Source organism: Bubalus kerabau, chromosome 7, assembly GCF_029407905.1.
Source record: "Bubalus kerabau isolate K-KA32 ecotype Philippines breed swamp buffalo chromosome 7, PCC_UOA_SB_1v2, whole genome shotgun sequence".
Lineage (NCBI taxonomy): Eukaryota > Metazoa > Chordata > Mammalia > Artiodactyla > Bovidae > Bubalus > Bubalus kerabau.
Window position 1 is genome coordinate 39,734,134 of NC_073630.1, and position 269,997 is coordinate 40,004,130.

Below are 269,997 nucleotides of genomic sequence, written 5' to 3' on the forward strand. Positions count from 1 at the left end.
AAACTTTTCTTGTCTTTCCAACAAATGGTATTGAAACAATTTGATATTCACATGCAAAAAATGAACTTCAATACATATTGAACTTCCTACCTTGCATCATTGTAAAAAATATTATTCAAAATGGAACATAAACCTTAATGAAAACCCTAAAACTTTAAATTCAAGATCACAAATATTTTTCTCCTGTTTTCTTCTAGAGTCTTGAAAGTTCCAAGAAGAAAAAAGACTGTCCATGCAAAGACTCATACACAAATGTTCATAACAGCATTACTTATAAAGGTTCAAAACTGGAAGTAACCCAAATTTCTGTGAAGAGGTGAATAGCTACACAAATGATGGTATATCCATACAATGAAATACTCAAAAATAAAGAGGAATGAACTACATGCAATAAATGAATGAATCTCAAAGTAATTATGTTGAGTGAAAGAAGCCAAACAAAAAAGAGAACATAAGGTTTTGTTTCCATAAATTCCAAAAAAAATGCAAACTAATCTATAGTGACAGAAAGTAGATCAGTAGTTGCCTGGAAATGGGGAGGGGCTGAGAGGTTACACAGGGGCAATGGATACCTTTGAGGTTGAAGGATATGATTGTGATGATGGTTTTACAGGTGTGTGTGGTTTTAGAAAAGGCAGAGGAACCAGAGATCAAATTGCCAACATGCACTGGATCATGGAAAAAGCAAGAGAGTTCTAGAAAAACATCTATTTCTGCTTTATTGACTATGCCAAAGCCTTTGACAGTGTGGATCACAATAAACTGTGGGAAATTCTGAAAGAGATGGGAATACCAGACCACCTGACCAGCCTCTTGAGAAATCTGTATGCAGGTCAGGAAGCAACAGTTAGAACTGGACATGGAACAACAGACTGGTTCCAAATAGGAAAAGGAGTACGTCAAGGCTGTATATTGTCATCCTGCTTATTTAACTTTTATGCAGAGTGCATCATGAGAAACGCTGGACTGGAAGAAACACAAGCTGGAATCAAGATTGCCGGGAGAAATATCAATAACCTCAGATATGCAGATGGCACCACCCTTATGGCAGAAAGTGAAGAGGAACTAAAAAGCCTGTTGATGAAAGTGAAAGAGGAGAGTGAAAAAGTTGGCTTAAAGCTCAACATTCAGAAAACGAAGATCATGGCATCTGGTCCCATCACTTCATGGGAAATAGATGGGGAAAGAGTGGAAGCAGTGTCAGACTTTATTTTGGGGGGCTCCAAAATCACTGCAGAAGGTTACTGCAGCCAAGAAATTAAAAGACGCTTACTCCTTGGAAGGAAAGTTTTGACCAACCTAGATAGCATATTCAAAAGCAGAGACATTACTTTGCCACCAAAGGTCCGTCTAAGGCTATGGTTTTTCCAGTGGTCATGTATGGATGTGAGAGTTGGACTGTGAAGAAGGCTGAGAGCCAAAGAATTGATGCTTTTGAAGTGTGGTGTTGGAGAAGACTGCTGAGAGTCCCTTGGACTGCAAGGAGATCCAGCCAGTCCATCCTAAAGGAAATCAGTCCTGGGATTTCTTTGGAGGGAATGATGCTAAAGCTGAAACTCCAGTACTTTGGCCACCTCATGCGAAGAGTTGACTCATTGGAAAAGACCCTGATGCTGGGAGGGATTGGGGGCAGGAGGAGAAGGGGATGACAGAGGATGAGATGGTTGGATGGCATCACCGACTCGATGGACATGAGTTTGAGTAAACTCCGGGAGTTGGTGATGGACAGGAAGGCCTGGCGTGCTGGGATTCATGGGGTCTCAAAGAGTCGGACACGACTGAGCAACTGAACTGAACTGAACTGTGTGTATATATCTCAAATTTTATATTTAAATATATACAGTTCAGTTGAGTTGCTCAGTTGTGTTTGATTCTTTGTGACCACATGGACCGCAACACACCAGGCCTCCCTGTCCAACACCAACTCCCGGAGTTTACTCAAATTCCTGTCCATCGAGTTGGTGATGCCATCCAACCACTTCATCCTCTGTCATCCCCTTCTCATCCTGCCCTAAATCTTTCCCAGCATCAGGTTCTTTTTCAATGAGTCTGTTCTTCGCATCAGGTGGCCAAAGGATTGGAGTTTCAGCTTCAACATCATTCCTTCCAATGAATATTCATTACTGATTCCTTTAGGATGGACTGGTTGGATCTCCTTGCAGTCCAAGGGACTCTCAAGAGTCTTCTCCAACACCACAGTTCAAAAGCATCAATTCTTCGGCGCTCAGCTTTCTTTATAGTCAACTCTCACATCCATACATGACTACTGGAAAAATCATAGCCTTGACTAGATGGAACTTTGTTGGCAAAGTAATGTCTCTGCTTTTTAATATGCTGTCTAGCTTATTTCTTCTACAGACTTGATATTTTTGTGATGTTAAAATTTTCCAGCCCAGACCATTGTCTGTTGATTGCTTTACCTTTGGCCCCTTCGAATAGTTAGCATAGATTTTTTTGCTGTTTCTTTTTTTTTTTAATATAGTTCCTCTATTTTTCTTCTTAGCTTAACTATTACTATCTGTCTTATATGTGTTTGCTTTTTCTCATTCTGTGTCTGTTTATTGACAGTAAGGGAAAAGCTGCTGCTGCTGCTGCTGCTGCTGCTGCTAAGTCGCTTCAGTCGTGTCCAACTCTGTGCGACCCCATAGATGGCAGCCCACCAGGCTTCCACGTCCCTGGGATTCTCCAGGCAAGGACACTGGAGTGGGTTGCCATTTCCTTCTCCAATGCATGAAAGTGAAAAGTGAAAGTGAAGTTGCTCAGTCGTGTCCGACTCTAGGGACCCCATGGACTGCAGCCTACCAGGCTCCTCTGTCCACGGGATTTTCCAGGCAAAATTATTGGAGTGGGGTGCCATTGCCTTCTCCGAAGGAAAAGCTATTGATTTGTAAATATATATATATATATGATTGAACTATCAAATTCTCCTTTTTATTTTATTACTTTAAACTGCAATTTGCTTTATTTAGATGTACAACTACATCATTAGACCTATGTATATTTTATTCCAGTAGATTTATAAATTATTTAATTTAATATTTTTTATTGCACTCATTGAAACTTCCAAAATAATGTTGATTAATAAACTATGATAAACATTTCTGTCTGCTTGTGCTTTTAAAGGAAATCACTTTAGCACATGTATTTAAATGATATTTTAGGTAAAAGTGATAAGCATCACAAATACAGGAACACCTGATTCTCTTTTGCTTTAATATAAAGGTTGGAAAGCTAAAACTATATATTTCAGAATTCCTTGCATTGTCTTTTTTATTCTTTGATAGTTTTCTATATTTTTCAAATTTTCTACAATGAACACATAATTAACTTACCCAAGTACACATAGAAGTGATCCATCCAAGTAACTATGCACAAGTATATCCATCAACTGTTCCAATGAGCATGGTTGCTTCTCACTGGATTTATTATGCATTATAATTGCATGATGTCTCTAAATGTATCTATCTCACTTGGGAGATCGAATGAAGGCCAGCCCAGCCCATATGCTGGCCCTCCTCTTTTGGTAATCCTATGTATGTACTGACTTTGCCACCTTTAGCCCTGTTCACCTGTAACAAATTCTTCATGTTGCTATAATGTGATCCTTGTTCTCACTTCATTACAAAGCAAGGTACTCATTTGCTGTGGTGGGAGGAGGGCAATTTCAATATTTCAGAAGCTGACTTTGTCCCTCCCTGCTCTTAACACTTTAGACGTGCTTCTGCCAGATGTTAACGAGCTATGTGAAGATTGCCTGTCTACTTAACCCAGATTTCATAGGATAATCAAATGTCCAAGTGGGAAGAAGCCTTAAAAATCATTCTAGTCCATTTAATACTTTCATTCTCCAGATGAGGTTCAAATTGTCAAGTTCATATTCACATGGATTCTGCAAAGCTGGGACTGGAACCCAGATCTCTTAATCTACACTCCAGTGCCTTTTGCATAGTTGCAAACTCTCTCCACATTTTCTATATTTTCCTTAAAAAGTCCATTTTAAAAGTTAAGCAAATTTTGAATTATAACTGCATTTCAAAAAGATAATTTGAAGCAAGCTTTAAAACAAAAAAACAATCAGCACTGCCTCTCTCTCTGTAAATGTATTGCTATTGTTCAGTCGCCCAGTCATGTCCGACTCTTTGCAACCCCATGGACTGCAGCATGCCAGGTCTCCCTTTTCCTCACTATCTTCCAGGATTTGCTCAAGTTCATGTTTATTACATCGGTGATGCCATCCAGCCATCTCTGACGCCCTCTTCTCATTCTGCCCTCGATCTTTCCCAGCGTCAGGGATTTTTCCAATGGGTGGTCTGTTCGCATCAGATGACCAAAATACTGGAGCTTCAGCTTCAGCATCAGTCCTTCCAGTGAATATTCAGGGTTGAACTCCTTTAAGACTGACTGGTTTGATCTCCTTGATGTCCAAGGGGCTTTCAGGAGTCTTCTCCAGCATCACAGCTCAAAGGCATCAATTTTTTGGTTTTCTGCCTTCTTTATGGTCCAGTTCTCACAACCATACGTAACCACCGGGAAGACCATAGCCTTGACTATATGGACCTTCGTAGGCAGAGTAATGTCTCTGTTTTTCAAGACACTGTCTAGGTTTGTCATTGCTTTTCTGCGAAGAAGCCATTGACTTCTGATTTCATGGCTGCAGTCACCGTCCACAGTGATTTTGGAGCCCAAGAAGAGGAAATCTGCCACTACTTCCATCTTTCCCCCTTCTATTTGCCACGCAGTAATGGGGCCAGAAGCCATGATCTTAGTTTTTTTTTTTTAATATTTAGTCTTAAGCCAGCTCTGTACATGTATATATATTCATTTATTTAAAGTTCATGTGTTCATGGAGGCATATGCTCCTCCCATCCCCACCCCCACACACAAATAGAAAGAGAGAAGAGGAAAAGGGAGGGAAGAGGAGGAGATAAGGCTCACATTAACCCAACACTGTACACAGTCCTCAAGTTTCTGGAAATTTGGCTCTCAGCTTCTGCCTTTCTAGGCTCCATGCCTTCTAACCATGTATTACATCAACAGTTTCCAATCATCCAGGTTCAGTTCAGTCGCTCAGTCATGTCCAACTCTTTGAGACCCCATGAATCGCAGCATGCCAGGCCTCCCTGTCCATCACCAACTCCCAGAGTTTACTCAAACTCATGTCCATCGAGTCGGTGATGCCATCCAACCATCTCATCCTCTGTCATCCCCTTCTCCTCCTGCCCCCAATCCCTCCCAGCATCAGGGTCTTTTCCAATGAGTCAACTCTTCACATGAGGTGGCCAAAGTACTGGAGTTTCAGCCTTAGCATCAGTCCTTCCAATGAACACCCAGGACTGATCTCCTTTGGGATGGACTGGTTGGATCTCCTTGCAGTCCAAGGGACTCTCAAGAGTCTTCTCCAACACCACAGTTCAAAAGCATCAATTCTTTGGTGCTCAGCCTTCTTCACAGTCCAACTATCACATCCATACATGACCACTAGAAAAACCATAGCCTTGACTAGACGGACCTTTGTTGGCAAAGTAATGTCTCTGCTTTTTAATATGCTATCTAGGTTGGTCATAACTTTCCTTCCAAGGAGTGAGCGTCTTTTAATCTCATGGCTGCAATCTGTTTTTGTAGCACGATGCTTTTCCTCTAAAAGCCAATTCTTCTGCCTCCAAATTTCAGCTTTACAATCTCATTTTTATAGAAACCAGGGGCACAGTGTCACTAAGTGGGAAGCAGAAGGTGGAAAACCAAAATCTTCTCCCTAGATAGGACAACCTTCCACACTTTCTATCAGCGAGAAGGGACAGAGTCCTCTCCCATTTCTGAGATTTAACTTTCTGTCCTGTTTAAACGTATCACTAATGCCATCCTCTCGGAGAAGGCAGTGGCAACCCACTCCAATACTCTTGCCTGGAAAATCCATGGACGGAGGAGCCTGGTAAGCTGCAGTCCATGGGGTTGCTAAGAGTCGGACATGACTGAGCAACTTCACTTTCACTTTCCTGCATTGGAGAAGGAAATGGCAACCTACTCCAGTGTTCTTGCCTGGAGAATCCCAAGGACGGGGGAGCCTAGTGGGCTGCCGTCTATGAGGTTGCACAGAGTCGGACACGACTGAAGCAACTTAGCAGCAGCAGCAGCAGCAGCCAGGTATTTCTTGACTTCCTACTTTTGCATTCCAGTCCCCTATTATGAAAAGGACATCTTTTGGGGGTGTTAGTTCTACAAGGTCTTGTAGGTCTTCATAGAACTGTTCAACTTCAGATTCTTCAGAGTTACTGGTTGGGGCATAGGCTTGAATTACTGTGATATTGAATGGTTTGCCTTGGAAATGAACAGAGATCATTCTGTCATTTTTGAGATTGCATCCAAGTACTGCATTTCAGACTCTTTTGTTGACTATAAGGGCTACTCCATTTCTTCTGAGGTATTCTTGACCACAGTAGTAGATATAATGCTCATCTGAATTAAATTCACTCATTCCAGTCCATTTTATTTTGTTGATTCCTAAAATGTGGACATTCACTCTTGCCATCTCCTGTTTGACCACTTCCAATTTGCCTTGATTCATGGGCCTAACATCCCAGGTTCCTATGCAATATTGCTCTTTATAGCATGGGACCTTGCTTCCATCACCAGTCACATCCACAACTGGGTGTTGTTTTTGCTTTGGCACCATCTCTTCATTCTTTCTGGAGTTATTTCTCCACTGATCTCCAGTAGCATATTGGGCATCAACTGACTTGGGGAGTTCATCGTTCAGTGTCCTATCTTTTTGCCTTTTTCATACAGTTCGTGGGGTTCTCGAGGCAAGAATACTGAAGTGGTTTGCCATTCCCTTCTCCAGTGGACCACGTTTTTTCAGAACTCTTCACCATGACCCGTCTGTCTTGGGTGGCCATACATGGCATGGCTCAGAGTTTCATTGAGTTAGACAAGGCTGTGGTCCATGTGATTAGATTGGTTAGTTTTCTGTGACTGTGGTTTTCAGTCTGTCTGCCCTCTGATGGAGAAGGATAAGAGGCTTATGGAAGCTTCCTGCTGGAAGAGACTGACCGAGGGGGACTGGGTCTTGTTCTGATGGGCGGGGTCATGCTCAGCTCAGTTCAGTTCAGTCGCTCAGTCGTGTCCAACTCTTTGCGACCCCATGAATCGCAGCACGCCAGGCCTCCCTGTCCATCGCCAACTCCTGGAGTTCACTCAGACTCACGTCCATCGAGTCAGTGATGCCATCCAGCCATCTCATCCTCTGTCGTCCCCTTCTCCTCCTGCCCCCAGTCCCTCCCAGCATCAGAGTCTTTTCCAGTGAGTCAACTCTTCGCATGAGGGGGCCAAAATATTGGAGTTTCAGCTTTAGCATCATTCCCTCCAAAGAAATCCCAGGGCTGATCTCCTTCAGAATGGACTGGTTGGATCTCCTTGCAGTCCAAGGGACTCTCAAGAGTCTTCTCCAACACCACACTTCAAAAGCATCAATTCTTCGGTGCTCAGCCTTCTTCACAGTCCAACTCTCACATCCATACATGACCACAGGAAAAACCATAGCCTTGACTAGACGGACCTTTGTTGGCAAAGTAATGTCTCTGCTTTTTAATATGCTATCTAGGTTGGTCATAACTTTCCTTCCAAGGAGTAAGCGTCTTTTAATTTTATGGCTGCAGTCACCATCTGCAGTGATTTTGGAGCCCAAAAACATAAAGTCTGACACTGTTTCCACTGTTTCCCCATCTATTTCCCATGAAGTGATGGGACCAGATGCCATGATCTTCATTTTCTGAATGTTGAGCTTTAAGCCAACTTTTTCACTCTCCTCTTTTACTTTCATCAAGAGGCTTTTTAGTCCCTCTTCACTTTCTGCCATAAGGGTGGTGTCATCTCAATATCTGAGGTTATTGATATTTCTTCCGGCAATCTTGATTCCAGCTTGTGTTTCTTCCAGTCCAGAGTTTCTCATGATGCACTCTGCATATAAGTTAAATAAGCAGGGTGACAATATACAGCCTCCTTTTCCCATTTGGATCCAGCCTGTTGTTCCATGTCCAGTTCTAATTGTTGCTTCCTGACCTACATACAGATTTCTCAAGAGGCAGGTCAGGTGGTCTGGTATTCCCTTCTCTTTCAGAATTTTCCACAGTTTATTGTGATCCACACAGTCAAACGCTTTGGCATAGTCAATAAAGCAGAAATAGATGTTTCTCTGGAACTCTCTTGCTTTTTCCATGATCCAGCAGATGTTTGCAATTTGATTTCTGGTTCCTCTGCCTTTTCTAAAACCAGCGTGAACATCAGCAAGTTGATGGTTCACTTATTGCTGAAGCCTGGCTTGGATAATTTTGAGCATTACTTTACTAGCATGTGAGATGAGTGCAATTGTGCAGTAGTTTGAACATTCTTTGGCATTGCCTTTCTTTGGGATTGGAATGAAAACTGACCTTTTCCAGTCCTGTGGCCACTGCTGAGTTTTCCAAATGTGCTGGCATATTGAGTGCAGCACTTTAACAGCATCATCTTTCAGGATTTGAAATAGCTCAACTGGAATTGCATCACCTTCACTAGCTTTGTTCATAGTGATGCTTTCTAAGGCCCACGTGACTGTCTCTGTCTTGATAAAGGACAGAAATGGTATGGACCTAACAGAAGCAGAAGATATTAGGAAGAGGTGGCAAGAATTCACAGAAGTACTGTACAAAAAAGATCTTCACGACCCAGAGAATCACGATGGTGTGATCACTCATCTAGAGCCAGACATCCTGGAATGTGAAGTCAAGTAGGGTCATGCTCAGTAAATCTTTAATCCAATTTTCTGTTGATGGGTGGAACTGTGTTCCCTCCCTGTTATTTGACCTGAGGCCAAACTATAGTGGAGGTAGTGAAGATAATGGTGACCTCCTTCAAAAGGTCCCCTGCAAGCACTGCTTCACTCAGTGCCCCCGGCCCTGCAGCAGGCCACTGCTGACCCATATCTCCTCCAGAGACTCCTGGACACTCACAGACAAGTCTGGGTCAGTCTCTTGTGGGGTCACTGCTCCTTTCCCCTGGGTCCTGGTGCACACAAGGTTCTGTTTGTGCCCTCCAAGAGTCTGTTTCCCCAGTCCTGTGTAAGTTCTGGTGGCTCTACGGTGGGGTTAATGGCGACCTCCTCCAAGAGGGCTTATGCCACACCCAGGGCTGCTGCACCCAGAGCCCCCACTGTGGCAGTCCACTGCTGACCCGGACTTCTGCAGGAGATGCTCAAACACAGTTCTGTCTCAGTTCCTTTATAAACTTCCTTCCAAATTTTTATTTTAAAGATAAGACAACAGGCCCCAAATGGAATCACTCATGCTAAGCCCCACGCCACCAAACTAAGACTTAATTACAGTTTGGGCTCTCCCAGAAATGCAGTCTTAAACCAGTCAATCAGGAATTGCCTGGTTAGCAGTAGAGAGAAAAATCTACCTGACTGACCCCCTACCATCCCCTAGAGGAAAATAACTCTGCAGTAACCAACTTGCTTTTTCCCTGGTATGACTTCCTTGTTTCCACTCCCTTCTGCTTATACAAGTCTTTCATTTTGCACAGCGCCTTAGAGCTCTTTTCTGTCTGCTGGATTGGGTGCTTATTGATTTAGGGGACTTGAGCCCAGTAATGAAGCAAGTCTCTGGCAGGCTTATCTGTACCTCTGATATCACTTGAATTCAGGGGGTGGCAAATACAGCTATGATGTTGCTGCTTAAGAATTTTAATCCTTTTTAAAATGGGCTGTGAATAACCAGCTACATTAATATGAAAGACTAGAAATGTAGCTCAGTTTGTGGGAAAAAAACTTCTCAAAACAAAATACTTCTGTGATATAAAGCAATTTCAGATCTACCAGAAATTAGATTTGCAAAATATTCAAGGAATTCCAGAAATACAAAATCACTTGTGAAAAAGTTTTGAAAGGACATGATACACACATGGCTATCATATATGTCTTATAAACCATGGCTCTTTGCCTGCCTGTTTATATGCAGAAACATTGGAAGAAATATGGATTTGGGTACTTTCAGCTAGATATTTACAATTGCTTTGCTTTTTATGTACAACAATATGAGCGTTTTCAAAATGCTTTATTCAGGAGTAGTTCATGCTGTGGAGAAGGGATACCAATTAAGAATAGTTTCAGGAAGAGATTTCACTGTGAAGTGTTACTATTAAGAGGAAAATAAAGGTTTTACTTAAAGTCAATTTGAAAAGAAAGATTCTTAGAGGAAATGGATCTCTAAAACAATGATGAAAGGTGAATTTGTATTCTTTGTTGGTGGGGTGGAAAAGGACATTCCTGGATGAAAAAGCACCTGAACAAGAGCATGGAAAATTAAAACAATCTCGTGACATTCTGAGAACAACAAGTTCTTTACTAGGCCTGAATCAAGCGATATGTTCACTATGGGCTGAGGAGGGCACCTGCCAAGTATTAAGAATGGAGAAGTGATCAAGGGCCAGGTAATGGATGACATTTGATGTTCCACCAAGGTATTACGGATCTCTGGAAGGGTGCATGAGAGGATTTCAAAACAGGGAAACGTAATTAGATTGGTTGGTTTTGTATTATTGACTTTAGCGACAATATGGAGGATGGAATGGAAGGTTGTGAGACTAGAGCATAACGTAATGGTATAGAAAAGAAAAGCAAGAAACGGTGGTGATGTAAGTGGATAAGACTGAATGATGCTAGGGGAGGAAGGTGGAGTGAAGATTAGGGTGATTGCTGTTTTTGACCTGCATTATTTCTGAAGTGGGGGTGGTGCCAAGAAAGGGGATATAAAGGGGATATAAGAGGGAGTGGTTTCTGGAAAGATGTTTATTCCATTTTAGGTTTATTGCTTTCAAGACATCCAGAACATATAATTCTGGAGCTCAGGAAGGAAGGTGAGATAAATATCTGGGATCCAACAGCCGAGAAGTGAAGTGGCAGTCTTGAAGGTGGACATGATTATTGAGGGAGACATACAGAGTGAGAAAAGAGATCCAAAGGCAAACCCCTTTCCATGGAATGGAAGACAAAGAAAAGCCGGGGGGAGTGAGTACCAAGAGAAGCAGGAGGATGGTGCTTTCCCTACGTTTCAGCCAACTGAACTCGTTACTCATTATTTCTTGAGAATAACAGGTGCCTTCCTGTTTCCAAGCCTTTACATATGATTTTTCACCCTCTCAAAAAGAGTTCCTCTTTAAATTCTACTTTTCAGAGTCTAAACTGGAATATCAGCTCTTTGGGGAAAACTTTTCCAATCATTTCTGCCATAATCTCTTTCCCTTCTTTTCCCAATAATCCCAATATCATGAAATTAGATACAGCTGTATTATAGGTGATCGTTCTACATTGATTCTTTTTGAAATAGCAACAAGGCTGTTACATATCAATGCAAATAGTATTTTAATGAAAAATATATTTTTTCTAAAACAGACCAATTTAGTGAGAAAAGTAACATTGTTTTACATTTGCAAACCTTGTTAATGCCTGGATTAAGAGAAGACAGACATATTATCATAAACACTTTTGTATTCAATCTATTGTGATTAGCTGTTTTGGTTGAGGGACAGGAAGAAAACAGCCTTATAAAGACAAGAAGTTGGAAAAAGGACACATTTAACAGCCTTTTCGGAAAACTGTGGATATTTTTTCTTTTTTAGATACACACCAAAACTTAACAAGGGGTTGTTTCTTAAAGATTAGTTGTAATGTGGAATCTGAAACCATATTAATACAATTTTCAGACATTAAAATCCATTTGTCTATCTTGCAATTTGAATGACCATTTTCTACCCATGCGAGATTTCTGTAACACGACTTACACATTTGTCGTTTGGAAAATACTGATCCACTGAGTTATGCGAGTCCTTGAAATGTTGCCACATTTCAGTATCACATTTGTTCATATTACTATCATATTACCGATCACATCAGAAAAAACATTAAATATGGGGAACTGTCAAGCTCACAGTATTGGATACAATTCTTCCAGTTAACAGTTTTCACTCAAAAGTTCAAATTTTATCACTGGAAGCAAACACTGTGTTATTTTCTTCAATGCAAGAGTCTTCATTCATTCACAATTATACCGTTCTACTCTGAATGTGAATCCTTTGTATATATGCCTTATCCTTCCTAAAGGTAAGAGAAAAGAATAGGCTTAATTCTTATTTGTATTTTCCTATCAGCTTATAGCTGAAGTGCCTGGGCTTAGTAGGTCCTCAACAAATATTTGTGGATTTGAACTGAATTTATTTCTCCTGTGAATTTATACTTTAGGGTTTTCATATGCCCCAGTACACCTGAGACAATCTGCATTCATACCTATCCGTTTGTACCACCCACTTTAAGATATTTTTCTCTAATTTAAACAAGTAGGGTTCAGCGTTTTTCTGGTACTCTCTTACAATAGAGTTGCAGAAAAACATCTACTTCTGTTTTATTGACTATGCCAAAGCCTTTGACTGTGTGGATCACAACAAATTGTGGAAAATTCTTAGAAAGAGATGGGAATGCCAGATGACCTGACCTGCCTCTTTAGAAATCTGTATGCAGGTCAGGAAGCAACAGTTAAAACTGGACACGGAACAACAGACTGGTTCCAAATTGGGAAAGGAGTACGTCAAGGCTGTATACTGTCATCCTGCTTATTTAACTTATATGCAGAGTATATCATGAGAAACCCTGGGCTGGATGAAGCACAAGCTGAATCAAGATTGCCAGGAGAAATATCAATAACCTCAGATATGCAGATGACACAACCCTTATGATGGCAGAAAGTGAAGAACTAAAGGGCCTCTTGATGAAAGTGAAAGAGGAGAGTGGAAAAGTTGGCTTAAAACTCAACATTTAGAAAACTAAGATCATGGCATCTGGTCCCATCATTTCATAGCAAATAGATGGGGAAAGAGTAGAAACAGTAACAGACTTTATTTTTTTGGTCTCCAAAATTATTGCAGACGGTGACTGCAGCCATGAAATTAAAAGACTCTTGGTCCTTGGATGAAAAGTTATGGCCAACCTAGACAGCATATTAAAAAACAGAGACTTTGCCAACAAAGGTCCGTCTAGTCAAGGCTATGGTTTTTCCAGTGGTCATGTATGGATATAAGAGTTGGACTATAAAGAAAGCTCAGCACAAAGAATTGATGCTTTTGAACTGTGGTGTTGGAGAAGACTGCTGAGAGTCCCTTGGACTGCAAGGAGATCCAACCAGTTCATCCTAAAGGAAATCAGTCCTGGGTGTTCACTGGAAGGACTGATGCTGAAGCTGAAACTGCAATACTGTGGCCACCTGATGCGAAGAACTGACTCATTGAAAAAGACCCTGATGCTGAGAAAGAAAGCGGGAGTAGAAGGGAGTGATAGAGGATGAGATGGTTGGATGGCATCCCCAACTCGATGGACATGAGTTTGAGTACACCCTGGGAATTGGAGGCCTGGCATGCAGCAGTCCATGGCATCATAAAGAGTCGGACATGACTGAGTGACTGAACTGACTGACTGACTGAGGGTTCACTGTTGTATTAAAATAAGTGAGGACTATTTACAATAGCCAGGACATGGAAGAAACCATCAGCAGACGAATGGCTAAGAAAGCTGTGGTACATATATGCAATGGAATATTACTCAGCCATTAAAAAGAATGCATTTGAATCAGTTCTAATGAGGTGGATGAAACTGGAGCCTATTACACAGAATGAAGTAACTCAGAAAGAAAAACACCAATACAGTATATTAATACATATATATGGAACTTAGAAACGTGGTAATGATGACCCTATATGCGAGACAGCAACAGAGACACAGATGTATAGCACAGTCTTTTGGACTCTGTGGGAAAAGGCGAGGGTGGGATGATTTGGGAGAATGGCATTGAAACATGTATATTACCATATGTGAAACAGATCGCCAGTCCATGTTTGATGCATGAGACAGGGTGCTCAGGGCTGGTGCACTGGGATGACCCTGAGGGATGGATGGGGAGGTGGGGAGGGAGGTGGGAGGGAGGGTCAGGATGGGGAACACATGTACACCTGTGGCTGATTCATGTCAATGTATGGCAAAAACCACCACACTATTGTAAAGTAATTAGCCTCCAATTAAAATAAAAAATAAATAAATAAATAAAATAAGTGAGGATCACTGTGATAGGCCTTTATTTTGTACTTGTAATTTCTGCAATAGTCTCATCTAGAAGTTTAAGACTAATATTCAGGGGAAAGAATTCTCAGTTTAGCACATATGAAGATAGTTTTCTGGTTAGAGTACACCTATTCCAGAACATTGCTAAATACAAAATAACTAACAGCTGCTGTACAGGACATTCTGTGGAGTTTTTATTGATAAATTGATGTGCACTTAGATTCAAGTGGCTAGGAATAGTCTAATCCTTCTGGTTTTAGGGGTGGAGGAAGAAGTTTCCAACACAGTTGCCCAGAACGGTCTATTTGGTGTTCTAACCAATCATGCCATGGCCCATTCTACAGGTTTCAAGATGCAAAAAACTGCCACACTGCGAGTCAGTAGGGTCGTTCAGACGTGTGGGTAATGACAGACTAGGTATCCATGAAATATGTTCAGGAAATAGAGGGCGGTCACCATGTTGTGTATTGACAGTGGTCTGAACGCTCTAGCTGCAGCGGTTTTGCCAGTACCCTTAAATTTTTCTTATATCATTATCAATGCCTTTAAAAAAAAAAAATTGCGACAGACTCTCTTGCCAGTAATAGGCAAAAAGCCAAGACTGTTTCATGAAAAATTAAGTACTGGGTTTCTGTTTCTCAAAAAAAAAAAAAAAGATAATGTTGAAGGTATAACTTACAAAAATTTATAAATCCCATCCAACAATGGGGCCATAATTGCTTAGCTCATGAACACTAAAAGTATCTATTTCAAAAGCTAATGTTATTTTAAGACAATTGTTCCCAGAGATCATGATTTAACGTGTGCAGCTGCAGAAGTTACATGTCACTCTGTGAAGCATGACTTTCTATTTGGATCAAATGATTTTATGGCTATACTTGGCTCATTTTAAATTTCCAGTTTTCTGAGGATTGTATAAAAAATGAAGTGCTAACTATTTATTAGTTCCACTAACAGAATAACTTCATAAATAGTTAAATAATGAGAATCTTATAGTAACAAATAGAAGGGGGAAAAGTGGAAGCAGTGACGGATTTTATTTTCTTAGGCTCTAAAATCATTGCAAATAGTGACTGCAGCTAGAAAATTGAAATTTTTAACTTTAGTGAAAAGATGTTCTTTGGAAGGAAAGCTGTGATAAACCTAGACAGTGTATTAAAAAAAAAAGATATCACTGTGCTGACAAAGGACTGTAATGTCAAAGCTATGGTTTTAGATCTGAATGCCAAAGAATTTATGCTTTCAAACTGTGGTGCTGGAGAAGAGTCTTGACAGTCCCTTAGACAACAAGGAGATCAAAACACTCGATCCTAAAGGAAATCAACCCTGAATAGTCCCTGAAAGTACTGATGCTGAAGCTCCAATAATTTTACCACCTGATGCGAAGAAGAAACACATTGGAAAAGACCCTGATTCTAAGAAAGATTAAGGGCAGGAGTTGAAGGGGGTGACAGAGGATGAGATGGTTGGATGGCATCACTAACTCAAGGGACATGAATTTGAACAAACTCCAAGAGACATGAAGGACAGGGAAGCCTGGCGTGCTGCAGTCCATGTGGTTGCCAAGAGCCAGCCGTGACTTAGCAACTGAACAACAGCAAGAACAATCAGATGCCACAAATAAAAAGCAGCCAATTAAAAATGGTTCCATTTTTTCCCCATACAAATCATGGAATCAAAGTAAAACTAAAGTTCATTCTGTCAAGATAAAGTGTCTGACACTTTATATAAGGTTAAAGACCTTATACATTTAGTTCAAAAGTTCAACTTTGAGATAAAATTAGTTTCTTTATACAGTAGTAAAATGAACAGAAATTTTGATGGAAAACTTTGTAAAAACATAGTAAAAATAATGTTCCTCTAAGCTAGGAAATATACTTTGAAGAAATGTGCTTATTGTATTGGTTGTGATACATATAAAATTTATAACTGCATCCCAAAAGAGCTGTGATGGTCTAACAATTGAAGTAGAAGCTATAGTCATTAAATTTTATAAATATTTTGTATAGTGCAGTTAGAGTTACTGAACTGTATACTTGTTTTTTTTTTGTTGTTGTTGTTGTTTTTTACAAATTTGATGTTGAAATAAAAAATAATTCAGATGCTGTGTGGAAGTATACACTTTGTCTCTTTGCTACACATGATCAAAATTTAGAAGTGCTTGAGCCCATAAGGAAGCTCTTTGTAAATCAATCTAAGTGCAATGCAATATATTAAACTTACTTTTAAGTACTGAAATAATCCAAGTTCAAACAGTGGAAGATTTGATTTTAAAATTAGATAATAGATCTTTGGGGTATCTTGAATGTCCTTTGATTATGTTCTCACCTTTTTTTGAGAGAAAATTGTCCTCGCTACAAAAATATAATAAAATTTTTAAAACTTTACATTTGGCAAAACATTTAAAAGACATATATAGAGAGACTTTGACAAATTTAGTTTAGTAAAACATGCAATGAATAAATACATTCTGAATGGGCTTTCCAGGTGGCGCTGGTGGTAAAGAATCTGCCTGCCAATGCAGGAGACACAAGAAATTCAGGTTCGTTCCCTGGCTCAGGAAGATCCCCTGGAGAAGGAAATGGCAACCACTCCAGTATTCTTGCCTGGAAAATTCTACGGACAGAGGAGATTGGCAGGCTGCAGTCCGCGGAGTCGCAAAGTCAGACTGAGTGACTGAGTACGCACACTACACTCTGAATGGAGGCAAAAAGAGAGTACCTGTGAAAATACTTTGGCTGAAGAATTACTGTGTTTCAATATAATGCAATTCAAATGGAAAATACTCTCAATTTAGCATTATTCTTATCTGACAAGGTACCTTAGTAACTCTTGAGGGTTTTCATAATTAAAAATAGTATGGTTAAAATAGAAGAAATCACCTGAAGATATCAACAATTTCAAATTTATTAATGATAATAAATTTTTAAAGGCAACACAAGTGCTGAACCAATTAGGATAAGGAAGTGTCAAGATTCCAGAGAAGGACAAGAAGCTGAGACTAGAGCCTTTGCCCCGAGAGAGGACTACTGCTGGGAACCAAGGAATCAGCAGAGCCTCTGTTGATCTCATGGAGCCAGGGCAGTGATTCTCAACCAAGGGTAGTTTTGCTGCCAGGGGACATTTGACGATGTTTGGGAACACTTTTGATTGTCGTGATGTGGGTAAGGGGATGATTTGCTATTGGCATCTGGTGCATAGAGGCCAGAATGCAGCCAAACACCCTACAACGCACAGGGCAGCCCTCCATACCCAGCAAAAAATTATCTGGCCCAAGATGTCAATAGTGCCTTGTTGTGAAACGCTGGACTACAGAAATTGGAGGCTTAGAATCTAACACATACACACCACAGAGTGTATGTAATTCTTATTCCTGGTTTGGTTCAGACATGTTCAAGGAATCATTTTGTTAGATTCTTTCCATCTCAGCTATGGAATTTTTTCATGCACCTATTAAATTCAACAAAAGAAGTGTTCTGAATCATCTTCGCTCCCCCAGGTCCCAATCCCACCATAGCCACGTTCATCCTCAGAAAAGCACCTCACCAGTTACCTAAATGATCTGGTTAAGATCATTAATGCTGTGTCTACTTCCTTTCTGCACATTTTCCCCCCTATGATATCATTCATTCTTTTCCATCTTTAAGAAAGTGTTTCCTCTTTATCAAGGAAATGCCTTATCAGTTCTCCTTTCCCCCATACCCCCGCCTCAAAATCACTTTTTCTTTTTTCTTTAAACTATCCAATGGGAATTTTGTTTATAAAAAATAAAGCAAATCCTACACTCCTGGGGACAGAACCAATGGCTTATATTTCTCTGTTGCACAGAACTTACCTTGCCCAGTGCCTGGTACAAATAAGAGCTCTGTAAGTTCATTTGTAGGATAAAGGAATTTATCTATTCATGAATAAATTCTTTATTCATGAATGAACTTACTTATTCATTCATTACTTTTCTTCTTTTCCTTGCATTTTATCTGCTCTTTTATTTATTCTTTGGACTCAGTAATACTTTTCATTTCATTTTCAATAACAGAGCTGAATAAATTCATACTGACATGACTTGAAAAGAAAAATGGAAACAGAAAATCTTTTAGCAAATTGGACCCCGAATCTCCCAATGAGTTGCAAATTAATCCAGTGAAATGTTCTGTGTGTTTTTGGGTGAGGAAATTCTATCCTGAACAGGTCATACTCTCTCACTAACCTTGGGTCTGCTTGAAGAAAGATCCCTCTAATCCAACATCCTGCGATTTTAATTTAATTATAAGACAACATGTTGTGCAAGTTAAGTTGGACTTTAAGATGACTTGGCAGAAAGTCTTTGCTTTGATAACCAGATGCCATCTAGAGCATTAAAAATGTCTGCACCAGGCCTATCAGAGACAGAGCCAAACAAGCTGGGATGACTTATTTAAGGTGATGTCAGGAGCGATATCATTCTGTGTCATTTGGGGTTAAACTTTAATTTCACACATTCAAAATATAAAACAACATTTGCTATTTGCACATCAAGTAGACAGTCTAGCCGTCTTTACTTTTTTTTCTTATTTCTTGAAATGCAACTTATTTTTAGGTCTGCCAACTCTTCTTTCTTATCTTTTACAGCTGTCTCTTTGTTGTCCCCATGCAGATCCCAACTCTCCAACCTCTGCTCTCCTATCCTGTCCCACTTTGCTCTATGGACTTCAAGAAGCAAATGCAAAGCATCTGCTCAAGAACATTTGACTATACATCCATCCACCCATCCACCCATCCATCCTTCCACACATATCTACCCACCCACCCACCCCATTCATCCCCCTGTTCATCCATCTATCCATCCAGCCAGCCAGCACCCATCCACCCATCCATCATCCATCCATCCACCCATCCGTCCATCCACCTATCCATCCACCCATTCACCCACCTGTCCATCCATCCATCCACCCATCCATCCATCCACCTATCCACCTATCCATCCACCCATCCACCTATTCATCCATCTATCCATCCATCCCCCATCCCCATCCATCCATCCATCCACCCATCCCATCCATCCATCCACCCATCCCATCCATCCATCCACCCACCCATCTACCTGTCCATACATCCATCCACCCATCCATCCATCCATCCACTCAACAGATGTCCATTAAGCATCTTCTATATATAAGGCATTTTGCTTGTTTTGTGAGGACAGATCAAAGGAAATCAAGTTATTGTTTCTATTCTTCAAGAGACATTTAAACCTGAAGGGAAGATTGAAGCAGAAGGGGGAACATGAGAAAGATGGAGATGATACAGATAAATATAAGACACATAGAGAGCCTACCAGGTCATTGGTTCAGTTGCTCAGTTGTGTTCAACTCTTTCCGACCCCATGCGCTGCAGCACACCAGGCCTCTCTGTCCATCACCAACTCCCAGAGTTTACTCAAACTCATGTCCATTGAGTGGATGATGCCATCCAACCATCTCATCCTCTGTTGTCCCCTTCTCCTCCTGCCTTAAATCTTTCCCAGCATCAGGGTCTTTTCAAATGAGTCAGTTCTTCACATCAGGTGGCCAAAGTATTGGAGTTTCAGCTTCAACATCAGTCCTTCCAATGAATATTCAGGACTGATTTCCTTTAGGATGGACTGGTTGGATCTCCTTGCAGTCCAAGGGGCTCTCAAGAGTCTTCTCCAACACCACAGTTCAAAAGAATAAATTCTTTTGTGCTGAGCTTTATTTAGAGTCCAGCATCTCACACACATGATTACTGGAAAAACCACAGCTTTGACTAAATAAATGTTTGTTGGAAAACTAAAAAGTCTCTGCTTTTTAAAATTCTTAATTAATTAATTAATTTTAATTGGAGGCTTATTACTTTACAATACTGTAGTGGTTTGTGCCATACATTGACTTGAATCATCCATGAATGTACATGTGTCCCCCATCCTGAACCCCCTCCCAGCTCCCTCCCCATCCCATCCCTCTGGGTTGTCCCAGTGTACCAGCCCTGAATGCCCTGTCTCATGCATCAAACTTGGACTGGTGATCTATTTCACATATGGTAATATACCATATGTGAAATAGTATATTATACTATTAAGGGTATATCAATGCTATTCTCTTTTTTAGGTTAGTCTCTACATTTCCTCCCTTTGTAGCTGGTCATTGAAAGAGCGGTCGACATGACTGTGTCCACTTTATTAAAATCTAGAATCTATTTCAGTAACTCTCTGCAAATGTCTTCTTAGCCAAATCTTAATTGTAAAGCCAATGGTCTTCCTATAGCCACAGTACTTACCATTAAAAATTTCCTGTGTCCTTTTCTGATACTTACTAACCTGAATCTCCTTCTATCACCATTTCTTTGGTTCCTTCACTGTCTCATCCACATGTATCCCACACGTGTGCAGTATGGCAGTTATCATACTGTGCCTCTCAGCTTCAAATCCACCTTTCTACCTTCCACTGCTCTATGATGCACTCATCTCACACGCTAGTAAAGTAATGCACAAAATTCTCCAACCCAGGCTTCAGCAATACGTGAACCGTGAACTTCCTGATGTTCAAGCTAGTTTTAGAAAAGGCAGAGGAACCAGAGATCAAATTGCCAACATCCGCTGGATCATGGAAAAAGCAAGAGAGTTCCAGAAAAACATCTATTTCTGCTTTATTGACTATGCCAAAGCCTTTGACTGTGTGGATCACAACAAACTGTGGAAAATTCTGAAAGAGATGGGAATACCAGACCACCTGACCAGCCTCTTGAGAAATCTGTATGCAGGTCAGGAAGCAACAGTTAGAACTGGACATGGAACAAGAGACTGGTTCCAAATAGGAAAAGGAGTACGTCAAGGCTGTATATTGTCACCCTGTTTATTTAACTTCTATGCAGAGTACATCATGAGAAACGCTGGGCTGGAAGAAGCACAAGCTGGAATCAAGATTGCCAGGAGAAATATCAATAACCTCAGATATGCAGATGACATTACCCTTATGGCAGAAAGTGAAGAGGAACTAAAAAGCCTCTTGATGAAAGAGGAGAGTGAAAAAGTTGGCTTAAAGCTCAACATTCAGAAAACGAAGATCATGGCATCCGGTCCCATCACTTCATGGGAAGTAGATGGGGAAACAGTGGAAACAGTGTCAGACTTTATTTTTTGGGGCTCCAAAATCACTGCAGATGGTGACTGCAGCCATGAGATTAAAAGACTCTTACTCCTTGGAAGGAAAGTTATGACCAACCTAGATAGTATATTCAAAAGCAGAGACATTACTTTACCAACAAAGGTCCGTCTAGTCAAGGCTATGGTTTTTCCTGTGGTCGTGTATGGATGTGAGAGTTGGACTGTGAAGAAGGCTGAGCACCGAAGAATTGATGCTTTTGAACTGTGGTGTTGGAGAAGACTCTTGAGAGTCCCTTGGACTGCAAGGAGATCCAACCAGTCCATTCTGAAGATCAGCCCTGGGATTTCTTTGGAAGGAATGATGCTAAAGCTGAAACTCCAGTACTTTGGCCACCTCATGCGAAGAGTTGACTCATTGTAAAAGACTCTGATGCTGGGAGGGACTGGGGGCAGGAGGAGAAGGGGACGACAGAGGATGAGATGGCTGGATGGCATCACTGACTCGATGGACGTGAGTCTGAGTGAACTCCAGGAGTTGGTGATGGACAGGGAGGCCTGGCTTGCTGCGATTCGTGGGGTCGCAAAGAGTCGGACAAGTCGGTCGGCAAAGACTGAACTGAACTGATGCTGCTCCAGCTGCAACTCAGACTGCATTTCCGCTTTGCCAGCAGCTCCTTCTTAGGTCTGCCAATAGGGGGCGCTAGAGGAAGACGGCAAGGCCAGAGCAGAGAGCAGGCACTTGTTATCAGTTCCCACAGCACTCGTTCCAACAACCAACCTTGATTCTCCTCTATGGATGTTCAGACACTTCGCAGTACCAGTCTTCTAATACCCGCACGGGCCGAGCAGCCGCCCCTCCTCAGATGGCTGGCTGAGGCTCACGAGGTCCCACTTTCAAACTTCTATGTTTTAATAAATTCCAACTTCTTCTGTTTCTCCAGACCTATGAAGGGTATTGGGAAGGGCCATTTTTTTGAAGTTGCTACCTCCAGTATGCCTCCGTGTTCTTATTTGCAGTTCAACTGTTTAATAATAGAGCCAGTAGCAATACATAGAACAGTCATTATATTTACTGAACAGTAGAGTAATGTAACTTTCTTTTATCTTAGAACATTTGAGTTTACTTTACCCTTAACTGACATGAAGGGTATATGGGATTTCGGTGTTCATTTAGTTTACTGACTTTAATCAAGAGGAAAGATTTTGCCACTAAAGCTTAACTCGCAGCCAAATTCACCCTTCCACCATGCCTCCAAATACGGCCTCTATTCCATCCCCTTGTTAGGGGATGCCAGTGGTTATGGTGGGGGCGAGGGGAACTAAAACTGGAAGAAGTTTGAAAGGTCGAATGAGGGATGGGGATTCACTCACTTTTACATAAACCTTGATGAAACCAGCACATTTGGGCTAAACAAAGGACATCCATAACCTTTGCCTCATTATACAGTAGGCATTATGCATTACTAAAATTGAAGATTTCAGGCTTATTTTTATATCATCCCAAGACTCTCAGAAACCATGATTATTCAAAGAAAGCTTCTAGGTGTGGTAACATCATAGGGGAGTGTGATCTATCTCGAGTTTCGATGCCACTGAGAAGGGAGTCAAGATTGGTGGGTGCTGAAACAGGTAACCTAATTCTGTTGCTGACCTACACCTTTCGTTTTGTATCTTCAGGCCTGTTTAGGGAAGGAGGCCTTTATAGAGAGAGGCATCTTGGGGCCTAGAAACAGGAAAGCTAGGAACACATGCGATCTGCTCTGGAAACAGAAGAGCAGATAGGAATCCTCCGTATCCCTGGGTCTTCGAGCTACAGGGGGAGGCTGTGAAGGGACAATGTGCACTAAAATATTATAAAGGTGGTAGAAGGGGTTATGTGGGAAAGTTTTGTACTGTCTCAATATTGCTGTGAACTTAAAATTACTTAAAAAAAATGGTCTTTCCAAAAATGGTATGTTTTTAAAATTTTGCAATTTTCTTAGTCTGATCATATTTTTTTTTTAATCAAAATTCTATCCTACAATGGATAATGATAAAATTCTGAAATGAGAAGTAGCTACACTGCTTGTTTTCAGGGAAGTAAGGAAGTGGATGCTGGAGAGACTGTATATGTATCCGTCTCAGTGTGTAGCTACAATTACCAAGGCTAGTAAGCACCAAAGAAGATGCTAACACTGTTAAAAAGGCTGGTGAAGGAGGCAGCAATCCACGGGCCTCAGGGAAGAAATGAAAGCAAGAAAATCCAGCCTGCCCTTGAGGATTCAATGGTCAGGAAGCCCTGTGATTTTCAACTATGCAGAGGTACAAATTCTAAGGAAAGCAAGAGAAATGTAAGCTAAACAAGAGATCACCATCACTTCTTGATTCTTGCAATTTTATTGAGTCACTTTCTTCCCAAATTACTTTTATAAGTCAAAGTAGCCAAAACAAACAAAAGAAACCTCAAAAAGCCACTCACTTTCCTTATAAAAAATAAAAATACTCTGCATGTGTCTTTGTTATGATATAATGATTGATATTATTCAAATAAGTGTTCTGCAAAAATCTGTATGACAGTATGAAAGCATTCTATTCAACAGGAAATTAAAAACAAGCTTAAACTTTACACTGAAATTCAGTGATTTTCTTTTAACTAATTTTCATCTGTGAAGAGATTTAAAATTTTAGCAGTTTCACAGATTAGTTAAAACATTTGATTAAAAAAAATTCCTATCCTGTTTCAGTGAACCATATGCTCTGTGAAGTTTTTACAAAAAAAATCCAGAAATTTTTCCATCAAAGGCTTTCCACTGTCAAATGCAATCCGATCTACTATTAACTTACCATGCTTTGGCTGGCCTTTGGAGTTATCATTTTTTATTATATAATATGCATACCTATCATAATTTATCAAACTCTCAGCTTGATAAGGTTATGATCTATGAAGTTTCCTGGGAAACTGGGCTGCTCTATCTGGCTGTTACTTTTGCACTAATACTACTAATTCCTTGGAATGAAGAATTTTCTCACATTTGGTGTTTCTTTTGCCCTGTTTTGTTAAATTACCTAATGCCTTTAATGTAGAAACCCAAAGAAGAAATGATTGTCTGTATTTTGTTCCTTCAATGTTTAGAAAAGAATGGGAGACAATATATTCTATGAAGATTGCCCCAAGTTTAGTATAAGATAATAATATAAATGGCTTAATTATATATTTATTAATAAATGATCTTGAAGCCAAGATTTCTTTTAAATTATAAAAATAAAGGCCTATATTTGGGTGTATATCTATAAAGAATAAATTTGTTGAATAAAGAATTTTCATAGATTGTTTTTAGAAACAAAGCAAATTCACATCCTTTATTTAAAACACCACATAGAATAAAAATAAAGGGAGAATGTCCATTAGTTCTATACAATTGAAGACTCTATGAATCCTTTTTCACACTAACAAGAGGAAACACTATTTTTAAGAATATATACATTTGAAATTCTCGGGGATCTAGAGTGATATCTAGCGGCTCAACATAAACAATGGCTTTGCTAATGAGGAGGCCTTGATGGTCCTGTGGTAGGCTTTACAATCCTCCTTGATAAATCTATGGGCATCTCAGAAGTAGATATTTGCTAACCCAAGGAACAAGAAGATACAAGGCTACGCACCTATTTATCGAGGGACTTCTCTGGTGGTTCAGTTATTAGGAATCCACTGTCCAATGCAGGGGACACAGGTCCAGTCCCTGGCGCGGGAACTAAGATTCTGCACGCCGTGGGGCAGCGCAGCCTGTACACCACAGGCAGAGAGAGGCCCACGGGCCGCAGTGGAAGAGGCCGCGCGCTGCAGCAGAGAAACCGACAGCCTGAAAGAAAACAAGCAGTGATTCTTAAGAGTTATTGAGAGCCATCCAAGTGTTCAATCCTAGGTGCTTGGAATAAAGGTGAGTAACACAGAGTCCCTACCCACAAACAACTCCCTAGCTAGTTGTGGGACCAGGTATAAATGCAAATCACAACATACAGTCTGATATGTGCCATAATAGAGGTAGAGTCACTGTGTTATGGTATCAGAGGAGAATAAAGGGATTATGCTGGGGGTGGTGATGAAAGGGCTGCTTATGGAACTCTGCTAAAGAAGAAATGATGCTTGAGGTGGACTTTCTTGACAGAAGGAGAGAGAGAGAAGAGAAAGAGAAGTAGGTGAGGAGATGGGTAAGGAGGGAAGCAGGAGAGAAGGAGGAAGGGAGGAAAGCTGAAGGTTAATGCAGACCCAGGGAGAGATATGCTAACAAGGACACAGAGACTGAAGTACGCATGTAAGTTAAAACAAAAAAAAACAGAGCAAAACAGAAAGATCCAGAAATCCCAGTTAAATAGAGTCAGGAGACCAGAAGGGGGTGCTCTCATGCCCTGGGACAACAGCAGAGCCCAAAAGGAATAAGACAGGCTGCTCTTCCTGGCAACAATCACCATCGCTCACTATTAGAAAAATGCAAATAAAAACTACAGTGAGGTATCGGCTTGCTCTAGTCAGAATGACCATCATCAAAAAAATGTACAAACAATAAATGCTGGAGAGGGTGTGGAGAAAAGGGAGACCTCCTCCACTGTTGGTGGGAATGTAAACTGAATGTTCTCTATGGAGAACAGTGTGGAGGTTCCCTGAAAACTAACAGAGCTACCATACGACTCAGCAATTCCACTCCTAGTCATATATCCAGAGAAATCCAGAATTAGAAAGGATGCATGCACCCTGATGCTCACTGCGGCACTGTTTACAGAGGACAGAACATGGAAGCCACTTAGATGTCCACTGACAGGATGGATACAGAAGATGCGGTACCCATATACAGTGGAATATTACTCGGCCACAAAAAAGAATGAAACAATGCTATTTACAGAGACACGGATGGAGCTGGAGATTGTCATACAGAGCGAAGTAAGTTAGAAAAACAAATACTGCATAATATTGCTTACATGTGGGATCTAGAAAAATGGTATCGATGACCTCATCTGCAAAGCAGAAATGGAAACACAGGCATAAAGAACAAATTGATGGTTATCAAGGGGGGACAGAGTGGGGATGGGATGAATTGGGAGACTGGGATTGACTAATTAATAATAGCCCAGGGAACTCTGCTCAGTGCTCTGTGGTGACCTAAATGCAAAGGAAACCTAAAAAAGAGTGGATATGTGTATATGTATAACTGATTCACTTACCTGTATAGCAGAAACCAACATAACGTTGTAAAGCAATTATACTCCAATAAAAGTTAATTTAAAAAATATACTGAGCTCAGTCAATTTCTCTCAAACGTCTAAAGGCAATGAAGGATGGTGCTGTATTTGTCTGCATTGTTTTGTATCATTTGAGTCAAATGGCCTTCTTGGTTAAAGAATAATGCCAACGAGTATAATTTTTTAAGAGTATGGACCCAATTTCTGGCTGTACCTCTTAGTTTTGTTTTTTACAGCCATAGACTTCCCCTTTCACTATCTCTGTTGCAAAAATACGCACTATTTGTCACAAAGAGACAAGGACAAAGTGAATAAATGCATCAGTACAAGTCAATCATTCCTACGGATTAAAAAAAAAAGTGTATTTATTAAAGATGGAAGGAAATGCTATCCCTAGAGCTGTACATGCTAAGTTGTTCAGTGGTGTCTGACTCTTTGTGACCCCTGGACTGTAGTCCTCCAGGCTCCTCTGTCCATTGGGTTTTACAGATAAGAATACTGAAGTGGGTTGCCATTTCCTCTTCAAAGGGATCTTTCTGACCCAGGGATCGAATCTGCATCTTCTGCATCTCCTGCAGTGGCAGGCAGATTCTTTACCACTGAGACACCTTGTAATCTCTATCCTTAGAGATACTTAAGGTCAAATTTGCCAAAGTGCAGAAAACAAAATGTAGGAAATTTCCATGAATATGTTGTCAGGGCAAGGGCCTAAGCACTTCCACATAACATTCTCTCTTCACTGCTGCTGGGGTAAGATGACTCTAAGTCTGGTTTGCTTTCTCACGGATCCCAGTGTGATCTCTGGAAATTTGCTTCACCTGGCTGTCTTTTTTCCCTCTCCTCTGAGAGTTTAGAAAATGACACTTACTTGGTGGGACTTAATGTTTATAACCACTTCAAGATTTCAAAGAGAAAACAATCAAAGATGAAAAAAGTACTGTTCCTTGTACTCGTTGGTCAACAAAAGTTGAAATCTGGAAATAAAACTACAAACCAGGTTTACTATGTTAAAGTTTGCATTTAAAACTCTAAATTAAAACATTTACTGTGTTTACATTTAATTCAGCTTGACTGTATGCAAGTTCATTCCATGTGTGTTTATTGAGGAGCTATGATTAACTTCAGAAAACTAAAAATCCAGGGCCTGTAGAAATTGTCTCACTAGCCATATTGGAGGGCAAAGGGTTTCCTCTGCTTGAAGGACAGAAAAAAATCTCCCTGTCTGCTTCAGCAATCCTATCACACACAGATGTGAAGTCCAGCAGGAAATCTGGGAGACAACACAATCAATCCATCAGCAAATATTTCTGAGCTCCTAGTAGGGTGCAGACACAGTTTTAGATGCTGGAGAATTGGGACTGAAATGAAATCCTTGTCCGGATTGAAACTATAGATGGAACCATGCTCTCTCACAGCCTTATTTCACAGTTCTGTCAAAATGAATGATATCATTTCTACTTTCATGGTAATATGTGTGTGTGTGCTAAGTTACTTCAGTTGTGTCTAACTCCTTGCAATCCTACGGACTGTATCCCACCAGGCTCCTCTGTCCATGGGATTCTCCAGGCAAGAATACTGGAGTGGGTTGCCGTGCCTTTTGCCAGGGGATCATCCCAACCAAGGGATAGAACTCGTGTCTCTAATGTCTCCTGCACTGGCAGGCGAGTTCTTTACCACTAATATCACCTGGGAAGCCCCTTGGTAAGATGGTGAATGGGAAAGCACCCTGAGTCAAAAATTGATTAACCACTACCAGTAACAAAAACAGAAATAAACCAAGCACCTCCTGGATTCCAGCACAGTGTTAAGCCTCAGCAGCATACATCACAGTTTTTCATAATAGCCTTTTCTTTTTCATATTTCAGGAACCGGAGGCTTAGAAAGCCACAGAAAGCAGCTAGTGGGTGGCAGAACAGGGACACAAATCTAGGCCTGTCTTGATTCCAAACATTTATGAGGAGTAATGAAATCCAGTCAGCTGATCATAAGCTCTCAAACTCAATGGTGGCCATTTTCCTGTCTGATTGCTCAGTTATTGCTGGCTGCCTTGCAAATAATTAGCAATTTTCTAGTAAATTTCTCACTTTTGTGGGAAGTCCATTGCACTGACCTTCAATGAAAAGCTATTTCCTTCTAAAAACTCTCAGCACCTGCGTTTCCATCCAGAAAGGACCATCTTAGGGAGCAAGGGAAAGATTAAAGGAAAGATTTATCAAGCATTTACTCATTTAAAATTTGTATAAAAAACAGGCATTTAAAAAACATCTTTTATTTCTCAGGAAACTTCAAAAGAGGAGAATACCAAGGTTCAGAAAAGACAAATGATCTACCCAAGGCTGTGCAGAAAATAGTAGAGTTGGGGTTCGAATCCACACCAGACTCCTGCCTCTCTCTGCTCCCTGTCTGCCTCTGGTAAAAGTATACCTCCAGGATCTCACTTGGTCAAATACTTCATGATCTAAATAAACAATGACAACCACCACTGCTGCAACAGACTACAAATACTTAAAATAGGTTCCTGCTCAAATATGACAGGAAGTAGTCAGCCTCTCCCTTTTGCACTTGTGTTCACTCGCTCTTTACCACCCTGTGGACTGTAGCCCACAAGGCTCCTCTGTCCATGGGATTTTCCAGGTAAGAATACTGCAGCAATTTTTTGCTGCAGGGGATCTTCCTGACCCAGAGATCAAACCCGTGTCTCCTGCATTGACAGGCAGATTCTTTACCACTGAGCTACCTGGGAAGCCCTAGCCTCTCTCTACCCTCCCCTTCCCTACCCCTAGAGCTTTATTTTCCTTCATTGCACTTACCACCTTCTGACATGACATAGGGTTATTTGTCTTGTCTGTCCCGCATTCTGGAATACGAGTTTCTAGAGAGAAAGGCACCCCACTCCAGTACTCTTACCTGGAAAATCCCATGGACGGAGGAGCCTGGTAGGCTGAAGTCCATGGGGTCGCTAGGAATCAGACACAACTGAGCGACTTCACTTTCACTTTTCACTTTCATGCATTGGAGAAGGAAATGGCAACCCACTTCAGTGTTCTTGCCTGGAGAATCCCAGGGATGGGGGAGCCTGGTGGGCTGCCATCTATGGGGTTACACAGAGTCAGACACCACCGAAGCGACTTAGCAGCAGCAGCAGCAGAGAGAATTCATCTCAGCACATCGATTTCCATATCTCTCATGCCTAAAACAGTGCCTGAAATAAATAATAAACATCTATTAAACAAGCTCATTATTTTTTTTTTAAGGCAGGGTAGATAGCAAACCTGTGACAGTTGACAGCACTTATGGTTTAGTCTCAAAAACATCACTTTGATGCAAAACATGCAGCAATTTGAATTAAAATTTTGTTTCTTAAGTTAAAAGTAACTCCCATCTTAAGAAATCATTACTCATTACCTAAAATTTGGCTTCAGGGTAAGGCTTCATTCAAGAACCCTATCAGCATGGTTTATTTTACTTTTTAAGGCATTTTGAATAGCACTTTAGACATTTTGTCATTTGTAAATATAAATGTATCTATTTTAAATATTATTACCTTCCTGATGCCTAAGGGCAAAACAGACATTTTAATTTATCTTGTAAAGATATAAAGTTAGACAGAGGGTGGAAAAACTGATGAAAAATTAAAGATCAGGAGAGAGACAACTAAATTACAAAAATGAAAAAGCATTAGTTTTGTCTATGAAAAAACCCAAACAAATTAGCTACAGGTATAATAATTAGGTCATTATTACAATCATTTCAAAATCCAGATAAAGAACAATATTTTTATTAACCGTTTGATACACCTCTTTCCCCCTACATTATTTAGTTGAATTCTCTTTGATTTCCTCTTTATATGACAGTAACTTTGTAATATTATTTTTCCAGTAAACTTTAGCAATATTAAATTAATAGTTTTTATTATTGATAATTGGCTTGCACTATAACCTCGTTGCAGGTTTGTGCCCAGAAACATAGGAATTCTGATAAGTTCTGTTTTTCGTAATAGCAAAAAAAGCAAACCCACATGGTGCATTTATAATTGTGTGTGCTGCATCATCTAGCACGTTCCTGAAAGGGGACAGCTTCGCATTTGACTAGACACCATTTAGAAACTAACTCTTCACTGACAATTTTTATGTTTAGCTACTGAAAAAGTTTCCAGACGAATCTGTAGGTGTTGCACATGTCAACCTGTTTCTCCTCTACTACCCAAACTTAACGGTGTCAGCACCTTAGAACGCTTGATGTTACAGTAAGACCTCTGGCCTGTCCTTCAGTGTTTCCACACCAGGCAGATTGGCCTAAGACATGGGGGAGTGTGCCTGCGAGCTGTTCATTCCCATGCTGGTGCAGCTGGGAACAGCTTGATGTAAACGTGACCGAGAACCACATAGATATATTCCACCAAAACCAAGCTGAACAAAGCTCCCACTCATCTTCCCTTTAGCTGGATTTCAGTAATGTTCCATCAGTACATGGAGGGGGAGTTGGAGTGAAAAGAGATCACAGTCTTAACCGAATTCAGATCAAGTATTTTACTCTGGCAGATTTTACAAAGGCATATGAACATGTGAGTTCATTGTTGGTGTTCCTTCCGGGACTTTGGAAGGGATCTTGGAAGGGAGGGTCCTGAGTTCCAGCTTCATTAACTTCATGTTAGATTCTCTAGTAATGGGTTCACATCTACTACACTTCAGCTACACTAACCTCTATCTTTCTCTCTCTCTCTTTTTTTTTTTTTTTTTTTGCACTGACCAGGCATCTTTTTGTTCTTCCTCCCACTTCTTCCTGCCTTTCAAATAACTGTCCCCTTACTCTTTGTGTCTCAGCTCAGGGAAGCCTTTTCTGGTCTCCTGTGTATCATCCAATTACTCTGCCATGCCACTCGGTTCCTCTCTTTTTAGCTCTCATTTCTGTCTGAAGCTATTTTGATTACTTACTTGTCTTTTGTTTACTTACTTACTTACTTGTCTCCAGTAAAATGCAGGTGCAAGAGAGCAGGAATTTTGCCCAAGATGCTTACGGCTACAACACCTAAACCTAAAAGAGGATCTGGCCTTATTCATTCAAATGATTTTTGAATGAATGAACAAACTATAAGCTCAAAAGTGCATAAATATCTTTTTAATTAGCTCAAGAATATAAAAACAACTCCAGTCCTCCATTTCACCAGGTTGGAAAGCCAATCTCAGGTATTATTAGGGCCCCTTCCTCCTTGGAATTTGCAAAGGTGATAGGGCTGCCCTGGTGACTCAGACAGTAAAGAATCTGCCTGCAATACAGGAGACCCAGGTTTGATCCCTCAGCCAGGAAGATAGGCTGGAGAAGGGAATGGCTACCCACTTCAGTATTCTTGCCTAGAGAATTCCATAGTTAGAGGAACCTGGTTGGGCTACAGTCCATGGGGTAGCAAAGAGCTGGATATGACTGAGCAAATAACACTTAGAATTTAACAGAGGAGCAGGTTATCAGTCACTGCCTTCTCTGATCATTGAGCTGTCTATGGTCTTGGTGTCAAGATTAGGACATAGACAGGTACAGACAGAAGACCATGAGAAGATGCTTGCAGAAGACAGCCATCTCTAAGCCAGCAGACAGGCCTTAGAAGGCTCTGCTGAAACCTTGATTTCAGCCTTCAAGCCTCCAGAACTGTGAGAAAATAAATGCCTGTTCTTGAAGCCACTCGGTCTGTGGTGCTTTATAATAGAGTCCTAGTAAACTACTCCCTGAGGCCATAAGGCTGGGCGAGGCAGCAACTCTGGGCCTTGTGTGAAAGTGGGAGTTGCTAGTATGCATCTCTTTAGTTCTGCAACCCTGTAGGATGGGACTTCAAGTCACCAGCCGTAGCAACAGTGGTGGTTTCTCGCCAGACCACATTCATCAAGAGCAGGTACGTAGAAGCGCAGGGAAAATGCCTTTAGGAGGGCCTGGAGTGTCTTTCACACGACTCCTTCTTGCCTCCACTGGAATGTTGCAGAGCCCAACACCACCTGTTCACATGGTATTTCACACACGTGCATTCCACGAAACAACACAAACGCTCAAGTGGCAGCAGGCCCCAGTGGGGTCAGCAGATGATGAATTAGTAATTCTGCAGTAGTCAGGGAGTTGCATAACTGCTAAATATGAGTTAACAAATGTTTATGCATCATATTGATTATGTGTATACCTAATAATCGTAACTAATTCCAACCAGCATGTTTCCTCCAGAGGTTAAGAACAATCATTTGAAAAGATCTTACTGTCTTTGTCTGGGATATTAATTTCTTCTCAGATACATAATCTTATGTCTAATTGTTGTCAGTCATTTTTTTGCAGGGAGAAAAATAAAGCAACAATACCAAAATGCATTGTTTCAAAGCTCTAAAATTTAACACTGATTTTGGAGGGTATAATTTAGTGACAGTTCCAAATAATGATTGTACCTGTGGAAAAATGATGTTGTTTGTTTAAAAATATAGAAGCTACAAGGTAAATCTCATTTTTTATAATTCATTGACATTACCTTACGTTTTTCCTTAAAAATTATCTTTTTACTTTTTTCTGTTTCAGATAATCCAGTACTATCTGAAATGCAAAAAAGGGAGATTTATTAGCAAAACCATAAAGTAGCAAAATGATATAGTCAGCAGACATCATGAGTCATAGTATTTCATTCCTTGACGGTACAGTCAAATGCCCTCCAGTGTTTCAGAAAATTCAAATGCCTAAAACTATCTTTTCTAATATGTTTAACTCCATCATCATTGTCCTAAAGTATACACACACACACACAGGCACAAGCATACACACACACCATTTTTACAATGTATGCTTTTTGAAAATGAAACTTTTAATATGTATTTATCCTACAAGGATTTTCATCCATGTGGTTTCATTTGGTGATTCATTCAAATTTAACTCACATAAATATATAGTTACCCAGTCGTGTCTGACTCTCTGCGACCCCATGGACTGTAGCCTGCCAGGCTCCTCTGTCCATGGAATTCTCCAACCCTCTGGAGTGGGTTGCCATTTTCTTCTCCAAGGGATCTTCCCAATGCAGGGATAGGATCTGGGTCTCCTGCACTGCAGGCAGATTCTTTACCCATGAGCTACCAGGGAAGCCCTGGTAACATAAATATATTAGCTAATGCTGCAAGATGCCTGCTACTTTTTTAAAAAGTCCCTTTAATAACCACCAAGTCTTGGTGGCTCAAAAGGAAAGAAAACTTAAGTTTGGTGTAAATAGTGAAATCGTGGTGCATTTTTCCAGTTTTGGTTATTCTAAATTTCACATAATTTTACAATAATGTTGTGAAATAATAAAAAATACATATTAGCCATTGTCCCCAGTTCCCGACACAGAGCTCCTAAAAACCCTTGTCATTTCCTAACTGATAAGAACACTAGGAGTGTCTCTTGTTCTAATACTGGCCTTTGACCTCTGTTCCTCCCACAGAGCTCCTAAAACCCTCGCAATTTTCTGGGTGATGGGAGTGCCTTTGTTTTAAGGAGGTGACATTGGGCGAGCTCCTGTATGGCTCCTGATTGAGGGCTGGTTGCAGGAAAGACCGAACCATGATTAGAAGCTTGGAATTTTCGGTCACGCCCCACATTCTCTTGAGAAGCGAGGGGGCTGAAAGTGGAGTTAATGATTGATCATGTCTATGTGATGTAGCCTCCATAAAATCCCAAAAGGATGGGGCCTGGGAAGCTTCCAGGTAGGGGAACACATGGAGGTGCCAGGAGGGTGGTGCCCCTAGCAGAGGCCGTGAGAGCCCCTGCCCCTTTCCACATACCCTTGCTTCACTACCCATCCCTTCCCTCTGTTCATCTGTATCCTTTCTCACATATCCGTTAATAAATTGGTAAATGTAAGTAAGTGTTTACCTGAGTTCTGTGAGCTGCTCTAACAAATTAATCAAACCCAAGGAGGGGGATGTCCTTGGAAATTCTCATCTATAGTCAGTTGGTCAGAAGCACAAGCAAGAACATAGGATTGCAACTGGCATCTGCGGGGTGGGTGAGTGAGGGTGGGGGGACAGTCTTGTAGGACTGAGCGCCTTATCTCCTGGTAGATAGTGTCAGAGTTTAGTTGAATTCTTGGACACCCTGCTGGTGTCCTGAGATTTGCTTGTTGGTAGTGTGGGGGGTCCCCGTCCCACAGACAAACATTGGAATTGTGATCAGAAACCAAAAGAATTGTTCGTTCACAAATAGCTGAGAAAAGAAAAGATACAAAAAGGCAAAGGAGAAAAGAAAAGACATACCCATTTGAATGCAGAGTTCCAAAGAAGAGCAAGGAGAGATAAGAAAGCCTTCCTCAGTGGTCAATGCAAAGAAATAGAGAAAAACAATCAAATGGGAAAGACTAGAGGTCTCTTCAAGAAAATTAGAGATACCAAAGGAACATTTCATGCAAAGATGGGCACAATAAAAGACAGAAATGGTATGGACTTAACAGAAGCAGAAGATATTAAAAAGAGGTGGCAAGAATATACAGAAGAACTATACAAAAAAGATCTTCATGACCCAGATAACCATGATGGTGTGATCACTCACCTAGAGCCAGGCATCCTGGAATGCAAAGTCAAATGGGCCTTAAGAAGCATCACCACGAACAAAGCTAGTGGAGGTGATGGAATTCCAGTTGAGCTATTTCAAATCCTAAAAGACAATGCTGTTAAAGTGCTGCACTCAATATGCCAGCAAATTTGGAAAACTCAACTGTGGCCATAGGACTGGAAAAGGTCAGTTTTCATTCCAATCCCAAAGAAAGGCAATGCCAAAGAATGTTCAAACTACTGCACAACTGCACTCATTTCACACGCTAGTAAAGTAATGCTCAAAATGCTCCAAGCCAGGCTTCAACAGTACGTGAACTGTGAACTTCCAGATGTTCAAGGTGGATTTAGAAAGGTAGGGGAATCAGAGATCAAATTGCCAACATCTGCTGGATCATCGAAAAAGCAAGAGAGTTCCAGAAAAACATCTACTTCAGCTTTATTGGCTATGCCAAAGCCTTTGACTGTGTGGATCACCACAAACTAGAAAATTCTTAGAGATTGGAATACTAGACCACCTGACCTGCCTCCTGAGAAATCTGTATGCAGGTCAAGGAGCAACAGTTAGAACTGGACATGGAACAGACTGGTTCCAGATTGGGAAATGAGTATGTCAAGGCTGTATATTGTCACCCTGCTTATTTAACTTATATGCAGAGTATATCATGAGAAACACTGGGCTGGAGGAAGCACAAGCTGGAATCAAGATTGCCGGGAGAAATATCAATAACCTCAGATATGCAGATGACACCACCCTTATGGCAGAAAGCAAAGAACTAAAGAGCCTGTTGATGAAAGTGAAAGAGGAGAGTAAAAAAGTTGGCTTAAAGCTCAACATTCAGAAAACGAAGATCATGGCATCTGGTCCCATAACTTCATGGCAAATAGATGGGGAAACAATGGAAAAAGTGACAGACTTTATTTTTTTGGTCTTCAAAATTATGGCAGATAGTGATTGCAGCCATGAAATTTAAAGTTGCTTGCTCCTTGGAAGAAAAGTTATGACCAACCTAGGCAGCATATTAAAAAGTAGAGACATTACTTGCCAACAAAGGTCCGTCTAGTCAGGGCTATGATTTTTCCAGTAGTTATGTATGGATGTGAGAGTTGGACTATAAAGAAAGCTGAGTGCTTAAGAACTGATGCTTTTGAACTGTGGCATTGTAGAAGACTTTTGAGAGTCCCTTGGACTGCAAGGAGATCCAACAAGTCCATCCTAAAGGAAATCAGTCCTGAATATTCATTGGAAGGACTGATGCTGAAGCTGAAACTCCAATACTTTGGCCACCTTATGCGAAGAACTGACTCATTGGAAAAGACTCTGATGCTGGGAAAGATTGAAGGTGGGAGAAGAAGGGGACAACAGAGGATTGATTGGTTGGGTGGCATCACCAATGCAATGGACATGAGTTTGAGTAGATTCCAGGAGTTGGTGATGGACAAGAAAGCGTGGTGTGCTGCAGTCCATGGAGTTGCAAAGAGTCGGACATGACTGAGCAAGTGAACTGAAGTTCACTGTGATGCTTTATTTTTCTCCAGAATTTAAAATGTTACTATATTATTCATGATAAAGAATAGCTTCTGTTTTTGAATAGTTAGCAAAGGATCGTAGACATTAGCTCAAAATATAAAGTTATATTTGAGTGAAAAATTAAATTAGAAAAATAAAAAAGGCATAAATTAGGCATAGGTGACCAATGTAAAATGATTGTAGAATAAGTCATTCCTAATAAATATTTTTGTTTCATAATATGTCTTCCTAGTTCACATTAGGCTCAGAAATCTTAATGTGCTATCCAAATTGGGAAAGATAGTATAAATATTATTAGCTGAATAAAAACCAAATGAATGAATGAATGAAGAGTAGAGCATCTGGTACAGTCTTAAGTAATTTAAATGGTTCAGAAGTAGAGCCAGTCTAAGAAGATCATTTTCAAAACCACTTAAGACACATTTTCCCCTTAAAATATGTATTTTGGTCTTGACATGATTCTTACAACCCAAATAAAATTAAGAGCTGACTTATGTGGTTTTTGACCAGGGCTCTGTTTCCATTCCTCTACTAGTATCTCAGTTTTACCCCACTGTCCTGGGATTTAATTTTACCCTCCTTGCAAGTTACTAAGCTACCCTGTTACTGTTTCATGGATGCTGAAAGCAGACGTGAGACTCTTGGGTGGAGACAAAGAGCTTCACTACGAGGATGCAGCAAGCAGCATGAACATCAGCCTGTTGACACCAGTGAATCTTGCCTCAGACTCCACAGGGTTGGTGTGGTATGACCCAGATGGATGCTACACACACAGTAAGTTTGCACAACAGCTAAGGAAGGCAATGGCACCCCACTCCAGTACTCTTGCCTGGAAAATCCCATGGATGGAGGAGCCTGGTGGGCTGCAGTCCATGGGGTCGCTAAGAGTCGGACACAACTGAGCGACTTAACTTTCACTCTTCACTTGCATGCACTGGAGAAGGAAATGGCAACCCACTCCAGTGTTCTTGCCTAGAGAATCCCAGGGACAGGGGAGCCTGGTCGGCTGCCGTCTATGGGGTCGCACAGAGTCGGACATGACTGAAGCGACTTAGCAGCAGCAGCAGCAGCAAGGAACACTAAAGTTAATGAGTCCGTTGTTATTATTTTGTTTTTGGCTAACCATCAGCTAGCTAACTTGCTCTTTGTGCAAGCCTGGGAAATTACCACATTTCTCAAGGCTGCATGCTGCAAACTCAACCCTGAGCAATAGCTCAGGAAAAGAAGCATTAGGATCTCTAGTTCCGACACACCTAGAAAGATATAAAGGAGCCTAGTGACCCATGGAGGACTCTCCCACCACCACCTGGTGGATTTTTATCCTCATTCTGGGTTCGACTACTGCTATCAATATCCACGAAGGGTGGACATGGCTCCTGACAGCTGCCTGGAAAAGCCTTGAGCGTCCCTCTGGTTGGACCACATACAAATTAATCACTGGGGCCAGAGGACTGTCCTTGACTTAGGCCTAGATTTGCACCCATTCCTGAACTAATCTCCATGTTAAAGAAGAAGATTACTCTTATTCCTTAGATCATCCATGCTGGCTGCGGTGGGAGGATCAATTTTACCCAACTTAATAGCTATCAATGGGGAAGAAGCAAAATGTTAGGTGGCAGCCATTACCTACTTTACATGGTCTCTAAATGGTATAATTCAAGAATTCTGCTCTATTTCAGGTTTCGAAAGTCAAATGAAGTGGAGAGAAAGAAAAAAAAAATTAGAACTCATTGGCCTTCTTTTCTATGCCTTTATTCTGGGCTATCTTATCTATTTTTTCTTTGTATTAATAATAATTGAGCACCAATTAGGTGTCAGGAACTGTAGTAGACTTGGGGATACAATTCAGAAATGACTCCTAATCTCACAGGTTAATAATCTAGAAAAGGATTCATTTTAAGAGACCATTAGGATGAGATGGAAAAATACAGAGTGATGGTAACCCATAGAGGGAGCCTCTCACCTGGACACTGAGCAGGAGGGTTAGGAAGAGACTCCTGGAGAATATGATATCTAATCTGAAGCCAGAGGATGAACAGAAGTTATCAGGTGACCTGTGTGTGGGTGAGGACTAGAGAGCTTGGAAGAATGCCTTAGGAGATGGAAAAACAGAGCTAGTTAGAGAAACTGACTGTGATCCTGTGTGTCTGAATCATAAAATTCAAAGTGAGAGAAGAGGCAGGAGAAGTGAGGAGCGGGAGGCAGAAAGTGTTATCTATGTAAAGGAAACTTGACTTTTCTAAGAAACCTTAAAGACTTTAAAAAAAGAGGGAAAACAAGGTAGATGTTGCATTTCAGTAATTTCACACTGGCTATATAGAGTGAAAAATGAATTGAGGAGGAAGCAAGGCCAGGACCGAGAGATTAGTTAGAAGATTGCTGAAATCCAGCACAGAGACAGAATTAATTATACCAGTGAAAATGGGATGAAGGCACAGATTTTTAATCTATTTATTAATAGAAGTTAGAGCTGTAGGTCTTAATGAGTAATTGGATGCATGAGATGAGAATAAGGAAATACTTAAGGCCTGGAGATAGGATAGCAATGATAAGAACAGATATTTTTAATTCAAGTAGCTGCTGCTGCTGCTGCTAAGTCGCTTCAGTCGTGTGCGACTCTGTGTGACCCCATAGACGGCAGCCCACCAGGCTCCCCTGTCCCTGGGATTCTCCAGGCAAGAACACTGGAGTGGGTTGCCATTTCCTTCTCCAATGCATGAAAGTGAAAAGTGAAAGTGAAAGTGAAGTCGTGTCCGACTCTTAGTGACCCCATGGACTGCACCCCACGAGGCTCCTCCATTCATGGGATTTTCCAGGCAAGAGTACTGGCAAAGGTTCAAATCCTAATCTACATGTAGCTTCTAAGGCTGAGCTAATTACCAGCAAAAAGGAGACATTGATAACTACCTAGAAAAGCTGCTTTGAGGATAAACATGCAAAGAAATAAAATACTCTATGTCAAGTTTCTGACATAGAATAAATCTTTAATAAATTATAGCAACATGTCAGTTCTTATTTCTCTGTCTGAAAGAACTGGTTGGATGGAAACACTATTCATTCAATGCAGTCAGGAGTGTGCTGGCTGCAAGTAACAATAAACTGAACCCACAGCAGTTTTTAAAAGTAGAGGTTATTTTTCCTGTGCAGTAAAGAGAACTGGAGATGGATAGTTATTGGCATTAACTTGGTCAGCAGTGGAATCTTTGCTGTTACCCTTGGCTTTACCTCATGGTCACAATACAGCTGCCCCAGTTCCAGCCTCCAGCATCATATTTACTTTTAAGTCAGGGTTGAAGGGGCCATGCATAAGAGAAAGGTTATGGGTTAGTTAATTATCCTGAGATGGGGGACATAGGAGGAGAAGACAGAAGTTTGAGAATAAATAACAAACTTAATTTTGAATATATGGAATTTTAGGGTTCTGTGATATATTCACATAGAAAGAGGTTTATTAGGCAGTTGGATACACAGGCCTGGAGTTAAGGAAAGATATCTGGGATTGAGGGGGAAGGTTAGGTTCTGTGGGGTGAGTGAGAGAACCCATAGCAGTGGTATACAGTGAGAAAACACAAGGACCGGGACACGGCCCTGGCACAGAACACCATTAGTGGCTAAGTAGAAGCCAAGAAGTGCCAAAAGGGAGACAGGAGTGTTTAGGGAGGCAAGAGCAGAGCCAAGAGCATGCTGTGTCCTGGAAGCCTAAAAGAGAAAACAGTTTAGGAGGACGTGGTCAGTAAGAGCAAGGGCTACAGAAAAGCAAGAAGGTAATAAGTAACCTTGCTGAGAGTTTTTCCTGTTGTGGGGACAGAAGCTAGACTGGAGTGGGTGAGGAGTGGAAGAGAGGAGGAGACAGAAAGAATAAGCGTAAAAAAAGTTCTTTTCTTTCTCTTTTGTTCTCAGAGTTCCTATTTTAGGATGTCAGTACTTGGAAAATTCTTTTTTTTAAAAGAAAGATGTTGGTAAAGTCAATTTACCTTTCCAAAGAGAAGCAAACTTGGAATGAGAGTCTGGTCCTCATGACCTTCGGAGGGTCTCTTCCGGCGCCAACGGTTTCTGATTACATGGTCTTTCTTACTCCAGTGATGAGACACAAATAAAATCATTTGGCATGTTTAGGTGCTGGGAGCAGAGCTGTGTAAATGTTCATTGCATGATGCTTCCGAGTAATGAAAAAGGCAGAGACTGGAAGTTAGTGGTCTGGTGGCACATGTAACGCTCACTTTCCCAGGCTCTCCTTTATTTAGTGTGTTTTTATATGGAATGTCATGGAAAATAAAAGTGTTATGGGAAAATAAAAATGTTCCATTTGGACAGTTTTTGGTAGGTCATATTCAGATTCAAAACATTAAACTATTTTGGGCCACATATAAAGTCAACTTTATATTGGGCCACCAAGACTCAGAACACTTGATGAAAGACTATATAAAAATAAGAAACTTATATGCAGTGACATTGTATGCAGTTGGCTGACTATTCAGTTTTAAGAAGTTTCCTTCCTGTTGAGGAAGGAAGAAAATGAAACACTATTTAAATTTAAAGCAAATCATGCAATAGACATAGTTGTAAGAATGTAGCTTCCCTCTCTCCCTCTCTCTGCCTCTCTTCTTCATCTGCTGAACTATGTAAGTACCAGTTCGGAAAAGTACTTTTCGGAGTACAAGGTTTTTGTTTTCGTTTTTTTTAAATAAATACTTTGCTTTCTTTTATTTCCTGCAGACTAGTTCTGCAGGCTGCAAACAGCAAAGCTAAGAAAAATAATAATTTTTTTAAACTCCCTTTTGTCTGTTTCCATCATTACTGTGGTAATTCTCAAAACATTTGTTTGAGAGAATCTAATCATCTAGTAGTTCAACCGTTACAGCTCATATTTTAGGATGTCACTTGTGGCCTGGAGATCAAAACCTTCATGTGTCCTCTACTATTTATAGAATTATTCAATGTAAGTGTTTCTCTCATTCTTTCATTTGAGGGCTGGGTTTAATCAGTTAGAGCTAGAGATCTTTTGCTCCCGTTCCTCCCGCCCCCCGCCCCCCTCCATCTCGCCGCAAAATGGGGACATTATCTTGTGTGTGAGGCTCTTCCCGTTCCCTGAAGGTGGGCTGAGCAAAGGAGCGTGACGCAAGAGTGGGCTGTGTCCCTGATGCCTCTAGCGCCTCTGCCGCCCGGTGAATGATCCCATTAGCGGCGCAAATTCGAAGCGGCAGCCGGGGTAGCGGCGGCGGCTGCAGCGGAGGCTCTGTGCGCCCCAGTGCTGCCTCCTCGGCGCGAGCCCGAAGCTGAGCACAGAGATTCAACCGCACCCAGGCTCCGTCTGTCTTTTCAAGCTCTTCATGCTACCCGACTAAAAGAAGAAAATGGGCACGGGGGATTTTATCTGCATTTCCATGACCGGAGGGGCGCCCTGGGGGTTCCGATTGCAAGGTGGCAAGGAGCAGCAGCAGCCCTTACAAGTCGCTAAGGTAGGACCACCAAAGATGGGCTATCACACCTTGTTCTGGGCTGGGAGAGAAGGGATAAAAGCAACTTGTTGATGGTTTATTCAAGTTCTGATTCAGAGGTCTCTATATTAGTTTGATTGTGATGCTGACGCTGAATTCTTCTTGGGTGTGGGTTTGTTTTTTTTTTTCCTTCAGAAAAACTTTGGAGAGTAACATATAGCACATATGTAATTAATCAGTCATTAATGGGGTGGGGAAAGAGTGCTACATTTTATCAGCTGAAGAAAAGCCTAATCAGCTGCTTCTCTGGCAACCAGCAAGACACTTGTGAACGCTTCTTCTAGGCAGTCTTAGAATCCACAGTTGTTATTGTTTCATGTCCCTTTTCTTGGCTCTGGCTGAGGAGAAACGCTCAGCTCAGTATAACCAATTGGCTTGGCTATTTTGGGGACTCTTATAAAGTATTGTTAATGACATTTATCATACAGCATCCATGAGAAAGCCATCTTGGGGCAATAATTTTTTAAAATATGAAGATCTCATAAATTTATTTGAAAGAATATTCTTTTAAGGATTTGGCTAATAAATGCAAAAGTCTAAGTACCCTGGTCCATCATGTGCATTCATCTTGTTAAGTGCTCAAAATAAAATTCACAGACACTGGAAATATATTGTAAATAACTTAGAGGTTAACTTTGAAATGCATCTGATAATGATTTAAAATATTTTAGGTGTTTTTATTTCCATTAGATTGCTTTCTTTCTTAGTTCAGTATGCTTACCAGTTTGCTTGAGGGGATCCGGTATTGTCTAATTGTGATTCAGCTAAAACCAATTTTAAAATACATGAGAAAAAGCAGACTTTTACCCAATTTTAATACTAAATTGAAGTACCTAGGAAAGAACATGTTTGATTTTCTATTTTATACTTACATTGAAAATGGATCTAGATCCTCATGAAATATATGGACCGTAGGCCTTTGTAGTTATTCTTCTTTTCCTTTGGCTTTTTTTTTTTTCAATTTATGTTCACTGTGAAGAAAGGAGTTTCTTTGAAATTTTCTGCACCCAGGCTTCCTCGGAAAATCCTTTCAAAATGTGATGGTGGAATCCTGCCACCTAGTGAAAATTTCAAACATCAAGGATGAAGCATAAAAGGGCAGATGAAAATCAGACATTTTTAGAACTGAAAAGTTTCTCAGAGATCCCCAGTTCAACCTGCTAATTTTAGATAAGGAACGAACCTTCCGAAGCTAAGTAACCTGCCTCGGGTCTTTGGTCTTAGGTTTGGAACTGGCAGAGTGATTAAAAGGTACAAAGGTTGTTGGTTTCATTGTTTTTCTTTAGGAGTCAATGGTAGGCAACATCAAACAAAATATTAATGCCTAATTCAGCATATGTAGAATTCATGAGCCCAAAGTGGATTTATCCCGAGTCTAGAATAGCAGTTGGCCGGCTCCTGTCACTGAGATTTGGGTTCTAATTCCAGCTCTGATCTAACATGCAGCCGATGTCTCTGCTGAGACAGATCACTCTTCCTGACTCATTTGGGGGCGGTGTGTGTGTGTGTGCAGAAGAAGAAAGAGACAAAGATTTTGAGTGGGGTGGGAAAGAGGAGAAGTACATTGGAAACTGGACTCTACCATTAGTGAGGTTCTATTTGCTTGAATTTTCTACAGCTCTATTAGTATACAATTTTAGAATCACTTGCCAACCAGTTAAAATGTGGGGACAGAAGTGGCTAGAAGCTATGATTCTTGGTAGCTCTTTCATAGCCATACCTACAAAATAGAATGGGTTTTCCTCAGTTCTTGATGTGCTTATTTCAAAGTAGCACCACTGAGTGGTGATTTTTTGAAGAATTGAAGCAAATTGCTATGAAGGGTGCTTTGGAGGTGTTTCTCTGCTGAAATCTCTCTATTATCAGGATTCAGAGAGGCTGTTAGTTCGAATAAGGGTCAAAAAATTCATTCCTGCTCTCCCCAAAATCATCTTTCCTCAAATATCTAGGAAATATATTTTTAGTTTTAAAAAGATCATTATAAAAAAGCATCAGGATGTTTGCTTTAATTTTTTTAGTTTGTGTTACTATAAAGTTACTGATTTAAAATATTATGAAAGCACCTGGATGTTTGCCTTAACTGCTGTGTGTGTGTGGGGGGGTGTGTGTGTAAAAGAGAGAGATAATCTATAATTTTTTTTCCACATGTAAAAAGTGACTAGAGAGCCTTCTAAAGAAGACATAATTTTTAAATTACTGTAGCAATGCCCACTTTTCTTGGTCTGGTTTTATACTTAATTAAAAATTATTATATTTAATTTATTACTAGCATTATTTGCCCTAGAAAAGCCTTGGAACAAAGTGTTTGTCACTCTCTATGTTATCAAGGCCATGGCCTCAGTGGGATCACTGTTTTTCATTCAAAACATGAAGTCAGCTTGATTCCAGTAAAGGTCTCTCATTGAGATCAAGGTAATGTATATGTTGCTTGATTTTCTCCTTTTCCAAGGAATGGTGAAAACTTACTAGAACCAAGTTACCTCCAAGTAGGAAGATGTGGAGGAAGGAGATAGAAACGCTAAGGAGGGGATGATTGCTGGCAACCAAAATTCTCAGTTTTGAAGAACATGCAAAGGAATAATTTGGGAATTGAAGAGAATATTTTCAAAGAAAAGAAAATTTCAGACAGTGCTTAAATGGGTACCTTTTAAAATGCCACAAAGAAGCTCTATAGATAACAACAAATTTTTGGTTCATTTTAAATACCTAGTATTTAGATTTTAAATAATTCTATATAGAATGAAAATTTAGCAAGCTGAAATAGCAAAAGAAAAACTAGTCTAATATTATTAAGAATGATCAGAAATTTAATAGCTTTATAATTCCCAGTAAATATCCTTCTAGTGACATGTTTAGTCATTTTTGAAAGATATTCAAATGTTTTTAGTATTTGGCTGGCTGGCTGAACTGTAGGTGAACCCCAACTTTCAAAGATCACTGTAGAAATATTAAAGATAAAATTTTTCATTGATATGGAAACTCAAGGCCATAAAATTCTGTTTTGTTTTCAAGATAAATTGAATTTCTAAAAGGCCCAAAGAATCAGTAACATTGTCCAGGTTTTTAAATGTGTATATATCTTTTTATTTATGTTCTAAATACATGTGATGGGAAGCAAACATTTCTAATACACTGTAGTAAGATAGTACTCTTGCAAGGTATATTTCTAAGAGATTACCCACAGAAAAAAATTTATACAGCCATAATTACAACATAAAACCTCACTGTGTGTGTGCAGATGTCCTTATAAAAAGTCTGTTAGCACTTTTACTTTACAAAACTCTATTTTTTGGAACATGTACTTACATGGCATGTCTCTGGACATACTCTTGGAAAATCACTTCAGAATATTGCCACATAAAGAAACAGGAAGAACTTTTTGTTTTGTGAACAAATCTTATGAACCATTTAGAAGTAACTCACATTTTGAAAATAAAGAACAAAAAATGTTTAGACTGTTTATTCTTCATGAGTTTTAATGTTTAGAAATGGAAGCTTTCTTCAAAAGTATAGACCACTATGATACTTATTAAAATGAATTTTAATTCAGAGTTTCAAATAACCATTAAAATTTAGATGAGAAATTACAATCATCCATTTTATGAGTATAAGTTGGAGTTAATGATTCTTAGCTATTATTGTATATCCTCTTTTTAAATGTCTAAATATAAAGTATTTAGGCAAAGTACATTCAAATACATAATTTATATCCCTTAGTGCCATCAGGGAGATATCAAAATGCTTCAAATAGAATAAATTCAAGAAACACAGTGATTTTGAAAGGGAAAAATAGGAAATATTTGATGTTTGAATATATACCTTTTGGGATAAATCCTCCTTACTACACATGGAAAGCTAGGGATATCTTATTAGTAAATATGACTGATCATTGAATTTTTATTGATGTTTTGAGCACTTTCAAGAAATTTTAAAAACATCTATACTTATAGAAATCCATGCACTCTAGCTAGATCTATTAAGCAGATGTTACATAAAATTTTTATTTTGGACTTGCATATTTTAAGACATCACTGTTGAAAGACAATGAGATAAAATAATGACCCTGACTGTGCATGAACTTTGCCATTATCTAGACAGAGTCCATATGGAGCTCACATTTATCCTGTGCCAGGAACCGTTCCAGGTGCATCCTTCATAGGATGTCTTCTTTGTCATTGCAGTTGGTGGCCTGCCTAGTGCCTGTATAAACAGTGGGATGGAGGTAGGGAGAGGCAGGTAGGGAGGTAAAACTGGAGAAAGATGGAGCGGGGGGTGGGGGGAGGGAAAAGGAGAGAGAAGAAGAGACAGGGATAGAGTGAGAATGAATGGACAAGTAGGAACTTTCATTCCTCTGGATGAATTCTTCCATTTCCTCTGGATGAATGACTGTCACAGAAAGGCATTGGTGGGACGTGAGCCATCTTGCTTGGCCTACCTGGAAAGGCCAAACTCTTAGCCAGGGCCTGCAGGAGCAGGCTGGCATCTTGAGGAACTACTTGGGCCTTGGAAGGGACAGAGAAGTGTTGGGCAGGAGCCCTGTTTCTTCTGTTAGGGAACCGTGCAGGGTGAAACCCTCCTGGCTCCTAGAAGAAACCACATAAGTGTCCCAGCATTTGGACACCAGCTGCAGAAAGGACAATGATGGCCACTCGACATTAACCAAAGAAGTACAAAAACCAACAAAGAGAAATGCTACAACGTTCACTTGTGAATAAATAGATCTACCTTCCCCCTCCTGCTTCAGTCTTCCTTCCTGCCTTCAACCTGGGAGGAGTAGGAGGGAAGTTGGTAAAGAGCAGACAGCACTCTCTGCCTCTTGCCAAGCCCTGGAGCCAGGAGCCAGCTACCATGCTTAGGGAGAGAGCTTAGAGATAGATGTTAGATCAAAGCTGTATTTGGACTAGACTGTTTTAATAACCAAAAGCCACCAAAAAGGTATGGGATCTGACCAAAGAATTATTAAGGGAGGGATTTGGCTTTATGGTAGTTGAAAACAGTTACTGGAAGAAATAAAATAGTTTCATGTTTATAACCAAATGAAAGATACTCCTCAAAAACATCGATTCCGTAACTCAGGTTCCTATTATCAATCACACGTACTTGATGTATGTTAGCTTGGAAACTTATCACCAATTGGGACTTCCCTGGCAGTCCAGTTGTTAAAGAACTGTCTATCATTTAGTAATGCTGAAAATTGCAGTGACTTCAATACAGAATTGTATCAAATAGAATGTCACCTATCTAAGATTTGATCTTTAAAACCATTTGTAATGATTTCTTCTTTTATTGGGCCTGAGGACAAGGATTACAGGAAACACATCTCTGAGCTAACATGCAATGAGAGACAAGACTGGAAAGGGAACTGGCTTACTTGTAAATAAACCTGAAAAATATATGGCCTCCAATGTTTATTGTGTCTGTTCTAACAGATTCGTGAAGAAACCAAATGCCATGAGGTTTTCGTAAAAGGAAATGGAGAATGCATGCATCATCTTCATTAAACAATCTGAAAGAATAAACAACTTCATGAAGTTAAAAGCTCATCTGAGAAACAGAAATAATGTTAGATCTTTGGGGGATATTTCATTGTTTGACCATCTCAATGAGAACATATTTATAGTATTGAATTACCTTAGGCACTTTATTTTTCTGAATTATTTACCATTCTTTTCTTATTATTAAAAAGCAGAGATGGCCACATTGTCAACAAACTGTGTCTTCAAAGTCTTTGTGAACTCCATTGGCATGTGGCAGATCATCAGCCACAGTAGATGCAGTTTGGTGTTACGATGGTCTGGCTGTAGTTATCCTTAACTGGTATATAAATATGGTGTGTTTCAGATAAAGTACTAAAAAATGTGGTGGATTTACTATTCGAAACATTATAAACACAAGATGTGTTATTTGATTATGTAACAAATAGTTTTCCTATCCACTGGGTTTTGGTTTCCATAATCTTACTCACCCAAGACTAGTTTTTCCACTTTGGAAGTAGTGTAGGTACTACAATGATAAAACAATGTTGTGGATGAATTTTCCTGAACTGAACTATGCGCTTATCTTCATTCTGATCCCACTTAGTCTATAAAGTGTGAGTTGCTCAGTCTAAAGTGTGAGTCGCTCAGTTGTGTCTGACTCTTTTTGACCCCATGGACTGCAGCCTGCCAGCCTCCTCTATCCCTGGAATTTTCTAGGCAAGAATACTGGAGTGGGTTGCCATTTGCCTTCTCCAGGGGATCTTCCTGACCCAGGGATTGAACCCAGGTCTCCCACATTGCAGGCAGGTTCTTTACTGTCTGAGTCATGAGGGAAGCCCAAGAATACTGGAGTGGGTAGCCTATCCCTTCTCCAGGGGATCTGCCTAACCCAGGAATCAAACCGGGGTCTCCTATATTGCAGGTGGATTTTTTACCAGCAGAGCTACCAGGGAAGCCCCATGCTTCCTTTATCAAAACTTACATGGCTTGAATTTCATCTTTTGGGGATGCATTATTTTTTCCAGAAGAAATCTATAATAATGGTCAGAGTATCATTTTCCTCCAAACATCTTATTGCCTTTAACAGTACCTTCTGGAGATAATTTCAAGAAACTCATATTGATACTTATGGGTTGCTGGGCACTTCTTTAATCACCTTTTAAATATAACGAGAGAACTCAGTGAGGTTACCCCATTTAAGATCCCATTTCAGAGGCAGAAAGTGGTTAAGTGACATCCTCAGGTCTTATAAGTAGTAGAGCCAGACCTGGGTTTGTCTGTCTCATAGTTTAGAGCCAGTTTGGCTCCAGGGTATGTCTTCTAAGCTTCTACACATGATACTTTTGGGTTAAGTGTAGCTTGAACAGCTGGTTAAGATGAAATGAAGGACCTAAACAGACCACAGTGGAAAGATTGTTGTGGTCCCATAAACAAAACTTACTTCTTCTGTTCTGACATTAAGTATGTTATAATTTAAATTAGTGTCAGATCATTTTATTTGTAGCTTTTATTTCTGGAACAAATAATTTAGGAAATGAAATAGAAACAGACTAGAAACTTTGATAATTCTGTCTTCTGAAGCACAGATTAAAATTTTTTTTTTTTCTGATCAGATTTCCCATGTCTTCTTAACAAATACGACTTGCTCCTTTATTTTTGTTTTTGGCTGCACCAAGCAGCTTGCAGAATCTTAGTTCCCCGACCAGGGATTGAACCTGGCACCATGGCAGTGAAAGCACCAAGTCCTAACCACTGGACCATCAGGGAATTCCCATGCTACTTTATTTCGAAGCAAAAAATTTCTAGCAGTAAGACCATGCTTGAGAATTTTGCCATATAGTTTAGGGCACATTGCGGTGGGAACTGAATTCTGACTTTACCTCCTCCACGGCTCACTCACTTCCTGCTCCATATGTGATTACTCCTGCTCCTTCAGCTCAGGCCCTCTGCAACTGTTTCTTAGATGACTAGCTGGGCATTTTAACTGTCTCTCTGCTTAGGGTTTCAAATTCCTCAGGTTCATGCTACAGTGAGCTGCTGGAGAGACTTTTCTAAATCACCTGCTATACCACTGCTTAAAATACTTCAAAGTCTTCCCATCATAGTCATCAAAATAACCATAACGTTAAAAAAAAAATCTTCTGTAGATATAAGTGCTTTATATATCATTCACAATAGCCTTAACTATCCTTTTTAAAAAAAAAAAAAACAAAAACAGATGAGAAAACTGAACCTTAGAGAAGTTAGGTGAGTAAGTTAAGGTGGTAGAGCAGGTTCAGGCATCCAGGATGGAGGCCAGTGAGACGCCAAAGCACAGGCTCTGAATGGCCACCAGGACTCTCTGTATCACTGCAACATGATTTATAGACACCAGTATGTATTAAGTATGAGTTCTTATAAAATCAGCCATATTGATGACATCCTGCACCTCTTTTGCCCTTCTTTTCATTTTGCTTTTCTCTTCAATTTAACTTGCCTAAAAATAATGCACTGAATGAATTTTATATGAGGCATTTCATGAACCTCTCCAAGAATTTTGTCTTTGTTAATCCCTGTTAGAGCTGGTACTTCATCAGTGGCCTTATTTACATTTTTTTCCCCATAAAACACTGATTTTTTTTAAAAATTAAAGAATTCATTTATTTTGAGAACTTATCTCCAGTATTTTTCCTTATTGGCTTTCCAAAGGAGTAGTTCATCTATTTCAGTATTGAAACAGAATCAAGAAAATAGTCCAGGACATGCCAGAAACATGTTCTTTAATCTAACTTCACAGCAAAACTCCTCCACCACATAGTTTGTTCTAATATTATTTCTACCAATTTCCTAGTTCTTTTTTCTTTACATCTTCAACAATATTTGCTGATAAAAATACATGTTGGTTTGTTGCCCCTATTGTATTATTTTTAACAATTTTTAAATGCATCCATGAGGAGCTTTCTAAACATTATGGTGTGGTTTAATTCTGTCATGTTTTACATTGAGTACTGCCTGACTTCAGCCATTGTTGAAAAAGCAAATTTGGAAGTTTTTGATGCTTAGTCATTATATATCTTCTTAGTCCTGACTACTTCACACTAAGTAATATCATAGAGCACAATAAGACAAAATTCCTCTCTAACAACAGTGGATATAAATCCATATTCTAAATAGTGTTCTTAGTAACTCTGAATATTTTACCTACCTGTCACATATGATTCAATAATAATTGTGTTTAATCTCGCTCCATGGCTGATGAAGAGTTTCTAAAGGAATATAGAGGAGGGTCAACTCTTTTTCTCTTGTGGCTGAAATGTAAGTGTTATTTTTAATCAATAGCTGCCTTTCAGGAATATTTTAAAACTTGTGTCGTTTTGTGAGAGTTAGAACTATTGCTAGATGATAACATGGAAATTCATTTAATCAAGCACCATAAAACATAATATACTACAAAAGAAGGAACATATGAGGAAGCTTCTTTCCCCTCTGCCATGCTAGGAGGTGAACCTATTCAGTGGGGTCATGTCAAGTACTGTATGAAATTCCTAACTGTCTGGACCAGACTGGACACAGGGTACTGATGTCAATCCATGACGGTAAAGAATCTGCCTGCAGTGCAGGAGGCTCAGGTTTGAACCCTGGGTCAGGAAGCTCCCCTGGAGAAGGGAATGGCAACCCACTCAAGTATTCTTGCCTGGAGAATTCCATGGACAGAGCAGCCTGGCCGGCGGTAGTTCATGGCTTTGCAAAGAGTCGGACACTACTGAGCGAGTCACATTTCATTTTCCAAACATTAGAGCTCGTTTTCATTTTGTAGTTGAAAATAAATGTACATGGAAGTTCTGGTTGGCTTGGCAGATATGGGGGGGAGCCTTCCAGGCACAGGGCGCTGTGGGGACAAGGCTCTAGGACTGAAGCATGCTTGGCATGCTCAAGGAACTGTGAAGATGCCAGTTGCGGCTGACACCATTTCCATGAGAATTGGCTCTAAGAAGTCCAGTCTTTCCCAGTGATAAAAGAGAAGAACTCTCTCTCCTGGGAACACTGACCATGTGGCTATTTTCCCATCTTTAAATGATTAACACACTTGTCCCAGAGAACGACTCTAAGCTATCATCTTCCTGTTTCCTTTTCATCCATTTCAGCTTTTTATAATGTAGAAGCCTACTGGCCATTCTTTAGAAAACTTTATTTAAATGAATAATTACTACCGCCTCTTATGTAGATGTTTGGTTAAACATTTTATTAATCTTTTCCTTCCTCTGAAATTGATTCTCCCAGTGAGATAAGAAGAATTTAAGAAGTGTTAAAGAGAATTTGATGTATAGATCCTATTTATTTTGACATCAATGTCAGACCTAGAGCAGATAGTTTTACTATATTTTCAATTTCATTTCTTCCTCAAAAAAGAGATGATTTTATTTAGATGTTATTTGGAAACTGACCCACTGAAAAGATGAAAGCATTTTAATGCTGGTTACCACTTACGGTATAGTTTTATTTATTTATTTATTTTTTAAATTTTATTTTATTTTTAAACTTTACATAATTGTATTAGTTTTGCCAAATATCAAAATGAATCCGCCACAGGTATAGTTTTAAACATATTTTTCTGAGCCTGTTTCCTCATCTGTAAAATGGCATACTATGTAATGGAATTGCTGTTTTTACAGAAAAAAAAAAAAGTCACCAGTTTTACAGGTGAGGCATCTGGAGAGCCAAGCAATCAGTTAATAATATGTCTTGTGATAATTTTGAAATGTTCTCTGTTAAGATCATATTTGATACATAGTGATCATGCAGTAAAGGAGTCTGTCATTGTTATTATAATTCCAGTTAGAGGAGGAAGTAAGTGTCTTCTGGGCTTCCCTAGTGCCTCAGTGGTAAAGAATCCACCTGCGATGCAGGAGACCTGCATTCCATCCCTGGAGAAGGAAATGGCAACCCATTTCAGTATTCTTGCCTAGGAAATCTCTTGGACAGAGGAGCCTGGCGGGCTATAGTCTGTGGGGTCACAAAGAGTCAGATGCGACTTAGTGACTAAACAACAACAACAAACTGTCTTCTACACAAATTTTTTTTTTTTTTTTTCCAGAAATTAAGAAAAGCAGTCCAGTCCCTTTTCTCCAGATACCTAATGAAAGTTAAGAGCACAAAAGCTAAATAAACTATTTGTGATGATTATTTTACCCAGGGAAAATTTTCAGTTTTAATAAGATGCAATATTTCACAAAACATATGCAGCTATCAATTATGAATCGAGATTGCTTTCTTATGTAGTTTACTCAGCTTGAGGCAGTAAATCCTTAAGTTATATGTTTTACAAGGCCAAATAAAATGATTATCCCACTTAAAAATAGTACACTTTTTTTTATTGGACTATAGTTGATTTACAATGTTGTGTTAATTTCTCCTGAGTACAGATTTTTAAAAGGAATATACCTCAAGCCATGAAGAATTAGTCACTTATAGTGCTGTTGAGCTCTGTTTAGAGTAAGTCAACTCTGACTCTTTCAATCATTTGAGGCTCTGCGCCTCGGTTTTCTCATTTATCAAATGGGGATAGCGTTAGCTCTGAGCATTGTTTTCAGGGTTAGAAATCGCATGTGCAAATTACTTAACACACAGGAAACATTCAAGTGTTTTAAAAAATTACTACTACCACATCTGTGGTTATCCCAATTTTATTTAACCAACCTTTATAAAATTGAAGGGTTATCTGCTGTCTTCCACGCAATGCTTTTTGAGATCCGGATCTCTGCCCTAAGAATGGGCTTCTGCGGTCCTCGGGGTCTCTCCCTGTGAGATGGCATGTAATGGTTTCAGAATGTGGCCTTATGCTCACTGAGTAAGCCACTGCCCTTTCACTGGAAGCAGCATATGGAAACCATCACGAAGAGAAGGAATCATTTCAAGTGCTTTGAAAATATAAAAGAAAAATAAATTGTTCCCTGGTAAGTAAATATAGGACACTGATCTCTGAATAGTCAGGAAAACTCTGTGCCAGGGCCTTTAGGGGAAGGCTAATGAGCCTTTCAATCCCTCCCCAGCCTCCACCTCCACAACCCTTGTCTGCTAAATTAGAAGACGTTATTACTATATAAGGCTGCTTTTTCTAAGTAAATGATAATAGTTATACTCTTGATGTTTTTAGCTTTTCAAACAGTGGAGAGTTATTTTCATCAGTCAAGATGAAGCTAAAATGAAAAATAGTTTGTGAAAAGCTTAGGCTTTGGGAGTCAGATACGACCATAACAGTCACCTTTATTTTTATTTCTTTCATGAAAAGCATAACATTTTCCACTGGATGGTGCTCAGCATGACTGATATTAGGTTGAATTGCGTAAATATTATATTACATGTATTGGCTGCTGCAGAGAGTCAAAACGCAGTGATCCATTTTCAGGGCTCCAATCTTTTGGCCGCCTGCCTGCCAGATGGGGAAATGTTGATCAGAACAGTTTCATCCTGAGGCAGAGCTGCAATCTGAGAGAGGAAGCCCGTCGTTGTCTGCTTCCTCCGAGCCAAAATGGCCACGCGGCTTCATGTTGAGTGAGTTACCAAGGGCTTCCTTCAGCTGCAGGCTCTGGGCTGAGGGTAGACGTGAATTCAATTAAGGACCCCATTATGATAGTTATTCCATTCTGTTCTTCATTACCATCAGCTACTCTTACCCTCAGCTTCTTTTTCTTATTTGAGAAGGAAAATCCCTCCTTCACGGCCCCCATTCTCTTCTCATTCTTTATCTAGTTCTTTTTATGCCTCTCTTTCCCCCTATAGCTTCCTAAGCAAATAAAGACACCAAATCTGATATCGCCTATCTGCATAAGAAAAAGGAATAATATCGAGTGTGTGTGTGTGTGTGTGTCTGAAAGAGAGAGAAAGAGACAGAGAGAGAGCACAAAAGAGAAAGCTGTATATAAGTCTCTCTTCCTTAATTGATTTTCATAGAAAGGTAACAACATGATGGATTTTTCAATTCAGAGCTGAACTAGTATGAACTAGGTTGGAGAATTACTTTCCAGGAGTGTGTTTCCATGGTCCAGTCCTTCACTCCGAGAAACTCCTTTTCAAGGTTTTAGGTCCTTTGCCTCCTATCGTTGTCTCTGGTCTGAGCAGCTTGCTTCGTCCTGGGAGGCGGTTCTCATTTTCTCCTGAACATGACATGTTTATTCTTCTCCCAGGTCTCTGTGACTTTGACCTTGATCTTTTCTGCAATGGAATGTTTCTCTGTATTTATTTCTCCCAGTCCATAAAAGGTATGCAATAAAGACTATTATTTTTTACCTGATTAATAACGATTCTCCTTTTTCATTTAGTAAGGGATAAAATCACTTTCAGTGGAAAACAAGGACTTATTGTTTGAGGAAGTTCATGAGTTTTGTCAAAAGCTTTAAGGATAAATGTTTTGAACGATAAAGGTAAATGAATTGAAGTTCAGAATCTGTATCAAAGGCAAGTGGGAGCCAGGAGACGATTCTGCTGCAGGATTAAAGAGGGTAAAGGGCAGGCAGAAGGGGTCTGCGGTGCAGGTTAGCACAGCATGTAACAAGGGCACTCTTCCTTTAGAAGTACTCACGTTACTATCAAACCACAGCTCTTACTCAGACCCCAGGGTCCTGGAGCCAAGGTAGCAAAGGGTGGCTTCAGATCACAGTATGCCTTCTTATTTTGTACTTAACAAGCAAATATTACTATTCTGATGGAGCTAAAGGCTGTGATAAAGAGGCCTGTTGCTCATTGGTATCTCTGGTTTAAAAATTTGCATTTTCCATGCTTATATTGTCACCTTTGCTCTTTGAAAGCAGGAGTCTAGCTCTTGTATCTCCTAAAACAGGGCTCTTTAATGTGGATAACATACATACATGTGTAACTAGGGACTTAAATCCACCATGTACTTACTGAAAAGTTGTTGAATAAATGGATGGATGAGTAGATGTGTATCTTCTATTCTGTAGTGTGAGGTAGCAACTACTGGAAAGCCTGATTTTGCTGAAGCTTTATCTGGTGTTTTTTTAAATGAGCAGTTTGTTTAAAGAGTGATTATAAGGGTCATATATATGCTTTATAAGTGTGTGTGTTCCTATTGATTTGATATTATCTAGTAACCAGATGCCAATTTAAGAGGTTCAGCGAAAAGATCATTGACTGAACTGAAAATCAGGAGACCTGAATTTTAGGCACTGGTCTAACTTGAGTTTACTCTGCTACCTCAACTAAAATTCTCTGACTCCCCATTTCTCTACTTATAAAGGGAAAGATTTATTGATAGAACACATAAAGTGCCTTATAGCTAGATTCTACTTCAAATCAAGAAGATAATAGATGAACGAAAACACCCATGAATGGTCATATTTCCTCTGTTAACGTGAAAAAATAAAGCAGTGTTTTCTGCAAAAAGGCAATTCTTTATAAGGCATTTCTATGGGACTGAAAGTCTCATTTCACCAAATCATAATTTGTAGGATATATGTGTTATAAACAAATAAGCAAAAAATCTCAAATGACATTGATTTAATGTGCTTTTTTGCTATATTTTACTTTTTTAATAATGAAAATTGTATTGCAGTGAGTTATTACTGAATTCAGCATTTTCTAATGTTTTTTTAATAAATGCTTTATTCTTTCCCTTTCTTTATTACTTTTCTAAATAAAAAGATAGTTCACTATCATACATGAATGTAATCAACTATTTTAAAAGTATCACTAAGAATTCATGGATTTAAATAGAACTGATGTTTCTATAAATCTAATTTCTTTTTTCAAACTCTGGATCTGACATGATTAAGAGCCTTTAAGTTTGTTTTTATTACCCTACTTGAAACTCCAGGTAGAGACTAGGTAGAGATTATCTCACAGAGTAAAACCACTCATTCTGACCTCACTGGACTTCTATGACAAATTCTAATTTGATGGAGAAGAGGGAATGTGTTTGATACTCTTCATCTATTCTTTAAACCCCTCTCATTTGGGTAAACTGTGTCAAAGAAAAACAAGAGACAGTCCTTGGTAAACCTGGCCTTGATTAGTTTACTTCCACATCTCAAAGTGCAGTATTTTGAATCCAATCATAGTTCCTCCCCACAGATGGATTGAACTCTATATTAAAAAAAAATTAAAATAGCTAGAACTGAAAATGGCTTTTATTTTTAGGTTATAAAAATGACACATTGTCATTGTTAAAATATTCAAATATTACAGAAAAGGATAAAAATAAAGTAAAAATTATACCATCCAGAAATAGCACATTATTAACGTTTTGGTGATATTCTCCTTAGTTCCCTCTTTCTCTTCACACATGCCAACTTACAATCACACCTACATTCAATTCCATGTAAATGAAATGGTACTAAATGTATTCTCTTATTAAACACATAACATGAACATCTTTCTGTGTCAGTGAGTCCCGACTTACATCATCTTTTTAGTAACTGCATAGTGTTACATGTATGGATTGACCATAATTTCTGTAACCCATCCCCTACTGAACATATAAGTTATTTATAATTTTCCACTCAAATGAATATTTTGCATATATAAACTATGTTTGTGTACTTATCTGATCATTTCTATAGAATTAATCCCTAAAAGTAAGATTACTACTCTGAGAATATACTATATATTTTTTTGGTGAAAATGAAGACTATCTGAATTAATTTGGGGTCAACTATTTTATATATAAGGAGAAAATTTCTAATCATGTACATGTCACTCATTAGTATGCTGCTGCTGCTACTGCTGCTGCTGCTAAGTCGCTTCAGTTGTGTCCGATTCTGTGCGACCCCATAGACGGCAGCCCACCAGGCTCCCCTGTCCCTGGGATTCTCCAAGCAAGAACACTGGAGTGGGTTGCCATTTCCTTCTCCAGTGCATGAAAATGAAAAGTGAAAGCGAAGTCACTCAGTTGTGTCCAACTCTTAGCGACCCCATGGACTGCAGCCCACCAGGCTCCTCCGTCCATGGGATTTTCCAGGCAAGAGTACTGGAGTGGGGTGCCATTGCCTTCTCTGCATTAGTATGCTAGTCAGTACAATTCGTTTTGGCAGATAAATATGTAAATGTCAAGGTTATACAATCTAGGTAACATACTTTCACTTCAAAACACTTAAAAGTATTGATCGTGATTGGTAATTTCTAAAATGTCTTAAAAGAAAATTGAGAGGAAAAAAAAATTCCCACATGTTCCAGTTCTATTAAATTTCTAGATTGTTTCAGGATAAAAATTTTGCATAAAGATGATCAGTGTTTAAAAGTAATGAACAAGACGGTATTAGTGTCCAGGGAATGAGGGTTTGCAGCTTTCCATGTAATTATTAAGATGTCATTGTCAGATAAATCAGATTTTTAAAAACTTACTTTAAAGAAATAAGATCTTTGAAAGATATGTGAAAGTAGGTTTTATACATGATAAAGCCATATTATGAAAGTATTGTTATAAATATCATTTTAGTATTGTTTTCTTTAACGTGATAGGGTAGGTTTAAGAGACGCCTTTCTTTTCAGAAACACCTCATTGAAATTTAGGTTTTAGAATTCTTTTTTTGAGGGATGTTTAATTTATAAATTGTATTGCAAAACCTGTATTTAGTTTTTATGAAGGACTGGTCCTGAAGCTGAAGCTCCAATACTTTGGTCTCCTGATGGGAGGAGCTGAGTCATTTGAAAAGACCCTGATGCTGGGAAAGATTGAGGGCAAGAGGAGAAGGGGATGACAGGGGATGAGATGATCGGGTCAATGTGTGACAAGTGCTGTGGAGAGGTGTGCTCTGGCCCTCCCTTCTCATACATAGTCGGGGATGGCAAGGCCTGAAGACAGTGCAGTTTAAGCCCCTGAAGTTTTTACAGCTCTCCAGCTTCGTACATAGGAGCCCCTGCACTCTTAGGAGAAAGGCAACTTTGTCCTGAGTTCTTCTGGAAAGAGTGGTTGAAGGGGTGGACATGGGTGGATTATGGGCCACATCCATCCTCGGGAAGGCTGCTGCTGAAGGATGTGAGTGAACTTGTCCCTCTGCATGGAGGAGCAGCTAGCAAACTTCCAGTTATTAGTGTCCCTGGGGGCATCAAGATCATACTCATATCTGTGTGATTTACAGAGAGCACAGCCTGGGTGCTTATCTCTGACTCCTCCTAGAAGTTGTTATCTGTAACCAAAAAGTATCTTTTGTTGTTCAGTTGCTCGGTCATGTCTGACTCTTCGCAACCCCATAGAATGCAGCACACCAGGCTTCCCTGTCCTTCACTATCTCCCGGACTTTGCTCAAACACACGTCCACTGAGTTGATGATGCCATCTAACCATCTCATCCTCTGTTACCCCCTTTTCCTCCTGCCCTCAATCTTTCCCAGCATCAGAGTCTTTTCCAGTGAGTTGGTGCTTTCCATTATGTGGCTGAAGTATTGGAGCTTCAGCTTCAGGATCAGTCCTTCCAATGAATATTCAGGGTTGATTTTCTTTCAGATTGACTGGTTTGATCTCCTTGTAGTCCAAGGGACTCTCAAGAGTCTTCTCTAGCACCACAGTTAAAACATCAATTCTTTGGCACTCAGCTTTCTTTATGGTCCAACTCTCACATCTGTACATGACTACTGGAAAAACCATAGCTTTGACTCGATGGACCTTTGCCAGCAAAATACTATCTGTAAACTAAAATAGTTGACCAACCTAGACAGCATATTAAAAAACAGAGACATTATTTTGCCAACAAGGTCTGTCTAGTCAAGGCTATGGTTTTTCCAGTAGCTGTGTATGGACGTGAGAGTTGGATTATAAAGAGGCTGAGTGCCGAATAATTGATGCTTTTGAACTCTGGTGTTGGAGAAGACTCTTGAGAGTCCCTTGGACTGCAAGGAGATCAATCCAGTCCATCCTAAAGGAAATCAGTCTTGATACTCATTGTAAGGACTAATGTTGAAGCTGAAACTCCAATACTTGGCCATCTGATGTGAAAAGCTGACTCATTTGAAAAGACCCTGATGCTGGGAAAGATTGAAGGCAGGAGGAGAAGGGGACAACAGAGGATGAGATGGTTGGATGGCATCACCGACTCGATGGGCATGAGTTTGGGTAAACTCCAGAAGTTGGTGATGGACAGGGAGGCCTGGCGTGCTGCAGTCCTTGGGGTTGCAAAGAGTAAGACACAACTGAGCAACTGAACTGAATAGAAAGGGAAAGACTAGAGATCTCTTCAAGAAAATTAGAGATACCAAGGGAACTTTTCATGCAAGGATGGGCACAATAAAGGACAGAAATGATATAGATCTAACAGAAGCAGAAGATATTAAGAAGAGGTGGCAAGAATACACAGAACTGTACAAAAAGATCTTCAAGACCCAGATAACTACGATGGTGTGATCACTCACCTAGAGACAGACATCCTGGAATGTGAAGTCAACTGGACCTTAGATAGAAACATTATGAACAAAGCTAGTGGAGGTGATGGAATTCCAGTTGAGCTATTTCAAATCCTGAAAGATGATGCTGTGAAAGTGCTGCACTCAATATGCCAGCAAACTTGGAAGACTCAGCAGTGGCCACAGGACTGGAAAATGTCAGTTTTCATTCCAATCCCAAAGAAAGGCAATGCCAAAGAATGTTCAAACTACTGCAGAATTGCACTCATCTCACACGCTAGCAGAGTAATGCTGAAAATCCTCCAAGCCAGACTACAACAGTATGTGAACCATGAACTTCCAGATGTTCAAGCTGGATTTAGAAAAGGCAGAGGAACTGGAGATTAAATTGCCAACATCTGTTGGATCATCAAAAAAGCAAGAGAGTTCTAGAAAAACATCTAATTCTGCTTTATTAACTACGCCAAAGCCTTTGACTGGAAAATTCTTAAAGAGATGGGAATACCAGACCATCTGACCTGCCTCCTGAGAAATCTGTATGCAGGTCAAGAAGCAACAATTAGAATTGGACATAGAACAACAGTTTCCATATCGGGAAAGGAGTGTATTATTAAGGCTGTATATTGTCACCCTGTTTATTTAATGTCTATGCAGAGTACATCATGAGAAATACTGAGCTGTATGAAGCACAAGCTTGAATCAAGATTTCTGGGAGAAATATCAATAACCTCAGATATGCAGATGACACCACCCTTATGGCAGAAAGCAAAGAAGAACTAAAGAGCCTCTTGATGAAAGTTAAAGATGAGGCTTAAAACTCAACATTCAGAAAACTAAGATCAGGGCATCTGGTCCCATCACTTCATGGCAAATAGATAGGGAAACAATGGAAACAGTGAGAGACTTTAATTTTGGGGGCTCCAAAATCACTGCAGATGCTGACTGCAGCCATGAAATTAAAAGATGCTTGCTCCTTGGAAGAAAAGCTATGACCAACCAATCTAGACAGCATATTAAAAAGCAGAGACATTACTTTGCCAACAAAGGTCCATCTAGTCAATGGTTTTTCTAGTCTATGGTTTTTCCCCTAGCCATGTATGGATGTAGAGTTGGACTATAAAGAAAGCTGAGTGCTGAAGAATTGATGCTTTTGAACTGTGGTGTTGGAGAAGACTCTTGAGAGTCCCTTGGACTGCAAGGAGATCCAACCAGTATATCCTAAAGCAGATTAGTCCTGAATATTTATTGGAGGGACTGATGCTGAAGCTGAAGCTCCAATACTTTGGCCACCTGATGCGAAGAACTGACTCATTTCAAAAGACCCTGATGCTGGGAAAGATTGAAGGCTGGAGGAGAAGGGGACGACAGATGATGAGATGATTGGATGGCATCACCAACTTGATGGATATGAGTTTGAGTAAGCTCTGGAATTGGTGATGGACAGAGAAGCCTGGTGTGCTGCAGTCCATGGGGTCACAAAGAGTCGGACACAACTGAGTGACTGAACTGAGCCAGCTTATTATAAAAGATATTATAAAGGATACAGATGAACAGCCAGATACAGAGGTATGTAGGAGAAAGTCATGAAGAGTCCTAAGTGTAGCAACGTCTGTTCCTTGTGGATATAGGGCTCAGCACCTTCTCGAGTGTTGTGCTCATCAACCTGGAAGTTCAAATCTTGATATTCAAGATTTTATAGAGCTTAAAATGCAACACCGCCTCTTTGCCTTCCCGAGGTCAATGGGTGGGGCTGAAATTTCCTAATCACTCGGTCTTTCTAGTGACCAGCCTCATCCTGAGGGTATCCAGGAGTCCTGCTCTCAGTCACATCATTATACAAACCCAGGTGTGCTCAAAAAGATTCCTCATGAATAATGAAAGCCACTCCTCACTCAGGAAATTCCAGGGGTTTAAGGAGTTTTGTGCCAGGTATTACCGACAAAGACAAAATATATTTGTTATACCACAAATATGCTAAATTCTGGGATAAATGAGACATTGTCTTTGCTCTTAAGAAAGGTAAACCTCCATGGAAGGGCAGATTTATAACTATTAAGAAGGTGACAAGGTTTTAAAGAGAAGAATATATAATGTATTATAAAATAAAAACCATGAATAAATTAGTTCTGCATAGTAGCATCAAGGAACTATACAGAGGAATCACTATTCAAACTGGACCCTGAACTGGGTAAAGTCGTTCCAGGCCTAGGGAACACCGTGCACATGCGCACTAAAGCCTGCACGAGCATGGCATGGTGAATGGACAGCAAGCCGCTGCAGAGGCTCGTATCTTCTGAGAAATTGTTCTGTTTCAGTGCTATTATGAGTACTGGATAAATCTCAGTGAAGTATGTGTTAGACAGAATTCAATCAGATACTATCAGTCTGATATTTTGGCCTTCTTTCTTTCCTTTATGTATGCATAAAAGTTCACTGGTCACTATAATAACATTTGAAATTTTACACTCATTTTCTATGGTTTGCATGAAGCACTTGTGTCAGACTCAAGTCTTTGTAAGAAAGGCTATAATGAAGGTCTTCACATCTCACCATCATGGAAAGAGTGAAAAGATACCAAATTTTAGACTCTCTTGAATTTATTAACTGAGAAACTGAGAAGAACCAGGGATTAAAAGTCACTGTCTTCTTCCTTTCAAATGCATCATCTTGTTTGTTATAAACGCTTTCTTTCAAATTCTCATTAAAGATTTTTAAACAGGGGACTGGCATGATCTAGAGCATGCTTAGAAAGATGACTGACAGTAATGTGGAGATGGGTTGAAAGGTGGAGCTTGGAGGAGGGAGAATAATAGGAAGGAGGTGGTTCGAGTATTCCAGTGGCTTCGTCAGTGAAGAATCCGTGTGCAATGCAGGACACCTAGGTTTGATCCCTGGTTTGGGAAGATCCCTGGAGAAGGAAATGGTAACCCACCCAAGTATTCTTGCCAAGGAAATCCCATGGACAGAGGAGCGTGGCGGGCTACAGTCCATGGGGTCACAAGAGTCGGACAGATTTAGTGACTAAACCACCTCCACCAATGACAAATAAATAATGAGACTCTAGATTAGGCTGATGGCACTGGGGCTGAAAAAAAAGAAACACAGATAAATTAAAAATATATAGCTGTGGATGGCAAGAATAGGGGAAGAGTAGACTGTAGTTGGAGGTTTTATCTTGGAAGACAAAGGGATGGATGTAGCATTTATGAGAAAAGAAAATAAATTTCATTCTAAATAAATTGAATTTGGATATCCAGAAGTTGCTGTGTAATGAAGAGTTAAGAGTGTAAGTCTGACTTGGGAAAGTTACCAGTACTAGAGTTCATCTGGGGAAATGGCTGAAACACATGAAGTAAGAAGCAAAGAGGATACAGGACAGAATCTTGGAGAAAATCAGTATACAGAGTTTGGACAGAGAAAACGAAGTTAAAAGAGGTTACAAGAGAGACAGAAAGAGCATAAGCATTTGTGGTATGTTAAGAAAGGGGAATATATCTTAAGGAATTGCTTATCAGTGACAAATATTTCAGGGTTTAAGGAAAAGGATGACAAGACCATACATTGACACATAAGAGGATTTGGGTGAGAAAACAGAAAGAGTGAAGATGGCATCTATTTGAGAGAAAAGAGGTTTAGGAAAGTGTTTTTTAGCATATTAGCAGGAGAAAGAGAGAAAGACAAGGTAATTACTCTTATAGCAAAGTTAGAGTTGTTTGGGAAGGATTAAATCTCTTGAACTTAGCGCTAAGTATTTTATTTTGATATTTAGAAGTATTCTTAACTAATAGAAAATATTAGATGTAAAAAATTTTCTACAAAAGAACTGAAAAACAAACAAGGCTGTTATTTGTTCTAAAAAACAGTGCCTTCCAAAAGTGTCTAAGCTGGAGACTGGGAATTTTTATTTATTTGAATGATTTGGACAACATGAACACAGAATTGGAGTAATTATAATCCTTAGTGCATAGCACATTTCTTAAGCTATTTTTAACAATATCATAAGTACATGTGATCTCAACTTCCTAACCAAAAACTAAAAAAAACAACCTGCCCTTACTTCCCACTATATTATCCTGCCTCTATGGACTCAAGGTAAGCATCATCCTGAATTCTGTATTTATTATTACTTGCCTTTCTTTTTATATAGTTTAATTGAATATTTCAGTTCAGTTCAGTCGCTCAGTCGTGTCCAACTCTTTGCGACCCCATGAACTGCAGCACGCCAGGCCTCCCTGTCCATCAACAACTCCCAAAGCTTACTCAAACTCATGTCCATTGAGTCGATGATGCCATCCAACCATCTCATTCTCTGTCATCTCCTTCTCCTCCTGCTTTCAATCTTTCTCAGCATCAGGGTCTTTTCCAATGAGTCAGTTCTTCGCATCAGGTGGCCAAAGTATTGGAGTTTCAGCTTCAGCATCAGTCCTTCCAATGAATATTCAGGACTGATTTCCTTTAGGATGGACTGGATTGATCTCCTTGCAATCCAAGGGACTCTCAAGAGTCTTCTCCAACCCCACAGTTCAAAAGCATCAATTCTTCAGCACTCAGCTTTCTTTATAGTCTAACTCTCACATCCATACATGACTACTGGAAAAACCATAGCTTTGACTAGATGGACCTTTGTTGGCAAAGTAATGTCTCTGCTTTTCAATATGCTCTCTAGGTTGGTCATAACTTTTCTTCTAAGGAGTAAGTATCTTTTAATTTCATGGCTGCAATCACCATCTGCAGTGATTTTGGAGCCCAAGAAAATAAAATCTGACAGTTTTCATTGTTTCTGCATCTATTTGCCATGAAGTTGTGGGACCAGATGCCATGATCTTAGTTTTCTGAATGTTGAGCTTTAAGCCAACTTTCTCACTTTCCTCCTTCACTTTCATCAACAGGCTCTTTAGTTCTTCTTCGCTTTCTGCCATAGGGTGGCGTCATCTGCATGTCTGAGGTTATTGATATTTCTCCCGGCAATCTTGATTCCAGCCTGTGCTTCATCCAGCCCAGTTTTTCTCATGATGTACTCTGCATATAAGTTAAATAAGCAGGGTGACAATATACAGCCTTGACGTACTCTTTTCCCGATTTGGAAACGGTCTGTTGTTCCATGTCCAGTTCTAAGTGTTGCTTCTTGACCTGCATACAGATTTCTCAGGAGGCAAGTCAGGTGTTCTGGTATTCACATCTCTTTCAGAATTTTCCACAGTTTGTTGTGATCCACACAGTCAAAGGTTTTAGCATAGTCAATAAAGCAGAAATAGATGTTTTTCTGGAACTCTCTTGCTTTTTTGATGATCCAGCAGATGTTGGCAATTTGATCTCTGGTTCCTCTGCCTTTTCTAAAACCAGCTTGAACATCTGGACATTCACGGTTCACATACTGTTGAAGCCTGGCTTGGAGAATTTTGAGCATTACTTCACTAGCATGTGAGATGAGTGCAATTGTGTGGTAGTTTGAGCATTCTTTGGCGTTGCCTTTCTTTGGGACTGAGATAGAATTGAATATTTATGCATTCTAAAGAAAGAGATGTTTTAAGTTTAGTTATTTTTAACTTTATAAGAAGGGCATCATGCTGCATTTAGTTTGGAGATTTTGTTTTCTCAGTATGTTGTCACTGGCATATATCCACATGGCTGCAGCCTGTGCATTTGTTGTGTTGGATGTGTAATGTTCCACTGCGTGAACATCTCACAGTTTACCTATCATTTTCTTGTCGAAGAACATGTGGGCTGCTCTGGGTGTTTGCTGCTCTGAGCAGTGCTGCTAGAACATCTCCTGTTGCAAGTGGGTGAGGGTTTCTTTTAGCTATAAAGTCAGGAGTACAGTTGTTGGGTCATAGGTTTGCAAATGATCAGCTTAGTAGGAAAACTATTTTTCAAATAGATACATGATTTACAATTCCACCAGTAATGCCTAAGGAACCCTATGCCTCCACATCTTCTCCAACACTTGATCAGATTTTTTAATTTTTTGCCATTCTTTTGGCAGTAAAATATTATCTGTTGTGGTCTTGATTTGTATTTCTCTGACCACCCGGTAATTCAAATATCTCTTTATTTGTTTTTTTGGCAATATGTGTTTTTTCTTCTGTGAATTGCTTATTCATATCTTTAGAATATTTTTCTTTTAGGTTATTTGTATCCTTCATGACTAATGAGTATAAGAACTTTATCCATTCTCCATATAATAAACCTTGTCAGTTGGATGTATACTAAATGAACTCACAAGGTTTATAACCTTTTCATGTTATTTAAGGTTTCTTTGGATGAACAACAATTTCAATATAGCCAAACATATCAATTATCTTCTTTTATAATTAATTTTTTGGGTCTTCTTAGAAAAAATCTTTTATTACACTAAAGTTTAAGAAATATACACCTGAAACGAGTTGCCAGTCCAGGTTCGATGCACGATACTGGATGCCTGGGGCTGGTGCACTGGGACGACCCAGAGGGATGGAATGGGGAGGGAGGAGGGAGTTAAAATAAAAAAAAATAATAAAAAGAAAAAAAAAAGAAATATACACCTATATTTTCTGTAAGATCTGAGTTTTTGTAATTATTATTTTAAATGTTTTTTCCAAGATGTTTTACTAGATTTATTTTTTACAATAAACCTTTTATTTTCCTTAAATAATGGTGTTCTTTCAATTCCAGGAAATTTCTGCTACTTTAAAAAAATTTGTTTTAATCATCTTGGAGATTAAAAGTAACTTGGTTAAAAGCAATCCCCACCCCCATCTGCTGCCACCACCTCACATTTCTAGAGTTCAGCCATTGCAATTTTCTGATTTAATAATGGCATCAGGGTGTTGTGACAATAGCTAGGAATCAAGTTTTTAATTTTTGAATTCTTCAGCTGTAGCTTTGTTGTTTGGATAAGTGAAGTAGGAAAGAATTTAGTAAAAAAATGAAACCTAGCTTTATACTATGTTGCCATATGTACATATATGTATATGTGTGTTCCTTTTTATGTATGACTTAAAGGGAGCAACACTAAAAATATTTCAGTCTGTAAAAATGAATTTGTGGTACTGGATAAATATCAACTGCTTGTACTTTATTTAAAAGAAAAATTTGATTATGCCAGGAGTCATTTTTCTAGTTAATTCTAAGACCGTGAGAAAAAGACTGGTGGCAGGCATATTTTGGTATAATGTAAGGAGAATAAAACAATTGCAAAATATTTGGAAAATTAGCTAAATTTCAAGCCTCCATATACTAAAATTTGATATTCTGTCACTTTTCAAATTCAGTGAATGAGCAGAGTTAGAGAGAAGTCCAAATGAAGGTGATCATTTTCTCATCAGTTAATGGAACAGTGTTTACTGCGTGGCCCTATGTTTTACAGTCTTTCCCATTTAGCTTTCTATTCAGATTCTTTGCAATACAAATTCCATGTTTTACAAGTTTCCTAGAAACGGCAAGTTTTCTTTTTTACTTTTGAAAACAAATTTATTTAATAAATAGCCAAAATATAATCCTGAACTGCAACCAGATGTTTCAATGTTTGCATAAAGAAATGTCCTTTCATTTTTTACCATTTCACATGTGGCCAGGTGTGCATGTTTATGTAATGTGATGATCTGTAATAGATTATAACACAGGAGAAACATTAAATAAACCTACAGATATATTTGGCCAGGTGGCTCACTCATTAGATCTGTATTTTATAGTGTTCTATTTTTTGGTTGTTGAGAATATGTTCGAATAGAAATGGAGAGAGGTTTATCTCTAGAAACAGGTTTGATTTCCTTAAAAGGCAGTCGTTGCTTTTCTCCTTCGCTTCTCTGGAGAACTGGCTACAAAGTGGGAATAGTTATGCTATGACTCATTTGCAAGGCTGAGCACAGCATATAGAGTTCAGATAAAATTATAATGAAACAGAATCTAATTAGACTCTGTGGAACAAGGGAGTAATTTTTAAAAGGAAATTTTATGGATTGCATTTTCCTAAATCTACTTTGTTGATAAAATAAGCTGTTCCTTGTTTTTTAAAAAAACACTTAATTCAAACACTGGGATAAGATTTTCACTTGCCTTTTTAACTCACTATATCTAGTTTTGTATTTGCCAAAAGATATGACATGTATTGTTGTTAGGTGATTACTGGGTAAATTAGAAATTATTTAATTCTTGTTCAGGTGTCTCAATGACTACTTTAGATTCTTAAGTTTAGCGAATTGCATATAAAAAATATAATTGTACCAACCATATAGCCTAGCTTAAAATTTAGGCTATCATAAAATTAAATATACATTTTTAAGATTTCTATAGCAGTATCAAACTGAAATGCTCTCTGCTTTGCCGGTTTTAGCAAGATGTTCCCAGTGTGGATATGCTGTTTGAAAATGCAGATACAGCTATACTCATGTGAACACAATGAGATCTTTAAAAATACTTATTGAATACTTATTCAAAAAGACTTGGTTAGTGAATGCTCACGCTGAGTGAGGGAGAGCAAATATAAGGGACAGACATGACAGAAAGTGCTAATAGAGCACGGCACTTATTCTTCAGAGTCTGGATGGGGCCTCCCTGCCTTTAGGTCTGTGCTCCATCAGTTCAGTTCAGTCGCTCAGGGGTGTCCGACTCTTTGCGACCCCATGAATTGCAGCACGCCAGGCCTCCCTGTCCATCACAAACTCCCGGAGTTCACTAAGACGCCCATTGAGTCAGTAATGCCATCCAGCCATCTCATCCTCTGTCGTCCCCTTCTCCTCCTGCCCCCAATCCCTCCCAGCATCAGAGCCTTTTTCAATGAGTCAACTCTTCGCATGAAGTGGCCAAAGTACTGGAGTTTCAGCTTTAGCATCATTCCTTCCAAAGAAATCCCAGGGCTGATCTCCTTCAGAATGGACTGGTTGGATCTCCTTGCAGTCCAAGGGACTCTCAGGAGTCTTCTCCAACACCACAGTTCAAAAGCATCAATTCTTCAGTGCTCAGCCTTCTTCACAGTCCAACTCTCACATCCATACATGACCACTGGAAAAACCATAGCCTTGACTAGCCGGACCTTTGTTGGCAAAGTAATGTCTCTGCTTTTCAATATGCTATCTAGGTGCTCTATCAGACATCTGCAATTAGAGTTGGACTTTGACCTCAGTCTCTGCAATCACCATACTAAGTCAGTCTCCAGCCCCATATTTTGGCTACAAAATAACAAAGTAATTAAAGGAAAGAGAAAAATGTATTCATCTGAATACAGTTTTTAAAAACTGCTTTGGTGTCAATAAACATCAGTTAAGGGAGCGCCAGGAATCAAACTAGGCTCCTGGGATGCAAAGATGAGTATTAAAAAGTTCTTCTCTTCAAAAAGCTTGCATTATTATAGAAAGAGTCAAATACGTGATACAATTAGCATGATACAATGTTCTAAGTGTTTTTGTAGACGATGGTGTAGACAATAATGGAGACACAAAGGGGGATATACAGGGGTGATCAGAATGTTTTCTGGAAGATGAAATACATAAACTGAAGCATGAATACAGGAAGGCTTCTGCCTGGATGGAGCAGGGGCAAACAGGACATGGTCTAAGAAGGAACAGCCTTAAGGCATAAACCAGCGTGGCCTGTAAGATCCTCTTGAGTGCAGGAGTCTGCTGCAACCAGGGCCTCGGGGTGTGCATGAGTGGGGCACCTGAGGGTGGAGCTACAGATGAGATACATTGTTGTGGAGTTAAGTAGGAGCCACGTCATGGAGGGACTTGTGACCTCGAAGTAGCTAGAATTTTCAAAAGGCAATGGGAATCCGTTAAAACCATTTTACACCTTTAAGGAATAATATGATCAAGCCCTGGAGATAGGATTGGTTGGGTGAGGGACCTCAAGGCTGGGAGAGGACAGAGGATGAGAAGTAGAAAAGAGATGAAGCCCATTGATCAGAATAATTAGATTCTGTAGGATTAGGTGGGTATACAGTTAGTATAGGAGAAAGAAGAATCTGAGCTGACCTGGGTAACTGAGCAAATTTTAGGGTCATTCTTGGAGATAGTGACTATAGAAGAAGGAAGAGGTGTACAAGAAGGATAACAGGCTTACTTTTGTGCATTTGAAGTGGGAGGTTGTTGGAGGAAATCCACAGTGTCTCGTTGGCAATTATGGGTAAGGCTCCAGAGCTCAGGAGAGAAGGAAAGATTTGGAATTCATCTGTGTGCAGCTGGTGGTTGAAGTCATTGGAGTGGGTGAGATCACCCACATCAAGAAAAACAACTGTTATCTAAGTGATCCAGCTTCACACAGAGTAGATACAACAGTTCTTGGCACGTACAGCGGGCACACGACCAGGTACTTGTTCTGTCCTGGACGATGCACGGGCTCTAAGAATAAAATAACCCAGCATGGAACAGAGGAAAGGCAGTTGTTTTCTGTGCTCTTTCTCTCTCCACTGTAAGGTAATTTAACCATCAAGAAAACTCTTTGTAGCTTTAGTGCGATCTAATAAGAAATATGTGTTTCATACTCCAACTTTATTAAAATTGCATACTGGCAGTTTTGCTGAGGATGAAATAAATCTGAAGTCAAGTGAGTATGTTCGAAATACACATATGAAACCATTTGCTTTTTTTTTTGAACACCAATCTAATCGTGGGATAACCAGGATGTAGGTGTGCACACTGCCCAAATTAAGAATAATTTCCTCCACCTACAGTATAGAACTCTGCACATGGAAGTCTGCTCAATGTTATGTGTCAGCCCAGATAAAAGCGGAGTCTGGGGGAGAATGAATGCATGTATATGCATGGCTGAGTTCCTTTGCTGTCCACCCGAAACTATTCCAACACTGTTAATCAGTATGCGTGCGCACTACGTTGCCTCAGTTGTGTCCGACTCTTTGCAACCCCATGGACTTGGCCTGCCAGGCTCCTCTGCCCGTGGGGATTCTCCAGGCAAGAATACTGCATCTCTTGTGTCTCGTGCATTGGCAGACAGATTCTTTGCCACTAGCACCGACTGGGAACCGTTTAATCAGCTCTGCTGTCTGTGCAGTGCTTAGTCGCTTCAATCGTGTCTGACTCTTTGCGACCCTCTGGACTGCAGCTCACCAGCTCCTCCATCCATGGGGTTCCCTAGGCAAGAATACTGGAGTGGGTTGCCCTGCCATCCTCCTGGTTATCAGCTATACCCCAATACAAAATAAAACGTTTTTTTAAAAAGGAAAGAAACTCCTCTAGCCAAGGAAGATGGTTATTAAAGTCCACCTGAGTTCTTTACCTAGCCTCTAAGCTTTGGTATGCTGTAGGGTTTCACTGCCTTCTCATTCTGTAATTGCATCCTTTGAGACTCTCCTGCCTTTATTGTGATAATGCTGTCCACGTCTCTGTCCCTCGCACCTTTCAGATCTGTCCTCCACACAATTGCCAGCTGTGGTGATGTTGGCAAAACACATATTGGCCCCTGCTACCTTCCTGATTAAAACCCTTTAGCGTTTCTTGGTTCCTTTCAGACTAAAGCAAATACTGTTTAATTTTGGGAAAATGGATCCTTTATCAATGATGCTCTAATTCTTCAGCCTTATCTTTTTTCCTTCTTACTATTTGAGCTTTAAATTCTAGTAACACCCATTGCTTACAGTTACTCTTCACATATATGCATGTATGTATACTTTTTGGGGTCACCTGTCTTCACTCCTGCTGCTCCCTCTGTATGCAACTCTCTCCCTCCTCAGAAGGTGAGGTGTCTTGGCCCTGAATGAGTTACCTCTCTATTTTCTAATACTCTGTGCATATTGTTGTTACTTAACACATTGTTTCATAATTACCTGTTTATATGGCTGTTTCCTTCACTACCCCGGGAGCACCTTGCAGGTAGCGACTGTGTTGAATTCATCTTTGCATCATTAGTGACTAGCATATGCTCATAGAATGGTTAAACAAATAAGGGAGGAGTGAAGATCAAGGGAAAACTCACATGAAAAACATGTTTTTGTACTTCAGCTTAATTGTTTTAGCCACTTAGTAATTCCAGTTAACCACATGCAAATTTGTTACTGCTAAATTCTTTTTGTTACCAGTTCTAGTCAGATACTATCTGAAGTGGACATACCTTTACAGGATGTGCAGAGCTGTTTCCTTCCCTCAGGAACTCCTTCAGTTTTGGAGAAAAAAGTAGATTGGCTGTCTGCCCCAAGACGCACAGATAGCTGATCCCTTCTGCAAGTAAAAACATGCTATATTGGTGGTACTTCTTACTTTATCCTCCTGAAAAATTTCCTGAGGAAACGCCAACTGTTTACTTTCTAGTCTGATAGGATGGTCAAATAAGTTTTGCTTTTAACTCTTTTCTACCTACATGTTTATGGGACCTATATATGTTCTACCCACATATTTGATTAGGATGTACATGTCTATACAAAGAGACATATATCATATTTGTTTATAAAACCAAAGAGGGTTAACAGTCTTTTCCAGTACATTCAGTTCAGTTCAGTCGCTCAGTTGTGTCCGACTTTCGGTGAACCCATGAATCGCAGCACGCCAGGCCTCCCTGTCCATCACCATCTCCTGGAGTTCACTCAAACTCACGTCCATCGAGTCAGTGATGCCATCCAGCCATCTCATCCTCTGTCATCTCCTTCTCCTCTTGCCCCCAATCCCTCCCAGCATCAGAGTCTTTTCCAATGAGTCAACTCTTCGCATGAGGTGGCCAAAGTACTGGAGTTTCAGCTTTAGCATCATTCCTTCCAAAGAACACCCAGGGCTGATCTCCTTCAGAATGGACTGGTTGGATCTCCTTGCAGTCCAAGGGACTCTCAGGAGTCTTCTCCAACACCACAGTTCAAAAGCATCAATTCTTCAGCGCTCAGCTTTCTTCACAGTCCAACTCTCACATCCATACATGACTACTGGAAAAACCATAGCCTTGACTAGCCGGACCTTTGTTGGCAAAGTAATGTCTCTGCTTTTCAATATGCTATCTAGGTTAGTCATAACTTTTCTTCCGAGGAGTAAGCGTCTTTTAATTTCATGGCTGCAGTCACCATCTGTAGTGATTTTGGAGCCCCCCAAAATAAAGTCTGTCACTGTTTCCACTGTTTCCCCAGCTATTTCCCATGAAGTGATGGGACCGGATGCCATGATCTTAGTTTTCTGAATGTTGAGCTTTAAGCCAACTTTTTCACTCTTCTCTTTCACTTTCATCAAGAGGCTTTTTAGTTCCTCTTCACTTTCTGCCATAAGGGTGGTGTCATCTGCATATCTGAGGTTATTGATATTTCTCCCGGCAATCTTGATTCCAGCTTGTGCTTCTTCCAGCCCAGCATTTCTCATGATGTACTCTGCATATAAGTTAAATAAGCAGGGTGACAATATACAGCCTTGATGTACTCCTTTTCCTATTTGGAACCAGTCTGTTGTTCCATGTCCAATTCTAACTGTTGCTTCCTGACCTGCATATAGGTTTCTCAAGAGGCAGGTCAGGTGGTCTGGTATTCCCATCTCTTTCAGAATTTTCCAGTTTATTGTGATCCACATAGTCAAAGGCTTTGGCATAGTCAATAAAGCAGAAATAGATGTTTTTCTGGAACTCTCTTGCTTTTTCCATGATCCAGCGGATATTGGCAATTTGATCCAGTACATTAACTCCTGGTATTTTCTGATTTCTGTCAGTTGTGAATTTAATTGCTGCTAATGTAACAGGATGGAGAGACATAGTATTGTCTTACATTTTAAACTCATGTCCTACAAGAATCACTTTATGTTAGGGACTTCAGACAGCTAAGAGGCTCAGGCTGTTAGGAAGAAATAAGATGGGTTTACTGGAAGTATCATCTACATACTCTCACCAGGTACTTTTGGACTGGCTGGCTTTATCTATGCATGCATTTTTAATTATAGATATGTGCTACAGTACAAAGTAAGTCCTGTAAATAAAACAATACATCTCATGGATATATAATAAAGGAACTGCAATATCCAAGTTCCTTGCATATATTTGGGGGAAAAAAGTCTCTGCCATACACACTTGATGGCAACTTCAGATAGTTGGTGTTTTAGTCAAATTTCACACATATTATTTAGTCCAAGAGCCCAAATATTGACCTTGAAGTTTGCTTCCTAGATATAAATACAAAAAAAAAAAAGGTGGTTAACTGACCCGTGCCATCCCTCCTCAAATATAGGTGCATACAGATGCTGGCTGCTGAGTATAGCTCAGGACATACCTAGAGCCTGCAGACCCATCAGGGGGACACACTCTCACATCAGTATAGGCTTTGTGCTCCTCTATAACGAGGCTCCTTTCCTTAACTTCCTGAACCTCTGCTTATGAAAAGTTCCTAGCACGAGGAAAGGACAGATATCTCGATAGGCTATACAAAATACACACAAAACAGACCATGGAACAAAAGTCACTGGAGTTCATGTGACCAGTTTTTCAAGAAAGTTTTAAGGGGACTGTTATTCTAAGTTTCAATTAGTGCTGATCTCAGCTGTAATAATTTGCACTTCTATGTAATCTGTGTTTCAGTACACGTGTGGTTGACAGGAGCTGCCTAGATACATCAGGGTTTACATATCTGTCAGTAAATCAAAGCTTTAAATGTGAAGGGCAGTACCCAGGGGCTTTGTATGGGTGTGTAGCATCCTACAGTGGATTAAGGACCAACAGATCAATGGAGAATTACAGACATACCAAAAACAATCCCTCTGTCACAGGTATGCCCTAACTCTAGGATGGTAGAGGTCTGCAGGAAATCGTTGCCCATTTTTTATTTGCAGAGTATGGGGATCTAGAATCAGCAGAAGAAAGTCTCAGGGCATGATTGCAGTGAGGAGTATAGAACTTTTTAATTTGGCATTGCCTTTTAGGTGTTATTATGCGGGATGGAACGAAGCCACAAGCATTCTGAGTTAATTCATTATTAATAACCACATGGCTCTTGATATGATAGAAGTACTTCCCCAGATGTGCGCCTAATGTATCGGCAACACAGAAGCCAACAGGGGATTCAGAGAAAAAGGCCAAGACCTTGCTCAGTGCTGGATAAGTTGTGCCTCAGGGCATTTCTTCTCCTGCCCCTGTGCATTCCTGTCCGCCTTCTTAGGCACTTGGCAGGGCCATCGTGCTGGTCCCGGTGTATATGACAGAGCATTTCTGTGTGGGCATGGTAGAAGGCTGAGGGGTCTCCAAACAGATGCAGAGAGATTTCCTCTTATATCATGTCTTCTCTGGCCAGGTAAGTAAAGCTCAGTGATTAGGGAGTGACGGTCTTTCCTGCTGGCATCTGCACTGTTCTAAGGGAGGTTTTCTTCTAGGCCCCTCTGCAGGCAGTGAGGCAGCTTCTCTCCAGGCTTGTTTCTAACAGCCTCTCAGTTGCAAAAGCCCCAGTAATGTGCACTGAAGTTGAATAGCCAACATACTACCAGGATTTGGAAAACCATTCTGCAAATTGCTATCCGAGGCACATAAAACCTAGTACACAGTCTTTCTAGCTGTAGTGATCCAATAACCGATGTTTTTCTTGAAGTGAGAGTGATTGTCCTTTTCTTTCCATGGCATATGCTCCCACCTGCACTGCGAATTCCCTCACAGGGTGAGATGTAGCACTTTGTCAGAATTTCTGTTTACAGTCTAATTAATTTTGTGGAGGGCACCAAAGTTTCAAGAATGTGGTCATTTCAGTGCCATGGGAACTAAACAAATGTGATTTAGAGAAGCATCCGGATGGAAAATATTGCTGACATGGCAAGAGAACACAAGGGAATACTATCTCAGTACCTGGACTTGCTAGCATGTGAAGCATCAGATACTGCTTACTACCCAGTCACATGCATCAGATACAAATTGCTGCCTGGACTCACCAGCCAGTAAGGTGCTGGCCTCAAATCACTTGATTGCTGGCCTTAAAAGCCCAGCCTACTGGGAAATAATGCATGGATTTTTTTCCACCCCCCAAAGCCCATTCCAGTTATTGCATTTTTTTTTTCTCGGCTAGTCATAGTTCATTGTCATTTACTTAAATATCAGAAGCTCCACATTTAATAGAGACCCCAGGTATCAGGACTTATGACCCGTGTGTGAGGACACAAGCCTAAATATCTTGAACTCACTTGCTTTCTCAGAGCAACATTTATTATTACCTTTAGGCTCATTAAAGACTACTTCTAATAGAGCTCCTGAATATAGCTGTATTTAATTATTATTAACATCACTAGGTCAGTTTAATTCTGCCTGCAGTACATTTGGAGGAAGAGGAGGTGGGATCTATCTTAAAGATAGTAAGAGTTCCCCATGAACTTAGGAGTGCCATGCATGATTGTTAACTCTTTGCCTGCTGGGTTCAGGTTACAATTATAGACACAGAGTTGGTATCCTGAAATCTCAGTGTGACAGTTTCCCAACCTTGATGTTTCAGAATTCCAAGACATTTTAAAAATGTCTAAAAAATTCCAATGTTTTGTTTTATTGAGGTATAGTTGATGTATGTTATTATGTGAGCGTCAAGGGGTCAAAATAGTTTCACAATTTTTAAAGGTTATATTCCACTTGTAGTTATTATAAAATATTGGGTATGTTTCCTGTGTTGTGCTATATATCCTTGTGGCTTATTTATTTTATATATAGTAATTTGTCCCTCTTACTCCCCAACCCTTGTCTTGCAAGGAACTGGGAAAACAAGGCCAATTAGACACAGACTCTGCCTCCAACTGGAGAAGGGAATGGCAGCCCACTCCAGTATTCTTGCCTGGGGAATCCCATGGACAGAGAAGCTTGGCGGGTTTTAGTCCAGTCACATGACTGCGTGACTAACACACTGCCTCCAAAATGTAGTCTTTTAGGGGAGACAGTAGTAGATTTTCTTGAGGCGGATGAGGAGAAATGCAAGTGGAGCAGATGGAACAATATCTGAAATGGCGAGGAGGCATAGCACGGGGGTGTGTGAGGAACTACAAGCACCGCTGTGAGTGGAGAACAGAGCTGGGGATTACAGGACGTGAACTGGAGAGGTGGACAGGGGCCAGATTAGGGAGGCCTTTGGAAGCCTGGATGCAGATCTTGGGTTTTGTCCTGTCAGTGTGTAATAGTGAGCTATTCAAAGCATTCAGTTCAGTTCAGTCGCTCAGTCGTGTCCGACTCTTTGCGACCCCATGAATCGCAGCACGCCAGGCCTCCCTGTCCATCACCAACTCCCGGAATTCACCCAGACTCATGTCCATCGAGTCAGTGATGCCATCCATCCATCTCATCCTCTGGCATCCCCTTCTCCTCCTGCCCCCAATCCCTCCCAGCATCAGGGTCTTTTCCAATGAGTCAACTCTTCGCGTGAGGTGGCCAAAGTATTGGAGATTCAGCTTTAGCATCAGTCCTTCCAGTGAATACCCAGGACTGATCTCCTTTAGGATGGACTGGTTGGATGTCCTTGCAGTCCAAGGGATTCTCAAGAATCTTAGTGAGAGTGAAATTTATTCACATAATTCTTGAGCCATCCAGCAGAGGAAAAAAAATCTTTTGCTTCTTTATACATGTCTGGAGCTGCTGGGAAGCTACTGCAAACGTAGAATACGGTGAGGAGGTGAACTGTGGCAGCTGCAGTGGGTTGAGGAGAACAGGATGTGGTTGAGGAATGTCTGGGTCATACAGTGGAAATACTAGGATGATCTGATGGAGGTAGGGGGAAAGAATAATAAGCATGACTAATGGATTGTTTCTTCTGCCTTGATTAAATGGTTCTGACACCTACTCAGAAGGGAACATAGCACCCCCTGAGTGGTGCAGTGCATACCTGTACAAACAGCCTGAGAGCCAGGCTGCAGATGAGGCTCCGAACTTTCTAGCAGTCAAAGCATGGAGAAAAACACAGTCAGCTACAAGAGGCACATTATTCAAAGGTGTATTTAAGGGACTATATCTGATAGACAGAGTGAATGATGAACTATGGATGGAGGTTCGTGACATTGTATAGGAGACAGGGATCAAGACCATCCCTAAGAAAAAAAATGCAAAAAAAGCAAAATGGCTGTCTGAGGAGGCCTTACAAATAGCTGTGAAAAGAAGAGAAGTGAAAAGCAAAGGAGAAAAGGAAAGATATAAGCATCTGAATGCAGAGTTCCAAAGAATAGCAAAGAGAGATAAGAAAGCCTTCCTCAGTGATCAGTGCAAAGAAATAGAGGAAAACAATAAAATGGGAAAACCCAGAGATCTCTGCAAGAAAATTAGAGATACCAAGGGAACATTTCATGCAAAGATGGGCACAATAAAGGACATAAATGGTATGGACTTAATAGAAGCAGAAGATATTAAGAAAAGGTGGCAAGAATACACAGAATAACTGTACAAAAAAGATCTTCATGACCCAGATAATGATGATGGTGTGATCACTCACCTAGAGCCAGACATCCTGGAATATGAAGTCAAGTGGGCCTTAGGAAGCATCACTATGAACAAAGCTAGTTGAGGTGATGGAATTCCAGTTGAGCTATTTCAAATCCTAAAAGATGATGCTTTGAAAGTGCTGCACTCAATATGCCAGCACATTTGGAAAACTCAACAGTGGCCACAGGACCAAAAAATGTCAGTTTTCATTCCAATCCCAAGGAAAGGCAATGCCAAAGAATGCTCAAACTACTGCACAATTGCACTCATCTCACACGCTATTAAAGTAATGCTCAAAATTCTCCAAGCCAGGCTTCAGCAATATGTGAACCGTGAATTTCTAGATGTTCAAGCTGGTTTTAGCAAAAGCAGAGGAACCAGAGATCAAATTGCCAACATGCACTGGATCATGGAAAAAGCAAGAGAGTTCCAGAAAAACATCTATTTCTGCTTTATTGACTATGCCAAAGCCTTTGACTGTATAGACCACAATAAACTGTGGAAAATTCTGAAAGAGATGGGTATACCAGACCACCTGACCTGCCTCTTGAGAAACCTGTATGTGCAGGTCAGGAAGCAACAGAACCGGACATGGAACAACAGACTGGTTCCAAATAGGATAAGGAGTACAGCAAGGCTGTTTATTGTCACTCTGCTTATTTAACTTATATGCAGAGTAGATCATGAGGAATGCTGGGCTGGAAGAAGCACAGCTGGAATCAAGATTGCCGGGAGAAATATCAATAACCTCAGATATGCAGATGACACCTCCCTTATGGCAGAAAGTGAAGAAGAACTAAAAAGCCTCTTGATGAAGTGAAAGTGGAGAGTGAAAAAGTTGGCTTGAAGCTCAACATTCAGAAAACGAAGATCATGGCATCTGGTCCCATCACTTCATGGGAAATAGATGGGGAAACAGTGGAAACAGTGACAGACTTTATTTTTCTGGGCTCCAAAATCACTTCAGATGGTTATTGCAGCCATGAAATTAAAAGACGCTTCTTCCTTGGAAGGGAAGTTATGAGCAACCTAGACAGCATATTAAAAAGCAGAGACATTACTTTGTCAACAAAAGTCTGTCTAGTCAAAGCTATGGTTTTTCCAGTAGTCATGTATGGATGTGAGAGTTGGACTATAAAGAAAGCTGAGGACCAAAGAATTGATGCTTTTGAACTGTGGTGTTGGAGAAGACTCTTGAGAGTCCCTTGGACTCCAAGGAGTTCCAACCAGTCCATCCTAAAGGAGATCAGTCCTGGGTGTTCATTGGAAGGACTGATGCTGAAGCTGAAACTCCAATACTTGGCCATCTGATGTGAAAAGCTGACTTATTTGAAAAGACCCTGATGCTGGGAAAGATTGAAGGTGGGAGGAGAAGGGGACAACAGAGGATGAGATGGCTGGATGGCATCACTGACTCGATGGACATGAGTTTGGGTGAACTCCGGGAGTTGGTGATGTACAGGGGGGCCTGGCGTGCTGTGGTTCATGGGGTCGCAAAGAGTCAGACATGACTGAGTGACTGAACTAACCGAATAAGACAAAAACTCTAAGATGCTATAAGTTATAAACTGTAATAAAGGTTGTGGTGGTGGTGGTTTAGTCACTAAGTTGTGTCCAACTCTTATGACCCCATGGACTGTAGCCTGCCAGGCTCTGCTGTCCATGGGATTCTCCAGGCAAGAATACTGAAGTGGGTTGCCATTTCCTTTTCCAGTAATAAAGGTAAATTATTACTATTATAGTCCAAATATGCCTTTCACTAGAGGAGCCACAGTGCTGTCTTCCAGCTCTCCTAAGTCTGCCAAAGCCCAGCAGCAGAGTCTGCTTCCCCACACATCTGTCCATAGTAGTAAGTAAGAATGCACTGCCCTCCGGGGGGCCCACTTAGCAGGCAGACACAGAAGCAGCAGGGACTCATCGTCTGTTAGCCCCCACCTGGCCAATCCCAGTCCATAGATTGACACCTCTTTCTTAGAGGAGTACTTAGGGAGACATCATCTCTATTTAATTCTCTTCCTGGAGTCTTCTCCTTCTTTCCCCTTCAGCAAAACACAAAACCTCCTCTAGTCCTGTGTCACCAGTTTGTCCAACATGCACAGCCTTGCCTGGACCCTAGCAGGTGCTGGGCGGAGGAGCATTCCTGCCACAGATATTTTCTGCATTTAAACAAAATTCCAAGATTTGACATTATTTAGACCTTTACTCTTATTTTTCCAACTCATAGTGGCTGCTGATTCTCTTCAGTTTATACTAGAGCCAAAATATAAAATGTTGGAACCAGGAACGATCCTAAAATTACCTTGGCCAATCTTGTCCTTTTTCAGATGAGGAAACTGAAGTGCAGAAAAGTAAAGCTATGCAACCAGGTGGTGTCTGAGAAGAGTCTAGACTCAAGTGCCCTGACTCTCAGACAGTATTTTTCTATCACCAAGCTGCTTCCCAGAACCTTCTTGAAATTGCACAAGAGAGATAGAGGGGAGGGGAAGGGAGAGGGAGAGGGAGAGGAAGGGGGAAACAGAAAGTGTGTCGTTGATTAGCATTCTGTACTAGAAAAGTAGATTTGTCCAAAAAATATATATCTTTTGCATTTTGGACATTCTAGTCGTATAGCTGCAAGATAGTACTATTAATATATTATGTCTCTATGAATGTAGAGACTTGACTCTGCATTATGATACGTACTGGTGGCCATGCTGACCCAGGGTTGCTTTTAATGATGTTATTCTAAGGTTTGTTTTTTTTCTAAAAATGGTTGAAGAGTTAACAGTCATGACAGAACTTTGGAAAATGATGGATGTTTAATGTTCCATGGATGACTGAGAATTTGCAAAGGCTGTTGCTGCTACAAGATATCTAGTAGCTGCTGTTAGTTTTACATATATATTCTATGGATATAATTTGAGTTTTTGGAAAATTTAGTTTTGCTATCCATCTTGAAAAAAAAAGCATTCTGCTTATATGTCTTGTGCTGGTATTATATAGAAATTGGTCAGGAAACTCTATTGATCTAGAAATATTAAACTTTCCCCCCATTTCAAACTTCATAATGCTCTGTGTTAAAAATGTATACGGGCTGATTACAGAAAAGGAGAAACTATTCTCTTATTTAAAAAGCATTTGTGCTTGGATCTCAACCTGAGAGAAGGAGGGCGTCTGCTGGGAGCTCAGGATCTGCAGAGGCTGGGCTGCCCGACTGCCATGACAGGAGATTTGCTAGGCAACCAGAGCGAGCTTTCAAACAAGCCTGGATATTCCTGCCTGGCCAGCCGCCATCTTCCCAGAAGACAAGTAGGCACAGTAAATTAGTAATTGCTGATGTGTTACCCTTTAAGAAGTGTTGATATTTTATGGCAAGAGGTTTGTTTGTTCAGAACTAATCAGTCCATGTAAGGCTTTATTTTCTAATTGGTCAGGATCAAAACTTATAAAAAGCCTTTGAAAAACAGGCATTGGTGATTACACTATAGGAAAAAAAAAAACACTTCTAACTTATGATGAAGTCAGAAGTGTTGACCTTTGTGAAAGCTTGCCAACCTACATATAAATTTGTGTGGGAAGAAATACATTTAAAATATGTCCTTCTAGAGTAAACTAAAAAAAGCTTCTCCAAGCAAGAAGAAAACAGATGGCATAGGTCTTATCAGGTCATAACTGATACTTTGAGACTTGAAAATCCAGACTAGTTCCAGACATCCAAATGTGTGCAGTGACATTTCTTTAGAAAGATTAGGCATTACTCAAAAAGTTTCAGGTTATTCCCACATAGATACAAAAGGATGTTTTTTTTTTTGTCTTTAACCTTTTTTAATTTGTTCCTTTATCTTATAAACGTCTGGCGAAGAGGATTAAGCCTATTAAAGTGAGCCAAGATGCTTAAACCTAATCACTCTGGGATACTGTGAGTCAAAGTCCGCTTATGTTGTATTTTTGTTTTTATATACTTATACATAAATACCTACATAGTATATTGTAAAGCAACTTTGAAAACCCTGGATAATGAGCTGTTTCTTGTTCATGAATTAAACATTGCACAGCAATGTGCTCTTGTCCTACACTGTACCTGCCTATCGCACTTCTAACGTTGTAATAAAAACACTCATTAAATTAACAGTTTTCCATAGAAGATAGTAAGCTCTGAGGAAGGAATCATGTCTATCTTATTCACTGTTTCTTTGCCAGCACTTAGGAAAGAACCTGGTCCCTGGCTATATAAAGAAAAAAAAAGTGAAAGGTAGGGATAAAGAGAAAGGAAAAAAGAAAGAGAGGAAGAATAGAAAGGATGAAAGAAAAGAGGGAAAGAGGGAAGGATGGAGCGGAAGAGGAAGGAGAGAGGAAAGGGAAAAGAAAGAGTGATCAGAAGCAAAAAATAAAGCCGGTTGAATAAGTTCTGGAGTGTAATGCACAGCATGGTGACTATAGCTAACAATACTGTATCATGTATATGAAAGTGGCCACAAGAGTAAGATCTTAAAACTTCTCGCCACAAGAAAAATCAGTCTGTAACTTTGTGAGGTGATGAATATGAGCTCAACTTATTGTGGTGATTGTTTCACGATATATACATGTATCAAATCATTGTGTTGTACACCTAAAACCAATACAATGCTATATGTCAATTATATCTCAAAAAAACTGGAGGAAAAAAATAGATGCATATTGGAAAAAAAAGTCAGTTGAATGCTATTTTTTATTTGTCATAAAAATATAAACTGGACAGTTTTTTGGGTCTTTCAAAAATCAAGATTAATGTTTTTGCTTGAGTAACTGAGTCATTTATATTTTTAAATTTATATCAACATAAAGAATTCAGACTGTCCTTTTAGAAAATCAAATGTATCTTAAAGTTAAAATCAAGAGGTTTCTTATCTCACTTTGGCTAATAATATAGTAAAAGAAATATATTTTGTTAATTTCCCCAGTAGAGGAGAGCTGGCTTTTATTTTTTTTATTATTTTATTTTATTTTTTAACTTTACAATATTGTATTGGTTTTGCCGTATATCAACATGAATCCACCACAGGTATACACATGTTCCCCATCCTGAACCCTCCTCCCTCCTCCCTCCCTGTACCATCCTTCTGGGTTGTCCCAGTGCACCAGCCCCAAGCATCCAGTATCGTGCATCAAACCTGGACTGGCGACTCGTTTCATATATGATATTATACATGTTTCAATCTCACCCTCTCCCTCTCCCACAGAGTCCACGACATGGAAGCAACCTAAATGTCCATCAGCAGATGAATGGATAAGAAAGCTGTGGTACATATACATAATGGAGTATTACTCAGCCATTAAAAAGAATACATTTGAATCAGTTCTAATGAGGTAGATGAAACTGGAGCCTATTATACAGAGTGAAGTAAGCCAGAAAGAAAAACACCAATACAGTATACTAATGCATATATATGGAATTTAGAAAGATGGTAACAATAACCGTGTATACGAGACAGCAAAAGAGACACTGATATATAGAACAGTTTTTTGGCTTTTAATTTTTAATAGAACAATGCATACCTCATTTCTTCCTCTTGAATCCTACCTCTCACTTTAGATAAATGATTTTTTAAGATCCTCATTTTTTGTGTGTGTATGTGTATAGAATCCTTCAGTTATCTCCCAAGAGCCTACAAAATTGCAATAACTTAATTAACTATGATGGAAACTTCCCAAAAAGTATACATGAGCTTTTTAAACAAAAATATATAGTGATTATCATAATGAGTAGATTTATCTGGCTTAAGTCAGATTCCATTCATTAGAACCCCCCAGCCCATGATTTATCAATATGTATATTTTGTTTCTGATTTATTTTTTCTTCATTCTGCTCATAGAAGAAAAAAATCAAATGACTAAGAAAGTAAGTGGATGGTATTAATTTACTAAACAGAAATTACCTCTTCAGTGTTCTGTTGTTGGAATAGATATTTATGATGATAATCCTTTAGATTAACGTTCATAATAATGACTCTGTAGGGCTGTAGCTAAGAATTTAGAGAACCAGTTATGTGTATAACATTTTATTAGGCATTCAGAGAAAATAAAGATGGGACATAACCGTGATAACTAATTAAACATTTGCTAAGCATTTATCATGCACTAGGTGCGATACTATTTTCTGCATCGTATCATTTATTTCACAAAGAAGCCCTGTGAGGAAGATAATACGTCCCCCCCGCCCATTTTACCTGTCTAGAAACTAACAGAGGAACCACGTAACTTGGAAAAGGTCACATAGGTGGGGTTTTAACATAAATTTTATCTTGAGCTCTTCATCAGTTGTACTAGTCGTCATATTTTAGTACCTTCTTGTCTTCCCCATTGTTCCCTTCCCACTTCTACTCTTCAACTGTTATGCACACTTCCATTAAAGCATTCGTGTATTGTACAGAATAATTCATAAATTAAAAAAAAGAAGTTTCCCTTTTTTACTGAAATACAAGCTCCTTGATGTCATGGTACAGGACCTTTTCATATTTGTGCCTGTTATCTAGTAGGAATTCAGCAAATATTTGCCAAATAAATAAATGGTTATATCTGGGTCTGTCACCTTTGTTAGATTATGACTACCTTGAGGATAAGGAATATCTGCCTTGTGAATTCTTTACCCATGACAATGACTCAAAGTAATATTTTCTAAGTTGGATTAAGAGTTAAAATGAGTGCTATATTCAATAAATATTTAATTATTATACAGTTTATTAAGTTATATCTATGAAGTCATGTTAACTAAGATATGAGAATACCATCACATCTTACATAGATGTTCAATTTATAGGGCCTTCCAATTTTAAAAGAACATTGTTGGGTTATTACAGTAAATCTGAGAAATTAGGGATTCATAAGTAGGTACATTGGCTATTGAAAAGTTTGTGACTTGTCTGCATTTATAGAGCTTTCAGTAGCAGAGCTGGGATGAGAACATAGGCCTTCTGCTTACTAGTTTGGGTCCTTGCTATGGTATTAAACTATTACACAGCTGACATTTCAGTTTATGAGAATTATCAGCTCCTTAAGTTGAAGGACTCTATAGGATTGTACATTAGGTCATTAGGTTACTCCTGTTTTTAATATTTATTGAGCACTTACAAAATAGTAGGCTCCTTTGGAAAAATTTTATATATCAATGCCATATTCCCAGGAAGGTTGACTCTCTCTGGAAGAAAGAAAAAAAAGCAATCCTATATTGAAATGAATTGATATCACTTATTTTCTCTATAATCTAAACTGTAGGCAGAATTCAGCTCTGCTACACAGATCAGAAATAGCTGGGAGTGAGGCATAGCAAATTCTGAGAGCAAATCAGTAGGATGCCAGATTCTCAGAAACCAGCTCCACACCCAGTTCATTACTATCCACCTGTATCCAATGGATCTCTTTCCATTTCTTTGGCTCATTGAATCAAGAGTTCTTTGCTTGGGATTGCCAAAAAATGCCTCAGACATTTATGGGATGTCTACACAAAAAAGGTCTTAATGACTTGGATAACACATGATGTGATCACTCACCTAGAGCCAGATATCCTAGAGTGAAGTCAAGTCGGCCTTAGGAAGCATTACTATGAACAAAGCTAGTGGAAGTGATGGAATTCCAGCTGAACTATTTCAAATCCTAAAAGATGATGCTGTTAAAGTGCTGCATTCAATATGTCAGGTAATTTGGAAAACTCACCAATGGCTACAGGATTGGAAAAGGTCTGTTTTTATTCCAATCCCAAAAAAGGGTGATGCCAAAGAATGTTCAAAATACCTTACAATTGAGCTGATTTCACATGCTAGCAAGGTAATGCTCAAAATCCTCCAAGCTAGGCTTCAACAGTTCGTGAAAGGAGAAATTCCAGATGTACAACCTGGATTTCGAAAAGGCAGAGGAAGCAGAGATCAAATTGCCAACATCCACTGGATCACAGAAAAAGCAAGGGAGTTCCAGAAAAACACCTACTTCTGCTTCACTGACTATGCTGAAGCCTTTGACTGTGTGGATCACAACAAACTGTGGAAATTTCTTAAAGAGATGGGAATACCATACTACCTTACCTGTCTCCTGATAAACTTGTATGCAGGTCAAGAAGCAACAGTTAAAACTGGACATGGAACAACGGACTGATTCAAAATTGGGAAAAGAGTATTTCAAGACTGTATATTGTCTCCCCGCTTATTTAACTTATATGGAGAGCATCATGCAAAATACTGGGCTGGATGAAGCACATGCTGGAATCATGATTTCTGGGAGAAATATTAACAACCTCAGATATATAGATGATACCACTCTAATGGCAGAAAGTGAAGAGGAACTAAAGAGCCTCTTGATGAAGATGAAAGAGGAGAATGTAAAAGCTGGCTTAAAACTCAACATTCAGAAAACTAAGATCATGACATCTGGTCCCATCACTTCATGGCAAATCAGTTCAATTCAGTTCAGTCTCTCAGTTGTGTCCGACTCTTCACAACCCCAAGGACTGCAGCATGCCAGGCTTCCCTGTCCATCACTAACTCCCAGAGCTTGCTCAAACTCATGTCCATCGAGCCAGTGATGCCATCCAACCATCTCATCCTCTATCATCCCCTTCCCCTGCCTTCAATCTTTCCCAGAATCAGGGTTTTTTCTAGTGAGTCAAGTCTTCACATCAGGGGGCCAAAGAAAATAGATGGCAAATAGATGGGGAAAATGTGGAAACAGTGACAGATTTTATTTTGGGGGCTCCCAAATCACTGAGCATGGTGACTGCAGTTATGAAATTAAAAGACACTTGCTTCTTGGAAGAAAAGTTATGACAAACCTAGAAAATGTATCAGAAAGCAGAGACATCATTTTGTTGACAAAGGTCTGTATAGTCAAAGCTTTGGTTTTCCCAGTAGTCATATATGGATGTGAGTGTTGGACCATAAAGAAGGCTGAGCACCAAAGAATTGATGCTTTTGAACTGTGGTGCTGGAGAAGACTGTTGAGAATCCCATGGACTGTATGGAGATCAAACCTGTCAATCCTAAAGGAAGTCAGTCCTGAATATTCATTGGAAGGACCGATGTTGAAGTGAAACTCCAATACTTTGACCACTTGATGTGAAGAGATAACTCACTGAAAAAGACCTTGATAGGAAAGATTGAGGGCAGGAGGAGAGGAGGGTGACAAAGAATGAGATGGTTGTATGGCATCACTGACTCAATGGACATGGATTTGAGCAAACTCTGGGAGACAATGGAAGACAGGGGATCCTGTGTGCTGCAGTCCATGGGGTTGCAAAGGTTCAGACACGACTTAGTGACTGAAACAAAAACAACTGGCATCAATAAGGGTCAATTTTATGCATAATTTAAAGATCAGCAAATATTTGTTTATCTCCTGGTTGAAAACTCTTTACTACAGCAGTCATTAATTTGAATTCTACAAATACAAGTTTGTTTTTTTCCGCTGAATTAAACACTTCTTACTACCCAAACTTTCAGCATGCTTTTAAACTGTTTCTTTTGCCCATTTTGGAAGGTGTCCATCACACTGCACAGTGAAGCATAAGCAGTGTGCCAGCTGCTCTAAACCATTTGATTCTGGCTCTCCACAGCCTTGTAATCTCTTTCTTCAGCAGGTATTTTCGTTCTGACCAAAATGGTAAAACTTCCAAAAAGACTTCTAATAATAGCGCTTTCAACTATTTATAAGAGTTTCCACTTCAAAGATCCCATGACGTTTGAAAATACATGAGAGTGTTTTCGTTGACCTACCTGTATTCTGAGATAGAGGCAGTGCTGACCTCACAAGGAAGAAGGCAGCGCTTAGTGTGAGATTCAAAGGAATATTCTAGTTTAGGAAAAACAAGTGCTCTGAAAAGCTTCCTGTCCTGCCATCAGAAACAGAGCAGAGTTTTGAGCTTGTATCTAACTGGATATCGTTAATAAAATAAAAAATGTTATCCTTTGAGAGCAAGCATCTTGAAGCAATTGATCAGTTGAAAAATTTAAACTTTAGCCAACAAATTGCCAGATTTCTGGTACTATTGATACTCAATTACTTTATCCTGGCTCATGGATAAGATTTCCAAGAAATCTTCATGGAAACTGGGCACAGACCCTATTTAGGTTAAGTGCTTGCCATAAAGTGGTGTTTCCTGTGTCAACATTAACTTGCAATGTGAGAGCACCTATATAAGAATTTCAGTTCAGTTCAGTCGCTCAGTCGTGTCTGACTCTTTGCGACCCCATGAATCGCAGCACGCCAGGCCTCCCTGTCCATCACAAACTCCCGGAGTTCACTCAGACTCACGTCCATTGAGTCAGTGATGCCATCCAGCCATCTCATTCTCTGTTGTTCCCTTCTCCTCCTGCCCCCAATCCCTCCCAGCATCAGAGTCTTTTCCAATGAGTCAACTCTTCGCATGAGGTGGCCAAACTACTGGAGTTTTGGCTTTAGCATCATTCCCTCCAAAGAAATCCCAGGGCTGATCTCCTTCAGAATGGACTGGTTGGATCTCCTTGCAGTCCAAGGGACTCTCAGGAGTCTTCTCCAACACCACTGTTCAAAAGCATCAATTCTTCGGTGCTCAGCTTTCTTCACAGTCCAACTCTTACATCCATACATGACCACTGGAAAAACCATAGTCTTGACTAGACGGACCTTTGTTGGCAAAGTAATGTCTCTGCTTTTGAATATGCTATCTAGGTTGGTCATAACTTTCCTTCCAAGGAGTAAGCGTCTTTTAATTTCATGGCTAAAGTCACCATCTGCAGTGATTTTGGAGCCCCCAAAAATAAAGTCTGACATGTTTCCACTGTTTCCCCATCTATTTCCCATGAAGTGATGGGACCAGATGCCATGATCTTCGTTTTCTGAATGTTGAGCTTTAAGCCAACTTTTTCACTCTCCACTTTCACTTTCATCAAGAGGCTTTTGAGTTCCTCTTCACTTTCTGCCATAAGGGTGGTGTCATCTGCATGTCTGAGGTTATTGATATTTCTCCCGGCAATCTTGATTCCAGCTTGTGTTTCTTCCAGTCCAGCGTTTCTCATGATGTACTCTGCATAGAAGTTAAATAAGCAGGGTGACAATATACAGCCTTGACGTACTCCTTTTCCTATTTGGAACCAGTCTGTTGTTTCATGTCCAGTTCTAACTGTTGCTTCCTGACCTGCATACAGGTTCCTCAAGAGGCAGGTCAGGTGGTCTGGTATACCCACCTCTTTCAGAATTTTCCACAGTTTATTGTGAGCCACACAGTCAAAGGCTTTGGCATAGTCAATAAAGCAGAAATAGATGTTTTTCTGGAACTCTCTTGCTTTTTCCATGATCCACCAGATGTTGGCAATTTGATCTCTGGTTCCTCTGCCTTTTCTAAAACCAGCTTGAACATCAGGAGGTTCACGGTTCACATATTGCTGAAGGCTGGCTTGGAGAATTTTGAGCATTAATTTACTAGAGTGTGAGATGAGTGCAATTGTGCACTAGTTTGAGCATTCGTTGGCATTGCCTTTATTTGGGATTGGAATGAAAACTGACCTTTTCCAGTCCTGTGACCACTGCTGAGTTTTCCAAATGTGCTGGCATATTGAGTGCAGTACTTTCACAGCATCATCTTTCAGGATTTGAAATAGCTCAACTGGAATTCCATCACCTCCACTAGCTTTGTTCGTAGTGATGCTTTCTAAGGCCCACTTGGCTTCACATTCCAGGATGTCTGGCTCTAGGTCAGTGATCACACTATTGTGATTATCTGGGTCGTGAATATCTTTTTTGTACAGTTCTTCTGTGTATTCTTGCCACCTCTTCTAAATACCTTCTGCTTCTGTTAGGTCCATACCATTTCTGTCCTTTATCGAGCCCATCTTTGCATGAAATGTTCCCTTGGTATCTCTAATTTTCTTGAAGAGATCTCTAGTCTTTACCATTCTGTTGTTTTCCTCTATTTCTTTGCATTGATCACTGAGGAAGGCTTTCTTATCTCTTCTTGCTATTCTTTGGAGCTCTGCATTCAGATGCTTATATCTTTCCTTTTCTCCTTTGTTTTTTGCTTCTCTTCTTTTCACAGCTATTTGTAAGGCCTCCCCAGACAGCCATTTTGCTTTTTTGCATTTCTTTTCCATGGGGATGGTCTTGATCCCTGTCTCACGAACCTCATTCCATAGTTCATCAGGCACTCTATCTATATAAGAATTTGCTCTCTGCAATTTAAAATCTGAAGTGGTGAATAACCATTGCTAATGAGAGTAACAGGCAGGTTATTGGTAGTTCATTGGCATCATCATGGGAAGAAGTTCCCCTCTTTCTACAGTGTCCCTTACAAATTTTCCAAGGGCCAGGTTGTGTTATCTCTGCAACATTTCTCACATCTCCATGTTACAAGGAGTCTCGTTAATGAGTCATGTATCATACGCTCTACCCTGAAAATTCACAATTTTTTCACAGCCCACACTTGCTAAAATTCATTTTCCTAAGAGGGAGTAAAAGAATATAAAAATAATTTTCAAGGGAAAGAGACAAGTGAAAATATTTTATCTCAATACTGGAAAAGAAAGTAAATTTTGGAGTTTTTGGAATTCTTTGAATTCAAACTCAAAGGAAAGCTTAGCTTCCTTTACCAATATGCCAACAAAACAATATTTTTTATAGGTTTCCAGAGTCAGAATGTGCCAAGTTCAATAAAAGAGGAACAAGGTAGAATCTTTAAGCAGTGCTATGTAGGGTAGTGCATCATGGAGTTTTTATTGTGGTGCTATACATAGGAAATGAAAGTGTTTTCATTGCATTTTGGGTGAACAGACAAGGTTGCTTCTGGCCTTAGGCTTCTGATCTAGGGTCTGGGTCTGTCTGGGTTCTGCATAGCTGCACAGAGGATTGAAGGAAAAAAATCAGTATCTTAACACTTTAATGGACCACAAACCAGCAGGTGGGAAGCAAGGTGATGGTAACATTTGGCTTTAGTGTATGACTGTGGTTTCATTTTTCAATTTACATATAGACACAGGTAAGTAGAGGACAGTAAAATTTGAACCCATTGAGGATGACCTACTGATACGGAAATCAAAAGCCATATTCTATAAAATCAAAATATGAAAGATTAGAAAACATCATGCAAAATAGTTTAAGGTTCTTACTGTTCTACGTGTTGAGACATTATCAAAACTTTAAGTAAACCAAGAAACTATTTAAGCATTTAATATCAGTTCACAAGGTCATCAACCCATAAGTTCAGTTCAGTTCAGTTCAGTCGCTCAGTCATGTCTGACTCTTTGTGACCCCATGAATCGCAACACTCCAGGCCTCCCTGTCCATCACCAACTCCCGGAGTTCACTCAGACTCACATCCATCGAGTCAGTGATGCCGTTAACCCATAGGATGTCTAAATTGATTGTAACTGCGTTTTTCATTGACAGTAGCCCTGCATGGAGGAAGAAGGATTAAGTTTAGGCAAGTAGGAGGAAAAGTTTTCTGTAAGACTGCTTTAGATCTGTTTTAAATCCTTAGTAAATATTTAGTTGCAGTGTTGATTAACATAGTTTGTCCCAAAAGAGATACTGGTGGTTACAGAGGCCAAATTTTCACATAAATTGAGTTTATATGATTCAGAGATTAGGATTAAGAGATCTCTTGGTTTTTAAGTGGATCCCTGCATACAAAATGCAGCTTGTCTCTTTTTTACTATGTTTCTGAGAATGGATGACTTTACACATATTTGGATAAGAATTGGAGTTAGGTATCATTCGGAGAAGACAATGGCACTCCACTCCAGTACTCTTGCCTGGAGAATCCCATGGACAGAGGAGCCTGGTGGGCTGCAGTCCATGGGGTCGTGAAGAGTTGGATGCGACTGAGCGGCTTCACTTTCACTTTTCACTTTCATGCATTGGAGAAGGAAATGGCAACCCACTCCAGTGTTCTTGCCTGGAGAATCCCAGGGATGGGGGAGCCTGGTGGGCTGCCGTCTCTGGGGTCGCACAGAGTTGGACACGACTGAAGCAACTTAGCAGCAGCAGCAGCAGCAGCAGCAGCATTTGTTTACATGTATAGAAAACACACTCAAACTGCCTAAACCAAAAATAAACTTCACTGGCTCATGCAATTGAAAAGTCCACGTGATTGAAAAGCTGAGAAAGGCAGCTTTAGATCTGCTGATGTCCATAACTTGACTAGGTCTGGGTCCTTCTGTCTCCAGTTCTTTGCTTGATTTCCTTGTTTCTTCATTCTGTATAAGATCTCCCCTGTGATCCTAAGATGACGGCCAGTTATGGCAGAAGCCACATGCCTCTTATCTATAACTGGTGGGAATAAACCATACTAGTCCCAGAATTCCCAAGAAATGACCCAGTCACTGTAGCCAGAGAAATAAAATGCACTCATTCCTTAGTGTAGCTTCAAGGTCCTCCCAACCCCCAGTGTGATGCCAATGAACTACCCAAAGCACCAGATGGAAACCTGTGACTGTTAGAATGGTGAGAATGGGGGCTACAGACATTACTAGTTACATAGAGAATCTTAGGAATAGAAGGAGACTTAGAATCCAAACTGGACTTTCTTTTTTTTTTTTAAATTTATTTTTTAACTCGACAATATTATATTGGTTTTGCCATATATCACAATATTGCCAGACAACCAATGTAGTCAAACAAACTGACAGAACTTTACAAAACACTGATGCCAAAAACAGTCATTTAGTGTCTGTTGTGACAGTGACACCACAGCCTGGGTGACTTTTGAACAGTTCCACTGGGAAAGGCCTTCTCTACATTGAGCATAAATTTGCTTCCTTATCCACTGAGACTTGTTTTACTCTTGTGACCACATGACAGGTTTTCTAGTATATATTAAGATAGTTAAGATAGTCATTAGAGAAGGCGATGGCAACCCACTCCGGTGTTCTTGCCTGGAAAATCCCATGGATGGAGGAGCCTGGTGGCCTGCAGCCCATGGGGTCGCTAAGAGTCGGACACGACTGAGTGATTTCACTTTCACTTTTCACTTTCATCATTGGAGAAGGAAATGGCAACCCACTCCAGTGTTCTTGCCTGGAGAATCCCAGGGATGGGGGAGCCTGGTGGGCTGCCATCTATGGGATCGCACAGAGTCAGACACGACTGAAGCGACTTAGCAGCAGCTGCAGCAAGATAGTCATTCTTAGTCTCCCTTTTCCAGGCTCAACATCTCCCATTCTCTCCAAAGTTATTGATGTTGACAGATTCAAAACACCCTCACTGTTTTGACTTTTCTTCTTTATATGAATTCTGGCTAGGCAATTCCATACTCAGGTTTTCAGTTCCATATACTGACAAAGAGACTGTCCACAGGGCCATTGGGAAGTGGTTTATCGCCATATGTAGAAAGATGCTGAGGAAAAGAAGACTAAATCTTGCAGAGAATCACCTAAGTAGCAGTCTGTAGAATCAATCTCAGAACTTAAACTAAAATACCTGCAGAATGTGGGCAAAAAATATGTCTTAGAACATGATTCCTCTAATCTCCAACCATTGATATTGGGCCTAATTACTTATTTCTGTTGTTATAGACTTGAATTATTAGTATTCTAATAAATAAGTGCCTAATAATAGATCGCATTAATATATATTTATTTTGTGATTTATTATATATATATTTTTTATATTTGTATATAATAGTATGTGCTTGGTTGCTCAGGTGTGTCCTGGTTGCTCAGGCGTGTCCAATTCTTTGCGATCCCATGAACTGTAGCCCACCAGGCTGCTCTGTCCGTGGGATTTTCCAGGCAAGAGTACAGGAGTGGGTTGCCATTTCTTTCTCCAATATAATAGTATATATATATATATACACACACACACATATAACATATACTATTTTGTTTTTACAGATAATTCTTTTTATTGTCCCATAAAAGTTAATGAGAAAGTATTACATCAACGTGCCTTTGGATTCTGTCATTTGAAATATGAATTCTGTCCTAACTATTAATGTTCTCCAACACAGTGACAACCCCCAGGATCTGCAACTTGAAGCATTTGTAAGGGAAATGTAACAGCTGTTCCTTAGCGGTAGATAGCTTTCTCCCACCTCTTTGTCTACCTCTCCCACCTAGAAACACCAAGAAAATTTAGTTACACTTACAACCTAATACCACTAACCAATAACTGTTACATCCATGGTTATCCTTTCATAAAATATTTGCACTGGTATTATCTCTGAAAAGGGCTGGTCTCCATCAGACACAACAGAAGTGGGAAGGAGTTGAGCACTGACTTAAGGAAAGCCTCTGATGAGCTTTCTAGAGGTTTCTCTTTAATCCACTACCAAGTCTTATCAATCTACTTCTACAGACACCTCAAGCTCATTCCCTTTCTTGCAACCTTACTGCCGCTACCAGTTCGGGAATCAGCATCAGTGACTTGGGACTTCTGCAGTGGTCTCCAGATTGCTCTCTTCCCATCCTTTGGTTCATTTTCCAACCAGCAGCCAGAGGACTTTCAACTGCAAATAGCATCATTCTTCTGTTTACTCAAAACTCTTCAATCGATTTTCATGGCACTCAGGATGAATACAAAATTCCTCACATGGTCTGCATGTCCAAGCCCATCTCCCTCCATTCTCTCAGTTAATACATTTCAGATATATTCATTTTCTTTCTGTTTCACTAATAGAATCCACTCTTTCTGCCTCAAGTCCTTTCCCTACATTCCCTGTGCTGCTTGGAGCTTTCCCCATCTCTTTGCCTGACTCCTTCTAACTAATACCTCTTAGGCCAAGGATCATTTACTCTAGATTCCCCCTTGATAGCCTGAGTTTTATAGTCTCTAAAAGCATTCTCTACTTTCCTTTCAGAGCACCTATATGTGTCCACTCCTATCCATGGTTTCACTTTCCTCAGTTTCAATTACCAGTGGTCAACCGCAGTCTGAAAATATTAAATGGAAAATTACACAAATAAGCAATTCATAAGTTTTAAATTGCATGCCAGGGAATTCCCTGGCCTGCCAGGTTATTATTATTGGTTAGGATTCCCCATCCCCACTGCAGGGGGCATGGGTTTGATCCTTAGTTGGGGGAACTAAGATCCTGTAAGCTGCATGGTGCACCCCCCACTTTTTTAATAAATAAATAAATTTCATGCGATTCTGAGTAGCATGATGAAATCCCACTCCATCATCCTGCCCTCCATCCTCACCCCCAACCACTGACCTCCTCTGCTCCTGACACCCAGCCATCGACATCGTCATGGCTACATGACCCAGGATCGCCTGAAGTGATGATCCTTCTGAGGTGCTGTCAGAAGGTCAACAGTAGCCTCACACTAGGTCACAATGCCTTCATCATTCACCTCACTTCATCACTTAGGCATTTTATCATCTCATGTCATCAAAAGGAGAAGGGTGAACACAGCACAATAAGATATTTAGGAGAGACCACATTCATATCACTATTATGGCAGTGTAGTTGTTCTGCTTTTATTGTTAGTTATTGTTATTCATCACTTACTGTGCCTAATTTATATGTTAAACCTTATCATAGGTATGTTTATATAAGGAAAAAAACAAAACAGTTATGTGTAGGACTCAGTACTATCTGCAGTTTCAAGTATCCAGTGGGAGTCTTGGAATGTACCCACCCCCTCAGATGAGGCCGGCCCTCTGTACTGTTTGATTGTTTGAAGTTCGCCATGACCAGTAGGGCCACAAGCTGCTGGAGGAGTGGGTTGGCTCACTGCTAGTCTCTAGGATGTGGTCAAACGGACAGGCTTTGAATCCTCGTATCCTCACCTGGCAGCTGCTGGGGCTTTGAATACCCAGGCTCAGCTTCTCTATAGAGGAAATAATATTTAATTACAGAAAAACCCTTTTTATGGTTGTTGCAAGGCTCAGATCACAAAATCTAAAGTGCTAAATGGAGTGCTTGGCATGTAACAGGTGTTTAGTTTATATTGGTTACCTAGGTAGCATATTCAGAAGCACAGACATTACTTTGCCAACAAAGGTCCATCTAGTCAAGGCTATGGTTTTTCCAGTGGTCATGTATGGATGTAAGAGTTGGACTGTGGAGAAGGCTGAGCACCGAAGAATTGATGCTTTTGAACTGTGGTGTTGGAGAAGACTCTTGAGAGTCCCTTGGACTGCAAGGAAATCCAACCAATCCATTCTGAAGGAGATCAGTCCTGGGTGTTCTTTGGAAGGAATGGTGCGAAAGCTGAAACTCCAGTACTTTGGCTACCTCATGCGAAGAGCTGACTCATTGGAAAAGATTCTGATGCTGGGAGGGATTGGGGGCAGGAGGAGAAGGGGACGACAGAGGATGAGATGGCTGGATGGCATCACTGACTCGATGGATGTGAGTCTGAGTGAACTCCGGGAGTTGGTGATGGACAGGGAGGCCTGGAGTGCTGCAATTCATGGGGTCGCAAAGAGTTGGACATGACTGAGTGACTGAACTGAACTAGTATATTATCATTGCTTTTAGGATATGTTTACTTATTGCAGGCAAAACCACTAGAAAATGATGTTTCTGGAATATTTCTAAAAAGTCCCTAGAAAAGTTATTGTTATACAAGTTAGAACAGTGTTTAAAAGATGTGTTTTTCACTAATAGCCTCACTGTGATTCTCCCTGAACATGTTTTTATTAATTGTTAAATATTCCAGTGTAGCCATGCTAATATATATAGTTTAATCTCTGTTTCAGAGGTTGTGTTAAAGTATGTTGAGATTTTTTTTATTTGTAAAATATATACAATACTTATTTTGAGGCTTCCCTGGTGGCTCAGATGGTAGAGAATCTGCCTGCAGTGCGGGAGACCAGGTCTGATCCCTGTGTTGGGAAGATCCCCTGGAGAAGGAAATGGCAAAGCACTCCAGTATTTTTGCCTGGAAAGTTCCATGGACAGAGGCACCTGGTGTGCTACAGTCCATAGGATCGCAAAGAGTCGGACACGACTGAATGACTAACACTTTCACTTCACAGAGTTATTTTCAAATGCTTTTAAAAATAATCCACCACTACTCTTTATTTTTTCCATTGATATTGCTGAGTTGAACATATTTTAAACACACGACAAATTGCTTGGGCCTCTTGACAAAGACGTTTTGTTTTTATAAACTTTGACTTTTGAAGAATGATGGTACTTTTTCCTTTTTCCTCTTTCTCTTCTCACAGTGGGATTTCCATGGGGGAGTTTTTTATATCTTCAGCAAGGTCTATACAGTGAAAATACTGCTCTGTGTAAAAGGATTATGACACTATATAGATTTTTCACTGTCAAACACCTTCCTTTGGGTAAATATTTATGTGAAATGAAGCACAGAATTTAAAATAGTCCTGAAGAAGCTGCATACTCTCCTTGACGACAACAACAACAAAGTTTGTGTATTAACAGTTGGCTTAACGGCGTCTGGCATACAGAAGGACAAAAATATACTTTGGCCCTGTAATATTTATAGCGTTGCCAGTTCAGTTTAACCATTGTGCCCTATTTAGGAATATTTTCTGAGTGAGCTTTATTTTAGTGTCTAAGAACGCGGTCGTAAGTTTGTGGCAGAGAGGCTCATGTTGACTGCAGGAGGTGGCAGAATGGTGATTCGGTGCTGTGCTGTGGAGGGCGGACAGGGAACTCACACTGCAAAAAGCTCCCTAAACTTGTGCACACACTGACAAAGAAAACACCGATAACAGTGGGGTAGCCACTTTGAAACATCGTGTCGTGCTTTACGTGCTTTGCAAGGAGCACGGTCTTCATGAGTTTATAAACAAGAAAGGCGAGAGATTCCATTGTGTCATTCTGAGTAGTGCATTTCCACTTATGGCAGCAACTTGTTTATATGGCTTTCCCACTATACGAGAGTGAGCTACACCAGATAATGCACGTATCCCAGTTATCTGGAAGCTCAGCTGGAAGGCATCATCGCTTTACACTTTGAATCTTTCTGACTTTTATGTAATCTTTGCTTTAAAAACTAAAAATAGGGCTTCCCTGGTGGCTTGGTGGTAAAGAATCTGCCTGCTAACGCAGAAGAGACAGGTTCAATCCCTGCTCTGGGAAGCAACTAAGGCTATGTGCCACAAATATTGAGCCTGCAGTCTAGAGCCAGGAACCACAAGTACTGAAGCCTGGGTGCTCTGGGGCCTGTGACCCCCAACAAGAGAGGCTGCTGCAGTGAGAAGCGCATGCACTGCAACTAGAGAGACCCCACTTCCCACAGCTAGAGAGAGCCCACGTGCAGCAACGGAGACCCAGCACAGGCAGAAGAAAGACATAGTGAAATTATTTTTAAAAAACTAAAAATAATTGCCATTGCATAATAAATCTATTAAAAGTTTACATATCCTGTCTTGATGACTTAACAGAGTTTTGCATGAGCATCAGTTTTCAAATTGTATTTTGTTAAAATTTGTGAACATGTTAGCATTTATGCTAAAGAACGCTGGAATGCCGCATACAGAGCTTTTTTCGTTTCCTCTTTCACTTTTTAGCTTTCAGTGCCGTGTCAGCGTGTATGACTCTGTGTACCTCTAGTTCCATTTCCCCTCTCTAAATTTTTTGTTTCTAATCACCTGTAGATTTAAAAAACAAAAACAAAAACAAAACATTACTAGAATTATTTCCAAAATAGGAGTAAATTTGCTTTAAGTGATTACCCAAAAAAACTGTCCTATGACTCAAGCATGTGAACTTACAGTTTTTTCATTTATTCAACAAATATAAGTTGAATGCCTACTCTGTGCATGTTCATTCCCAGTCACCAACTTCATTCAGGATGCTATCAATCTTTTCTGATATTGCTTTAAAAATCTACTAGCTAATCTCTGCCCCCACAAAGCATCCAGAACAATCTTCTAGGAAAACAGAGTAAATCCTGTTACTTACTTGATTTAAATACTTAAGGCTTTTGGTTGCCTGCAGGATGAATATTCTGAGTGAATCTGCATTTCTGCTCTCTTACCCCAGCTTGGTCACACCTGGCCATTTATATATTCTTGTCTCCCTGCATGAAATGTATTCCCCATGTATCCTCCTTACCAACTCTGTCCTTCCTCAGGGAAGCACTTCTGGTCCCCTTGACAACAACATGTTAATCTTTCTATGTGTCATCTCAACAAGTGTACCTGTTTTAGGGGTGACTGAGGGACAACACAGAGTGGTTAGCGCCATTTAAAGAAGCAAGGTTAATGCCACTACACTTGTAGAGAGGAGGGGGACACGTTGTGCCATGCAGGGTCACACAGGGACGCACCGATATCAGTCAGGATGTAGGAAGGAATGAGGGGAAAGCATAGGCCGCAGTCTATACTGTGTTTCCCATGGGAAGGGGCAGGAAGACAGTTTAGGGTTGGCTAGTTTGAGTAATTCCAGCAGGCTTTGGGGCATAGGGGCAGTCCTACTTGTCTGACACCTGGACCTACACTGATTTAGGGCAGGGGAAGTACTGGCTTGGCAGATGAGGGTTAAAGATGGTTGGGGGTGGAGACTCAAGATTGGCTGGTTCTCATATGAAAGGAGTGCTTCCAGGCATGTTATTTACTGTTTTAGGAATTAACTAGCAGTCTCTCTCCTGCCACAACACCCTTTGCCAAGATGTCAAAACATCATAAAATATAGACAATAAAAAATATAGAGAGACAATAAAAAACATGATTAATATACTTATCACCGGTTGTGGTATGGCACATATCGCACTGGGTTATTTAACATCTCCCGAACTTGTTAAATTGCAGGCTTCTTGAGATCAGGGATCTTGTCTGTCTTGTTCACTACGGTAGCCCCATTGCCCACGGGAGTATCTCTCGCTTGGTAGATGCTCAGTGAATGTTAGTGGAATGAAAAAGAATGGATACCTTTCTACCTGGCATATGGAGTTAGTGTCTCACCTGAAAGCACCACATTTTTGCCCCCAAATACAGATTTTTTTATACCAATTAATTAAAATATGCTTTTATTTGGTTTAAATTTGAAGGGGTGTTTTCCTTTCAAACTAATTTGTCTCAGCATAATGTGTATTATTTAAAACTCTGTAAAGAAACCAACACATCTCCATGTTTCTTGCGTAGCCAGTGATTCTTTACCGGGGCAGTTTTGCTCTATGGGGGACCTTCAGCATTGTCTGGAGACATTTTTGGTTCTCACAACTGGCATCTAGTGGATAGAGGCTAGAGATGTTGCTATCTATCCTGTATAATACACAAAACAGCCCCCTGCAACAAACAGTTTTCCAATCTAAAAGTTCAATAGTGCTGACATTGGAAAACCTTCTGTTAGACGTGATGTGTTTGACAAGTTCACCTAAAAAGACCTCCTACAACTAACCACGTCCTCCAACTCTTCCATGAAGCAATTACCAGCTCAGTAGCGGATATCTTGAGGTAAACACAACAGCCCTGAGGGAGAAAAGTAATTCTTAGAGGAGGACATCTGGCAAGCTGCAGAGAGGGGTTCAGCATTTGAGCAGGCACCACGAAAGGAGATCTAAGTGGATTGATACATAGCATGATGACACCGAGGTCTGGGCTTAAAATGAGTACTGAAATTATAGGCTTTTTAGCTGACAGTTGAAAGGCATGACTTTAAGTTAACATAAGTGATGTAGGGGGGAAGGAACAATCATATAGAGCCTCTAACTCCAAAATTGCTCTCTTTAAAAGTGGAGTTGTCTTCTTCAGCTTAACATACTACCAGTGATCAAAGCAATGCTGCCATTCCTTTTTGGAACTGTCTCTAGAGCTTTTGTCATGCTCTTTTGAATAACATCAGAAGTTTCAAACATTGCCCTTTTAGACAGGAATTTGCTTTGGGGGAAAAATCAAGTTATTTGGACCTATATATGGTGAATAAGGAAAATTATCCATGCTTCTAAAGCAGGGTTCATAAAAATTGAAGACAGGCTATAAATTATATGAATATGACTTTAAAGGCAGTTCTGAAAAGGAGTTTTAGAAATGTCTTGAGCTAAGTTGATGACATTGGAGTAAATATATAGCCTCTTGAGATGATCATTTTCAGAAGAAATGCTCATATTGAGGTATGAGTGTTAGCAAAACATAACTAATAGTCATACTGATTTCATTGCTACAGATATATGTGGAAATAATGCCAGGTGTGTGCACAACCAAATTTATGTCAGTATGAGAATTAAACATACAGGACAGGTCTTATAGTGCTTTTTATATGTAAAAGTTTAAATCCCCCCCCCAGTTTTATTGAGGTATAAATGACATATATATATATATATATATATATATATATATATATATATATATGAAAGAAAAGGGAAAGTTGCTCAGTCGTGTCCAACTCTTTGCAGCCTCATGGACTATACAGTCCATGGAATTCTCCAAGAAAGAAGACTCGAGTTGGGTAGCTGTTCCCTTCTCCAGGGGATCGTCCCAAACCAGGGATCAAACCCAGGTCTCCCACACTGGAGGCAGATTTTTTACTAGCTGAGCCACCAGGGAAGCCCAATTATATATAATTGTATTTGTTTAAGGTAATGGAAACAGTGAGAGATTTTATTTTCTTGGGATCCAATATCACTGCAGATGGTGACTACAGTCATGAAATTAAAAGCCTACTCCTTGGAAGGAAAATTATGACCAACCTAGACAGCATATTAAAAAGCAGAGACATTACTTTGCCAACAAAGGTCCATCTAGTCAAAGCTTTGGTTTTTCGAGTAGTCACGTATGGATGTGAGAGTTGGACTATAAAGAAAGCTGAGCGCCGAAGAATTGATGCTTTTGAACTGTGGTGTTGGAGGAGACTCTTGAGAGTCACTTGGACTGCAAGGAGATCCAACCAGTCCATCCTAAATGAAATCAGTCCTGAATATTCATTGGAAGGACTGATGCTGAAGCTGAAACTCCAGTACTTTGGCCACCTGATGTGAAGAGCTGACTTATTTGAAAAGACCATGATGCTGGGAAAGATTGAGGGCAGGAGGAGAAGGGACAGAGGATGAGATGGTTGATTCAATGGACATGAGTTTGAGTAATCTCCGGGAGTTGGTGATGGACAGGGAGGCCTGGCATGCTGCAGTCCATGGGGTCGCAGAGAGTCAGACATGACTGAGCAACTGAACTGAACTGACTGATACAAAATAATGATTTGATATATGTGTTTCTTGCAAATGATCACCACAGTAAGTTTAGTTAAGAGCCATGACCTCACATAGTTACTAGTTTTTTCCCTTGTAATGAGAACTTTTAAGATCTATTCTCTTAGCTACCTTTAAATATAGAATACAGTATTGTTAACTGTAGTCCCCATACTATATATTACATCCCCAGAATTTATTAATCTTACAATTGGAAGTTTGTATTTCAGTACAAATTATCCCTTTTCTTCTTCACCTCCAACTCCCACTGCTAGCAACCACCAATCTGTCCTCTTAAAGTTTAATTATGGCAGAAAGTGAAGAGGAACTAAAAAGCTTCTTGATGAAAGTGAAAGAGGAGAGTGAAAAAGTTGGCTCAAAGCTCAACATTTAGAAAACTAAGATCATGGCATCTGGTCCCATCACTTCATGGGAAATAGATGGAGAAACAGTGGAAACAGTGTCAGACTTTATTTTTTGGGGCTCCAAAATCACTGCAGATGGTGATTGCAGCCATGAAATTAAAAGACACCTACTCCTTAGAAGGAAAGTTTTGACCAACCTAGACAGCATATTAAAAAGCAGAGACATTACTTTGCCAACAAAGGTCTGTCTAGTCAAGGCTTTGGTTTTTCCAGTAGTCATGTATGGATGTGAGAGTTGGACTATAAAGAAAGCTGAGTGCTGAAGAATTGATGCTTTTGAACTGTGGTGGTGGAGAAGACACTTGAGAATCCCTTGGACTGCAAGGAGATCCAACCACTCCATCCTAAAGGAGGATCAGCCCTGGGTGTTCATTGGAAGGACTGATACTGAAGCCGAAACTCCAGTACTTTGGCCACCTCATGCGAAGAATTGACTCATTGGAAAAGACCCTGATGCTGGGAGGGATTGGGGACAGAAGGAGAAGGGGAGAACAGAGGAATAGATGGCTGGATGGTATCACCAACTCGATGGACATGAGTTTGGGTAGACTCCAGGAGTGGGTGATGGACAGGGAGGCCTGGCGTCCTGCGATTCATGGGGTCGCAAAGAGTTGGACACGACTGAGCGACTGAACTGAACTGAACTGAACCACATTTCAAAATCTGGGAATTTCTACTTTAGGCAAGAAGGTATTTAAGTTCTTTCCTCAGATGTCAACCTTACATTGGCCACATTTACATTGACCTTATTTAGGATGGCTTTTCAGTGTCAAATCAAATGTATGTCTCATGTACTTGAGATAGGTTAGTGTTATAATAGAAGAAGTAATAAAAGTCTGCTCCCAGTAGAGTAGCAATGGATCAAAGTTTGGCTGGGAGTGTCCTGATTTTAAAACTGAAAGTCCTGCTTCCCAGAAAACCCCTTAGTCCCAGGTAAATTGAGATGGTTACCAAACTCCCAGTCACTTAGCTAATGCCTCTATTCTTTTTGGACTATCTACAGTGAAAAGAGTTTGTTGTGATTCACACAGTTAAAGGCTTCAGTGTAGTCAATGAAGCAGAAGTAGATGTTTTTCTGGAATTCCCTTGATTTTTCTGTGATCCAGTGGATGTTGGCAATATGATCTCTGCTTCACCTGCCTTTTCTAAATCCAGTTTGTACATTTGGAAGTTCTAAGTTCATGTACTGTTGAAGCCTAGTTTGAAGAATTTTGAGCATTACCTTGCTAGCATATGAAATGAACACAATTGTACAGTAATTTGAACATTCCTTGACATTGTTCTTCTTTGGAGTTGGAATGAAAAGTGACCTTTTCTGGCCTTCTGCAAAACCTGTATGCAGGTCAAAAAGCAATGGATAGACCCAGACATGGAACAATGGACTGTTCAAAATTGGGAAAGGAGTACATCAAGGCTGTATATTGTCACCCTGCTTCTTTAACTTATATGCAGAGTACATCATGTGAACTGCCAGGCTAAATGATCAAAAGCTGGAATCAAGATTGCCAGGAGAAATATCAATAACCTCAGATATGCAGATGATACCACTTTAATGGCAGGAACTAAAGAGCCTCTTGATGAAGGTGAAAGAGGAGAGTGAAAAATCGGGCTTAAAACTCAACATTCAGAAAACTAAGATTATGGCATCTGGTCCCATCACTTCATGGCAAATAAATAGGGACAAAATGGAAACAATGACAGACTTTATTTTCTTGGGCTCCCAAGTCACTGCAGATGGTGACTGCAGCCATGAAATTAAAAGACACTTGCTCCTTCGAAGAAAAGCTATGACAAACCTAGACAGCATATTGAAAAGCAGAGACATTACTTTGCCAACAAAGGTCCATCTAGTCAAAGCTATGGTTTTTCCAGTAGTCATGTATGAATGTGAGAGTTGGACTATAAAGAAAGCTGAGCGCCGAAGAACTGATGCTTTTGAACTGTGGTGTTGGAGAAGACTCTTGAGAGTCCCTTGGACTGCAAGGAGATCCAACCAATCCATCTTAAAGGAAATCAGTCCTGAATATTCTTTGGAAGGACTGAAGGTGAAGCTAAAGTTCCAATACCTTGGCCATCTGATGCGAAGAGCTGACTCATTAGAAAAGACCCTGATGCTGGGAAAGATTGAAGGCTGGAGGAGAAGGGGATGACAGAGGATGAGATGGTTGGATGGCATCACCGACATGATGGACATGAGTTTGAGCAAGCTCTGGGAGCTGGTGATGGACAGGGAAGCCTGGCGGGCTGCAGTCCATGGGGTCACAAAGAGTTGGATATGATTTAGGGACTGAACAATGACAGTGAAAACAAAACAATGCCTTCCCATAATAAATACAGAAATAGGACATATCCCTATTGGAAGAAGCATAGCAACTCGAGTCAAACAGCAATATGTGTTAGTTGAAAGTAGACTGAGTTCATTACTTTTTAAGAAAATTAATTTATTTTATTTTGAGGCTAATTACTTTACAATATTGTGGTGGTTTTCCCCATACATCGACATGAATCAGCCATGGGTGTACAAGTGTCCCCCCATCCTGAACCTCCCTCCCACCTCCCTCCCGGTTGTCAGTGCACCGGCTTTGAGTGCCCTGCTTCCTGCATTGAACTTGCACTGGTCTTCTATTTTACATGTGGTAATATACATGTTTCAATGCTATTCTCTCAAATCATCCCACTCTTGCCTTCTCCCACAGAGTCCAAAGTCTGTTGTTTACATCTCTTCTCTTTTGCTGTCTTGCATATAGAGTCATCATTATCGTCTTTTAAAATTCCTCATCTATTCCATATATATGCATTAATATACTATATTGGTGTTTCTTTCTCTGACTTACTTCACTCTGTATAATAGGCTCCAGTTTTATCCACCTCATTACAATGGACTCAAATGTGTTCTTTTTTTTATAGCTGAGTAATATTCCATTGTGTATATGTATCATAATGTCCTTATCCATTTGTCTGCTGATATGGACATCTAGGTTGCTTCCATGTTCTAGCTATTGTAAACAGTGCTGCAATGAACATCGGGGTACATGTGTCTCTTTCATTTCTGGTTTCCTTGGTGTGTATGCCCAGAAGTGGGATTTCTGGGTCATATGAAAGTTCTATTTCCAGTTTTATAAGGAATCTTCTACTGTTCTCCATAGTAGTTGTACTAGTTTGCAGAAGTTTCATAGCAATACAAGCCTACCTCAAGAAACAATAGAAACATGAAATAAACAACCTAACTTTATACCTAAAGCAACTAGAAAAAGAACAGAAGAACTCCAAAGTTAGTAGAAGGAAAGAAATCATAAAAATCACTAACTTTTATGCTGATGCAAACTGAAGTACGTGTGTGCATGCTCAGTTGTATCTGACTCCTTGTGCTCCCATGGACTGTAGCCCACCAGGCTCCTGTGTCCATGGTATTTCCCAGGCAAGAATACTGGAGTGGTTTGCCATTTCCTACTCCAAGGGATCTTCCCGACCCAGGGATAGAACTTGTGTCTCCTGCATTGGCAGCTAAATTCTTTACCACTGCACCACCTGGGAAGTCCTAAACTGAAATCAGAAGTTTTCCTTTATGGCAATGATGCAGGCCATGTTAACAACTGTGATAATAAAAAGAATAATAACACAATTTTATGCTTTACCCATTATGCTTTTCATATTTATTTTGGTTTTTAGGAGACATGTTTTAGCAACTAATGTCCTTGGGCAAGGAAATAATTCATTTACTTGGTAATTCAATGACTTTGTACAGTAGATCTGGCAATTGTAGACAATGCTTGAAAAATGAATCATAATGGAATCTGTGCTCAATTGTGTCTGACTCTTTGGAACCCTATGGTGTAGAGCTAGCCAGGATCCTCTGTCCATGGGATTCTCCAGGCAAGAATACTGGAATGTGTTCCCATTCCCTTCTTTAGGGGATCTTTCTGAGCCAGGGATTGAACCTGTGTCTCTTGTATCTCCTGCACTGCCAGGTGGATTCTTTATCATTGAGCCACCTGGGAAGCCCATGGTGGAGTTTAGCTGAGAGTTAACATTAAAAATCTACACCATTGAGGGGATATTTGTGGTTTTATATATATAGGAAAGAGAATAGTGTGGTAATAAAGTACTGAGGTCAGGAGGAGTTGTGTTTGCATCTTGCCTTAACTGGAGTATGACTGTGAACTAGTTGTTGGCCTCTGTAAACCTCACTTCCTTCACAGAATCAGTCAGTTCAGTTGCTCAGTTGTGTCCAACTCTTTGCGACCCAATGGATTGCAGCACACCAGGCTTTCCTGTCCATCACCAACTCCCGGAGCTTGCTCAAACTCATGTCCATCGGGTTGATGATACCATCCAATCATTTTATTCTCTGTCATCCCCTTCTCCTCCTGCCTTCAATCTTTCCCAGCATCAGAGTCTTTTCAAATGAGTCAGTTCTTCGCATCAGGTGGCCAAAGTATTGGAGCTTCATCTTCAGCTTCAATCCTTCCAATTAATATTCAGGGTTGATTTCTTTTAGGATGGACTGGTTTGATCTCCTTAAAGTCCAAGAGACTCTCAAGAGTGTTCTCCAACACCACAGTTCAAAAGCATCAACTCTTCGGTGCTCAGCTTTCTTTATAGTCCAACTCTCACATCCATATACGACTACTGGAAAAACCATAGCCTTGACTAGACAGACCTTTGTTGACAAAGTAATGTCCCTGCTTTTCAATATGCTGTCTAGGTTGGTCATAACTTTCCTTCCAAGGAGTAAATGTCTTTTAAAATTTCATGGCTGCAATCACAATCTGCAGTCATTTTGGAGCCCCCCAAAATAAAGTCTGACACTGTTTCCACTGTTTCCCCATCTATTTGCCATGAAGTGATGGGACCGGATGCCATGATCTTCGTTTTCTGAATATTGAGCTTTAACCTAACTTTTTCACTCTCCTCTTTCACTTTCATCAAGAGGTTCTTTAGTTCTTCACTTTCGGCCATAAGGGTGGTGTCATCTGCATATCTGAGGTTATTGATATTTATCCCAACAATCGTGATTCCAGCTTGTGTTGCATCCAGCCCAGCATTTCTCATGATGTACTCTGCATATAAGTTAAATAAGCAGGGTGACAATATACAGCCTTGACGTACTCGTTTTCCTATTTGGAACCAGTCTGTTGTTCCATGTCCAGTTCTAACTGTTGCTTCCTGACCTGCATACAGGTTCCTCAAGAGGCAGGTCAGGTGGTCTGGTATTCCCATCTCATTCAGAATTTTCCACAGTTTATTGTGAGCCACACAGTCAAAGGCTTTGGCATAGTCAATAAAGCGGAAATGGGTATTTTTCTGGAACTCTCTTGCTTTTTCAATGATCCAGCGGATGTTGGCAATTTGATCTCTGGTTCCTCTGCCTTTTCTAAAACCAGCTTGAACATCTGGAAGTTCATGGTTCACGTGTTGCTGAAGCCTAGCTTGGAGAATTTTGAGCATTACTTTACTAGCGTGTGAGATGAGTGCAATTGTGCAGTAGTTTGAGCATTCTTTGGCATTGCCTTTCTTTGGGATTGGAATGAAAACTGACCTTTTCCAGTCCTGTGGCCACTGCTGAGTTTTCCAAATTTGCTGGCATACTGAGTGCAGCACTTTCACAGCATCATCTTTTAGGATTTGAAATAACTCAACTTGGAATTCCATCACCTCCACTAGCTTTGTTCATAGTGATGCTTCCTAAGTCCCACTTGACTTCACATTCCAGGATGTCTGGCTCTAGGTCAGTGATCACACCATCGTGATTATCTGGGTTGTGAATATCTTTTTTGTACAGTTCTTCTGTGTATTCTTGCCACCTCTTCTAAATACCTTCTACTTCTGTTAGGTCCATACCATTTCTGTCCTTTATCAAGCCCGTCTTTTCATGAAATGTTCCCTTGGTATCTCTAATTTTCTTGAAGAGATCTCTAGTCTTTCCCATTCTATTGTTTTCCTCTATTTCTTTGCACTGATTGCCGAGGAAGGCTTTCTTATCTCTCCTTGCTATTCTTTGGAACTCTGCATTCAGATGCTTATATCTTTCCTTTTCTCCTTTGCTTTTCGCTTCTCTTCTTTTCACAGCTATTTGTAAGGCCTCCTCAGACAGCCATTTTGCATTTTTGCATTTCTTTTTCTTGGGGATGGTCTTGGTTTCTGTCTCCTGTACAATGTCACGAACCTCCGTCCATAGTTCATCAGGCACTCTGTCTATCAGATCTAGTCCCTTAAATCTATTTCTCACTTCCACTGTATAATCATAAGGGATTTGATTTAGGTCATACCTGAATGGTCTAGTGGTTTTCCACTTTCTTCATTTTAAGTCTGAATTTGGCAATAAGGGGTTCATGATCTGAACCACAGTCAGCTCCCCATCTTGTTTTTGCTGACTATATAGAGTTTCTCCATCTTTGGCTGCAAATATAATCAATCTGATTTCGGTGTTGGCCATCTGGTGATGTCCATGTGTAGAGTCTTCTCTTGTGTTGTTGGAAGAGAGTGTTTGCTATGACGCATGCATTCTCTTGACAGAATTCTATTAGCCTTTGCCCTGCTTCATTCCGTATTCCAAGGCCAAATTTGCCTCTTACTACAGGTGTTTCTTGATTTCCTACTTTTGCATTCCAGTCCCCTATAATGAAAAGGACATATTTTGGGGGTGTTAATTCTAGAAGGTCTTGTAGGTCTTCATAGAACCGTTCAACTTCAGCTTCTTCAGTGGGTCAAGCACTTAAAGTTGACCAATTTTTTAAGTGTATTGATTAGTTGTCTTACTTTTGTGAAGTTACAACTAAAAATTTTAAGCAAACACTCTTCTTAATCTCTCTGTTCTATCAAGATGAGTTTTTTTTTTTACTAATGCTTCAGGTTTTACAAGAGATCACATTTTTTCTTGGCTTCAAGGCAGTTTAGTTCATTTTTAGGCAGACTGACTGAATTCCATGAACTTCAGAGTCTCTAGTGATAAAGTTCTTTGTCATCTCTGTATTATCTCTTTTCAGCCAGATGGGGAAAATGGTTTACATCAGGCACAAGGTATATTTGAACAATAAGGTCACAAGCAGAGATATATTACCTTTTATGGGCAGTGAGACATGTAACATGTTACAGCCTTCCCCTTTAAGCTACATAGCAAATGGGCTTTGTTTTTATGCCTGGATTCCCATACGATATTATTTTCTAGGCATGTTCATGTCAACAACCTGAACCTTTTTAAAGCAGCATTTCCTCTTAAAATGTAGAGGAGGAGGACGACCTTCATTCCAGTCTCTTAAGTTTGATTAAAGCCACCTGAAATAAGTTTATTGCCTCAAACTCTGCACGTATTCTCCGTGTCTTTTAAGGTCTTCCTCTCTCCAAATCGGCAGAATCAGCATTCTATTAATTAGGCCTGGCCCAGAAGAAGTCATCATCGCACTTCAGCTTTCAAATCTATTCCCTTGTTAAAACGAAATTTTGAACTACATGGAAAATTAAAGCAACTTAAGGGAATGGAAGAGTTTAATTCTAGTATGTGGACTATGTTTTAAGTTCTGCTAGGAAGTGCTCCTGTAGCACTGTGTGTATGCGTGTGTGTTTAAATTTCAGGACAATGTAGCTTTGGAATCGGCAAGATTTAAAGAATAATGAGACTAGATGTCATTATTACCATACTCTAAATTGCTTTTTGTTTAATGTCACCTTAGTTTTGGGGGATTTGATTATGTTTGGCATTTCCCACAAAACATAAAGAAGTTTAAATGTAATCGTCCAAAAGGAAACTTCTTCAGCTAGTGAACTCTGGAAGCAAAACGACAACGACAAAAACAACACTTTTTCTTTTCCCTCTCTACAATTTGTTCAGAGAGAGGTTCAAAGTGGTTTAGAGCTCTATCTCACATTATTTCCATCCTTGGTTTACGAAAGTCGGAATTTTTAATGTTTGTTGATTGCACTAATATGATCTAGGTTGTTAAGGTCTTGGTTCATAGGAACGAAATTAAGAACAAATTTAATCAAGCACAGCAAAAAAATCAGCAGTAAGAATAAAAGAAAGAAAAGAAAAGAAGCGGTCGGGACATAAAATGCTCAGGAAACATGTTTTACCACAGTGGTTCTCAGACTCAAGTGTGTATCATGATAGCCTGGTAGGCTTAGTAAACCAAAGATCCCTGTCTCCCCCCACCCCACACATTTCTTATCCAGTAGGTCTGGTGTAAGGTCCAGTAATTTGCATTTCTAGTAAGTTCTAAGGTCTAGGGACCACTCTTTGAAAACTACTGTTCTACCAAAACAGGCTCTTCTGGGTCACAGTGCCAACTGAGTGTTCTCCTGCCCCAGATAATGCCCTGCTGCTGCCCAAAGATGAAAAGAGGGGATTTTCTCCTTCAAATACCATGTTCCTGGAATCATGATCATTGTCCTCTTTCTTCACCACATTTGTCCCCTCATTATACATGGGACATTCATATAAATATACATAAATATTCTAGTTTTTATTTCAGTATGAAAGAATTGATGTATGTCCATTTACAACTAACGTAAATCAGAAACACACCATATCATGTTACTTGGTTAGCTTGTCACAGGCTTAAAGCATGGAATAAGCACTTAGACTTGCTCCTCTCTGATTAGCAGTAAAGGATCTTTCTTGATCTAACCCACTAGAGAATTTTAAAATAACAAAGCCTGGGTCCAATCTCAGATGAATTACACAAAATCTCTGAATGTGGACCTGGTAATTAAACCCCTTTCAGTTAGTTCTAGTGTGTAGCCAGGGTTAAGAACCATTGGTGACTCTAACCATGTATTCTCACTGGTTATCAGTAAGGTAAGATCACCCCCATGGGGGTGAAGATTATTTCTCTGGGGGAAAAAATATATCTTAACTGTTCTACTGGTTTGTGGGCCACCAGCGGGCTACAACACATGCACATGTGTGGAGTATACCTGTAGTATTAGCGTTTGATGGGGATGGGGACAGTTAGGAAAAAAGACCTCTTAGGAAACGATCATGAAAAAAGATTGAGAAATATTGCCCTAACTCTGGGAGGCTGCTATTAGTTTTCAATACTCTAACTTCCTTCTAAAATGCAACACAAATCTTTTTGGGTGCTGTTGTAGATATTGGTGGGGAAGAATAGCATTTTAAAGTTCTATTACATGTTGCTCACCTCGCTAGATGCTTTTACATATAGTATTGAGTAATGCTACCCTGTATTCTTATTCTAGAATATGCACAGAAGTTATAATTAGTTTTGTTTCATTATGGCTTCATACTATTTTGTATTGAAAATAACTCTGATCTTCATGAAGCTTTCAGAAAAATTCCATTGAATCTGTAAGGCAACCAGGTGACTTCAAATTGCTTTTACTCTAAACTACTGTCAAATGCATGTAATGAAGTTTGTAAAACAACATTCTATTAAAAGAAACCACAATAGAAAACAACCTCCATATCCTTGTCTGAATAATATTACTTTTCTAAAGAATTATAGAAAATTATTACTTCATTAATTTATAGTAATACAGCTTTAGAATATAACTAGAATAAGTTAGATATAACTTATATATAGATATATATATATATAGATATAACTTAGATAGAATAAGTTAGAATAACTAGAATAAATAGAATATAACTTGCTACAAAAAAAAGATATTAAAATATCTCTGATATTTGCAAGAGTGCAAATTTGTTTTAAAATGTACTCGGGATTTTGTTTTTATTAAGATATGGTGAGGCCAACAGATCGGAAGATAATTGCTACTAAAAAGTTATAGTTGATGCTTGAACAACGTGGGAGTTAGGGGTGCCAACCCTCCTTGCATTTGGAAATCATGTATAACTTACAGTCAGCCCTCTGTGTTCATGGTTCCCCATTCTTGGATTCAACCAACCATGGATCTTGTAGTCGCTGTATTTACTGCTGAAGAAAGTTCTCATATATGTGAACCCACACAGTTCAAACTTGTATTATTCAAGGGTCAACTATGGTTTTTCACTCACAGTTTCCAAGGGGAGGGGATGCACACACCATGAAGGGACACTCGGGAAGAGCCAGGGTTGGTTAGGAGGCAGAGAGAGAGGGGAGAGCTTGGGCAAAAGGCTTTATTGTGATTTCCAGGGAGGGAACGGGCAAGGCAAGGTGAGCAGGTTTAGGATTGGATACTTGAATAATTTTGGAGGGTTCTGGATTATCAGGGTGGTCCCTAGCTGTCTGGCCTTGAGATGATTATGGCAGAGGAATGCTGCCTCCTAGAGTACTCGATAGAGGAGGCAGGTGGGGGTGTGGACTCAGAATTGGGTTGATTTGCATCAAAGTTGTGCTTTAATTAATTCTGCCTCCCGTCTTGTTTCTATATGTGGTTGGTTCGTGCAGAGACAGTATGTAACGATGGAAGTTCAGAGCAGACACATTCTGTTACCAGACAGTACTGGTACACAAAGAGATGGCCAGTTTGTTGGGACCTGAGGGTGAAAATATATAGCTTCTAAATAGGACCAGAAGTTTTTATTGTTTAGTCATGTTATTTTTACTGTCCAAAAAAATGAAGGCAGCGTTGCATCCTGAAAAGAAGCTAGATTGTATAGTAAAGTAGGCCAGGGCTGGAATTCTAACTCAGCTATTCTCAAGCTATGTATATTACTTCTTCAAACATGAGGCTTTTCATCATAAAATGCAAATTAAATCTATTCTTGAGATTGGAAACAACTGAGAAGCAAAACCCAGGAAACAGATGAAGATTTAAATATAAAAATTTTTTTAAACTAAATGAAGCTGATTTTGAGGATGTGGCCAAGATGTATGGCCATAATGAGCTTCTTAGTATTTCACCTCACCAAGGAGGAGCCCACCTGTGTTTTTGCTTTTTTTTTTTGGTTGTGTTGCATGGCTTGTGGGATCTTAGTCCCTGGACCAGGGAGTGAACCCAGGCCCCGGCAGTGCAGGTGCTGAGTCCTAACCATGGACCACCAGGGAACTCCCAGTGACTCTTCTAAACTCATCACAGGGACTGGCTGAGAATAGATCCTAAGTCTCCTGAGCAGGGAGGAGCAAGTTGGGGTTGGAGGGGGGGTGGTGTGTCTGATGAGAGCTAAGCCTGCTCAGTCCCTCTTCCCTATCTCAGCGGATCAGGCAAGGCCCTCCTCTTCCTCCTCCAAGGGTGAGTGACGAGCGGTAAAGGAGAGAGTGGGTTCCTGCCTCCCCACCCTGGAAAAGTTAGAAGTAGGGATGGAAATCCCCCTACACCAGTTTGAGGAGTCTTATGAAGATAGATTACAGATAAGATATGCAAGATGCCTAACCAGGGCAACAGGCATTTTAAATAGAGATAAATTCACCAGGACGTCTCCTTCTTCTGGAATTGAATTTATAAAATAGCTCCCTTTTTTTTATCTTTTTTCTCTTATTAATATTTGACACCATACTTTTCAATTTAGAAAAGGGGATGTTCTGTCTAAATTACTTATAATTATGTATTTTGAATTACCTCATTGACGTTATATACAGTTCTCAAATTCCATTCCAGTAAGACTGTAGATTGGTGAAAATGTTAGGAATAATACAATAGCAATCTTTGCACGTAAGTATTAAATCTTACTATTCAGTTGTTTTGTTGGTATTTTACTTGAACACATTGGATGGTAGGTATTTAATTCATCTTGCCATATAGAACAATTAGGCACATCCTCATTATTACACATCAGATCAGATCAGTCTCTCAGTCGTGTCCGACTCTGTGACCCCATGAATTGCAGCACGCCAGGCCTCCCTGTCCATCACCAACTCCCGGAGTTCACTCAGACTCACGTCCATTGAGTCAGTGATGCCATCCAGCCATCTCATCCTCCGTTGTCCCCTTCTCCTCCTGCCCCCAATCCCTCCCAGCATCAGAGTCTTTTCCAATGAGTCAACTCTTCACATGAGGTGGCCAAAGTACTGGAGTTTCAGCTTTAGCATCATTCCTTCCAAAGAAATCCCAGGGCTGATCTCCTTCAGAATGGACCGGTTGGATCTCCTTGCAGTCCAAGGGACTCTCAAGAGTCTTCTCCACAACACACTTCAAAAGCATCAATTCTTCAGCACTCAGCCTTCTTCACAGTCCAACTCTCACATCCATACACGACCACAGGAAAAACCATAGCCTTGACTAGACGGACCTTTGTTGGCAAAGTAATGTCTCTGCTTTTGAATATGCTATCTAGGTTGGTCATAACTTTCCTTCCAAGGAGTAAGCATCATTATTACACATACAGGCCAACAAAGAAGAATTTGGTAGTTTTCAACAGTGATACTAATAGATACTATTTATAAAGCACTTTATGTGTCAGGCACTGGGCTCCATGCTTTATAAAGCTTTATTTCTATTCCTCTAGCAACTCTCAAAAGAATTACTATTATTTCAATTTTATAAAAGAGAAAACCGAAGCTCAAAGAGGTGGAGTGATTTTCCCAAAGTTATACGTATCAGATTGAAACTAGTAAAGTCAGAATTCTAACTCAGAACCCTGCAAAGCCCACATTGTTTCCTTTTAAATAAGTCCTTCAGTCTCTCCCTGGGAAAAATCTAATGTGAAAAGAAAGAAAACAAGGCTGTAGTTCTATTAGCATAATTTTGAAATGACCTTGGAACCTCACTTAATGGAAGTGAGGATAGGAAGACAACACTTTTCAAATCTTCACATATGAGTTTAAACACATTATTCATTTTCAGCTAAAATATTTTAGCTGGTTCATCCAAACTATGTTGAGAGCTTAGAGAAAATGAAACAAGTTTCCTACATTGATCTAATTTGAAGTGTTAGTGGGCACACAATTATTTTTCTAAAGTTCTACAATACCATGTACTTCTCTTTTCAGAGGATTCCTCTCACTGGGACAGGATAGCCGCTCATTATTCACTGATTATTACTAAAGGCATAGAGTTCTCAGAAATGAGTGTTAGAGGGTATTAACTTCAGACCAGAGCAGGAGAGATTCTGCTGGACCCAACCTTTCTCTAGCTGTAGCCATTCCTTTTGAAAATCAAAAATTGCTCATAACTGTGCACACCATGAGGCTCTGGACACTGTGCCATGAAGAATTTTCGTAATTTGCACATGTAACTGCAAAAGCACCCTGCTAATTATAGATGCCTAGGAATTAATATCGGAGAAGGCAATGGCACCCCACTCCAGTACTCTTGCCTGGAAAATTCCATGGACGGAGGAGCCTGGTGGGCTTCAGTCCATGGGGTCGCTAGGAGTCGGACACGACTGAGCGACTTCACTTTCACTTTTTACTTTCATGCACTGGAGAAGGAAATGGCAACCCACTCCAGTGTTCTTGCCTGGAGAATCCCAGGGATGGGGGAGCCTGGTGGGCTGCCGTCTATGGGGTCGCACCGAGTCGGACACGACTGAAGTGACTTAGCTTAGCTTAGCTTAGGAATTAATATAGGTTGCCAAATATCACCTAAGTGAAGACCATAAGTCACCATAAAATTGGGTATTAATGAGTTCCATGGAGAGTCAGAGGTACTGATCTCTCGTGGTCCTCTTCAGTGAATTTTTCTCTAACAAAACTGGATTTTCTGGGCTTGGTGAGGCAAGGATCAGAATGAAAAAGGTGGAGCAGATCCCCTTGCCCCTCCTGGAAGGCCAGGGTTCCTGCTCAGGCCCTTGTCCATCCCCACTTTCCTGACACATGGCCGCATCTGTCTCCATGGTACCTATTGCCCTATCCTCAGACTCTAACCATCACTTCTCCTTAGCATCCCCAACTACTTATGCTCTTCTTCTCATATAGGTTTTACTATGTTATGTTATAAAATCACACTTTAAATTCAGTTTTTAAAAGATTTAAGTACATAAATTTTCATGTAATCGTATTTTATAACACCGGTACACATCTTTAAAACAAAAGAAGGTGTTTTAAAAATAGGCAGTTTGCCTACAGATGGGCCTTAAATGTCTTCATCGTTCAACGGGGTTCTGGCTTTTTCCCCATTTTTTCCCTCTCTCTCTTTTTAACTTCAGGAAGATTATTCATGGGGAAAGCCCTAGATCCTATTTCCAAACCGAACACAAATTCTATTACAAAGCACCCTTTCATATAGATTCATCATTGCCATCTAGGGAATGTGTATGTCTTCAAATGTGAAAAGATGTTCAACTGAAAATGAGCATTTCTATTCTGGTCACAGCATTAACTGATATTAAGTCTGCCACCCATCTTTCTGTCTCAGAAGAACAATCATGTGCAGTCAGGAAAAGAATGAGAGACTGAAGGAACTCTAGGCGTAATCCAGGCACAAAACTGAGCTACACAGAAACACATATCTATTCTTGAAATAGATAGCATTTCCACACTCCCCAAATTAACTGGTTGGTTTAGTAACTACTTTTCCAGATATATAGATGTAGATGTAAAGTGTGTGTGTATGCATATATTATATATATAGATGTAGGTACAGATGTAGGTACATTATATCTGTAGAAGGCAGATATAATGTGTGTATATATGGATGTAGATATAGATATGTGTGTATACATCTGTCTATATTTAGGAATACATGGGGAAATATAAAAGAAAGAATAATAGCTAACATTTACAAAGTACTTATTATGTGCTGGGTACTGTCTCAGCATTTTATACATATTAACTCGCATGATAAGTGAGTATCATGTGAAATATAATATTATCCACATTTTTACAGATGAGGAAACTGAGGTGTAATAAAATACACTGCCCAAGATCACATAGGTAGTAAGTGATAACCAGAACCCACACAGTTTTGCTGTAGACTTCATAGCTTTCCCACCATGCCAAACTGCTTCTGTCCTCAGAGGCGGTGCAACATAATGGGAAATTTAGATGTTCACATATGAGAAGCTAAATGATAACTCCGTTTCACAATGCAGAATGTCTCATAGTGGTGGGTCTTAGCTGGTGCATGGGCTCTGAGGTCGCAATAGCTGCAATTTAGAGAATGTGTTTCCCCTGCCTGTTTTTCTCTGGACCGAGGTAATCAGGAGAAGCTTCTGGGGAAGAGAGCAACTGAAGAACTGGGCCTTTTTAACTGGAAGAATTGGATGAGAGTAGCAGAGAACAGAAGGCATTCTAGGCGAGAGGAAGGGTTTGAGCCAATGTACACAGCATTACTAGAGGAGAGCAGCAGGAAGACCAGTCTACCCAAAGCAACAGGTTAAAGTAGAGAAAAATAGATCTGTTTCCAAAGGTTGCTTAAATCCAGATGTTACAAGGATGTGACTATCAGGCAAAGAATTTTGATTTCATTTCATAGATAAAGCAAAGCTGTCTTAAGAGGTCAAGAGCAAGAGTGGGAAAGCAAAAAAAAGTATTTGGGGAATATTAATCTGGCAACCATGTGCAAGAATAGAAGGGATAAGAAAAAGGAAACAGAGGCTTACTCAGACCTTTGTGCATTTTTCAAGAGGAGGGCCTGGAATTCAAAGATCCATTTTAAATAAGTAAAACATAGGGCATAGCTTCTGAGACTGTTTCTCAGAAGTATCAAGAGGAATTATCTAAGCTGTTATGGAAACCTAAGTGGAAACATCAAAGATTATTTCAAAGGTTTTTAACCTGGGAAACACAGACTATATGGAATGCAAGTGAAAAGTAGATACCAACTGGAAATGAAGAGATTCAGAAGCCATCTTCATAGATGGAGACCAATTTAGAAGGGGACTGATAAAACCTGAGGTAAAGTCCATGTGTGAGGAGTAAGAAGTAGAAGAAAAGTCCTTGTAGATGCAGTTATTAAAGTAGAGGCTGTGGAGTATCAGGATGGTGTAAAACTTATGGATGCCAAGAGAGGAAGTTGTTTCAAGATTTAAATTGTGGTCAACAGTTCTAAGCATTACAGAGAGGAAGAAGAGAATGTGGGCACAGAGAACCAGTACATTCACATTACACAGTGTAGATATAAGTAGTCACAGCTTTATTGTTTCAACTTATTTTAATTTTTTCAACCTAAAAATTATTCTTTACTGGGTAAATCAATTCTTTCTGAGATAGCCAGTCAATCTATAATGCTTATTGAGCACTTGTAACAAAACAATAGGGAGGAAACTTAGTGGGAGAGGTGGAGGCAAGTGTAACTCACAGTAGAGTAAAAAGGTTTCTAAACCTTTGAGCTTGGGTGATATTCCTTCCCCTTAGGCACATGGAGAATAGATGCAGGGAGAGAACATGGTGATAAGCTTATGAACTCACTTACACAATAGATTATAAGAATGTCCTGGCAAATTTTATCCCTGTAATAGATTTTTGAAACTGGGGTCTTTCTTTGGAAAAACCATTCCCTATAAACACAGTAGGTTCCTCCTAAGCAAAGTTCACTGTGATCTTCCATGGCAGGGACCTAGTGGGTGCTGCTGATCTGAAAGACTCGGGAATTAGTGAAGAGAAGTAGGCTGAGGTCCATCAATACACCCACCCATGCTACTGGAGCCAATGTTTCACGTCTCTCTGGTCTTCATTCTGGAAGAGCATGTGCCGGGGAATCAGATCTGGGTTCAAACCCCACCTCCTCCATTTATCAGAATTGTGATTTGGAAGGCCATTAATCCCTCTGGACTTTACTTTTGTCATCTGTGAAGATGGAAGTAGTAACCCTGTATCAAAGATTATTGTTAAATGCTCTGTCCATGTGACACTAAAGACATGGTAGCTACTCTAATTATTATTTAAGGAGGTCCAAAAGCCTCTTGATGAAAGTGAAAGAGGAGAGTGAAAAAGTTGGCTTAAAGCTCAACATTCAGAAAACTAAGATCATGGCATCTGGTCCCATCACTTCATGGGAAATAGATGGGGAAACAGTGAAAACAGTGACAGACTTTATTTTGGGGGGCTCCAAAATCACTGCAGATGGTGATTGCAGTCATTAAATTAAAAGACGCTTACTCCTTGGAGGGAAAGTTATGACCAACCTAGATAGCATATTCAAAAGCAGAGACATTACTTTGCCAACAAAGGTCCATATAGTAAAGGCTATGGTTTTTCCAGTGGTCATGTATGGATGTAAGAGTTGGACTGTGAAGAAAGCTGGGCGCTGAAGAATTGATGCTTTTGAACTGTGGTGTTGGAGAAGACTCTTGAGAGTCCCTTGGACTGCAAGGAGATCCAACCAATCCATCCTAAAGGAGACCAGTCCTGGGTGTTCTTTGTAAGGACTGATGCTGAGGCTGAAACTCCAATACTTTGGCCACCTCATGTGAAGAGTTGACTCATTGGAAAAGACCCTGATGCTGGGAGGGATTGGGGGCAGGAGGAGAAGGGGATGACAGAGAATGGGATGGCTAGATGGCATCACCGACTCGATGCACATGAGTTTGGGTGAACTCCAGGAGTTGGTGATGGACAGGGAGGCCTGGTGTGCTGCAGTTCATGGGCTCGCAGAGTTGGACACGATGGAGTGACTGAACCGAACTGAATGGAAAGGATGGTGATCATCCTAACTGATTATGAGGCCTGAGTAGGGTCAGAAAATCTTAATCCTGATACCTTTTCCTACATAATAAAATGGCTTGCAACTTTAAATCTTTTCAAAGCACTTTCATATCTGCTAATACATGTTATCCTAACAACAAACCTGTGAATCAGTCAGTGTGTTCATTATTGCTCCTATTCTGCAAATGGAGAGAGAGGGCCTCAGCAAGGGACAAGGACTTAGCAGTCACTAAGTGGAAAAGTCACAGAGCCTGCACTAGAACCCAGGGCTGCTCATGCTTGTAAAAACCTGATGGGAAAAGCCAAGAATCTGCTGCCACTTTTCTTGCCAAAATACCCCTCCACTTATGTAGTGAACACAATGCAGAGATGAGCTAATTCTCCAGTCACATCAAAGAGCTGCTTGCTGAACTTTCAACTTTTGGCAAGTCGTGTATCATTTCTTAGCCTCAGCAATTCCTTGACCATTTTTCTGCTTTAATTTTTCAAGGCACTTTTCAATTTATTCTTAGTATTCTTAAGTAGGCATTGTTTTCATCCTTTTTGCGTCTCAAAAAAAAAATGTGGTTTACTTATGTTTCCAACAGTTGACATTCAGTTTAGTCACTCAGTCGTGTCCTACTCTTTGCGATCCCATGAATTGCAGCACACTAGGCCTCCCTGTCCATCACCAACTCCCAGAGCCTACCCAAACCCATGTCCATTGACTTGGTGATGCCATCCAACCATCTCATCCTCTGTCGTCCCCTTCTCCTCCTGCCCTCAATCTTTCCCAGCATCAGGGTCTTTTCAACTGAGTCAGCTCTTCGCATCAGGTAGCCAAAGTATTGGAATTTCAGCTTCAACATCAGTCCTTCCAATGAACACCCAGGACTGATCTCCTTTAGAAAGGATTGGTTGGATCTCCTTGCAGTCCAAGGGACTCTCAAGAGTCTTCTCCAACACCACAGTTCAAAAGCATCAATTCTTCTGCGCTCAGCTTTCTTTATAGTCCAACTCTCACATACATACATGACCACTGGAAAAACCATAGCCTTGACTAGACGGACCTTTGTTGACGAAGTAATGTCTCTGCTTTTTAATATGCTGTCTAGGTTGGTCATAACGTTACTTCCAAGGAGTAAGCATCTTTTAATTTCATGGCTGCAGTCACCATCTGCAGTGATTTTGGAGCCCAGAAAAATAAAGTCAGCCACTGTTTCAACTGTTTCCCCATCTATTCACCATGAAGTGATAGGACGGGATGCCATGATCTTCGTTTTCTGAATGTTGAGCTTTAAGTCAACTTTTCACTCTCCTCTTTCACTTTCATCAAGAGGCTCTTTAGTTCTTCTTTACTTTCTGCCATAAGGGTGGTGTCATCTGCATATCTGAGGTTATTGATATTTCTCCTGGCAATCTTGATTCCAGCTTCTGCATCCTCCAGCCCAGCGTTTCTCATGATGTACTCTGCATATAAGTTAAATAAGCAGGGTGACAATATACAGCCTTGCTGCTAAGTCACTTCAGTCGTGTCTGACTCTGTGCAACCCCATATATGGCAGCCCACCAGGCTCCCCTGTCCCTGGGATCCTCCAGGCAAGAATATTGGAGTGGGTTGCCATTTCCTTCTCTAATACAGCCTTGACATATTCCTTTTCCTATTTGGAACCAGTCTGTCGTTCCATGTCCAGTTCTAACTGTTGCTTCCTGACCTGCATACAGGTTTCTCAAGAGGCAGGTCAGGTGGTCTGGTATTCCCATATCCTTCAGAATTTTCCACAGTTTTTTGTGATCCACACAGTCAAAGGCTTTGGCATAGTCAATAAAGCAGAAATAGATGTGTTTATGGAACTCTCTTGCTTTTTTGATGATCCAGCGGATGTTGGCAATTTGATCTCTGGTTCCTCTGCCTTTTCTAAATCCAGCTTGAACATCTGGAAGTTCATGGTTCATATACTGTTGAAGCCTGGCTTGGAGAATTTTGAGCATTAATTTACTAGTGTGTGAGATGAGTACAATTGTACAGTAGTTTGAGCATTCTTTGGGATTGCCTTTCTTTGGGATTGGAATGAAAACTGACCTTTTCCACTCCTGTGGCCACTGCTGAGTTTTCCAAATTTGATGGCATATTGAGTGCAGCACTTTCACAGCATCATCTTTCAGGATTTGAAATAGCTCAACTGGAATTCCATCACCTCCACTAGCTTTGTTCGTAGTGATGTTTCCTAAGGCCCACTTGATTTCCCATTCCAGGATGTCTGTCTCTAGGTGAGTGATCACACCATTGTGATAGTCTGAGTCATGAAGATCTTTGCTGTACAGTTCTTCTGTGTATTCTTGCCCCCTCTTTTTAATATCTTCTGCTTCTGTTAGGTCCATACCATTTCTGTCCTTTATTGAGCCCATCTTTGCATGAAATGTTCCCTTGGTGTCTCTGATTTTCTTGAAGACATCTCTAGTCTCTCCCATTCTATTGTTTTCCTCTATTTCTTTGCATTGATCACTGAGGAAGGCTCTCTTATCTCTCTTTGCTATTCTTTGGAACTCTGCATTCAGATGCTTATATCTTTCCTTTTCTCCTTTGTTTTTCACTTCTCTTTTCACAGCTATTTGTAACGCCCTTCAGACAGCCATTTTGCATTTTTGTATTTTTCTTGGAGATGGTCTTGATTCCTTCTCCTGTACAATGTCACGAACCTCCATCCACAGTTCATCAGGCACACTATCAAATCTAGTCCCTTAAATATATTTCTCACTTCCACTGTATAATCATAAGGGATTTGATTTAGGTCATACCTGAATGGTCTAGTGGTTTTCCCCACTTTCTTCAATTTCAGTCTGAATTTGGCAATAAGGAGTTCATGATCTGATCCACAGTCAGCTCCTGGTCTTGTTTTTGCTGACTGTATAGAGCTTCTCCATCTTTGGCTGCAAAGAATATAATCAGTCTGATTTCGGTGTTGGCCATCTGGTGATGTTCATGTGTAGAGTCTTCTCTTGCATTGTTGGAAGAGGGTGTTTGCTATGACCAGTGCGTTCTCTTGGCAGAACTCTATTAGCCTTTGCCCTGCTTCATTCCGTACTCCAAGGCCAAATTTGTCTGTTACTCCAGGTGTTTCTTGACTTCCTACTTTTGCATTCCAGTCCCCTATGATGAAAAGGACATCTTTTTGGGGTGTTAGTTCTAACAGGTCTTGTAGGTCTTCATAGAACTGTTCAACTTCAGCTTCTTCAGCATTACTTATTGGGGCATAGACTTGGATTACCGTGATATTGATAGGTTTGCCTTGGAAACAAACAGAGATCATTGTGTCGCTTTTGAAATTGCATCCAAGTACTGCATTTTGGACTCTTTTATTGGCTATGATGGCTACCCCATTTCTTCTAAGGGATTCTTGCCCATAGTAGTAGATATAATGGTCATCTGAGTTAAATTCACCCATTCCAGTCAGATCAGAGTACTGGTTTGGATATATGTGGTATGTGTTTGGGGCTTCTCCAGGAGCTCAGCTGGTAAAGAAACCACCTGCAATTCAAGAGACCCTGTTTCAATTCCTGGGTCAGGAAGATCCCCTGGAGAAGGGATAGGCTACTCACTCCAGTATTCTTCAGCTTCCCTGCCAGCTCAGCTGGTAAAGAATCCGCCTGCAGTGTGGGAGACCTGGGTTCGATCCCAGGGTTGGGAAGATCCCCTGGAGAAGGGAACAGCTACCCACTCCAGTATTCTGGCCTTGAGAATTCCATGGTATATGTATGGGCTTTCCTGGTGGCTCAGACATTATGTGTTTGGTAGTGGGGTGGAGAGTGGTTAACAAGAGAAAAGTACAAGTGAAATTTAATCCCAAAGATTTTCATACATGTCATATTATTTTAAGTCCTCTGATAATACTTTTCTTTAACTTTGTACACCAAATTAATTGACTGATTCATTACTTATTTGATATTATACTTGCTTGGAAGGTGTAAGGCCCTAGACAAGCAAGTCTCAATCTTATCTAATTTTGTCTAATCCTTAGGGGTTCTGTGGCAGGTAAGAGTGAAGGTGGGAGGTGGAGGAGAGAGGGTCAGAAGCAAGAGACTGCAAGTACTGCACCATCTCCAGTGGAGAGGACAAGGCTCCTGAATAGCTTTGCCTTACAACTTGGCCACAGTGTGTGAACCGAGGGAAATTATAGAAAATTCATCAAGCCTCCCCTTGCAGTCATCAACCGTCTCAGCAAACAGACTGCTTCAGTCATTGTTTCCCTTCTAGAAGCAAGATGACTAGAAGAAAAGTTGAAGTTTTCCCTCTAATTGCTCTCCCGAGAGCTTTTGCAGGGTAAGAGCTAGAGTACCCTGCCAGCCAGTAAGAGTCACACCTGGGGTTTAAAAAAAAAAAAAGGACTTGTGTTCCTGCATTCTGAGGTCATACATTAAATTTTATTTTGATTTAAAATGTGTTTCTCTAAATAACAATTTTTACGTTGTAAGACAGATGACATTTTGATCCTGCATGATATATTTCTATTCAAAGGGCTATAAAGCTGAAAAGTATTGACTATAAAGTTATTGGTAATACCAAATCTATTATTTCTATGAAAATATCATATGTATATTTTCCCCAGGAGTGAAGGTGTATTTCCCATTTCCATATCAGGGCATCAGAGGAAAGCAATTTCCTTGAACCATTGCTTTCCATTTTTTTCACTTCACTGACCAGTCATGGAGGTTTGAATCCTAAATCTAACTTTGAAAGTTTGCTACAAGTTCCAAAGAATTTGCTAAATAGGTTTCAAATGTTAGCCCTTTGTGCCTTGGGAATAAAGAATTAAAAGAAGAGTGATGGTTACTTTTATAGTAAAAACTTGGCACAAAATAAAACAGATTTTTTTCTTTCTTTCTCTTTTTTCCATGTGCTTACCTAAAACAATAAATGTGTGGGTGATTACCCCTGAGTTTTTCCAACAACCTCAAGGAAGTTTACTGGCACGGACAATGTGCTTTTTAAGAAGATCACTATAAACATTCATTTCAATTCAACTATTTTTTAAAGTTATCCTGGGACAAATCTGGTGCAAAGAAACATGAGCGATACAAAGGAAACATGAACCCTAGGCTCTCTCTTTCTAGTTGTCTGTGACCTCTGTACCGTCTGGCCATTCTTTCCTAGCTCTTCCTCCTCTACCTACTTGGAGTCTGCAAAGGCCCTGTCCTTAGAATGTCACTGTCTTTGGAACAACCCTTTTGTCTTCTTTGTCTACAACCTCTCTCTAGGTATTGTGGGTTGAATGGTAGACCCAAAGATGTGTCTACCTCCTAATGGGTCAACATCCTAATTCCCAGAACGTGTGAGTGTTACCTTATTTTGGAAAGGGGGTCTTTGCAGATATAATTAAATTAAGGAATTTGAGATGAAGAGATCATCCTGGATTATTCAGGTGGGCCCGAATAGTGACAAATGTCCTTATAAGAGAAACATGAGGGAGGGACTTCCGTGGTGGTCCAGTGGTTAAGGCTCTGTACCCCCAATGCATAGTGGCACAGGCTTGACCCCTGGTTGGGGACCTAAGGTCCTGCATGCTGTGCAGCATGGCCTAAATGAACGGATTTTAAAGAATTTAAAAAAAGAGGAGATTTTACAGACAGAAGAGGAAGTGATATGACCAAAGAGATAGAGCTTGGAGAGCTGTGGTCAGAGGCTGCAGCCAGGGACTGCTGGCAGCACCAGAAACGAAAAACAGTGAGGAATGGACTCTCCCCTGCGGGCTCCAGAAGAAGTGCTGCCCTACAGACCACCTTGCCTTTGGACTTCTGGCCTCAGATCGAGAGAAGACATTTTTGTTGTATTAAGCCACAAGTGTGTACTCAGTTTGTTACAGCATCCAAAGGAAGTGACTAAGCTAGAAAATCCCATCTATTTTGCATCTTTAAATTCCATCTATACATTTCAATCCCCAATCCTGACTGTCCTCCGGGGCCACACTTATGCATCTGTTGTTTCACGTCTGCCTTGGATATCCAATAGACATCTCAAACTTAGTATGGCCAACAGAATTCTTGATTTCTATCTTCTGCATCCACAAATCTGTGTCCTTGTCTTCCCTATCAATAAAGGTCACTATCATCTCAAGCTTAGAGCTTAGGTCCAACTACTTTATGGCTCCAGCAAAGAACTTAAGCATCATGCTTGACTCTTTTCCTCTGAACCCCATCTACCTAATTCCTAGACGAATCCTCTTGGCTACCATTTCTCCATTGTCTCTGACCTACGTTTCTGTTGTAGCCTTCTAATTTCCTCCCTGCCTCTACTCTCTTCTCTTCACACAAAAGCCAGTGTAAAGTTCCTGCAGTGTAACTCATTTCTTTTCACTCTCTGCCTAAGATGTTCCAGTAGCTTCCCATTGCACTTAGAATGATATCCAAATTTCTTACCTTGGCCAACAGCAGTGGTGCTCAACTGGAGGCTATTTGGCTCCTCACAACCCTGAAAACATTTGGCAATTTCTGGAGCTATGTTTGGGTTGCTACAACTAGGGAGAGCCTACTGGAGTCTAGAGGATAGAGCCCAGGAATGCTGCCAAATATCTTGCACTGTACACAATGCAACAAAGAATTATCTGGCCTCAAATGTCAATAGCGCCAAGGTTGAGAAACCTTGCCCTATAGAGTCCACATGAACTGATAGCTGCCTTCTATTGCTTGATTTCCTTTTCTGTGTGTGTGTGTGCACACGCGCCTGCTCAGTCAACTCCTCAGATATGCTAACTTATTCCCATCTCAGAGCCTTTGGATATGCTCTGCCTCTGGGTTGCAACATACTTTTCCTAGATCTTTGCATTTCTGTAGCTTCGTTATTCAGGTATGAATTCTAATCCTGCTTCCTCAGAGAGGCACCACCCATCCGAAGCAGCCCACAGCATCCTAACCCCAGGTGCTCTGCTGCGCCAGCCTGCTTTTACCTTCTATATTGCTCTTCTTGCTAACTCATTTTATATTTTATGAGTTTAGTGTTCACTTCTTCCCTCAAAAATTGCAAACTCCTCTAGGGTCTTTCATGTTTGCTTCTGTCTGCCTGCATCAAGGGCAGCACCTGGCACAGAGTAAGTGCTTAAGAGATATTCATCAAATCAAATGTAAAGCAATAGAGGATAGTTAAATAACCCATAAAATGTTTGGTCTCAGAAGTGATGCAGTGAATCACCAGGAAGGCAGGCTTATTTCTAAGCCCTCATCAGTTTCTAGTCTATGGCTCTTAGGATATTATCTTCATTTAAGTCTTAACACCACTGACAGAATGAGAAGCTAGGGCCTTGTTTGTGGAAAAAATGTTATTTTACTTTTGAATCTATTGTTCTGAAGACAGATCAGGCTTTCACATAGTAGATGACTGATAATCAGTTGTTAATATGGTTGTATATTTTTAAGCATCCACATAGAATCAGTGAATGAATCCCTGAGAGCAGAGAAGCCCACTGAGGGATTGCCTTCAGAGAGAAAAGCCAAAGAGGGAACCTATGGTTAGGAATAGAGGAGAAAGGAAAGTCTTCAAAGAAAAATAAAGAAAAACTGATCAGAAAAGTAAGAGGAAAAAAAGTCTCAGAAGCCCCAATCATGGAGTAATAGAAAACAGTGAGTACATAAAGAAAGCATTGTTAATGCATTTTTGGAATTTTATGCTTTTGTCTTGGGGGTGCATGTTCCTTCCATTAATCAGTGAACAGCAAAAATTTTTCTGGCATTGCAAAAATAAACTTAGCTATAAAATATCTACAAAGATGGGTAATGAATATATTCAATTCTTACTTAAAAAAAAAAAAAAACTCTGCTATGAAGTTTCCATAAATTGTAAAAGGTTTCAGGATAATCCTCAGATCCTTAATTTTTCTATTATGTATTTTACTTATTATGGGAAAACTTTTGCATTTCTAATAGTGCCAAAGTGTTGGAAATAGAAGTTATTTTTTCCCCCTTTCATCCTGTGTTGAGTGGTTGAGAAATCAGTTAGGGAGATTGGCAAAATTAAGAACTGGCAAGATCTTCCATCTGCCTCAAACTGATCCAGTCCTGTTTCCATGTTTGGAAGTGGTTTCTTGGGCTTATCCACATTTTGTTGGCAGGTCGTATCTTTGGAGAATGACAGGCCCTTTTCTCCCTACCACCCGTTAGCCATGATCCTGGCCTTGAGGAATGCAAACTGTCTGTAATGTCCAGAATCTGAGGGCAAATACACTGAGGACCAAGAGAAATTGTGGGGACAGCCGCTGAGTGAGAGCTTACTTCATCTCAGGCACATATTATTGACTTGCCTTGCGATAGTGTATTTTGTCCCGTCATATGAAAAGGGAAATTAAAGCAAGGACATATTTGAAAGCCAGGTAGAGAATAAGAGTTAAACGTGCCTGAAAATGAATGCAGTTATTTCATTTGATTCTAAGAAAGAAGCACTTCTATACCACCTTAAATGAGAGAGTCATTCTCATCCCTGGAGTCAGATACTTTCCACAAGGCATCCTGAGCAGAGATCTATCCTGTCAGATGATCTCAGTGAGTTTGCAGACAGTAGTTTCTGTCCTATGTAAGCATATTTTCATCTAGGAAAAACTAAGCTTTAATCCTATCTACAATTTCAAAGATGGGGTAATTCATTTAAGTGCATATTCACACAAGTTAACAGACTAAGAAATCATTTTGCCTGACTTACTGATGTATATTATTAGTAATTGCTATTTCAATGCTTAATATATCTACAATAATAAGGACGACTTATGACATTTGGCTTTTCATGTCTTTAGACCTGGTCCCAAAACTTAAGTTTTGCATCTTTACGTTTCTTTAAACATCAGACTTTACTTATTCTTTCTATTAATTGATCAAATACACACGGAAATGAGGATCAACCAACTTTTCAAGATGAGTATTATTAAATGTTGTTATAACTTATTCTATTATCTATAAAACCTTTATTGCAGGGGTATATCTGCAGACCCTCTGATCTAACAGCTTGCGTTAAGCTTTTAACAAAGGTCTGGAAACCTTGTTATTCATCATTGAGTGCTGCCTCCAGGTGGATGCACAGTAGCACAGAGGCCAGAGCTGTCCTGGAGACATTCTGTCCTTGAGATGGGACTCCTTCTACTCAGCCACTGGCCAGGCGACGCGTGGCTCTCCCTGAGAGGGGACTGCAGCCTCTCGGGGTGTGCATGGCCTGCGCTTAGGAGGAGGACTTCCCATGAAAACCATCCCCTAGGTTTTTTTGGCTCTTCTCAACCTAATTCTAGAATATGGAGCAAGTGACAATGAAAGTCTATTAGGGATAATGCTGGGGTCCAGCCCCGGCTGATCCAGGGAGTTTGAAGCGGGGATGGCATCGGCGAGGATCAGGGTACAATAGCTTCAATTAGATATTAATTAGAGATGTAAAGAGTAATAGAATGAGGATAGCTCAGTAGGAAAATTCAGTGGAGAAAAGAGGCTGAGTAGCTTGGTTTACGCGGGAGACCAATAAAACTTCAAGACAAGAAGTTTGCACCACTTATGGAGGCCGCAGGCGTCCTTCCGTTCTCCCGAAGGAGAGGAGACACTGAGGCCTCCCCAGTCGCATCTCAGAAGCCCAGGCATAATTAGTAAGCATGGCGGGTTCTGCGCTCCAGATGGAGACTCAGCCAGAGTGAGAGAGAGAGCGACATGGGGAGACCAGCATTTCAAGAAACTGATCCCAATTCTTTATTTTCCATGGTCTACTTTTATACACTGAGATGTTATGCAAAAGTCACGCGGGGACAGCAGTCCTGACTTTTATTAAAGTCAGGTGCTTCACACAAATGTATACAGAGATCTTAGGGATGTTACATCATCTTCTGGCCAGGGGGCCTGCTGACAATTTATGACCCTCTCCTTGTGACAGCGGTCAGTCAACCAGGACACTTATTTCTCCAGGGGTGATTATTCTTAAAACAGATGCCACCCAAATAAAGTTACATTCCTATAGGGTGAGGGTGTAGTGGGTTTTAGTTAAGGAAAGAATTTACTTAGCCTAAGGTCTAACGTGATTAATATCAAAGGTTAATACTTATTTCTTCTATATAATCATTAACATGTGTAAGGGCAGGGAATGTGGAGACTTAGCAACAAACATTGGCTCAACAAATGAAAAACCCTTCACCAATATGATTTCTAATCAGCTCATTATACTTATACTAATAGTTTTCTAACTTTTCTAAGGAACCTGTTTTTAGAAGGTTTAAAGCATCTTGTGCCTCTCACTGTTGGGAGGCTGTGAGCAATCACATGTGGCCGGACAAGCCTGTCAGGCAGGCCAGAGAACCTTCAGAGGAGTTTGTAGGTTAAAACACTCTTGTCACGCCCAGGAGTTTTTATTAACTGGAGTTCTAAGTTAACTCCTTCTCTGAAAGAGGTGGTGGGGGACAGCCCCCCGTAAAGTCAGAGGTGTAGGTGAGAGCACAAAGCAGTAAAGTAGGCAGACTCTGGTTTTGGGGGTAGATGCTCGAGAATTTCCAGGGGGACTCCTGAGGCTCGATCCCGTCTTTGCGTATGTCGAGCCTCCTTCTTCATGACCTTTGCCACGGGCAGAGTGCCTCACTCTGGCCCTCAACAGGATAAATTGGAGTCAAGGGAAAAAAAAAAAAAAAACTCACCTGAGGAAACCTTCAGATTTTACGTATTAGGGTTCCACTCTTATTCTCTTTCTCCTTCCCACCCTTCTTTCCTCCCTCTCTTCATCATCTCTATTTCCATTTCCTTTTTCTTTCCTCTCTCTCTCCCATTTGATTTTTCATTAATCTTTGTTAATTTTTCATGAAGAAGATCTGTAGTAAAGCCATTCGTTTATTCATTCAACAGACAGTAGCTACTCTCTGTTAAGACACTGTGCTAGAGGTATATGCTGCCGCTGCTGCTAAGTCACTTCAGTCGTGTCCGACTCTGTGTGACCCCATAGACATCAGCCCACCAGGCTCTCCTGCCCCTGGGATTCTCCAGGCAAGAACACTGGAGTGGGTTGCCATTTCCTTCGCCAATGCATGAAAGAGAAAAAGTGAAAGTGAAGTCGCTCAGTCGTGTCCGACTCTTAGCGACCCCATGGACTGCAGCCTACCAGGCTCCTCCGCCCATGGGATTTTCCAGGCAAGAGTACTGGAGTGGGGTGCCATTGCCTTCTCCCTAGAGGTTTATATGCTTTTCCAAATAAGGAAATCCCTGCCTTTAAGGGACTCATAGTCCAAATGGGTCACAGACAAGAAAATTAACCTTTATGGCAGAATGATGCCCCAGGTGTTTGCTGGGACTGTCTAACCCCTTGAGATCTGGTGAAGATTAGAAGCACACAATTCCCATGTCATGTCCATCTGAAGGCCAAAGAATGCCCCGAGTCCTGTTGCATTTGCAGTGGGCTGTGCTCTGACTTCCTGCCTTCCGATGTACTCTGCATCTTGCAGCAGTTTCTTTATCTCTGTCCTGACATAAACCCAAGCTTGGGTCACAATTCCTTCTCTTCTCTTCTCCCTCTCCCTATCTGCCGCTCCTCCTCCCACACAAAGCCATCAAGAAAACAAAACTGATAATGTTTCAAAACTTGAACTGAGAGTTTTGGGGTCATGGGAGAACGCAGCAGTCAACTTCAAATGGCATGGGGCACATTCCTGTCGTGGGTCTGTTGGGCCCCTGTCACCGGAACTCTCCCGTCTGTTTCACCCCGCGCCGCGCCCGCACTCGTGCGGTCTTCTCGCGCACCGCCCTGCCCACTCTCCCCCAGGCCGCCCCTCTTGCCGAGAGCTCCCCCGCCCCGACACTCCAGCTCTGGGGTGCTCTTGCTGTCTGTTGTGCAGAGTCATTCTGTTCCTTGCAGGCAGTTCAAATCCGGACCATTTCGTTCCTGCCTAAATCCACCCTGACGCTCAGGTGAGGGGCTTTTCAGGGTAGAGAATCCACTCTCCATTCTCCGTACAGAAGGCAGTTGTGGCTGCACTGTTTCTCCCTGCTTTACACGTACTGACCCACTTAGACATCCAGTCAACAACATTTGCCGGTCGTCTGCTGTGTATCAGGTACCGTTTAGGTTCGTAAAACAGAGGCACAGAGGTCCTGTCCTCTGTGGATTTACGCTCCTGGCAGTATGCACAGGATGCTATGAACAGAGAGCGGTGGGATTACAGATCAGAGAACGCCAGGTGTGACGGGACAGGCTGCGTTGATCTAGGTGGATCCTAGGATGGCAGTTCAGACAGAGGGACTTGGTGACAATGGCTGTGAAGTTCTCCAGCAACCATCCAGGCTGCTAGGATGAAAAGGGAGACAGAAAAGGTGGTTGCTTTCCGTCATCGCTCCCTCTCACTCCCATACCTCCATACTCAAGCAGTATGTTTCAGGCAGGAAGAAAAGCAGACTCTCCCTCTGTTTGCATTTCAGGGTTGAGTCCACAGCTAGGACAGGCCTGGATTGGTTATCTGGGCAGATCCCAGGTAAGGGAGGAACTTATCTGCCGTCTCCCTAGACAAGGGAAGCCAGGGTATGACTGAAAGTTCAGGTCATGAAGGAGCTGTGGGATTTAGGACTGGACCCCAGAGCTGCTCCTGGGTCATATGGAACATTTATGCAAAACTAAAAAAAAAAAAAAGCCACTTCTGGGATTATACAACCCAAATATAGGGGGCAGTGCTTGGAAAATGAAAGATCTCCCCAAACAGTTCCCTTTGGGCAGGGTGCAATCTGAACAATGGTGACCTGGTTTGTCCTGGGTTGTTCAGATTCTGTAAATTTATAAATGGATGAAGTTCTCCCAGGACCTGAGTCCACTGATGTGGTGGAAGAGTGGGTCCTTCCTCACAAGGCTCTAAATGATTAGTTAGTAACATGGAAGTGTTTAAGGATCTGTACCTCACAATGGGTACGTCTTTTTCCTCCTTCTTATCCAGTTATTTAAAAATAACAGTAACAATGGGTAGCTTTACTGAGCATGCTTGACAGATTTCAGACACTGTGTTGTATTGTTTACAGAGATTAAGTCAATGAATTCTTAGAATAACCCTGTAACTTAGGTGGGTATTATTAATCCCATTTAATGTTGCAGAGAAAGAGGCTTAGGTGGTTGAACTAGTTAGTGGTTTCTAACTTAGAGCCCATTTTAACTCCCATTCTATCCTAGCTATTCCTTTTTTCCCCCTTTCCTTTCCTCTTTTTCTTCTCTCTCTCTCTGTCCTCTCACTCTCTCTCTCTGGGGGAAAAAAATCTTTCAGAGGAACCATGTTAATAAGGTATTCCTTGAGCTTCCTGATAACTCAACAGTTGACCTTTTAGCTCTAACATTCCTGGACACTGGACTTTCTAAACAAAGAGCTTCTCTTTGTCCTTTGCTTCCCTTTGGGTTTGCTTCAGAGCCAGAATTCTGACAATCCTGGCTCCAGGGTTTCCACACCTAATCCTTGAAGGGTGGTAATACATTATAGCATACAAACAATAAAACAAAGCTCCACTTTGTCCTTGGCCTGAGGCTTTGTGGCTTTTCTGGCCTATCCACCTAAGGGCAAAATGGGGAACCCTCCCATCCATGGTCATTTCTAGAGAACCATTTGCCATCTGGGAAAAATGAACATAGAATAGTTATGTTCATTTTCTATCTGTCTTTGATAGTTACTATACAAAGAGGTTCCATGCTTTTCCCCATGTTTTTGGCATGAGTGTGAGCGAGAGTGCTCAGCTGTGCCCAACTTAACTTTTTGCGACCCGTGGACTGTAGCCCTCCAGGCTTCCCTGTTCATGGAATTTTCCAGGCAATAATACTGGAATGGGTTGCCATTTCCTACTCCAGGGGATCTTCCCAACCCAAGGATTGAACCTACATGTCTTACATCTCCTGCATTGGCAGGCAGGTTTTTTGTTTTTTGGTTTTTTTTGGTTTGTTTTTAACCATTGCACCACCTCTATATAATTCTGTTAGTTATTAGCCATCTCCTCAAGAAATCATAAGATATATAGCACTTCAAGTGAAGTTTATAACACCAGAGCCTCTGTGGTGGTATTCCCTTTGACTTGGCTTTGAAAAACCTTCTATTTTACAAGAAGTATAGAGTCTACTTAAAACATAGACCTCTCTATACACCTTTAACCTTTCTTAGAGAATGTGACATAATGAGGATAAACAGCTAATCCATAAAATGTCTAATTTTGGTGGAAAATATGTAACATCCAATATATTAACATCCAAATAAGATAACCTAATGTTCTTGGTTATTGGTTTCCAGAGACTGTTGAACATTTCCTTGTTTGGCCTTGGAAAAATTTGCTTGGGATTTCAGCCTGGCCCTTGGTGAAAGACTTAGAACAAAGTAAGCTGGCTAAGAACAAAGCAACTAGTGAAAATGAAAGTAAGAGGTCTTGAGCCCGAGGCTTAGTGTGTGTTCTTTAAAGAAGGAAGAAATTGCTGCAGGGGTCAGGAGAAAGTCACTGGCGGCCCCTGAACTTACTATTGTCAGTCAGACCTCCCGTTCCAGATAGATAAACAACGACCAGAAATGAAACGTTTCAATGTGACAGTTACAGCAGTGTCCTGGCTTCACTGAGATGTTTCTTCTATCAGAGCTTATTTCACCACTGGGCATACAACCATGTCCCCTGATGCTGACATTCCTACATCAGTAGGGAAAGTGAATGGCAGACTTTCCAGACTGAAGCCTAGATTTTGGAAGATCACAGCTAAGAAAGCATCCATAGCCAATTCTGGCCTCATTTCGTAACATTTCTAACCAAGATCAGTGCTGGAGAGAAGGAAAGGGACCAGATTTATATGAGTTTGCTGAGGTTAAAAGAACAGTGTCAGGACTTCCATGGTGGTCCAGTGGCTAAGATTCCAAGTCCTCAATGCCGGGTGCTCGGGTTCAATCTCTGGTTAGGGTACTAGAACTGGCACAGCCAAAAAAAGAGCAGTGTCTTCTTTTAGTCCTGGGGTTAGGGTTAGGAAACGACAGGGTCCTACTTTCAAAGATCATGAAATATATATTGATTTGCCACAGGTAGAGAGGAATTTAAAGCTTCAAATATTTGATATTAGCAGGGAACTCTGTTCAGTGTTATGTGGCAGGGTGGATGGGAGGGGACTTTGGGGGAGAATGGATATGTATACATGTATGGCTGAGTCCCTTTGCTGTCTGTCTGAAACTATCACAAGATTGTTAATTGGATGCACTCCAATACAACATAAAAAAGTTTTTAAAAGACAACAAAAACCGAGTATGTGATATTACTGGGTTTATTTTCTCCTCTGGATTTGATCCCTGGGTTGGGAAGATCCCGTGGAGAAGGCAATGGCACCCCACTCCAGTACTCTTTCCTGGGAAATCCCATGGATGGAGGAGCCTGGCAGGCTACAGTCCATGGGGTCACAAAGAGTCGGACATGACTGAGTGACTTCACTTTCACTTTCACCTCTTGAAACTTTTGCAGAAACAAGATCAATATCATTTGACTACTTCTGCATTTCCAAGTTAGTATTCCTAGACCTTTGTGGCAAAATAAAAAAGTGAAGAATGAGAGGAATGAGGAGATTACTCTTCTGCTTATAGTTTAACCTCTATCAAGTTGAGAGAATCCAGTTAACTTTCGAGGTCGGTTAAAGAGAGGGGCTTGGCTCATTAGTTGATCTCAAGGGCCTGTGCACCTCTCAAATTCATTGCTAATATGAACACAGCACTCTATCTCTGATAGGCTACCACAAGTTTTACTATCTCCTATGCTACAGAGTTAAATTTTAGATCAAGGTCCTAATGTAGTATTATCTTCACTTTTCTGTTATATTAAATTGAACTGTAAGTCCCTGAATTGCTGGGTAGATAGCTCATTGCACTTTGTAAACATTCTATATGGCTACAAAAATGCATCTGAGACCAAAAAAAAAAAAAAAAATTGTACCCTCTTTCAAACCACTTACCTGTGTCATGTTTAAAATGGAAAATGCAGTTGTTTGGAAATAAACAGTTCTCTCCAGATTGTATTAAAAGGTTTATGTAATAGTGCTTTTACTGCCCTCTGCTGCCTTAAGGAGAACACTGGATTTGGAAAGCCTAGACTTTTCACTTTCGGTCATTGGTATTATTGCTCGCAGGCATATTCCAAGTGTAACACTACCTAACTTAGAAAATCCCAACAATGAAGTAGCCAATGGCTTGAAACCAAACAAGCACTATGTTCTTGTGAGTCAGGATTTTCTAAAGTCTTCTCAGATTTTATTAAGTTCTGGGTGTTCTTTCTACAAGATTACTAATACATGGAAGCAGCTGTTTATTTAGAAGTGGATTACAGGGTGTTTTTTAAAAACAGATCAGTTATCTTTTAAAACATGACAAAATTAGTAGAAATGGCAACAAAAGTGATTTATTAATAGATGAAAACTTTCCATGTGAGTGAAGCGTAATAGAATTGCTTTGTGGTGATGTTCTATTGTTTGCATTTTAATATTGGGTACATAATGCATTGGAGAAGGAAATGGCAACCCACTCCAGTATTCTTGCCTGGAGAATCCCAGGGAGAGAGGAGCCTGCTGGGCTGCCGTCTATGGTGTCGCACAGAGTCAGACACAACTGAAGCAACTTAGCAGCAGCAGCAGGAACACAAGAAAAACTATGAGTGATTTTTGTAGTTTCAATTATACCATCATCTACTTTTAATTAACAATATTAGGTGACATTTCTGTTCATTCTCTAGGGCCTTTGTTTAATATTGATAACAAAATATAACACAGACATTCATGCAGTTTCCTGGAGATGTGCTTGTAATTGTATTAATTACTCACCTAACGGAAGCATTTACCTGAAATCTCATCACCCCTGAGTTACAAATTATCAGCAGAGTTCATTCACTTAACAATTATATGTCAAATGCCTACCATGTACTAGGTATAGACTCTTGGATGAGAAAATTGAATTTCTGACTTGAGGTGGTCAACAGTTTAGTGAGAGCAAAATGTATTATTGAGACATTTCCACAGACTGTGCTTCTGTCTGTGTCAGTCTGGAGTTCCAGGAGTTTGATTATTTCCCATCAGGGTCCAGGGCACTAGTGACTAATTCTGTCGTACAGTATTCCCCACTAAAAACTCCTTGTTTTTCACTAAGAAAAACAAGAATGGATTTTGCATCTTCATTTTTTTTTAACCTCATTTTTTCCCACTTCATTCTTATTCTTTTAATAACTTGATACCTCCCTTGCAGAAGATGTATGCATGCATCTCTCCTAACTCACCAAACACAAATGTCTTTGTAAATAATAAACAGATAAATGTACTTCTAAGTGCACATAACTTTATTTTATTGTTATGAGTTGAGAGGAGTTGTAGTAGAAAACTGTCCCTGCTAGATCCAATTACTGCCAAAACAGAGAGCTACAGATCCAACATTCCAGAACCAAGGTGAATAATTTTGGTAAACGATTCTGACATTTAACTGGCTGGGAGTCAATAAACCTATTTAGCAAGTTAGTTTATTTGGTTACCAAGAGTGTGTTTTGAAAACACAAGGAATACTGAAGGGGCTTTGCTTAAATCTTCAAATGCCATATAAGGAATACTCAGGAATACATATAATACTCAGAAATACATATAAGGAATGCTCAGAAATACATATAAGGAATACTCAGGCTCCATGTTGAATACCTTGATAAATCTTTCCCTTTTGTTACGGTTAAGGTAGGCATTTAGTTATCCTTGCTTTAAAAGATTTCCAGGATTCAATGAGGTCATACTGTAAGATGTGCAATGGGGGGCCTTGGTTCCCTTTCCATATTTATGACCTCTGAACGACAACCCCAGACTTCTTGAGCGTCTTAGCCCTGCCCAGCCTGTCTCTATATTTGGCCACCTCTGTCTTCCAGTGTGGACAGAGTGGCCTTCTATCTGGGCGACTTCTTTCAGTCTCTTCTGGCCTGCAGTCAGCATGGTTCTTCAGCTAGCTGAGTCACAGGAATAAGGCGGGAAGTGTACTGTTTACCTGCCGTCTGTCAGCACTTACCAAATATCCAATTGATGTAAAGCAGTCTAAAGTAAGGAATATTCTAAGAGCAAGTTCTGTAATTTTTTGTATAAAAAAATAAACATTGTGAAATTTTAGGGGGCAATAATGAATCACCCCTTTTAATTTCTGAACCAATTAAGAGATAGACCAGAGTAAGATGGAGCTAGGAAAAAAAAAAAAAAAATCAGCTTTATTATTGGTAAAGTTGGCCTGGAGAACATGGTTTGAACCATATTGGACTTTCTACAGGTTCCCTTCATCTTGGAAGTATTTGCAAGTGCAAAGAAACCTGTTCTACCTAGAAGAGTTATGGCACCCCACTCCAGTACTCTTGCCAGGAAAATCCCATGGACGCAGGAGCCTGGTAGGCTACAGTCCATGGGGTCGCTAAGAGTCAGACACGACTGAGGACTTCACTTTCACTCTTCACTTTCATGCATTGGCGAAGGAAATGGCAACCCACTCCAGTGTTCTTGCCTTGAGAATCCCAGGGACAGGGAAGCCTGGTTGGGCTGCTGTCTATGGGGTCGCACAGAGTCGGACACAACTGAAGCGACTTAGCAGCAGCATATCTCCTTGCCAATAAATGAATGAATGAAGCAACCAATCAAAAAAGTTGTTTTTGCTTTCCTCAGAGGAACTTCCATGTACATTCCAGAGTACATGGAATCTTTTAATTTGTTTTGATCCTCGATGACCCTTTGCCTCTCTGTACTAGCTGGCTACAAGCACAGCACTCTCAGAGGAGGCAGAAAGCTGCAGTGGCTTCCAGACTGAGCACCTCTGGTGCCAGTGAGAGCTCCTGTTAGCTCCTTTTCCCCTTCCTCCTCTGCTTTCATCTTAAAATACAGCATGTTGTTTTCTGCTGGGAAGGTAGATACATTTGATTTCTGAGATCTGCTCAGTGCCTCAGGCCAGCTGTTTTGGCTCAAGTGGGATTAATTTAAACACCAGCTCTGGTTTAGTAGCTTATTATTAATCAATCAACAGATGTTTATTGTGTGCCTTTTAAGCAAAGCAAAGAAAAATGCAAAACAAATCCATGACTCTTAAGAACTGGGAGCCACATCCTGCTGATGGTTATGTTATGCCAGTGTTTTAAGACAGCAGAGGACTGAAATGCCTAACTTGCATAGTCTACCTTCCTTTTAGGCTTTAATTTCAGATTATCAATTTTAGTCACAATAAATGTAGACTGGAAAATGTGACTTTGACCTGAGGCTAATAGTACTTCCTTTTAGGGAACTAACATGTTTTAAGTTAGGCTAATATAGCACTTCCTTTAGGAAATTAAGATTTATTAGATTAAAGTTAATTGGCCTCTGGTGATGGGCCTCTGACTCACCCGTTCACAGACAAGAAAGCTGGCAACAAAAGCAGAAGCCCAGCTGACCCTTCTCGGGGAAAGTTTGCTTCCTTCCTGGATCCTGAAGCACAAGTGAGCCACTGTCCATGAGCATAGCCCATTCAAACCAGTAAGAGAAAGGACTGGCTATCACTAACTTCAGAATTCAATGACCTTACTCCTTGGAGAAACGATGGCTCGTGGCTTTCAGGCTCTTAACCAACCAGCTTAGCTCTCTTTCCAGGGGAAAATGACAGGAGACATCTAGAAGTGTCATATTGTCCCATCTGAAGGGGGAATGAAATTTCCCTCTTTTAAGAAAGAATGAAAAGGGGAATGAAGGTCTCCCCAGTACCAAATTATTCTACAGGGTAGACTTCACAGGGCAGATCCAGTGACCACGACAGTGCTCTGCAGATTGCCCTGAACACAACTGCACATTTATATGTAGAACACTGTTTAATTTCTTAAGAAATTCTGATATAAGAATTATATTAACTTCTGATGGAGACCCTCATCAGAACAAAGAAGACAGAACAATAGTTACCATTCATACAGAAAGAGATCAGAGCCTACAAACAAAATCTGATCTCCTTATGTTTCCCATTTGGGAAAATAAAACCTTTTATTTATTTTTTTCTCCCCCCGCCCACCCCCAGCCTCAAAATGTGGGAGCTAATTTGAAATAACCCATAAGGAAGCCTAGCCAATCTGTCTCTTGTGTTTGATTCCAGTTTCTTTCCATCACCTTAGCATTCCTCTCCTGGGGCTGTTTTCAGGTTTAAAGAGGTATCATGCTTGAAAACATTTCACCCATTACCAAACATTTTAGGTCACATATCTCTGGCTATGTGTCCTGGCTCTCCCATGTCCTGGCTCTGTGGCCTTGGCAAAGCCACTATAGCCTCTCTGAGGCTGAGTTTGTTTTTCATCTCGGAGTGAGTGCTTATTAATATCAGTGCCTTCCCTGCAACCATTAGAAATGAAGTAGATGTCATAGAATTATAAACACGTATTTTGTAGGCTGGGTTACCCCCACCAGCCTCCTGCTTTGTCTCCACATCCACACCATTATTTTTTGCATGCAGCAAATGTAGCAGAAAATATCTGAACTTTTGAGTGAAACAGTCATGGGTTTGAATTTCTGTTCTGCTGTTCATGAGTTGTGTGACCATGGGTAAGTCATTCAGAAGATCACATCTTTTTTTTACTGTGCTAAAAGGTGTTATCATAGTGAGAAGAGAGACCTATTTCAGACTCATGTCTGAAAGAAGAGAATTATAGTACCACTATCAGACTTTTTCCTCCTTTTTAGAACGTAGCTTATACATTAGAGAAGTTTCACGTCTTCAGTAAGTCATTCACTTGTAAGGCATACCTGTGCACTATGTTTGTGCACACGCACACACCACACTCACATAGAGGTCGGCTTCCTTCCAGGTTTCTTTGGGAAAGCCACAGCACGGTGCCAGTGATAACTGGCAATTTCTGTTACGGTGATGGGTGAGGATGGGTTAATCCTTATGCCTGTCAGCTTTGGCCAACCACCAAAAAAATTTCCCTTCATCAAACTGTAAATATGTGTCCTGCCAAGGACTTTCCACTTAATTTTTTAAGCTTCATGATTGTCATTGGAAACTTTATGCATATATGCTGAGTTATTTACTGAACTCAGAGTATTATTGGACAAATGCCAGTTCATATCCAAGAAATTCCCCCTCATAAAAGAACCCACCCTAAATAACCACATTTCCCCCTTCCTTCCTTCATTTTATTTTTTTTTAACAAAGTTTTTAATTTTAATTAGGATCAGAACTAAAAGAAACCTAGTTTCGTCCTGAAGTTACATAAAAGTTGTATTGATTACACCCATCACTGGTCTCTGAACTTATAAGCTAAAAGAATCATACTGAAATAAGCAATCTGCCATCACTCAGACAAAATATAAATTCTGTATTGATCTGTTTTCACAGAAAGGGAAGGTAGGTGTTAAGGTTCCCATTTTACAGCTGAGGACATTGACTTAGACACAGTCAGCCACTGGCTTATCTTGGTCACCGATCTACACTATGGAAAGGAAAACTGAGAATTTGAATTAAAGCCCAACTCAATAATTATCATATTTGATCTAAGAAGAGAGGCATTTTGCAGCACTTTCAGTGTTTTAGCACCCAAGGGGAATGATAGCAGCAGCCCTTGGGCTGCTTTTCTCGGTGGGATAGGATGGGGGAGGCTCACACGGGTGCTGAATCGATTATCAGCGTTCTCATGCACGAGATTCCGTACTTAGGCACCGAGGTGGGCTTTTTAAGAGCCAAGTTGTATAATAGATTCTTTTATTATGAATATTCAGTCCATCCATGACTCCCTTCCCTGTCCTTGGCCCTTGGCCCAGCACACACCCAGCCCCAGAATATTGTGTCAAACTGTGGACTGCTTGCCAGGTTAGGATTGAGTTCCCCTATAGCTCCCTCATCCATAGTCATGACTTCCACTCCCACACCCATCCCAGACAGATCGTCTAACTCTGATCCTCTCATTCGCCTTCTAGTCTCACTTCAACAATTCAACTGATTTTAAAACATGCCTCTGCTTGAATACTTGCTAACAACACACTCAAATATAATCAGTGCTATTACTGAAACCTCTTGGAACAAGAGCTGGGATTTTAGGGTTCTCTCCCCACTCTGTTGATTCCCCTTCCTAGATTTCTTTGCTTCTACCAATGACACCACCATACTTACAAATTTGCAGTCATTATTGATTTCTGCTTCTCTAAAAATCCGGCCTGTCATTGAGTCTACAGCTTTTGCTTCATATGGTATTTCTTATCTCCTTCCTTTGGGTTATTATAAAGTCCAGTCCAGGCTCTCATCACTTCAAATGTGCACAACTTTAATGGTTTCTCAGTTTCTCTCTCTTCAGTCTTTTCCTCTCCAGTCCATCCTGCATGAGTAATAACTTCTCATCACTGTTGGATTATATGCAATTGCCTCATCCCAAATTTAAAATTGTCTTTAATGTGATTTCACTCACTGTTGTTGTTTATTTGCTAAGCTGTGTTCAACTCTTTGCAACCCCATGAACCGCAGCACGCCTGAGTTTGCTCAGACTCATGTCCATTGAGTCTGTGATGCCATCCAACCATCTCATCCTCTGTTGCCCCTTTCTTCTCTTGTCCTCAGTGTTTCCCAGCATCAGGGTCTCTTCCAATGAGTCAGTTCTTCGCATCAGGTAGCTAAAGTATTGGAGCTTCAGCTTCAGCATCGGTCCTTCCAATGAATATTTAGGGTTGATTTCCTTTAGGATTGATTGGTTTGATCTTCTTGACGTCCAAGAACTCTCAAGAGTCTTCTCCAGCACCAAAGTTCAAAAGCATCAATTCTTTGGTGCTCAGCCTTCTTCATGATCCGACCCTCATATCCATACATGACTGCTGGAAAAACCATAGCTTTGACTATATGGACCTTTATGGTCTCTGCTTTTGAATACACTGTTTAGGTTTGTCATAGCTTTTCTTCCAAGAAACAAGTGTCTTAATTTCATGGTTGCAGTCACCATCCTTATTGATTTTGGAGCCCAAGAAAATGAAATCTGACACTGTTTCCACATTTTCCCCATCTGTTTGCCATGAAGTGATGGGACCAGAGGCCATGATCTTAGTTTTTTGAATGTTGAGTTTTAAGCCAGCTTTTTCACTCTCCTCTTTCACTTTCATCAAGAGGTTCTTTAGTTCCTCTTCACTTTCTGCCATTAGAGTGGTTATCATCTGCATATCTGAGGTTGTTGATATTTCTCCCAGCAATCTTGATTCCAGTTTGTGCTTTCATCCAGCCGGCATTTTGCATGATGTACTCTGCATATAAGTTAAATAAGTAGAGTCACTATATACAGGCTTGACGTACTTGTCTTCCAATTTTGAAACAGTCTGTTGTTCCATGTCCGGTTCTAACTGTTGCTTCTTGTCCTGCATACAGGTTTCTCAGGAGGCAGGTAATGTGGTTTGGTATTCATGTCTCTTTAAGAACATTCCACAGTTTGTTGTGGTCCACACAGTCAAAGGCTTTAGTACTGTCAATGAAGCAAAAGTAGACTTTTTTTTGGTTTAATTCTCTTACTTCTTCTATGATCCAACGGATATTGGCAATTTGATCTCTGGTTCCTCTGCCTTTTCTAAATCCAGTTTGTACATCTGGAATTTCTTGGTTCATCTACTGCTAAAGCCTAGCTTGAAGGATTTTGAGCATCATCTTGCTGGCATGTGAAATGAGTGCAACTGTAAGGTAATTTGAACATTCACATCACTAATTCACCTTTATTTTCAACGACCTGTCAAACACACCCTCCCACCCTTATGAGGTCAAACACAAGGTAGAGTCCAAACATTCAAGTGAAACAAGATTTCCATCCTGGGAAAAGGAGGATGTATGAAAAGGGCAAGAAGAGACTCCCATTGCAGAAGAGCTGGTAAGTCACAAAGAGTAAGGCCAGCAGGAATATAGTTACAGGATTGTTTCTGTAGAACAAGGAAGAAGCTTGTCAAAACTGAGTCACCCAAGGAAAGCCTACCAGCAAGTAACCCAGTCTTGTGCCTCTGACACCCAAGGCTAGGAATATGTGTTTCAGAGCCTGAGAGGCCATCTACCACAGTAAATGATTCTGGACTTGAATTTTCTTCTCCTGCCACCAGATTTATGATCCTGCACAAGTTTCTTAGCTTAACTTCTGTGAGCCTTGATTTCTTTATATATTTGTGTGTTAGTTGCAAACAGGTTGCCATTTGCTTCTCCAGGAGATCTTCTCGACCCAGGGATCAAACTCAGGTCTCCCGCATTGCAGGCAGATTCTTTATCATCTGAGCTACCAGGGCACTTGGGAAAATAATATTTTACAGATTTGGTATGATGATTAAATAAAGTGCCTGCTGTGGCACCTATCACTTAATAATAGGCCTGCTGCCCACTGTCAGAGCTGCTGAAACCACACATGCCCAAGCAAAGGACTGACCTACTGGCTGAGGTGGGGCTAAGCCTGTAGGTGGGATCTAGCCAATCCAGACAGAGGACGGAGAAGAAAGAGCCCAGAGGCAAGAAGTCAGGCAAGGCCAGATGCTGGGATGTTTCCCTTCCCCATTCTTCTCTCATTTCTACCAATCCTGAACATGACTCATTCTCAACACAAACCCACATTTTCTGAGAAGCCAACTCTGTTCTAAGGATGCCTTTGTTCTTTGAGTCCCTTTTGGACAGGCTCCTTGCTGTACAGTACTTGACCCTGTGTAGCGCTACAGTCCCAGTTTCGACATTTCAATTAATCCCTAAGGTTCATGGTATTGCTGTTTGCAACCTTGCAAAGACTTCCATTCAGGAGTTCTGCGAAGCTGGTTTGAGGTAGTGGGTCGCTAGCCAAGTGAGTGAGCCCAGGAATCCAGCCCCATTGCCCAGCATACCTCTGTGATGTCAAGTTGTTTCTGCATGAATATTTCATGGCAGTTATATGCTGTTGTGGAATTTGAGGATTGGGAATTTTCTAAATTCTCCAGATGAATTCCTGAATGACATCAGGGGCCTACAATATGATGATTTATTGATTTTTAGATTCCTCTTATTCTTTAGTCAGATTTAGTCAACTAAATTTCAAGCCTTTTTATGAATGAGCTGAGTTTCTTTTATCTCGGTTCCCTGAAAATTTAGGCCAAAGTTGCCTTCAGAACAAGTATTCAACCTGCAGTTGAATTAATTCAATGACTACATCTTGTTACGATTTTAATTTTTATAATTATAGACAGTCATTTACTCCAATTGTTTAGTTACACCTGACATAAAATATGACATTTTCCCTAGCATGATAAACAGGGAAGTAAAATACAAAAGAATTGGGTGTAATACTCATTTTTTTTTTTTAACAAGAAAAGAACTACAGACCATTTGTAAGGAAATGTACATTATCTTGTTCTGTTTACAGACTGTATCTGTCTTCCATTAAATTTTCTACTTGTTCTAATGACTTGCTGAAATGGAAAAATACTCAACTTCTTTACAAAGTAGTGATTATGAGTACCCAATCACTTCTCCCTACTTCCAGATTATGTTTCTTCACTTCAATTTTAAAAGAATGTTCTTTTACTTTGGAAAACGATGGCAGGACTTTATGGCTAATTACGGGTACAAATATATCACACTAATTACTCCAGACATGACCCCTCCCACACACACATTTAGCCCATCTGCTGAAAGGTGCCTATAATGTTTTATGTGTAGGACTCTAACTTTTTTCATTTTGTCCAACTTATTGTTTCACCCTGGCAGTGACTTTGAATTGAATTGCATTTTTTCCAGTACTACTTCCCACCACGCACGCATTCACACAACATTTCCAATGCCATCACTAAAAGTCAAACTTCCACCATTTTATACCTGGGCTAACTTAAGAGTCTTCCGGAGGCTATTTTGGATTGGTCACTTTCCCTTTTACATATTCTGTGCATTGTTTCTGTACTTGCAGCCATAAAACCCCTCCCTCCCCTCCGCAGAAATAAAACTGCCTCTCCAATATAATTCCAGCATCCTGTCAGGACTTGTCTACTGCTCCTCACCCCCGGCCCCCTCATCCCCCACAGCAACAGCCTTCCGCCAGCCTCTCTGTCCGCTCAACGCTGGCCGTGCTTTCCCAGTTCCGTAGCTTTGTTCCTGTCACTCCTGCCACCTCTACCTAAATTTTATGTACACCTAAGGCCTGGACCAAAAGTTTGCTCCATAAACCCTTTCCTGAAAAAATTGCCTAAAATCCCACCCTTAACTCTATATCAGAAGTACATATTACTACATGTGTGTCTGGTAGTCAGCTATTTACTTTCTTATTTTGTGGTTGTTTACACACATCACTTTTTACTAGACTGTATGCACTTTGTGGGCGAGGACTGTGTCTGGCCCATCTTTGCATCCCCATATTGTTTACTTCAATGCTTTTCCTGTAATATGTGCTCTGTACGTATTTGTTCACTGGGTGTACATTCACTATCTATACAATATTTTCAGCACAATAATGGGGTACATCAATAGAGAAATCTATTGAGGGCCATACAAATCAGGCCTTAAAAGTTCATGGAACTATGAACTACAGTTTGAGCAATTTCATAAATTATAATCTCTTCATAAAATGACAGATGCCGATATGAAAACACAAAGTGGAAAAGAAAATTGTTCTGCATTTACTCGGCCTACATGAACTAGAACAGTGGCTATTTCATGATGCTGAGTCCCTTGGTTGGGTACTTAATCTGTATCACATGTTATCAAGAGAGGGGATGGAAGCCCAACTATTATTCATCCATACTTGTATGATCTCAACTTAAACACTACAGAGGGAAAAACTTTCAGTGGTTGAGAAATAAAACTATACACATTTTATGTTCTATTCTGCTTTTAAGTGACCTTAAAGGGACAGCTTCCTGGATGAAAACAAATCTTATGAATTTTATTAATGATGGCTCCTACTAGGAATGAGAGACATGTACAGTGTATTAAAACCTTCCATTTCCAGAAATTTTTACTTCTTTTTAGTGTATTTTTCTTTGGGGGCCCATTCAGACCTTATAGCTTCCTGAGAAAAAAGCTGCAATTATATCTTATATATAATATATATGACATGTATATATATATATATATATTAATATATCATTTTCCTTAAAAAGTTGTTATTCTGTCTATGCGCCCTACTATTCTTTCCAGAGCATTCCTTGGCCGTGATCTTCCATCTTCTGGTTGATTTTCCTGATAGAGTATAACCACACTTATTCACATGCCCACACTCCTAGACTGGTGTTTGCTTGGTGAGCTCTGCCCAGTTCCTTCCCTGGCCTCTGTCCCCCAGAAGCTGTGGGATCACAGTGATTCACACCTCTTCCTCTTCTCCCCTCTTCCAGCACCCACTTGGTGTCATCCCAGAATGCCAGAATCAGATGGGACTCATTTTATAGGGAAGCATTTGGACTGACAGCCATATAGGATTTCACTTAAGAAGAAAAAGAACATCACCAGTGAGTGCCACCATCACTGCTGAGTACCTGTCCTGACCGCAGAATAATGAGGCTGGAAAGGAAAGATGCACAGACCATCTGATCCAGTGGTTTTCAAATTTAGATTTATAAAGCGAATCCAAGTGGGCTTGCTATTGCCTAAAGAAGGAGGGGAAAGGACTCTGCATCCTGGCAGTAGCCTGTGGGCACACCCACGTAGCAGTCTTTAAACCACTAACCTGAGCTAATGTCACAGTTTGCAGGTGAGGAACCTGAGCCCAGAAGGTTTAAGTGAGTCTCTCATGGTCAAATAACTGGTGTGCAGAACTGATTCTAGATCCCAAGTTACGAAGCTCAGCGTTCTTTCCCATAGCACCAGATAACAGATGAATTAAGAGCTTGTTTCTACTCACTGGACCAGCCCAGTTCATCTCTGTGCCCAGCCGAAGAGCAGCGTATGAGAACTAGTGTTTTCCCACTCAAAAATCATCCATCATTGAAGGATTTTCACGATTAACAGAAATCACCCCAAAAACCAGAAACCACAAGGGACAGCACCACATGCATCTTTAGCTGTCCCCCCGTTCCAGGAGGGGCTCTCAGCTGAGTGGCCAAATACCCCACAACCGACCTGCCTCTTCAGTCCAGCCCAGAACAGCCCAACGCATCCTGAGTCTGCTCATCCCTTTGAGGGTGGTCTCTTCCTTTTTCCACCAACAACGTGGGAAGCTAACCATAGGCATTAGAGGGCCCTGATGGTGGCCAATTAGAATGGAGTCCCCACAGAGCTACCATTATAGGCCCTCCACAGCAGTACCCTTCTCCACAAGCCATCCTGTGATTAATGTAATCACCCTAATTGTTGGCCTCCTTTTTGAGTCTTGGCCACATGGGGAAAAGTTGAATGTTTTCCCTGAATGCATTCTTTCCAAACAACTGTGTGTCCTTAGTTGTGGAACATGATGTCATGAGTTCTGATGAAGGGGTTGCCCTTGAGAAGCTGAAGATTGTCCCCAAAGGCCTAACGGAGCCAGTTCAACTCATATCCCATAGCTGCATCCCTGTGGCCACACGTGCAGACAGTTACTCTAAAATTAACAAAACAAGCTTGTGGTTCTTGCTATTGTACTTTTTACTCTATACCTTTTGAGAGAGCATTGGGAAATAAAATATTCCTTTTCCCTCATACTCTTCAGACTTGGCATGCAATAATTTTTGTTGTTGTTATTTTTCTGGTCAGAAGTTACTGTTAAGTCAGACAAGTCTGGTTAGAAACAGTTTCCATCCAGAAAAAAAATAATTGTTTGTTCCCAAGCCAGACCACTTGAGGGCAGTATAGCCTTAGAAGTGTGCTTTAACCAACTACAACACTGCCTAAGAAGGAAACGGACAATGTGGGTTTTACATATACACTGCTCTATTCGAATTCAGGAAATAATCTGTAAACAATAAGAAACACTCCCTGGGAGTCATATCAAATTTTAAAATGAAGGAATAGATGTCTAACTTTAAATGTACTTACATAATTTTCTTATATAATTGCTTGAGGGAGGCACAATATAAGCCACTCATATGAGGGAGATTTAAAATTGGAGTGTTATTACAAAAATAAAGAAGAAGAAAGGACTAGGACAGCATAAAAACAAAACAAGCTAAACTCAAATATATTAACCTGGGAACAAAATCAGGGTATGTTTGCAGGTCCTTGTGATCCTCTTGGAGGACACAGTTTTTCACAACTAATATGTCCTTATAACTGTTTTTAACCTGAGCAGAAATGCTGCTTCTCTGCCTTTCTTTGGTATTCTGGGAGCAAATCCAGGATAGGCAAGTGAAGATAAAGGAAGGAGGCTTACAAGGAAAGGGAGGAGAGAAGGAGGAAGGCATTGTGTTCTGTCCTTAGAGAATCACCGATTATGAATTCTGGGGAAGTGTCTGCACTGACCCAAATCACAGGGAGGCATACTGACTCCACTCAAATCTCCCACATCTCCCCCATAAATTGTTTGTGCATACCTTTTGGTAGTTTTCACAGGATGTTAATAGACAAGTTGCAATTGCTGTTTGCGTTCTCTTTCCAATATCAGTGCTTAACAGAGCCCCGTGGTTATCTCCCGAAGCCCATCTGGAAGGAATGCTGTGTCCCTTGCTCTGCTCTTCTTTATGGGCGACAGAAAGAACAAGATAGTTCTTGAATACATTTCCAAGATTATTCAGAGACCAAAGGTACTTTCAGCACAACTCTTTGGAGACTGATGGTGAGGGAGCAAACCTCCGAAATACTCCCTCAACCATGGCGGGTAAGCTCAGCTTCTTTCTTGAGAGGGCTGAGGTGATAAGGTGTCAATTCCTCAGTTTTCCTCCCTTCATTTCAGTTTTTCCCCTTTGATCTCTTATAGCCATCTTGCTCCATTAAATATCTTCTTAACTCCACCCTTTTCTCGTCAACCTTTTCCACTACACTTGCAGGAAAAAAAAAAAAAAGTCCTTTCCCTGCCTTATTCCCTTTCCCCAGGTCCTTTCCTCTCTCCCTCCATTCATAGTAGATTTCTTGAGAGAAAGGTCTTCACAAGGCCCTTGCACCTTTGCCTCTCTTCACTCTCTCCCTTGCATGATTTCCCCCCTCACCACTCTTCAGCAATTATCCTTTAAAGCTCATCAGTAATCTGCTCATCACCAGGTTGTCCACGGATTTCTTTTCAGCGCTTCTCCTTACTGCATCATATCTCTGTTCCCACAGTGAGGTATTAGCCAGAAATCCATGCCTCTCCCTTTAAAACTCTTTCTCCCCGAGGACTCAGTAATGCAGGTCCTCCTCAGTCCCTGTTGAGCTGGTTTATTCTACTCTCCCCTTAAATGTGGAAGTGTTTTAGTCTTCCGTACCCCTTTTATCTTCCTCTTTCAAACTCATCTGATCCCATAGCTTTAATTACCAGCTCTTTGCCCTTGACTTCCCGATATATATTTCCCTTCCAAGCTATGTAGCTCACGGGCTAATGGAATATTTGTCATTTCATGAACAAAAATTTCCAAAACAGGGTTCATCTTTCCCACACAGCCTCCCCATCTCCTTGTCACAAAATAGCTTCCCCTCCTTACCATTACTCAAGTCTCAAGACAAATTTCAGTCATCTTCGACTCCTACCGTGCCATTTCTAAACAGATTGGATGGGAGTAAAGGATGATGAAATGTCTTTTTAGAGTCTCTTATATTCAGAGTAACTACTCTACTTAATGCCTCATTTCATCACCTGGACTTTTGCAGTGATTGCCAAACTGGTGTCTCTGTCATTAATCTTTCTCTTCTCCACTACTATCAAACCAGTATCGGGACATTATCTATTTTACCAAACAGTTGTCTCCATACAAAAGAAATAGGTAGCATTACTTGCTTCCAGAATAAACGGCAGGGGCACAGGGGTGGAAGGAAGGGAAATTTTACATTTATGTACCATCTTGTTCCTTTAAAATTCTGTGCCCCATGGATTATTAACTACTAAGAATATTGTTTAATAGATATACAAGGTCCTACTCTACAGCTCAGGGAACTATATTCATTATTCTGTGATAAACCATAATGGGAAAGAATATAAAAAGGAATTTATATTTAGTCTAACTGAATCATTTGCTGTATAGCAGAAATTAACACAACCTCATAATTCAACTATTTTGTTGTTGTTGTTTAATCACTAAGTCATGTCTGATTCTTTGCGACCCCATGGACTGTAGCCCGCCAGGCTCCTTTATCTATGGGATTTTCCAGGCAAGAATACTGGAGTGGATTGCCATTCCCTTCTCCAGGGGATCTTCCCAACCCAGGGATCAAACCCACATCTGCTACACGGCATTCTTTCCTGCTGTGCCATAGATGAAACCAAAAAAATTTTTGGCTGCGCTTCCCGGTGTGTATAACTTCAACTATACTTTAATTTAAAAAAAAAAGAATACTGTTTAAGTTAAATATTGTGTTACCTATGAAATTAAATGAATGAAACATCCTTTTTAGCTACTCTTCTCAAAATCCTATATATATTGCCTTCAGGACAAAAATCAAACTTCATCCTGTTGTTTGGAGCTCTCTGAGGTATGGTCACAGCCCACCCTTGTAGCCTTTTTCCTAATCTGCTTTCTGTCTCCATCCCACACTCCACAGGCCAGGCACATGCCATTGCTCTGGATTCTGAGGCATCCCTGCCTTTGTTCAAACCTTTCCCTCTGCCTGAGGTGCTTTTCTTCATACCAGATGCAGCCCTATCTCCCTTCCAGCTTCACCTTAGATGGCACCATTTCCAAGATGCTTTCTTAGATCCCAGCATTTAGAAGGACTCCTTCTTGTCTTCAGGTTTCCTATTAAGGACTTGCTGATTCTATCAAAGTCAGCCTGGTTTTGAAATTACCTGTGCACATGATTGTTCTTATGCTGTTCAATGCTTTTCACACGATGGGTTCTCAGAGAATGTTTTCTGAATGATATTGGTCCTTGGTACACCAAGAAATCCAAAATTAGCATTGTTTGGATATGAGACCCAATGGCATCTTCATGTCCTCACGGGTGCTGGCACTGTCATTAAGAAGTACACAGCTGGGTGGGTCCTCTTTAAGTCAGTCCTTCTCTAATTGTGGCCCTAGACCACCTGCTACAGGAATACCTGGAGTCCTTGCTAAAATGCAGATTTCTGGGGTTCAGTTGAAATGTGATGGTTTAGAATCTCTAGGGGTAGGACTGGGCAATCTGATAAAAACAAGTATCCCAGGGTGATCCTCATGTACAGACACTTAGGTTTGAGAGCTTCTTCTCTAATAGGATAGAGCAGGAGCGGGCTTTGGGGGAAGGTTTTTAGAGGAGAACATCCCTGAGATTTCTTCCCAGAGATTTTCAAGCTGATCCTGCTTGTCTGCTCAACATTCCTTGGCTTCTGCCAGTCCTTCAACCCTGCTTCATGCGCCTGGCTATGCCTCGTGCTCCTGGAACAGGACTCGCCCTCTGTCTCTCCTTTCAGGAGATTGACAGCAGGGCTGTTAAGCTGATTCCCTGCAGTATCTGCTGCTGGCACCTTTCAAGTGGAGAGGGGTGCCTCAGGTTTCAACAATAATCTCGCCTTTTCCCCATCTTCTCTTCTTTCCCGTAACCCCTGTGAGCAGGTGATTATTTCTGTATTGTAGACATGAGAATTCTGAGGCAGGAAAATGTTGAGACCTGCTTAAGCCTCTGACATATTAATAGAGTTAATGTCAAAGCCTAGTCATCCAACCTGGCATCCCTAGAGACCATTTTGTCAATCAGTAAGTCAATCAATTAATCAACAAGTATTTACTGAATGTGGATTAGGCATCCAGAAGTGTCTTGTTGTAACATCTGCTGGCTGGGCTGGACCCTGTGCAGAGCTTGGTTCAGTGACCTTACATTCTCCCTGACCTAGGATCTAATTCTGTTCTGTGCCATCCACAGTTGCCTGCCTTTATGGTTATGTCAGGTTGCTCAGCTGTATTTCTCATGAACACCACCATTTACTACATAATTCTGTAGCCCTTCATGAAGTTAAGAGCAACAGAAGTAGGTCAGCTCCTGCAATGTGACCAGTTGTTCAGCAATCTTAATTTGATGTTGTTCATCTGAAAATGCTGGGTTTTCCTTGGACTTCCATTGAACTAAAATGAGAAACTCAACAAACAAGTGTATGACTCCATGAAAGAAAGTTTTTTTTCTTCTAGCCTGCCATTCTACGTTACACTCAGAAGTTCCCACTCGGAAGGCAGGGTGGGACAAGCTGAGAGGCTGGCACTGACACTTATCTGCTACCATGTGTCAGACAGACAGCGCGGGGACGCCGAGCTCGGTGCTCTGTGATGACCTAGAGGGGCGGGGTGGGGTGGGAGGGAGGCTCCAGAGGAAGGGGGTGTGCGTCCAGTTGTTGCTCATTCACTCTGTTGCACAGCAGAAACTAATACAACATTGTAAAGCAGTTATACTCCAATTTAAAAAAAAAACCCAACTCAGCATCAGTGACCTTCATTTTGACAATTTGAAATCCTTTTACATGCTAAGATTTATTTTTAAATTCACCCATGTTCCCCAACCCTGTACCCCTTTCCCATATCAATAGGCAGACAGAATGTTCTTGTGCTCTAGGCCACATTTACTGACACTTATATTTTCATTTCTTTCCTAACAGTCACATGGAGACCAGAGCCATAAATGTACAGCACAGTTTGCCATTTTCTACCAGCTTAGCTTTTTATGAACCAAAGATAGTAAAGTAAGTTCGATGTATCTAAAAATGTCAACCCGAATGGGAAGTGCCAAGAGTGTCTTATAGGTTATCACACATTCTACAAGGTCACTTAGAGTGTTGAAAATCAGATTTCAACCATAATAGGTTTACCTGTTGGGAGATAGTATCTGATCAAAGTCACCAAGGATGAGATCTGAAAAAATGATGGCCTTTTATCTTTCTTAGACCTAGAGTGTTTTTAAAAGTAGCTCAGCTGGCATTGATTGTATCAAAGGTGTGTAAGGGAAACACTGCTGGCCTGTCCCAGGTTTGAGAGGAGATAGCAGGCACATGTGGCCACTTCTACTGTGTTCAGTATACGAGTGGGCTAGGGTTAGAACTGGGCTGAGCCACCATGGGCAGCAGAGACCAGTCCCTTACTGAGAGGGATTTTGGCCAGCAACTCTACCTCCACATCGTTCCACAGGCTATTTCAGGCTGACTGTTGTACATGCTCTTCCTTTTTCCATCTCATCTAGCCGTTAAATAAATGCCCTGGCTGGATCAGAGGAACCAGGAAACACAATGTTACTCAGCATGCTATTGACATTTCCCCTAAAGCTTCCAACAATTTCCCCTACCAACATCTCTGAAAGGGCCAAAAAATTCCAGTGGGGTGCTCTTAACCCATTCATGTGTGGTGCACTGTGTGCTATGTCTCACGTGGTTAAACCACCCCAGTTTCACTGAATTATGCCAAGACAAAGTCTTTTTTAGATATCTCATTATCCTTATCATTGTTCTAGGTGAAATTACAAATAAATAATCTCTAATGAGTTAATTATAGATATCCAAATGGATGAGTGTAAAAGTTAAAGGACTGGATCAAGTTCACAGAACAAGTTAATAAAGGTAGAACAGATGGAGAACTAAGGTCTAAGTCCTTCTTCTAGAACTATGATAAAATTGCCTTTCTCTCAGAACACAGACGAACTCACTCAAAAAACATCAAGGCAAAGAAATCAAATAATATGCTTTTCACTCTTTAGAATTTCACTTTGATTCAAAGATAATGTTGTCTTAGTTATTTCTAGTTTGACTTTTTTTCAGATTATTAAAATATCCAATATGTACCAGAATCATTGCTTTTAGACTCTTTTCTTAATACTGATGCATCTAAGAACAGACAAAGAATTAGGTGGCTGTTTAAATATACTAGCAGTGCTATTGCTACGTTCCATTTTAATTTTTAAAATAGTTATTTTTATAGTCACTTATTGCATCTCTAGGGTTTTTTTCATGTTTTTCTATATTTATAAAAACATATAAGGACTATATTATCATCATAACTCTACAGAAAAGGAAAGTGACATAGAAAAGTTATATAACATGGAAAATAACTATCTCAGTGCCTGACGTGTAATAGTTCCTCAATATGTATTAGCTAAAATTATCATTATTTTCCCCAAGTTCATACAAGCTACTAAATGGGGGAATCTGAGTTCAAATGCAAATAAAACAGAAGGCATTTGGTACTATGCACACATAGCCTTGATTTCCAAACTCAATTTTATGAGCTAAAAGCTATTTTCAGCCTGTTTATTTGAGCAACTAGAGCAAATATTGTATAAATTTTATTTGTCTGTCAATATCTCTAACATGAATTTAGATACATGTGCACCTGTGTCTTATTATTATTTTTTTCTGTTTTGGTTTTGTGTTTAGCTTTTCATTTTGTACACTGTCCTGTTTTTAAGAGCACTTTTAGGCCAAATAGGAAGCTCATTCTCCCTGGACATGGGAGGAAGGTGTTAATGGAGAGGCATATAAGTGAAATGAAACAACCCTGTTGGAGGCAAGAGCAGGGAACTTCCCTAAAAGCCAAGGCTCCTAGCACAGCCTTATACAGCAGGTTGGCTGACACCTCTTTCTAAAAATAGGAATTGCTTGGACTCTACAAGGTGGGACATTTGGATTCTGTTTTATTTCTAACTGACATTTTAGAGAATGCATCCAGAATTTCTTTTAGGAAAGCACCAAGGATTGTTTCTGTATTTATAAGTTATTCTGAAGAAAATCTGTAAGAATTTGGACTTCTATTTGTAAATTAATAAATGACTGTACCTTTCATTTTGGCAGAAGGAAGGGATTCAGTTAACATTAAAATGAAGAGCTGCGAATCCAGACTCCCCAGCCCTTTTCCCTGGAAGCACAGATGTCAGAGCTATAGGAGCCTCCATCTTGCCTCTGCTCAGGCGCCCTTCTCTGTAAGAGGCAGTGGCTGGGGAGCTTCAAAAGGCAATGTACACCTCCCTCTTCTTCTTCTTTCTCTTCTCTTTTTTATTCTTCCTCCTAAAGTTTAGTAACTTCAGTCTTAAAGGTCTCTAGACTTTCACAGAAGGTTCAACTTTGATTAAAGTTCTCTCAACTGGTTCAGCGTGATTAAAGGTCACTCAACTGGTATGGATAAGCAGCAAGTCTCATAGTTTGCCTTTATTGATTAAAAAAAAAAATGAAAAAGGGCTTCCTTGGTTGTTCAGTGGTAAAGAATCTGCCTGTCAATGCAGGAGTCACAGGTTCAAACCCTGGTCCAGGAAGACCCCACATGTCATGGGGCAGCTAACTCCATGCACCACAACTACTGAGCCTGTGCTCTAGAGCCTGGAAACGCCAACTACTGAACCTCGTGCCCTAGAGTCCACGCTCCACAAGAGGAGCTACCACACTGAGAAGCCCGTGCTGCAACAGAGTAGCCCCTGCTTGCCGCAACCAGAGAAAAGCCTGCACAGCAACGAAGACCAAGTACACCAATATGTAAATAAATTTAAAAAATTGCTTTTTAAAAAATGAATAAGGTGGTCACACAAAAAGGAGTCACTGAATTAGGTCATAATGAGGCTTTGGAAATGTATTTGAATTCCTGAAACTGGTGTTCTTACCTACAAAATTTTATGTTTACACACGAGGCAGCTGATTTGGAAAGGCATCTTAGCCTAGTCTGGGCTGAGTCTCAAGCTGTGTTAGCCTGGTGCTCTTGCCAGAAGACTGAATACATTTGAAAGCATCAGGCCATGGGTCATGATTATGCCTGTGAGACCCTGTGCCCAACCTGGGGAGGATACTGTCAACTTCTGGGGGACTGAACAGCATGTGCAGAGAGTTTTGGAGTACAGTGGGGAAGAGCTAAGGTTCTGGCAAGATTAAGACTGAGAGTCAGGACCTCAAACTGTGACTCAAATTGGCCTATGACTCTAAACTTGTTTGCACCATTCTCTAATTGTTTCGTGTGTGATCATATCTCCCTATCAAGCCCAAAAGAATCTGAAGACAGAGCGCATGCTATTTTTGATTTCCCAAAAGAATTTGTCAGAGTCATGGGCTCACCTTGTGGACTGACTGACAACTCCTGGTAGTAATGACTTCAGCTGCAAATAAAGCAAAAGTGTTTATGTTCCAAGTAACAAAGGAGTGTGTCATGTGGCCATGCCTCTGTGGTGCTGTGCTGATCACTAAGACTGAAATACTCCATGAGGCAGAAGGAAGTCAGATGCACTCAGGGCTGGGGAATCTTGTGGTGGAGACAAAAGAAACAAGGGGTTGGATTAAGGCTCAGGGACTTGGTGGAGGAGATCAAACTTGTGTTTAGGCCTGGGCAGAAGCCCTCTGGAGAGTGCGTGCTCAGTATTAGCAGCAGTCTTGGAGAGCAAGCCTTGAGGCCACAGAAGTCCTCTTTCCATCAGTAGACAGACCCAAATTCATTCATTCATATATTCTTTAACTCTGATGTTAAGTATGGCATGGGTCAGTGCTGTGGACATAAACATGTTTATATGAATGGTCTTGGCTTCCAGGGGTGGTACGAACCAGCAAACAGATAATTATGATATCAAGCTTCCAACTGTATGACAGCATGATCTAATGGAAAGGGGTTTTGCAAAAGAGGGAAGAGGTCCTAGCTTTGGATCTAGGCTTTGACACCTATTACAGGTTGTGTGACTTGGATTTTTTGGGCCTGTTTCTTCATCTGTAAATCTGGAAAAAAGTACTATCTCTTAAAATTCTTGAAAGAATGAAAGGAGAAATATGTATAAATAGTCCCTGCCACAGTGCATGTGATAGAGTCTCAGAAAATGTTTGATCCCGTGCTCTATAAGAGTAGTATATACAATGTGGTGGGTGCTTAGAGGCAACAACCAATAGCTGCCCAAGAAAGGGGGGGGGGGCAGGGCTCTACCTAGGAATTAACACTTTTTGCTTAATCTTGAAAAAATAAGTAAGAAACTTGTTCGGTCCCTTATTTGGCACATGACTGCAGAGCACGATTATGAAGCAAGTATTGTATCAGAAGCTAGGGACACAGTGGTGAACAAAACAGATGTAACCCTGGTCCTCTCTCTGCCACAGGGAGGGGCAGGCCAAAACCAAACAAATAGACTCACTAAGGATAAACAGAGGTGCTGAGATGGGGGAATTGTGACTTTCAAATGTATTTAGGGTCTTTTGGCAAGAGCACTAGGCTAACGTAGCTTGGGACTCAGTCCAGCCCAGGCTAAGATGTCTTTCCAAATCAGCTACCTTGTGTGTAAACATAAAATTATGCAGGTAAGATCACTGATTCCATGGCTTCGAATTCTATTCCCAAAGCCATATCTGGCCTCATTCAGTGACTCCTTTTGGTGTGACCACCTTATTTATTTACTTTTAATCAAGGAAGGGAAATTCAAGACCTACTGCTCATAATCTACAACAGATGAGTGATCTTCTAGAGAAATTTTAATCAAAGTTGAACCTTCTGTCAAGGTTTGGAAACTCTTACAGCTGAAGCGATTAGACTTTGGGAGAGAGAATTAAAGAAGAGGAGAGAGGAGTGAGAATGGAGAGAGAGAAAGAAACATGTTGCTGTTGAGGCTCCTCAGCCATTGACCTTTGCAGGGAACTCTGAAGGGCACTTAAGTTGAGCCATATTGGAGGCTCCTGGTGGCTCTAACAACTGTGCTTCCAGGGAAAGGGGCTGGGAGGATGTCAGTTCTGATATTAGCCAACAACCAAAGGATGGGAAGGCGTTAGCCATACAAAGAGAGAATGGAAGAAATAGCATGTACGTGTTTTCTAGGCAGAAATAGCGCGTACAGTTGTCGTGAAGCAGAAAAGAGCTTGGCTGAGCAAGGACAAAATAGAAGAATAAAAAAGAAGGAAAAGACAGCATTTAATGAAGTTCAACAAAAAAGAATTCATGGGAATTCACTCCAGAGTTAGTAACATGTGCAGAGATGTAGAGTCCCGCAAGAGCCTGGCATGTTGAAAGTATTGGGAGAGCTTCACTGTGACCACACTCTAGGCTGGAGGAAGGAGCAGAGTGAGGCAGAACTGTGGCAAGAGATGGGGCCATGGGATGGGGGTCAGACTGTGCATCTGTGGGCATCTTGCCTGTATGATAAGTGAAGACTTAGATTGGAGTTGCTATTAGCTCTTAGGTTTGGAACTCTAGCCTGCCTCAGAAGCTCCTGTCCACCTTCCAAGCCTGTCTCTAAGCCCCTCACTTACAGAGTTTTCTTCACTGCCCTCCAGTTTTTGGGCTTCCCAGGTGGCACTAGTGGTAAAGAACTTGTCTGCCAATGCAGGAGACAAAAGAGACGCAGGTTCAATCCCTGGGTCTGGAAGATCCCCTGGAGGAGGGCATGGCAACCCACTCCAGTATTCTTGCCCAGAGGATCCCATGGACAGAGGAGCCTGGTGGGCTACAGTCCATGGGGTCACAAAGAATTGGACATGACTTAGCATGCACACACTCCAGTTTTTGTATCCTGACTCCTCTTCATGGTTGCAGCTTCTCTCGCTACTCAGATCTGAGGCATCGTCTGGTGGTTTTATTTAGAGGCTCTACTCTGGCTGTGATCATAGAGAAAGTATCTTCTACTCTGGACCCCGGGCAGGTAGTCAGGCAAAGCTAGGCTTATTTTATTAAGATAACTACTAAAACCAAATACAGTAGATCTGAGAATTAATGGGAAGTCAGTGTTAGTCCTTGAATAGTAAAGCAACTTGAGAGAAATATTTATTAATCCTTTGACACTGATTTGCAGAATTAATTAAAGAAGGAAGAGACTGAAGGCAGGAAGCCAAGTGTGTAGTACGTAGGGATGGGGTGGGATGGGGTGTGGGTGTGGGTATGTGTGTTCTTTTTAAAAGGAAAAAGTCCTTTACAAGGTAGAAATGAAATAGGAAACACAATAGAGTGTGTGCGGTTGGCCACTGTAGAGAAACATAATTTCAGGGGATTTAAATTTACTTGGAAACTTTTTTAGACAAATTTGCTTCATTTTATGAAGTCTCTTGATTTCAGTTGGTTTAAAATTCAGAGGAAAAACATAGTCCATTGGATCAGATCGTCAAGTGCAGCTTGTTAACATGTCTGCATGAAATTCTGACATCTTCAAACAACTTTCCACTCAACTCTTGGACCCATCCACTTGCTGAATAGTTGTGTGTAAGCCAGCAGCCCCCCTCCCTCCTCCATCTGCTCTTCAAGCACAGTTCTCTTAGCAGACAGATTTCTTGGCCTATACTCCTGTGACAAAGATTTCATCCTATACATAACCCACAGCCTCATATGGTGTTCTTAGAGGTCTGTTGGGAACCTCTTTAACTGCTTCCAGGGTCTTCTCTTCCTCCCCACATTTTTCCTCCATACATATACACATATATATGTGTGTATATATACACACATATATATGGGCTTCACTGGTGGCTCAGACAGTAAAGCATCTGCTTGCAATGCAGGAGACCTGGGTTTGATCCCTGGGTCAGGAAGATCCCCTGGACAAGGAAATGGCAACCGTCCAGTACTCTTGCCTGGAAAATTCCATGGACAGAGGAGCCTTGTAGGCTACAGTCCATGGGGTTGCAAAGAGTTGGACACGACTGAGCGACTTCACTTCACTTCTTCATACATGTATGTGCTTTTTGCATTTGAAATATTATTCTGAATTTTCTAAATTGTAAAAGATTCTCAAATGAATGTTTGTCTTCAACGGGTTGAAAATACATTCTATTAGCAAGTTTGATTCCTGAAGGGATGGCATGAGTTCATGCTTTACCTACTCTTCTTACCCAGCAAGTTGGGGGAGAGACAGTCTAAAGCCTGACTGGCTGATCTCCAGTCCCATGCACTGTCCCTGATCTAATTAATGTTCCCTTTTTATTGCTGTTGAACATTTAGTTCTTTTGGAGGTCTCTGGGTCAGTTACTGCCACCATATTAGGCAACCGTCTGACAAATTGTTTTATACCTACAAAGAATCTAAATGTGGCATCCTCAGACCACTGGGCCCTGCTGGTGATGTTTGAACTACTCAGAGGATGAAGCAGATAGCCAAAAATATACCAATTTTAGCAGAAGACAGCTGGAGCACCACAAAATCTATAAACACACTTGTTACTCATCTGCTGTGCCTGTTGGGCAAGCAAGGTATGTGGCCCACTTGAACATCTTGTCGTGGAGAGGTTTCCTAGGAGGGCCTCCGGACAGAACCTGAGATGAGAAGAATCACATGAGCTTGGCATTCAGAGCATTAAAGTATGTTTTTGGTTTAGTCCTGATATGAAAGAGGAGGCCTATCACCTAAAGGAATGTAGAGAGCTAAGGGATGGAATGACAATGGATTGGATGCATCAGTATGAGCACTCGTTGATTCAACATGTGAACTGGGGGATCATGAAAGTCTGAGCGCTGATTGATTGCCAAAGTTTTCTTTAAAACTATTCAAGAGGTTCTGCACCCAGCAGCTCATCAGCTAGAGGGAAAAAAAAAAAGCAGAGTGTTTTGTAAGAGGCAAAAGCTAATTACAGTGCTAACTTAGGTCACATGACTGTAAGCTTGGCAGGAAATGGCGTGTAATTAATATGAATGTATTGGAAATCTGAAGTTTAAAATGCCAGGCATTGTAGAGCAAGATGTCCTTTGTTTATGGCTTTTGGTTATTTAGTTAATTTAATTTTGTCTTTTGTTTATCCAAATGCCTGCCCATACAAGAATGAGATTATCCTGATGGGAGATGTGATAAACCTAGATCTTATGATTAAATTGTCTGGAATTTTTAACCAAGTAACCATAGATCCCTGTATCATAAATAATTTATATTGATTGTTTTATCACTAACTAATAAAAATGCACACAAACAAATGTGTTCTCATAATGTATTCAATCTATTCGTCTAGATTTCTTGAGGGTACAAGCAATACTTTTACTTCCAATGCAATTCTCCATAGGATCTACTTGCTATGAACACTCAGCAGTGCTGTCTCATGATCTAAATGCCTGTGATTGTTTTAGCTATTGTTGCAGAATGATTCCAGCTTTTAGCTCTCATCTGTAAAGTTCTTTAAATGAGTCTTTGTAATGAATCAAAGTCCTTTTTTTGTTGTTTATTTTTAAAGACAGAACTCAGACCACATCTCAAGTTAGGTACTTGAAGGGAAACAGATATCTCAACTTGAAGTCTGCATTAAGCTCCAAGTGCAATGTATATAATGATAACAGCAACTATTAATACTGTTTACTACTTGTTGTATACCTATTGCTATGAGGAACACTTTATATAGATTGTGTCAGTCATTCCTCTTGATAACCCCATGGGTTAGGCCTATCATTCTCTTTTCACAGATGAGAAAACTGATGATATATACAAGGAGTTATTTACATGCAGACTTGTCTGATTCTGTCAGCCCTGTTTTGAGAGCGGCTGTGCGATGTGTTATGTAACTTTTGACCCTGGAGCCAGACTGCCTGGGTTTAAACCTTTCCTCTCTCATTTGCTATCTGATAACAATGAGACCTGGGCCAAGTGACTTACTCTCTCGATACCCCAGTTTTCTCATTTGTAATGTGGGGGACAGTGGTAGTATCTATCTTTTAGTGTTGTTCTGAGGATTAAATGAATTTGTATACAAAAAGCCCTTACAAGAGTGCTTGAAACACAGAAACATATAATGTAGGTTATTGGCATTACTCTACCCACTAGGCAAGACGTCTTTCCCACACCCCAAATCCATAAGTCCCAAACAAATCCATCATCTTCGTTTCCCTAACTTGCTTCCTTTACTTGACTGATGGCATTGTCATCCAGCAAGATTTTCCAAATCGGAAAACTTTATATTCAACTATTGTCTCATTATTGACATAAATAAGTCCCTCAGTTCGGTTCAGTTCAGTCGCTCAGTCGTGTCCGACTCTTTGCAACCCCATGAATCTCAGCACGCCAGGCCTCCCTGTCCAACACCAACTCCCGGAGTTCACTCAGACTCATGTCCATCAAGTCAGTGATGCCATCCAGCCATCTCATCCTCTGTTGTCCCCTTCTCCTCCTGCCCCCAGTCCCTCCCAGCATCAGAGTCTTTTCCAATGAGTCAACTCTTCGCATGAGGTGGCCAAAGTACTGGAGTTTCAGCTTTAGCATCATTCCTTCCAAAGAAATCCCAGGGCTGATCTCCTTCAGAATGGACTGGTTGGATCTCCTTGCAGTCCAAGGGACTCTCAAGAGTCTTCTCCAACACCACAGTTCAAAAGCATCAATTCTTGGGTGCTCAGCCTTCTTCACAGTCCAACTCTCACATCCATACATGACCACAGGAAAAACCATAGCCTTGACTAGATGGACCTTTGTTGGCAAAGTAATAAGTCCCTAATTCCTGTCAAATTCATAAGAATATTATAAATGTATCCTGTCTTTCTCATTCCCACAAGAGTCACTGCCTCATCATGTATTGTCGGAACCTGTGCTGTCCAATATGGTAGTCATCAGCCATGTATGACTACTGAACACATGAATTACGGCTAGTTTGAATTGAGATGCACTGTAAGTATAAAATGGGCTTCCCAAGTGGCTCAGCGGGTAAAGAATCCACTTGCAATGCAGGAGACGCAGGAGACATGGGTTCTATCCCTGCGTGGGGAAGATACCCTGGAGGAAGGGATGGCAATACTCCAGTATTCTTGCCTGTAGAATCTGCTGGATGGAGGAGCCTGGAGGGCTACAGTCCATAGGGTCACAAAGAGTCCGAGACGACTGAAGTGACAGAGCATGCATTCGTGCATGAATATAAAATACACACCAGGGTGCAAAAACAGAATGAAAAGCAGAACTACCTCATTAATAATTTTTACATTGATTACATGTTGAAAGGATATTTTATATATATTGGAATAAATATATATATTAAAACATTTCACTGTTTCTTTTTGTGTTTTAACATGGACACTAGAAAATTTAAAGTTATATATGTGACATGTGCCCTATGTCTGTGTTTTATATATTTCTATTGGCCAGTGGAGATCAGCCCTGGGATTTCTTTGGAAGGAATGATGCTAAAGCTGAAACTCCGGTACTTTGGCCACCTCATGCAAAGAGTTGACTCATTGGAAAAGACTCTGATGCTGGGAGGGATTGGGGGCAGGAGGAGAAGGGGACGACAGAGGATGAGATGGCTGGATGGCATCACTGAGTCAATGGACGTGAGTCTGAGTAAATTCCGGGAGTTGGTGATGGACAGGGAGGCCTGGCGTGCTGCGATTCATGGGGTCGCAAAGAGTCGGACACAACTGAGCAACTGAACTGAACTGAACTGATTGGCCAGTACTAGCCTGAACTTTTCCAAATGCCTTCTTATTTTCTCTCTATATAATAATCTCTTAGTTTATCTCTTTATCATCTCTCTATCTGCTACCTATTGTTAAAAGGTAAACTCAGGTATATTGAAAATTTCAAGAGTTTATCTGAGCATTTGCAGATTCCAGTTGGGCAGTGCCACACCTGAAGTTAGCAGCACTGCCTCCAACAGGAGATAGGGGAAAGACAAATAGAAAAGGTGCAGAAGCAAAGAAAGGAAATTATAGATGGGCTGTAATGTAAAGCCTACTTGGGTGTTTGTGATTGCTTGTCCTTAGCATTTTGATTTTGTAACCTTTAGACTTAGGTTTTGGCTTGCTTACATTGGCAGCTACAGCATTAGAGCCACCTCTGTCTAATAGCCTCCTTGTTTAATTAGTTTAACACTATCTATTTGGCCACCTGATGTGAAGAGCTGCCTCATTAAAGACCCTGATGTTGGGAAAGATTGAAGACAGGAGAAGGGGACGACAGAGGACGAGATGGTTGGATGGCATCACCGAGTCAATGGACATGAGTTTGAGCAAGCTCTGGGAGATGGTGAACGACAGGGAAGCCTGGTGTGCTGCAGTCCATGGGGTCGCAAAGAGTCGGACATGACTGAGCGACTGAATGACGAGGATTCCTCTATTTATATATCTGATCTTGCTGTTTTCTGTCTTACCTGTCTTCATTCCCTTGTCCACACTGGTACTAAAGATATCTTTTAAAATACAAATCTGATGCAGTATTTTTTGTAATGGAAAGCCTCTGCTAGCTTCTGTCATCTGCAATGTAAAGTACAAACTCCACCCAGGGAATACATGAATCTTTCATTCTCTCTCCACCCATCTAGCCTCAGGCTTGGATCTGAGTGACTTCACTTCACACTTTCTCAATACAGAGCTTTAATTTGGTTCTCAAGTCATTTCACACTTTTTTTTTTTGTTTTTTTTGTTTTTTGCCTTTGCATATATTTTCCCTTTTGTTTTGAATATTCTTCCCCCTTCTGATCTTTAGGGTGAAGTTTATTTTCCACAATCCAATTCAGACATCACCTCCTCCAGGGAGGTTTTCCAGCATTGTTTGTCTCTCCCTCTTGTTGCATCTCTAAAGAACAAATGAGTTCTTTATACATACTTTTATTATTGCTTTTTCATATGTATAACTTGTTTTTCTGTCTGTTACCCCTACTTGAGTATATAGAATCCTCTATATCGTACTCATTTCTATACTGACACTGAAAACAGCAATTGAATAAACAAAACAATACCTTTTCTCAATGAGATATACTGTCTTACAGTAAGAGTAAATATAATATTAGGCATAAGATATGCCTTAAGGGAGAGAGAGAAATGAATGTCTATCCAGTGGGTAAGAGACGAAATCAATTAATTCTAACTGAAATTTAAAGAAGGTATATTGAGGTAGGGAAAATTTGACTGACAGACTGACAAAAGGTGGCCTGACCTTTGTAAATTTCACGTAGTCCAGGGCCTGACCATCAATTATCCAAATTCTAAAAACAGTTCTTGTCACCGTTCAAGCAGTAATGCACTCTGGGGATACTGACTCATGTTCCTAAAAGACCAAGAAGACCAAGGGTAAGCTAGAATTCTGATTTCTTCCTTTAGAGGGAGGTTAAAGCACATTGACAAGAAGCCTGAATACTTGCCTCTCCCGGCCAGTGCTGTATCTTCCCTTAGAAACCACATTATTATGACAAAATGGCTTTGTGTGTGGAATCAGAACAAAGAGTTGAAAGACGCGACTGCGGGCACCTGCCTTACTCACGTCCACAGTTTGATGCACCTGGTATTGGAGGATCAAGACCTCCATCTGGGTAGCTTCTCCTCTGGGCAGTACTTTAATGGGCACTGTTTACCTCCTTCCCTTTTCTAACTTCTGTAGCTGGACATCCTATTCAGAAAGACACTTTCTTTCTTTCGACAATGGTAATTCTTTCCATTAGGCTGCTCTTGTCCGTTTTCAGTTCATTTATCTAAAGTAACTCTGAAAATTCCTGTTCTCATCTGTTGCTGCTGATTTTATAGTTCTCTCTCAGAGGCAACCCCCTTTCCCTTATTCCTAGGATCTTAGATGTCCCAGATTCCTGCCAGGATGCATTTCCCTTTGCGGGAGGAGGGAAAGAATTCAGGAAGAAGAGGAAAGCTTCCTGAAGGAGACAGTATTGAGATTCTGAGAGAAGGTTGGGTGGGGGTGTTGACACGACACTGTGAAAGTACACAGAGCTGCTTTTTAGATTTCAGAGTCATCTTGGATTTGCTCAACTGATGACGCTTGCTAAACACATTTTTCCTTAAGTATATATCAGCTAATTGGGTGGAATGACATGGTCCTGAACTTGGCCCTATATAGAGAGAGATTTTTAATACTCACATCTCACTGGCTTGATCATATTCTAAACTTTGCTGCCTTCATGCTGTTCAGAAGTATGCATTTAGCAGGTGAAGCATTCACTATTTGCACTGTTATGACTGCTAAGTAACAAATGACATTTAAAAAGCGTATTTCCTTTTTGGTGAAACAACAAAATAAAATTATGCTATTTTGTATATTTTAGATATTATACTGGAGACGAAAAAATTACTCAAGAAAACTTATAGCAATTAAAACTCTTGCTTCTTAGTAGCCAGAGGATTTTAATAAGCAAAAGTTTAAATAAGCAAACAAGCTTATATATCTATGAATTGCTGTCCTCTTTTAAACATCTTAATGTTTTAGTTCTGGCTTCAAAATTTACATCTTACAGAGAGAGCAACTTGGGAACTGGAGTCGGGGTCCTTAAGGTCTGCCTTAGTCTTCACTGTGTCACAGGCTGTGCGACCTTGACTAGGGATCTTAACCTCTCTGGTCTCAGTTATTCTCTGTGGATAAAGGAGAGGATGGGCTGTGTTAAGTTTTCTTCAATCTCTTACTATTCCGGGAGCCTGTGAAATTCTATTCCAATGGGCAAAATTCTGATATTTTTAACTTTATGTTCTTCCTTTCCTTTCTCCCTCTTTCCTTCCTTCATTTCTTTCCTTTTAACTTGTAGCAGAGGATGAAGAAGACAGATTCAGGTTGAAATGATAAGTTCAGTGAGATGCTGGCTACTTCCTAACAGTGTAATCCTGGGCAAACCACTTAACCTCTCAGAGACTTAGTTTCTTCTTCTGCAAAACAGACTTAATAGCCTCTCAGGGTTGTTGTGAGGGTTAGACATAGTGTGTATATGGCAAAAATGGTTTAGCTGTGGTCACTGTTATTACTAATTTACTATGTCTGGATAGTAGGGAGATTAAATGAGTTTCCTGTTTTTGTCAAGACACAGTTTAGAAGGGGAGATAATATGTTTTCTAATAGTTAAAAGTTATGCAGTTATCCAGAAGAGAAACTCAAAGTCATTTTTTGAAACTCCTTTTAAAAAAAGTTTTGTATTTTTATATTTATCTATTTATTTGGCCGCACCAAGCCTTAGTTGCAGCAAGTGGAATCTATTAATAGTTCCTTGACTGGGGATCAAACTTGGGCCCCCTACAGTGGGAGTGCAGAGTCTTAGCCACCAGACTACCAGGGAAGTCCCTCAAAGCCATTTTTATTGAGTTCACAGACTACAAATACTCCTGCCTGGAAGGTAAAGTGGGGTAATCAGAGGAAAGGCTCCATGAAGGAGGAACAGCCCTTTGGTATGGGTTCTGAAGGAAACATCCAATCTGAACACAGGATGGACATTCTGGGAAACGCAAAACAGATTCTACACACAGAGAAGAATTTTCTTCTCACCTACTTCTCAGCTTTTGCACTGCTGCTTGGCGTGTTTACAAGGTTTTGAAGTAGAGACATTAAATACCTCCATGTTGTGGCCCAAGAAGTTATTTTTCCTTTGAGGGATCTGGCAAGGAGTTGAAGAGCTTTGAAGAACAGGGAGGAGCTCCAGAATGTGGGTCCCCCTGGAGGAAAAGCCAGCCTCCTTTAATAAGCAAGTGGAAGAGCACTGGCTGCTGTGTGAGGAGAGACACCCCATTATCACTCCATCAATCTTTCCTTGCAGGTAGCAAGGTTTGGCGACTTAATGAGGTGAGAAGGAGCAAGAGACTGACACACACAGAAGCCGAATCTAGAAGCAGGGGATGTCAGAGGTCGTTTCAGTCTTTCTTTGCTTTTAATGTCAAAGACCTTGCTCAAAGGTGAGAACCCCAGAGTTAGGGTTAATGCCGAGCTATCTCCACTCTCCTTTTGCCTTGTCTGAGAAAAGGAAGCCTTCTTGATGACTGTCGTATAAAACAGGAGACTGCAAAAGACACACACACCCACAGGTAATGCAACCCCCAGGGACAGACACCCTGGATTAATAAAATAGCACAAGCTCATAGCTGCTCACGTTACACAAGGTTCCTTTCTCGGCCCCGCAGTGTGGTGCTGAAATGCTGTCTAAAAATTTGTGCTGCTGCCTTCATACCATGGCCATATTTTGGAGCCTATGACTTCATCATGGTTTGAGTTGCCAGGGCTAGACTCCAGGAGAAAGGGGAAGGGAGGAGGACAGGAGGGAGAGGAAGCAAAGATCAGCAAGTTGATCTCATTAAAACATTTCATTCCACCTTTAGAATTCAGTGATGTCATGTGTGCAGAGGGTCTATGTCTTCTTGTTCTTTCTTCCTTCCTTTTTCCCCTCCCTCCTTCCCTTCCTTCTCTCTCAATGCTGCTGAGACATACACCTAGAAAATCTCTGAGCACCAAAACTCTGAAGTCATTCGCTAGGGCACAAATAAGTTAGGTCTAGGATTTGAAACGAGTGAAGTAGAATTTTCTTGAGCTCTCCATCGTAGAATTTGTATTCCACACTGGTCTCTGCCCTTACACTTTGCTCTCAAGAGGTCAAAAGTCACTCTCATTTCATAACCACCATTTGTTTCTCCTTCACTTGGTGCCCCACAAGGGGTGTCATTAATATGTGTCTAATGCGATGCATGCTTCCCTGGTGGCTCAGATGGTAAAGCGTCTGCCTGCAATGCTGGAGACCCGGGTTCATTCCCTCAGTCAGGAAGATCCCCTGGAGAAGGAAATGGCAACCCACTCCAGTACCCTTGCCTGGAAAATCTCACGAATGGAGGAGCCTGGTGGGCAATGTGACGCAGGCCCCTTGAAACTGTTCAGCATCCTGGCCCTTCCATGTACAGTTAAAGGAAGAATGGATCACTTGACTAGGGAGAACAAAAGGAAAAAGAAAAACTGCCTCATCTCAAACTCTTAGAACAGAGTCTTTTACAGATAAAGCGCAAGGACATTTATATATTTATATATATTCATGTTTTGATACTGGCTGGTAGATTAAGGACAGATACTGGAAAAAAAAAAAAAAACAACACTCAGCTCTTCAATATTTTCCTTAATTAAATACTCATAGTTCACTGAAGAATTAGGCAAGAAGTTAAACTTTCATGTCCATAAATCCCACAGATTTAATATTCTACAGTGGAATTTTGAGTAAATCAAGACAACTTGTATTTACACAAAGTTCAGATTCACAGGTTACTCAGATCCAGTATACCTGAGAACCAGAATATTAAAAATACAAAAACTTGGACAAAAGCCATGATGCTTTTTAGAATTTAGTTTTTAATCCTTATCAAAGTTACACACACCTTGTTTAAAGAGTCAAATATTTCCAAAAGACTTGGAGATGAAAAACAATCAATTCTAGATTTCCCAAAGGTGACATTTTAACCTTTGGCCGTTTCCTTGTTTATAAAAAACATACTTATTGTGCAATTTCTTTATCGTATTAGTTGTAAACATTATCCACTTGTCCAGGACTATGGAGAATGAAGACCATAGATGTTACCCCTAACATTCCCTGCCTCAAGCTCACATAATCTCCTTCCTTCTACTCCATCTGCCCAATATAATTGCGTCATATTTTGTTGAATCAATATCTAAGGTTTGTATTATGAAGTTAAGCCATGGAGTATGCTATGAGTACTTTTTCTTTTCTTTCACAACTTTTTTCTTCTTAGAATTAACAGCCGTCTTTCTTTTTTAGTTTGCTATGTATTTATCATTAACTCACCCCAAACTCTCTGCATCTGTCTAAATAAACCTTATGATATTTTAAGACCTATTAGTAACTCTATCAATATTATCTGTTTTAGAGACATCTTGCCTAGAGTCTTCTGACCTGCTCTGATCTGGACTGGTAGCTCTTTTTGCCAGGTATACAGCTAATTCCTGGAATCTCCCTTCTCAATCATCCTAAAGATTCACTTTCCTCTCTTTTGAGTTGATTCTTTATTTCCTAGATTCCATGTCTCGGTTTTTCTTCCTCATTTTCTTGACACACTTTCTCTAACTGCTTCCTAAGAAAGAGTGATGGGAGCTAGGTTTTTTGAGATCCAGTATATTTGATACTGTATTTATTCTACCCTCAAACTTCTAAGCTGGAAATACTTCTTCTCAGAATTGTGAAGGTCTCAGTCTATATTTTAGTTTCCCATGCTCTTGTGAAGTCCAAAACCATTCTGATTTTTTCATCTCTCACATGTAACTTTTTCTCTTGGAAACATAAGACTTTTTGTGAAATTTCAAATTTTGTGCCTTGGTTTGGGTGTATTTTCATCTGCTGTGTGGGTCCTTTTGATCTAGAAAACATGTACTTCAATTATGGGAGATTTTCTTGAGTTACTTATTTGATAATTTATTTCATTTATCCTCTTTGTTTTCTCATTCTGAAATTTGTTATTTATACATTGAACTATTAGTATGTGTTGTCTCATCTTCGTAGCCTTTTTCTTCTGTTTTCATCTGTGTCTTGCTGTTTAAACCTGTTAGTTTTTAGGATACTCTAGAAAATTTCTTCAACATTATAAATTCTTTACTGAGCTGTGGTATTTTTAATTGCCGAGAGTCTTTCTCATTCTTTTCTGTAGCATCCTGTTTCTGTTTCATGAACTCCAGATCACTCTGGAGATGCCAGTGACAAACTTTTTGATGTTTCCCCCTCCCAACATAGTTGTCATGCTTGCTTCTTGCTTGTTTGGGTGTCTTTTGTAATAGAAACTTCCCTTAGGTTAGAAGACCAATTTCTTGCTACAGTAAGTAGGTGAACAGGTGGGGCCATTTCTTGGCAAAGCTCCTGGCTAATCAGAATCTCCTACTTTCCTTCTAGAAGGGTATAAAGTCCAGATGCCAGAGTTCCAGGAGCCCAGGCAGAAATGTGGCTGGGGCAGGGGAGGCTGTCTTAAGATCTAGTGGTTAATCTTTCACGCAAGCCTCCGTTTTCCCTATGGCACACCCACCGTCAGCTGTACCTGGTGTCCTGCAAGTGTGAATAAAGGACATTTGCTTGGCGTGGAGAATAGGAAATGATACTGGGAGGTTCTCATGTCTTTTTTTTTCAACTAGTCTTCCTGTTTTCATTCCTACCCTCACCGTTACTTCAAGAGAGAACGGTTCCCACAAATTCATGACTCATTAAGGAATTCTACAGAACAAATTATGTTGTTTCTTGGCTTTCTCCATTCCTGACTTAGGAGTCAGTGTTTCTGGGTCTGCCTGTCTGTACAACTATTAAAAATCAATTTTCTTTATAACCAAGGCAAGTTTTAAAACAGAAAATAAATACCTTTGGAAAACAATATGTGCAAGGAGCACATACTGAACAACAAAATCATTGTTTTGAAATAACATTAACACCAAGCTAGTCTAGGGACACATATCCAGTTGGAGCATTCAGCGACTATAATTATTATGTTCTACAAAGAGAATGAATTGTTTGATAGCAAAAAAAGCATCAGCCCACTGTTATCTGAGCCTTTAACCAGAGGCCCTGGGGCACCAGAAAGGCAAAGATGTCCTCTTCTTTAGCAAGAGGAAGCTCTGAGCAGAGGGGAAGGGGAAGCAGCAACCCACTCCAACCACACTCACCCCGACACTATCAGCGGTACAATATGCAACTTCTTAAAGAGAAGAAAATGTGAAGGTGTGAAAGTTGATGTCCTAACCAGTGCCTTTTTTTATAGTTTACAATATATGAAGAAAAAAAGATTCTTATGGAGAAGTTGTTCAAGATGGATTCAGAGTGTTCATTGAAAAGAAGTATGACAAATACTCTTAGGAATAGAAGTGGACTATATAGGTCTTTTCAGTTCAGTTCAGTTCAGTCACTCAGTCGTGTCCGATTCTTTGTGACCCCATGAATTGCAGCACGCCAGGCCTCCCTGTCCATCACCAACTCCTGGAGTTCACTCAGACTCACGTCCATCGAGACAGTGATGCCATCCAGCCATCTCATCCTCTGTCGTCCCCTTCTCCTCCTGCCCCCAATCCCTCCCAGTATCAGAGTCTTTTCCAATGAGTCAACTCTTCGTATGAGGTGGCCAAAGTACTGGAGTTTCAGCTTTAGCATCATTCCTTCCAAAGAAATCCCAGGGCTGATCTCCTTCAGAATGGACTGGTTGGATCTCCTTGCAGTCCAAGGGACTCTCAAGAGTCTTCTCCAACACCACAGTTCAAAAGCATCAATTCTTCAGTGCTCAGCTTTCTTCACAGTCCAACTCTCACATCCATACATGACCACAGGAAAAACCATAGCCTTGACTAGCCAGACCTTTGTTGGCAAAGTAATGTCTCTGCTTTTGAATATGCTATCTAGGTTGGACATAATTAGAATACAAATTACCCAGGAAATTTGTGTTCAGTAACCCAAACATCAAAGAAACTTCTGGCTATGAAAAAAGTTTTAATATCTGAAATTCCATAACTACTTCTTTGGTTGTAAGCTCTAAAAATGCTCATGGAAGCCTTGGGGTTTACTGAGAAAAGCCATGTGACTGCCAAGTACTTAGGCAGTCTTATAAATAAAATAAAAGAATGTTTGGGGAAAAAATATGACAGCTTCATAATCTAAGGTACTTATTCCATCAAGAAATGTCAATAATCAAAGATGAAACTAATAAATTAGAGACCTAGTGAGCATCACTAATATCTGTATATAAATCAATGAATTGAATTTTAGGTAATCCTCCCCAAATATGATTGTTATTTATTTTAAAATTTCTATTATAATACTCATAATATTTTATTTTTATAATAGATACATCTGGTGGTAACTATTTCATTATGTTAACAGCTTTCCCATTTAGCTATAAGAGCCAGGGTAATCTGCCATAGCCAGCATATTGCCACACCCAGACACTGTCTCCCTAATTATCATCAGTCTTTCAATCTACATTTATTATCAACCAAGCTTTCCTTTATTGTGTGCTTGTTAACAATTTTTGTGGCCACCTAGATTATTTCATATTTCTTCTGGTCCTCTTAATATTTTGCCTTGTTGCTTCACTATTTTATTCTTTTTTCAATTGCATTCATGGACTTCTAGGGATAAGAGACATCACATTAAGAAATGCATTTGGCTTTTTCTACCAGGTAGAAAAATGTCATGTACACTGTCAAGTGGCTGATAGACATTTCTCTTCACACACACACATGAAAAGAAAGATGGAGAGAAGCCAGAATATTCCTAAAATATACCAAAAACCCAAAGGTGTATGAGAAGGTGGACTTTCAGGAGGCACTAGTGGTAAAGAATCTACCTACCAATTCAGGAGACATAGGAGATGCTGGTTCGACTCTAGTTCAGGAAGATGCCCTGGAATAGGAAATGACAGCCCACTCCAGTATCCTTGCCTGGATAATTCCATGGATAGAGGAGCCTGGTGGGCTACAGTCTTTGGGGTTGCATAAAGCCAGACATGGCTGAGCGAGCACACACACACACACACAAATCAGAAGGCACACTTCTATTTTACTAGTAACATTTTTTTAATGGAGGACATGGGAAAATGACGGTCATACTAATATTTTTAAAAACTGAAAGTAATACCATTTTATCTGAGAGTTTGGCTTTTAAATTACTGAACAATAGAGAGTGAATAAAGTACTTAGATTTATATCTATAAGCCTTATGTGACATAAGCCAAAATCTAGATTTCACAATGCATTCATCATTTTATAAGTACACAATTACACTGCTCAGAATCAAGTTCACAATTTAATTTGGACTTTGTACAGCACAGAACAGTATTGTCCTCATCACCAGTGTCAGGCTATCCGTGGCCCAGGTCTTCTACATTCTTCAATCTTGGCTCTTCATGCAGAAGTATCAATTCATGTTTCCTCCAATCGTATTTTCCTATGGATTTCGATTTTTTAAATACTGATTTTGGGGGAACATATGGACCATCTGGATTATACACTTATATGCTAACAATATTATCTCATATTTTTACTATGTATATTTTGTTTCAAGGGCTATCTGCTGTGCTTACTTGCTCAGTCGTATCTGACTCTTTGCTACCCCATGGACTATAACCTGCCAGGTTCCTTTGTCCATGGAATTTTGCAAGCAAGAATACTGCAGTGGGTTGCCATTACCTCCTGGAGAGAAACTTCCTGACTCAGGGATCAAACCTGTGTTGCTTGCATCTCCTGCATTGGCAGGTGGGTTCTTTACTGATGCACCATCAGGGAAACCCCTTCAAGGACTATAGACATGTCAAATAAAAATGTGTTAGTAAAGGAATCTGTCAGCAAAAACAAGACCAGGAGCTGCCTGTGGATCAGATCATCAAATCCTTATTGCAAAACTCAGACTTAATTGAAGAATGTAGGGGAAGAAACCACTAGACCATTCAGGTATGACCTAAATCAAACCCCTTACAATTATACACTGGAAGTGAAAAATAGATTCAAGGCATTAGATCTGATAGACAGAGTGCCTGAAGAACTATGGACAGAGGTTTGTGACATTGTACAGGATGCAGTGATCAAGACCATCCCCAAGAAAAGAAAATGCAAAAAAGGCAAAATGGTTGTCTGAGGAAGCTTTTCAAGTAGGTGAGAAAAAAAGATAAGTGAAAGGTAAAGGAGAAAAGGAAAGATAAATCCATCTGAATGCAGAGTTCCAAAGTATAGCAAGGAGAGATAAGAAAGCCTTCTACAGTGATAAATGTAAGAAATAGAGGAAAACACTAGAATGGGAAAGACTAGAGATTTCTTCAAGAAAATTGGAGATACCAAGGGAACATTTCATACAAAGATGGGCTCAATAAAGGACAGAAATGGTATGGACCTAACAGAAGCAGAAGATGTTAAGAAGAGATGGCAAGAATAAACAGAAGAGCTATACAAAAAAGATCTTCATGACCCAGATAATAACAACGGTGTGATCACTCACTTAGAGCCAGACATTCTGGAATGTGAAGTCAAGTGGGCCTTGGGAAGCCTCACTACAAAGCTAGTGGAGGTGACGGAATTCCAGTTGAGCTATTTCAAATCCTAAAAGACGATGCTGTGAAAGTGCTGCACTCAATATGCCGGCACATTTGGAAAACTCAACAGTGACCACAGGACTGGAAAAGGTCAGTTTCCATTCCAATCCCAAAGAAAGGCAATGCCAAGGAATGTTGAAACTACCACACAATTGCACTCATCTCACTCGCTAGCAAAATAATGCTCAAAATGCTCCAAGTCAGACTTCAACAGTACATGAACCATGAAATTCCAGATGTTCAAGGTAGATTTAGAAAAGGGAGAGGAAACAGAGATCAAATTCCCAACATATACTGGATCATAGAAAAAGCAAGAGAATTCCAGAAAAACATCTACTTCTGTTTTATTGACTGTGCCAAAGCCTTTGACTGTGTGGATCACAACAAACTGTGGAAAATTCTTCAAGAGATGGGAATACCAGGCCACCTGACCTGCCTCCTGAGAAATCTGTATGCAGGTCAAGAAGCAACAGTTAGAACCAGACATGGAACAACTGACTGGTTCCAAATTGGGAAAGGAGTCAGTCAAGGCTGTATATTGTCACCCTACTTATTTAACTTATATGCAGAGTACATCAAGAGAAACGCTTGGCTGGATGAAGCACAAGCTGGAATCAAGATTGCCCTGAAAAATAGTAATAACCTCAGATACACAGATGACACCACCCTTACAGCAGAAAATGAAGAGGAACTAAAGAACCTCTTGATGAAAGTAAAAGAGGAGAGTGAAAAAGTTGGCTTAAAAGTCAACATTCAAAAAACTAAGATCATGGCATCCGGTCCCATCAGTTCAGTTCAATTCAGTCGCTCAGTCATGTCCAACTCTTTGAGACCCCATGAATCGCAGCACACCAGGCCTCCCTGTCTATTACCAACCCCCGGAGTTCACTCAGACTCACGTCCATCAGTTCATGGCAAATAGATGGGGAAACAGTGGAAACAGTGGCAGACTTTATTTTCTTGGGCTCCAAAATCACTGCAGATGGTGACTGCAGCCATGAAATTCAAGGATGCTTGCTCCTTGGAAGAAAAGCTATGAATAACCTAGACAGCATATTAAAAAGCAGAAATATTACTTTGCCAACAAAGGTCCATCTAGTCAAAGCTATGGTTTTTCCAGTGGTCATGTATGGATGTGAGAGTTGGGCTATAAAGAAAGCTGAGTGCTGAAGAATTGATGCTTTTGAACTGTGCTGTTGGAGAAGACTCTTGAGGGTCCCTTGGACTGCAAGGAGATCTAGCCAGTCAATCCTCAAGGAAATCAGTCCTGAATATTCATTGGAAGGACTGATGCTGAAGCTGAAACTGCAATACTTTTGCCACCTGATGCAAAGAACTGACTCATTGGAAAAGACCCTGATGCTGAGAAAGATTGAAGGCAGGAGGAAAAGGGGATAACACAGGATGAAACGGTTGGATGGCATCACTGACTCAATGGACATGAGTTTGAGCAAGCTCTGGGAGTTGGTGGTGGACAGGGAAGGCTGGTGTACTACAGTCCATGGGGTTGCGAGGAATTGGACCCAACCGAGTGACTGAACTCAATTGAACTGAAAGGAATCTGTGAAAGTGGATCTTAAATGTACACTCAATCACAAGAAATCTCTTTTCACATCATTGTGAATAACAAGTAGATTGGGTCCATCAACTGTAATTGTTGTCTATGGAGAATCTGCAAGAAACATCATTATGAGAGACAGTTAGAGGAGGCAGGAGGAGGGGAGGAGCGGATGGATAAAAGGGTGGGGGCAAGGAAGGATAGACAAATAAATGAAAGACAGAAATGGGAGACTAAATTTTGCAGCAGATAATGTAACAGCTTTCCACTTCAGAGAGCTTGTTCAGGAACTCTACCATAAACATCTTCATATGTTTCAGAGTATAGTACTTTGCACATACTATGTGCTTAATACACAATTTGTTGTTGGATTAAAACAATCCTCATGGGTTCAGTGCCCCTCTGACTTCGATGATTCTCTGTAGTTATCAAGGCATGTCATATAACCAGCCTTTTAAGATTGAGGTTCAATTGCTAAGTTCTTCCTGTTCTCTGGAGCCAGCCTGGGGAAGGCAAGCCCAGAACAGTACCTGCTCCTGGAGACAACTCAGTACTTGGTGAATGGTTGAATGCCTTCAAAACTGAGGCTTTTTATTTCTCTCTAAAGCAAACTCTTAATGAAAGCAAGTCTTAGCAAATATAAATGTGATCCAACAGTAAAAGAGATGTGTTACTATGAAAGATGGATGCCAAAGCATTTCACTTCAAAAAAAATTATTGATTTGATATTTTCATTCAAATTCAGATTGTTTCATGAGAAGAGGAGGAGACTCAGTATCACTTAAATTTTCTTTTACAAACAATTTGTAAAATTAGTCAAGCCCTGATTTGAATAAATTAACATGGTTTATTTTTTCCTTTAAAAGCATAATTTATACAGACTGTTCTGTAGTGTGCTCAATTACACCAAATGATTTTATACTGAATCTTAATTGATTAAAATACTTTAATGCATTTATTTGTCATTTGACTATTCCATTTCCTTCAAATATTAGAAGATGCCATATTATGCTCAACTAATTTAATTAATGTGGAGATAATTTTTCCTGTAAAACAAGGCTTGGTAATTCCGTTTCTTTGCTTCAGGTTTGTGTAATAATAGACAGGAAATGGAAATGTCATCATATTTAGTTTCAAATGAAAATCAAGAACAAATGGAAATTCCTGTCTTTAGCATGTTAAATTTTATGAGCAGATAGAGAATACAAATTATAGCTGAAGTAATAAAAATTTGAATGTGCTATTATATTTGCACTATGCATTTAGTACAAATATTCTCAAATGGTACTTGGAATTTTCATATGGCTGGGGGCTACACAGAATAGTGCCTGCATGATCTGCTGAAGGGGTAATTTCTGGATTATAATTTTCCCCTTAAGTGACCTTTAGCTGCACTCTAGTTTATATTATGTTTATCACTTCTAATCCAGAAAGTCTTGATTTTGGATCATCTAAGTTTTCAGAACCATAGAATTTATATAGTTAAAGTTCAGTCCAGTTTAGTCGCTCAGTCATGTCTGACTCTTTGCGACCCCATGAACTGCAGCACGCCAGGCATCCCTGTCCATCACCAACTCCCACAATCTACCCAAACCCATGTCCACTAGTTGGTGATGCCATCCAATCATCTCATCCTCTGTCGTCCCCTTCTCCTCCTGCCTTTAATCTTTCCCAGCATCAGGGTCTTTTCAAATGAGTCAGCTTTTCACATCACCTGGCAAAAGTATTGGTGTTTCAGCTTCAACATCAGTCCTTTCAATGAACACACAGGACTGATCACCTTTTTGATGGACTGGTTGGATCTCTTTGCAGTCCAAGGGACTTGCAAAAGTCTTCTCCAACACCAGAGTTAGAAAGAATCAATTCTTTGTCACTCAGCTTTCTTCACAGTCCAACTCTCACATCCATACATGACCACTGGAAAAACCATAGCCTTGACTAGACAGATCTTTGTTGGCAAAGTAATGTCTCCGGTTTTCAATATGCTATCTAGGTTGGTCATAACTTTCCTTCCAAGGAGTAAGTGTCTTTTAATTTCATGGCTTCAATCACCATCTGCAGTGATTTTGGAGCCCCCCAAAAATAAAGTCTGACACCGTTTCCACTGTTTCCCCACCTATTTCCCATGAAGTGATGGGATGAGATGCCATGATCTTGGTTTTCTGAACGTTGAGCTTTAAGCCAACTTTTTCACTCTCTTCTTTCACTTTCATCAAGAGGCTCTTTCGTTCTTCTTCACTTTCTGCCATAAGGGTGGTGTCATCTGCATATCTGAGGTTATTGGTATTTCTTGCGGCAATCCTGATTCCAGCTTGTGTTTCATCCAGCCCAGTATTTCTTGTGACATACTCTCCATATAAGTTAAATAAGCAGGGTGACAATGTACAGACTTGACGTACTCCTTTTCCTATTTGGAACCAGTCTGTTATTCCATGTCCAGTTCTAACTGTTGCTTCCTGACCTGCATACAGATTTCTCAGGAGGCAGGTCAGTGGTCTGGTATTCCCATCCCTTGAAGAATTTTCCACAGTTTGTTGTGATCCACACAGTCAAAGGCTTTGGCATAGTCAATAAAGCAGAAATAGATGTGTTTCTGGAACTCTCTTGCTTTTTTGATGATCCAGCAGATGTTGCAAATTGATCTCTGGTTCCCCTCCCTTTTCTAAATCCACCTTGAACATCTGGAAGTTCATGGTTCACATACTGTTGAAGCCTGGCTTGGAGAATTTTGAGCATTACTTTGCTAGTGTGTGAGATGAGTGCAATTGTGTGGTAGTTTGAACATTCCTTGGCATTGCCTTTCTTTGGGGTTGGAATGGAAACTGACCTTTTCCAGTCCTGTGGTCACTGCTGAGTTTTCCAAATATGCTGGCATAATGAGTGTAGCACTTTCACAGCGTCATCTTTTAGGATTTGAAATAGCTCAACTGGAATTTCATCACCTCTACTAGCTTTGTTTGTAGTGATGCTTCTTAGGGCCCACTTGACTTCACATTCCAGGATGTCTGGCTCTAAGTGAGTGATCACAACATTGTGATTGTCTGGGTTGTGAAGATCTTCTTTGTACAGTTCTGTGTATTCTTTTTTTTTTTTTTTAATGGTTTTTCTTTTTTTTTTTCTTTAATTTTATTTTTAAACTTTACATAATTGTATTAGTTTTGCCAAACATCAAAATGAATCCGCCACAGGTATACATGTGTTCCCCTTCCTGAACCCTCCTCCCTCTTCCCTCCCCATACCTTCCCTCTGGGTCGTCCCAGTGCACCAGCCCCAAGCATCCAGTATCGTGCATCGAACCTGGACTGGCAACTCGTTTCATACATGATATTTTACATGTTTCAATGCCATTCTCCCAAATCTTCCCACCCTCTCCCTCTCCCACAGAGTCCATAAGACTGTTCTATACATCAGTGTCTCTTTTGCTGTCTCGTACACAGGGTTATTGTTACCATCTTTCTAAATTCCATATATATGCATTAGTATACTGTATTGGTGTTTTTCTTTCTGGTTTACTTCACTCTGTATAATAGGCTCCAGTTTCATCCACCTCATTAGAACTTATTCAAATGTATTCTTTTTAATGGCTGAGTAATACTCCATTGTGTATATGTACCATAGCTTTCTTGCCACCTCTTCTTAATATCTTCTGCTTCTGTTAGGTCCATACCATTTCTGTCCTTTATTGAGCCCATCTCTGTAGGAAATGTTCTCTTGGTATCTCTAATTTTCTTGAAGAGATCTCTAGTCTTTCCCATTCTACTGTTTTCCTCTAATTCTTTGCACTGATCACTGAGGAAGGCTTTCTTATCTCTCCTTGCTATTCTTTGGAACTCTGCATTCAAATGGGTATATCTTTCCTTTTCTCCTTTGCTTTTTGCTTCTCTTCTTTTCACAGCTATTTGTAAGCCCTCCTTAGACAGCCATTTTGCTTTTTTGCATTTCCTTTTCTTGGGGATGGTCTTGATCCCTGTCTCCTGTACAATGTCATGAACCTTCGTCCATAGTTCATCAGGTCCTCTGTCTATCAGATCTAGTCCCTTAAATCTATTTCTCAATTACACCGTATAATCATAAGGGATTTGATTTATGGTTAAAAGGACATGCTAAAAAACCTGAAAATAAAGATCATAAACTCATTTTCATAGTCTCCTTGAAAAGTATGAAGCTCAAAAAGAGTTACCACAATCTCTTGGAAGAAGTCACTTAATAAAGATCTGTCTTTAAGTCACTCAGTCTCACACACACACACACAGAACTGATTGGCCCCCAGTATATTTCCTTAAAGTATTGTATAGAAAATAATACCAGGTATCAAAGAACAGGCTTCAAGATTCCCTGGGAAGTTTGTTAAAAATGCACATACATAGGTCCTAGGTGCTAAGATTTGGTTTTTGTGGAAGACAGGGGAATAAAAACTGGATTTTTGCATTTCAAAATTCCTCTCCAGAGTCTGATGTTCCCGAAGGTTATAAACCCCTGTCCTAGAGGGCCATCACTGGTTGACGAGACTTTAGTACAGGACAGTCTTGAACCCTAATGTGTATGTATATGAATCACTGGGGGATCTTAAAATGCAGATGTTGGTTCATCTGGGTTGAGAGATAGAATTCTGTGGTTCTAACAAGTCCCCAGGTGGCTCCAATGTTGCCTGTCTGTGAATCTCACTTTGAATAGCAAAGATGGGATTTTTCTAGCCATTTTGTAGGTGAGCTAACAGGTATTTGTTTTGAAGTATTCTACAAGATGCTGCTATTGCTATTTAGTAGCTACGTCATGTCCAACTCTGCGACCACATGGACTGTAGCCCGCCAGGCTCCTCTGTCCATGGAGTTTTCCAGACAAGCATACTGGAGTGGGTTGCCATTTCCTCCTCCAGGGAAACTTCGTGACTCAGGATTGAACCTGTATCTATAGTATCTCCTGCATTGGCAGGCAGATTTTTTACCACTAGCACCACCTGAGAAGCCCTTATGTTAATAAATGAATATTGTTTAGTCCCTAAGTCAGTTCCGACTATTTTGTAAACCCATGAAATATGAACTCCCCAGGTTGGTAGGTACCCAATATGCTACTGGAGATCAGTGGAGAAATAACTCCAGAAAGAATGAGGAGTGGGAGCCAAGGCAACAACACCCAGTTGTGGATGTGACTGGTGATGGAAGTAAAGTCCGATGCAGTAAAGAGCAGTATTGTATAGGAACCTGAAATGTTAGGCCCACAAATCAGGGCAAACTGGAAGTGGTCAAACAGGAGATGACAAGAGTGAACATTGACATTTTAGGAATCAGTGAACTAAAATGGACTGGAATGGGTGAATTTAACTCAGATGACCATTATATCTACTACTGTGGGCAAGAATCCCTTAGAAGAAATGGAGTAGCCCTCATAGGCAACAAAAGAGTCCGAAATGCAGTACTTGGATACAATCTCAAACACGATAGAATGATCTCTGTTCAATTCCAAGGCAAACCATTTAATATCACAGTAATCCAAGTCTATGCCCCGACCAGTAATGCTGAAGAAGCTTAAGTTGAATGGTTCTATGAAGACCTACAAGACCTTCTAGAACTAACACCCAAAAAAGATGTCCTTTTCATTATAGGGGACTGGAATGCAAAAGTAGGAAGTCAAGAAATACCTGAAGTAGCAGGCAAATTTGGCCTTGGAGTACAGAATGAAGCAGGGCAAAGGCTAACAGAGTTTTGACAAGAGAATGCACTGGTCATAGCAAACACCCTCTTCCAACAACACAAGAGAAGACTCTACACATGGACATAACCAGATGGTCAATACCAAAATCAGACTGATTATATTCTTTGCAGCCAAAGATGGAGAAGCTCTATACAGTCAGCAAAAACAAGACTGGGAGCTGACTGTGGCTCAGATCATGAACTCCATATTGCCAATTTCAGACATAAATTGAAGAAAGTAGGGAAAACCACTAGATCATTCAGGTATGACCTAAATCATATCCCTAATGATTATACAGTGGAAGTGAGATATAGATTCAAGAGATTAGACCTGATAGAGTACCTGAAAAGTATGGACAGAGGTTTGGACATAGTACAGGAGGCAGGGATCAAGACTATCACCAAGAAAAAAGAAATGCAAAAAGGCAAAATGGCTGTCTGAGGAGGCCTTACAAATAGCTGTGAAAAGACGAGACGCGAAAGACAAAGGAGAAAAGGAAAGATATACCCATTTGAATGCAGAGTTCCAAAGAATAGCAAGGAAAGATAAGAAAGCCTTCCTCAGTGATCAATGCAAAGAATTAGAGGAAAACAATAGAATGGGAAAGACTAGAGATCTCTTCAAGAAAATTAGAGATACCAAGCATACATTTCATGCAAAGATGGGCTCAATAAAGGACAGAAATAGTATAAACCTAACAGAAGCTGAAGATATTAAGAAGAGGTGGCAAGAATACACAGAAGAACTATACAAAAAAAGATCTTCATGACCCAGATAATCACAATGGTGTGATCACTCACCTAGAGCCAGACATCCTGGAATGTGAAGTCAAGTGGGCCTTAGGAAGCATCACTACAAACAAAGCTAGTGGAGGTGAATTCCAGTGGAATTCCAGTGTGGAATTCCAGTTGAGCTATTTCAAATGCTAAAAGATGATGCTGTAAAAGTGCTGCACTCAATATGCCAGCATATTTGGAAAACTCAGCAGTGACCACAGGACTGGAAAAGGTCAGTTTCCATTCCAACCCCAAAGAAAGGCAATGCCAAGGAATGTTCAAACTGCTGCACAATTGCACTCATCTCACACACTAGCAAAATAATGCTCAAAATCCTCCAAGCCAGTCTACAACAGTATGTGAACCATGAACTTCCAGATGTTCAAGGTGGATTTAGAAAAGGGAGGGGAACCAGAGATCAAATTGCCAACATCTGCTGGATCATCAAAAAAGCAAGAGAGTTCCAGAAACACATCTATTTCTGCTTTATTGACTATGCCAAAGCCTTTGACTGTGTGGATCACAACAAACTGTGGAAAATTCTTCAAGAGATGGGAACACCAGACCACCTGACCTGCCTCCTGAGAATCTGTATGAAGGTCAAGAAGTAACAGTTAGAACTGGACATGGAACAACAGACTGGTTCCAAATCAGGAAAGGAGTATGTCAAGGCTGTATATTGTCACCCTGCTTATTTAACTTATATGCAGAGTACATGATGAATACTGCTGGAGTAGATGTAGCACAAGCTGGAATCAAGATTGCTGGGAGAAATATCAATAACCTCAGATATGCAGATGACCCCACCCTTATGGGAGAAAGTGAAGAAGTAAAGAGCCTCTTGAAGAAAGTGAAAGAGGAGAGTGAAAAAGTTGGCTTAAAGCTCAACATTCTGAAAACTAAGATCATGGATGCAGTCCCATCATTTCATGGCAAATAGATGGGGAAACAGTGGGTGACTTTATTTTTCTGGACTCCAAGATCACTCCAGATGGTGACGGCAGCCATGAAATTAAAAGACACTTGCTCCTTGGAAGAAAAGTTATGACCAACCTACACAGCTTATTAAAAAGCTGAGACATTACTTTGCCAACATGGTCCATCTAGTCAAAGCTATGGTTTTTCCTATAGTCATGTATGGTTGTGAGAGTTGACTACATAGAAAGCTTAGCACTGAAGAATGGATGCTTTTGAACTGTGGTGTTGGACAAGACTCTTGAGAGTCCCTTGGACTGCAAGGAGATCCAACCAGTCCATCCTAAAGGTAATCAGTCCTGAATATTCACTGGAAGGACTGATGCTGAAGCTGAAACTCCAATACCTTGGCCAACTGATCTGAAGAGCTGACTCATGTGAAAAGGCCCTGATGCTTGGAAAGATTGAAGGCAGGAGGAGAAAGGGATGACAGAGGATGAGATGGTTGGATGGCATCACTGACTCAACAGACATGAGTTTGAGTAAACTTTGGGAGTTGGTGATGGACAGGGTAGCCTGGTGTGCTGCAGTCCAGGGGGTCACAAAGAATCGGACTTGACTGAGTGACTGAACTGAACTGAACTGGTGGATTGTAGCCCACCAGGCTCCTCTGTCCATGGGATTTCTTAGGCAAGAATACTGGAGTGAGTTCCCATTTCCTTTTTTAGGGTATCTTCCTGACCCAGGGATCGAACCCAACTCTCCTGCATTGGCAGGCAGATTCTTTACCACTAAGCCATGGGGGATGCCCATTCTACAAGACACTGTAGTGTTAATGGGAGACAGCATTGTGTTGTGAGAAGATAATTCATCCAGCAAGCACTGACTAAGCATTTACTGCATGTCAGATTCTTAGATCTTAGATCTTTGTGTTTCTGACTCGCCTTGGCCTTTCCTCATGAGGCTCACATTTGTGTCCTTTAGAAAACCTTACCCCCTCCAATAATCCTTGGCTGTATATCCCTGCTGCGTGTTTCCACTGCATATTGTGTTAAGTTTAATCATAGGAGTTGTCATACTTGGTTATAATTACCTACTTTCTTGTTTATCTTAGAATATAAAGCTTTTGAGGGCACTTCAGACCTCAGAACTCTGTCCATGAGAGACAAGCACTGACTATGTAGGACAATCACTAAACCAATTAATTAAATGAGGTAATGGAAGCAAAGCCTCAAGTTCCAACTCCATTTTCTTTGTAAATTCTACAGTGACCTCCAGCTAAGTGAAGAGGGCGTAGCTGAGGGCTCCTGCCTACCTCTGCAAGGCTCCCTCTGGCTGGCTCTGACTGACTAAGAAATTTTTGGCCAGATGATGACAATCTTGCAGTCTCTTGTCAATCAGAAATAAATAGGAGAAGTATTAGTCAATCCCAGCAAGGAGCATGACTAGTTTTAAAATGCATCAACAGAAGATGGATGTGTGTCTTATATGGACACAAAGGGCACTTGGCATGACCTGATTTCTCTTCTTGAAGTACAGGATTTGGAAATCACTCCCACAGCTCAGCTACGCTCATGTGGAGCTGCCACGGCAGACGGAGAGCATAGGAAGCTGCAACAGCACCTGTGGTAGTGTCTCAGCTCCAGTGCCTCACGCTGCTTCTGCTCATGTGCTTATCTCCATAAATTGCAACCAGACCCGCATTTGGTGAAGTTGTATGTTTTACTGGTTGCTTTGTGACCTTACCTCTCGTGGGGCCAAGGGAATGATGGCAAAATGGAGTGACTGGAAGGAGCTGCTGCAGAGTTGCTGGTGTGGCCATCCCCTTTGCTGGGGAAAACTCAGTTATCTCTGATGTCCAGTATCCAATAGAACCAGTTTTCTCCACAGATACACTGGGAATTTCCCATTCATCCACGTGATACTTTTGGAGTAATTTCAAACCTAAAAGAGATGACAAATAAAGAATATATAGAAATTAGTAGGCTTGGGAGCAACTATTGGCCCATTGCTAAAGGAAGTTGAAATAGACTTTTGGATAAAATTAAATTTATTCATTTTGTTGTTGTTATTCGGTTGCTAGGTCATGTCCAACTGTTTTTAACCCCAGGGACTGTAGCCCGCCAGGCTCCTCTGTTCATGGGATTTCCCAGGCAAGAATACTGGAATGGGTTGCCATTTCCTTCTCCAGGGGATCTTACTGACCCAGGCATTGAACCCATGTCTCCTGCATTGGCAGGCAGATTCTCTACCACTGAGCCACCAGGGAAGCCATATTGACATATATTTAGCACATATTTATTGCATGCCTATATGTGTAAGACATACATTGGTCTATAAAAGAATCAAAGATCTTTGAACTGCACTTACAGCTCATATTGAATTTCGACTAGCCAGTAGCTTGGAAACTGAAAAGAAGTTATTTTCAAAAACCCTTGACACTCCAGCCAAGTTCTCCTCTCTAAGACAATCTGGGTTGAAACAGCTTGTTTCTGCATTTTTCCAAATCGCCAGAGTGATCTTTTATTTGAATTCATGGCTGTAGCATGAGCTCTTAGCACATTCTCTTAAAATGTATCCCTTCTTGGCTTCTGTCAGCCTTTCTTCCCTAGGCTGGACCTTACTCTGGTTTGTCCCTAAATTGTGTTTGATGGAATTTCCTTTTCTCAAACTCAGACACCCAAGAGGCTAAGGATGCATATCATGTATCCCGGTCCCTTTAGATGTTATGGTTGTTGTTGCTCAGTCACTAAGTCATGTCTGACTCTTTACGACTCCATGAACTGTAGCACGCCAGGCTCCCCTGTCCTTCACTGTCTCCTGAAGTGTGCTCAGATTTATGTCCATTGACTCGCTGATGCTATATAACCATCTCATCCTCTGCCACCCCTTTCTCCTTTTGCCGTCCATCTTTCCCAGCATCAGGGTCTTTTCCAATGAGTTGGCTCTTTGAATCAGGTGGCCAAAGTATTGGAGCTTCAGCAACAGTGCTTCCAATGAATATTCAGGGTTGATTTCCTTTAGGATTGACTGGTTTGATCTTGCAGTCCAAGGGATTCTCAAGAGTCTTCTCCAGCACCAATTCAAAAGCATCAATTCTTTGGTGCTCAGCCTTCTTTATGGTCCAACTGTCATATCCGAAAATGACTACTGGAAAAACCATAGCTTTGACTATATGGACTTTAGTTGGCAAAGGGATGTGTTTGCTTTTTAATATGCAGCCTAGGTTTGTCATAGCTTTCTTTCCAAGGAGAAAGTGTCTTTTAGTTTCATGGCTGCAGTCATCACCTGCAGTGATTTTGGAGCCCAAGAAAATAAAATCTGCCACTGCATCCAATTTGTCGTCTTCTATTTGCCATGAAATGATGAGACTGGATGCCATAATCTTAAGTTTTTGAATGTTGATTTTTAAGCCAGCTTTTGCACTCCCCTCTTTCATCCTCATCAAGAGGCTCTTTTGTTTCTCTTCACTTTCGGTTATTAGAGTGGTGTCATCTGCATATTGAGGTTGTTGATATTTCTCCCGTTTGATGAGTAGTTCTCAAAGTGTGGTCTGCAGACTTCTAGGGTCTCTTAGATGCTTTCAGTGGATCTGTGAGGTCAAAATGATTTTCATAATGGTACTAAAGACATTGTTTTGTTTTATTTTTACTGTGTTGACATTTGCACTGATGGTGTAAAAGCAAGAGTGGATGATACCTTAGCATTTGAGGCAGTACGAGGAGTCCTTGTATTCATCATTGTCATTGTTTCACTTAAGAAACAAGATGGTGGTTTCACATAAGAATGTCCTTGACAAAGCAGTAAAAAGTTTGCCTTTTATTAAATTTATAGCACATATCTTTTAATATTTTTAATATTGAGAAACTGTCACTTACTGAGTTTGATGTAGTGTCATGGAGTATCCAAAGTTATCTGAAGGGCTATTAAAATACCCTGCCCCTTTCTAACTATGTATCTGTGTGAAGCTACATCTTCATACACTTCAGTCAACACAGTGTAACACAACAGCATGAATGCAAAAGCACATAAGAGAATCCATCTGTCTTGTGTTAAGCTCAGACATTAAAGAAATTTAACAGAAATGCAAAAAACATATCACTATGTTCATCAAATTATCTTAGTGTCAGAAAACATGGTTGTTTTTCATAAAACATTTGTATTAACATACTATTGGATTGACAAAAAGTTCATTTGGGTTTCCCATAAAAATGAACTTTTTGGCCCTCTAAAATTACTGAATTTTAAAATTAATAAATCAATTATAGATCTTTTTATTTCTAACATGGTAAATATCAATAGATAGTACTCACAAGGACAAAATATTTTTTTAGGTCCTCAATTATTTTTGAAAGTATAAATAAGTCTTTAGACCAAAATGGTTGAGAGCTGCTGCCTTAGGTCACACACTTTTATATACTAATGATTGACTACATGAACTTCCAGTTAACTAAAACTTTGGAGGATATCATTCCAATTGGCCCTTCTCTGAAAGGCATAGTCCTTGATTAACATTCCTGGGGCCCCTGTATCAGCATATCTAGAGCTATGGAAAAACAGATACATTTTTCAGGTACATGGGACATACTCATTTCTTAAATTAAATAATTTCAGTAAAAATAGCAATACAGGCAAAGTATTTAGGACCTCAGATTATGAATTCTAATCCAGTTCTTTATTAATGTAGCAATGCGTTAGGCCTAGTTCTACCTTTAAATAGAAAAACTTCTATTTTATCTGTTTGGAATGATATTCTTTCTAAAAGATGTCATATGTTTTTCTACATCTAATCAACCTAGCACAATGATTTAAATATTTTAAATGACTTGTGATCATTATTAATAATTCCTATTATTTTACTCAAAGTGGAGGCACTAAGTCTCACTGAGTATGTGGAAGTTTTTTATACTTTAGTTAAATGTATTCTGAGTATTTTTTTTTTAAGATTTTCGTGTGTTTTTAAATGTTGGCTTTTACTTTCTTGCTTTGGTGTTGTATTAACTGTAACATCTTTAACAATGCTCATGTTTGCCTCTCCATTTCTAATTTTCTAGAAACCAAACAAGCTTATTAGAATTGTATAAAATTGAACAAATAGACTGAAAAAAAAAATCCCAGATACTTAGAGTGATGTACAGAAGTTTTAGGTAACTGTATTTTTTACTGTATTTTAACCACTCAAATACTGTTGAGCATACTTACAGGTTTTTTAGATAGCTAAATTCTTAATAGATGAGGTATTGCAGCATAATAAACATTTAGTTAATAGTTGGGTGTACAGTTAATAAATATAAACAGAGACTTGAGAAACCCAAATAGTGAGTTTCTAGCTTTATTCTTTTCTGAGTCTTCCTAATTATACTACTTATTTATCTAATCTTTTAGGTTTTACATGTGCTTTTTTTTAAATGAGGTCTTGAAAAAAAATTTTTTTTAATTCTGTGTAAATATTTATAAAAAGAATGTGCATATAGTTCAAAGCCTTTGTGCAATCTTTCAGAATTTAATCCAACAAAAAGAGTAGACAGGGACATGTCCTACATAAGGCTCTGGTCCATCAGTGTTTTTCTGAAAGAGCTGGGATGTTTACATTCTTTGGAAGGAAAGAAGAGCAGAGAATACCATTCCATATTTGTACTTGTTGGTTTTCTAGCATCATGGTGGCTGCTTTATAACAGCTCATAGCACTAACACTGTGGCATCGTTTCTGCCTGTGGAATCACATTGGTATGCAGATTCTTAAGTATGCAGCCCCCATGGATTAAGGCCCTCATTCCTGTCAAAGAGAGTTATTTACTTCAGGAATTTTTCCAAAGTTGCTACCAGGAATACTTTTTACTTTTATGGTGACTTGGTCCCTAAGGATAAAGACAGTCATCCAAAAGGAAAACTTTTTGCCAAGTAGCTGGACATATATTTACTGGGCAGAACAGAAAAGTTCCTAATCTTTATTAATTTGAGAACAGATTATTGAGTGTGGATTCCTAGTGTCTACTTGTATTTTGCACTCATGACCCGACTTGTATATATAGTTGAAGAATTCTTTTCACTAGACAATTTGTGTAATTTAATTTCTTATTAAGTTCTTCACATACTTATCAATGCTTTAATGGAGAAAAGCCTTGCTTAATTTTAGGAATTATCTTTTCTTCTTTTAGAATATTTGTGTGGACAACAGTAGATACTGATAATCATTTCACTTTATTCCTTCTAAGTTCTTCACAAACTCATATTAAGTTCCTAGTAAATTCTCTAGAGTGGCTTTTCTGAAACTTCCTTCCTTGTCCTCAAGTTTTAATCCCCCTCTGTTTTTCCTCCTTTATTCTTGGCAGATGGTGACCCTATACAATTTATCTAGTGTAAGTTCCTGCACTGTCTATCCTGTCTGTCTTGAAATATCAGCATTTGTGTCCATCTTTTTTTCCTTTTCTGTATCTGAGAAACAGTTGCCCTTTTACCTCTTGTCCTTTTTTTACCTTCTATATTTGCCCTTAATTCTATCTTTCTGTATCAGCTCACAGTTCATTTGCAGGAAATAGACGCCTCTTTAGTCATTTTAGGGAGAAAAGGAATGTCAGTGCTTATAGAATTGTTGAAAGCTCTGGAAAGACAGGGCCTCCAGAAATGGCTTCAGATAGCACTGCAGAACTGGCTATCCAAGGGATTGGCAACATTTGCCACAATCAGGAAATTAAGGAGTCAGGAAGCTATTGGGCTGGCCCAGCGCTGGGTCTAGGGTTACATACCTTATCTGTGATCTGGGATTAAGAAGCTGCCAGTAGAACTGCTGTATCCAGAGTAACAATCATCTCTACCAGATCTGCAGCAGCAAGATGGATGCCTTACAGTCTAATTCCTCTCTTTGCTTAATTCAGTTTTAAGTGCAAGTTTCTTATAGGTACACCTTCTTGTTGAAATTAAATCACACCTAGAACCTAAGCTGAAGGAGAGTCTGGGAAATATTATTTTATCTCCTTTGCCTCTGCTGCACACAAGACACATTCCAAGGGGCTTGAGACAAAAGTCAAGCAATCCATTTAACTGTTTGCCAGTCTTTTCTACTGACTCTTGATTTACTCAGTTACTAGTTCTATTTCTTATTTATTTATCCCAGTCTAGATATTTCCTCAACCTTTTTTTTCCATTTCACTGTTTGAATTTCTGCACTAAATTCCAAGATTTTTTTACCTCCTACTATTAATATATTTCTTGGGTTATTATTATTTTTATTATATGGTGTCCTGGTCCTTATTGTTTTCTTTTGCCTTGTCATCCTGAAACTGTTATATTCCTATTGATTTCCAAAAATATTGTGCCACCGTAAACATGACTTCCTAACAACTTATAAACTCAGTTTTGGTACTAGAAAACCCCTCAGCAGGGGCTGAGGTTGGATTTTGGAATCTGGATAGGAAACTCATTAAAAGTAGGATTATTTGCTTGTTTCTAAAACTTTAACCATACAACATTGGTCTTGATGCACCTTCCACTGACCATTCTGACCATTTTTTTGGACAGCTGATGAATACAGAGTTACCTAAGTCTTCAGTTTAAGAGCCACTTGGGGTGAGGGAATGCTTATTAAATTCTGTCTCAGAAGTATGAGGTAAGTTTTGCCAAAAGCCTGAAGTGGAAAATTGAAGAAGGGCTGGGGCTTCAGAAGGAGCTACTAGATCATAGACTACTTTCCACATTCCCTCAAAATGTTTTTACTTGTCTGAGATCATGTCTATCATCCTGTCTTGGTTATCCTTAGACCCCAAGACTTTATTTTATGGATTAAGAATAGCCTTGCATGGGATGGGCTTCAGTTCAGTTCAGTTCAGTTCAGTCACTCAGTTGTGTCCAACTCTTTGTGACCCCATGAATCGCAGCACGCCAGGCCTCCCTGTCCATCACCATCTCCCGGAGTTCACTCAGACTCACATCCATCGAGTCAGTGATGCCATCCAGCCATCTCACCCTCTGTCGTCCCCTTCTCCTCCTGCCCCCAATCCCTCCCAGCATCAGAGTCTTTTCCAATGAGTCAACTCTTCGCATGAGGTGGCCAAAGTACTGGAGTTTCAGCTTTAGCATCATTCCTCCCAAAGAAATCCCAGGGCTGATCTCCTTCAGAATGGACTGGTTGGACCTCCTTGCAGTCCAAGGGACTCTCAAGAGTCTTCTCCAACACCACAGTTCAAAGGCATCAATTCTTCGATGCTCAGCTTTCTTCACAGTCCAACTCTCACATCCATACATGACCACTGGAAAAACCATAGCCTTGACTAGACGGACCTTTGTTGGCAAAGTAATGTCTCTGCCTTTCAATATGCTATCTAGGTTGGTCATAACTTTTCTTCCAAGGAGTAAGCATCTTTTAATTTGATGGCTACAATCACCATCTGCAGTGATTTTGGAGTCCCCAAAAATAAAGTCTGACACTGTTTCCACTGTTTCCCCATCTATTTCCCATGAAGTGATGGGACCAGATGCCATGATCTTCGTTTTCTGAATGTTGAGCTTTAAGCCAACTTTTTCACTCTCCTCTTTCATCTTCATCAAGAGGCTTTTTAGTTCCTCTTCACTTTCTGCCATAAGGGTGGTGTCATCTCCATATCTGAGGTTATTGATATTTCTCCCGGCAATCTTGATTCCAGCTTGTGTTTCTTCCAGCCCAGAGTTTCTCATGATGTACTCTGCATATAAGTTAAGTAAGCAGGGTAACAATATGCAGACTTGACGTACTCCTTTTCCTATTTGGAACCAGTCTGTTGTTCCATGTCCAGTTCTAACTGTTGCTTCCTGACCTGCATATAGGTTTCTCAAGAGGCAGGTCAGGTGGTCTGGTATTCCCATCTCTTTCAGAATTTTCCACAGTTTATTGTGATCCACACAGTCAAGGGCTTTGGCATAGTTAATCAAGCAGAAATAGATGTTTTTCTGGAACTCTTGTTTTTTCGATGATCCAGAGGATGTTGGATAAGCTTATTTATACTAATTTTCTCTTTCCTTTTCATGTATTTTAATACATAGAGTAGTGGAATTTAAGGAGGAGACTGTCTTGGTTCTACCACTTACTCTGACATCTTTCAAGTGGACTTGTCAATGAACTGTATGTGAAAATACAGCCATGAGTAAAGATTTAGTTTTGCTAACAGGAATCTGACACAACTGATATGTCACATACAATATACAGAATAGTTTAAGTCCAAGGTTCTAGGAGAACTCAAATCTTGTACTTGATTTCTAGTCAGCTCTGGAAGATGTGGAAATCAAGCAATAGTAAGTTAATAGAAAAGGAGCTTCTTAAAATTTTACCAGGGAATTATTTATCATAAAAGTAAATAAGCAAAGCTGATACGCTTCTCAGATTTTATTTACAAAGTGAAATAATGTTAAATTTCTCACAGAAGCCTTAACTTTACATTTTCACTTGGTGTCAGTAAAATAAATTTTACCTGACATGGGTCAAGAGGTTGTGAGCAATAGAACATAGTATTTTTTAAATATTTACATTACCAGCATTTCTCTTAGTTATGTATCTGATTAAATTGAGAGACACTGAAGGGGAAAATAGTATTTATGGACAGAAGCTCACTCATCTGATTAATGTATTAGGTGTGGAATGAAGTCTCTAAGGGAATGTTTTCAAAAAAGGGAATTATATCACATGCTCACATAAGTATGTTGTACCAAATCACACTTTGTAAAAGACAGTTTTACTCAATTTTGAATCTATAACATATTATTTTACAAATAATCATAATATTGACTATTTGAAAATTAAAGATTGAAAAATCTTTAAAGATTAATATATATAAAGCTCTTAAAATAATAAAAGAGGAAAAAGGAAAACAAACAAAATCTGTCTTTCTCAACACTGGTTTATAGACTGACCAGGCAAGTTTTTCTCTTTCTCTAGTCTTTTCCATTTCCTCCTTGACTGTATGCACTGTATGTAAATTGTTTTTACACTCCTCTCTCTCTCTTCATTCTAGGGTTCATGGTATAGAAGTTAGACTATTGATGAGGAAGGCAATTTATGTGGTGGTTTAGTTGCTAAGTTGTGTCCAACTCTTGCGACCCCATGAACAATAGCCCGCCAGGCTCTTCTTTCCCTAGGATTTTCCAGGCAAGGATACTGGAGTGGGTTGCATTTCCTTCTCCAGGGGATCTTTCTGACCAGGGATCAAACCCAGGTCTCCTGCACTACAGGCAGATTCTTTACCAAGTGAGCTACCAGGTAATCCCTGTGATTAGAAACACAAGCTCTGAAGTCAGAATTCCTGTGTTCAATTTCTGGTCCTAGCTGCATAATTTTAGGCAAAGTACCTCACTTTTCTAACTCTCTGGTTTCCTCTCCATAAAAATGAAGGTAATGACAGTCCATCTGAACATATACAAGTAGAAGTACATTTATACTTCTCATCAAAGTGTTCTGAAGATAAATGATTTAAGGAAGTAAAGGGCTTAGTATAGTAAGTGCTCAATTTTAAAAAGCCACTGATATTTACATATTTATATTATTACTTCTGCTGGGAGACAATAAATATGTTGGTGTTCTTCCTCAATTCAGTTATGAAATATATACTTACAGAGGAAAAGACAGATGAAAAATTATTTATCTTAGATTATGATGAGCTAATACCAAGTATATGTATGAAAACTGAAAATAAATCCAGATATTTTCAAACATCTTATAGACAAATTCTATTGGCATGTTCTTCCTGTGTGTGTGTGTGTGTGTGTGTGTGTGTGTGTGTATAGGAAGTCAATGCATTCTTATTCAGTAATCCCTTCTTGAGCACCTCTGTGAGGTGTATGTGCATCATGGAACTCAACATATATTATTTTTAATCCTTATTAACCCTCAAGAGAGATCAAATTTATTAGTTTTATTTTACATTTTGGAAAACTAGAGCTTAAGAAGGTAATGCAACTCATCTGACTAAGTTCAGAGGGTTAGTAAGCACTGGGGCCACACATTTGAAACCTATGCCTTCTTTCATCAGGGCTGGTGTTCTCTTCCACTAGGGCACATATTTTATGAATCTAGGCCTAATGGCCTGAGGAGAAGACTGGTAGATAAGTTCATTCATAGAGATTCAGCATTGTCAATGTTAACGGTTTTTATGTTCAAACTTACTCTTTTTACTGACAAAGTATTTCATTTTAACAAGTAAGAATATTTTCAGGGGTTAAAATTTTTACTCAGATTCATAATAATGCACAATTATACAAATTAGAAAAATGCATAATTGTATACAGAAGGTAAAGATCTTTTATACACTAATAAATGTTTATTCTTCATAATATACCTATGAACAGAATCATATTGATTAAGCTGGTGATTGCAAGGGATATGTTTGGGCACAATTGACTCTGGCAGATAACCTTTGTTTAGTTTAGTTCTATAAAAAATAGAGAAAGAGTAGTCCTTTAGAAAAGCCCTTGTGGCAAGGAAAGTATCACCATATTTAACATGGTTCATGAGGGAAAAATATTTCCTGCTGTTCAGACAATTGTAAAAGGTCAACTAAGCACAATCATAGCAGTTGATTCCAAGTGTTGACCTCAGAATGTATGCTCTGAAGGAATGCTAATGGCTCCTACCACAGTGCTTTTGCTTATTTGGATTCCACTAAAAGCTCCACTTGACAAGCACAATGATGAATTGCACTTTTCCCATCAAGCAACACATGTTTGGATGATAGACAGCTCTGTTAACTTGAGGATTTGTTTACCTTCCAAGAACCAATTTTTCATCTTACTCTGCAAACCCATGAAGCTGCTTAAAACTCATATAACTTATTGCTGATAAATGGAACATCAGCTTCAAGATTAACCTGGGGGAAGGGGATACAGGATATAATGACACATCTGTTTTATCAACATAAAACCTCTTTGGTCTTCAAAGGGATGAATTTTCTGTTCATATACTAGTACATCTGACTGCACTGAATGAATGATTTTATGCTGCAGAAACATGTTTTATTATCTTTTTTGTTATCTATTTTTAATCTATTTTATTATCTTTAAAAAATTAAATTTAAATGAATGAAATATCCCTAACTTATGTGTTCATTGTTGAGTATTGTTTTATCCTTGACTTATTAACAATTCTTTCATGATTCTCCATTATAATAATTTCACACAAGACAGCAAAATGAATATAACTGGCAGTCAATAAACAGATATTTTTTCAAAACTGGGTAACTATTCTTTTTCTCATTGTTTTGGCTGCATCCTTAAAGCCTTGGAAATATTGAATTCATTTAATTTTTGCAATAAATTGTTGTGTGCTTTCAAAAAAGAAGGAATGACATTGATTTTTTTCAGAAAAGGGGAAGGCCTTCTTACAATTTATGACAATAAAAGAATAGACCCTCCCAGAAGAAAACTAACTGAAACACTTCAAATTTCATTAGCATCATTGTTCTGGCACTTAAAGATATGCTTCTGCCTCCAGGAGTATCATGTAAAATGTAAATGCACATGGAGATATAAACTTTAGAGCTATATCAGTCAGCAAATTAATTATCATTTAAGACCTTAGCAAGAATTAGTGGGCAACTGTTAGAGATAAACTGAAATACATTTCGTGCCCAATCAGAAGTGAGCCTGGCTATGAAAACACTCTAAGAAATGCTGCTCACCTGGTTCTGAGCTCTTTGGACTCATAATCTTGAGTTTAATAGTCAAACAGGGATCCCTTTGGTGGAAAATATATAGAAGATGATCTTAAAGTATTCTTAACTTTGAGATTGTGATCATGATACATGATTCATTAAAAACCATTAAATTCACATTGTAAAATGAAATCTAAACATATTAGTATCATTTAGGGTCCCAGCAGAAAATAGGTGGCATATTCAAAGGAGTAATTAAAGATAATATAGTACAGGCTCGTGGAAACCAATGAATGGAAATGAAGCACCCAGAGGTGAAGAGCAGGAAGCTATTATTACCCTTGGGTCTGAAGATGCAAGGAGGTGGTGTGTGTTATTGGAACACAACAAGAGTTAAGCCATGGTAGAGCAACAGACAGACAGGAGCTCTGACTGTCTACATCGAGGAGCAAAGCCATTGCCAAACCGTGGCCCAGCAGGTCCAGCAGGGACAGCATTTCCCTGCCCTCTCATTTCCCTTGCTCTTTATCTCTTGTTGGAGCTCCCTGTTGACCAAAGCCAACCAGGAGTCAGCATGCAAGGGAACTTGGCCACTGCAGTCTCTAGAGGCCAGAAAGCAGAGCCAGAGAGGGTAGAGAATGGGCTGAGGGAGAATGACTAGCACAACATTTTACCATAATCATAATTACACAGAATGTTAACCTTCAGGAAGAACTGAATGCTATTCCTCACTTAGGACTGGTGGGAGCTCTCTGCTGCTATTCTACTGCTCTGGATTTCTCTTCTTCCAGCATCTGAAAGTTCTCTTCTAGGTTTTTAGTCAGTTCTAGTTCCACTGAATCTGTGCTAGAATATGATGCAGTCCTTAAGAAGGGCTGTTTTTATTTTTTGCAAAATAATCTTTTTTTTCTTCCTTTTTTGCTAAAGTTTGCTTATTATCAAGTCTTGAATAACTGATTTCAATGAAGGATTTTTCCCTTTGACATAATTCTTAACATCCTGCTGCCTAATTTCCCCCGTTTTACTGGAAGGGCTTTCATCAGTTTATTGAGCTGTATAGCTCTCTCCTTAAACTCATTGTCCTGCCATACATCTCCTTCTTATAGTTGGTGTTCCACCCACACTGTCAATGAAAAGGCTCTTAAAATTTATTTTAATGAGAGAAGCCATGTTCTGATTAGATCAAGCTTCACAGTATGAACTATTTGTTTTTAATGTATAACTAAGTTAAACATCTGTCTTCGCCATTCTTCACTATTCTTTATTTCATTATTCTCATTCCTTCACCATAGATTTACTTTCTTTTTTGTCTATTTACCTAGAAAGCTATGAATTGAATGTTTGACAGTATAATATGTAATAAATTGTAAAAAGGGTGAGAAGTATTTAAGATTGTCTTATAGGTTAACAGGTGAATTAACACTCAGGGCTGATTTTAGTTTGCAGATCTATTTACTACTCCTAAGTAAAAATTTCTCCAAGACAGTGGCGCGTTTTTTTTTTAACAAGTTACATAATTCTAATTATTGCATCCTTTTTTACTCCACTCAGATCAGAAGCCAGAGCAAAGCCTCCGGGTCTGGGCTCTGTGAGGGGGATGAAGTGGTTTCTATCAATGGCAACCCCTGTGCAGACCTCACCTACCCAGAAGTCATCAAGCTCATGGAGAGCATAACAGATTCTCTCCAAATGCTCGTCAAAAGGTAACAAGATTTGTTGGAATATTTATTTTCTCCTGAAGCTACATGGCAACAATTACAGCTCTTACTGTCATATAAACTGTTCTCTATGGGGAAATGAGGGTGCTCTGTATGTCAGTGTAAACAGAAAAACCATAGTGTTTGGAAAATGGTAATTCTAATCAGCTGAATTTTCTGGTTAATCGAGAATTAACTTGAAAAGTTTGTTTCAAGAACTTTGTTGAAAATCTTAGGTATTTTAGACTACTTCCTTAGGAAGCTCAGTATATTGGCATAATATAATACTTCTAGGTCAAGATTAATTATGATCACTAAATTATAATTCCTAGATTTATAGATTAATTTAAAATGTTTACATGTTAAAATGGCACACTGTGTAATATTGGTTTGACTAGAAAGAGGATGCCTAAGAGGAGGAAAAGAATCAAGAAACCCTTAAAAGCAGCCTGATTTCTATTTCAAAAAAACAACAACAATATTTAGATATGGGCAAAAGCTAATGGTTAAAGTTTTTGCACTCTCAATGCAAATAGCTTGTCAATTTGATCTCTCCAAATGCTACCCTCCTCATCTAATTGCTTAAACATGCAGAAGTCAACCTTAAACATAAAAACAAAACAATGAGGGTCATCACAAAGAAACTACAGCATCAACATTTTTACCATGTACAAATCACAGTTTAGTCCATATTAACCTTGTAAGTGACGCCCTGACCGTGGCAATACAATGAATCCACAAAGGAAATCTCTGGCTTTCTAGATAAGGCCTTCAGAAAGACAAGAGAGGACTTTTCACACAGAATTTCAAAACCTTCTAGGAGTTTTGCCTTAACTCTGCAGAAAGACTACATAACAGCATTGTTGGTGGTGGTTGCTAAGTCATGTCTGACTCTTGTGACCTTATAGAGTCAGGCTCCTCTGTCCATGGGATTTTCCAGGCAAGAATCCTGAAGTGGGTTGCCATTTCCTTCTCCAGGGGATCTTCCTGACCCAGGGATAAAACTCATGTCTCCCACATTGCAGGCGGATTCTTTACCACTGAGGGGCTTCCCTGGTGGCTCAGATGGTAAATAATTCACCTGCAATGCAGGAGATCTGGGTTCTATCCCCAGGTCAGAAAGATCCCCCGGAGAAGGGAATGTCAGCCTACTCTAGGATTCTTACCTGGGAAATCCCAACGACAGAGGAGCCTGGCGGGCTACAGTCTATAGGGTCACACAGAGTTGACACACAGAGAGACTAACACTTTCACTTACTTTCACTTTCTTTACCACTGAGTCATCTAGGAAGCCACATACAGCGTTACGCCTCTGGTAATCATTCAATATGATTCCATTTCTATACAAACACGAACTTACTTTGGCCAAACTTTTGTGACAATAAAGAAATCTCACAATTCTCTTACAATCTCCCATCTAAACGTTTACCCTCAAGTCCAGTGTGTAAGTGACTGAGATCCTACTTATTTATAAAGCTGCCATTTGCTTTTCCAAGGGATCTAATAGAAACCTTGCCAAGTGTAGTCACAGTGTTGGCCATTATTACATTTAAATCTCTGGGGTATTTGAAGTTCCGTCTTTGTAAAGATTTAATCACATCCAAAATAGGAGAAAAACCTTTTCTAATTTATTCCCCTTTAGTGTCTTTGCTGATTTAATGAGGCCAGTTTCTTCAGAACACACTTGTAGACTGGAACATCCCCTACGATTTCTTGTTTTGATGACTGTCATTGGGAAAGTCCTTGGTGGTTTAAAGCTGAGTCTTAGGTACAGATTTACTTTTAAAAGTAAATGGACTAGTTCTCTGCTACTTTTAATAACTGGAATCTTGATTATTATTATTTTATCTTAAGTATTTTTATTTTTACAAAATAAATAAATAATTGCAGAGATTTTAAATGAAATCTCAAATTAAAATCATCCCCAAAGTAATTAATATCATCATCACCACCACCCCTACAAATCTGGATATCTGAACATTGTTTCCTGGAATTAAATATTTCTCTTGCTCATGTAACTGTCATCTGTCCCTAGGGGACAAGTGATTTACTTTTCCTGGGCTATTACCCAGAGATAGCTGGGTCAGACTATCAACATTGTCTCTATTATTGTAAATTTTATTTAAATGTTATACACACACACACACACACACACACATATAATCATGACACATAAATTTTGGAATTAAGTACCTATGTGCACTGAATGGAAATGAGCATTTTAAGGTATAAAGCTTTATTTAACCTCTAGTTCTTTTATGATTTTTATTCATGTATATCTATCCATTTTATTTTGGCTACCAATAAATGTTAATATTTATCTGACCCTTTTGCCTGTATTACAGTCTGTAAGGCTGGAATGAATTCACACTACTCTCTTCTCAGCTTCATAATTTATTGCTAATATAACTCAAAGTGATTTAATCTACTTCCATCTCAAGACCTTCCTAAATTAAAACTCTTCCCTTTTGAAACTCTCAAATTTCAGTTGCATAGAGTGTATTCATCACTTCCTATATACGAAATATTTAATTTGCTTTCATCATGTTTTAAAAATACTATATTATAATGGGTTGTTGTTGTTGTTGTTGTTTTTGCTATTACCAGGAAGCTCTACAGATTATTTGCACAGAGAAAGCTGCATTTCATTTGATTGTTAGCTTGTGCTTTGTTTATTTTTGTTTTGCTAAATTCAGTGAAAAGCAAAGTCAAGAGTAATTATTTTGAATATTGGTCTTGAATTTTATTACTACATAAATTCTAAGGTGAATTCCTTTGAATAGAATAGAAGTATGGGCCCACTCCCTTCAACAGATGATCCTGCATTAGTTAGGGTACTTTTGAGGGAAAAAGAATGGGACTGAGATAGATGCTACTGCTTCTTTAAAAAACGTACAAATGTAAGAAATGAAAGCATCTCCTACAGCTGTTCTGTGAATGATGCTTCTCTTCTAAAAGCAGTTAGAGTTTAAATTAGAGTTTCATGCAAGAAGTCATTTAACCCTTAAATGACTTTGCTTCTTGCAAACACAAATTTGCAAAACCAGCTGGGAATGGGTAATGTCAAAATAAAAAGACTGTGGTGAACAGCTGAGGGCTCCTTACCTGAGCGATTAAGGAACAGTTTGACTTCAGAGATCCTATAAGGAAAATGCTCCAAGTGACAAGTTCAAATAGAGAAGGGGAGACATTTCAGATTATAAATACTCCATGACTCAATGATTCATTGCAGCATGGAAAGGATTTCTCTTTGCACAAGAGTACTGGGCTGGGGTCCACTTATTACAAAACACATGCTCATTGGAGCTTAAAAAACAGCTTATATTTCATTCCTTTCAAGAAAGCACAGCCTCTAAAAGGATTACTTGAGTTATCTGTATACTAATATTGCTCTGAAGCTGCTGAATATGTTTATAAAACTTTATAATGTGCAGACCTAACTCAGTCAATGAGACGTTGCAATGCTTTGTCATATTATAACAAGCATGATTATTTGAAAACACTCCAATAATTATAGGTGAAGGGCATCCATATAGCTATAACCTATGCTTAAAAAAAAAGAAAAAAAATGTGAATTTAAGATGGATTCTGGTTTTATAAACTTTTGTGAGCATTTTTGCTTTGCTTTACAGACAAGTTTATTTGGAAGATCTTTAAATAATAATATAAACATGTTGCCAAGTTCTGTGTTCAAATATGTTGCAGTTGACATTTAGGAGGAAATATTTTTACTGTATTGTGTATTAGACATCATACAAGTGTCAGGAAGTTCTTTGGCAGGTGTAATACACTCTGATTTAACTGTCTGGACTAATTTTCCTGTGTGCAGACCTTCCAATGGAATAAGTGAAACTTCGATCTCTGAAACTGAAAACAAAAACCAGGAGAATGTCACCCATGAAGGGTACGTGGAAAGTACCACCCTACAGATTCGACCAGCCACAAAGAGCCAGTACAGAGAGTTCTATATTGTCCCTGTCAAGAGTGGAGCTCCCCTAGCTGAGGAGCAAGCGAGTGGTGCTGGTTTTTCTGGGAGCATAAAAGAAGAAACAGGCCTGGCCCCTCACACGTCTGACTCTGAAAGTGGACGCTTACCAGAGGAGATTATCTTAAGTGAGAAGGCAGAAGCGGGGCGGCCAGGCACTGTGGTTGAGCTGCAACTGTCCCTGTCACAAGAGAGACACAAGGGCAGGAGTGCTGCTGTAGTGGCTCTCCTGGGAGCAGAAAAATCTAAGTCTCCTGACCCAGAGCCTAATTTACTACACGATGGGACTGTCCACATAAATTCTGCCCCCACTACAGAGAAAGAGGACCCTCCTCTGAGGTCCAGCAAGACAATCCAGATCTCCAGTGGCCAGGAGCTGAGAGTGATCCAGGGAAATGAAGCTGCAGACACGGGGCTGCCCCGCGTGGAAGTGATCTTCGACTGCTCTGACAGGCAGAAGACGGAAGGGTGCAGGCTTCAGGCAGCAAAGGGGTGTGTGGATTCTCCAGTGGAAGGAGGGCAGTCAGAAGCACCTCCTTCTCTGGTATCCTTTGCAGTCTCATCAGAAGGCGCAGAGCAGGGAGAAGATCCATGCTCAGAAAGGGATCACAGCAGACCTCACAAGCACAGAGCGCGCCACGCACGTAAGTCCTGCCCTGGGAGCCACTGCTGGGCAGCTGGAAGGGGCTTGGGAGCTTAGGGTATTTTGCTGCTGGTTCGCCTGCCTGGATTTTTTCTTTTTAAGGTTTTTCTTATGTCTTTCATTGGCTTTTTTTTTTTTTTTTAACTAATGCACAAAATAACAAACATGAAATTGTAGAAAACACCAGTTTCTGAACTGGAAGTAATAAGTTTTAACTTTGTAGTAGATTTGAATGTTTTTAATGCACTTTCTTTTCTTCCCAAAGGCACGGGGACTGTTAAAGAAAATACTAAAGTTCATGTGCCTTTTTTGATTTGTCTCATATTCTATGTTAAAATAGCATTTGAGAGTCTTTGCAGTCACGTGGATGCTGAGTTTAAATGTCAAAAACTGTTGAGTTTGCTGCGGAGAGGTGTCTTTAAAATACAGGCTCAACCACTGATATTAAAAGCAGATCCTCGTTTTGAAAAAAAATCATTGTGCAGCATGATGATGCTTGCAGAAGTGAGTTTGATGGACAAGGACATGTGGAATACTGAGCAGTTACATGATCCTCTCCGTTTTGTTAAGTCTTCACTAGACTGCAAAGCATCTCATCTACCTTCTAGACACAGAAGTCAATCCCCAAGGCCATGTGAAGTCATTTAAATGTCTCCCAACTCAAGATATATTTTAAAATCAAGGCCTTTTATGGTGTTTTGTTTTACCCAGGAGAGTGATTAAAGAAAGACGAATGAAGATAGGAATGGCAGTTGGGTTTTATGATTTCTGTAATTTTCTTTCATGAACTTCTTAAAAACAAATTTGGAATTTCATTTAGGCATTTGAGGAGGTAAAGGTTGACTGTCAAAGACACTTGAATGTATGCGTGATACACAACAGTAATGATCTTGGTTATTCAAAGTAGTATATTAATTCTCCTAACTACTGTTATTCCTTTTAAAGCATATTTTTAGCATAACCATGTGTAGCTGAATTGACAAGTGCTGTTAATCATTCCTTATACTTTAAGCATCTGTATGCATCTTCACATTTATAGCATATTAAACAAGTGTATTAAGGCAGCATTCACATACTTTACATGTTGGCAGTGAAGTGAGCAACAACTGTGCAACTGTGACTGTCAATTTAATAGTAAGTTGTATAACACTAGTCAAAAAAGGAATTACATTTAGGAATGACCATGCTTTTTACTCTAAGTAAAATTTGATTTCTTTAAGTAAAATTTGATTACCAGTGAATTTCTCTAAGTAAAATTTGATTACCAGTGAATATCTGTAATTTTGTTATAAAACTATTTTGATTCTATTTTATTTAAAAAAAAATTAACCATTAAGTGTGATTTTTTTTCCCCCCAGTCACAAACAGAAGTAATTTTCAATCAAAAAAAATTTTTTTTTTAATGTCTGAAATTTTTATTTAACTCTTTTGAGGAATTCAAAAATTATTTGTGAATTATGCTTATTTTTATCATCGACAGTGCTATAAGTTAACTTGCCACGAATTTATTTTTATAACAATAATAATGTTAAAATTTTAAATATAATTTTTTGTTATCCTAAAACTGTCAGGTTCTCATTTTACATGACTTAATTTCTGTCTACCCACAGCTGTAAATGTTACTAGTAATAAAATTTAAAATTCCCCCAAGATTTACACTTATTCTTGCTGCAACTAAAGTAGTATTTCCAAGAGAGCAATGCATTTATGAACAACTTTATCTAGACAACTTTGTAGCTAAAGTTTCTTAAATATAGTCACAATAACTTTATACTCTGAATTGTTGTTAATTATTGATTCAGTACCTTCAATTATTATTCATTACATTTTAAATTTTATTTTGATTTAGTAGCTGTGAATGCAAAGACTTTAGGGGAATGGCAAACTAAAAGAAAAAAGAAAACCTAAATATTTAAACTCATTACATGAAAAGATTTAAGTAAACAATATTTTCTTATTTCTCCCTCCCTCCTTTTTAAAATGCTTGGAAATGTTTTATATCAATATTTTATTTTTAAAATATGAAAATACAAGGTTTGTCCTAAGTTGTTTTTGGAAAATATTATGTCCTTAAATTATTTCCATTGTAATTTTAATTACATCCAATTAACCGACATTTATTTTCCAGTGTTTATTGTTAAAGTTTAAGGAGCTATACAGAAACAAATTATGAGACATATTCTAATCAATATAAAAATGTATTTGTAGAAAAAAATGAAGTGATATATATGCAAGTTATATCTATATCATCATATATATCAATATAGAAGTATACATTTTGAAAGAAGAAAGAGAAATGAGTTGGATTGCATCACAATTTAGTACCCAACTGTAAACATGTTTTTTCTGTATTTATTTTCCCCCAGGAGAGTTGATTTCTGGGTTGCTATGCAGTCTTCCTTGAACTTATCAACTCAATGTAATCTTTGTATTTTCCCTAGGGCTCAGGAGGAGTGAAAGCTTATCAGAAAAGCAGGTGAAAGAAGCAAAATCTAAATGCAAAAGCATTGCCCTCCTTCTGACAGATGCCCCCAACCCCAACTCCAAGGGGGTGTTGATGTTTAAGAAGCGTCGTAGGAGGGCCAGGAAATACACATTAGTCAGCTACGGGACTGGGGAACTTGAGCGAGAGGCAGAGGAGGAGGAGGAAGACGGCGACAAAGAGGATCCATGTGAAGTAGCATTTCTGGGTGCAAGCGAATCGGAGGTGGATGAAGAGCTGTTGTCTGACACTGAGGACAACACACAAGTTGCAAACTTTGACTGGGATTCTGGTCTAGTGGACATTGAAAAGAAACTGAGCAGAGGGGACAAGATGGAGATGTTGCCAGACACCACAGGCAAGGGGGCCCTCATGTTTGCCAAGAGGAGGGAGAGAATGGATCAGATCACAGCCCAAAAAGAGGAGGAGAGGGCGGCCGGAGTGCCAAGCAGAGAACCAGATGCTGCCCAGACAGATGGCCTGAGAACCGTGACGTCTTACCAAAGGAAGGAAGAAGAGTCAGTGAGAGTGCAGAGCTCTGTGAGCAAAAGCTACATTGAGGTGAGCCATGGTCTTGGCCATGTGCCCCAACAGAATGGCTTCACTGGGGTGTCTGAGACAGCAGAAGCTCAGAGGATGATCCCTGTGAATAGAACAGCCAAGCCCTTCCCGGGGTCTGGGAACCAGCCGGCAACCCCCTTCTCTCCAAGCCGAAACGTGACAAGTCCTATCGCTGACTTTCCTGCGCCTCCACCTTACTCTGCAGTCACACCCCCACCTGAAACCTTCTCCAGAGCAGTGTCGAGTCCAACAGCTGGCCCAGCACCGCCCCCTCCGTGGCCCCAGCCTGCCCCATGGTCCCAGCCGGCCTTTTACGATTCATCTGAACGAATAGCTTCCAGGGATGAAAGGATTGCGGTGCCAGCAAAAAGAACGGGGATATTGCAAGAGGCCAAAAGGAGAAGCACGACAAAACCCATGTTCACTTTTAAAGAGCCCAAAGTCAGCCCCAACCCTGAACTCTTGTCACTTCTTCAAAATTCTGAGGGCAAAAAGGGCCCTGGAGCGGGAGCAGATTCCGGACCTGAAGAAGACTACCTCAGTTTAGGAGCAGAGGCTTGTAACTTCATGCAAGGCTCCTCTGCAAAACAGAAGACCCCGCCTCCTGTCGCTCCAAAGCCTGCTGTCAAGTCATCATCCTCCCAACCAGTCACTCCGGTTTCTCCAGTCTGGTCGCCAGGAGTGGCTCCAGCGCAACCTCCTGCCTTCCCCACATCTAACCCGTCACATGGCACCGTGGTCTCCTCCATCAAAATCGCGCAGCCTTCTTATGCTCCCGCCCGGCCTGCAAGTGCTCTGAACCTGGCTGGTCCTTTCAAAGGCCCACAGGCAGCGGTAGCCAGCCGGAACTATACTCCCAAGCCAGCAGCTCCCACACCGACAGTGAACACTGCTCATGCTGGTGCGGTGGGACCATCCAATGAGCTTCCAGGAATGAGTGGGAAAGGAGCCCAGCTCTTTGCTAAGAGGCAGTCAAGGATGGAGAAGTACGTGGTAGATTCGGACACCGTGCAGGCCCACGCTGCCCGGGCTCATTCTCCCACCCCGTCTCTCCCGGCCGGTTGGAAGTACTCCTCCAATGTCCGAGCGCCTCCGCCTGTGGCCTACAATCCTATCCACTCCCCCTCCTACCCACCGGCTGCTGTCAAGTCTCAGCCATCAGGCCTACAGGCCTCCAAGACAGGCAAGAAAAAGGGCAAGAAACCCCTCAATGCTTTGGATGTCATGAAGCACCAACCCTATCAGCTTAATGCGTCCTTGTTTACTTTCCAACCTCCGGATGGAAAGGACGGCCTCCCCGCAAAGCCATCGGTCAAGGCCAGTTCAGTGCCAGCTGCGAAGCAAGCTCTTCCTCCTCGGCCAGTGAACGCTGGCTCGCCCACTAATGTTCAGGCCTCCTCTGTGTACTCCGTGCCAGCCTATACCTCTCCGCCCTCCTTCTTTGCTGAGGTCACCTCACCGGTCAGCGCTTCCCCAGTGCCCGTGGCCATCCCCACCTCTCCAAAGCAGGAATCAGCCTCAACATCTTACTTTGTGGCACCAAGGCCAAAGTTCTCAGCCAAGAAGAGCGGTGTCACAGTTCAGGTGTGGAAACCATCTGTGGTGGAAGAGTAATCTTTTAGGCGAAGCTGAGTGTCCACTTTGCTTGAAACGAATTGTTTGCGGTGTTAACTTGAGTCCCAGAGAATGCCTAGCAAGTCCTCAACTTACTTAATTTCAGATGTCACCTCCCAATCTGGGTCCAAGAAGCAGAATATTTTTAATGAGTCAGAAATCTAACTCAGATTGACTTAAAACATATTTATCTTCGTTGCACACTTAAAAAAAATCTGGGAGCACCCCCAAATAGACATGGGCCATTGTATTAAGTAAGCAGGATACTTAGGGTTTATGCATTTAGCCACAAGACAGTGATCAGTGTTATCAACATTAGGACACAGTCTTTATGTGACAGAACAGCTGTGTTCCTACAGTGAAAAGGTTCAATTGTAGTGAAAATATAACATGTATTGACTGAAGTTTCCTTTCTAAGTAGTGCTTTATCTCTATTACTAGTATTAAGGGATAAGAAATTTATTGAGGACAGGGATCAGCTCTGGTCTGTCAACCTCAGCCACCTGTTTGATGTCACAGAGAACTTGGGGATTGTTGGAATGTACATAGTTTAGTAAGGTGGATAAGAAAGAGGGGATTAATAATTACGGAGTACTTGCTATCTACCAGGCTCCTTGCCAGATGTTATATATATATTATCTTATTTCAAAGACTTCTTTAAAGTAAACTGGATGGGCAAGAGGGATAATTATTCTTAGAGGTTGATTCCCATCCTCCCTCCCCAATTACTTAAGAAACTCAGTGAGTACATCTCCAATTGCCCATGAAAGCATAAGTTTGTTTTCCTCAGCTGAGGCAAGCGGTAGAATACATTATAAAGGAGGAATGTATAAAAAGGTGAGTAGGCTTCAGATAAAGGCACATGTGTGACCATTGTTTTCCTTTTGGAAATCATGTGATTGGGAGATTACTGACTCTGGGTTACTGAAAGGTTACTGACTCTGGGGGCTGACTGTGAAGCACAAGGAACCCCATGTATGTGGAGGCCGTAGGATGAGAACACACAGTTATTAGCATCATTTCTGAGTGACCTCACGGATTTTTTTCTTCTGTTTATTTTTTCTTTCTGACCACTGCTTCTCCCACTGTTCCTTGCAATTCTATTCTTGCACCTTCATTTTATTATTTATATTTGATGGACCAGGAGGATTAAGGCAAGGTTACCTTGTAAATTTGGATTGGTCACACACCATGTCATCATCCAGCTGGCTCTGAAGTCAATAATGTTACTGACAGTAAACCTGAAGACCTTTCTCATATCTATTTTAAGTCCAAGTCTGACCAATCATGGAAACTATTCAACATGAATTAATGTAGAGAACCACAAAGCATTTTTGACAACTCCAAGGAAAACCATCTTCTCAATAGAAGAGATATGTCTAGAGACTTCTCATAAAAGCTTGCCTGGTGTGAGGGTACATGGTACCATGTTAATCCTCTGAAAATATCTGTATTCCTGTTCTTTTTCTGCTGTCACTGTCAATCTGCTATATTTTCACTATCCTATTAAAGTATTACTATCTTCTTTATCTGTTCAATGTATTTAAAAAAAAATCCCTGTATGAACTGTTCTAAGTCATTTTTTCTGATATTTCACTTATATCACTCTCCAAATATCTGAGTTTCTTTTTTGTGAACATTTCCACTTCTCTGTACATTGCAAAACTGCAAGCCATAGGTATTTCTATGATAAAACACAGAGGAGAATTAAGTTAGTTACAGAACAATGGGCCTTATTCTTTTTCTCTGGAAAATCTTCTATTGGCTTTGATGGCAATTTACCTAGAGGTCAGAACCACAGGATGTAGCTTGGTCTCTTTTTTTGCCTTTTTGGGAAATCAATTAGGAAGATTCATACAGGATAAAGGAAAAAGCAGTCTATCCATTATATAATACTATTGTTTGTTACTTGTTCCCTGCAAAGGAAATCTGTTGAATGCTGTGCATTTTGCATTCTTTTCTAATAGAACAACCAAAAAAGGCATCTTAAAGTGAAGCAGGAAAGGAGATCATTTTTATAACTTTGCATTCTTAACACAGCATTTAAAGAATGGCATGAATTAGGGAGAAGACAGTGGAACACAAGGTAGTCAATTTGAGTCCTCTGGTTCAAAAGTATCCTAGAATGGTAATGACCCACAAGTATTCCCAGTTGTCCAGTGGTTTGTGGTATGTAGGAATGAGGAGTGTTTGGGGTCTGTTTCCTGTAGGACAGGTGGCCATCTGAGCAGAGCTACTATTTGGAGTTGATGACTAAAGACACAACTAACATGGCTGGGACTGTCATGGGGTTCCCAAAAAGCTTCTAAGAAGCATGGCAGGTATGCAGTCAAAGCATCCACAACTTCGACTGGGAGCTGGTAGCATAGCTCTCATCTGGAACCATACAGTCCCAAATTATGGAAAAGGCAGGGAATCTTCCAGAATTGTATCCACAGCAGAGTCTATACTTGATCCTGAGAGATGAGGGCATGGAAGGGAGAAGGACTAAGCCAACTTCCTGGAGGAAAAGAGATTTCTTTGTCTTTTTTCCCCAGCCAGGGAGCCCCTGGGAACTTGGATACAGAATAAGCTGGGTGTGTCACCTCTCAGGTTGGAGTTATGGAAATGATGTCAGTGTGGCAGGTGGGAGACTTAGGACTCATGACATCAGCTTCCTTCCCACTGGACACCCTTTGAATTCTGGGTGTTGTTGCCTGTTTTTGGTAGCAGATGTTTCAGTTGGTTAGTTGACTGGTTTGAGGGTATGAGGAGGCAGGTTTTTTTTTGGTTTTTAGGATCTTGCCTTTATCCTTGTCCTTTGTTAGCTTACTTTCTGTGCAGAACACCTATGAAGTCAAGTTTTCATCACCAAAACAATGGCAACGTTCATTTACTGAGTGCTTGTGTTATGTTAGGCGCCTTATATATATTATATGGTTTACAGGCACTGGAATATAAAATATAATATAACGACAGTCACTGACTTCCTACAAGACCTTATGCAAATTTCTTTCCACCAGTGTCCCCTTAATAATGTCTCAAACCTTTCTTTCTGGAATGTTGTACCATACTGAGTACAGCACACAAGACCAGATATTCTAAGAAGAAAGGTGCTTTGTAAATTTAAGTACACATATTCCTCTCAGTCCTATAGGAGGGCAGATTGAATCACAGAACTCTTAAGGTTGGGGATCTGACCATTGCCACTTTGATCTTAGAACAGTTACAGTTTTATTTCTAATATTTCAATAATAAACACATTCTTCTTTGAGAGAAGAAAATCACACTGTTTCTGCATTTTGAATATTCATTGATAGTATAAAGCATACACTTTTAGGAATATGTTTTATAAGACACATTGGGGCTGTCATTTTGAAGCATGTAAAAGCTTGTACTTCAAAATATTTCTAGTATGATTTTTAATGAGAACATGTATCTCATTTAATCTTCACAAGAAGCAACTCATCTGAACTATAGGAAAATTGATCTGAGTTACAATAGTTCTTGAGACTACACCAGCGTTCTTTAACTCTTCTAGATAGTGCTGAGTCCTTTCAGAACATGGGTTTCATAGGGCTGCTGAATATTACCACACAGCTGAATTCTAGCCTGGCGGCAAGAGTCACATCTGAGATGTCAAGAACAAATGATCTGTGTTTAAAGGGAATGGACTAACTTATGCGGGACCACTGTTTTGTTTAGTTACTAGCTTGAAAAAACTTGGAAGGCCGTTTTCCGCTGACAGGCATATCATACACTCTGACTGCAGCACTTTCTCAGAAGTCTCTTGAGAACACAAGAAGACACATGGCTGTTAGTGTCTGAGTTTGGATTTAATCTTCCAAACAAAAGTCCCTTGCTGTGTATCCATTCAATCCAGTTATAAATTCGAGAACCTGCAAGCACCCGGGTGAATTCCTGAAATCTATTGCTATTTTATGAGTCACCACTGGCCGAGCAGGAAGGGTATTTGAAGTCATAGTCATCAAAAAGAAGTGATTGTTTTCTAAAAAGCTAAATGCTTAAAATGCTTCCAGAGGGAAGCAGTGGGCTGTGTTCTCATTCCCTCTTACAATCAGAGTTGTTTGTTATAAAAATTGTTAAAAGTTCATGAGAAAAATATGTAAATTCTGAGAACCAGCATCATATTCCCAGAAGCACTGACCCTTGCTGGTCTCAAGTGCCCTTATCACTGGACTCTGGGGGACATAAAGACTCATGTAACACTTCGGTGCCACTGAGTTTGTCAACAAGTATTCTGGGAAAAAGCAGAATTGAATTCTTCTGTAGACTTCCCACCAGGATTGGCCAAAAGCCATAAAACAAGCTCGTAAATTCCCACAGGACCCAAACACCAGGCAAAATTGCTAAAAGAGGCTAGTCTGAGTTAGAAAAGAAAAAGGAAAAAAATTACAGACCATCCTGTGGGACATCGGGCCAATAACAGCCAAAAGCCCCCAAATCAGATTATCTTTTCCTTGATGTTATCAGGTACAGCCAGTTTCTTAAATTAAAAAAAAAAAAAAGAACGTTTCCATGATATGTATATTTTTATACTGAATTACCATTTGGCAGTTGGAAATCATAGACCTTATTACTCAGAAGCAACTGAATGAAGAGAAATTTAATTTATAAATATCAAATCCTGTCAGATATTTCTCAGATTCCTGATTTTATCAGAGCTATGCCAGCTAATAAAGTATTTCTTAAGCATAAAAAGTTAGACTTCTACATGATCCTATAGTTTAAATAGTTGTTATTGAATACAGAATTTCATAAGTTTTCCTTTTTTTGGTTCTAAATGTAAAGTTCCTCATGCTTACCTCTGTTTATACCTCATTCTTTTGTTTATCTAAATCATGTGTGCTTCATGACTTATGAAATACATTCAGGGCCCCTAATAAAAGTAATCACAAGGACCTACTTTCCAGCCAACACTTCTTCCTCTGTGCTGTGCTCAGTCGCTCAACTGTGTCCAGCTCTTTGCAACCCCGTGGACTGTAGCCCACCAGGCTCCTCTGTCCATAGGGGTTCTTCAGGCAAGAATACTGGAGTGGGTTGCCATGCCCTCCTCCAGGGGATCTTCCCAACCCAGAGATCGAACTCAGGTTTTCCACATTCCAGGTGGATTCTTTACAGTCTAAGCTACCAGGGAAGCCCCTTCTTCCTCTACCTGGTAATGGTAATAATAATATTTAAAATAATAACATTCCAATATACCATGGAGGAATCCTGCCTTCATAGCCCCTATTTCTTGAGCTTCCTGATAACTATTATTAGTTGTTCATGGAATATAAACACAGATCACAATTAGCTCTAAGTTGAAAAGAAATGCACATTTGGGGAATAAATTAAGAAAATTTTTCTTCTTGGAAGTAAATATCAAAAAAACAGTAAGTATTTTAAATTGTTCTTCAGGAGACATTTTAGAAGTCACAGAGAGTCTTTGATATCTTTAGTTAGTGGAATGATGTGTTCTCGAGACCATACAAAGACCCTGAGTTTAGATTACAGTACAAGTACAGATGACATGGGTGGGGATGTAAGCTTTAACAGTCATTCACACAATCTCATAAGATCTAAGGAAAAGATAGGGTGAGGGGATGATGTATTAAGTTTCTACTAAAAACCAGAAATGGTGTTAAATATTTTATGTAAATTATAATACCTAACATTAACTGAGCACAAACTTTGGGCCCTGAATTGTGCCAAGTATCTTCATAGATTCTCTCTTTTTTTAAAGAATGGAGATATAATTGACATATAACATTATATTAATATTAGTTTCAGGTGTACAATATAATAATTTGATATTAGTATATATTGCAAATTGATCATCACAGTTAAGCCCAGCTCTAACATCCTTTATCACACATAGTTACAAATTTCTTTTTCTTATGATAAGAACTTTAAAAATCTACTCTCTTAGCAACTTTCAAATATACAATACAGTATTCTTAACTATGGGCCTCCCTGGTGGCTCAGATGGTAAAGAATATGCCTGCAATGTGGCAGATCCAGGTTCAATCCCTGGGTTGGGAAGACACCCTGGAGAAGGGAATGCTTACCCACTTCCACATTCTTGCCTGGAGAATTCTATGGACAGAAAGCCTGGCAGGTACAGTCCATTTGGTCACATGTCAGACATGACAGCAACTAACTTTTTCACTTTTTTTTTCATTGTTAATTGCAGTCACCATGCTAGACAATATCCCCAGGACTTATTTAGTTTATAACTGGTAGTTTGTACCTTTAACCACCTTCACCCAATTTTGCCTGCCCACACCTCCACCCCTCTGGTAATCACCACAGATTATCTTTTATAATCAGCAGTCCTTATGAAATAGGTATCACCATAATCCTCAGTTTATAGATGGGATTCTGAGGCACAAACAGGCTGAATATCTTGCCCAAGATCACACAGTATTAACTAGCAGACCCTGGATTTCATGTCGACCTACATCCTTAACCAATGACATTGTGATTTAATTTACTCCTCAGAATTACCCTGAAAGTGAAGGGACTATTACTTCCATTTCATAGGTGAGGTATCTGAAGCTCAGAGAGGCTAACCAACTTGTCTGGCAATCATTAAGCTTACAAGGAGTGGGCTAGGGTTGGAACTACATACTTCTCTGACATCGAAGCCCAGGCTCTCCCTTCAGTACGACATGGTTTCCATAGTCTTATTAGACCCCAGAATCCCACTCTCTGAGACCTGCTAATTGTATCTTCACCAAACTATCCACCAACAGCCTACTCTGTATATGCTTAATGGATGGCTTTTACTATGTTGAGTGACATTAGAAAGTACCCCATTACTTTCATAAGATTGCTTATAAAATCAGATGCTATAATAATATGTTGAAAGTGAAAAACAGTCTAAAAAGAAGCCTCTGTTTTATAAGTGGAAATAGATTTGACAGTGATTTTGTATTTTTGAATTCCCCAAATTCTTTCACTTTTCTTTCAGGATGAAAAGGTGATATTTATGGGCTGAGGGTAGTGAGGAATGGCATTTGAAAAAAAAAAAAAATCAAAGGCTCTACATAAAAGGAAGTGCTACCCTTCATGCCTTTCCCACTAAAAGTAATTCAGGGAACTTTCTTATCATGATGAATCAGCACCCAGCTTGGCTTGCTACTAAACCAATAAGAACTAGAGATATTTCAACAAGGATAATTCTAAACAGAATAATGCTGACAGAGTCACAAGTTTTCAGGGTTTCAAATATATCTAAAAATGTAGTCGTCACTGGAATCTTGGAGTTCCATGAAGTCTCTTTTGGCTCAACTCGCACGCATTCACCCTGGGTATGGACGAGGCAGCAAACCTTTCTTGCCGCAACATCCTCAATGGAAGTTTTCTCAAAAGGTTATTTCTGTCAAAAAGTTCCCAGAAAGGGCAGTTTTATACCGTATATTTTTCTAGTAGTTTTTTTTTTTTTTTAGCTTTGGGTTTTTGTTTGTTTGTCTTTGTTTTAAGCTATGTCTAATTGTCATTTTGAAAACATCTCCTAAAGAACTAGTGTAAATTTCAAGGAGAAAAGATGTGAACTTCTAAGTTAATCATAAAAAAAAAACAAAAACAAAACAAAACAAAAAACCCTCATATGTTTTGGAGAGTTTCACTGCCTTAATTTAAAATTGAAGAGCCATTAATAAAGTGATGATTTTGAGGCTTACTATATGCTAGGCGCCGTTCTAAATACTTGACAAATGTTAGCTTTCACAGTCATCACAAAACACCTAGCATATGAACAAAGTACCATTATCATGCTATTTTACAGATGAGAAAATACAGCAAAGATAAGGGACTTGTCCAAGTGATGGGGCTGACCAAGACCCAACAGACTCCAGAGCCCTTCTCTCATCAAATCACATGGCTACATTACCGCCCTTGATCACAAAAAGACAAAGTCACTATATATAAAAGAAGTTGCTCATCAGAGGCAATAAGCTACACCTATCTCAGGAATAACTCAAAACCTTCTAAATCAAAGAAAAGTTGAAAAAGCTTTGGTAGCCCCAAATGATAGACACTTTTGAACAGGTACAAGGGGAGAACTATGGTTTTTATTTCCATCAGCCTTTTGGCTTATAACTCAAAAACACTGGGGGAAGCTTAATATTTTGCTTGTTACCATTGATCGGTTCATTTCAGTTCAGTTGCTCAATCATGTCCGACTCTTTGTGACCCCATGAACTGCAGCACGCCAGGCCTCCCTGTCCATCACCAACTCCTGGAGTTTACTCAAACTCATGTCCACTAAGTTGGTGATGCCATCCAACCATCTCATCCTCTGTCGTCCCTATCTCCTCCTCCCCTCAATCTTTCCCAGCATCAGGGTCTTTTTAAATGAGTCAGCTCTTCACATCAGGTGGCCAAAGCACTGGAGTCTCACCTTCAACATCAGTTCTTTCAATGGACACGCAGGACTGATCTCCTTTGGGATGGACTGGTTGGATCTCCTTGCAGTCCAAGGGACTCTCAAGAGTCTTCTCCAACACCATGGTTCAAAAGCATCAATTCTTCAGTGCTCAGCTTTCTTTATAGTCCAATTCTCACATCCATACATGACTACTGGAAAAACCATAGCCTTGACTAGACGAACCTTTGCTGACAAAGTAATGGCCTTGCTTTTTAATATGCTATCTAGGTTGGTCATAACTTTCCTTCCAAGGAGTAAGCATCTTTTAATTTCATGGCTGCAATCACCATCTGCAGTGATTTTGGAGCCTAGAAAAATAAAGTCTGTCACTGTTTCCACTGTTTATCCATCTATTTGCATAAAGTGATGGGACAAGATGCCATGATCTTAGATTTCTAAATATTGAGCTTTAAGCCAACTTTTTCACTCTCTTCTTTCACTTTCACCAAGAGGCCCTTCTTTGCTTTCTGCCATAACGGTGGTGTCATCTGCATATCTGAGGTTATTGATATTTCTCCTGGAAATCTTGATTCCAGCTTGTGCTTCTTCCAGCCCAGCGTTTCTCATGATGTACTCTGCATATAAGTTAAATAAGCAGGGTGACAATATACAGCCTTGACGTTCTCCTTTTCCTATTTGGAACCAGTCTGTTTGCTATTCCATGTCCAATTCTAACTGTTGCTTCCTGACCTGCATACAAGGTTCTCAAGAGGCAGGTCAGGTGGTCTGGTATTCCCATCTCTTTCAGAATTTTCCACAGTTTATTGTGATCCACACAGTCAAAGGCTTTGGCATAGTCAATAAAGCAGAAATAGATGTTTTTTCTGGAACTCTCTTGCTTTTTCCATGATCCAGCAGATGTTGGAAATTTGATCTCTGGTTCCTCTGCCTTTCCTAAAACCAGCTTGAACATCTGGAAGTTCATGGTTCATGTATTGCTGAAGCCTGGCTTGGAGAATTTTGAGCATTACTTTACTAGCGTGTAAGATGAGTGCAATTGTGCGGTAGTTTGAGCATTCTTTGGCACTGCCTTTCTTTGGGACTGGAATGAAAACTGACCTTTTCCAGTCCTGTGGCTACTGCTGAGTTTTCCAAATTTGCTGACATATTGAATGCAGCACTTTCACAGCATCATCATTTAGGATTTGAAATAGGTCACCTGGAATTCCATCACCTCCACTAGCTTTGTTTGTAGTGATGCTTCCTAAGTCCCACTTGACTTCACATTCCAGGATGTCTGGCTCTAGTTCAGTGATCACACCATCGTGATTATATGGGTCATGAAGATCTTTTTTGTTTAGTTCTTCTGTGTATTCTTGCCACCTCTTCCTAGTATCTTCTGCTTCTCTTAGGTCCATATCATTTCTGTCCTTTATTTAGCCCATCATTGCATGAAATATTCCCTTGTTATCTCTAATTTTCTTGAAGAGATCTCTAGTCTTTCCCATTCTATTGTTTTCCTCTATTTCTTTGCATTGATCGGTGAGGAAGGCTTTGTTATCTCTCCGTGCTATTCTTTGGAACTCTGCATTCAAATGGGTATATTTTTCCTTTTCTCTTTTGCTTTTTGCTTCTGTCCTTTTCACAGCTATTTGTAAGGCCTCCGCAGACAGCCACTTTGCTTTTTTTACATTTCTTTTTCTTGGGGATGGTCTTGATCCCTGTCTCCTGTACAATGTCATGAACTTCCATCCATAGTTCATCAGGCACTCTGTCTATCAGATCTAGTCCCTTAAATCTATCTCTCACTTCTACTGTATAATCATAAGGGATTTGATTTAGGTCATACCTGAATGGTCTAGTGGTTTCCCCCATTTTCTCCAATTTAAGTCTGAATTTGGCAAAAAGGAGCTTATTTTCTGAGCCACAGTCAGCTCCTGGTCTTATTTTTGCTGACTGTAGAGAGCTTCTCCATCTTTGACTGCAAAGAATATAATCAATCTGATTTCGGTGTTGACCATCTGGTGATGTCCACGTGTAGAGTCTTCTCTTGTGTTGTTGGAAGAGGGTGTTTGCTATGACCATTGATGCATTAGACCAAATTCCTCGACTACTCACTTCTAGCCATCATATATTACTGTGTTATTTGCTCAGACGTGTCCAGGTCTTTGTGACCCCATGGACTGTAGCCCACCAGGCTCCTCTGTCCAGGGAATTCTCCAGGCAAGAATATTGGAGTGGGTAGCCACTCTCTTCTCCAGGGGATCTTCCTGACCCAGGGATTGAACCCACATCTTCTGCATTGCAGGCAGATTCACTACCATCTGAGCCACCAAGGAAGCCCAGCTATGCTCATTTATACCAGGTTAATTAAGGGAAAAAAGAATAGTGATGAGAAATGCCTCAAATTTTAGTAATAATAATGCAGAAAAATTGTTTCTACAAATATTTAAAATAATATATAAAAGGTCTAACTTGACTTAGGAGAAGCAAAAGATAAGCATCCTTTAAGTGAAATTCACCTATGATTAGGTGAGGCATACACATAAAACCAAGCATACAGAGACATATTGTAGCAGGTAAGCATGTGGTAAGCCAAAATGCCTGCTGTTGAATTCCAGGAATTGCTAGTTGGGAGACATTAAGCTAATGATAATGATTTAGTGTGTCTGTGTCTCAGTACCCTCTGCTGTGATATGGAGAGAATAATAGGTGTATCTCACAAGGTGTGAAGATGAGACCAACCAGTATGTCTGATGTGTATAAAACAGGGCCTGGCACAGAGAAAGCATTCAACATATGTTAGCTATTAATATTCTTGTAAAGGGCACTTGATTAACAATAGGTACTATTTCAAAAACTTCCAAGAAGGAAAATGCACACGATAATTAAACATTTGTTTTCCTTGTTCATATGAATCCCAGTTTAAGGAATCTAAAAGAACAAAAATAGAAAACGCCATGTCTGCATGAATCTGATATGGACACGAAGAATAATCTATCCCCAGGAGTCCAGTGTTCTTGCCTGGAGAATCCCATGGACAGAGTAGCCTGGTAGGCTGCAGTCCATGGGGTTGCACAGAGTCAGACCCAACTGAAGCGACTTAGCAGCAGCAACAGCAGGAGTCTTTTACTGGGAGATCTTTGTTTCTTCTCTACTGTTTTCTTTTTACCTAAGCTTTATATTTCTATGTTCCTCTGTAGTCAGCCTATTGGTCAACTTTTTCTTCTTTGTCTTCATCTATTGTACTAGAAATGTTGTAGTCGTGTACAAAGATGAGACCAGGATTCAAAAAGACTGGTATAATATATATATATTCTTTAAAAAAGAAACAATTTCAGCTTTGAGACTCCACTATAAAGGGACTGTGTTCAGTTCAAAGTACCAATGTTAAAGAAAACAAGTGTGGTGTACGTGGCAATATAGAGAGAATTCTTATGGGGAAATGGTTGTAAATGAAATATATTCTCAAAATAGGATAGCTGGTATCCTGAGCAAGGTTCTAGCAGGATACGAAAGTGAAAGTTGTTCAGTCGTGTCCAACTCTTTGCGACCCCATGGACTATACACGGAATTCTCCAGGCTAGAATACTGGAGTGTGTAACCATTCGCTTCTCCAGGGGATCTTCCCAACCCAGGGATTGAACCCAGGTCTCCTGCATTGCAGGTGTATTCTTTAGCAGCTGAGCCACATGGGAGCCCATCTAGGAGGATAGCTGAAGCTCAGTTAGGTCTACCACACAGAAAGTGGCATCCCAATCCCCGAAGCCACCCAGTTCAGGCCTGCGGCAGTTGGGGCTCTGACAGAATCTGCCTGCCTCCGAAGGTGCAGCAGACAGCTGTTCTTATCCCTCCTCCCCAACCCTGTCTCAGGACAAAGGGTCAGCAACATGGCCTCTTTAGAGTAATTGATCCCCTTGCCTGAGAAGCATGATCAGTTTCCAAAACCGGAAAGAGTGAAACCTCTGTCTAAACAGAGCAGACTCCCAGCTCACAGGGCAAGGGATGAAAAACAGTTCTCAGAAGCTGAGTGACTGATATAGGGAGGAACCTAAAATTCAAGCTGCCTTTAAAACCCAGGGAATTTTTGTGGGTTTTCTGTTACTTTAGAATTCTTCTGAGTCAGAACCAGAAGTTGGGACTGATGTAGAAGAGAGAAAGATCACAAGAGGAGATTCTGAAAACTTTATCTGAATCTAAAATATCTTTTGTTTCAAATACAGTTAAATTGACTTAGTTTAGTTTTCCCTTTGTACCATTTTATTACACTTTTTTCTTAAAAAGTGAAAAATAACAAGGTCTCTTCCTTGCATGGTTTGTGTGTGTGTGTGTGTGTCAGCATATCTCAGACTGATAAAGAAGTATTCATAAAACCATCCTCAAGAGCTAAAAAATCACTATGGAGTAGGCTGGACTGATATAAATAAAATGCTAATTTAAAGTATATCAACCCTTAGCTGGAAGTTTGTTTTTTAATCACATTCAGAGTTTACTGATTGTCTAGCCCACTGGACTACTTGTTAATGCTTATCAGATGGTGCCAATTATAATTCTTCATAGAAACCCTTCAATATGGGCTAAATATATTTTAAATTCTACAACATTATGAAATATCCATAAAAATGTCACAATTCACTTCGGGTGGTATTACTGAAATTGAGAGCAAAGCAAAATATATCTCGTAGAACTTTTCATTTTACTGTTACATTTCAATTCACCAATTACTACTATTTCCTTTATATACAGTTTTCAGTGTTTGCAAACTATTGCCTTCACAGTCCTCACATACGGTTTCCACTTTTGTTTCAAGGGGAAAATTAAGATTCCCCTTGACGCATGGAAATTCTGATTTAGTAGCCCCTAGGTGGGGCCCAGGAATTTGTTTTTGTAACATATACCCTGGATGATTCTAATGCTAATAGATTGCGAACCACACTTTAATATCTGTTTTCTAACATGCAAAACACTGAAGTCAACTTTACTCTTTAAAACCCATAAATAGTTTCCAGTTCATTCAGTCTGGGACAGCCAGACTTGTAAACAGCACCTGCTTTCCAACGCTCTTGATGTTGTCTGAAGGGTACAGGCCCTGAAGTGCTGCTGATCTTGACGGCTTTATTCTAAAGGCCCAGGAGGTGGCAGCAAATTCCCTTTCCGATCAGAAAGTGCTTCGCAGGCAGCCATTCTACAGTCTGTTGCAAATAATTTGCTTTGAACAGTCTTTTAAATTTGTTTTTTAAATAAAAGAATAAACAGGACCTTGAGATGTGATTTTATCTGACCCTCTGCTTCTCATCAAGTCTCAGAATAAATATTTCTAGGAATAGAATGATACAATTTTATTATCCAGAGAAGAGACTGTACAAAGTTCCTTGGCTGATTTTTCTTATCTCTGGGGAAAAGGATTGTATGACTTCCCTTGGCCGTCGGGCAGTACAGTCTCTTATCTCCAATCAGAAATGTTCTTACTAATAACAAACTGAAGTCTCTCTGGCAATAATCAAAACAGTCTTATTTTGGGATCTAGACTAAAGGAGAATTTTGAAGCACTTTGAATGCTAATTAGTTTTTAAAAAGAAAACAAACATGATGGTACAATCTTCAAAACTAAAAAGAAGTTTGTGCACTTTATGGATCACAGGAAAAAAATCCAATATTTTTGTTTAAACTTAAGACAGCCAAATGGTGTGGTGGATTGATAAAACACAAAATCAGTAAAGAGGCTGTTTAGACATTAGAAGAGTGAATGGAACAAAGGAACGGGTAGGCCCACTGAGTAGCAGCTTTGATCCCAACAAGAGTATTGTTTTCAGGCCTTTGATGCACTACAGTTTATTTCTAAAACTAAAAAGATGGTCATGTGTCTGGAAGCTCTGTATTATGAGATATATGTTTATATATTTACCAGTGGGAGGGGTAAAGACTAAAAGGAGGTAGGAGAGCTGGGTATTTGAGCCACTTTGGTATGGATTAGAGAGTAAAGGTCTCCACTGGTGAAAAAGAAAAACAGGACTAATGAATGGAAGTCATAAGACAGTAAATTTCAGTTTAAGAAAACTTCAAAAACTGCAGAGAAGGAATGGAAAAGGAACTAATATATTAGACATAAAATGTGTTACAGGCCTTAGTATATGTATTTAGTTTAAATTTCACAACAACCTTATTGGGTGGAAATTATCCTCATTTTTTTAATTGATAAGGAAGTCAAAGCTCAGAGAGCTTAAGAAAATAGTCCAAAGTCACCGAGCCAGTAGGGTAGTGGACTCATTGGCTGAATCTGTGTTCACAGCCTGTGCTTCTCCAATGCAGTGCCTATCAGGTGTGTCATAAAAGGAACTCCTGTACCTCATGAAAGCCTGTCTGCAGGATCCCTAAAATGCTTTCCATCTTTAAGATTTTATAATTTTACATCTAAATAGCTCCTTAAAAAGATTTGGGTTTTTAAGTGTTGCGAATATTTTGATGTAGTTAAGTGTTTTAAAAACCAGGGTCAGTTTAAAACCTGACTAGACAAAATTTGTTTGTTCCTTCTCAATTTAATCCCAGTAGTTGAAGAAAAATAGCTTAAAATTAAAAATGTCATTTTACTAATGAGAGAGTAGGAGGTTAGAGAATAATTTTTCTTTCCTTAAAGCACTGACTAGAGGATTTGCTTTAGCTCCAATGTCTGTAAAATGATTATAATTCTTCCTGACTATTCTTCACACACACACACACACACACACACACACATACTTCCTGAGAAGGGAGCATTCTGAAACTCAGAGACACCTCTAGTCCTAGGGCAGAGGTCAGGCTCCCTTAGGTAAAGTAAGAAAAGGGTTTGTAATACTATAAAACAGAACTTCTACTACTCTTGGCTAATCATTTCACCTCAATCACTAGATCTCTATCCTTTGCTGTTAGAATGCACATGTTGCAGTTTATAAAATTATGTCAAATGTATTGTGTATTGATACAAAAAGCAATCTTTTAAAAGAACCATTTAATATTTATCTTATTTGTTTACTCTTCAACCTCTGTTTTGTCCCTTTTTCCCCTCAAACTTCTGTGATATTCTACTTACCACTGTCAACTGTGGTCAAAATCAAAATCTTATTTTGTGAATGGTGCATAGACATTTAATTGTCAGTGTATTGTAGGGATGAACTGTATTGTCAGACTTCATTTTGTCTTATTAGACTTCATTTTTTGCAAAAAATGCACTGATCTAGACAACCAGTTGTAACATCAAAGCTGGATTTCACCTGGGACTATGTGACCCACAATGAGAAACTGCAAGAGCTGCTCCCCATACCCACACCTCCTTCAGGCTCTGTAAAACGTGAAAGAATTGGGACATGAGTTTCCTCTCAGCTAAAACACACAAAAGTTCCAGCCCAGGTCACTAGCATATGTGACTTCAGCTCGTCAGTGGTCACTTGATCTATTAACTATATGTTAAAAAGGACTTATCTTCATTAGATTTGAGTATTGAAAGAAGCAAGATTAAGAACAAGGACAGAATTAGGAAACAGCCATCAAAACAGGCTTGAGAGTTACTTTTTGACTGGTGTAAGAAATCTTTTTGCAAATAGATAAGCTCTTGGATATTTTTTCCTCCATCCCTTCCCCAGCATTTTTTTTTTAATGGATAGTTGCATAAGAACTTCAAACATATATCTTACTGAAGGATTTCTTTTCTTCTTCTCTCAATCTCAAATGTGTATTTACAAGGGCCTAGACATATTAGTTGGAGAAGGCAACGGCACCCCACTCCAGTACTCTTGCCTGGAAAATCCCATGGATGGAGGAGCCTGGTAGGCTGCAGTCCATGGGGTCGCTAGGAGTCGGACACGACTGAGCGATTTCACTTTCCCTTTTCACTTTCATGCATTGGAGAAGGAAATGGCAACCCACTCCAGTGTTCTTGCCTGGAGAATCCCAGGGATGGGGGAGCCTGGTGGGCTGCTGTCTCTAGGGTCGCACAGAGTCGGACTCGACTGAAGTGACTTAGCATAGCATACCCATGTTAGTGGAGAAGGCAATGACACCCCACTCTAGTACTCTTGCCTGGAAAATCCCATGGACGGAGAAGCCTGGTAGGCTGCAGTCCATGGGGTCGCTAAGAGTTGGACACAACTGAGCGATTTCACTTTCACTTTTCACTTTCATGCATTGGAGAAAGAAATGGCAACCCACTCCAGTGTTCTTGCCTGGAGAATCCCAGGGACAGGGCATCCTGGTGGGCTGCCGTCTCTGGGGTCGCACAGAGTCGGACACGACTGAAGCAACTTAGCAGCAGCAGACATGTTAGTACCTCCAGAAGAATTTACCTTTTATATTAGACTAAGACTACACAACCAAAGTGGCTTAGAGGGCTGATGAAATGTTTGTAGCTGATCGGTAAGGCTTTTGTTCATTCATCTGTACGTTTGCATGAGTCAGTACTGAAAGTGAAACAATTGTTTAGCAGTTGGATAGTCAATAATTTATTAACATCATATCAAATTGAAGGTGAACTTGGGAAATGAGGAGTGGTCAGGGAAATAACAAGGAATGAGATCTTTTGAATAAATGAGTGGTCTACATATAAAAATTTGCTATAGTATTAATATGAAATGTTATGTCTAGATAATTATATATTGCTGTTTTGTAAGTGCTTTAAGAAAGCCAAGCCAATAGGAAAAGCTGTAATAACAGATAATGCCAAAGGCAAAGTTACATATTTGCTCTCTAATTTTGAACGTTTGACAAGTAGACAACCATCCTAACACTTTATGAGACATCCCCTTGAACCATTCGTAGGATTACATTTATACCCAGGAGTAGTATTTTCAAGTAAAGTAAATACTTCCTATTTTGAAGGAAGGTACCTGGGCCCTTCTGTTACAACATGTTTCCATATTTCCTGTTTGCATTTGAAAAGCACAGGATCAGGGCTATCACTGTACACTCTGCCTTAATCTATTGTCCCCCTTAGTGCTCTTTTATCTATTCATTTGAAAATCTCACTTTATGCCATTTCTGTGTTTTTAAAATGAAATGACATATATGAAATTACTGTATAAATTCCCTCAAACAAGAAAGATATCATTAAGTAAAAATTCATCACTTGTACCAGAGAGATATGGTTAGGCAATTAAGCAAAATTTTTATCTCCTCTGTACTTAAGAAAACCAGTGGGTGATTTCCCAGAAGAAGGCTTATATTTTTTTATTCCCAATTTTAAACATCACTCTGGGCCATGTTTTTGACAAAGGAAACATAAATATGATTTGGTACTAAATCTTAAACTTCCCAGCAAACATTGTGTTAAACATTTTCCCCATGGCCCAGAATAAGAATCAAAGCATCCACTAATAAGCTTGGAAACTTAATAGAAAAACAGTTACAAAGATCAAGTAAGTCATTTCCTCATGCTGTATCCTCCACATCCTTATGAAATAATGCCACGTGTTGTGTAGTTGTTGATGTGTCTGTAACTAACATTAAGCAGCTTGATTTTCCAGTTTTATAAATGTAATCAGGAGTTGTTACAGAAGGATTGCTTAAAAATCTGCCAGTGGGAAATTTGGAGTATGTTATCATGCAAAGGGCCCAAGCAAGCTTTTCTCTAGCATCCACATATATCTTAAGAATTCTTAATATCTTAGCTGATAAAATTTTCCTCTGAGAAAGCCAAAGTCATTTTAGTTGGGAAACAAGTTTGCTTAAGTGATATTAGCTCTACTTCAAATAGCAGGCACATAAGCTATGGAAGGTAATGGCACCCAACTCCAGCATGCTTGCCTGGAAAATCCCATGGATGGAGGAGCCTGGTGGGCTGCAGTCCATGGGGTCACTAGGAGTCGGACACGACTGAGCAACTTCACTTTCACTTTTCACTTTCATGCATTGGAGAAGGAAATGGCAACCCACTCCAGTGTTCTTGCCTGGAGAATCCCAGGGACGGGGGAGCCTGGTGGGCTGCCGTCTATGGGGTCGCACAGAGTCAGACACGACTGAAGCGACTTAGCAGCAGCAGCAGAAGCTATAGAAACAATCTCTTATTCCTACTTTCCTTCTAAGGATAAATGCATATTCATGGTAACTTTTCTTTTTGTGAATGACCGAGGGAGGAGATGGTTACCTGGGTTTGTTTCAGGAAAGAAAGGTGTTTAGAATATTATGAACAGCTAAAGGTATATTCACACAGTTAAACACATTTTAAGTGGGTTTGGTAATTTATCATAATTCAAATGAGATATAGTATAAATATTAATTTTATACTAATACAGATGACTATCTTTTATGAAGTGCTTTCTATATACCAGGCACTGATAATTTTTCTCTACAAAACCCTCTCACAAGGTCAAAAATTCATTTATTCTATACAGGATCGACACCTTTATTTATTGTGAAATTCTCTCTAGAAACTGATGAGAGCTGCTTTTCCTATCGTTCATTCTTTTCTATAGTGGAAATCTATATAACTTAAAAAAATTATTTATTTTTAATTGAAGGATTACTGCTTTACAATATTGTATTGGTTTCTGCCATACATCAGTGTGGATCAGTTATAGGTATACATATGCTCCCTCCCTCTGGAAACTCCCTCCCAACTCCCACCCTATCCTATCCCCCTGTTGTCACAGAGCATCAATTTGAGCTCACTGAGCTCGTACAGCAAATTTCCACCGGCTGTCTATTTTATATATGGTAAGTATGTTTCTATGCTACTCTCTCCATTTGTCCCACCCTCTCCTTCCCAACCTGTGCCCACAAGTCTGTTCTCTATGTCTGTGTCTCCATTTCTGCCCTGCAAATAGGTCCATCAGTAGCATCTTTCTAGATTCCATATATATGCCTTAATATACCATATTTGTTTTTCTCTGACTTACTTCACTCTGTATAATAGGTTCTAGGTTCGTCCACCTCATAGGAACTCATTCAAATTCATTCCTTTTTATAACTGAGTAATATTCCTTTGCATATATGTACCACAACTTCTTTATCCATTCATCTGTTGATGGACATCTAGGTTGCTTTTACAATATTTACAATATTGCTTTCACAATAGTCCTGCTGCTGCTGCTGCTGCTGAGTCACTTCAGTCGTGTCCGACTCTGTGCGACCCCATAGACGGCAGCCCACCAGGCTCCCCCGTCCCTGGGATTCTCCAGGCAAGAACACTGGAGTGGGTTGCCATTTCCTTCTCCAATGCATGAAAGTGAAAAGTGAAAGTGAACAGCTGTTGTAAATAGTGCTATAGTGAACACTGAGGTACATGTGTCTTTTTCAATTATAGTTTTCTCAGGGCCAGTAGTGAGATTGCTGGATCATATGGTAGCTTTATTCCTACTTTTTAAAGGACTCTCCCTACTGTTCTCCATAGTGGCTACATCAATTTGCATTCTATAGTGAGGATCTATATAACTGTTACTGTTTAAATCTTTTGAGGAGAAAACTTCAGAAAACCTTTTAATATGTGTTTAAAAGATTTTATTTTTCTGTTCAAAGCAATTGAAGTAGACTTTTATAAAAATATACTTAAGGCTTTTCTCCAAGAATTAAGTAAGGCGTTTCTCCAAAAATTACAAAAAATTAAAATGGCAATTCAGCTACTTAAATAGAACACAGTCTATATTAGCAGGAGTATTTTTACAGATTATAATTTTTAGAGTGATATACTTCTTTTCTGAGGATGATGGAAAGTCAGAGGGCAAAAACTTCAGTGTAGTAGCGTTATATCTTTCCACTAAAAGACTAAATGCCTTAAAACACATTATTTAGATAAATTTTTATTACCTATAGCCTTAATTCTTCAATTTCCCTTTACAAACATGAGCTGTGTGACTTCAAGTAAATCACCTAATTTCTTTGCCTCAGTTTCCTTATTTGCAGAAATTGGGGATTATGGAATTGTTGGGAGGATTAAATGAGTTAATAGACAAAAAATGCTTATTACTGTTACTAGTACATAGTAAAAATTCTATGTGTGCATGCATCGCTTCAGTCATACCTGACTCTTTGCGACCCTATGGATTTTAGCCTGCCAGGCTCTTCTGTCCATGGGATTCTCCAGGCAAGAATACTGGAGTGGGTTGTTATCATTGTTTCTAAGATGAAAGGGACCACAGAAATAAATGCATAGATTCCTGCCTAACATCAGTCTTCAACATTAAGTTAAATGTGGTTATTTTTATTCTTCCATAACAGAAGGTCAAAAAAGTCTGAGAAGTCTATACTTTGGCCCACCCAGAACTTGCAGAGAGATGAGGTCAGTGGTGATGTTTCTGGCTAACCCTGCTGCCTGCATTCTGGCATGAGGGAGGCAGTGGCTGGAACAACAGTATCTGAGGCGTGCGGTGCTAATGCCACTTCAAAGGCAGCTTCCTCCTATTTTTATCCTGGGTCAGCAGCCTGCCTATGCAGTTGCCTCTTGAACAAAAGGTTCTACCAGGTCTCTGACACCTTTTAAGGCCTTGCGGACTCTTCTCACAATAACAGGAATAATCTCTTGTGCTACGTGGCATTTGATTTATAAACACAATCTCTACTCTACCCATAATCTTGAAGCAAGTAGCCAGCATTCTTACCATTTTACAACCAACGAAAGTAAGGCTGGGAGAAGCTGAATCACATGGGTAAAAGAGGCAAAGGCAGGACTCCTAGGTCAACGTGATGTCCAAATTCACGTTCTTTCCAATACAACATACTGGCTCCTATTGTCAGTTAGAACTCTTACTCTTTCTCACAAAGAGATTGTCTTCAAATCTAAAATGAAACAATTTTTTTAAAAAGTCTATTGTTTTAGAACCCAAAATTTAATCTGATAGTTTAAGATGAATTAAGATAAATGTTGTTTAGTTGCTAAGTTGTGTCTGACTCTTTTGTGACCCCATGGACTGTAGCCCACCAGGCTCCTCTGTCTATGGGATTTCCCAGGCAAGAATATTGGAGCAGGTTACCATTTCCTTCTTCAGGGAATCTTCCCAACCCAGGGATCGAACCCGAGTCTCCTGCTTGGCAGGCAGTTTCTTTACCGCTAAGCCATCTGTACTGGTTATCTGTACATTCTTAGTAAGCAGACTAATACTGTTGATTTCTATTTAAAGAAATGGACACGCTTCTTTTTTTTTTTTTTCTTTTTTTGATAAGAGAGAGCTACCACAGAATTCCTCAAAACTCCAGGAAGGAAAGATTTAAGATTCACTTGAGAAGACAGGTCCCAGGAAATAGACACTGTTATTAAGAGACTAGAACAAAAATAACCTTAAAATTCTCCTGACTACCTAACTGTATCTAAATTATCTCAAGGGAGCATTTGTCCTATATTTAAAGATCTCTAGATAAAGGAATTCTATATCCCTATGGAGAACTTCCTTCTGATGTTGACCTGCTTCCACTTTCAGGGAAATTATAAGTGAAGATTCTCTAAAGCTGGAAGAGCCCCTAAGAGATTAGCTAGCTGAAATTGCCATTTCCTATACCTGTTTGCCATCTCAGTGGTAAATTAACTCTTTCTTCTCCAACTCTAACTCATCCCAATTTCCATGATCTTTTTCTTCTTTGGTCTTAATTTTTAAATCTTACAAATAGATTTTGGGCTTTCTTTAGGATTCATGTAATAATTTTCCATGACTTTTCTCATTTAGAGAATCAAAGCAATTTAAAACCCTCACACTTCCACTGACATTAAAGCAAATCATTTATTTAAAGCATGTTAAAATCTTTTACCTGTTTAGAAAATTTGATTTGTCTGTAAATGTTGATTAATCTTATCTATTTGCCAGACATCTTGGTGTGCATGTATTGCGGGTGGCAGAAATGGGTCTATTTGTGTGAAGCCCTCACCATATGTAATTGACAGGTGAGAAGGGCTACATCTTAGGACATGACCAAAAACTTTGGTAAAGATAACCAAATTTCCTGATTATGACAGTCTGATATAGAAATTGTTCATTCATTTCACAAATGCTTATGAAACATCTACTTGCTAGGCACTGTTCTAGATCAAGGGATGTCTAAATGAGTGAAACAATAACCCCTACTTTGGATGGAGGTAAATTCTAGAGTGGAGAAGCAGATAAACAGAATAATTAAATAAACATTTATTATGTTAGATAGGCATCAGCCTAAGGGTAGAAATAAAGGTGGGAAGGAGGAGAGGGAATCTTGAGGGTGCGAAGAGAGAGAGAGAATCTGAGAACAGCCAATAGTGATCATATGATATCTTAGCAAGGCCTAAAGAAAATGAAGTAGGGTCATGATGATACCTGGAATTCTGTGTTTCAGGCAGAGGATCAGCAAGTATAAAGGTCCTGAGACATGAGTGGACCTGATCTGTTCAAATAACAAAGAGGCCAGTGTGGCTGGAGTAAAGTGGGAGAGACAGAACAGGAGGAGATGAAATCAGATATATAAGAGGTGTGAAATCAGCAGATTCTTTAGGGCCTTGTGGGTCAGTGAAAGAACTTGGAGTTCCCTGTTTTGAAACGAGAAACCATGACAGAGTTTTAAACAGAGGACAAAGTGACATAATCTGACTTAGGTTTTTAACAAGATAATGTCGACTGCCATATTGAGAATAGACTAAAGGAGCAAGGGTGAACCAGGGAAACTATTTAAGCTATATATATACTTATATATGTATATATATACACTCTGTCCTCTGTTTAATACTTATATATATATATATATATATATATATACGTCGTATATATACATATATATATATATACACTAATTATAGCAATAATCCAGGCAAAAGAGTATGATAGATTAGCTTGCGATGGTACCGATGGAAGTGGTAGGGAATGTTCAGATGCTGTATGTATTTTAAAGCTGACAATTCAGGTGTGGGGTCAACAATCACTGCAAATAGTGGTATTTTGACCTGAGCAAATGGAACACTGGCTAATGCCTTGTGCCTTCTTGTATCCATGTGCCCCTTTATGGACCCCTGATTTGTAGAAATTTTAACTAGTGATTTAAAAGACAAAAGAAATGCCGTTTATTCCTGTTGGCTATTATTGGAATCTCATGTGTGTTTACTGTTCATATATGTTTAGAGAGAAAGAAGTTGAAGGAGTTGAAATAATATTTGTCATCTGGAGACTCTCTACTGTGCATGTTTGAGCAGGATTTCAGTCAAGACAATTCTTATAGCTTTTAAGGTTTATGGTAAGAAATAGTTTGAACTTCAAAGCATATATCAGTATATCACATTAAACTTCTTTGGCTTCTAGGGCAATTTGCATTGCTTTAGAATTCACTTCTTTGTCCTAGGTAAACCTCAGATGACCTTTCCTTTTTTAAAATGTCAAGTTAAATTGGTTACCAGACTGTGTAACAAGGAAGCTCACTAAGCTACTTCATTAACAAGCTATGTGTATAAGTCAACATCTAATTGACATAAAAGATGGTCCATGTTAAGCGGAGAAAGGCCCCCAGCTCCTCTGAGCTTTTCAGCTGACCTGGAAGCAGAGAGCCTTGTGTCTCCCCTTCAGAGAGGGAATGCCTGTCAACGTGATATGTCCCTATGCACTGGAGCCTACTGGTGCTTGTGACAAATGGCAAGATGCCAATATCAATTAATCCAAATTTAAGATTTCAATGTCCCTTTCAAAAATTTCTAAAGTCTCACTCCATTTAGTTTTCTTGGATTCAAATTTCTTTCTTTCTTTCTTTCTTTTTTTTTTTGTATACACTGCTTGTTTATTTATTTACTTGCACTTGTTGCTTATTTTATTTCTTACTTGTTTTTGGCTGCGTTGGGTCTTCTTTGCTGCATACAAGCTTTCTTGAGTTCAGTGAGCAGGGCCACTCTGCAGTTCTGGTGCATGGGCATCTCTTGTTGCAGAGCACAGGCTCTAGGTGCACAGGCTTCTGTACTTGCAGCATGAAGGCTCACAGTTGCAACTTGCTGGCTCCAGGGTATGCAGGCTTCAGGAGTTGCTGCACAGGAGCTCATTAGTTGTGGCTAGTGGGCCTTAAAGCATGCAGTCTTCAGTAATAGAGGTATGCAGGCTCAGTAATTGTGGATTCTTATCTACTGCTCCACCAGGGAAGTCCCCCTCCCTTTTTATTTGTTTTATTTTAAAGTCTTTATTGAATTTGTTACAATATTGTTTCTGTCTTATGTTTTTGGCTTTTGGCTGAGAGGCATGTGCGATCTTATCTTCCTGACAAGGGAGTAAACGTGAATCCCGAGCGCTGTGCGCTGGAAGGCAATGTCTTAACCACTGGACCACCAGGGAAGTCCCTCAAATCTTTTTTTTTTTGAAAAAAAATTTGTTTTCTAAACAATTTCATTGCAAATATAGTGCCAGATGTATTTGATTAAGAAACCTCATATGAGACTGCCTGGGTTCAACTCCCGCTACACCAGAATTTATTAGCTTTCTATCCTCAGGGAACTTACTTACCCTCTCTAAGTGTCACTGTCCTCATCTGGAAAACAGGGATTTTAAAAGTGCCTACTTCATGGGGTTATATGAAGGACTGTATGCAATATTCCACATAAAGCAATTAAGCATCACCACTGGGCACACAGTAAGTGATCTACTAGTGGTGGCTATTATTAAAGGCAGAGATAGGAACACACTTCCTTCCAGTTTATTCTTTTGATGGAAATATGTAACCTCAGGAGACTCGTGAGTTCAGTGCAAACGCTCGCAGCCTTCACTTCACATTATATTGGACCAGCTAAAGACTGACATATCCTCTTAAGATTCAATACTTAAATGACACACTACTCTGAGTACACACAGATTACTGTTAATAAGTCCAATATTAACTGTGACCTGCCAGAGGACACAGCAATTTGGTCAGTTTGAACGATATCTTCATTGGTTTGCTTCTGGCGATTGTTTATTTAAGTACATCTAGTTAAGGAGAGCAAGATATTATCTTTGCATTAGCTTTATCTAACAAACTAGGAAAAGAAGAATGTAGAAAACTTGAGAGAATGAATACCATCAATGTTATTTCCCCTTAGTTGGAAAAGTAAAGAATAGTATAAGGACGGGAAGGGTTCCAAGAGAATGGAAGTAACTGGGAATATATGAAGGGATGACTGGATAGGAGTGTAAGTAGATGCACTCTATGGTATTGGGATCAATGGAGTAAAGTTATGGGAGGCAAAGTTTGCTTCAATGTAGGGAAGACATTCTCAACACTTCGAGCTTAAAGACTGTCTGAGATGGCCTGGAAACTAGTGAGCTCCCTTCTCTAGAGCAAGGCCTGGGTGAGTTAAAAGGTTTCAACTCAAGACTATTTGATATTACTAGAAAAACAAACAAACAAACACACATATCATTTTATTTTTAGCCTATATTTTATTTTAAAAAGAAAATAAGAACTATACTCTCTAAGGAAATGATAATCTTATATAATAGGATATTAAAAGTGGAAGTTTCCCCCTAGGCCCTCAAATACAAGAGATGCTGCACACTGAAATGAGATCCCAGATAAACACAGACTTTACAGAGAAAACAGTAGATATGAGTGTCCCTGGTGTGCTCAAAGATTAGCAAACCACTGCCACAATTCTTGAACCCCTTAGGCAGCTCCAGGTTATTAAAGGGGGTCAGAGTCTGGCAGGAAGAAAGGATTTTGTGAGGAGGAATTCTGGAACTCTGTAGATCAAGGTGTGTGTTTAGAGTAGATGGAGTTGGGGGACCCTGCTCTCTCACCTCCAGCCTTGTGAGAAACAGATTTAAAGTGATTTCTTAAAGGACTTTGTATGAGATGTCAGCATGAGGATGGATGGGAGGTCAGAGTGGGCTGGGGTCTGACTCCCTCCCAGGATATCTATAGAGTGAGAGATGGTCTGAAAAACTGTTTTGGCAAAGAACTGGGAAATTTGCTGCTGAAGTCCCAAGGGCAAATGATGTGGTTCTTTCCCATGGACCAGAGCAGGGCAGAAGTAAGGCAGAGCTGGATGGAGTCATCCTGGGGCCTGTCCAAGGGTGCAAACAGACCCTAGTAGCTACAAGCTGTAGGAAGACAGCTTTCCAGGGGTTGTAGATTGAGTTACAAGTTAACTCTAGAATTGAGATGAACTGACATTAATTGAGGACTACAGACAAGATGTCCCCAGTGATACGGATCTTCAAATATCCCTTTGAAGCTTTCTTCTCTGTGCCTCCCTGGCTCTGAGAGCGAAAAGCCAGAATACGATGTTACTATATAAAGTAAAAAAAATATATTTCTGCTCTTTTTTGTTCTCCATCCTTGCACTTTCACCTCAGGGTAAAAGTCAGGGTTAGCAAGCTAGGAGAGGAAGAGGAGGAAAGCATGAAGAAGCTAAACACATTGCCTTCCCTGAAGGAAGGTGATCCTTCTAAAATGAGCTCTAGCTAGGGAAGGAGAAGAGATTTACCTCTAAGAGGAGACTGAAATTTGTTATTCCAGTGGCTGTAATATTATAAGTTGAAATATAATGGTTTGAGTAACTTAAGATGATGACGGTCTAATCCTAAAAGGAAGTCGAATATCACAGGACCTAAGTTTTGATCCAGCAGTGGTGAAAAAATTTCTTTTATTAAAAAATAGATTTCTTAATCTAATCCAGTTTAGATTAATAATAAAATAATTTTATGGTAAAAAAATTAAAGTGTAGGAGGAGACAAAAAGAAAGAAGCATTTTGATGACAATTTAACATATTAAGCACTCTCATATCAAAATTTTAAATTCTTTTGATAATAATACAATCCAAGGTAGAAATTCCAATCCAGGATCTAACCCATGATATGCTAGGATTCTTCCATCAGAAATCCAAACTCCAAAATAGAAGAAACACTTCTGTTATTTTCAGGTGCCTTTGGTCATTTCTGGCTCAGGACGAATCACGTGGCTTCATTCACCCAGCCAAGCAAAGAACAGTATGAGCCTCAGGACAGAGACTGACAGAGGAAATAGCACCAAAGAACAAGATGTGAAAATGGCTTTGGGGACATAGGTTAGAATTAGGGGTTTGGGTGCAGGCAAAAACTAGAGGCCTGAAATATTTTTGGAATAAACAGAAACAACAATGTGCCTAAAGAACTATTTGTTTATACCACAGGTGCATTTCTAACCTAAGACAATTTGTAATTTTATTCTATTGTTAGCACTTAAAGGAGCATGAAGTCACATTTGGCAGACTGAGGAGTATGTAGAAGAGCAACAGTCATTTTGTTCATCGAGGTCACTGCACTCTTCCTTCACAGCTCTGCTGCTATATTTAGCATATGTCTATTCTATAAGATTTTTCTTTTTTTTTTTTTGTAAACTCAGTGTTATTTTCTCTTCAGAAAACTTTGAGTTACTCTTCCAATATTATACCTCAAAGTTTTGTTCTTTCCCTCCACATTCAACTGATTAATATTTTTGCCTTAGCTGAAGAACAATCCCTGATGTCTTTGTTATTAGAATATCATTCAACAGTGTTCTTAACTTTTGCATTTCTGTTAAGATTCCATTCTTCTGAAGATTTGTGACTAAGTGGGTAGAAGAAGACCAGAAAATAACTTTCTCTCTTTCATCCAGTGTTTTGCATGCCCTATCACTGAGCTGCATGCATTCACATTGTACCCCATACTTCAAAATATATTGACAATTATTTTTTTCTGGTTATTAGCCAGTGATGGTAGTAACCCTTATGTGTGTTCAGGAACTTCTTTATTTCTTTGAAGACTTGGGTCCTTTTATTGCCATCCTTTGCTGCTGCTGCTGCTGCTGCTGCTAAGTCACTTCAGTCGTGTCCAAGTCTGTGGGACCCCATAGACAGCAGCCCACCAGGCTCTGCCGTCCCTGGGATTCTCCAGGCAAGAACACTGGAGTGGGTTGCCATTTCCTTCTCCAAGGCATGAAAGTGAAAAGTGAAAGTGAAGTCTCTCAGTCCTGTCCGACTCTACATAACCCCATGGACTGCAGCCCACCAGGCTCCTCCATCCATGGGGTTTTCCAGGCAAGAGTACTGGAGTGGGGTGCCATTGCCTTCTCCATGCCATCCTTTAAGTCTCTATTATTTTAAAGATCTGACTAAAGAAGCTGCTATATCTGATGGAAAACAGGTATCACTGGAATGTGAAAAATGCCCCAGCAACTCTCTAGATCAGTGTTCTCTTTCTTCCAGAGATAAGGACAAATGGAGACATAGACACAACTGAGCTAATTTCTCTTTATCATATGGAAGGTTGGGTATGTGTGTGTTAGTTGCTCAGTTGTGTCGATTCTTGCAACCCCATGGACTGTAGCTCACCAGGCTCCTTTGTCCATGGGATTCTCCAGGCAAGAATACTGGAGTGGGTTGTCATGGTCTTCTCCAGGGGATCTTCCCAACCCAGGGACAGAACCTGTGACTCACGTTTCCTGCTTTGGCAGGTGTGTTTCTTACTACTAATGCTACCTGGGAAGCCCTTATCATACTTAATGTTAATACTTCTTAATGTACAAAACCATTGGTCCTGTCAAAACAGGTAATGAGTCTCTTCTCTAAACTGATCTCTGATTGACTAATTCACAACTGCAGAGCTAAAAACAGTACTGGATTGTGTGCTTCCTGAGGACATGGACTTTATCTGAAGCATCTTTGTATATTGAGTTCACAGGAAAATGCCTAAAAATACTGGGAATAAAATTTTTGTTAAATGAATGAAACAAATGCATTAATAATACGGAATAGAAACCAAATCCTTAAATAGTAACTTATTAGATCTAGATTAAGAGAAGGAGATTAATGAAAACAAGTTTTTGCTAGGAGTTATTTGGGGGGGTGGTGCGGGTAGGGGCATGCCCTGTGGCTTGTGGGATCTTAGTTCCCTGACCAGGTATAAAACCTGGGGCCCCCACAGTGAAAGCACCAAGTCCTAACCACTAGACTGCCAGGGAATTCTCCATTATTATTAAAGCTTCAATGATTAAAAAGACACAATCAAGATCCATTATATTGACTCTCTTATTCTTTATATGCAAAGCAACAATGAACCACCTACCTTTGTGTGCTTAATGGAACAATGACAACAAAAAAAACCCCCAAACATTTAAATCTGAGATATTTTGTCCAAATCTAGGTGTTGCTATTCATTTTAAATTTAAGAATTTGATATAGAAAGAAAATATATTAAAACCATTTATGGAATTTGAACACATTTTAAAGCATGGAAATACTTTTTGTTCAAGAAACACAATGTTATGATACTCCCAAGTTGATTCATTTCTCTTAAGTGTGTCTTTGCTACTTTTTGCCAGGAGTTTTCCTAAGCGTCTCAAGCAAATAGGAATGTGTAAGGAAGTAATGTATATAACCAGACTTCAAGGTCCCTGGAAATAGAGAATGAGTAAAAGCTTTCACTAAGTTGTATTTCATGATATTAGACAAACTGAACATTTAGCATACCCAAGGGAATGTTTCAGGGACACACACTTTCAAAGAAATAAGGAATATAATATGCATAAAAGGAACCAAAGCACAAATGAAATAAGTGGCTGAACTGTTTCCTTCAGAGACACAGGCAATATACTACACTCAGGAAATGAAGATCCACATGATCTTCACCAATATATAAATAGAACTTGGCTGGAAAAATGTCATCTGCTCCATCAAACGGGAAATATTAAATAAGACAAAAATAAGACAAAATATTAAAAGTCACTTGGAAAAAGTACAAAGCCCAGTAGAACATGGTCTGTTTCTAGAGTTATTTATATACTTATGCTTATTCGGTATTAGGAAAACAGGACTAGAATGAGGGTGGGCTGTAGATGTAGGTACGAATGTGAAGAGGGTAGACAGGAGTAAGGGTGGCCCCAGTGATGACAGGGTGCTTGCATTGGTGGTGGTGCCTAAGAAAGACGGTAGCAACTGGAGCTATGGGTTCAGAAAAGCAGAGCAAGGAGGGCCTAAAGGAAGGTCAAGTCCCAGACCAGCACTAATAATATACCAGGCAGAGGCAGCCTATTTTGGCTTTAATTATAAGCATTGTGGGGATTTGTTGATTTTTATAGTGCTTAGTAATGGTGTGGAGAATGCTTTGGAGTAGTAGCCAATCAGCATAAACCAAAATGAATGAGATATATTAACATTTTCATTATTTCTAGCAGACTGGACGCTCTCTTTCTCTTCCTGGAAGACCAGTCCCACCTGCCATCTCTGCAACATCTCCTTGGTTATACCAGCCTGCTTACAGCTACACTAGCAAGCCAACGGATGGGCTCGAGGAAGCAAAGAAGAGACTGACTCCTTGGGAAGCAGCAGCCAAGTCTCCCCTTGGCTTAGTGGATGAGGCCTTCAGACCCAGAAACATTCAGGAATCCATTGTGGCAAATGTGGTCTCAGCAGCTCGTAGAAAGGTGCTTCCAGGGCAGTCTGAGGAATGGAATGCAAGACTGTCCTATGTCCCTCAAACCCAGAAGACCACTGTGGGCTCATTTGCAAAGCAAGAATATAATGTTGCATCCCTACCCAATTATAGTATGCCCAACTCCCAGTATGGTTCACAGGCACCACATGCATATTACAGGCAGCCTTCCAGAAACGATTCTGAAATAATGTCCATGGAGACCAGGTCTGATTATTGTCTCTCCATAACCAACTGCAACTATAACCCACACCCAAGGGGATGGAGACGTCAAACATGAAGTTAGCAGAACTGGTCATATGCCACCTAGATTTTTTTTTATGTTTCTTTGCAGTGTTTTCCACTTTTCTAATAGTTTAGATTCACTTTTGATCTTGGCTTGTTCTCATAGGTCATTTATCTGTGTATGCACATTGGAGTGTAAATCACTTCCTTCTCTGCAGATGCATAGAGAATTTCTTTAAAGAACTCATTTCCTGTGCTGATGACACAGAAATTCCATTTATTTCATTAATATGGAGAATTTAGGCAACTAAACTCTTCTCAATTAAAATGAAATTAACTATGTTCTTGTATGTGCCTTAGTCCAGGGTGGAATTAATGAAACATGGTATGCTGACTGATACTAGCAGTAACAGAAAGGACTATAACATTGGAGAAGTTTCCAATGGTAGTATAAGCAATAATTATATAAAAAGGATTTCCTTGGTGTTATTTTAAACATTTCTTTGAAATATACTTTAAAATCTGATAACATTCATATTTGGTTTTTGGAATTGAGACAAAGACATTCTCAGAAAGAAATAAATATTTGAGAGTAAGACAATTATACATTTCAGTTGGACTTCTGAGGTAAGTGGTGTAATACGTGGGGAATAGAAGATGTAGGTATAGGATTTATTTTTAATCTATTTAAAGGCAGGGGCCTGAGACAGGAATAGACTCTGGGTTCAGGTGTCCTCACTTGTGAGATGAGAAGATCAGATTATTCTCCTCGATGCTTAACAGCTCTGATATTCTGAACTGAGTTTCTCTCATTTGTAAAATGATCTTTGATGCATTATTCATTTTTGTTGCTCATCATATAAATATCAAACTAAGTTTAAGAGTGGATTAGGTCATTGGTGTCACAACACGTATCATTAAAGGTCCAAGAGGAATTGTTGGGCAGCAGGGTTTGAGCTATGTGTTACATGAGTGAGGGCTGATGAGAAGAAAAAAAGCTATTAATGGATTAAAGGAAGTGGTAGATGGATGTGTCTGTTATCATACAACTGTAGGTCATGAACATTTATTTAATTACAGAAAGCATGCCACAGAAGCCTATGCAACAAGTGGTGCTTCTTTAGAAAAGCATCATTAGGATGTTCAAAGGAAGTTAAACAGTTGCTTGGACAACTCCATGACCCATGCCTGGTTAGCATGACCATGAGACAATCAGTTAAACATCTGCTCCTCACTGTCACACCCACAAAGGATTAAACACAAGGAAATTCAAAGTACTTTACATCATAAACAAGTATGAGAATATTTAAAAAATAAAAACATCTTGAGTGTTCAAAACATTCTTAGGTTTCTAAATATGATTATTTTGCTTTGTTTTACTTTTTTGACTCTTGAATTTATTATTATGATCATCTCTTTCACAGAATAATATTTTTTAAAAACTGCCAGGATACAAGTACTCCGTTATTTGGAAACAAAAAAAAAAGCTGAAGAAATCACAGTAAGTTCTACTGTTAATAGAATCACCCAGATACTAATTTGTTCAATTATTAAGAAAAATAGAGTACTTCATAGAAATTTGAATTATATCTCAAATTAGAAGATATAATTATGGGTTCCTAAAGAGTTCCTATGGAATTAAAAAAAAAATAATGCCTGGTGTATTGGTTAATCTGTCAGCAATTCTCAGGAATCCCCACATAAAAATTCTTGTGGTGGTTCATTTAATCTAGATGTCAATGTTTTAAGATATGTAGAATTTAGCAGAAGGAATTTCGTACAAGATCATATCCTATTTTGTTGTTTTCTCTTATAAATGCTAGCGGTTATTTCCTTCATTCCTTAGATTTTAGATACTTCAGTTCCAGAGGCTGATATATAATACATTATATTATTCACTAAAATTTTCACCAGACTCAAAATAGAGAGATGCAGACATTTTAAACTTAAATATTATTATGAAACAGACAGGTCCCCCTTTGCATGCACTAGATCAAAACAATCATTGTATTAAGCTATCTGAATTTATTCCAGACATCAAAAAAAAAAAAAAAGAAAATATAACACATGGCAGGAAAGTTGTACATTTTTCATTCATAGGGAAATTAATGTCTCATTTTTATTAGAAGTCAATGTTTCAGGGACTCATACGTCACAGATATAATTCTGAAAAAAAAAGTACGTTGTCAAATCATCACAAAATGTATGGGTATTTATCTCCAGTTTTCACAAAAGTAGTAAAGTTATATTGCTTACATTCAAGCTAATGTTTGAGCTAAGGCTGCCATGCTTGACATCTGATTCCTGCTGAGAAAACCTAGATAATTACTGTTCTCACAAAAATAAAATCAGTTTGGGACTTCCCTGGCAGTCCAGTGGTTTGAGACTCCGCAACTCCACTGTGAGGGGCATGGATTCCACCCCTGGTCTGGGAACTAAGATCCTACATGCTGCACAGACCAGCCAAAATAATAATAAATAAATAAAATTGGTTTGTCTTATATTCCAAATAATACTATTTTCAGAGAAGAGCTTGCATGTGTGCTAAATTGCTTCAGTCGTGTCTGACTCTGTGCGACCCTATGGACTGAAGCCTGCCAGGCTCCTCTGTCCATGGGGATTCTCCAGGCAAGAATACTGGAGTGGGTTGCTATGCCCTCCTCCAGGGGATCTTCCCCACCCAGGGATCCATCCCGCATCTCTTAAGTCTCCTGCATTGGCAGGCAGGTTCTTTACCACTAGTGCCACCTGCTTTGTAAATATATATCACATGTGTTGTTGTAAGACATTTTTCTACTAGTAGCAATCACAGAGGTAGAAACAGTTCTGTGCTACCATGATTAAAAAGCATTCTCTTGAAGTACACTAATTTGGCACCTCTTTCCATCTTCAGTTTAAAAATATAATTGCATGTGTGTGAAATATCTGTTATTGAGATGATTTAAATACTGTTTGTATTTTGAATTTTAAAACTACATGATTCTAATCCATTTATCTCTGAATATATCTCATGTTTTGGCCTCATCACTCATATTGGAAAGGGCTACACTGTTAGGGCTCAGGCATACACATATATACATTAATGAATTGAAACTTTGGATAAAAAATATATCAAATAGGCTCATTATTATAATTAGAGAGGAACTGTAGAAATGTTTGTAAAAGAAAGTAGATTTTCACATTTGATTTTTTTTCAAAGTAGTAGTATTTACACTATCCACACATCTACTAAAATAGACTATGTTCTCCTGCTTATTACCTTAATATTTCTACCTTTGTTTATCCCCAAAGACTGTATTTGAAAGATGCATACTGAAAATCAAAATTGTATAAGTAATAAAAATTAACTTGAAAATCAATTTAAAGAGCCTTTTCATTTTTCCTTATTAAAAAATTCTTTTGAAATAGTCTTCACCCCAAAGATTTAATCTTATCTACTACATATTTTAAAATTTTAGTTTCTACAGTATCAGCTTTCAGGCACATTAAAAGAATTTCATGCTGATTGGCAACATTTTAACAGTAACATTTAAAAACTTAAAAAACAACTTACCTGAAAATATGATCAGTTTCACATGTAAGTTAAGAGGTTTTAGACCCATATTTTCATATTATAGTATTATTCTTAATTTAATATTACTCTGTATTAATTCTTTCTTTCATAATATTGAAAAATCTGTCCTAAGCAAAAGCATAGCTAGTGGTAATATGACTTGATAAAGTATTGGCTGAATTTCTAAAACCACCCTGGACTCAGAGAGTCTACCATGTTTGTCATTCCACTGCTTCTGATCACTTATTCTCTGCAGACTGCCCCATGACTGACCTTGATTAAACTGAACGCTTCATCATAATAAAGCATATTTAAGTAAAACTTTTAAAAAATGACTTGGATCTTCTTACATACTATTAAAACCATCAGCTGGAATGTGAGCTCCCTGGTCAGTGCGACCATGCAGCACAGCTTTTTGATATTTCTTGTTAAAAATTATGAATAAAATGACTCTCTTGGCAATCTCATAAAAAATAGTTTTAAAGAAATTGAAATATTCCCTAAATATGAGTACCATCTTAAAGATTTGAAAAACTTAAGAGATAGTTAGCACCATACTGTCTGTCAACTTAAAGAAAAACACACAACATAGAGTTGTGAGTTTAAGCTTTATTCAGGGTCTTACTGAGGACGACAGCCTGGGAGACAGTCTCTCAGTAGCTCTGAGAAACTGCTCTGAAGAGGCGGGGGAGTAGCCAGCGTACACATGAAAGTTTTTGCTAGAAAATACCGGCCATCAAGTATACATCTCAGTAAAAGTCTACTGCTAATCAAACAGAACAGATATCTCAAACTGATGATTTTTATGCTTTTCTGCAAGAAAGTGGGGTCATTGAAACTCTTCCTGAGATGTGTATCTTAACTACTTTTATTGTTTTTGTTCAGTCACTAAGTCATGTCTGACTCTTTGTGACCCCATGGACTGCAGCACACCAGGCTCCTCTGTCCTTCACTATCTCCCAGAGTTTGCTCAAACTCATGTCCATTGTGTTGATGATACCATCCAGCCATCTGATCCTTTCCTGCCCCCTTCTCCCTTTGCCTTTGTTCTTTCCCAGCAACAGGGTCTTTTCCAATGAGTTCCCTCTTAGTATCAGGTGGCTAAAATTGGAGCTTCAGCTTTAGCATCAATCATTCCAATGAATATTCAGGGTTGATTTCCTTTAGGATTGACTGGTTGGATCTCCTTGCAGTCCAAGAGACTCTCAAGAGTCTTCTCCAGCACAATTGAAAGCATCAATTCTTTGGCATTCAGACTTCTTTATGGTCCAATTCTCACATCCATACATGACTACTGGAAAAACCGTAGCTTTGACTATATGAACCTTTGTCGGCAAAGTGATATCTCTGCTTTTTAATACGCTGTCTAGGTTTGCCAAAGGTTTTCTTCCAAGGAGCAAGTGTCTTTTAATTTCATGTGATTCTGGAGACCAAGAATATAAAATCTGTCACTTTTTCCACTTTTTCTCTTTCTATTTGCCATGAAGTGATGGGACCAGATGCCATGATGTTAGTTTCCTGAATGTTAAGTTTTAAGTCAGGTTTTTACTCCCTCTTCAAGAGGCTCTTTAGTACCTCTTCACTTTCTGCCACTTTCTCACTTAACTACCTAGAGGCCTGTTTATCAAAAGCACAGAATGCATCACCCTGTCTTTTCCATCCTGTATTCCCCTCAGGTTGCACTGTCCTGTAGGTGGGCTGACTGGAGTGGATTCTGACTTAACCCTTGTATAACTAGATGATGAGTCACACTCTGTTCTTTGTTCACATGTATGAAGATGCTAATGCCATAGAAAATGCCCATTCTTTCTTATGAATTCCTATCACTCAGTAAACTACACGTTTCAAAACATGCCAAGAGATCAGTTATCTCTACATGGAGCCAGCGGGCAGGCTAAGGCCAGGAGAGTCCAATTCCCTGGTAGTTCACTAGGAAGACAGCAACAGAGATGCTTCAGGGCTAGCCAATGTCTCCCTAGTCCACGTAACACTAGAAATATTTAGTGCAAAGTACTTTTACTCAGTTGTTTTGGAAAATAACAAAATCTGTGACTTCTCAAATTTAATGGAGCAGCAATTTTCACAAAGGGACACTTCATTATTCATAGTCTTAAAAAAATTTAACAGTTTATATTTCTAGAAGGAGTCTGGCAATCCTCTCTATAAAAATTGAGTAACTTTATGAGGAAATGCCACCAGTGTGTCTGGCTATGATTTTTTTTTTTTTCCTCTCTAAAGTTGTAGTGAAGCGTTGCTATTTTGTACCTTCTTTCTCCTTGACTTCTTTGCCACTCTTCTTCATAAACTGTCCTCCATTCCCACTTACTGCCAAGAGGAAGAAGCTTCACCACCTCTTCAGGATTTTAAGATTTATACTTCTGAAAAGGCTTTCTAGGGCAGGACTGGCTCACCATGATGAGCTGTATAAATGTGAGCTTCGCCCTAAATTACCAAATAAATTGTAAAGGGGTGTGAGTGGTGTGCTTAGTTGCTTCACTCGTGTTTGATTCTGCGACTCCATGGACTGTAGCCCACCAGGCTCCTCTGTCCATGGGGATTCTCCAGTCAAGAATAATGGAGTGGGTTGCCATGCCCTCCTCCAGGGGATCTTCTGTACCCAGGAACTGAATCTGAATCTCTTATGTCTCCTGCATTGGTCAGCAAGTTCTCAACCACCAGCATCACTTTGGAAGCCCTTATAACGGGGTATATATATACAGGTAAAGGCACAATCTTACCTAAGGTCAAATTGATCTTTAAGAACCCTGTCTACATTACTATGAATATTCAGAGGACCCTGCTTTAGCCTTTTGTCAGCATTGTCTCTTCTGGAAAAAATTATCCATTGAGAAAATTGAGATACAGATGTATTCTGTAGATATAGTACATGTGTTGGAAAGTAAAGTGCCATCCTTAAACTAGGGAAAATACACTGTTTGTACTGCCCTTACTCTCACTTGGATGGAGCAACCATTTTTTAAGCAGCATAGAAATCCATGACGTGAGTCCACAGCAGTTTTGCAGGACCCTAGGGCTGATCCCTGACCTAGTTAGAAATAGTCTGATTTCAAGAGGTTGGTAGTTTTTCTTGCTATTCTACATGTCATTCATACCAGAGCCTTCTGCCAGACCAGTACATAAGACAGAAAAGAATAATATTTTTTAAATAAATAAATGGGGGAGAAGTTTACCTATTTTCCCACAATGTGGTTTAATTTGGAACTTTATGCCAGTTAAATTTTTTCTTAAATTCAAATGATATCTTCTCTGGTTTCTGTCTACAGAAACTACAGGTCTGATTATTAGCAATACAAAAGACCTTTAATTTATTGAAGTGGATACTTACTAGAGGGCTAAGAGGAAAAAGAACATTGATTTAGGGATAAAGAAGCCAAAGTTCAATGCTCAGCTAAGCCAAGCCCTATGTCCAGTGTAAATTTGATAAAGAAAATAAAAGAAGGCAGAGGTTTTATGTCCTGTAGCATTCTCCAGTGATAATGAAATAGGAAGGAAGGGGGCAGGGCACAAACTTGGAAAGAATGGCATAGCCTGAGGACACAACGTAAACTAACCAGAACTTTGTTGCTGTTCAGTGCTCAGTCCCGTTGTTCACAATCTCCTGTTCATTGAGCCAAATGGGAAACAACGCTCAGTTGTTGGTGTGTCTCGTGGTGAAAGCAAAGTCCAATGTCGACTAGAACTAAATGGGTCCAAGATGTCTGTGGCTCAGATCATGAACTCCTTATTGTCAAATTCAGACTTAAAATGAAGAAACTAGGGAAAAATACTAGACCATTCGGGTATGACCTAAATCAAATCCCTAATGATTATACAGTGGAAGTGAGAAATAGATTCAAGGGATTCGATCTGATAGACAAGAGTGCCTGAAGAACTATGGACAGAGGTTCGTGACATTGTACAGGAGGCAGTGATCAACATCATCCCCAAGAAAAAGAAATGCAAAAAGGCAAAATGGTTGTCTGAGGAGGCTTTACATATAACTGAGAAAAGAAGAAAAGGTAAGGCAAAGGAGAAAAGGAAAGACATACCCATCTGAATGCAGAATTTCGAAGAATAGCAAGGAGAGATAAGAAAGCATTCCTCAGCGATCAGTGCAAAGAAATAGAGGAAAACAATAGAATGGGAAAGACGAGAGATCTCTTCAAGAAAATTAAAGATACCAAGGGAACATTTCGTGCAAAGATGGGCTCAATAAAGGACAGAAATGCTATGGACCTAACATAAAAAGAAGATATTAAGAGGTGGCAAGAATATACAGAACTATACAAAAAAGATCATAACCCAGATAACCCCAATGGTATAATCACTCACCTAGAACCAGACATGCTAGATAGAGTCCTAAGTCAAGTGGGCCTTAGGAAGCATCACTACGAACAAAGCTAGTGGAGGTGATGGAATTCCAGTTGAGCTATTTCAAATCCTAAAAGATGATGCTGTGAAAGTGCTGCACTCAATATGCCAGCACATTTGGAAAACTCAGCAGTGGCCACAGGACTGGAAAAGGTCAGTTTTCATTCCAATCTCAAAGAAAGGCAATAGCAAAGAATGATCAAACTACTGCACAATTGCACTCATCTCACATACTAGCAAAGTAATGCTCAAAATTCTTCAATAGTACGTAAGCAGAGAAATCCAGATGCTCAAGCTGTATTTAGAAAAGACAGAGGAACCAGAGATCAAATTGCCAACATCTGTTGGATCATAGAACAAGCAAGAGAGTTCCAGAAAAATATCTACTTCTGCTTCATTGACTACGCTAATGCCTTTGACTGTGTGGATCACAACAAACTGTGGAAAATGCTTAGAGATGGGAATACCAAACCACCTTACCTGCCTCCTGAGAAAACTGTATGCAGGTCAAGAAGCAACAGGTAGAACCAGATAAGGAACAATGGGCTGGTTCCAAATCGGGAAAGGAGTATGTCAAGGCTGTATACTGTCACCCTGCTTATTTCACTTCTATGTACTGTAAACCATGCCAAATGCCAGGCTGGATGAAGCACAAGCTGGAATCAATATTGCAGGGAGAAATATCAATAACTTCAGATATGCAGATGACACCACACTTATGGCAGAAAGTGAAGAAGAAATAAAGAGCCTCTTGATGAAAGTGAAAGAGGAGAGTGAAAAAACTGTCTTAAAACTCAACATTCAGAAAACTAAGATCATGGCATCTGGTCCAACCACTTCATGGCAAATAGATGGGGAAACTATTGAAACAATGAGAAACTTTATTTTGGGGGGCTTCAAAAATCACTGCAGATGGTGTCTGTAGCCATGAAATTAAAAGATTCTTGTTCCTTGGAAGAAAAGCTATGACAAATCTAGAAAGCATATTAAAAAGCAGAGAGGTTACTTTGCTAATAAAGGTCCGTCTAGTCAAAGCTATGGTTTTTCCAGTAGTCATGTATGGATGTGAGACTTGGACTATAAAGAAAGCTGAGTGCCAAAGAACTGATGCTTTTGAACTGTGGTGTTGGAGAAGACTCTTGAGAGTCCCTTGGACTGCAAGGAGATCAAACCAGTGCATCCTAAAGGAAATCAGTCCTGAATATTCATTGGAAGGACTGATGTTGAAACTGAAACTCCAATACTTTGGCCACCTGATGTGAAGAACTGATTCATTGGAAAAGGCCCTGATGCTGGGAAGGATTGAAGGCCAGAGGAGAAGGGGGTGACAGAGGATGAGATGGTTGGATGGCATCACTGACTCGATGGACATAGAGTTTGGGCAGGGAAGCCTGGCAAGCTGCAGTCCATGGGGTCACAAAGAGTCAGACAGGACCAAGCTACTGAACTGAACTGAACTGAGACCTTTAAGTCTCAATATATGCTCACTGTAACACATCAGCAAGCTAAATGACACACCTACAGGCACCATTTTCCAAGGCCGACCATCAAAGATCAAGAAGTGGGTGGTGGTCTAATTCCTGGAAATCTCCACCATTTTCCCAAAATAGTTGGAATGACCCTGCCACTCATTTGTTGTTCAGTGGCTCAGTTGTGTCCATCTCTTTTCAACACCATGGTCTGCAACATGCCAGGCTTTCCTGTCCTTCACCATTTCCCGGAGTTAGCTCAAACTCATGTCCATTGAGTCGGTGATGCCATCCCACTATCTCATCCTCTGTCATCCCCTTCTCCTCTGGCCTTCAATCCTTCCCAGCCACCAGGGTCTTTTCCAATGAGTCTGCTTTTCACATTAGGTGGCCAAAGTATTGGAGCTTCAGCTTCAGCATCAGTCCCTCCAATGAATATTTAGGATTGATTTCCTTTAGGATGGATTGGTTTGATCTCCTTGGAGTCCAAGGCACTCTCAAGAGTCTTCTCCAACACCACAGTTCAAAAGCATCAATTCTTCAGCGCACAGCCTTCTTCACAGTCCAACTCTCACATCCATACATGACTACTGGAAAAACCATAGCTTCGACTAGCTGGACCTTTGTCAGCAAAGTAATGTCTCTGCTTTTTATATGCTGTCTAGGTTTTTTCATAGCTTTTCTTCCAAGAAGCAAGCGTCTTTTAATTTCATGAGTGCAGTCACCATCTGCAGTGATTTTGGAGCCCAAGAAAATAAAATCTGACACAGTTTTCATTGTTTCCCCATCTATTTGCCATGAAGTGATGGGATCAGATGCCATGATCTTCATTTTTCGAATGTTGAGCTTTAAGCCAGCTTTTCCACTGTCCTCTTTCATCTTCATCAGGAGGCTCTTTAGTTCTTATTCACTTTCTGCCATAAGGGTGGTGTCATCTGCATATCTGAGGTTACTGCTGTTTCTCTGGCAATCTTGATTCCAGCATGTGCTTCATCCAGCCGGGCATTTTGCATGATGTACTCTGCATATAAGTTAAATAAGCAGAGTGACAATATATAGCCTTGACATACTCCCTTCCCAATTTTGAACCAGTCCACTGTTTAATGTCCGGTTCTAACTGTTGCTTCTTGACCTACATACAGGTTTTGCAGGAAGCAGGTAAGGTAGTCTGGTATTCCCAGTTCTTTAAGAATTTTCCACAGTTTGTTGTGATCCACGCAGTCAAAGGCTTTAGCATAGTCAATGAAGCAGAAGTAGATGTGTTTCTGGAATTATCTTGCTTTTTCTATGATCCAGTAGATGTTGGCAATTAGATCTCTGGTTCCTCTGCCTTTTCTAAATCCAGCTTGAACATCTGGATTTCTCAGTTCACATACTGTTGAACCCTGGCTTTGAGAATTTTGAGCATTACTTTGATAACATGTGAAAAGAGTGCAATTGTGCAGTAGTTTGAACATTCTTTGACATTGCTCTTATTTGGGATTGGAATGAAAACTGACATTTTCCAGTCCTGTGGCCACTGCTGAGTTTTCCAAATTTTCTGGCATGTTGAGTGCAGCACTTTAATAGCATCATCTTTTAAGATTTGAAATAGCTCAGCTGGAATTCCATCACCTCCACTAGTTTTGTTCATAGTGATGCTTCCTAAGGCCCACTTGACTTTGCACTCCATGATATTTGGCTCTCAGTGAGTGATCACACCATCCTGCTTATCTGGGCCATTAGGATTTTTTTTTTTTTTTTTGCATAGTTCTTCTATTGTATTCTTGCCACCTCTTGTTCATATCTTCTGTTTTGTTAGGTTCATACCATTTCTGTCCTTTATTGAGTCCATCTTTGCATGAAATGTTCCCTTGGTATCTCTAATTTTCCCACTCATTAGCCTATGAAATTACCCAGTCCATAAAAGCTAACCACACTATATTTTGAGGCTGCTCTTGTCTTATGAAATGATCCATACTCTGTCTGACGAGTGTATTATCTCTAAATAAATCCATTTCTTACCTATCACTTTGTCTCTAGCTGAATTATTTCTGCAACAAGACATTAAGAACCTGAGTTTCATTAAGTCTTGAAACCAGATGTATCATCTCAGTTTAAAGCGTGGGTTTTGGCCAGATTTGAGTCCCAGCCACATGGATTCAAGTAGCAATCTGAGTTACATAGTTTCCATAGTGTTTGAAAATCTTACAGTGTTTCCAACTGAAATTCAATTTCCACAACACGTTAAATAAGTGAAGTAAGTGGATTTCTCACTTTGCATGAAAAGGAAGACACTAAGAAAGAAATAAGAATTGTTCAAGGCCTAAAGTGCTAACACAGGAAAAAAAATCAGAGGTATGAACAAAATCTGTGGATATTTTACCTAAGGAAGTTTCAAAATAATTTGTAACAGATTTTTATTTCACCATTACCCCACTTTCTAATAAGCTCTAGAAAGATCTGTGTTATTGTTGGATAATAAGGTGAGAGTCAGGAAGCAGTTGATTTTATCCTATGGGAAGGACAAATTTTTCCTTTTTGTAAAAGGTCAGAGAGTAAATACTTTAGGCTTAGAGAAGCATGGGGCTTTGACTCAACTCTACAAACGTGGCCACAACTAATATGAAAATGAATGAGCATGGCTTAATATAACATTGTTTATGGAGACTGTAATTGAGCTTTCCCAGCAGCTCAGTGGTAAAGAATCCATCTGCCAGTGCTGGAGAAATGGGTTTGATAGTTGGTTTGGGAAGATCCCTTGGAGTAGGAAATGGCAACCCACTCCAGTGTTCTTGTCCCCTTACATTGTATCCTTAGCACTATCAACTCCTGATGTGAGGCCACATTTTATTCATTGATACATCCCTGCATGAAGCATTGTATGTAGCGTTGAGTAGATAAATGGTATTCTTGCCTGGAAAATTCCATGGACATAAGAGTCTGGCAGGCTGTAGTTCATAGGGCTGCAAAAGGATCAGACACGACTTATTCACTAAACAACAACACAACAACAATTGGAATTTCACATAATTTTCACAAGTCATCAAATATTATTAAACTTTTTCTCTATCCACTTAAAAATGTAAAAATTATTTGTAACTGCCTGTGTATACAATAGGCATCAGCTAAACTTGGGTCGTTGGCCAGTTTTCCAATTTCTGCTGTCAGGCAACAATGTGAAACCACTAAAGGATTTTAAACAGGAACTGGCCTGACTTAGGAGGAGTCTGGTGGGCATAGTCCATAGGGTCGCAAAAGAGTTGGGCATGACTTAGCCGCTAAATAACATTTCCTCTTGGTAGAGGCAATGGCAGCAGTGGGGAAGATACATTTGAGAGAGAAGAGCCCAAGGAAAGAAGGACATGGAGAGCTGTTAAGTCTTTCCTGTGAAAAGGAGCACAGTTTACCTCCTTGAACACTGTAATAAATCAGTCAACACTAGAATATCCCCTACATGTCCCTTCACTCCCCTGTTACTGCCCACTCCTTTCTCTGCCACAGTGCTTCCTCCTCCTATCTCACCCTCCTCCTCACCTCACCATCTGATCCCAAACATACAGCATGGCTACCAGCTGGCTTTCTCTGTAAACTCTTTCAACAGAACAGAAAACAGGAAATTGTGCTGCAAGAGTGACCCCCAGGAGCCCCACTTCTCTAGTTTCTGGGAAGATGGTAATGGCTGAGTGAGCACTAGGGTGACCCAACCTTCCTCCAAGTCATCAATGCATGTTACAGATGTGGTTACAATCTTTGGAACATTTATTTTTCCAGTTGCTAGGCATAAGTCATTTTTAAAATTTAATGTGCATTTGGCAGATGAAGTAATGCCATCTTCTTTTCCGGCAACGTAATCTAAGATTTTTTTCCCTCGCTAAAGAGTCTTGATTTCAAAGCATTTAAAATGAAATATCCCACAAAAATGTTTTGATATCAAAGTGATTTTAATAGATTAAGAACTAAAATAGGGATAGCTTTGGTAAGTTTTTAAAACCCATGGACTATTAAAATGAGAAGGGAACCTAGACCATATAGTGAAACACAGAAGAGATTTAAAAAGCCACAATGAGCATCAGGTTCTCTTTCCTTTCAATGTTATGTTTTCTTCAAACAATTGATTGCAGAGCTTTTCTAAGGCAAGATCTACTAGTTTTAAGATGGCAGGATTATCTCACCTTTGGTAAAATACCACTTTCAAACATGAATGTGTGTGTGTGTGTGTGTGTGTGTGTGTGTGTGTGTGTGTGTGTGTGTGTCTGCGCGTGCTCAGTCGTATCTGACTGGTTTGCGACCCAGTGGACTATAGCTTGCCACGCTACTCTGTCCATGGAGTTTTTCAGGTAAGAACAATGGCGCCGGTTGCCATTTCCTTCTCCAGGGGATCGTCCCAACCCAAGGATCGAACCCGTGTCTCCTGCATTGGCAGGCGGGTTCTTTACCACTGAGCCACCAGAGAAGCCCTTCAAACATGAATGTTACTCCATTTTAAACTCTGAAGGTGTTTGATGTGTATAAACCTGAACCAGTGTTATGCCTGTTCCAGACACAGCCAGGGCTAACATCACTCTTCCCTTCCTGTTCTACAGACAGAGGTGATGTCACTGGCGATCTAGTGGATAGATTTTATGTTGCACTCTATCATTATCTCCATTCTAAAATCCTCCCAAAGTGGAGAAACATAAAATGAACAGGAAGGTAGTAATGGAAGACATATAATAATGTGTGCTTCTAAAAGAGTAAATCAGAAAGGGCCATACTACAATAATAACTCATTCTAACTAAAGTGGCCCTGGAGTCTGGAAATTGCCAGTCTACTATACTCGCTCAAGAATGATGTGAAAATCTTTCAACAGGATACGTGAAAAATTATGACAAAGTCACAAGAGTTCAATTACTATGGATTTTCAAAAACAGAAGAAAAAAATTGAAAAGTGTTACACAAAACCTGAGCAATTCTGCCACATGTGCTTCTGATCTGCTGTGATTTCATCACACTTGTTACTCCAAATGAAAGCTTCTTAAATATGTCAAAGTGCAGATGCGCACTAGAGACTTAGCTGTTGCTCATCTACTTTCACAGAATTGTTGTTGCTCGGTTGTGTCCAACTATTTGCAACACCAAGGACTGCAGAATGCAAGGCTTCCTTGTTTTTAACCATCTCCCAGAGCTTGCTCAAACTCATATCCATTGACTCGGTGATGCCACCCAACCATCTCATACTGTCATGCCCTTCTCCACCTGCCTTCAATCTTTCCCAGCATCAGGGTCTTTTCTAATGAGTCAGCTTTTCACATCAGGTGGCCAAAGTATTGGCCCTTCATCTTCAGCATCAGCCCTTCCAATAAATATTAAGGATTGATTTCCTTTAGGATTGACTGGTTTGATCTTCTTGCGGTCCAAGGGATTCCCAAGAGTCTTCTCCAACATCACAATTCAAAAGCATCAATTCTTTGGCACTCAGCCTTCTTTATGGTCCAACTTTCACATCCATACATGACTACTGGAAAAACCATAGCTTTGACTATACAGACCTTTATCGGCAAAGTAATGTCTCTGCTTTTTAATATACTGTGTAGGTTGGTCATAGCTTTTCTTCCAAGAAGCAAGCGTCTTTTAATTTCAGGCTACACTCAGCATCTGCAGTGACTTTCGGAGCCAAAGAAAATAAAGTCTGCCACTGTTTCCATTGTTTCCCCATCTATTTGCCATGAAGTGATTGGATCGGATGCCATGATTTTTGTTTTTTGAATGTTAAGCTTTAAGCCAGCTTTTTCACTCTCCTCTTTGACCTTCATGAAGAAGCTCTTTAGTTCCTCTTTGCTTTTTGCCATAAGGGTGGTGTCATTTGCATATCTGAGGTTATTGATATTTTTCCCGGCAATCTTGATTCCAGCCTGTGCTTCATCCAACCTGGCATTTCACATGAAACTTCATGTAAGTTAAATAAGTCGGTGACAATATACAGCCTTGACATACTCCTTTCCCAAGCTGAACCAGTAATGCTCAAAATTCTCCAGGCTAGGTTTTAACAGTATGTGAACCAAGAATTTCCAGATGTTCAAGCTGGATTCAGCCAAAGGTAGAGGAGCCAAAGATTAAATTGCCAACATCTGCTGGATCATAGAAAAAGCAAGAGAGTTCCAGAAAAACATCTACTTCTGCTTCATTGACTATGCTAAAGCCTTTGACTGTGTGGATCACAACAAACTGGAAAATTCTTAAACAGATGGGAATACCAGACCATATTACCTGCCTCTTGGGAGAACTGTATGCCGGTCAAGAAGCAACAGTTAGAACCAGACATGGAACAACAGACTGGTTCAAAATTGGGAAAGGAGTATGTCAAGGCTGTATATTGTCACCCTGCTTATTTATTCACAGTATCAGTTATCAGTTCAGTCACTCAGTCACATCCGACTCTTTGCGAACCCATGAACCGCAGCATGCCAGGCCTCCCTGTCCATCACCAACTCCCAGGGTTTATTCAAATTCATGTCCATTGAGGCGGTGATGCCATCTAACCATCTCATCCTCTGTCATCCCCTTCTCCTCCTGCCCTCAATCTTTCCCAACATCAGGGTCTTTTCAAATGAGTCAGCTCTTCGCATAAGGTGGCCAAAATATTGGCATTTTAGCTTCAACATTAGTCCTTCCAATGAATATTCAGGACTGATTTCCTTTAGGATGGACTGGTTGGATCTCCTTGCAGTCCAAGGGACTCTCAAGAGTCTTCTCCAACACCACAGTTCAAAAGCATCAATTCTTCAGCGCTCAGCTTTCTTTATAGTCCAACTCTCACATCCATACATGACTAGTAGAAAAACCATAGCCTTGACTAGACAGACCATTTATTCACAGAATTAATCTTATTCAATAATCAAGAAAAAAATAGAGATTTGACACATTCTCTGTCACTGCATTTAGTCAACCACTCATCAGGAATACAGTATTTTTAGGTGATAATTACTCTGCTAAGTAGAAAGACTGATGATGATGATCACCCTTTATACATACTGGCAATGTACTAAATCCTATACACTTTTAACTCTATTATCTGTTAAGGCTCCTAACTTTTAATACATGATACTTTTAAATCCTTATTTACAGACGAACAAACTGAGGTACAGAATGCATCAATAACTGACAGGATGATACTAACAGAAGACAATAGATCAAGGATTTGAATTTGGGCCTTCCTGTTTCACAGTCCATTCTCTTTGCACTTATCTATATATACGTGATAAAAAGATATAGATGGCATGGCCTCTCCATGTTTGGGAAACTAGATAGTAAATTTATAACAAAAGACAAATTCTAAGGCATATATGGGTTCATGATGCGGAAAAGCATCATAGCAATTATCTAGTCAAAACTCTCATTCTGCAGGAAGAAAACTGAGACCCAGCTAGGACAAAATGCCCAATGGAGTGCAAAAACACTTTCCTTACTCCTAGTGCTCCCACACAAGGCTGGGTCCTCATCATCTGTTACCCCAACTATTAAAATAGCATCATACATCATACCATGTCTATCTCCGGTTCCATTATTTTCTATTATAATTATATTTCTAAAACTCGTATCATCTGTTAATGTTGAACTACTTAAACCCTTTAAACTGGTTATCTATTCGTTTTCCTGAAGGCCCAGGTCTACCTTATCAAGCACCAATCTAGCCTCCTTCCTGCTCCAGCTCCTACCGCTGCTCCAGCTGGTTAATAATCCGTTTCTACAATCCTGTGGTTCAGGTGCCTTTCCTTTTGTGTTCAGTATACTCTTCCCTCTGTCTAAAATGCTTTCTCTTTTCCTAGTCTGTGAACCTGCTCATCCTTCAGGAAGCAGCTCAAATATCACTCGGTTAGGTATTTCATTCTCCAAACTTCCTCCTCTCCATTTCTGTAATATTTCACTTATACTCAGTATTAGAGACAAGGACTTGCTCATCTTTCACTCTAACATCTAACAAATCATATGGATGACTCAAAGTAGGTCTTCAGTACATGCTTGTTGAATTAATAGATGGAGAGTACTATGGCTTCTTGATTTCCAATTTTTGCCCCAATAGCTTCTATTCAAGTTTTTGGTCCTTCAACAAATATTATATTTCTTTGTGCTAGGTATTTTGCTAGGCTCAGGGGTTATAGTGATTAAAAAAAAAAAAAGATAAATCAGGTTCCTGCCCTCATGGAACTATTTCTACCAAGAAATGCAGATAACAAAAAATAACATGCAAACAATAAATGTCAGAGAAGTAACTAATAGCAGAGAAGTGAGAGAGTAACTGTGGAAGGCCATCGTAGAAAGAGGGGTTAGAATAACCTTTTCCCAGCACTTACTATTCCAATGAAGATCTCAAAGGATGAGATGTGAGATGTCTAGCCTGGTAAAGACTTGTGCTCAGTCCCTGAGTTGTGGCCAGCTCTTTGTGACCCCATGGACTATAGCCCACCAGGCTCCTCTGTCCATGGGATTTTCCAGGCAAGAACACTGGAGTGGATTTGCATTTCCTTCTCCAGGTAGAGAGTTAGTCAGAGCATTCAGGCAGTAGAGAAGAAAGGGATCAATCGCTATGGTCAAGGAAAGAAACAGGTTTATGTGGCCCTTGCCACATTGGTGAAATGGTTGTACAGGCAGGGCAATCACAGCTCATGAATGCTTCACATGCTTTGTAGGCTATAATAAGCAACTAGAATTTTCCCCTAAAAACCACTGGGGGCTATGGAAGAGTTCTGAGTCATTGGAACTGATATGACTTGTGTATTTAAAAATGAAGGAACTGAACTGAAGCAGGACCAGGGTAAAAGTAGGAGGCCCAACTAGGAAGCTCTTGCTGAAATCCAGGCAAATAATAGTTAAAGTGGAGTCACCGGAGATGGAAGAAACACAGACAGATTTTAGTTATATTTAGGAGACAGACTCACTAGGTCTTGGAAATGTTTTATTAGACGTGGGCAGAAAAAGAAAGGGAGGCATTACAGTTTATTTTTAGACTTTATGGTTTGAATCATTGTTTGGATGGCATAACTTTTACTGAGATGAGGAAGACTAAAGTGAGAAATAAATTTAGGAGAGGAAAAAAGAGTTTAATGTTTGGCTATATTGAACTGATGTTAAGAATGGAGACTTTAAACTTTGAAGAAAACTGCTCTTAAAGTAAACAAACCACCAGGTAACAATAAGAATAGCTAATAACCATTGGGATTGCTTGCCATGTGGCACACTTTGTTTACATTTTAAGCTATATAATTCCCCAAACAATCGCTCTAAAAAGAAGTTACTATTGTGACCTCCATGTTACAGATGAGGAAAGTAAAGCACAGAATGGTCAAATACTTCCCTAGGCCTCAAGTTTGTACATGGCAGATTCAGGGTGCAAATCCAGGCAGTCTGACTCCAGAGCCTGGCCTTTTATCTCTGTATAAAGAAAAAGTAATGACCTGGTGCCAGGAATGTAATTAAATTTACTTCTAAACAAAATCAACAGGACACAAACACAGTTCTCCAAACATTACATGATAGGATTAATTAAACACTGACTTTGAATAAACAACAGTTCTGCTGCTGAAGTAAAGTAACTGTTCTTATTATGAATGCCATTATAGAAATCACATTGTGTACTGGGCACCAAGTAGAGACTGCTGCTCAGCAAGGACTTCTCCCAGGGGAATTAACTGGATCCCCATTTAGCTCTCTTCTCCAGGGACAATCACCAGCAGACACCCACTTCCATCCACAGTCATCCACTTTGGAGACTATTTACTGGCACTGGAGCAAACATGGGAACTACAATTCCCTGCTTTTATGGAGCTCCCAATTAGAGCAGGAGACAAAAAAAAATAAAACCACCTATTAAAATAGGGCTTCCTTGGTGGCTCAGTTGATAAAGAATCTGCCTGCAATGCAGGAGACCCAGGTTTGATCCCTGAATGGGAAAAATCCGCTGGAGAAGGCATAGGCTACCCACTCCAGTATTCTTGCCCAGAAAATCCCATGGACAGAGGAGCCTGGTGGGCTACAGAATATGGGGTCGCAAAGAATCAGACATGACTTAACTAAACCACCACCATCGCCACCTATTAAAATAATCTGTGATGTGTGCTGGAAATAGTAGACACAGCGGGGAAATGAGGAAATTTCCTCCATGTGAGAATTAGGTAGGATTCAACTAGGATGCAGCTCAGTGTTTCTCAGCCAGAGAAGAGAAGAGTCTGATAGAGCACCTTGGAGCTACCATAGGACCACCTGTGCCATTTCACACAGGTAGCAGGTACCCAAAACTTTCAGCAGAGCAGATATGGAAATGCCTTTCTAAACGTGAGTGCCCCAACCCTGCCCCCCACCCCTGCCTGCATCCCCCACCCCTCCCGGCTCTCCTCTTTCTGAAGGCTCTCCCTAAGTAACCCAAGTACAACTGCCTCCCTTTGGGGACAGACGATCCGTATCCAAGCCTGACTCAATGATCTCGTCTGCTTCAGCCCTGAATCACACTAGACTTCACTATTTGGGTAACTCTCAAACATCATGGATTTCAAAAAGACATCACTTCCTTTTCCCCCATAGCCTGCTCATTCTCCTACATGTCTCTCTTGGTGCCCAACTACCTCTGCCAGGCCTAGAATCATTGCTCTAGTTTCCCCTCTTAGCCCAACCCTTACTCAACACAGTAATCACTAAACACTGAGAGCTCCCTGCTTAGAGTCTCTAGTTATCAGCCTGCCCTGCCACATCCATTGTCACGTCATTTGACCGGCCCCTCATCTCCCTTCCCTGCTGGCTCAGACAGGAAGGAATCTGCCTGCAACACGGGAGACCCGGGTTTGATCCCTGGGTGGGGAAGACCCCCCTGGAGGAGGGCATGGCAACCCACTCTAGTGTTCTTGCCTGGAGACTCCCATGGACAGAGGAGCCTGGCGGGCCACAGTCCATGGGGTCGCAAAGAGCTGGAATGACTGAGAAACTAAGCACACACACATCATCGCCCTTTGCTGAAACAGGGTCAGAAGTGTCTCACTGCCACAGCCTCACTCTGTTTATCATGCAAGTGCCAGAATAATGTTGCAAAAAATGCACATCATGTTCTTCTCCTGCTTTAAAGCCATCAAAGCTCTCCACAGGCTAAAGTTCACAGGCTAAAGTTCTAACTCCTGTGAAGCCCACAGGTGTTTCACCTTTTCCTTCCTTTCAGCCTTACCTTTTGCTAATAACCCTTGTCTTCTAGTGCTTCATACTCCACCCATACCAAACTGCTTACAATTCCACGAACTCCTTATGTGGTTTCAAACAGCAACCTCCAGCTCATATTTCTCTCCCTGCTTTAAATGCCTTTCAACACTATCCCCACACCTTCACCCATCTTTCACGTTTCAACTCACAGATCAACTTGTCTCTGAAGCTTTTTGTGATTACTCTGCCTCTGCCTCAAATAGAACAGACCTTTCCTCCCTATGTCCCCACCGCTTCCAGGGCCAAAAATTTTCCAGAGCACTTTGTTATAGTGATCCTATCAGCCTAGCATGATGCCTGCCTATCAGATTGTTTCATTGACAACAACACAATTTATGGACCAATATTTATGATCTACCAGTAGTAGGTGCTATGGCTAAATATTGGAGAAGTGGAAAAGATAGACAAAACAATCTTTGCCCTCATAACTTCTTTACAGTCACAAAATAAAACCTTTCAGTTTAAAAGTCAAAAGCATTCCCAAGATTTAGCCTGAAGATAAAATACTTTAAGCTACTTTCATGTAGTTTAAGGGACTTGATTTATAGAGGTCCCTTCTAAAGTTCTGTGCTAATTTTATATTTTTAACTTTACGTCTTTATTTTCTTAAAGGAGTGAGGCCCAAATCTGGGCATATTTTAGGCTCCACAGGAACCTGAATGGCAGAAAGCATTTCACTTTCCTTTTGATAGAAGTGAAAAAGGAGAGTGAAAAAGCTTGTTTATTTTTTTACTTTACAATATTGTACTGGTTTTGCCATACATCAACATGAATCCACCACAGGTGTACACGTGCTCCCCATCCTGAACCCCCCTCCCACCTCCCTCCCCATACCATCCCTCTCAGTCATTCCAGTGCACCAGCCCTGAGCATCCTGTATCATGCATCGAACCTGGACTGGCAATTCGTTTCACATATGATATTATACATGTTTCAATGAAATTCTCCCAAATCATCCCACCCTTGCCCTCTCCCACAGAGTCCATAAGACTGTTCTATACATCTGTGTCTCTTTTGCTGTCTCGCATACAGGCTTATCGTTACCATCTTTCTAAATTCCATATATATGCATTAGTATACTGTATTGGTGTTTTTCTTTCTGGCTTACTTCATTCTGTATAATAGGCTCCAGTTTCATCCACCTCATTAGAACTGATTCAAATGTATTCTTTTTAATGGCTGAGTAATACTCCATTGTGTGTATGTACCACAGCTTTCTTATCCATTCGTCTGCTGAGGGACATCTAGGTTGCTTCCGTGTCCTGGCTATTATAAACAGTGCTGCGATGAACATTGAGGTACACGTGTCTCTTTCAATTCTGGTTTCCTCAGTGTGTATGCCCAGCAGTGGGATTGCTGGATCATATGGCAGTTCTATTTCCAGTTTTTTAAGGAATCTCCACACTGTTCTCCATAGTGGCTGTACTAGTTTGCATTCCCACCAACAGTGTAAGAGGGTTCCCTTTTCTCCACACCCTCTCCAGAATTTATTGCTTGTAGACTTTTGGATCGCAGCCATTCTGACTGGTGTGAAATGGTACTTCATTGTGGTTTAGATTTGCACTTCTCTGATAATGAGTGATGTTGAACATCTTTTCATGTGTTTGTTAGCCATCTGTATGTCTTCTTTGGAGAAATGTCTGTTTAAAAGCTAGTTTAAAACTCAACATTCAAAAAACTAAGATCATGGCATCCAGTCCCATCACTTCATGGCAAATAGATGGGGGGAAATGTGGAAACAGTGACAAATTTTATTTTCTTGGGCTCCAAAAATCACTGTGGACAGTGACTGCAGCCATGGAATTAAAAGACACTTGCTCCTTAGAAGAAAAGCTATGACAAACCTAGACAGCATATTAAAAAGCAGAGACATCACTTTGCCAACAAATGTCCTTATAGTCAAAGCTATGGTTTTTCCAGTAGTCATGTATGGATGTGAGACTTGGACCATAAAGAAAGCTGAGTGCTGAAGAAGTGATGCTTTTGAACTGGAGAAGTGGTGCTGGAGAAGACACTTGAGAGTGCCTTGGACTGCAAGGAGATCAAACCAGTCAATCTGAAAGGAAATCAACTCTGAATATTCACTGGAAGGACTGATACTGAAGCTGAAACTCCAATACTTTGGCCACCTGATGTGAAGAGTGGACTAACTGGAAAAGACCCTGATGCTGGGGAAGATTGAGGGCAGGAGGAGAAGAGGACGACAGATGATGAGATGGTTGGACGGCATCACTGACACAATGGACATGAGTTTGAGCAAACTCTAGAAGACAGTGAAGGACAGGAAAGCCCAGCGTGCTGCAGTTCATGGGGTGGCAAAGGGTCAGACACAACTTAGTGAGTGAACAACAACAGGCTCCACAAAACTTGGAGCCACCTCTGGTTTCTTACATGATTATCTATGGTTACAAATTTTTGTAAACAAAGCTTAAAGAAAAGTCAATAGTGATTTGGAAGGGTTTGCTGTGTGGTACAGGCTTCCTCTTGAACATTGAATGGGAGAGGCTCAGCGCCACCCCTTGAGTCCTTCCCTGGGGTAGAGAAAGAGGGTGGGGCCTCGCATCAAGAGTCTCCTATTGTCTCTCTCCTTTCCTCCCACCCACGCCCCCTAAAAGAGGTGTGAACTAGAAAACAAGGAAGGAAAAGAAAGATAACAAATTCTTCAGGAACAGCAGAATGCCATGGTCCTGAGCTACTAACAGAAAACGCATCACAGTGGCTTACTCAGTGTCATCAGGTTCACACCAATCCTATGATCTGTCTGAAATTCCAGAGTAAAACATGTTTGTTGTGGTTGGGAAGTGAGGGGAAGAGGGAAGTTGGAAGCAAGAGGAAAAGAAAAGAAGGACATATGACAAAGAACACGATTAATGAGTTCAGTTCTTCCTTGTGTCATGTGTGGCCTCCCTGTGCAAAAGGAAAGGAATGATGGGCTGGGAATCTGTCATCCACATTCCTTCTCTGTACCCCACCCCTCCTTCAGCATTTCCTTCAGAATCCAGCCAGGCCCTGACATAATAGCTCCAATTGACAAAAGGGAGAAAGAGTGGTGCTGAACCTAAGTTTGTGTGCCTGTCGCCAAACAAATAGAAACATTTGAGTTTAGAGTAGAGAAAGGTTTACTGCCAGGGCCAAGCAAGGAGAACAAGCAGCTCCTACTCAGAAGACTGGAACTCTGATGGCTTTCAGGGGAGAATTTTAAAGGCAACGTCTGGGGTGAGGGGTGCAGGGTGCATGACCTTCTTCTGATTTGGTTGGTGGTGAGGTAACAGGGCGGTGTTTCAGGAGTCACAGTCATCAGCCTGGCACTGACTAGTCTGGAGTCTACTAGCTTGTGTGCAGCATGAAGTCATCGCCCTCCATCTGGGTGGGGGTCTTAGTTCCTGCAGAATAACTCAAAGATGTGTGCTGGATTGTTATGGGTATCCCTTGAGGAGAAACTAGACATTAGAGGACCATGACACACGGACTTCATATATGAGCAACTAGATCCAGAGCGGTAAAAGACTCTTTCAAGTTTCCACCATCGTAAGGTTTAGGATTGTGTTTTCTCGCTGAACTATTTTTTCTTGTCTGCTTTTCCTTTATTTCTGCATTCTCTCACTTACATAATTAGTAACTGCTTGAATCTGCACCTTGGAACTCGGAAGGCCTATGAGATTGAAGCCTTTTTCTGCAAACAATAAATGGAAGGCATGGAGGGGCTCTTGGACCCAGGAGGGGCTTGCAGGGTCCTGCTCAGTTTCAAGAGGAATGCAGAGTCTGACAGTTGTGGGGTGGGAGGAGGAGAAGCTGTCTGAGTCCAGTTCCTGGTTCTGGTTTGGGTAGGATTTAGATCTTTCTAGGTCCCAAGCATACAAAAACTATGGGTCCATCACTGCTACCATTATGTAATTCAAATAACATATTAATGTTTTTAATGACACATAACTTACCCTTGTGCCCAGTTACCATTAGGATAACTGTTTTTCTAGATTTTGTGATTTTTACATTTTGAACAAACTAGTTATAGAGATGATCTCTCTCTCTCTCTCTCTCTCTCTGTGTCACCGCTCCCTGACACATGTTTGGTTTGCCTTTTCTAACACCATCCTAGTCCTTCTGGATGGTGCGACCTTGGCAGATTCCTACCACTCTGGGTCTGGTTGCTAACTTATAAAGTTGGTGTGTTGTGTCATATTCCTTTAATCCCTATGAGTTTATTAGAGATCATTCTCTTTTATCCTTCAAAGGAAAACAACAATTTAAAAATACTTCTGCTCTGACTTGTACATCCTATGGACTTGTACAGTGTAGAGAATTCCAGTCTGGATGAAAGAAGACATCCTGTGTATGCAGTGATACATCTCATTATACTCAGTCTATAAATATTTACTGAATACCTACCATTTAACAGCTGCTGAGTGTACAGTGATGAGCAGAACAGACACATACTCCTTGCCTTGTCCGGTTTACTTCCATGGAGCTTACAGTCTATGGAATACAGTTGTGGAGCCTGGGAACATTTCAGGTGTCTGATTTCCAGAACGTGTCCTCTAGGATCTAGTACAGTGGTGAGGAACCTGATTCTGCAGTCAGGTGGCCTGGGTTCAAATCCTAGATCCGTCACTTCCTTGCTTTGCGACCTTGAGCAAGTTTCTTAGACTCTCTGTCTTGCTATTTCCTCCAGGCTAACAATAGCAAGTCCACATGCCCAGAGTATATCTCCTGACACGCACGACTTTTTTACTGTCAAACCTTGTACTGTGGCTCAGGGCTGTTCAGGACTGTGGGCTCAAAAGGACTACTGTGCTCTTCCTCCACAGAGAATGCCCAGCTATAGGCCAAAGACGGAAGGATGATTCTCTTCTCAGTTCACGGCATCTGGATTAAGCGGCACTACCCTAACGTCATGCTGAGTTTTCAGAGAAAACAGCCTTTCTGTTTTTACTCAGTCCATTCAATCTTCACTTCCTTTGCCCCTATAGTTGAAAAAGTATCTTTGGCAGCTTAAATTAGGAGATCATGTGTAAATGCAGCTCAGATTTCATCTGTCTCCTGGTCCTTCTCTTTGAGCTCCCCAAAAGCCTCCCCAGTCACACACAAAATAATGAATCCACTTCACAGAAAAATATTGCTGAGAAAATTGAACTTGACAAAGGATTTTATGGAAACAAAGGAAGAAATATTCAAAGCACACAGCTCTAGAGCTGACCACTCCATTTGAAAATTCCTGGTAGACATTTTTCCACTTCTCCAGATTTTCCTTTCCTGCCAAATTACCAGCAAAGGTGTCATTCTTTCCCCTCTGGGTGTTACCCAGCCCCATAAAATTGCAAAGATACAAAAATCAACCCTTAAGTTCATCAAAGTCAGGAAATAAACTCAAAAGATGTACTACTCCGCTGCTTTCTCTGGTTTACCACCTTCTTTGATTTCATGGCTGAGCATTCCAGCACATGAATGCAATCAAGATTTTTTTCAACCAACATTTTAAGTTTTTTTTAGCAACAGGCTTTGTCTGGGCACTCAAAACATCAGGTTGCCCTTCACAGATTGTGCAGCCTGGTATTGAGTCAAGTTGCCCGATCACCCTGCTTGGTATCAGCCCAATACAAAGTCACAGTGTTTAAATCATTATGCTGAGATTTATGTTTCAGTGAATCAGTGGCATTATCTTTCCACACCATTTTTGCCTTAAGCAATAAAACACTGCTATAAAAGGAAGGGAGACAAAAAGGATACAGTTAGCAAAGAATCCTAATTCTGGACCCCTTAAAGGAGTCCAAGCCAGAACTTAAGACTGTTTTCATTGCCTTGCCCCATTTAGGATTCTGCTTGGTTGGGCTTCACATAGGATAGTTGATTGTTTACAAATGTTTGAACATTTTTCTCACTGACCCATGTTTGGGTGTGCCTTTGGAATAACAAAAGATGAATAAACTAAAAGAATTTACTTTGGTCCTCATTTTGAGCTAAATACTGAAAGTAAGAATAAAAAAATTAAAGATGGAAGTAGGAATATATATATACACCTGGATTTCAGTTTGTGAATTTATTTCCACAACACACATCCCAGAGACCTTAAAATAGAGTGTGAGACTATTCCAGTGTAAGACTGGAAGAGAAGAGAGATCATATAATTCAATCCTCTCCCATCACTGATGAGGAAACCAAATCCCAGAGAAGTTATGTGACCTGTTTAGAATCACACAACAGAAGCAATTTCAGGACAAGGTCTCCTGATTCCCAGGAACTTACTTCTTCTTCTTCTTTTTTTAAAAATATAATTGTTACCTTTCATTGAATGATCACTATATACCACAGGAATTTTGATACCAACCAGGGTTCTTGGCCTTCCACAATCAATAGAAACTGCCTAGAAGCCAGATAAGAATTGCTATCATATAATATGCAGGCTTTATTTTACCAAAAAAAAAAAATCATAAATATGTTTAGTAAACTTGATAGATTTTTATAAATTTAGTTTGAGTACCTAATGTCAGAAATTTATGAAAAATGAGCAAAAACAATCCACTGGAATTCAAAAATAAAACAAAAGCCAGGGGCTTCCCTGGTGGTCCAGTGGTTAACAGTCCACCTTGCAATGCAGGGGACACCAGCTCCACTCTTGGTCTGGGAAGACCCACATGTCACAGAGCAACTAAACCCATGCACTGCAACTACTGAGCCAGCATTCTAGAGCCCGCAAGCTGCAACTACTGATTCCATGCACCGCAACTACTGAAGCCCATGTGCCCAGAGCCTGTCTCACAACGAGAGAAGCCACAGCAATGAGAAGTCCATGAAGAGTAGCCCCCACTCTCAGAGACTACAGAAAAGCCTGCATACAGCAATGAAGACCCACCATAGCCAAAAAATAAACCAATTAAAAAAAATAAAGCTGAAATGAATGCATAAATTATATATATAAAACAAACAAACAACTTTCCATCACATGGTATAGGTTAATCTTTTTGTTTCCCAGTATCTCAGTTGTCTTTACCAGCACAGTAGTTAAAAAAACTAGGAAATGTCAAAGTTATTTAGGGATGTAATTATTATTAAAGAAAAAGCTTTTATTATTTACAAACTTTATATTTTGAAATAAACTTAGGAATTTATTTATTTAGAAATAAAAATCATTCATCAGGTTTCTCTGCCATTATCACTACTTATGAGCCTCAAATAAATATAACTAAGGAGCTATAGAGGGCTTCCTGGGTGCAGCTAGTGGTAAAGAAACTGCCTGCCAATGTGGTAGATGTAAGAGATGCGGGTTCGATCCCTGGGTCAGAAAGATCCCCTGTAGGAGAGCATGGCAACCCACACCAGTTTTCTTGCCTGGAGAATCTTGTGGACAGAAAAGCCTGGTAGGCTACAGTCCTAGGGGCAGCAAAGATTCAGACATGCCTGAAGCGACTTAGCACAAGTGTGGGCAAGGATATCTAGGTGAGGTGGAATGTAAACTGAAGATCTGTCAGGAATTAACCTCAGAATTTAAATAAATGAGGTCAGAGCTAGAGACAGAGAGAAGGGGCAAGTGTCTTCATCATTACTTGTTATAAGGCAGCAGCAAATCACCTTTGAGAAACTATGAAGGAACCATGGAGACTGAGGAACCATAAAGGTCTCTTCAGTGTTAGAAGCAGATGACAAAAGTGATCACGTCAGGACAGTAATGCTAGATCTGATTTCATGCCTTCACTCTTAACACATAACTGCATATTCAGAATCACATACTTTTACCATAGATACCATACAATTATGAATTTTCCTCTAAGGGAGCAACTCCACACTTTAGGTTGTTTTGGGATACAGTAGAGATTTAACCTCCTATTTCAACATCATAATCCCAAGACTCCATTAGGTAATCCCAGCTCTGTTACCAGTACATTCCAGATTCCACAGATTCACAGAATTTTTACTTACCTAGGAGTAATTAGATCCAGCAAAAGCTTTTGTTTGTTTTCTTTTGTCTTAAGTATAGGCATAGGAAGTTCACTTATTTAGTACTGGTTTTGTTCTCTATCTGCGAGATCAAAGTTGGAAACTATCTCTGGCATGGGTAAGTTGTGAAATCAAAACAACTGCGCATGTCAATAGAGTTTGCTTTTTGGAGAGAGACTCATGAGTGAAAATTGAAGAAGGGGTAAATACATTACATATTAATAATAAAAAGTGTTCAGGCAACCAAATATGAAAGATTGCTCTATAAAAATCAAACTCCATAAAATAAATTAAAAAAAAAAAAGCTAAAAAAGGTGTGAACATTATTAGCAAAAAGACTGCCAAGAGTATCAAGCAATATGCTAGATAACTAGTGAAAAATGACTGCTAAAAGAAATATCATTTATATTTCTATTATTTACAAAATCCTGACAAAATTTGCTTCAAAATGAACACAATGATACAGATGGTAGAATTAAAAAAAAAAAAAGAAAAGAAAATTTTTTCCTTTTTAAAAAATTTATTTATTTATTTATTTTACTTTACAATATTGTATTAGTTTTGCCATACATTGACTTGAATCCACCATGGGTGTACGTGTGTTTCCCATCCTGAACCCTCCTCCCTCCTCCCTCCCCATACCATCCCTCTGGGTCATCCCAGTGCACCAGGCCCAAGCACCCTGTCTCATGCATCGAACCTGGACTGGCAATTAATTTCACATATGATAATATACATGTTTCAGTGCCATTCACCCACATCATCCCACCCTCACACTCTCCTGCAGAGTCTAAAAGACTGTTCAATACATCTGTATCTCTTTGGCTGTCTCGCATACAGGGTTATTGTTACCATCTTTCTAAATTCCATATATATACGTTAGTATACTATATTGGTGTTTTTCTTTCTGGCTTACTTCACTCTGTATAATAGGCTCCAGTTTCATCCACCTCATTAGAACTGATTCAAATGTATTCTTTTTAATGGCTGAGTAGTACTCCATTGTGTATATGTACCACAGCTTTCTTATCCATTCATCTGCTGATGGACATCTAGGTTGCTTCCATGTCCTGGCTATTATAAACAGTGCTGCGATGAACATTGTATCTCTTTCCATTCTGGTTTCCTCAGTGTGTATGCCCAGCAGTGGGATTGCTGGATCATAAGGCAGTTCTATTTCCAGTTTTTTAAGGAATCTCCACATTATTCTCCATAGTGGCTGTACTAGTTTGCATTCCCACCAACAGTGTAAGAGGGTTCCCTTTTCTCCACATCCTCTCCAGAATTTATTGCTTGCAGACTTTTGGATCGCAGCCATTCTGACTGGTGTGAAATGGTACCTCATTGTGGTTTAGATTTGCATTTCTCTGATAGAGTGATGTTGAGCATCTTTTCATGTGTTTGTTAACCATCTGTATGTCTTCTTTGGAGAACTGTCTGTTTAGTTCTTTGGCCCATTTTTTGATTGGGTCTTTTATTTTTCTGGAATTGAGCTGCAGGAGTTGCTTGTATATTTTTGAGATTAATTCTTTGTTCGTTGCTTTGGTTGCTATTATTTTCTCCCATTCTGAAGGCTGTCTTTTCACCTTGCTTATAGTTTCCTTTGTTGTGCAGAAGCTTTTAATTTTAATTAGGTCCCATTTGTTTATTTTTGCTTTTATTTCCAATATTCTGGGAGGTGGGTCATAGAGGATCCTGCTGTGGTTTATGTCAGAGAGTGTTTTACCTATTTTTTCCTCTAGGAGTTAAGTTTCTGGTCTTACGTTTAGATCTTTAATCCATTTTGAGTTTATTTTTGTGTATGGTGTTATAAAGTGTTCTAGTTTCATTCTTTTACAAGTGGTTGACCAGTTTTCCCAGCACCACTTGTTAAAGAGATTGTCTTTTCTCCATTGTATATTCTTGCCTCCTTTGTCAAAGATAAGGTGTCCATAGGTGCATGGATTTATCTCTGGGCTTTCTATTTTGTTCCATTGATATATATTTCTGTCTCTGTACCAGTACCATACTGTCTTGATGACTATGGCTATGTAGCAGAGACTGAAGTCAGGCAGGTTGATTCCTCCAGTTCCATTCTTCTTTCTCAAGATTGTTTTGGGTATTTGAGGTTTTATGTATTTCCATACAAATTGTGAAATCATTTGTTCTAGTTCTCTGAAAAATACCATTGGTAGCTTGATAGGGATTGCATTGAATCTCTAGATTGCTTTGGGTAGTATACTCATTTTCACTATATTGATTCTTCTGATCCATGAACATGGTATATTTCTCCATCTATTAGTGTCCTCCTTGATTTATTTCACCAGTGTTTTATAGTTTTCTATATATAGGTCTTTAGTTTCTTTAGGTAGATATATTCCTAAGTATTTTATTCTTTCCATTGCAATGGTGAATGGAATTGTTTCCTTAATTTCTCTTTCTGTTTTCTCATTATTAGTGTATAGGAATGCAAGGGATTTCTGGGTGTTGATTTTATATCCTGCAACTTTACTATATTCATTGATTAGCTTTAGTAATTTTCTGGTGGTGTCTTTAGGGT

The 269,997-nt window shown here is 40.0% G+C and overlaps 1 protein-coding gene and 1 non-coding gene across 5 annotated transcripts; one reads left to right on the plus strand and one right to left on the minus strand.

Moving 5' to 3' along the window:
- The first annotated feature begins 41,690 nt into the window (after nt 1-41,690).
- SYNPO2 (synaptopodin 2) lies at nt 41,691-242,279 on the plus strand. 4 transcript variants are annotated; one of them, XM_055588054.1, is made up of 5 exons: nt 41,691-41,974; nt 198,617-198,768; nt 202,592-203,391; nt 205,832-208,017; nt 238,455-242,279. In XM_055588054.1, the coding sequence occupies exons 1-5, from the start codon at nt 41,870-41,872 to the stop codon at nt 238,989-238,991; spliced, it is 3,780 nt and encodes a 1,259-aa protein (XP_055444029.1). In that variant the 5' UTR covers nt 41,691-41,869; the 3' UTR covers nt 238,992-242,279. The 4 variants fall into 4 exon arrangements, with proteins under 4 accessions (XP_055444029.1, XP_055444026.1, XP_055444028.1 ...); XM_055588051.1 differs by lacking the exon at nt 238,455-242,279 and having other exon boundaries at nt 41,695-41,974; nt 205,832-212,953; XM_055588053.1 differs by lacking the exons at nt 41,691-41,974; nt 238,455-242,279 and adding an exon at nt 197,409-197,544 and having other exon boundaries at nt 205,832-212,953.
- TRNAE-UUC (transfer RNA glutamic acid (anticodon UUC)) lies at nt 49,185-49,257 on the minus strand. The gene has a single exon. It is a non-coding gene; the product is annotated as a tRNA-Glu (tRNA).
- Nucleotides 242,280-269,997: the final 27,718 nt, after the last annotated feature.

What these genes read in the sequence shown, in the direction of transcription:
- SYNPO2 (XM_055588054.1), top strand. Translation starts at nt 41,870, where the DNA reads ATGGGCACGGGGGATTTTATCTGCATTTCCATGACCGGAGGGGCGCCC. An exon ending in CTCCAAATGCTCGTCAAAAG is followed by an intron (nt 198,769 to 202,591) that starts GTAACAAGATTT and finishes TCCTGTGTGCAG; the next exon opens with ACCTTCCAATGGAATAAGTG. An exon ending in AGAGCGGTGTCACAGTTCAG is followed by an intron (nt 208,018 to 238,454) that starts GTGTGGAAACCA and finishes TATTTCTAGCAG; the next exon opens with ACTGGACGCTCTCTTTCTCT.